The sequence below is a fragment of the Astyanax mexicanus genome, chromosome 21, assembly GCF_023375975.1.
Source record: "Astyanax mexicanus isolate ESR-SI-001 chromosome 21, AstMex3_surface, whole genome shotgun sequence".
In the NCBI taxonomy this organism is placed as follows: domain Eukaryota; kingdom Metazoa; phylum Chordata; class Actinopteri; order Characiformes; family Acestrorhamphidae; genus Astyanax; species Astyanax mexicanus.
Genome location: NC_064428.1, coordinates 30,479,787 through 30,756,581, shown reverse-complemented (window position 1 = coordinate 30,756,581; position 276,795 = coordinate 30,479,787). Strand labels below are relative to the sequence as shown.

Sequence of the window (276,795 nt, the reverse complement as noted above, 5' to 3'; positions counted from 1 at the left end):
ATACAGGTGAATCTAAAAAAAAATAGAATATCATTGAAAAGTTCTGAATTTCTGTAATTTATTTCGTAATGTGACACTCATATAATATATAGATGTATTACACACAGAGTGATCTATTTTAAGCGTTTATTACTTTTATTGTTGATGATTATAGCTCACAGCCAATAAAAACCCAAAAATCAGTATCTCAAAAAATCAGAATATTGTATAAGACCAATTGGTGTTTTTGGCAGTGTGGGCAGTGTGCCAAGTCCTGCTGGAAAATGAAATCCACATCTCCATAAAAGTTGTCCACAGAGGCAAGCATGAAGTGCTGTAAGATTTTCCGGGAAAACAAAACTGCACTGTGCTGAGTTTGTCCTGTAATATAACACTGTGGCATTAGCACAGAACCAACCCACATACCCAGCTTATCCACCAAGTTCTTTACAAATGTGGCTTTATTTAAAAGGGAAATTAATTCATTATTTTCTAACGGTATAAGATTCACTGTCAAAAAGCATTCTTACCACAAAAAAAGAGTCTAACAAACACTTTTTACTCTACTTTTTTTTTTCTTGCTATGTTTATAACACTATATATTGCATTGTAACTTTCCTTTACAATATCGTGCACCCATAACAGACTGATCTACTATTGTGTCCTGATTACTTCTAGCCTATAAAACTGAAAATGAGCAAAAACAGGAAATATACAGAGATTTGTTACTGAACAGACAAATTATTTTCAGCAGAATTGACATGTACACATTTGTTTTTGTCTAAACAAAGTAACCAATTACTTTCTAACTTTTGTTAGAACAAACACTGTGTATTTGCCATCAATCCAGCTATTCATCTTTAAATGTGTCATATTTCCTGAACTGTAGACCTTATCAGCAGGACAAGCCTCTAGTTATGCTGTATACTCAGCACTGTTATGCCCTCTTGTGGACAATATAACTATCTGCTGTATCTGCTGAACTCCATTCTCTACACTGGGGTCATTGGATTCAATGCAAAAATAATACTGTGCTGATGCTGTAAAAAGGTTACCAAATACTTGTCTTTACAATCCTTTAACTGTGGCTCATTCTTCCATTGTTGTGGCCCAACAATGAAGCTTAAAAACTCTGCACTAGCCTGTGGTATATGGTCTTTTATTGAATGTGGTTGAGATTTCCTGATCTGTTAGCATGGACAATTAAAGCCAGATGCCACCGGTCTCAATCATTTTCACACTTTGCACGGTCCAGAGTGGGTGGTAATGCATTTACCCTCAGCTCTGTTTGGCTCCTTTTGAATGATCCTTTTTGATTTCTGATATTTTGTGTTTTATCAGCTGACATCAAAGTAGACCAATATCCATCATAAAAAAAAGTCCAACTGAGCAGGTCCAGCTATTTAACCTGTTATTGAACCTGAGACACATGCAGTGGCTCCAGTCACATGCTGCTGTTTGTGTTACAGCACCGCAGTAAAATCCACTGAGACGTGCCAACAATAGAAGCAGTGCTGGTCATCACTGTGTGTTGTATTATGCAAAGTTATTTTGGGAAACGTCACATGCTTACCTGCGTTCTCTGTTAGTGAAATAAAAACTGAGAGTGTTAAAATTTGACATTCACTGTGTTAATTAAGGTACAGGGAAATTAAGAGGAAAAACCCCCGAAGTATAACCTTTGTTTCTTAATTAGGCTTAATCATTTCTCACTTTCAGTGTCTGCTGGTGATTCAGATCTCCTTATTCAGTTAATGAAAAACTTCCAGGATCAAGTTCAGGTTCTGTAGTGAAAAGACTTGTTTTAAAAATATTTAAATGACCCCTAACAGAGGATATGTATTAGTTGTATGTGTATTTATGTTGTAATTGTCTGTGTACTTTGTGTTAGTTTGTATTTTTCTTGTCACATTATTTTGTTTATTCACTATAAAACCTACACAGAAATAAAAGCTGTGTTTCAGTACAATGTTAAGATGTAGCAGACCCATAGATATAAAATTCCTTGTGGATTGATTCAGTTAATTAGTTACAGCTCATTATCAAATTGATTTCAGTTCCTTTCTCTTCTGTATCCCAAACAAATCCAGCCCAACATAAATAAACCCAAAGATACAAATGAAAATGACTTAAGTATGAATCCATGGACAAATCAAATAAAGCAAAGAACAAAGCAAAACACTGTATATATGTATATATATTTCTACAACAAAAAGTATCAAAACCAAGAACAAATTAAACTAATCAACAAAGAAATAGTTTCACCCAGAAGGAATGGAATTTGATTCACTTTTGGTCTTTATTACAGGTACGTAAAAGCCTAATGTTTTTTTAAAGAGCCACTAAACCCTAAATTATTTCGTTAATAGCTAAAATGTGTTCCTTTAAAATCATGAAACATACCAGTCCCGCTTAAAAATTGTATAAATCTATCCTAACCCTTATTGTGGTAATTTCTGCCTCTGCAGCGCCCTCTCAGAATCAACTGTGCTATTGGTATGGACGATGTGTCCATGTGACGATGGACACATGACAAAAATGTGGACGATGTGACATATGACAATAAGCAAATCATTTAATCAATAATACCCATACCTGTCAAGTTTTTAATTTAAAAAGAAGGGATATTTTTCGCCGTCCGCTTAAAGCCATCCCACTAGCCCAACGAAGGTTCAGTATCCCTTACATTTTAAGACAGGTTTACAAAATCTAAAATTACCACATGTGAACCACTTATAGACTACAGTTAGATTTTAAGAATCTAATAGGCCTACACTGACCCCACACTGACCCTTCTCTGCTCTCCACTAAACCAGCCAGCTGATTGGCTGTTTCTTCTGAAAGGAGGGCCTTTCTCCTTGAACCAGCACCACGGTTGGTTAAGAGACACACAGCGGTCAGTGCCCTGTCTCCTCAATAATAAAGTTTTTAATATTTTAATATAATACGGGAAATTTATGGGAAAATACTAATACGGGAGGATGGCGGGAAAGAGGAGTAAAATACGGTAGTTTCCCGGCCAAAACGGGAGACTTGACACGTATGATAATACCGCTCCTCCTGCTGACGACTAACCATGTGCATCTCACCACTACCAAAGGCAGCTCAACCAATCAGCTCTTCTTCCTGCCCTACCCCAAAACCCATACATCACCCAGTGCCCCTCCCAGCCATTTTCAGATTTGAGCTGAGGGTGTAGTCAGCAAAAATCAGGGGGTTTAGTGATGCTATTGGACACACACTACCAACACTCCCACACATTGCCACAGTCCAGTGCAGTTGGTTAAATAACAGGCACTGGGTTTAACGGACAGATATTATTATTATCTAATTGATTGGCTCATTCTTGGCCAGGACTCACTAATATAAAATGTAAATGGGACAACCCTAGTCAAATAAATTTCAGGTGAAATAAAAATTAACCTTTACAGGGTAAAGTTATCGGTAAAGCTTGTACATTTTTTTGTAATTGTTATTTTTTTTTTTCTTCTTTGTGTTTTTCATTATACTTTTTCTCTTATTGTTTGTTTAACTGTATCCTTTAAACAGAAGTATTCATCAGTAACAACAAGCTGCTGTTAAAAATTATATTCTTTATCAATATTTTTTTAAATATTCTGGCATGTTAAATTCAACCTGCAAAGAGAAAATGACAGTTTTTAGACATGCAGCAAAACTCATTTCACACACCTTTTATCCAGAAACATCTTTTATAATAAAATTAATAAAAGTCTGACTTCACATATGTCGGAGGAGGCATGTGCTAGTCCTCATCCTCCTTGTGTTGAGGTATCACTAGTGATGGAGGATATACAGCTAAGTGGGTGTAACATTGGGAGAAAATGGGCAAAACTATAGAAATAAAGTTAAAAGAATTTGATAAATTATAACATGAAAGAGCAAAGCCAAAAAAAAAAAAGAATAAATGACTTAATAAAAGTAATATGTTGATGAAAATTGTAAAAAAAAAAAATGGAAAAATGAAATAGTATTTATTTGTGTATGTATTAATTTTCTTTTCTAACTAATTTGTGTATATATTGCAATCAATTTTCATTTTAGGTAAAAACTGTTATTCTTTCTTTTTAACTAAACCAAAAAAAAAAAATCAAATTAACTTATTTATTGATATCACATAATAGCTGGTTGACTACATTTTATTGTAAATCTACCCACTAAATCCACTTATAATGATATTCTAATATTCTAATATAAACAAATGACGAGATATCATAACATGAGATAAATCTACTTAATGAGTCTAATGCCTAAACAGTATAACAAGCTAATATTAGAGGGTTTGCCCTCATTGCTGACTGATAAACAGCTGGTTACCCTATTCTATAAAAGCAAATACAATATATAGTTTTTAATTAAGGTTGTAAAATATGCAAAACTGTGTCATTTGACAAATTGACCCCAAGGATTAGGTTGTTACTAAATTTGAGGATAACAGGGGGATAAAAATAACAATAAATATTTTTTTATAAAAATTGCCAAATCTATTGAATGACTTTCCAGTAAGATTACAGCTTATGTAACATTATTACAAACCAACATTAATTAAGACACTCCAACCATATAAATAATTTAGTTATTCTTAGGTATTTCTTTAAAAAAAACACTTGAAAAAGTATTATTCAAGTATTATTTAGGCTTAAATTCCTTAACTTTACCCTTGTGTGGTGTTCATATTTTTGTTACTCGTTTACTTTGCAAAATTAAGCAATTTTACATTAAAATGCTTTACACATGCTTGCTTCACCTAAATTGCAAGCAATATAAACAGCTTACATGGTTAATATTTGCCTTTTACCTTTCTTATGTTACATTTCTTTTAAAAAATGCTACTCTTTTTTTATTAGTTTTTTAATAAAATGTAAAAGAAAATGAATTTAACTCAAGATATGAGTAGAAAATTTGTTTAGTTTCAAATTTACTAATAAAGCAATGTTTATTAGCCCCTGGCCAAATAGACTGTATGTAATATAAATGTGTAGGGGGGGGTTGATATATGTTTTTCACAAAAAATGAGCCAATGCCAATCAGTTTGAGTTTGAGAAAATATTTTTTGTAGTATCATTTAATGAAAAATGAAAACACAAGGGTTAAACATATAATTAAACACATGTTGATTAATATTACTCTAGTTAACTCACTGGTTTCTCTTAGTCATAACTCCTTACCTCTGCCTGATGAACTGCTGAAAAATGAGCCATCAGTTAAGTTACTGTTACTGTAAGACAATCATAAAAAATACCCTGCAGAACCACATCATAACACACCTAATTTTTACAATATACTGTAATATAATAAAGCTTCTATCTATTCCTGCAGCTTGAAGCCTATCTTATGATCACAACAGCTTCATGTCACTAAATCAGGGATTGCAAAATCACTGCATTGTTTATTCATTTACTTTTATAGCAAATAACTTTTATATCTTGCTATATTTGGTTGAGGGAATGTCTTATCAGACATTTTCAGTGATAAAACCACGACGTAAGAGGAAAAGTTTCCGACTCCGACCTCAATAACGACTGACGTCACACGTCCTGTGAGTGCTCTGACAGCTTTTATTGGGGTTATTGTTCTGCATGTCAAGGTGAAATACAGTTCTGTTAATAAATACTAGGGGATTTCTTTAAATCTTCTTTAAAAGATTTGGTCATTTTTTAGCTGTGTGTTGAATTTAACAAGAAACAATATATTGTATATGGTTTTATGTATTTAAATTGACTAGAAAAGCATGTTTAATACACACAGAACATATAGAGCTTCTAATGAACAGATCCAATACACTGCCTGGCCCAAATCGCCACCTGGAGTAAATGATGTGGGGTTGATGCTGCAGTTGGTCTGCAGGTTTAGGTTCAGCAACAGTATGTGCTGTAAGAATGAGGTCAGCTGACCACCTGAATATACTGAATATAGACCAGGTTATTCCATCAATGGATTTTTTCTTCCCTGATGAACACGGCCATATTCCAAGATATACCATAAAAAGTCCAAAATGTTTATTTATAATTAATAATACAAAATGAGTGTGAATCAGAATCCTGAATCAGTTCCTTAACAAAACATATTGAGTCAACAGCGGTAGTGTAGTGGAGAACCCACCTCTGTTCTATGTTTGAGTTGCTGTGTGCTGTGCAGTGGACACTGGGTCTTTTCTGAAATCTTAATTTGATATTTTCTCAATTAAAAACACTAAATTAGCAATGCAACATTGAATATTAATAATATAATATTATGAGAAACTAATTAAATCTTTCTTTATGCTAGAGGTGTTATATCAACACCTCCCTAAAATAATCAGCTCGCTCTAGTCTTTCAAGTTTTTCAGGAAATACTAAAAATGTGACAAATGTTATGGTTATTTAAGAGGATCATTTATCATACAGTCGAGCAGTAGAACCAACCATGAACAATCATAATTCAATATTTAGAAAATATTGATTAAAAAGACAGTTTTAATATTTTACAGCCACAAACTGTAGTGCATTTCTAGCTAGATTTATGGACTTAGCTATTTTACTCACTAAAAGGCAGACTAAAAAACTCAATTTCAAACAATTTTCCTTTTAGGAAAAAAATCTGTTATTCTTTCTTTTTACTTAAACAAAAAATGCGTTTAATTTAAACAAATCTTTATTGATAAAGCTGGTTAACTAAATTTAATGTAAATCTACTGACTGAATCAACTTATAATGATAATATTCTAACACAAAAATTACAAGATATCATAAAATTTGATGAATCTACTTAGTGAGCCTAATACACAAACAGTACGACAAGCTAATATTAGAGTATGTGGGGAAAAATAGTCTTATATTAACACAAAAAAATTGCCAAATAATAAAATGTCCTGTACGACATCCAGTAAGATTGTCACTGTAATAATATTACATTATCACAAACCAACATTAATTAAGCAATTCCAAACATATATCCACAATTCGATTACTTCTTTTTTTTTTTATTCAGTTCTTCTTAGGTATTTCATAAGTGGTAATAAGACTTATAAACAACTATGCAATATTAATAGCCTATAGCCTTTTATTAAAAAGTAAACTTTTACTATTTTACTATTATAGTAAAAAAAAAATCGTATCACTTACCAATTGGGGATGAGCCCTGAATCATGGAAATTAGTTTAGTAAAGGAAAAAAATATATATTTTTAATAAACTATTTGTGCACTTTTAAAGTTCTCGGCACCCTGTTTTAAAAGTCAGGACCTACTCTGGGTTTTTTAATGGAGTTAAAATAGTGATTTCTTTGCATGGGCAACTTTATGCCCCTATCTTTAGCATTGTAAACCTGCTGGGAGCATCGACTAAAAGCACTGTATTTTTAAGAATGCTGGGGGTAGTTGGTGGAGGGCTATTTGACAGAAGTTTGTAATCATTATCATGTTTCACTACAACCCAAGTCCATTTCACACCAGATTTCTCCTTTAAGATTTGTGCTGTCCTATTTTTAGTCTGGAATCAGGATTAGATAAAAGATAAAAGCTCTGGTATCAGATAATATATACGTATTTATGTTCGACTGCTCTAACGATATCTAACGACCCAGTTCTTCTGGGTCCAGCACCCACAGGCTGTGTACAGGCTGTATACATCTTTAGGCAGGTAAATGATTGGTCAGCACTGATGACTCACCATCTCATGCTCTGACTGCAGAGCTTCCGCCCTGAACTCTGATCCCCCCTCAGGAGGATAAATGGCTGTGAAGAGTCTGAACACCTCACTCACACTCTACACACTCCAGACACGTTTCTCACCTGTGCACAGGTAAGAGCCTCAGACAGCTGCACGCTCACAGACAAATAGAAACTATTTTAATGGACAGATAAAAAAACATGTTTACAGGTTTACAGTGTTAACTTTAAAGTACTTGTACTTGTACTTGTAATATTTTTCTTAGGTTGTGTCAATACAAAATCTGGTATGGATTAAGTCTTGGACTACACAGCATTTTCAACTGAGACTTTGTAATTAACAGGAAAATATAGTCTACAATTAGGATGAGTCACTTAGAAACACTATTAAAAGCATTACACGATACTATAATGTACTATACTTTTACTATACTTAAAAAAAAAACATGTACACATACTTGTAAAGTTAAGAAACGGGAAACGCTAAACAGAAACAATACAGTTTTAATAAACTTATACTATTTAACACAACATAGTACTAAATAGAAACACTATTTAAAATACAAAAATGTAGAATCTAACAGAGAAATATGAAAAAGAAACACTATAGTTGAAAAAATGTATAATCTAACTTAAAAATACTAAATAGAAACACTATAACTAATAAAATGTAGAATCTAACTCAGAAATAATAAATAGAAACACTATAATTAACATATTGTAGAATATAACACAGAAATAATAAATAGAAACACTATAATTAACATATTGTAGAATATAACACAGAAATAATAAATAGAAACACTATAATTAACAAAATGTATAATCTAACACAGAAATACTAAACTGAAACACTATCATTTTAATAACAAACACCTAATAGAAGCACTAGTTTCAATAAACCTGACAATTCATCAAAGATACACTAATCAGAAACACTGTTGTTTAATAAAATACTATATAACAATATTGTTAGACACATAACAGAAACACTAGTTTCAATAAACTATTAAAATGTAATAAAAAGTATATCCCTTATAAATAATATCTAGTTGAACCTGAATTTAAAATAATACATTTTCTCTATATGGACACTACTCATACTTTGCATATATTGTATATGTATTTGGTCTTATGCTTTGAAGCTACCCAGCTTCTTCTTGTATACTGATAATGTCAAACAAAAACCTTTTATGTCTGTTATTTACTTTATGACATAATCTGTGTAATCTGGCAGTTGTTTTTTGCATTGTGTAAATTGTAGGATTTTTCACTTTAGGAGATCGGCATGTTCATGCCATTCTAGCTACTCAAATAAAGTAAAATAAAATAAATGTTGTAATCACTACATATTTATAAATGATAGAAAGAAATCTGAGATACATTACCAGTCAAATGATTTAGAACACCCCAAGTTCTTTAGTTTATCTTTACAGTGAATTACCTAAAACGGTACAAAATCCATTGAATTTAAGTGGTACAAAAAAGGGGAAAATGACAGAAAAACTAAAATGAAAAGAAAAAATGGGTGTATTTACTTTATGACATAATCTCTTTGTCTGGCAGTTGTTCTTTGCACCGTGTGAACATAACAAACAGATCAATAGAGATGCTTCAAAATGACTTGAAATTGCATCTAAAGGAAATTTAGAGGAAAAAGTTATTTTCCTGTAAATCTGGCACTTTCTTTCATAGATTAAATAGTTACTTAGTCGTAATAAATAACAGAGTTCTCCCAAAAGGAGGAGGTGTTTAATATATATATATATATATATAGTTATTTGTTCGAGGAGCTTAGTTAAACATTTTTCTCAGAATTAACACTAGTCCTTTGAGAAATGTTTGGTTTTAAGAGTTGACTCTCTGTCTCTGTCTTATCAGTGTGATTCATCAAAGAAACACTGTTTAAAGTGTCTAAAGTGTGTAAAGAGGAAGTTCTGGTGGGGTCACGTCATAGAGCCTCTAGTAGTATCGCTCTAAAGTAAATTTGAATTTGTGGGTTAATGAGTGACAAGTACCTGTAACGTTTTCAGGAAGCTTATTTTAAAAGGGTTAAAAAAGTTGCTACAGTTATTTCCTTATTATAGGCACAGCGAGGCCAGGCACAGTTATCTACTCACAAAAATACAATAAATAAAACTGAGATGCATCTTACTTTAGCTTTTATTTAAATGCAGACAGTATGAATCCAAGATGTTTCCGGTTTTATGTACTTTTCAACATTTCAATATTTATTAATCCATAACATCCTTTCCAGTTTGTAACAAATGCATTAGAATTTTTTTAGAACAATGTTTTAATAAAGAAAGACTGGAAGGGATTTGGATATTTCTACTTCTAAAGCCCTTATAATTTAACATATTAAGAAATTAAAGAGATGATCTTTGATCTGATTTTTCTACATTTTTTCAACATTTTTTCAAGTCTAAAAGGCAGAAGGGGATATAGTAGTGCATCTCAAAAAAATTTAATATAATTAAAAAAATAACTTTTATTCAGTAATTCAGTTTAAATGTTAAACTCATATATTATATAGATCTATTTTAAGCATTTATTTCTTTTATTGTTGATGATTATGACTTACAACCAATGAAAACCCAAAAATCAGCATCTCAGAAAATTTTAATAATATAGAAGTCCAACTGGTACTTTTGGCAGTCCTGCTGGAAAATGAAATCCTCTCTAAAAGTTGTCAGAAGATAACACTGGACTTGATATAACGCAATGGACCAACACCTGCAGACTCTGGTTCTCTTGATTTACAAATTAAATGTACAATTTTCTGATGATCAGTGATGGTTTGGAGAGACATGTCATCTGCTGGTGTTGGTCCACTTTGTCCACTGTGAGATGCACTAGTATATTAATAAATAAAATGTTTGACCAATATCTTGGTCCAGTTCAAATAAAAGTCAAAGGAAATGTAAGAAACATTGCATTTATTTTTATTAGCATTTTCCATACAGTCTTAATGTTTCTAATTTGTCCCAGATTGATAGAACACTAATCTCACTAGTGTCAAAATAAGGCATTATTTGTGGTCAGTTTGCCACCTGCTGCCCTTTCAAAAACCAATAAATAATGTTCTCACTGGCTGTAACTGTGAACAAACATAGAAAAGGGTCACCATAAGAAACATAAGTAAGGATCAACAATTGGCTTGTAAACTTGGGGTGAAATAAAATTTTGTAATATTGAATTATGGCACTATTTTGTTAATCTTATATAAGTTAGCTTATGTAAATTTTAATAAGGAACTCACACAGAGTAAATGTGTTGATGCAACACATTAAATCCCAGTCCCTGTGTACACGATGTCCTCGGAACAAAGATGCTTTTACCAGAAACAGTTTTACCAGCATTTCCTCCACATGGTGGCAAATGGTCTCAAAGTCCAGCAGGGCTTTTATGGTTTGCGGGATCTAGCAACTGTTCCCTAGTGCTCCTTAATTGCTTATGGCGGTAATAAAGACATCGAGCTTAGAGACCATAAACCCAGGTGATACAGGGTGAGCAGCACTGTCCGCCTGTCAGTCAATAACATTTTAGTAATTAAAAATGAGACTTACTAATTAATTAATATATCAAGTTTTGACAAATATATTTTATATTTGTACAAATGCCCAACACTAAAAAAGGACTAGTTATTTTAGCAATTGTATTCAAATTTTAAAACTTGCAAATTTACAAATTGTGGGATGAATAAGAATTATCCTCTTTTAATAATATAACAGCAAAATAATGCAATTTACACCTTTAAATAATACAGCACAGTTTGAAAGTTAGTAAACTTTAGTTTTTTTACCATATCAATATAGAGCAGTGGTCTTTGGTGCTATAAATGTAACATCTCTGCTAATCTGTCAGTAAATCAGCTATTCTGTATCAGTGTCACCGGTTGTCATGTAAATTTATCGTACGTTTTTTTATCAATGTTTTTTTTTTGGTTAGTAGAACATTTTCTGAACATTACATTTAGTGTTCCTAAAATGTAACCGCATGGCCTCTACATGGGTAAAGATGTGCTTTTAAGCAGCGGCAGACAGCCTTCCAAAGCTGTACACCTTATTTCTGCACAGTTTTGCACAGATATGTTCTAGTTATAGCTGGAATCACACTTTTAATCCCAGAAGAATGCTTATATTTAGCTTTTAAAAGGCCAGTAAATGCTTGATTATTGTTGTTTTGCTGTTTTTCTTGGGTTTTAAGGGCTTGGCTGACTGTACAGCGCTGACTCAGCTCTCTGTCCTGAGACAGTGCGCGGGTGGGGGCGGGGCTGGTGCTGTCACGGGTCCTGCATTGTTTAATATTGCGATAAACAAAAAAATGCGATTTTTCAAATATGATGCAGCCCTACCTAGAACCTTCAAATTTTCAAATCATTTTTTTTGGATATTCTTAAAATGTTGTTATCTAACATTTTTAAACATTCTGCTAACATCTCTGCAACATCATTTGTATCAATGTTTTTTAGTATTTGAAAGTTTTAGGAATGTTGATTTAAACGTTTCCATAATGTTCGTATACATCCAGCTGGGAATGTTTTGGGCTAACCTTTATTGAACCTGTTCAGAACATTGCTTACCGTTTTTATAACATTCTTTGTTGGCTGCGAAATAGCAACTGTTAACACTGATGCAGAGTAGCTGATTTACTGACAGCTAGCAGAGCAGTAGCTGTGATAATAATGTGTACAGTGGAGTCATGTGCTACTGAGCAAGCCTCGGTTATCAGAGGATATGATAAGATAGCCCAGACCAGTCCTTCCTTACGATAAAACCCTGGTTATATACTGTATAAGAGCTGCTATGCTATTACACAGACCTGCACAGACTTGCTGCTGTGTCATTGATGGTTATTGATTTATTACTGGTTAAATGTGAAGGGCTGAAGGTTAAAGTATTGGAGTCTTGTTTTGTGTTTTTCAGACACAGTAAGCTAAACTGGCAGTGCTTAGGGTGTAATTATATGGTAAAGTGCACCAAAGCAAAGCAAAAGGAACCTGTAAAACAGGATCAGGAATATTGCATGAACTAGAAATAGAGATTTTCCATTAAAAAGGAAAAAACTACAGCTACAACTAGACTTAATCCCTGACTGGGAAACCTACATGAGACTCTATTAGTCACAGAAGTAAATTAGTACACTCTTAGCAAAAAGGTTTTTTTTTTTATGTGCATCAAAGAAATACACTATATTGCCAAAATAATTCGCTCGTCTACCTTTATATGTGTGTGAATTTAAGTGACATCCCATTCTTAATCCATAGGGTCTAATACAGGGGTGTCCAAACTACGGCCCGCGGGCCATTTGCGGCCCGTTTCCTTTTTTTGGAGAGGCCCGTGAGGTATTTTAGAAATAGAATGAAAGTTGGCCCGCTGTTAAGCAGGTTTTTATAATGTGAGATTCAAAGTTTGAACGCTAGGTGTCAGAAACGGGTCAAAGAGTCTAAAAGCGGAGAGAGTGCGCTGTTTTAGCACAGAAAAACAGGCCAAAGAGTCTAAAAGCAGAGAGAGTGCGCTGTTTTAGCACAGAAAAACAGGCCAAAGAGTCTAAAAGCAGAGAGAGTGTGCTGTTTTAGCACAGAAAAACAGGCCAAAGAGTCTAAAAGCGGAGAGGGTGCGCATTTCTAGCTCAGCAAAACAGGCCAAAGAGTCTAAAAGCAGAGAGAGTGCGCTGTTTTAGCACAGAAAAATGGGCAAATGAGTCTAAAAGTTGCCGTAATTAAGGAGTTTAATATTAAGAGACATCATGAAATTAAACATCAATTTGAAAAATCTTAGTTTACACAACACTGTCAAAGATAAAGATAGTAAGTCAAGTAAAATGGTGTGTAAATGAAAGTAATCAGGAAAAAAGTATTATTTAAAGTGGTATATTTCATTATTTGTTTTATTACAGAGTGTGGCCCGTGACTTCAAATATATTTCTCCTTCTGGCCCCCAACAAAAAAAGTTTGGACACCACTGGTCCAATATGATACATTTTTTGTTTTTTTTCCACCAAACTTTATACTTATTACAATGCAGTCAGACTCATCCATCGAGTTGCCAGACAGAGAACTGTGATTCCTCATTTGTGCTATAGAGTCCAGTGGCAACATGCTTTACATGCCTACATGGAGCTGCTCAGCCAATAAAATCCATTCCATGAAGCTTTCTACGCTCTACTGATTTTGAGCTAATCTGATATATGCAATATAGTGTTCACTTCACACATTTACCCCTACCCACCCATTAAGCCTACCACAGAGATACAGCAGGCAATCAGAACACAGCTAATTTATCTGCACAATTTGTTTCAACACAGCTAAAATCTAATCACTAGTCACCATAAGTGGCCAGGTGTAAATAGGATAAACAGGAGAAACCCAGCTGTGGTTAATTTTCAGGTATAGAGGTAAAAATGAAGCATGGTAAATTACACTTGCAAATACATACATATAAATGTATTGTGTTACAGACCAAATATAAAATGAAAAAAAAATCAGGGTATATACTCTTAATTATGCTATAAAGTTCCTCATTAGAGTGATTAGGCTAAGTATATAGTTAAAATGTTGTTTCTACCACCACTACTACTACTAGTAGTAGTAATAATACTACTAATAACAATAACAATAATAGCAACAATAGTATTCATATTTGTTTCTGTAGTGAATACAGAAGAAAATGAAGAGGAAGGAAATACAACATCCGCCACTTTAGTGTTGTGTGTGTATGTATGTATGTATGTGTGTGTGTGTGTGTGTGTGTGTGTGTGTTTCAAACTGACTCTTAAGCTTTCCCCCTCTGTTTTAGGACTAAAAGCTGCCAAAATGTGCTGCAAGGGCTTCCTCAAGATTATGATGTTCATCTTCAATGGGGTGATCTTTGTAAGTCAAATAATATTATTTTAATTATTTATTATTTCATCTTATTCTGTGTGTAGCCCACTGACACTAAGAGCAATTCAAAATCAGCCAGCCTCAGTTTAACAGACTAGAAAACAAGAAAACTAATAAAAGATCTTAAAAGATTGAAAGTTTTTAGGATGTGATTAAATTTTTGATTGAAAAAAAAAGGCTGTGACTAAACAGTGACTACCAGCAAATTTTTAGACTTATATTACTAATATATTTATTTTTATTGCAGAACGTAAAGGTGTAACACTTGATTATATTGTATTATAAAGCAAAGGGTACTGACTTAACTGTAATATTATTATGGGGGCACATTTTCAGACACTACTTTTGTGTATTTAGAATTTTCGAATCATTACTCCACAGAATGAAGCATGCATATTTACCTTATAACTGATTTTACTGACAAGAAACTATAAAACTGTAGATTTCCAACATTTTTAAACAAACATAAACAGTTTAGAGCCCAATATTTACAGATCAGTGCTAGGAGCTTGTCTCTAACCACTGAGCCACGATTGGTTCATAATGATAATAACAATAATGAGACCAAATTGTCTGTAAGGTATGAAAATATTTGTATAAACTATTAGTATATACAAATATATCTCCTATTTATATATATACTATATATACCATGACCCATAATGTACAATTATTTTAAGCAGCTTCAAAAATGTGAAGGATTTTTTTTTAAACATGATGATGTAAAATTGAAAGGTCATTATGAAACCATCAGGAATTTTTCTATGGCTTTATGAATAATACGTTTTTTGGCACCTCTAATTTTAAAGCAAGATTTTTTTTGTTAATTTTGGAATTACAAGTTTGAGTTACGATGCAAAAATATTGTACATATTTAATTACCATAAGTTCAGCGAACAAAAAATCAATATTCAGTCAATATTCTTGTGTCAGCTGCTATCCCAGACACTCTTATCACAGCTCAGTGCTTAACCATTGTTTAATCTCTGCTTATAAAGTGCAATTAAAACACGTCACAAGGTCTTTATTGGCCCTAAAAGGTCATGTGTTCTGCATGATCAGTGTAGGTCATGTTGGTTTCCCTGTGACTGAGGCTGTAAATGAGATCAGTTTGAACAGAGATCAATTCTTTGAATAAGAACTGACCTCAGATCAGGGGAGAAAGTAATGTGTAATGTGACAGGTCGTACAGGTAGTGTAAGCTGGACAGCTTATCGGTGTGAAACTAAAGCTGGCATGCTTTAATCACAGTCTATGTACAGTTTGTGATTAAAAATGATTTAAAGCAGTTAGTACCTGCTCACAAAAATCCGGATGTGTGTAGACAGGGCCTGAGGACATACTGTATTTTTAAATACTAAACATATTACACAGAAAACCCAGGCATTTAAATAACAAAGGAACATTATGAGCACATCTAATCAGAAGTTTCAGAGACTTAATCTCACAAGGAGCGAGGCTGTCACTGATACTGCTGACAGTGAGTCACACAGTGAAACTATGTGAGATTTATTACTGTAGTGGGTTTACTCAGTTGATGCTTTAACACCTCACTACTTCCTGGAACATTATCGTATGCACATAACAGAGATATGTTACAGCTGTTACATCAAATACAAGATACACAGACAGACAAGGGCAGACAGACATACAAAGAGGCAGGAAGATCTTCAAACAGACAAGAAACATGATAGATAGAGAGGAAGATCAGACAGAAAGGAAGATAGAAAAGCAGACAGGCCGACATCCACATAGACATATTGACTGAAAGACAGACAGACAAACATAATAGACTGATAACTAGAGCAACACAAAGAAGGCAGACAGACAGATAGATAGTCAGACACGCTGCCACTTTTATCAGAAGATCACCGGTTCAAATCCTGTTCATGTAGCTTGCCATCAGCTATCGGAGCCCTGAGAGAGCATAAATGCTGGATGGGTATCAGAATGTACTAGAAGCGAGTCGTCTGCTCCAACAGACAGACAAACATTACAGACAGATGTATAGACCGACATAAAGAACGAAAGAAAAGCAGACAGACAAATAGACAGGCCGACATGAATATGGACATGATAGACAGATACACAGGTAGATAAAGGGGCAGGAAAATACACAGAAAAATAGAAAGGTAGATATCCAGACAAATATAGATAGAAAGACAGACAAACAAACATGATAGATAAGATACACAGACAGACAGAAAGAACGAAAGAAAGGCAGACAAACACATAGACAGATAGACAAAGGGGCAGGAAAATAAATAGAAAAATAGAAAGGCAGACATCCAGACAGACATAGACAAATAAAAAAGACAGACAGACAGACACAATAGATAGATAAACACACAGAAAGAACGGCAGATAGGTGGAAAGATCAAAAAACAGAGAGGCAGACATCCAGATAAGACAAACATGACAGTTATCTAGACCGATATAAAGCATAAAAAAGGCAGACACATAGACAGGTAGGCATGAAAGACATACATGATAGACAGATACGCAGATAGACAAAATGGGCAGAAAAATACACAGACAAACAGAAAGACAGATATCCAGACAGATATATTGATAGATAGAAAGACAGACAGACAAACATGATAGATAGACACCCTGGCAGAAAAAAAGAACGACAGACAGGCAGAGAGAAAGAAATACAGACAAGCAGACAGACAGATACTTAGTTAAACAGAGACAAACATAGAGGCAGAGAGATAAACATAAAGACATTCAGACAATAGACAGACAGGCATATACACAAACAGACAAGTAGACAGACAGGCAGTTAGATAGATATGAAAATAGTCAGACAGATAGATAGATTGACAGACAGATATCTGGACAGAAACATACAAACAGAAAAAAACTTGTAACACTATATTCTCCTAGCTGTGTAACACAGTCCACATGCACATCACTTTAGATATGAGTGTAAGACAAATAAGAATAGATTAAATAAATAGAAAGATATTCTCTCATTCTCTCTCTCTCTCTCTGTCTCTCTCTCAGCTTGCAGGTGGTGCGATCCTGGGTGTAGGTATCTGGGTGACGGTGGACAGCAGCTCCCTGCTGGGTGTTTTAGATCAGATTAAAGATGCGCCGCCTGAGTTAGCGCAGCTGGCTAATGTAGGCTACCTGCTGATCGCTGTGGGGGCCATACTGGCCATCATGGGCTTCCTGGGCTGCTGTGGAGCCATAACAGAGAGCAAGTGCATGCTCCTCACAGTGAGTGACCTCTGGCTTTATATAACTATATATATATATCGCTGTCCAATGAAAAACACTTATCTCCAAAACTGCAACTTTACAGGAGAGAGAAAAAACCTTGTAAACCTTCAATGGAAGTCAATGCAAAAAGCGTTTATTTCGGGTCATTTTGAAGAGTTTCTACTGGTCCGTTCATCAATAAATTTTGGCCCGGTGTAAGGGACAGTTTGTCTGTACAAATCAAGTAGTAAACTAAAAATCTACAAAAATGGAGATAAGTGTTTTTCATAGGACAGCGGCGATATATTCTTACTCTAATTCTATAATACTATCATATATTTTTGTATACAATTATGTGATTACTGTTTTTAGATGAATAATTATGGAAGTAAAAACAAGTAAAACAGAAAGACTGACATGTCTTTCATGACTGACATTTGTTCTTTCAGTTCTTCATCATCGTGCTACTCATCTTCATCGCAGAGGTGGCCGGGGCCATCGTTGTCTTTGTGTTCCAGCCCCTGGTAAGGAAATAAAACATCTTAAAATACGCTGAGATTATAGATTTTCCATCTATGGCAGTCTGTAATCTCTGACTTGTGTATGTCATTGATATCTAGATAGGCTGCTGTTTAAATAAAAAGTTTATTTAATTTAATAAATTCGCTAATGTGTATAATTACATCAAAATTCAAGTGGTCATTTATTGAATATCACAATATTTCATGGTATTTTCGTGATAATGATACTCTTGGCGATATGACAAAACACTGAATAAAAAAAAAATATATATATATGTTACTGCAACAAAATGAACATAAAATGTTATTATTGCATACGATATGATATGGCACACCCCTAACTGAGATATTAAAAAATATTAGAATTTTATCAGATTTGTAACAGAAGTCAATGATCCAGAATTCATGATACTAATAATGCACTCTAAATCTCTCCATATATCCAGAATTAAAGTAAAATAAATTATACTGGACAGATATAATCTGTCTCTAGATTTTTCTTTTGTTAAAAACAGCAAAAAAGTAGTACCCTGATAATTAGGGTGGGTGATATGACACAATATTTCAGGGTTTAAAATCGTTCACGATATTCAAAAATGTTGTCGATTTATTGTGTACGATACGATATGGCACACCCCTACTGAATATTCAGATATCTTAGGCTTAGTCAGATTAATGCCTTGAATGGATTTAAGATCAGTAATAGAATTTCTTAGCACATGTATGGTGCATACTGATTTTATCTTTATTGCAAAGTAGAACAATCTAAACAAAAAAAAGGAAAAAAAGGGCAGTGTTGTGTACAGGAAGTGTGAACTTTGGTTGATGTTTCAGTGAGATTTTTGGCTGGTTGCTAAGTAGAAATTGTATTATTAACCCAGAGCTTTACCATTTTATAATGACCCAAGTGCATGTTAGTGCTTTATTATTATTTTTTTTTTAGAAAAAAAACAGCTTTTCTTCAACTATCAGATTATTAAGTGCATGTAACACATTGGTAGATTGATCATATTATTACTAAGAACATCTAAGTTTCTGCATTTATCAGATTATTAAGCATTAAAACACACAGTTGATCAGATTACTGACAAAATCTGACTTTCTGCATTAATCAGAGTGTGTGTAAGCACGCTAATGTTCGGATTAGGTCACTGCCAAATCTGAAGTGATCAGATTCTTAAGCGCATGTAGTACCTAAAGAATTATTTGCTGAATGTATTATTTAAAGGGTTTAGGTGGAAAAGGCAAATTAAACATGATGCTCTTGGTTTAATATTAGCTATCCCTGTCTGCAGGTGCACAGTGACAAATCACAAATAAAAAGATGGTTTAGAGTCAACTCAATATGCTCTGACTGAAGATTATGAGAAAAAAATATATATATATTTTTTTTCGGTAAACTGGAGGATGATTTCTTTCCTTGGTCTGGTTTCCCTTATTTAACAGTTTGCACATATCCCCCTCTTTTGGCTAGAGTCATAAATTATTCAAAATGCTAATAATGCTAACAGTTCTGACATGCCTCTCTTTCTCTCTCTTTCTCTTTCAGGCAAAAGAACTGTTGCAGAAGGTCAGCGACAGCTTTGTTTTGACCATCAGGGAAAATTATGGAGAAGAAAAAACCTTTACATCACTGATGAATGACACTATGACTGAGGTATGTACTACTACTACTACTACTACCACTACTACTACTAATAATTATAATAATAATACAAATAATAATAATAATAATTATAATAATAATAATTATAATTATAATAATAATAATACCAATAATAATAATAATAATAATAATAATAACAATAATAATAAACTGCTCACTTTTAAAGGCCTACATAGCCTATATGTACTTTACTTAAATATTTGTTACTTAATACTTTCACTTTTACTCCTTACAATGTACTATTTGAAAAACAGACTAATTACTTTACCATTTTAATTCAACTTTTTATTAATCTGGAAGTTTTTAATCCTAAATATCTCTGTATTTAGGTGCATTTTGTAGAAACCTACATACTCAAAATGATGAACCAAAAATGCCCCTTTATTTACAATGAATAATACAAAAAGTACAAGTCCATTTTAATTAACACGTTAACTAACTTATATACTTTATATACATTTACGGGTGTGTACTTGTATATGTCTACTTGAGTAAATCATATTCCGGCTTTTACTTAAAGCAACAGTTTGTAGGTTTTTGGGATTTGGGGATTTGGAGACCTCTCTGGTGAGAACATGTAATTGCACAAAGTACATGAAAGCATACTTTTAATGCAGGCTAATGTAAATACATTTCTGGGTGTAATTCTTTGTTTTTGAGTAGATTGTTTTGCTTATTTAGTTACAGTTTTGTGACATTTAACAAACCTACCAGACCACATTTAATTTATATTAAATGTTGCAGGCATTATTGTGCCAGGAAACGATACTATTTGCTAGAATACCTCTGAAATACATCTGATCTCAATTTAAAAGAAACTAAAATCTTAAGGACTGCTGCTTTAAATGTTTTTAACTGAGTATTTGGTTTTCTACTTATATTCTAAGTATGAGGCTTGTAGTACTAATAAATAGTTATAAATAATGTCTGTAAATGTGACTATGTTGTATGTGTTGGTATCATTAATTAAATAATGGTAATCACTCACTGCTTGTGTTTCCTTGTAGCTGAAATGCTGTGGATTTAACAACTACACAGACTTTGACGGATCCCCTTTCTTAAAGAACACTTCGCATTACCCTGTGACCTGCTGTCTGGAAACCTCCACAGCATGTAGTCTCACAGAAGCAAGTGAACAGGTAATGTTTCACAGTCTGATCTCATACAAATCACTGAATAGTATAAATATGTATATTATGTAACTTGCCAGTAGAAGTCAGAACTAAAGATGAGTCAATTAGAATTGAAAAGTATTCAGTACTTACAGAACTGCTGTGGAACTTAATACTGCAACCAGCATCTCTCTAAACATGACGTTTTTTCAGAATATATTTGCTCTTCTCTGTTTGAGCCTTCCAGTCTAAAATACACTGATGTGCCAAAAGTCATGGGATGGCAGTGCATAAATTGATTATAAAGTGTCACCACAGTGGAAGGCTTGGGAACATCCACACCTATGAGGTGTTATCTAGTGAGAGAGGCTGAACATTGGCAAGCCTGTTCATAGCAAGGCTAATTTTGGCATATCAGCGTTTCTTTTTCTTTAGTTTTTTTGCTTTGCTTTTTTAAATGAAAATAAATTGAAATTCGCTTCTATATCAATCTATATCAATAAAACCTTAAATCTATAGTATTTGTTTGCAAACCGTAGAGTACAGTTTCTATTTACTCGATGAATCTGACATATTGGAAAAAAACAAAGTGAAGCAAGCAAATAAACAGTATAATAAATAAAATAAATAAATGAAATGAATAAACTCTGTATATAACAAAATGTGTAGAATAGAAGTGTGTTTAGTTTTTTTTTGTAAAGAAGGAGTTTGTTTTTGACATGGTTCCCAATCATTTGCATGGAAATTAAATTTGATTAATTTAAATTTTTTTATTTCATTTTTAAATTGTCAGATGGTGTTTGTATCGTGTAAAATTTAATGATAAACAAACAAACTTATTACTTAGATTTTCACTGCATGAAAGTGAATTACTATTATGAAAGTCACCAACATATCAAGTGAAAAGAACTGCTTTACAAACAGTATAGGTAAAATCTGTCAATATATTCTATTAAAAAGTAACAACTTCTCTTCTGTTTCATCCTGCAGGAAGTGAAGGGTTGTTTTGATGCTATTTTGGACCTGTTGGAAGACAACGCTGCTCTGCTGGGAGGAGTGGCCCTTGGCATTGCTGCATTGGAGGTATTGTACTCTTTACAGTTAACTTCAGATTTCTTTATAGTAGACAAACATGCAGAATTTTAACATTTTTTTATGCATTTGTGCAATATTTCTCCAGATTTACTGGCAAGAAAAATAAGCATCAACTGTGACATTGTGGAATAAAAATATGAGATCATTAACAAAGAGTAGCTTAGTAGTAGTTACACCACAAGGGCTCCGATTGATCCAGTGAACTAAGGTCATTATAAATGGGAGATCGCTGGTTCAAATCCTAATCATGCAGCATGTTATCAGCTGCCAGAGCCCTGAGAGAGCACAATTGGCCTTGCTGTCTCTGGATGGGAGATTGGCATTCTTTTCCCACATCACTCCAAAAAGGGATGTTGCTTAGGACAAGGCATCTGTGAGCTGTTGTATCAGAACCAAGTTGCTGCGTTTTCCTCCGAGTGCACTGTGATGCTGCTCGGCAATGCTGCATCAGCAACAATTAGAAAAGAGGCGGTGGCTGACTTCACATGTGTCAGAGGAGGCATGCGCTAGTCTTCACCCTCCTGGGGTTGGGGCATCACTAGTGATAGGGGGAGTCCTAATTGACTTTGAAAATTGGGGGAAAAAATAAAAATTAAAACAAAATTATTAAAAAATATATATTGCTACACTACTGATAACTTGTAAAAAAGCATGTTCACTGAATGAATTAACTACATTTTGTAAGACCACAACTCATTTTTTAAAACTTAAAGCTGATTTAAAAAAAAAAAAAAAAGCTGATTTTCGTAATTCTGGGATTTAGGGCCCTCTCTGGTAAGAATGGGTAATTGCACCGAGCATGCGGAAGAATCATTTTAAACTGGGTGGGTGTGATGCGGTCTCCTTTCAGAGCAGATTAATCTGATTGCAGCTTATGTTCAGTCAGAGAGAGAGAGAGAAAGAGAGAGAGAGAGAGAGAGAGAGCGCTCAGTCAGAATCTTCACTCCTTTGTTTCTTTGTTTTTACTATGAGTAAATGAGCTACTGAGCTCTGAGTTTCTCCTTCTGAAGTCTCCATTGCTCCACCAGCTGCTCACGTTCAGTAAAACTGAGCCGGATCCTCTTTTAGAGACTGTACGTGTGACGTAAGCATGTAAAGATGCGTGATATGGCCAGAAGAACTCTCGACAAAAAATATATTAGGCTTAGCAGGGATGGTGGTTCCAGCACACTGGTACCATTAAACACAATATTTTATCCATATTCTTCTCCACTCAGAAATGCTTCTGCTTTCAGTTTAGAAACAAAATAATACCGACTGCCATTATAATAACGTTGTACACAGTATTTGCCAGATTTTCTTATATTTACGAGTTTAAAATTGGTCTAGTTAAAAGCGTTTATGTTACTGACCCATACATGGTTATAATTCCCATTGAAAACAAACTATAAAAATATTAATTGTTACATTTTTTCTCTTATTTCCCAGATTGCTGCAATGGTGGTCTCCATGGTCCTGTACAATAACGTGGGTAAATAACGACAAAGCCTGTGATTCACCAAGAAGCGACATATGCACTTCCTAACTGAACTGTTGTACTACTGTAAGAAGAAAATCAATGCACTAAATTTACTTATATCACTTTTCAGTCAAGTAAATTCGGTGCATCACAGTTTTTCATTATGTTCGAACTACTAAAAGCGATTCAACATAACATGCTAATGCTAATGAATGAGAGTCAGGAGGAACTAGCGAGCTAGCACTGCCTCATTTCTGCCAGTGGGCTACACTGATTAGCTTTTATTATTATTATTAGCAACATTAGCACTGATTGACGATGTATGACTGGTTTAGAATAAAAAAAAACATGCTAATGCAGCTAATAATGAATAAGACCCATTTTTAACTTTAAACTTTTTAGCTAGCATTGCTTTATTTCTGTGACTTTGCTTCAGTTCTCGAATCTTTATCCTTTATTATGAGCAACATTAGCATGTAAAAAATGTACAAAAAAAAATAGTTAGAATATATTTATACTCCAAGATTTCAATATTCTTTGGGTTATCTTGAAAAATGTGTCTTTTTTACAGCCAGTGATGAAAGTAAAAAGCCTTGATCAGTATAAATACTGGGCATGATGGGCTTATTAAACCAACTTTATTAACTTTACTCAACTTTATTCAATTATTAACACTTTATCATTTTTGTAAATGAACAGAAAGTTTATTTTTTTTTTTTTCACCCCTTTGCAAGATTATACTGAGCACACTGCTGTATAATAAGACCTACAGGTAACAGACATGCAGTTTTCATTGCAGTCAGGCTTTATTCATGTCACTGTTCAATGTTTTACATTGTTATGTATCTTTTAATAGAACTTTACTTCATATTTGTTTGTACTGTTTGTTAATATTGAACTGTAATAAAATGTTGAAAGTCTGTTAAATGTTTCTGTAAAGTTAAATTAAAAATTTTATCAGTTTTATTAAGGCGCTTGTTGTATTGTGTGAAAGACGTGTGTCATTTTAAATATTCAATTCTATTATTCTATTCAAAATTATATGAATATCACCTCTAAAGGACTCAAATCACGTTTGAAAAGATTCTAATAAAAAAAAACTGATGCAAGTTACAAGTTCATCCACCATTTGAAAAGCTTAATTAAAAAAAAAATCAAATTAAGTACCAAACAATTAATAACAATAACAAATAAATCATTAGAAATAAAAAAAATTACATCACCGTTTTAAAGGTTCAAAGGTTCAGTTTTAAATGATTCAAGTCACTCTGGGCCTTTGGAAGGCCTGCACAAATCAGATGCCACAATTGTATTTAATTGTACTGTAATTTTCTAAATAAATAAAATCACATTAAAAACATTTAAATCACTTTCAGTAAAAAAAAAAAGATGCTACCTTGTTTAATCCAGGTTTATTTCAATATAGAATATACTATATTAGTCCTGCTGGTTCCATTCACTGGTATTATGAATTACATTCACTATAAAATACTATGAATTACATATATAACTTTTTTTTTTTACGTTGTATTTCAAAATAACGCATCTGAATCCGTGTATCATTCGTTCATTTGATATTCAATTGAGAATCAAAATCGGAAAATTAAAAAACCAATTCGTTTTTTCGTTTTTTCGTTTTTGAATATAATACCAAAAAACGAATAACGGCTTGTATTTTGTATTTTTATTTGGTTATCCAAACAAAAATTGGAAATTTAAAAAACGGACCAGGAGCCGAATTTGATTTTGATTTTGAACTTGACCCATTTGTGTGCCCCGGAAGTTACTGATTTGTTTATTCTTGGTGGGTTTCTGTTGCGCGGGAGTTCACTGCAGTGTTATCTACACAGTCTGTATTGCTGTAGGCAGCATGGCCGGACTGGAACCACATTCTGGCCTAATTAAAGATCTTTTTGAAGGTGGTAAGACGCATGAAGAGATTTCGTGCACGTTGCAGCAAATGGGGATCCAGCAATGTTCTGCAATGAGTGTTAGAAGGTTCTGTGTTCAACACGACCTTAAGCGAAAAAGACATGTATCGAACACAGAATTGGAGAGGGCCGTTGAGGATGGAGAGTTTTATCTTGTTCAGAGGAACTAAACGCGTTGCAGTGAAAGAAGACGATATGACAACAGAAAAAATCGGCAGGATCTTTCAGGTGTTTGTCTAACGTTCCGTAGCTAAATGTCATATTTAGTAGGCGGCAATTCACAGAATAACATTAACTAAATATGACATTTAGCTACAGAACGTTAGACAAACACCTGAAAGATCCTGCCGATTTTTTCTGTTGTCATATCGTCTTCTTTCACTGCAACGCGTTTAGTTCCTCTGAACAAGATAAAACTCTCCATCCTCAACTCCATCCAAAGCCTACAGCAATACAGACTGTGTAGATAACACTGCAGTGAACTCCCGCGCAACAGAAACCCACCAAGAATAAACAAATCAGTAACTTCCGGGGCACACAAATGGGTCAAGTTCAAAATCAAAATCAAATTCGGCTCCTGGTCCGTTTTTTAAATTTCCAATTTTTGTTTGGATAACCAAATAAAAATACAAAATACAAGCCGTTATTCGTTTTTTGGTATTATATTCAAAAACGAAAAAACGAAAAAACGAATTGGTTTTTTAATTTTCCGATTTTGATTCTCAATTGAATATCAAATGAACGAATGATACACGGATTCATCTGCTCTCTCTTTCTCAAATTGCTTTTCACAACTTGCTAGAAAATATACAATTATTGCCAGTCAATGAATGCTTAAAGTCTAAGAAATTATAGCATTGAAATGGTTTTGTACAAATGAATGATAACTGTGAACAATCATTTTATTTGGTATTTTAATTTGGATGAAATAATGTCTAATTAAATAGTTAAAATACTAAAATATAGATTTCTAAAAAAGTGTACAAAGTACAATTTATTGCTTGGTAAGATAAGTATTTTAAACTAACACAACAATATTAAAAGGAAAACAAACATAATATAAACATCATCTATATGTCAGAAATAATTTATCAAAATAAGTGATATGCAGAAATATTTTTTCATTAACAAAAACACACTATTAATTTCTTTACAGTAATCCTGACAAGGTTGCGAGAAAAGCAACACATGTAGAGCTGACTAAAAATACATTTCTATGTTTACACAGGATCATATGGCACTCATTAAAATCTGAAGAAAAAAAAAAAAAACGAATATGCTTGATTGCCGGGAATCTTCAGGACTAATGCCCTAATTCTTGTATAATAAGACAGAGACAGTCATCGCACAAACCTAGAAGAGACAAGATAATAAACATATACACATAATTAAACACAAATCACATCACAGATATAAAAACATTTAACCATTATATTTAGACTTTATACTTTCCTTTGTAAATTCACTCAACTTCTAATCAAAAATGCAGCACCAGTCCAAAGTTTGGACCTTCTCATATAATGTTTATTCTTTATTTTATTTTGTTTTATTTTATTTTTTACATTTTAGCTTATTGAAGACATTGTTTAAAAGTATGAAGGAACACATTGAATTACGTAGCAACAAAAAAGTGTTTGGCTTTCACAATCACCTGACCTAAACCCAACTGAGATGGTGTGGTGTGAGTTGGTGTCCAGCAACTCTGGTAAATAACATTTAAAGTCACATTATCCTGAATTTCACTTCTTTTTAATAAAATCATTCTGGTTTTTACATTTACACACATTTACATTCTCTGTTGCGGCCTGACTATAGACATAGTAATAACTGATGGCTTTGTGCTATATGTTATATATACAGTGGCGTGAAAAAGTATTTGCCCCCTACAGAGTTCCTTTTTTTTTCGTGCTTTTTTTCATACTGATGTTTTTCCAATTATGCAAAAAACTTTAAAATCAGACAACCAGAACATGAGTAAAAATAAAAAAAGCACTTTGTAAATAATACATTTATTTATTAAAGGAAAAAAACATGTCCAAACCAATCGAACCCTCTGTGAAAAAGTGTTTGCCCCTTAAACTTAATAACTTGGTTGTGTCAACTGCAATCAAGCTTTACTGAAAACTGGCAGTGAGTCTTTCACAGAGCTGTTAAGGGGTTTTGTTTCACTCTTCTTTACAGTACTGTTTTAATCCAGCCAGATTGGAAGGTTTTCGAGCATGAATCACCTGTTTAAGATCATGCCACATCATCTCATCATCTTGGACTAGGCCACTCAAATTCACTTCATTTTGTTGTTTTTTAAAACCATTCAGAGGTGGACTTGTTTGTGTGCTTTGGATCATTGTCCTGCTGCAGAACCCAAGTACACCTGTTCTTTTGGAACCTCCTGGATGAGTTGTCCATGCCCTATTGGAGTAATTTCAGTAGTCTGGCCACTCTTGGTAAAGTTCAACAGTATTCCATGTTTTCTCCATTAGTGAATAATGGCTCTCACTGTGGTTGGCTGGTGTCCCAAAGCTTTAGAAATTTTTATGTAACCTTTTCCAGACTGATAGATGATCAATACTTTTGAATTTCTTCAGATCGCGACATAATGTGTTTTTTTATGTGCTTCATGTTGTCAGACAGGTTCTATTTGTGTGATTTCTTGATTCTACAGGTCTGGCTGTTATCAGACCTGGTTGTGAAATGAATTAATCACAGTTAATTTTATTAGTGACAAACACTTTTTCACAAAGGCCAAGATTGGTTTATATAGTATCATATTTTTTATAGGTTATATTTGTCTGATATTAAAGTTTGTTTGAAAATTTGAAAAATGTAAATATGACAAAAATGCAAAAACAAAATGACTCTGTGAGGGGACACAACCTTTTCACGCCAAAGTAAGTTACTTAGTATGCACAGATATTGCATACAATTATAACTTTACATGCTACATTAAATTGCAGATGTAACTATGGTTATGATCCTCTGTCAGGCACATTAAATTTAGTGTCAAAAGTCAAATACCTCTATGGCAGCGATGCAAATGGCCACTCCTGCCATTAGAACTGAGTTTTCCTCCACCAGTTTAACCACAGCACTGAAACAGCCCGGTGTGTTCTGAAAATACAAAAAAAAGAAAAGGATGAATGGATGAGAAAATAGATGTATGCTTTGTAAAATAAAATACGATGTGATAATAAACAGTAGCTTTAATTTATAACAATCTGAACACGCTATAATGTGTCTGAGAACATATTTAGTTATATATGGATTGTATGAATGTATTTGCTTACATTAAATGTGTGTATCTTTATTATATATTCTTATAGCTTGTACTGTGTTCTTGCAGAAATGGACATAATAATAATGAGTACTATAATGATGATTATTTTTTTGTGTGTGTGGGATGAACAAGAGCCCCAACCCATTTAAAGCTTTAATGGAGCATTAAGTAAACTGTGTTTTATAAAATTAAGGGAACTTTAAGCCACAGAGTTAACATAGATCAAACATTTCTTACATAATCCTCAATACAGAACAATTATTAACACTTCATCATTTTTTGTAAATGAACAGTGTGAACGTGTCGCCGTGTGGAGGCTCTGAAGAGTGGGTTCGAATGCTGCCACAAAGAGTGAGACGAATGCTGCCAGGTAAGTTCCAAAACCCAGTGAATTTATTTGTGTTTCCACAGCCGTAACAAACAATGAGAAAAAATCAAATCAAATAATCAAAAAGAGGAAAAAAAAAAAAAACTATACAAAAAGAAAATAAAGAAATAATCAGTACTAAACTCCAGGAGGACTTGGAAGCAGTACTATCAGACAAATTATACTGACTTGTAGCAGCCAGTAGGACTAGCAATCTAGCCCAAAACCAATGAACAACAGGGAAACCAACCAACCAACTAACCAACCTTTTCCCTCCAAAAGGTAGCCCCTTTTAAACTTGTAGCCCCGCCCCTAATTAAGAAGGACCGAACCATTGCTAACAAGCAGGGGGTGGAATAAAAATCACACACAATCTCCTACACACAAGAGAAGGAGCTGGCTGACCCGCCAGTCCCCCAGGAACCACCTAAGGAGCAGGTAAGTACAACACACTAATAATTTTAAAGCATACATTTAGCTCCTTCAAATGTCTCTGGCACATTCAGGTGATGAGTCAGAGTTTCTGACTTCATCACAAACAAAATGAAGTTTAATTTTGTTACTTTTCACACCATTGCAAGGTTATACTGAGCACGCTGCTGTATAATAAGACCTACAGGTAACAGACATGCAGTTTTCATTGCAGTCAGGCTTTAAAACATGTTAAATTATACATTAAGGCTACGGAATGATGGTTTTTCATCATCAACTTTAAAGAATGTAATGAAACCATAATTCAGTTTTTCTTCACTATTTCTTGGTATTTCTTGGAATGTTTCAGTCGAAACTTAAATATTTTTGTACAGTTTATGTAGTATTACTCAGGGAAGACAATGTTAAACTTAATATGTTATTTGCAAAACATTTTTACATAATTCTGAATAAAATTCTACAATAAAGTAATAAGAAAATTGTTTTAGTACCTCTTTAATTGCTGCAGTTTTGGTGCACTGTGCATCTTTTTGGTGGCAGCAGTTGTTCGGGTATTGTGTGGTTTGTTTCATGAAGGGGGAATTAGTGAAGTCGGTGTAGTTATTGTATCCACAGCATTGCATCTGTGAGAGCACATGGACATACACAAACACACACACACATAAACACACACTTATACAGAGTATATTTTCACTTATTTAAAGTTGTTAACCCTTTGAACTCTCGGCTGTTTTGGTGTGTTTTTTCTTCGTTTTTGTTTTCAGCTCCTCTTTCAGGTCTTATAACACAGTAATTATATCAGACAGTCACATGCCCTGATCTCTTTTACTCCAGAAGACATACGGCTGCTCAAAAATATAATCATTTAAAATGTAAAAGGAAGCAGAATTGTTCTATTTTTCTGGAACTGATCATGTTTTGGTCAAAATTTTATCAAGCGCCTGTTTTTTTTTTTTTTATTATTTTTAAATGTATAGACTTTAAATATATTCACACCTAAGATATATTTTCAAAAATGGTTAGACTAGAGTGTTTATGCGTTGAAAGGATAAGCAGACAAACCAAGTCTCTCTGAAGCTGCGGGAGTCTCACGCATTTCGGTAGTGGCCTGATGCCCGAGAGTCACATATAATCTCCCGGAATTCAGAGCGAGAGAAAGACTTTTTTACTCTAATCACGTGTGGGAAGGAGAGAGAGAAAACAGAGAGGGTTCTGATTTTCCTGTTCTCTGCAAAAGTCTGTGAGACAGCCAATCAGTTTTTAGTGTGGGTGGGCAGTGTTTTTCCCCCCTCCCGGACGGGATTTGTTCAGTGAGTGAGAGAAAGCAGATCATGGCGGAGGCAGTATTAATAATTATTGTAATATGATATGAAATGTTTTTGATGTTGTGCAATTTTTTGTGATTTTTTTTTGTCAATTTTTGTCAAATAAAGGCTTTTTTAAATTAATAATTTAAAAAATAAAGTTTCGTTATCCTTTGGTGTGTGTGCAAGTTTTTTTTATTTTTTTGGCGGGGGGTGGTGGAGTGTTGGATGGGGTAACCTCCCTGAAATCAACTTTTGCAACTTGGGATGTCTGCATAAGAATATTGATGATTCGAGTTCATTACATGGCTTATTAATTATTACTTTAATAAAATACATGGAGAAACAGCATCAGGCGGAGTTATTTTTCTTGATAATCAATAATCACACCTCTAGGATACATGTAGATACTAAAACCTGACACTCAGAGCAGACTATGCCTTTCAGTATTTTGAAGATCAGAACACACAAAGAAAACTATATACTATAAAAATGTAAACTTTTTAGTCTAAATAAATAAAAATGTTTAGTGCAAAATAACTACTTAGTAAAAATGTGCAGGTAAAATAAAAACTATATAAAGTAGTGCGCACACCATACCTAGCTTTAGTTTGAGTAAAGCCGGTAGTTTCACTTTTTTTCTGTGGACACTTTTGAGTCTTTATTTACTGATATTATTTGGTTTGAAACATCATATAAATATGTTTGAAGCACTAAAGGTAAATAATATTGGTTGGAGAAGGAGATCTCACTTTTTTAGGTGTATTTCTTAATGTGTTTCTTGTAGATTTAGCTTTAACGCACTGGGATATCCTTGCTATTTTTAGAAAAAGTAAGCTCCGCCCTTTTTAACCATATATAGATTATGTTTATGTGTGAAGGGATTCCTGAGTAATTAAGCTGAGAACACAAGGTGTGATTTTGGATGGAAAATCCATCTATAGGGTTCTGAGGGTTAATATTTATGTACATGTACAAAGCAATACAAATATTTTAAACAAATTTAGAATGTAGAAAAACAGGGTTATGTACCAGATTCATAGTCTCGTTCCACGCTGTAGTGAAGACTTCATTTTCACCGTAGGAGGACTGGATACTCTTAGCAACTTTTCCACGAATACCCGTCAACAGCTTTTCTGCCTAGAGAAAAAGTACAAGCTTTCATGATCACTACGCATTTATAGTCATTATTCTGTTAAAAAAAACTTCAGTTCAGATTTTTGTTGGTTTCAGATGGTCTTAGCTGGTATTTGATGGCCAAATTGTTTAAAAAAGGAACTCATCCAGACAGAAACATACCCTATTCTGTATATATACTATTCTATGACTCTTGATCAACACAGTCCAAGGTTACGTTCACATTACAAGCCACATTGCTCAAAAATCGGATTTTTTGCTCTGGATTTGGATTTGGTTAACTTGAGGGTTCCCATTCACAAATGTTAGTGATCTGTCTCTGTGTGTAATGTGAACAAATCTGTCCCTAAATCACCGTCTCACATGCTCACATTGATACGTGCATAGATGTCGCTTTCTTCACCAACAACAAAAAACCTCATATCAGTCCACTGATGCAAAAGCTTTTCTAAACTAGAGTAAATTAATGTTATAGATTAAAAAATATATAATATTCCAGATTCTGCATTTTGTATGTACATTGTGTATCAATCAGGTTTTAGATCAGTGAGAGATATCTAGCTCTGATCTGGCTCTGATCCTTTACTTTATTAATGAAAAAACATTTATTCTGGGTAGGGCGGGCGATATGAAAAAAAAATCTTATCACGATATAGTTTTCCACATCAGCTGATATCGATATCCCTCACGATATACATCAAATTACTTTCTGTTACACTTAACGGTTTCTTTTTTTACTCATAGGTGAAAGAATAAAGGAGTTTTGGCCAAAACCACTAGCAGGCTCAGAGCCTTGTGGGCAGACACTAGGATGTCCACATCTTGCCAGGTGGGCACAAGGTGCTCAGACAGAATGTAGCTTTTAAATTAATCTTAAAAGTCATTATACATCCACACAGGTCCACAGACAACTACATAAAGCAAAATACAATAGTATATCACAGTGTTCATTTTGAAAGGTGATTTTGATACAGTTTAGTCTTATTTTTTTTACTCAAATTAATAAAAGTTTTAGTTACATTTTAGTCTATCGGATATTATAGGTTTTAGTCTAGTTTTAGTCTAATAAATTTTGTCATATGAAAAGTATGTATTACATATGTTTTACTGTTTTTCTATTTTCTATTTGTTGTTATTTTGAGATTATTTACTGCTAATGTTTATTAAAATAATAGCCTTTAAGATTTGTTGCATTTAAATTATGCTAACATTAAAATATTTTAAAGCAAGTGACCTCTAATGGAGGTGGGAGGAGTCAAGATTAAATCTGTACTGCAGTACAGATTTATACTAACATTACTGGCTTTCGGGGAAATAGAACGGCAAACAGAAATAGAAAATAAAGTTTAGCGAATCCTATCGTCCAGCTTATCATATTTATTGCGATATATATTTTCCTTGATAATTATCGTTATCGTTTTATCGCCCAGCACTAATTCTTGGAATTATTTCAAAAACAGATTTAAAAAATCCAAGTGCTGACCAAGCATATCCAAACTATATATATAAAACATCCTGTATAAATGGGAAATTCAGTGAGATTTATTTTTAAAAAGGAAGCAAGCATCTTGGAAATTACAGCTCAAACTATTTCCCCTTCTCTTTATCTGGTCAGTAAATGATGGGAAACATGGAAACTTCCAGAAACAGTTTGTTACTCTGTGTTCCTCTGAACTGACCATCCTCATCCCAGTTCAGTGTCTGACCTTACTTTTGTGCTTTGTGGATGCGTGCAACAAAATCCTCACAGCAACATACATATGTTCCTATATATATTTTAAGCCCTTCTGAGATTTTTTTTAAGGCCTTTGCAGAAGAGAACAGAGTGTGATGCGTAGTAAACAGGAACAAACACTCCCTGGTTTCAGAAGAAATGCTGAACTATCAGTTGTCTATAAACTTTTGAACATAGGGTAAACTTAAAAAAATAACATTTCAGCCAATGTTCAAGACCTGCTGCTGACAGTTTCAATCATCCAATCCACATGATTGGACATAACAGGGAGACTGATAATGCTAAAATATATGTACAAAACATATTGGAATAGTGGAATATCATTCATTGTTTATCCCAAAGTTAAGAACATCCTGCTTTTGTTGGAGGAAAACTGTCTCTATTGTAAAGGGAATGCTTTCTAGCAGATTTGCTTTCTAGAAACATTGCTGTGAGGTTTTGATTGCATTCAATGAAAAAAGCAAGAGTGGGTGAGGTTAGGGTGTTAGACGATCACCACCTATCTCATCTTAATGTTGTGGATTTTATACACCTCTATCTTACGTCTGAAGTTTGGTTTATGTTTGAGTAAAATGAACATTGTTGTTTTATTCTATAAACTACAGACAACATTTCTCCCAAATTCCAAATAAAAATATTGTCATTAAGAGCATTTATTTACAGAACATGAGAAATGTCTGAAGAGATTTCTGACCTCAAATAATGCAAAGAAAACAAGTTCATATTCATAAAGTTTTAAGAGTTCAGAAATAAATATTTGGTGGAATAACCCTGGTTTTTAATCACAGTTTTCATGCATCTTGGCATCATGTTCTCCTCCACCAGTCTTACACACTGCTTTTGGATAACTTTACGCCACTTCTGTAGCAAAAAATTAAGCAGTTCATTTGGTTTGATGGCTTGTGATCATCCATCTTCCTTTTGATTATATTTCAGAGGTTTTTAATCTGGTAAAATCAAAGAAACTCAGCATTTTTAAGTGCTCTCTTATTTTCCAGAGCTGTAATCTGCAGTAGGCAATCCCAACCTTTTGAAACTCATGGTCTGTAGAAACCTACACTAAAAAATCTGTGACTATGTAATCATTTCTTTGAATCATTTAAAATCAAATTATTTACAGCTCAGCAACCAATTTAGCCAATCAGATTGATTGTTAAGCTTTAAGTGCATCAGAAACTTTATTTTAATATTTTTTTTATTTTATTTCATGTGTTTAATCCATCCTAAAGTCTTTCATGTGACTTTGCCTTTTCATCCTAAATTAGGTGTTTATTCCTTGTATACTGATACAATACTTGAGACATAAATATATTTAATTGATAAATACTTTGCAAATAAGAAAAAAAAGAACTACATTTTTGGCCAACAGGTTGAAACCACCAATCAAATTGCTATAGACATTAGTTTTCGCACATAGCAATTTGAACGGACCCCTCTAATATGTTCATGCATTTCCCAAGTGTCTAAAAACCAGTCTAAGGGTGAATCCCATTTCTCCCCTTGGCCCTACCCCTCTGTTTTGCGCGTGCACGTCAAGGGGTAGGGGTGTCCCGATTCCTGTTAGGATGAAGTGGTAGGGGTAAGGGGTAGGGCTAGTTAGCCCTTCAAACGGAGATTTTCCAGACCCACACTTCGTACCGAGGGGTATGAGAATGACTGGCAAGATGGCGGAACAAGCGACCAAAGAAAGTATTTTCCATGTTAAAAATTACGATTAGCACTGTATTACCTTAGTTTATTGTGTAGTTTTGATGTTTTATGGCTGAATTCTTCGTAACAAGCATAAAAAGTTCGCTAGTAGTTCGTTTCGGTAGCTAGATAGCTAGCTAACTTTCCTGTTCCACCTTAAATGGTGCAACAGACGGAAGGCGCTACCGCATTTAAGGCGGAACGGAAAAAATAAATCAAATAAAAAATGATCAGAGCTAATTTCAGCTCCCCATCACAGAGGAATTAAGGAATGGACAATATTAATTAATTTCTGCACCTCCTGCCCCCTTTCTGTACACATACAATGCCCTAAAGTTAACTAGTTAACCAGCAGCTAGGCTACTGAACTTTAGCGCTTCACTGCTATCATCACATCAGCCCAGCAGGGTCACCTACACACCACTGCTAGTAGCCTGGTCATAAATCAGTGCTATTTATTTATGTATTTATTGTTCATTGACAAACGTCATTGTGATATACCAGTGATTCCTCTGTCACTGAGGACCCATATTCTTGCACATTATATTGTTTTTGGAACACATTACCTGCTCCAGGACCAGTGTTGGGAACCAGTGTGATATACAATTTCTAGTATATTATGGAGGCTATTTTCAATAAGATTCACCTTTCACCGGGTGCTTGAAGGGTTGTCCCAATTCCTAGGGGTAGGATTTTACCCCTTCCCCTTGTAACTCCGTTCCAAGGGGAAGGATTACACTCGAAAAGAAGGGGTAGGGGTAAGGGGTAGGGCCAAGGGGAGAAATGGGATTCACCCTTACAGTGAGTTTGTGTGAGAATTAAGAAATTTAAAAAGTAGACTGATAGCTTACCATTGGTTGGAAAAGCAGAATTAGCACGGCACCAGCCACCTCAGCAAGGAAGACAATGAGGACTGTGATAAAGAACTAAAAGAATATTTGACATGTAAAAAATGCTTATACTTACATTGGACTTATATTATTAAAGGAGAACTCTGGTGTGAAATAGACTTTGGGTGTAGTAAAACATGATAAGAGGACTTATGTTTGTTGAGTAGCTCACCTCCGCTCTCCTGCAGCTTTCTGAGATCCAGTAATTTTGTGCAGTTTCTACAACCATGCATTAGAATAAATGATATGGGGCATATTTTGCCCCTGCAGATAAATTGCTTTTTACACCATTATCCAGGCTCAGAGTAGCTCCACACCTCATTGGTAGAATCTGGAGAGCCCTGACATTTAAAACGAGGCATTAATAACTTTAAAAGTGCACAAGAAGCTTATTAAAAAACACTGTTAGCAGAACCTAATCTCTGGGCGCCGCCATCACTGTACTGATCATGACTTTACTTTAAGATGGTGGTGCTACAGGTTGTAAGCAATGGTTTATAAATACGCTTCTTGTGCATTTTTAAAGTTATTAATGCCTCGTTTTAAATGTCAGGGGCAAAATATCATTCATGCCCTGTATCATTAATTTTAAGGCATGTTGTGAGAAACTGCACAGAATTACTGGATCTCAGAAAGCTGTGGGAGAGCAGAGGTGGGCTATTTAACAAGGGTTAGTACCCTTTATTATGTTTTACTATACCAAAATCCATTTTAAACCGGAGTTCTCCTTTAATTGTTGAATTTCAGATGTCACAGAGCTTAAAAAGAAAGAATAAGTAACTGAAGTTTGGAACAATGTACTGTACTGTACAAAGAATATTGAATAAATGTAAATGAATGTTTATTTGGTTGCATTACATCTTTTTTTACTAACAAAGCCTAATGGGCATGAGATAATATTGAAATTCTGAATGGTTGGGGCTTTTCTACAAAGGTGAAATGTGCTTCCCACAAATAATAATATTAATATTAAAAATCTTTATTTAAATGCCCCTTTCTTTGTGAGTTTGAGGTGAAATGTCACTCACTGTCATTAGCATACACTTGTTGTCGCATAAAGCTCCACAGCAGCCCAGAAAGCCCATAAATGCCAATATGATCCCTACTGCAATCAGCAGGAAGCCCACGTTACCCAGCTGTGCTAGCTCTGGAGGAGAGTCTTTAATGTGATCCAACACCGTTCGTAGATACTTGCTGTTCACTTCAACCAAAACTCCTACACACACTGACACTCCGCCAGCCAACTGGACATACAGACAGACAGACAGTCAGACAGACAGACAGTCAAAGAGAAAAACAAAACAATAAGATTAGAAGGCAGAAGTGAAATAGGGAACAGGGTTTAAAGGTTGTTTGATTCCTTGTAATACTTGTAATACTCAGTTCCCTTAAGAAAAAAAAATAGACTTACAGTTTATCTTAAAGATTATATTTAAACTATATTTACCAAGTAAATACAGTTCTGGCAAAAATAAGAGACCACTTAAAAATTTATGAGTTAAACCACTTGAATATAATCAAGAAGAAGATAGATGATCACAAGCCATCAAACCAAACTGAACTGCTTACATTTTGGCAGTTATCCAAAAGCAGTGTGTAAAACTGGTAGAGGAGAACATGATGCAAGAAAACTGTGATTAAAAAACAGGGTTATTCCAACAAATATTGATTTCTGAACTCTGTAACTGTATGAATATATAATTTATACTTGTTTTCTTTGCATTATTTGAGGTCTGAAAGCTCGGCATCTTTTTTGTTATTTCAGCCATTTCTCATTTTCTGCAAATAAATGCTCTAAATGACAATATTTTTATGTGGAATTTGGGAGGAATGTTGTTTGTAGTTTATAGAATAAAACATAAATGTTCATTTTACTCAAACATATACCTATAAATAACAAAATAAAAAAAACTGATTTAGAACCTGAAGTGCTCTTTTAATTTCTTTTTTTCAGAGCTGTATTATGTAGTAAATATACTAAGATCAATGTTCTTGTAGTAGACTTGTAAGTGTACTATTTTTTTTTTTTATACTTCTTGGGACTAAATTTTCCTGATTTTATTATATAAAAGTATACTACTAGTTTACTAATACGGGCAAAATAAACATGATGTAGACGAGTAATGTACTCTAGGTTTGCTACTTGCTACACTTGAAGTATACTTTGTAGTGTACTTTAGTTTTACGTTTTGTAAACTTTGAGTACACAAGTAAGTAGTATAATTTTTTGTTTGTTTGTTTGTACTATACTAGTTTACTACTTATAAACTTCTATTCCACATGTTTTACCTTATTAAAATACACTTTTAAGTATATTCTAAATAACTAATACTAGTCTAGTGGTTTTATACATAAAGCATACATAAGACAAAAGTCTTTTAAGTGAACTTGACGTAATACTCACAAGTTGTTACTTCTAAAGTATACTACTAGGTTTAAACCCTTTTTTAATGTATTTTTAACTATTCTTTAATTAGATTCACTACTACGACGACACATATAAAAAATAACCAAGAAATACTCAGGATATGTATGTGTTAATGGATTATAATATGAATGAAGCCTGTTACAAAACTCACACCCCTTAAAAAATATTTTCAATAAAATCAGCTGGATGTTTATCTATTCTGTGTTGGATAATTACACTTTAAATGATCAGGTTCAGTGTTACTTGTGTACTATTTACTCTAAGCTATTTCTCCTCAAAGCCAATTATACTTTACATATAAGGCAAGATTACTTCATTTACTTTTCTTAAGTATATCTTGATCAAAAGATTAAGTACATATATATATATATATATACCAAATATACTGAGACTTTTCTGTATACATGTCAGTATAAGCCAAGTATACTTAAGTAAAATTATGTTCAGTATGTCACTGATAAGTGCAAAAAAATAAACTAAAACATACTTGCCTAATTTTAGTAAAAAAAAAAAAAGAATACTATTGAAAAAAATCTTTTTTGTAAGGGTTTGAGGAAGTAGGCGCTTACACTCAACCTACACAGTGTGAACAGAGTTTCTGTAGTGAGCTTTAAATACACGGCTAAATTAAAGCTTAGAGTGAGCTACAGTTAACCTTCATTAAAGGGGAACTCCACTAATGGAATTTTTTTAAAAATGTCCGCATAGTTTAATCATCGAGAAGTGGTGGCAAATGGAACAAGATCACTATTCACCAGAGTGATATGCCACTTCACAGAACTACAACAGAATTAAACACACCTGAAACAGAAAACGCCCACTTTAGCACCCACCCTTGTTGGTCCAAATGATCAAACTGGCAACTTTAGACCACATCTGCATTTGAAGAGTTTTATGTCCATAAAAGTAGACGACTTGAAAATAATAATGAGGTGGTGAAAAGGGCCTATTTGTTGAAAGCAGTATGTGATTTATCAATTTTATTAGTACACCTCTGATAAGACTAGTACATGCCTCCTCCGATACATGTGAAGTCAGACTCCGCCTCTTTTCGAACTGCTGTTGATCATTGTCTGGTAGTATCACAGCGGTTCTGATACATCAGCTCACAGACGCCTCACGCTGATCGACATCACCCTTTGGAGTGATGAGGGAAAAGAGCGACTAAAATTGTGAGACTAATTGTGCTCTCTCAGGTCTCTGGCAGCTGATGGCAAGCAGCATGAACAGGATTCAAACCGGCGATCTCCTGATAATCGTGGCAGCGCTTAGCCCGCTGTACCACTCTGAGGCCCTACCACATTTTCAATTTAATATACTTTATGAAAATACACATTAAATATAATAAGTATTCTATATTTGGCAGTATGCTTTAAATTATTTGTTGTATTAATAGAAAATATATTTGTAGTTTTTTTTTTTTCGTTAGTATTAAGGTGCATAAAATATGTGCATTAATACGTAAAGTAGTACATTTACAATATACTTTAAGTTTATTTTAAAAAATGTTTACAAAAAACATATACTTAAATCTCCTAAAGTTTGCAGAACAAAAGCACTCAAAAGCACAACCTAATGCTTGTTTATTGTATTTAAATATAACTTAATAACAATTGAAATATACTTAAGTTGCCATAGGTTGTACCAAAATAGTACATTTAGTATGTATTTAAGTTTGTATTATCTTTAATAATAAAATTATGTACTTTTAAGTGTACTTAAATATACTTTTAAAAGATGTATTTAAATGCACTTATTTCCAATACAGCCCGTGTCATTTAGGTTAACTGGTGGATTTGGAGTAAATAAAATGACTTGATCTTTGCGACAGCTGGTTCCCAATTACCACCACTGTAAATTAGATAGATAGATAGATAGATAGATAGATAGATAGATAGATAGATAGATAGATAGATAGATAGATAGATAGATAGATAGATAGATAGATAGATAGATAGATAGATAGATAGATAGTGGGGTGGTAGAAAGAGTAAAGGAATCTGTTCTTGTAATTGTCATTAATTATTACCACTTATTTTTTTTAGGATAACTAGTTGTTTTAAATAGTAAATTCATAACAAATATTTGTGACTGCTGCTTCTTTTCAACACACTGTAAATGAAATAGGGTGAAACTGTGCCTTTTTTCACCACATCCCCATACTGTAACCACTATTACACCAGTGTTTAATACATACTGTAATATGAACAAAAAATTGTTGGTAATTTTTTTGGTGGTGAAACTCTGCTTTTCTGCTCTGTATCTGTATATCTACAGCATGTGTGAGACTGGATTTAAATATGATTTCACTAGCAACAATATATTTTTTTAAATTGGCACATTAATACAGAAACTAGTTGATGACTAGATGAAGGCAGTACATACATTAGGAATACCTTACATTTCACAGTGGCATTAATTATGACTTTTACATTCAGATTTAGAAGTTTAAATTTATATAAACCAATGAAAAATCTGTGTTCATGTAAAATGTAGTATAACGTTTCTCAATATTGTAAGTAAATATTTAGATTTCTGTTAAATATGAGCTGTAAAAATACATTCTATGGACATATACTGCCTAGTTTTAAATTCAAAATGCTCTGTAGTCCAAAACTAAGCTTGATCTTTGTTTTGTAAAACTGTCCCTATATTCATTTTCCCTTGACTTTAAAGGAAACACTGGACAAACAGACATCTACAGTCTTCTAGACTCACAGTGGCAGTTTCTTAGGCAGGGATTACATGTAGTCATAGACCATATTTTTCTTTTTCAAAGGAGAATCTTTACTTAAAAAATACTGTGCAGTCCAAGTCTAGGCTTAATTCCTGGTCAGGAAACTGTGGTTTAATATATATATATTTACTTATAGAATAATCATCGTCATCACCACCACAATTTCTGTGTAAATGGAATAAATAACATCCTTACTTACAAATATTACACCATTGAAAACACACATAATTGTTTTCAGGATCCACATCTTGGACAATGGTTCGTTCCTCCGGTTGTTCCTGACAGGTACCTACAGACTGAGTGTAACTGACAAGCGTCTGGTGTGAAAGAGGCTGAAGTCCCCCTTCATGTGTCTCACAGTCATTTAGTCACTTCCTCATTGAAACACTTCTTTATTTTTGGAAACAAAGGGAAATGCTTGGTGTTATGTCGTGCAATAAGGCTGTACATAAGGCAAGGTACAAACCTGCATGCACGTAAATTCACCTGTGTTTCGAGGTCCTGCATATATATATGTATATGAATACACTATATACATATGTTGGGGGCAGTAACTGATCTAGGATTGTTTTGCTTAAGGGGACAACCAGGGGCCACAATATTTATAGTGGGGCCAAGTATTATTTCACTAGTTACATCATGTTCAAACACTGGAATGTAATTTTTAAAAGTGTACACAGTAAAATCTATGGAGTTAATATTGGGCAACAAAAAACATACAAAAAGCTGCATTTAAAATTTGAAGAATCAAGAGGAAAAAAATATCAAATACATATATTTAAAAATACTTGGTTCCTTTAATATTCTTTGGATTTTTAGCTGTACGTGCTTCATCTCTGCCCCCAAAACTGTCCATTAGCTTGCTTGACAGACGCGCCAAATCCCCCGCGAGCACGGGCGGTGCGCAGCTTTAAACGCGCAGCTGAGCTGTAACTGGTGAAATCTCACAAAAATCACAGTGTGATTTGTTACATTAAAACACAGACCATTTTCTTCCGTCGAACCTGACAGGGCCCGAGGAAAGCGGGGGAAATTCTCGGCCGGCCCGAGTTCATGCGGCGGCCAGCGGGTCAGTCAGGCAGATATTTCCCTTTTTTTTTTGTAATATTACTTTATTGTTCTACTCGTTTTTGATATTTTGAAATTCGTTAGATTAGATTTTATTGGGCTTAGTTTAGTTGGTTATTTTCCAATTTCATATTTATTTTTTCTGTTATTATTAAATTTTAATTGTTCATAGCAGGCCTTATTTGCCTCACGGAGAAATACTTTGTAACTATTAAATGCAATGGGAACATATGCTAAACTAACGCCTTTAAACGTACATGGAGCCGAGGCTAAGCTAATTCCAGAGCGCAGTGCCGGTGCGCGCAGTCTGGAAATGCTACTAATTCGGCAAAATTTGCCTTTATTCTATTCAGCAGCAGACTGTTGTTGGGGGTGGGTTAAGTGCGCTTTTCCAAGCCAACTTTTAAAGTTCCTTAATGCACTTTTCTCAATAGTTAATTAAACTAATTCAGCAATACTAGAAAAACACTGCATACAGAACAGCTGCGCCCACCAAAACGCATCCCAGCAAACAATAACACAGACACTTTAGCTGCCTCAGCTGCTTCTCTATCAGCTCCCGTTTCTCTTGTTCTTTTCTCTTCTTCTGCTCCCGCTCTATCCACTCTTTCAGCTCCTGTTTCATCTTGTCCTGCAGCTCCCGCTCCACCCTTTCCTGCAGCTCCTTCTCCACCCTTTCCCTCTCTGCAGCCTGCTGTGGGGTTAGCCCCGATCCCTGCACAAGCTCCTGCTCTATTGTCTTCTTTAGTTCCACCTTCATCCACTCACTCAGCTCCTCCTCCAACTTCTCCCTCATCTCCAGCTCCAACCTTTCCCTCATCTCAGGGCCGTTTCAAGGTATTTGGGGGCCCCAAGCAAAGACACCAACCGGGGCCCCCCCAACCTCCACACCAGAAATCTCATGCCCAAACCCCACTCCGGCCAAAAAAAAAAAACATATCTGGCCGCGGTCCACCTTCAAGAACCACAGCATATACACACAGTTTAGGTCCAACACACTTTATGTAAAAAACACAGCAATAGTATCCCATAACAACAATTATAAAAAATAAAGTGCAAATTGCATAGTAAGTATAAATACACACAAGGTAAATTTGAACAGCTGAAACAAAACACTCCCATATGCAAAAAAGAACACATTCTTCACAAACAACCTATAGTGCAAGTTGCATAGTCTTTTTTAAAATCCAACATAAATAAAAGAATAACCTTTAAGGCCATTGTGTGCAAAATATCTAGAACTTCTGTTTGTGAATCTTTGCTTCAGCAAAGGCAACCACAATGTCCTCCATGTCCAAAGATCGACAAACTTCGCGCTCAATTGACATAAGTGCCAATCCTGTGAGTCTCTCTTGACCCATGGTGGACCTCATGTATGTTTTTATCAGCTTCAAAGCTGAAAAGCTCCTCTCACCTTTCAACCTTGATAACCTGTCACCCAGGCTTCTGAGGGCTGTATCAACTAAGGGCAGAAAGAAGTCTCTTCTGAAAGTCTCATCTGGAGTGGACTGAGTTTCCTCTGTGCCTTCATATTGAAACTGTCTTTTCTTTTTACGCTGCCTTTTTTCAGGAAGGTTCATTTCCATATCCAGATTTTCTGCAATATCTTTTGCATCGGTTTGGCAGGAAGCAAGCCTGTTTTCCCTGAAGTCTTCAAGGTACTCTCTTACTCCTTCTGTTTCTGCTCTAAGTGTTCCCATGGACACATTTGGACTTTGTAGCAGCTTGCTGACATGATTGACCTGGTACAAAACATTGTACCAGATTATTGTGCAAAGCAGAAAAGACCATGTCTTCAATTCATCATGTAAGCTTTTGGCAGAGGACATGGTCTCTGAGTCCCCCTTCTCAATACCAAATGTCTGGAGAGCAGACAATGCTTCCAGGATCTCTGGTAACTGGTATCGCACCACCTTCACAGAGTCAATTCGAGCTTCCCATCTTGTTGCTGACAAAGGTTTTAAAGTGAGCTGCTTTACATGTTTCCTTAGAACTGCCCAGCGTTGTACAGAAGAACTGAACAAGTTGTACAGTCTTTGCAACACACCAAAGAAGGAGGTGGACAGCACTGAGGACTTGGCAGCATCTGCCACAACCAGATTAAGTTTATGACTGCTGCATGGGATGCACAATGCTTTGTTATTCAATTGCAAAATTCTTGCCCGAACACCCTGTTTTTGGCCCATCATATTGCTGCCATTGTCATAAGATTGACCACGGCAGTCAGAAATGCTCAGGTTGTGTTTCTGCAGATGGTCAAGCAGGACTTCAGTCAGGCCCTTACCAGATGTGTCTTCAACATCTATAAATCCAAAAAAATGTTCTGCAATTGACACAGATGGATCGCAATTGACAAGTCTCAAAACAACGGAAAGCTGTTCTTTGTGGCTGATATCAGGCGTGCAATCCATAATAACAGAGTAATCTCTTTGTGTAATCTTTGTGAGTAATCTCTTTGTGCTCTTCTCACAATTTCTTCAAGTACTTTGTTTCCAATTAGTGCAATTATTTCATTTTGAATGGTTCCACTCAAGTAATGCACTTTTGCCTCTTGATTTTGTCTCCTTCTTATGTGTTCATTCATAACTGGATCGAACTTTGCCATCAGTTCAACTTGTGCCAGAAAATTCCCATTGTGAGGGTCATACAACACACTTGTGGTCCCTCTTAAAGCCTGGTTGCGTTCTGCTAAGTGACAAATTATGGCAATCACTCTCCTTATGACAGCTTTCCAATGCTCAATCTCAATCTGCATCAAGGTTTGCTGTCTTTGATCTATAGTTGTCTTGTTTTGCAGTCTCCTCTGCAGCTCATGCCAGTTTCTCATATTGTCACAGTGCCCCTTTGAATATTCGTGTTCTTTTAAGTGATAAGTTAGGTTCTTCCATTTATGGAACCCACAGTTGCTTAGGGCATTGTCACACTTCCCAAAAACAGTGCAAGGGAAACAGAACACTGAGTCTGTGCTCATGGAATATACCAGCCATGATCGAAGAATTTTCTCACCATTTTTCATGGTTCTTCTGTAATTCTCTTTTGTGAATTTCCGAGGTGGATTTTCAGAATTTTGGGGGAATTCTATATCTGTGATTTGCACTGGTCCTTTCCTAACAATTTCACAGCGCTCACTATCAGTTAGGACTTTTGGCCACTGCGCAGGGTCATCATCTATAATGAAAGTGCCTGTGGTACCTTGTGCTGTAGAGGTATCACCAGTGCTGAGATGTGGTGGAGATGCAATTTGTGTTGATGTTGAATCCATGGTACCACTGGATGTAGTTCCTCCCATATCTTCTTCTCCCATGTTGTCTTCCTCATCAATGAGAGTTGCTGTTGATGATACAGCCAGGAAAATAAGAAAAACATTATTGACATAACACACTTTTCATGTACAGAGTGCATCACTGAGTGTCTGATGCCTAGACAAAAGTACAGGCCCCATATTCAGAAATCTGACATTTCCATGGGCAAGACTGACTGATTTTCACAGTTTTGGGGGAATTCAATATCTGTGATTTGCACTGGTCCTTTTCTAACAATGTTATAGTGCACACTATGAGTTAAGACTATGGGAAACTGTGCAGGATATCAGCTATAATTGACAGTGCTTGTGGTACCTTGTGCTGAGGTAACACCAGTGCTGAGATGTAGTGCAGACTCAATGTATGTTGATGTTGAGGCCATGGCACCAGTGGATGTAGTTTCTTCCATGTCTTCTTCTTCCTCATTGTCTTTCTCATCAATGAGAGATGCTGTTGATGGTACAGCTGGGAAAAGAACGTTTTTATTAATATAACACACTTTTCAGGTACAGCGTGCATCACATAGACATGAGGAGGGGCCGTATTTAAAAATCTGAAATGTCCAGCAAAAATATGCATGACCATTTTATAACAATATTAACAAATTGTAAGAGGTCAGTAATAACAGCTTAGTGAGAGAAATTCACTCTACCTTCATCAGAGGCATCTTTAGGAAGAGGGCTTAAAAATTTAAGCAAAGCACCTTGAGGTAGAAAGAAAAGATATGGTTAGAGATAGCATTACAATATTTTTTTCTGATTTTGATATTTAGATGGATCCCAGCTGCATTGATATAGCTACCAATGGTAAACACCTCAAACTAACTACTTTACAAATTTACTACTTGTAGCTGAACATAGCAGATTTAAGTATGCTGTTGTCTGAGAATTAGACAGACGCACCTGATGCTTTAAAGACATAAAGTGAACAGCTGGCATAGTGCATGCATGGATACTACTAGACACGTACTCACCATTTGGTACATAGATTAGAATAGCTAGCTAGCACCTCAGAGAAGCTACGCCACCTTAATCTCAACTGAAGATAAGAACGGTAGGCTGAAATACAATAAGCAGTGAATCTGGAACAGACCTGTGTTTTCCTGTTAATATAATATATTACATTATGGAGCTATATTATCAGCCTGTTCGAGCCTGTATCTAACCTAATTGGTTAGCTAACTTATTCCTAGCTTTGACTGCCAGGCACGTAGCTAGCTAGCTAACATAAACATTACCCGGGACGTATATATTGTTTTTAGCCTACCTGCTGCTAAATTACACCATTTGTACAGCTAGGCCTAATTTATCCGATGTAAATCATCACTTACCACTGTCTTGTGTTTTTTTTTTGTGTTCCTCTTCCTTCTTTTGTTTTCTCTTTTGGCTTCCTGATGGATAAATTCGCTTCATGGTTAAGTTTCATATTTGCCGGCGTCTAAAACTTGGCTGTCTGCCAGGACAGTGTCTGCCTGCCTTCAGCAGCTGGTGGGAGGGGCCCCCTTGAGGGGGATTCTGAGAACAGTGTCATTGCTCATTGACTTTGAGAATGTAAAGGGGGGCTCACACAGTTTGTCGCTGCATTTAATTCTTAACCTGTTGTTGCGGGCCCCAAGCAATTGCCTGGTTTGCCTGCCCCATCGCGACGGGGCTGCCTCATCTCCCCCTCGATCCTCTTCATCACCTCCCCGTCGATCCTTTCCAGCTCAAACCTCTCCATCATCTCCCGCTCCCTCACGATGATTCCCCTCATCTCCTGCTCCAGCTGGGACCTCTCCCTCAGTTCCTGCTCGATCCTTCCCCTGATCTCCTGCTCTATCGAAAACGGCTGCTGCTCCATCTTCTGCGTCAGCACTCTGAATACCTTTACGAGAAGTACTGCGCCCTTTTCCAAACCACTGCGCATATGACGTCATTGACGTCACGGAATGAGCCGTGTGACGCCAACACAGTGTTCTGTGTTTGTGGACGCTGCTTCTAAACAGAGCATTCGCCTGCTTTAACTGCACACTCACTGCTGACACACACACACAAACACACACAGCACGTGCCTTCAGCGGACAGGCGCTCAGAAAAAAAAACAAAAATACATGATCAGCTGACTCAAAAAAGGACAAAATTATAATATATGTATATGAATATGTATTCACCTGTATTGTAAATTATGTATAGAAATTGTTGGGAAAATTGCACTACCCCTTACTGCGCCGTTTCCAGTGCGTTCCCCCTGGATTATTTTGATGGAAGCCCGAAGTAGAGATAAAGTATAGAGAGACAGGATACTTGATCATCAGCAAAATAACAATTTATTGAAGCAGGGATCCCTGGGAACATCTTCCAAAATCAAGAAAAGAGTTCAAAGAATATTTTACAGACAATCATTTAAAGACAAAACCTCCCTCCCTCACAGGGCCGAGGCCCCAAGAACTGATTTTAACTGATTTGTTACCAATACTTGTTTGTTAAATTTGTAACAAGTATATGTTCTTTTGCTAGCATTGCTTAACCCAAATTTTAGTTTGACAATATGTAGGGTGACGAAACGTCCGTATTTCCTGGGACTTCGCGTCCTGTCCCAGGCTTCCTGTTTTTTTTTTTTTTTTTCAAAAAGTGAGGAAATGTCCTGGTTTTTAAATTACCTTCATTGGACCAGAGAGCAGTAGACAGCGTGACTGTCAGCGTGAACTACCCTCCCCCCCTTCCCGTGCAGTCTCACAGTAAGAGCACACACACAACGCTCCACCCCCTCCACCACTACATTTACAATCTCAAACACATCACCCCTGCCAACACACTTAACACAGCTTCTACACCTACAGCAATCAATATCATAAGCAGTGAATCTCTGCTACACTTGCCCACACTGTGAGCTCACCTGTCCTGTAGGGAGATCATATTCAGTGATGGAGAACTGAGAGGAGCAGAGAGCCAGTATCTGTCCTAACAGAGAAACACTGAGGAGAACCTGGACTCTGCAGCTCCACAGAGCTCAGACACTACAGCAGCTGCTTTTAGTGTTTTGTGTTATTTGGTTTAAATTCTATTGATTTTTAAAATATATAATATTTAATATTTAGTAGAATTGGCACTGTATTGTAAATATAAGGGGTGTGTGTGTGTTTGCTGCCACTTTTTCGCTGTATCATACACACTTGTTTGAACAGATATGAGTTTTATTAACTTAGCTAGATTGATACTGTACACAGGTAACCTGTATTTATTAATCATTTATCCAGTGTTAGTGTGAAATTAGTTAGTATTAGTTAGTGCAATTTACAGAGATGAGTTTTATTAACTTAGCTAGATTAATATTGTACACATTTACGCTGTATTTATTAATAATTTACCCAACGTTAGTGTTTAAAGCTTTCTGAAATTAAAATATAGAGTTTTATTAATTTAGCTCATAGTTTTGGATTTAACAATAAGGGAAATTTTCCGCCGCCCAATTCAAGCCATCCCACTACCCCAAAAAGGTTCAGTATCCCTTACATTTTAAGACAGGTTTACAAGAAATCTATAATAACCACCTGTGAACACAGTTAGATGATTAGAATCTGTTTTCTTAATAATAACTTTTGTTTTAAATGGTTTATATTATATGGGCAATTTACGGGAATATACTAATACGGGAGGACGGTGGGAAAGATAAGTAGTTTCTTGGCCAAAACGGGAGACTTGACGGGTATGACTTAGCTAGACTAGCAGGTATATCTGCATATCTACCCTAACCTAATAAGATATTGATAGAGATAGATAGCAGGCGAATGCTCTGTTTAGAAGCAGCGTCCACAAACACAGAACACTGCTTTGACGTCGCGCGCCGTCTCGTTCCGTGACGTCACTGGGAGGCGTGTGACGTCATACGCGCAGTAGTGTATAAAAGGGCGCAGTACTTCACGTGAAGGTATTCAGAGTGCTGAGGCAGAAGATGGAGCAGCAGGAGCGTGAAATGAGGGCGAGGCTCCAGCGGGAGCAGGACACATGGACAGGCATTATGCGGGAGCAGGAAATTAGAGATAAGATCCAGCAGCAGAGGATCCGGCAGGAGAGAATAGAGAGGTTTGAGAGGATTCTGTCGGAGAGGTTGGCGCTGGAGATGAGGGAGAGGTTAGACCGAGAGGAGAGGGAGAAGTTGGAGGAGGAGCTGAGTGAGTGGATGGAGCGGGAGCTAAAGGAGTCAATAGAGCGGGAGCTGAGGGAGCTTGTGCAGGGACCGGGGCTAACCTCACAGGATCCTGCAGAGAGGGAAAGGGTGGATAAGGAGCTGCAGGAAAGGGTGGAGCAAAAAATGAGGGACAAGATGAAACAGGAGCTGAAAGAGAGGATAGAGCGGGAGCAGAGGGAGAGAAAGGAACAAAAGGAACGGGAGCTGAGAGAGAAGCAGCTAAAGAGTCTGGGTTATTTTGCGCTGGGATTTGTTTTGATGGGCTCAGCTGTTCTGTATGCAGTGTTTATCTAGATTAACTAGGGGGCAAAGTGCATGAAGAAACTTTAAAGCCCCCAACCCCAGCCAAGCTCAGACTGCACGCCCCGGCAGTGCTCTCTTGCATTTTATGGCGTTTGCTACGACGCTGAAGTTAGCTTCTTATTCGCCAAGGTCTTAAGCAGATTTCCGTTCCACATTAAATGCTGAAGGCTGCTAAAGGTTGAACATAAATGCGGCCGCCTAAAGATAGTAAAGCGCTGTGCAAACGCTCTAAATAAAGGGGGAGAACACAATGCGAGGGACAAAGTTTAATTCTGAGTGGGATATAATGAAAATAAAATGAGATGACATGAATTAAAACGTTATTGCTTTCACTTTTGGCCTAATCGTCTCACAAAAATGACTATCAGACCTAATACCCAGTACCCCACACCTCTCAAAATCCTGAAGAAGAACAAATATTACTGTGGATTTTATCCATAATGACCCAGTGAACATAGCATGAAACATAATATAATGAACGGTGAAATAGCACTTTTTCGCCTAATTCCAAGACCATTATCTCTTCAGTCTTAAGTTGTCTCACAAAAAAGCGGGAACACCCAATACCCCAGACAAAAAAAAGCGGGAACACCCAATACCCCAGACAAAAAAAAGCGGGAATGCCCAATACCCCAGACAGACAAAATCATGAAGAAGGAAAACAATATTGTGGGATTTTCACATAATGACCCAGTGAACATAGCATGTAATGTAATATAATGAATGGTGAAATAGCACTTTTCACCTAATTCCAATATCATTATCTCTTCAGTCTTAAAACGTCTAAAAAAAATCACTATTAGACCTAATATCCAGTACCCCACACTGTCAAAATCCTGAAGAAGAAAAAATATTACTGTTTTTTTCCGTAATGACCCAGTGAACAAAGCATGTAATATAATAGAGTGAATAGGCAAATTGCACTTTTCACCTAATTCTAAGACCATTATCTCTTCAGTCTTAAATCGTCTCACAAACATGACTATGAGACCTAATACCTAGTACACCACACTGTCAAAATCCTGAAGAAGAACAAATATTACTGTGGATTTTTTTCCATAATGACCCAGTGAACATAGCATGTAACATAATATAATGAACGGTGAAATAATCAGACCTAAAACCCAGTACCCCACACTGTCAAAATCCTAAAGAAGAACAAATATTAATGTTTTTTCCGTAATGCCCTGTGAACAAAGCATGTAATATAATATAATGCATGGTGAAATAGCACTTTCCGCGTAATTCTAAGACCATTATCTCTTCAGTCTTAAATCATCTCACAAAAATGACTATTAGACCCAATACCCCACACTGTCAAAATCCTAAAGGACAAATATTACTGTGGAATCTTCCATAATGACCATGTGAACATAACATGTAATATAATAGAGTGAATAGGCAAATTGCACTTTTCCCCTAATTCTAAGACCATTATCTCTTCAGTCTTAAATCGTCTCACAAACATGACTATGAGACCTAATACCCGATACCCCACACTTTCAATATCCTGAAGAAGGACAAATATTACAAACAGTACTTTAGACAGTCTACTCATTCTCCTCATTAAGATTTCATGTTGTCACCTTTGGCTTCTAAATTATGATGTGATTCAGTTGCACACCTTAAATGTCTTTTTATCTCATTATTATATTAATGTTAATAGACTTTTACATTTCTACAGAATAAGAAATTCACTTCAGAAGTTCAGAGTGAATTTACCCATCATACTATATATAATTATATGTTAAGATAGTTTAGCGTTATTTTCTAAATTTGAAAGCATACATTAATTTAGTGTCAAACTGTAAAACCCAAAGATTTTTTTTACAATGTGTGATTGTTTGATATCAGGCTGTTGACTGAATAACTGCTTGTTCTCTTTCCTATAATGTTTAATCCTGTTTATTAATTTGTCTGTACCAAAAGAGATGATGCTTGCTCCAACAGATTTTTGGATATCTAAAGAAATCACACACCAAACTTTAGCCTCCTCAGTAAATACAGGTGAGTGACCTTTCTTGTACACAGAATGATTATTTTAGTTCCAACCAAGTTCGCATCATGTGTGACAAAATATGTCCTCCTTCAGGATTTTGTCAGTCTGAGGTATTGGGTATTAGGTGTGATAGTCATTTTTGTGAGACGATTTAAGACTGAAGAGATAATGGTCTTGGAATTAGGCAAAAAGTGCTATTTCACCATTAATTATTAATATTAATTACTTAATATTATATTACATGCTGTGTTCACAGGATCATTGTGAGAAAAATCAACAGTAATATTTGTCCTTCTTCAGGATTTTGACAGTCATGTGTATTGTGTATGAGGTTTAAGGTGGAACGGAGATCTGAATAAGACACTGGCGAGTAAGAAGCTATCGTCAGCGGAGGTCTATATAATTGAACGTGCGGGAACAACAATAAAGTACAAATGTGCTGTAAATCTGCATGTAGAACCTCTTGCTGGACTGGTAGTAATACTAAATAAAATTTGACTTGCTTTAAAAAACTTTTAAAGAGTTGCTTTATTTTCAAGGGGTAATGATTATTTTTTTCAATTTGTTTGTGAAGGTGTTTTTACAACCTATACATACACTCATTAGGCCTATGCAACTACCCAACAAACAATGCTGATAAATTACCTCAGACTCCGACCCCATGTTGAGCATTTAAAATGACCAAGGACTAGTTGGGATGATTATTTTCTTTCCACAAATGCACAACCATTTTTTTTCCCATGGAAAATAATTATAAGTGCCATGCACTTATCTTAGACACTGGTCTTGCGAACAGTGCAAAAATGTTTCCTGCTATTTATAAAACTTCTATAGGCTTCTTTTGGCTTATACCTGTTGTAACAAGTTTGTGCTTACATCAGGTTGTAAAAAAATGTGATCACAAACCAGGGGTTTTGGTATGTTGGCCAGCTTCACTTAACCAAGCATGGGGACTTAAACAGGGCTGAGCTTGAGATTGCTCAAAATCTTTGGGATTTGGAGTGCACCTCAATTACCTGAGCTCCCAGTCGTTCCTCACCTTGTGACTATCGACCTTGCACCCACCTCCACCCGTCACCACCCTCAGCTTCATCACTCACCTTAGCTGCAGGGGGACCTGGCTTGAGAACTCTCTCAAGCTGTACTGAACTGCACCCCCACGCAACATAAAACTCAGTTCACACCCTCCCCAGCATCACGTGGGCGTGGTTCATTATTATAGCCAAGGCAACGTTACCTAATGAGGAGGCAGTTAATTTAACAAGGCAATATTTGCCCAACATTGTTAAAAGTTGTTAGAAACCTGGTTTGTGCTGGTGCTTTTCACATGTGAAAGCAAAGTAGGACTATTTTTGGTCATTGATATTCATAGATTGGTTATTACACAGAACACAAGTTTGCTCAACTGAAATATTGTGGGCTATTGGTAGACTGTAAAACATATGTGGCTGGTTTGAGTAAAAATGCTCACAGGCAGTTTTAAGCCTTTTTACCACCCTGTTGTGACTCAAAACAATTCATCTTAAAGACAAATTACTTATCCTACCAGTGTTGCTCCCCTATTGTATAGTAAGTGACAATAGCTTTGTCAATGAGGTAATCCTACATTTTATTACCCAAGTGGTGCTTTTTAGTTTCCACCCACTGACCTGATCAAATCAAAGGGCCCCAATTCACTATTCTTCCAATCAATTTCTGCTTAAAATGGACTTATTAAATGCCATTCTCCAGGGAAAGTAAACCATGCACCCATTACTCTGGGCATAGGCTTTAACATATCAGAGCTTATTCAAAATGTAATAAGAATTAAATAGAAATAGATATAAATATAGCTGGAGAGACGGACACTTCAGAGGATTGAAGTTCAAAAACACACCAACCCCACACACCATTAGCAGAGTGAATTTTGGACTTTTTTTTACTTGTACCAAACTCCCAAAAAACTAATGCACAACTGTAAATGTTTGAATCCTTAATAGAAAAACACTTTGCAAGGGTAAGGGATTTGCCTAGCATATTTAAAAAAGGCTGACAACAGTAAATAGACAAACACCATTTCATATTTGCTGCAAAAATTTATTTTACTTCAACAACGCACAATAAACTTCAACAAGAATACAATTCTAGTACTCATCTTCCTCTTCGTCATCACAATTTTCAGCAGAGTCTGCTCCAACCTCCTCGTAATCTTTCTCCAATGCTGCCATGTCTTCTCTGGCCTCTGAAAACTCCCCCTCTTCCATTCCTTCCCCCACGTACCAGTGGACAAACGCCCGCTTGGCATACATCAGGTCAAACTTGTGATCCAGGCGGCTCCAGGCTTCTGCAATGGCCGTGGTGTTGCTCAGCATGCACACGGCCCTCTGCACCTTGGCTAAATCGCCACCAGGGACCACAGTGGGGGGCTGGTAGTTGATGCCCACCTTGAAACCAGTGGGACACCAGTCTACAAACTGGATGGAACGTCGGGTCTTGATGCTGGCGATGGCGGCATTGACATCTTTGGGCACCACGTCCCCACGATACAGCAAGCAGCAAGCCATGTATTTGCCGTGCCGTGGGTCACACTTCACCATCTGGTTGGTTGGCTCAAAACAGGAGTTGGTGATCTCTGATACAGACAGCTGCTCATGGTAGGCTTTTTCAGCAGAGATAATTGGGGAGTACGTGACCAAGGGGAAATGGATGCGAGGATACGGAACCAGGTTGGTCTGGAACTCAGTAAGATCCACATTGAGAGCACCATCAAATCGCAAGGAAGCAGTGATGGAGGACACGATCTGTGCAATGAGTCTGTTGAGGTTATTGTACGAGGGACGCTCAATGTCGAGGTTGCGCTTGCAAAGGTCAAAAATGGCCTCATTGTCCACCATGAAGGAGCAGTCTGAGTGCTCCAGAGTGGTGTGAGTGGTCAGGATAGAGTTGTAGGGCTCGACCACTGCAGTGGAAACCTGGGGAGCAGGGTAGACAGAGAACTCCAGCTTGGACTTCTTGCCATAATCCACAGACAGGCGCTCCATCAACAAAGAAGTAAAGCCTGAGCCGGTTCCTCCTCCGAAACTGTGGAATATCAGGAATCCCTGCAGACCTGTACACTGGTCAGCCTAGAGAGAAGGAGGAACAAGGACAAGATTCATCATTAGCACTGAGCTCTAAATTAGATGCTACAGTAAAAGTATAGGTTCTAGTAGTGTTAGAAGTAGGATTGGTTAAGTAATCCTACTAATCTATTCTTCAAATAGGAGCAATTCTAAATTGCAATTTAAACTAGACAATGTTATTAAATGGTATAATTTTTACAAGATAGAAACAAATACCATCAAGAACGACCAAATATGCAAACTAGTGTTTAACGCACTAACGGGAGGCAAAAGCATGCAATTTTGGCAGTGCAATGTTTAACCATTAGATCATTCTGCTTATATTGTAAACTGAAAGTCGTTCTGAGTTCAGTTTCTGAAGCACTACAGAACACAGGTATTATATTTACCAATAAAATTTGTGTTTGCAAATTTCTTGTAAGTGTATTTATGTATTTGTTCTTTAACAAAAAAAAACAAAAAAAAAGGTTAGCATACAAAACTAATTTTACATTAAACTTAACTTACCATTTTTCGCATTCTATCAAGCACAGAGTCCACAATCTCTTTGCCGATGGTGTAGTGACCACGGGCGTAGTTGTTGGCAGCATCCTCTTTGCCACTGATGAGCTGCTCTGGATGGTAAAGCTGTCGATAATGCCCATTACGGATCTCATCTGCAAGGCAGTAGGTACAGTCATTAACTATCCTCTACTGAAAAGTTCCAAAAACAGAAAATTCAGCATTTTAGACTGAAAATAGATAGTTTGGCTACGTTACCTACAACTGCTGGCTCCAGGTCTATGAATACAGCTCGTGGAACATACTTCCCAGCTCCAGTATCACTGAAGAAAGTACCAAAAGAGGAATCTGACATGGCAGAACTGCCAGGAGCTATCATCCCGTCAGGCTGGATTCCATGTTCCAAACAGTACAGCTCCCAGCAGGAGTTCCCCATCTGGACGCCAGCCTGGCCAATGTGTACAGAGATGCACTCCCTCTGTTGTCGCGGTGTAAAACACATTAATATAAACAATATTTTAAAAAAAGCATTGTAAGAAGTCTTGCAATACTGAATTAAAAAAAACACTTTTCCATTAAATTCTGACCATTTGAGGCTAAACTTCATAAAAAGAAATGGGCTTATCCATTTTTAGAAGCTTTAAGTTTCCTGCAGCTCACACAGTACATTTAAAGAGAAAAATAAGAAAAGGTGAAAAACACTAGCTTTTTGCAGCTTGTAACAAAGCTGATTGGGGACAATCAGAAAAAGAAAGAAAATAAAAAAAAAAAAATCACTTTTTGCACTTTTTTGCTAACAGGAGTCACTAATTAAAACAATACACTAAAAGTTCACACCATAGACTGTATATAACTGGACAGAGTATAGTCTCAAAAATGAAGCCACCACAGGTCGGGCGTCCCCTGCTGTTCGGTTTCAGAAAGCCATGTAACCCCACCCATCCCCATAGGTTTCAATGGCAAAACAGACAACCCTCAATCACGTTTTTTCCAATATACTGTAATTCTACCTCCATTATTTAAATGCAGCAGCTAGTGTAACCTCTGCTTATATTGTAAAATTTTTATATTCCCACAGAATTAGTTTTTTAGAAGGTTATTCAGCTCTATTAAAAAAAGGTGTGGTTATTGTAAAAGGGCTGCTTATGGGCGGGACCAATAACAGACAGTCAGCTCCGCTCCGCCCCGCTCTGCAGTCTGTGACCGCGAGGCAGCCCTCAGGGGCGGGGTTATTTAAATGAGTAGGCTGTCTCTCCACAGTCTTTCTCCCTCCTCTGGTCTCTACTGCGCAGAATCGGGTGTCAGGATCGCCAACATAGTGGAAGATTTTGGCTTCTTTTTCATTGAATGAATAGGAAGGGCGACACGGCGTCCATCTTTTTTTACAGTCTCTGGTTCACACACACTGGATATTGTGTGGTGTTGACCACTAGATAGCAGTGTAGTCTCACTATGAGTGGATACAAAACTAAACTTCTTTCCAGATTGTATAAACTTTTATAAAAATATAAAATGTATTTATACTCAAAATAAAGAAAAGGACAAAGCGTTTTGAGTGTTTTAATCCATCAGTTATATAGAATAAAAATGTCTCCGGTAAAAAGAGACTTGGTAAAAAGCAGAACTCTGCAAAAGTAAATGGGTAAATTAGCTAAATAATATTTAGAGCATCAGTTTCCTTCGTTTCACAAAATAATTAAAAGAGTTCTTATACAGATAGCCATTATATTAGATGGCCATCTTCTGTTCATAACAACTACCTTTCCAAACTGTGCCACCCTAATGTATATTTAAAAACCTAATACAAAAAAACAAGACCAGCATATTAGAAAGTGTTTCCAGGTGACGTTTAGGAATAATATTTTAATAGCCCAGGTCACTGTATCCGGGAAAACTAAAGCAATAAAAACGTGTTTATATATTTAAAACAAACAAAACAAACAAACAAACAAACAAAACAAAACAAACAAAACACTACACCCCACAACACACAATGGCTAACAGGGCTCGGTATAATGCAAAACCCAGCAACAGTATAGGGTGCCAATCTTGGTCGCTACTTATAAAAGATACTGTAAAGTTTTATTAATTTTGCAAGCAAATAAGAAAATTATGCAATAATGAGAAGCTCTAAATATACATTAGTTAGCTAGCCAATTTACCCACGGTTTATTTTGGCCAGATTCCGCCTTTTACCAGGCCTCACGAGTAACACAACAATCAGACCACTGCTTCCTTCATTTAACTAAAGCCCAAGCAAAAGAACAAAAACCCAAATCCTCAATAAATCAGCAAAGCACAGTAACTTTACCATTGTTATCTTGAGAAGCAGAGAGACGTCCTTGATCTGCAAAGTCTTAAAACAGATTGTGGGAAAGGATAGGTCAGTACATATTAGCTCAACAATTCAGCATTACTCGCCCAACAAACAAAGAACCACTCACCTGCAGCTGCGCGGCATTAGTCCCCGGATGAGCTTTATGAGTAGTGGCCTCAATTAGTGGGTGTGGTTTTCCAATTAAGTCCCGTAGTTATTCTGCAGTTAAATTCACTTCAGAACTAACTACTCCTACGACTTTATCGCGTCGATTGCTACGTGGTTTATTATAAGTGGTTTTGGCAGATTTCGAAAAAAAAAAATACAACCTGAAAAAAGCTTTCAAAGTTTTTTTTTTTTTTTTTTAATATAGTCTCAGTTACTGCAAAACTGAACAAACTAACAAAGAGCGACGTAAGAACATTAGATGAACAATGTTTATCACCCAATAAAAAGATCAGAAGGATGTTGGCAGAGTTGCTGGGGTTTTGTCGAGTTATGCTGCTCATTGATATGTGCTTCTTAACGGAACTGCGCATGCGCCGACCTTCAAATTTATTTTTATTTTTTTCATGTGTTTTTATTATTTATTTATTTTCCTTGAATGCAATAGCCTGCTTTAATGTTACAAAACTTTAACTGGCTATTTAAAAAAAGGCAAATAAAAAAATATATATAATTTCCAAAAAAGTTGGCCTTAACTTTACATAATACAATAATTTATGTATTTGTATTTGTACCTTTAACTATACAAATATACAAACATACAGTATGGTAGCATGGCATGACAAGGTGGTGACAAGGTAGCACAACTAAAAAAGTAAGTAAATAAAATCTACCAGAACTAATAAAAAAAAAAAACTTAATTTTAAAATCGAATTCATACATATATTAATTTTGCATGTTTTCGTCTGTTTTTTGTCTGTCAACGTGGAAACTCCAGTATCAAATTTATGTTCAAGTTTCCCCCTAGAAATCGAATTGACAGTGTGTATGTGCAACTACTTAGTCAGTGACTCGTATTTATCACAATTCCGATACCAGATAAACGCAGCAAAAGTTCTGTGGTAAGACCAGTAACACAGATTCGCTGCAAAAAAGTCTTTGCAGTGGTTTAAACATTCAGCTCTATTTAAAGGTCAAATATATAAATACATATTTAGGTAAATACATACAAATTAACATATAATTTAGAGACAATTAAGCCATTCCCATGAATGCTCATTTATCAATAATTACGGCTTCTTTTTACTAAATGTAAAAATATAAAAGGCACTTAAAATAAAATTACTTATAATGGTAAATTTAAATAAACAAATAACTAATTCTTCTGATAACTGATACATAGTTGGAAAGGACTCATAAATAAATGAACAAAATTAAGATCATAGTGGCTATAATTTCTGCAGACCACCAGATGTCACTCATAGGCTTTACAAAACTAACTTGAAGTAACCAAGTCATTACTAATCCTGCTCCCAACCCTCTTCCCAGAGAGAACCGGCTGATGTTCTCTGGTCATCCTCCATCACCTCCACAGTGTATGTGACCACCTATTACCACTGAACATGCCACCAAATCAGCTTTGATCTGCTGAGGCTTGGGGTTCTGGGCAACTGAACATCTGGTACCAAGATGTTAGCAACAGGTTCTTTACTGTAACTTATGAGGTGGCACCATGTTGATCAGTTGCAGCACATCCCACAGGTACATGAGTAGATGTACGAAGACTATGGGGCAGATTCCCAGACAGGCATTAAGCCTATGAATTGAATCCCTGTTTGGGAAATATATGCATTTCCCAAACAGGGATTCAATTTAGTCATATAGAAAATCTCCATTTAAAATGCTGACTAGTCCAAAACTAGGCTTAATCCATGTCTGGGAAACTGACCCCTATACTAATGCAAATTCCAAAAAAATGAATATCATTGAAAAGTAACTTTATTTCAGTAATTTAGTTTACAATGTGAAACGTAGAAGTATTACACACAAATTGATCCATTTTAAGCATTTATTACTTTTATTGTTAATGATTATGGCTTACAGCCAATGAAAAATCAAAAATCAGTGTCTTAGAAAATTTGAATCAAGGGATTAGTCTGGAGGAAGAGTGGAGAGGCACACAGTTCAAGCTTTTTGAGGTCTAGTGTGAAGTTTCCACACTCAGTGATCGTTCGGAGAGACATGTCATTTGCTGGTGTTGGTCCACTGCCACTGTAAGGATTTCATTTTCCAGCAGGACTTGGCGCTCTGGCCACACTGCCAAAAGTTCCAATTGGTGTGATATTTGGGTTTTCATTGGCTGTAAGCCATAATCAACGACAATAAAAGAAATAAACACTTAAAATAGATCACTCTGTATGGAATACATCCATATATTACATGAGTTTCACACTTTGAACAGAATTACTGATATAAATTTACATTAGGGTGTGGCCTAAGGGGGCCCTGCATGGGGGCCCTGCATTGGTTCATAGACAAAACCAGAATTTATCTTTAGTAAAGCCTCAGAGAAGCTGCTGTTAGGTCATGGTCCATGTGATGGAGCTGTTGAGTTGAGACGACTTCGAAGATGAAGTCTAACCACAACACTCAGGCGATGAACTTAGGTTACCTAGGTGTTAGATAATCATAAAGAAGAAGTCGTAAAGGTGACGTTTGTGAGAGTGAAAGAGAAATGTAGATGACAGAGAGAGAGAGAGAGAGGGAGAGACAAAGAAACATCAGCTGTAATTCTTTCTCCCACACATACGTACATAGATTATACACACTTCTCCTGATAGGTGATGTGTCTGGAAGTTCTGCATGCCTGTATCTATAGGCACATCTGACTTCTTCTGCGTCTGGTGAAAGGTGGGAGATCGTCCATGGCGTCCTCTGTCTTCTTATCTTTCAGCATCATCTTCACCATCCTGCAGGGGCTAACACTCATAACCAGTGGAAATAGTAATGGTAAGCCTTACCTGCCCATTTCTTTATATTATACACAGCAAAAGACATAATAAAAGTCTCTTTATTTATACACACAGGTATAGATAGCTTAATGTACGGAGGTGGGAAAAAATTAGTATTTACCACTTACAGATTTCTTTAAATGTTGTTCTGTGTTCTATGTGAGTTCTTTTGTGACCTCCTGGATGAGTTGTCCATGCCCTTTTGGAGTAATTTTGGTAGGTTTGTGACTCCTGGGAAGGTTCACCAGTGTTCCATGTTTTCTCCATTGGTAAATATTGCCAAATATTTACCAATGGCTATTGCCAACGCTTTAGAAATGACTTTGTAACCCTCTCTAGACTGATAGATGATCATTAACTTTGTTTTTGAATTCCTTCATAATGTGTTGCTTTTTGAGATCTTTTATCTGCTTCATGTTGTCAGACAGGTTCTATTTAAGTGATTTCTTGATTCTACAGGTCTGGCAGTAATCAGGTCTGGTTTTAGTCAGTAGTGAAATTGAACTCAGCTTTCAGGGGGATATTTTTTTCCTTTAATAAATGAAATCATCATTTAAAAAGTGCTGGTTATATTTGTCTGATATTAAAGTTGATTAAAGTTTGATAATCTGACAAATCTAAATATTCACACCACTGTATGTATTATCAGTTTTTCACATTTAGAAGCTGTGGAGAAAACCCTTAATGAGGTTCAATAAAACCTTTTTTTAAAGAAGAAAATGTTGCTTTAAACATCTTAAGCATTCTTGAAGGTTCCTTTATACCCCTAAAAGTCATCAAGGAACTTTAAACAGTGTAGAGTCTGGTTCTATTCTAGAACCAGCTTTTTAGTTCAACCTGCGATCCAATGGCTCAAGAAATTGGACAAGGGGGCAATTTCACAGACAGGGATTAAGCCTAGTCAGAGAGGATGTTTTCTTTCAATAGAAAATCTCCATTAAAAACACTGCGTAGTCCAAGACTAGGCTTAATCCCTGTCTGGGAAACTGCCTCATAAGGTTTAGGGCACATATAATATAACAACGGCAGCCTAAAACTCATTGCTTAAGAGGGATAATAGTGAATTAAAGTCAAGTACTAGCCCAGATATCAGAGAAAATTATCAAAATGTTTAACAATGTTTTTAATTTAAGTTTTTGCCTCTGAAAAAAGCAATTCTACATTGTGCACTCTTATAAATCATGGTTCTTCGAGTTTAGAAATGGGCCTATGTAAAACCATAAAGGCTCAAAACAATTGTGTGCTATAAACGGTTTCTTAGTTTAAAGCAGAATGTGTCTTATGTGGCTCTATAGAATATTTTAGATATATGGCATAAAGCACCAAAATAGGATCTGTTAATGCTGATGTCAAGCTTTTACTAATCGAATATTCTATATAGAACCATAAACAAATGCTCTGTTATAGGTAATCTTTCTTACCATTAAAAAACTCATATCAGATGTTGAAAGTGAGAAACTTTATAATTTCATAAATAAATATGAACATATTTAAAACTTAATATCAGCAACATATGTCAATAGATTTGGGACAGGGCCATTTCTACCATTGTGTAGCATCCTATCTTCTCCTAACAACATTCTGTAAACGTCTGTATAAAAGGAGTAACAGCAATAGCTGGGGTTTTGAGAGAGGAATGTCTCCCACTCCTGTGTGATCAAATATTCTAGCTGCTCAACAGTCAACAATCTTATTTTAGATTTATGATGCTCCAAATGCTTAATATTGGTGAAAAGTTGAGCACCCATACTCCTATTATTATAAAAGAAAATACAAATAAATACAAAGTACTGTGCAAATTCAACAGAATTTAGTTTAGATCTCTATATTACACTATATAACAGAATAAATGCAAAGAAACATTCATTTTATAGTAAAGATGTGTTGTTTTCTGTACCGTTATTGATATGTAGGTTGTAAGATAAATGCGTAGGTTTCTGTGTGAACTTCAGGAACTGTAAGAATTAGTTCAGTTCCACCAGCAGCTCACCTAATTTACTAATTTATTTAAAGAAAGGATATAATAGATACATGGTGTTGGATAGAAACTGTAAATAATGCCTCTAAAATCAGTATTTAAAGTATTTATGTGATCATAATATTTTTGGAGACATGACAAAACACCCAAAAAGATTTTTAGTAATTTCATGAATATACTACTGCTGCAAAATAAATGTTAGTTTTATAAAGTATAACAATTGTTATTGTATAATAAATGTTTAGTAGAAACAAAAAGATCTGTAAACAATTTTGTAAACAACAGTACATTGCCAAGACGTTCCTAGACTTTTATTTTGGATAGAATAACAATCATGTAGTAAAATAAATAATGTAACAAAAAATATGTAATGTTGCAAAAAAACTGAATATTTAGTACATGCATATAAACTGCAAACATAACCAAAAAATACCCTTAAAGCAGTATATGCAAAACAAACAGTTTATATTAAGCTTATATTGTTTATATTTAGACTAGCTCACAAGATGAACTTTTTTCTAAATGGAAAATTATTGTTATTGTTTTTGTTTATTTATATATGTTTATCTGTATCTGTAATGTGAAATGTGCCCTTAAGTTTTCACACTATAAACTAAACTATTATAAAATGTATTTAAATTATGTTCTTGTATTGTACACAGTGTACATTACTGTACAAATGTTTTTGGGGCCTAGACACAAGAATGAAACAAAATTCATATCATCAGTAAACATAAATACAATAAAAGGTAACAAGTAATAACAGCAGCTTACCTGAATTAAAAGCAGTATTGTTCCTGAGTTGGGAGGGGATAAAATATTCAAATTAATTGATTCATTGTCCTGGCTCGAGCATCCCCGCAACTTCTAATATATTCATACTACACTGCCTGGTCAAAAAAAAGGTCACACTCTAATATTCAGTTAGACTGCTATTAGCCTTAATTGCAGCACACATTCTCTGTGGCATTGTTTCAATAATCTTTTGCAATGTCATCAGATTTATTTTAATCCAGTGTTGCATTAATTTTTCACCAAGATCTTGCAGCAGCATTGATCATGGTAGAGTCTGACCACTCTGCACAAAGCCTTCACCAGCACATCCCAAAGATTATCAATGAGGTTAAAGTCTGGACTCTGTGGTGAACTCTCTCAATCCATGTGTGAAAATGATGATCTCATGCTCCCTGAATCACTCTTTCACAATTCCAGCCCCATGAATCCTGGCATTGTCTCATCTTGGAATATGTCCATTTCATCAGGGAAGAAAAATTCCATGGATGGAATAACCTGGTCTATATTCGGTATATTCAGGTAGTCAGCTGACCTCATTCTTTCAGCACATACTGTTGCTGAACCTAAACCTGCAGACCAACTGCAGCATCAACCAACCCCACATCATTTACTTTGTTAAATCCAGGTGGAGATCTTTTTTTTTTTGTCCAGACAGTGTATATACAGAGTGGTCTGTTAGGTTTGTTGAATTGGATATATTTGCTCTAAACATTCTGAAAGTTTCGCAAATAAACAATATTAATACAACATTATGCTCAAAAACACAGAATTTCACTCACAAACAATGCTTTACATTTACCTGCATTAAAGGAACTCTCAACTCTTCTGCCTTTATTTTTTACACACTTACACTTTAATTAACAAAGTATTGTAAATCCACAACTTTGAGTATGAATGTGATTTGTATTGAAACTAATATTAGTTTTTACTGAGTAAATAAATAAATAGTGAGCATTTTATTCTAATTTTGTACAGTACTGTATTTTTACTGTATTTTGGAAGTCATTGTTGTGTGGCATATTGTTTTATTAATCACAGGTTTTACTATTTTACTATAGCTTTACTATAGCTTATATCTTCTCAGTTATAAATGAGTTTATTGCAGTTTTTTTGTAAGTATTGAACTTGTAAATGCAGAATTAAAGTCACGCTTGTCAGATTTCAGTTCTCCTAAAACATTTCTTTTCTGAAACAGAGACAGACGTCGTGTTTTTCAGTCTGATACTAAAACATTGTACTGAAAACAGGATGTGTCTTTTCAGATCAAAGTGGAGAAGGTGGGGGGCAACCTACAGCCCCCTATCCCCCCACTCACAGAGCAAACACTCCCACTGACAGAAATGCCGCAAAGATGTGTGATTTTGAGAAACGAGGAGATGACAATTTTGCTCCTTTTGCGTGTTTGCATTAAGAGGCGTAAACACTTCTGAACTAATATTGGCTTGGACCTATAGAATATAAATTAAGTCAAATTAAATTTAATAAACAAATACAAATATAGACAATAAAGTATTAAAGGGTTATAGAAAGTTTACATTGTGCGGAACAACAAGTCTAAAACTACAAATCTAAATCTCACACATCATTTGCAAAAGGTTTTCTTTAAAGAACCATATGTTTGGAGATTCTGAATTAACCAGAAGTGGCATCATAACTTCTGAAAGATTTTTGTGACCTTAATGTTGGTGTCGATACTAATTTATATAAATTTTATGGTCTAAAGTATATGAAACACTTGCTATTCTAAAGCCACTGGCTTTCATATAAAGGCCTATGGGTTCATATGGGTTCTGTGCAGGTCACTGAAGTTTGATTGGACCTCAGGAGTACATGCCGAGACAGCAAATGTCTTTCCCCAGACAGTTGCCTCAAAATGACTACCATATGTTTTTTGGACTAAAAGACACAGCATTAGCTGCTAACCGCAGTGCTAGCAGGATGTAAATGTTGTCCAAAAGCACTAGACTGAGGAACCCTGAGTGTTCTGATAACCCAGGGTGCTATCAGCTAGTGGTTTGTCTCACATAGCTAGTTTTAACAAGGCGAACACACAGAGTACAGTCCAATATACTCTCTTCTGAAGGGTGAAAGAGCTAGCACTGCAGTTAGGAGGCTAATGCTAGTGCTGCTAGTGCTTCACTGAAAACTCACCCAGACCCTGCACTTCAGCTGACTGGAAGAATTAATGCATAAGGCACACCGGATAATTAAAAAAATAGGTGCGCCTTACAATCAGAAAAATACCGTAAATATTTTTTTTTTACTTTAAAATGGAAAAACAGTTTTTCGTCCAAAAAATTAAATGAGCTTTGCCAGAGAAGCAGGTGGCATTTCTGCTTGCTCTAAAGACAGATGGTCTCAGACAGCAGTGGCACCTGAGGGCCCGAAGGTCACCAGCATTAAATACTGACATCCAGCCATGTCCCTCACAGCCTTTCTGCAGTTTTACAGCCCTTAAAAAGTCTCTCTTTCAACATCTTATGTTCCTTGTATTGTAAATGAAATGTGGGTCTGTCAGATTTGCAAATCACTGAATATTGTATTATAAATTAGCAGTGGGTGTGACAATGTTTAGGGTACCCCCACATACTTTAGGCAATATAGTTGACTTGGGACTAATGTGCTAATTCAACAAGCTTTTGTCACTTTAAACTAAAAACGAAAACACAGCTTTTATTTAATATACAATTTTCCCCTTTTTGTTACCACATAGAATTTTTTGCATGTTTTACTTTTATTGGTTTATTAAAGTCTCTCTGTGCTCTTTGTGCTCTATTTTCTCCTAGAAACTGAGTTGATCTGTGTTCCATCTATCAGAGTTCCTCGCAACACAGTGTTGAATGCTTCAGAAAACACAACCCTAAGGATCAACTGTACTGTTATTATTGAATCTAATTGTTGGCAGAACTTAGTAGCCTCATGGTGCAGAATTAATAATAATAGTGATAATTGCAGACCTTTGACTGACTCCAATCACACCGCAACAGAATGGAGGAATATTAGTGGGAATCAACGGATGTTTTTCCTGATTTTCTGGAACTTATCCGTGCAGGACGCTGGTCTGTACAGGTGTCAGACACAGGCACCTGTATCTACTTCAGGCCACACTATTAGTGTGAATGTGACAGGTAAACACTTGATGCAGTATATATTCATAAATATGTGTAATCAAATGTACTAGTGCATCTTAAAATATTAGAATATCATTGAAAATTACTTTATTACACTAATTCAGTTCAAAATGTGAAACTCGTATATTATATAGATGTGATCTGTTTTAAGCGTTTATTTTTTTATCATCAATGATTATGGGTTACAGCCAATGAAAACCCAAAAATCAGTGTTTCAGAAAATTTGAATATTATATAATTATATATAATATATAATATAATATAAACAATTGGTGCTTTTGGCAGTGTGGGCAGTGTGCCAAGTCCTGCTGGAAAATGAAATCCTCATCTCTATAAAAGTTGTCAGCAGCAGAGGGAAGCATGAAGTGCTGTAAGATTTTGTGGGAAAACAAAACTGCACTGACTTTAGACTTGATAATAAAACACAGTGGATCAACACCAGCAGATGACATGTCTCTCCAAACCATCACTGATTGGTGGAAACTTCACATTAGACCTCAAGCAGTTGTGACTGTGTCTCTCCACTCTTCCTCTAGACTCTGATCCCTTGATTTACAAATAAAATGTAAAATTTACTGATGGTCAGTGATGGTTTGGAGAGACATGTCATCTGCTGGTGTTGATCCACTGTGTTTTATTGAGTCTAAAGTCAGTGCAGTTTTGTTTTCCCGCAAAATCTTACAGCAGAGAGATGCAAGATTTCATTTTCCAGCAGGACTTGGCACTCTGCCCACACTGCCAAAAGTACCAATTACTGAAATAGTCATTTTTTTAATGATATTCTAATTTTTTAAGATGCACTATGAATGCAATATGAATTTTAATCATTAAAATTATTTATATTTATTGATTATCCATAATCTTTCAGAATACATTACACACTCTGAAGTCATAAACAGTGAAAATAAGACAACAAGTAAGAGCACTGATTTTCAAAACCTCATTTTACAGACAAATTATTTATTTCTTGATTTGTTTATTGATGATTTTTTTCATCAAGTCTGTCTTATAGTACTTTCATTGTTAAACTCTCGTTGTTTCAGATGGAACTCGAGAAGAGTCGTCAGATATGGCCTGGCTGTGGCCCTATGTGTACATCAGCAGTGGGATTATAGTGCTGGTCCTCACAGTGATTGTTGTGGCTCTGCTTCTGCTCCGGTGCCGAGGTGTGTAGTGATATATTTCCTCCACATGTTCATCTTGATCTTCAGTTATTTATTGGATACACAAAATTGTTTTTATTAACATGATGCTCTGTTCGATTTGTTTATAGGGTCAAAAGAGCGAAAACAGCGAAAAGAGCAAATAGCTGAGAATCAGGTACTGTGCACTCATGTCAATTATTATACATATTTTTTTTACTATTTTAAGCAGCAGTCCTTAATATATTTTCTTAGTATTCTTGAGTAGTATTCCCTGCAAAGCCAAATATATATTTATTCTAAAAACAGAGCAGTCTAGTAGGTATTTTAGGAAGGTTTTCAGGCCACAAAAGCTTGTCACTGCTTATGACACTGATACAAGAGCAACTGCAAACATTGCATTTCATGAAAAACAATCAAATCTGTCTTTCTTCACTCATTCACACATTTTAATTGGCACAACAGAGTCTTTGTTAAAATTACCAGATTTATCCACTCAGAAAGGAGACTGCACCACAATGCATGTTTTAAAAGTACTCTTTCACATGCTCAATTATATATAAGAAATGTTCTTAACTTTTAATGGAAGTCAGTGTAAAAAGATTTTATTGAAGCATTTCTTTTGTCCCATTTGTCATGAAATTTTCATACAAAATTAAAGCTTATGTCTAAAGGTTTTGGGATTTTTCTCTGGTGAGAATGGGTAATTGCACTAAGCATGTAGATGAATAATTGTAAACTAGGCAAGTGTGATGTGGTCTCCTTTCAAAGCAGATGAATCCGATTCCAGGTTAAGTTCAGTCAGAGAGAGAGAGAGAGAGCGCGCTTCGTCAGAAACTTCACTTCTTCATTTCTTTGGTTTTACTATGAGTGAATGAGCTACTGAGGTCTGAGTTTCCTCTTCTGAAGTCTCCATTGCTCCACCAGCCGCTCGCATTCAGTAAACCTGAGCCGGATCCTCTTTTAGAGGCTGTACATGTGACGTAAGTACATAAAGACGTGTGACATGGCCAGAAGAACTCCCGCAAGAAGTGCAAGAAGCAAGAAGTGAAGTGGTACCTCAGGGGATAGTTTGGGAATGCTCACACCTGTATACGTTGTGAGGTGTTATCTTGTTAGTGAGGTTAAACACTCATGGCAAAGTGAAGGGAATTAGGAGCGAAAAAGTAGCAAATATAGCTTTATAGCTGGTGGCAGATGGATAAGATATTCCATTTCTGAAGTTTAACAGAATATTCTGGTATAAGAGTATAAGAGTAGAACTATACATGCTCTGAGAAAAACAATTACTCAGCTAAAATCTAGCTCTCTTTATCAGATTTTGTATTCAGATATTTTCACCTTACTCATATTCAAGAAATCTGAAAATTTTAATTGAGTATGCTGTTTACGTGACTAATTAATAATCAGACAGCTACAGTAATCTGATTATAAATAGATTTTTGCGTAAATGTAAATGCATGCACTGTCTCATAATAAATTATTCTTGTCTACAGTTCAGTGTGGCCCACACACCTTCTTTTAGTCCACGGGTACGTAGCACCCTTCAACCTGGCAACACCCACAGTCTTCCACCACAGCTCAGTCCAACATCAGACCTCATCTACGGTAACGCTCCAATCAGAGCCTCATCTCAGAAAGACCGGCATTCCAGGGGCCATCCAGCCAATCACGCGGCCAAGCCGCGGCGGGGGCACGACCACTTCACTGAGGAGCTGGAGGACGAGGACAATCCACTGGTGTACGCCTCTCTCAATCACAAAGTGATGCCACGCCCACCAGTCAGAGTCACCCTTCCAGAGGAGACCTCTGAATACGCTGCCATCCGAGTCTCCTGAGACTTTAAGACTTTTGACTGACTGACTGAGAACAGCTTTAAATTAAAGTGTAAAGTGTAAAATGTTTAAGAGCAGCTAGCCATCTACACCATATCAATTTATACTCTGTTGTTGTGAAATGCAAAAGATTGAGAGAATGTATTATTTTTTTAGAACTTGTAAATCAAATGCTTTGTACATAATAATGATTTTTTTTTATTAAAAAAAAACAATTGTGGGATTTGTTTGATGTTACTGAATAAAAGGAACAAATGATGGTATTTAAATTGTACATAAACTGTAAACCTACACTGTGAAAAATCTTGAAACCCTTAGTTTTAGTACCATATTTTTCGCACTATAAGGCGCACTTAAAATCCTTTAATTTTTTTCCAAAAATCTGAGTTTCTGTTTAATTCTCCAGCACTAAGAGCAGTATTAGCATTAGCCAATAACCACGCTAAGTGCTAGCTCTTTCACTGTTCAGAGGTGAGTATTTTTAGGCCTGTAGCCTGCTTCTAACTCCTTCTAACACTGCTGGAGCAGCATAAGCATTAGCCTAATTAGCATTAGCATTAGCCATTAGCATTAGAAAGTGCTAACTCTTTCATCGTTTAGAGGCGAGTATATCGGACTGCAGGCTGCATGTTTACCGTGTTAAAACAAGCTACGTGGGACGAGCCACTAGCTAATATTGCCCTGGCTTACCAGAGCACTCAGGGTTCCTCAGAGTAGTGCAGTCAGGTGGCATTTACCTCGGTTAGCCACTAATGCTAATGCTGCTGCACCCAGCCTTAGTGGAAATCTGGAAATCTAAGCTTACTGTACATAAACGGAAGCGCTTTACTCACCCAAATAAACAGTTTTCACTGTTTGGCTTGTGAAAATGTTTTTTTAAGAATTACAGTTTTGTCTACTTAGCTTAGCTTTACTTAACATAGTTAAGTACAGCATTACAGCACTTTTTATTAATCGTATCTGTTCATCTTGGGTAAAGCATTCAAAGAGATCATAATAGGATAAGTATTACATAAGGTCAAAAAGAGGTTTCAGTAGTGGTCTATGGGGGGGGAGTACAGCACACGATCGCACTTCCTGTGTGAGGAAGGGGAGTGTGATGAACGGAACCTGCCGCGGCGTGACTTTTACCTGTGCTGCTGCATACAGACATTTGCATGATCACATAATGGATGATTAACATACTCCTTTGTTGTTCTTCACACTGTACTTGTGTGTGGGAGGAGGAGGGGATGTGAGTAAGTCCTCCCATTCTTACTTTTTACACTGTAAAACACACTTCAACACACGAGTTCATAAGGAGTTCAAGACCTTATTAGCTTTAATATTAGAAATAATTGGTGTAGAACTTTTTTTGTATACTCAACAGCCTGTAAAACTGCTACTAAGGATTATTTAAGAACCAGTTTGACAGGTGTCATTTAAACAGGTAACATGTTTAAACAGCAATTTAAATTTGCAATTAATACAGGTAATGAGCACAGAAAAGGAGGGCGTCTTAAAGAAAAACTCTTTAAGACTCTTTAAAAAGTTCTTGCTGGTAGGTGATAAAATATTTATTTCATGCAAAAAAACGCAAATTAATTATTTAAAAATCATACAAAATAATTTTCTGGATTTTTTTTAGATCCTGCTTCTCACCGTTGAAGTGTACCTATGACAAAAATAAAAGAGCTTTCCTTTTTTTGTAGGTGGGAAAACTTGGAAAAATTGGCAGTGTATACACATTTGGCACATCAAAAGTCATGGGACAGAAATATGTGAAATCATCATACATTTTTTAATCTGGACCTGCATTCTATGGGTTCATTCATCCTGAAACACTCAACAGTCATGCAAAGCATTTTCAAAAATGTTTTAATAGTATAAATGGGGGCAAGTATGATACGAAATTTTGTAGTGTAGTAGAGTATTGTATGCAGTCCATTCAGAATATTATGACTACTTGCCATAGTGTCCAATAGCAATCTTCAGTCCTCCGGTCAATTGTGGATAACATAGCTAGATTTAGGACGTGTCCTTGGTATCATGAGGTAGCAAAATATACGCCTTGCGCAGCTCAAAACACACAAAAAAGGCATGCATTAATTATTTTAATTAATCATGGCTGTGTTTTGGGCGTAATGTGAAATAAACCAATCAGTGTGTCACTTTCCATTCCCGTTAAGAAGCAGGTGAGCTCTGGCAGAGCTCTGGCTCTGGCGCATTTGTATCTTAACAGTGCGGCGCCTTGTGCTTCTCAGCAGAGGGAACTGACTTGTTTGTTCACGCTGTGAAGGTATGCCAGCAGCTCATTTAAGGGAACAGCAATGATATTTTATTCTTTACTCTGTTTATTGTTGGGTTAAAAGTTGGGTTTGTGCTCAGGAATGGACTCTGATGATTGACTGTTAACTAGGTTTATTTCAGTCAGTGTTGCACCTGTGTTTTTCGCCGCTAAAATAACAAGACGCCAAAAATTTACCTGAACACACCTTACTTCCAGACCACCACGCTTATCAGTGTAGATCACTGCTGGACTGAGAATAGTCTATAACCAAAAATATCCAGATTACAGCGTCCTGTGGGCAACAACAGACATATGGTATGGCATATTAATAAGTGTATAAATTAATAAATTTTATATTTTTATGTACATAGACACACGCACACACACACACTCATATATATATATATATATATATATATATATATATATATATATATATATATATATATTGAATTCATTTATGCACTTATTAATATGCCATACCATATGTATGTCTTTGTTAAAGAGCATAATATAAAGTATTTCAGCACGTATTTGTATTGTGTGACAGCGCCCTGAATCATTACTACATCTCTGCTGTTTAAAACAAACCAAAGAGTGTGTAAATTGTGAATATTATAGGTTTATTAAACTCCTTTCTCAGTGTAAATAAATCCACTGGGGGCGCATGGTTGCCGACTCCAAAATGGCGGCCACGGTGAAACAATAGACAAATAGACGACCACCTTTTGACATGCCCACAACTTTTGACACGCCCACACCTTTCGACACGCCCACTACTCCGAGCTGCAGAGACCCACGTCTCAAAAAAGTGGAAAAGTGTTTTTTTTTTTTCCATTTATTCACTACATTAGACTATAGCTTGAGTGCAGGGTTATTGTTTGGTGGTGTAGTACTCTATACCTTGAGTAAATATGACTATATTACCTTAAACAGCTGAGACACTTTTGATGTCATTTCTACCTAACATATCGTAGTAAACAACACAACAAGAATATATTTTCTATTGGCTCCTGGCCTCAATTATTTGCATAATGTGTGTGTGTGTCTCCCAAACACTAAACCTTCACTTACCATTAGTGTTTTGTCTTACCCACCATTTCTATCTTCCTTTGGCAATTCAGTTATATTTTTATATACTTTAGTGACTGACTGCCTGGTCATAGTGTTGTAGGACATAAGAGCAAGTTACCATATTCTTAATTATGGCTGAGAACTGCAATAAAGTAACTCTGGCTGGATTATTTTTTTCTTATTTACTCAAAAAGTCAATATTTAAGCTCTTCCAGAAGGAAGTTATTTTGACTCTGCTCCTTAGCCTATTCGACTGTCCAATGGTCACATGGTACATCCTTAATTTTTTTTTCTAAAATGCCAAATTTGCTATGTAAGAGTGAACAGCCTCCCCAGGGACTCACAGCCAATTCTACTAATACAGAAGTGATAAGAATAGTATGAGACTGCACGTCACGTTTGTTCCTCTCCTGAGGTACAAAACTACTTTTCGCTTCCAACAGAGTATTCACAACAGGCCAAAATCAGTGTCAGAGTCGGCCTTCTATGAGTTCGTCGGATTGGTTCCTCTATAGGCTCGTTTCACATCTAGTTTTTAATTGTAATGTGTCTAACTGTGGGGTATCGTGAGGAACAGAGGATTGTTCATTATGTCTCTTTGAGTCTGTTTGAGGTAAACACAGTATGCACCTTAAGCAGTTGATTCGAGTCGGCTCTCAGAGGATGCTGTGGTAGAGGATGTATGATTTGCGGGTTTCAGGAGCATGTGTGCAAAGCTTTGCAGGTCTGCAATGACTGACAGCTTGTGCTCTTTATCCTCACTATTTGACCTAGTGCTTTACATGCCTAAAGGTAGAGAGTAATGCCCAGGGGAGCAGTCGGGCCCTGATCTAACACACCTCACTGGGTAGAGTAGTTTAGGTGAGTCGTAAGCTTACGAGCTTGGAAATCACCAAAGTGCTAGATTGTGATGAATGGTCCCACCAGGGACCACAGATGAAAACCCCCCACCTTTAAAACAGTGAAAGATGTACCATTTGACTTACTGTTAGTACCACAAAACTCTCACATATAACAAGTATCATTCAGTAAGTACACTCATCGTCAGTGATGTCAGGCATTACTTAGTAACGTGTTACTATAATCTGACCATTTTTTCAATAAAGAGTAATCTAACGCGTTACTATTTCCAATCCAGTAATCAGATTAAAGTTACTTATCCAAGTCACTGTGCGTTACTCTCTCGCTCTCCCCCAATCACACGCGTCTCTCTTCTGTTAATGAGGTACAACCATTGGTTTACTCACCGCACTCCCCTGTTTCACTCTGAACTTTACATTTCTCCCCTGTCTCTCTCTCTCGCGCTCGGCGTGTCTTTAGTTTCCGCCCGTTCTCGTTTTTCCGCCAGTTCTCGGGCTCCCTATCTCTTTATTAATCTCTTTATTCACTAGCCAGGGCAGCAGTCTGCACAGATCTGATTGGCAGAGGAGAGCGTTTGAAGATTTTACACCACACGTGATTGGTCTGCAAGTGTACTGTGCTGCAGAGCGAGTATACCGTAAAGACAAGAAAAGATCCGGTGCTTTAAATGAACACTGTCAGAATTAAATCCTTTTCAGTAGTTTTTTGGTTTGGGTCCGCATTGGACAATGTCTGGTTCCGGACCCGGACCGCAGTCCACATATATGTGATCCCTGGCCTAGACCATATACACGGTTCTGTTTTATAAAACCACTCCTTGCTGCCCTGCAGAGAACAACAGGTTCAATGTTCAGTTTTACAGTGTTAAATATGTCAGGTCAGAAAAGATTTTCTTTATTTTATATTCTTTTATAAAAACAAGTATTTATGTTAAGTGAAATCAAGAAAGACCATATTTTATTTTTTATAAAAAATTATAAAATTTATTAAGTTAATTCAAGAGAAATGGTATTTTTTTTGGTCTTTTTCTTATTTTTTTCAGGAAATAGTTTAAATGTCTAGAGATACATTGTTGCTGTTAAAAATGCATTTTCCAATAAAGGGAGTATTGGCAAAACTGGTTATAATGTTTATGTTAAGACGGCGGGAGGTGGTGTCTGCTGCTGCTGAAAGTAACTAATAAAGTAACTTGTAAAGTTACTTTTAAAATCAAGTAATCCATATAGTAACTAAGTTACTTTTTAAAGGAGTAATCAGTTATTAGTAATCAGATTACTTTTTCAAAGTAACTATACCATCACTGCTCATCGTCAATGAAAAAGTGTTGGATTACCTCCGCCAGAGACGCCAAGGCTTTTCTCTGGTTTGTAACACACTCCAGCAGTGTGGGATTAAATTCGCCATGCTTTGGCAGGCTACTCTCAAAGTTTTCTTTAACACAGGAGCAAAATCCTTCATCTTGCCCCAGCAGGCATTTAACTATTTGAATGCCACCTATAACAACCAGCCTGAATATACCTGGATAAAATATATGCCTTTCATGTTATTTATAATAATAAGTGCTCTAATGAAAAAGTGACTTGAGTAGAAGTTGAAGCGTTCATTAAGTACCCTGCTTTGGAAGTGGTATACAAAAATATTCAACATTTTTTGTACTTAAGTATTGCGGTAGTTTATTGTAAAATGTAGTACTGAAGTACTGAAAGTGTTGTGTAGTTATAATACAAAAAGCAGTGGAAAGTTCTCAGAGTAAAAGGCTGAACGGGAGCAGCAAGGTCTACTTATAAACTCAGATTTGATTGCTTGATTCACATTTCATCACTGGTTCAAATCCTGGTCATGCAGCTTGCCATCAGCTGCCGGAGCCAAGAGCACAATTGGAGAGCACCTTGCTCTCTCTGCATAGGTAAATGGTGCTCTTTCACCTCACCACTCCTAGGGTGATGTTGATGAGCACAAGGCTGCGTCTGTGAGCTGATGTATGAGAACCACTTCACATGTATTGGAGGAGGCATGTGCTATTCTTTATCCTTCTGGTGTTGGGGCATCACTAGTGATGGGGGATAAACAGCTGAACAACTAAGTGGGTGGGATAATCGGTATAGCTAAATTGGGGAGAGCTGGGGAGAGAGTAGCTAAAAATAATACTCCAGTAGATACAGATACAGTAGAGAAGTAGTTCTACATCATTATTATACATTTTTGGAACTAGTCCGCAATTGTTCACTGTGGGTTGAAATGACTTCTCTCAGCTGCAGTATACATTTGAGTTGGGTTAAAAAAAACATCCCAACTCAATACTTAATACTTTTGGTTCCCGAAATTCAGTAGACCTTTCACGTGTTCTGGTTTCTAAATGGCTCACGTAAGACAGGTCAGTGGAATCTGCTTTAAATGAGCTTTACATCCTCGTAAACGTTAACCTTTTTCACTTGCATTTTAAACCCTTGTGTGGTGTTCATATTTTTGTTACTCGTTTACTTTGTTACTTGTATTTAATTCAGCAAAATTAAGCAATTTTACATTAAAATGCTTTACACATGCTTGCTTCACCTAAATTGCAAGCAATATAAACAGCTTACATGGTTAATATTTGCCCTTTACCTTTCTTATGTTACATTTCTTTTAAAAAGTGCTACTCTTTTTTGTTTTAGTTTTTTAATAAAATGTAAAAGAAAATGAATTTAACTCAAGATATGAGTAGAAATATATTACAAATATTTTCCAGATAATACACAGTACACAATTGCAGATAAATACATCTGAATTTAAGTACTATTTATTACTTAGGACAGTGATATTTGGTTTTATTCTAAATCTGCTGCACTTCATCCAATTAAACAGAACATGTAGGCCAGTTCAGTAATGTTCTGAGCTCTGATGGTATTCATGATATGCTTAGAAAATTACTATCTACAGTAAATGTATCACAATACGATAAAATATTGGGATATTGCCCATCTCTAGTTGCAACAGTGATGTTTGTGAGTCTGATAATCAAGAGATTCACCATGAAAAGAAAGAAAAGAAAGATTTTAAGCTGAATTTTTGTACTTTAAGTTTTTACATGTACCAAAAACGTATGTATCATCATAAATAAAATCTGTTGGCAGCATTGTTTCAGAGAACTGAAAATTTAATGTCAGTCAAAAATTACCACTACAAAAAATGACGTTAAAAATACAACTTCAGATCAGTACACCAACTCAATCAACTCGAACGCTTAGCTGTCCACAATCACCTTCCCACTTTTGCAGCCTTCTATATTACACATTAACATACACATACACATAACAACAGAAAACATACATACAGTTCACTCCAAGATAAAAAATAAACACACAAAAAAAGTTAAAATATAAGTTTAAATATACAAATGTATATTGGCACTGCTTAAAGCACAATCTTCTGTTGTAACTTTGTGTTTAACACTTGTTTAGGTACTTTCCTGCATTTGAAACAAAATACCATGTCTGTGGGTTAGGTGTAGAAACCAGGCTGAAGATGAGACACGTGTCATATTGCTTTTTCCCTTCAGTCTGACTTTTGTAACATGTAATGAAGTTCAATGTAGCAAAAACTGTGGTGCTTTACTTGATAAAAAACTACTTACAAACAATATAAAACAGCATCACAATGACGTTTCCTACGTTTTCTTTTTAAACAAATATTTTTATAGTGTTAGTTCAGCAGTTTGCAGTCAAAACTCTCCATATTCTACCCAACAAATCCCTTCTGAATGTAAGTACATTGAAGCTAAGTCAATGACAAGTCAGTGTTACATATCGATTTAGTTTACATACGGTTTATATACTGTATATATACTAGGGGTGGGCATAGATTAATTTTTTTAATCTAGATTAATCTCACTGAAATCTTGAAATTAATCTAGATTAATCTAGATTAAAATGGCTCATTCAGAATATGCGTGCTACCCAAGTAATGACTAAAAGTCAGTCTTTGAGATAGGGTTTCTTAATACAGAGGGTGCATTAGACCAGGGGCTCATCTCCTGTTTCCAAAATGCATCAATGACTGCTTGAGAAAGCTGTTCTACTTTGATACTTGAAGAAAAAAAACATGCTCAATAAAATGTACTCGGGGTTAATAAATTCATGTCTAATATATATGTTCTGATTTTCTCTAATATAACAGCTCAATTTTAATTCTTCAGGTTAAAGGTGATAACTCCTTTAAACAGCTATAACATGTATTTGTATCAGGCTACAAACAGGGCTGCTTTATGAATTCATGCAACACGACTATGTCTTAAAAGCATTTGACTCTTATTCTGTGTGGGCATACCTCTTGCTAATATTACTTTTATATTTTTACACCTACTTTTTAAGTTAACTGATTATTTATTAGTTTTAAAATATGTTATTTCACTTGTTTTAGTGCTTTTTAAAACATGTAACAATGTAAACAATGCAGCCTTTCAACACACCTTTAACCTTAATACCTAAGTCCCTGTGTTATCCTAACTTTACTAACGTTACTACCTCACATTCCTGCTCAGTCTGTCCCTCAGTTTCTCCATCACACCCGGTCTGCTGCTTCACCTACGGAGGACGTGGAGGCTACAGCAGCGAACGTCTGTGATTTTTACACATTTTTCCGCTTTTGTTTCTCCATACTGCCTCTCCTTTAACACACGCGCTCAACACTGAACGTACCACGCAGAGAAAAGGTGTAGAACCGGCGGATACACACGTGCTTTCGCGTGTAAACACTCGTGTAGACTGGCAATCCCACGCTTTCTTCTTCACACACACACACACACACACACACACATAGTGGCGCAAAAAGGGGGTATGCAGCGTATGTCAGGGGCGCTGCACTAGAGGGGGCGCCAAATCAAAGCCCCAAAAAAAATCCTCTCCGGAGAAACAGCTGGTTACCTATTACCTATTTTGACCCAGCTCCCAACCCAACTTTAGAATAGATTAATGGCGATATGTTTTATATCGCCCGATAAGAGTATCACATTATCGCCGCACGTTAACGCCGATAACGGCCCACCACTAATATATACCTATATACCTATATACATAACATTATGACTACCTCTTTGTTTCTACACTCATAATCCATTTTTTCAGCTGCACTGAACATTTAAAAGCACTTTAATTCTTAGACCACCACAGAGCAGCTATTATTATTTGGGTGGTGGGTCATTATTCTCAGCGCCGCAGTGAGAAGCGATGGCATGGTGTTGATTAGTGTGTTGTGCTGCAGCACTGAAGCAGTGCTGCTGGAGTTCTTAAACACTGTGTCCACTCACTGTCTTCCACTCTATTAGACACTCCTACCTAACTGCTCTACCATCTACAGGCGAGCCGTCAACTGATTAAAGGTATGTCAGTGTGTCTTTGCTATCATAACGACGGGAAAAGTACACCTTTTTCAGCTCAAAACGTGCAAAAGGCATGTTTTGGGTGTAACGTGAAATAAACCAATCAGCGTGTCACGTGCCTCACATTCCTTTTAAGAGCAAGGTGTGCTCTGATGGATTGGCAGATTGGTATTTTAAAGGCGCATCGCTTCTGCGCCTTTTTCAGCAGAGGAAACTGACCTGCTTGTTCAGGCTGTGAAGATGCATAAACAGGTCAATTACGAGAAAAGCAATGTTATTTTATTTTCTATTCTGTTTATTGTTGATGTAAATGTTGAGTTTGTGCACTGCGGAGCACAAGGCAAGCCTGCATTGCCAAGATAGCAATGAACGTCTCACGGTTGGCAAGATAGCAATATGCCACAAATGTACCTGAACACACCTCACTTCCAGACCACCACAGCCATCAGCATAGATATATTTATAAGCTACGATGCTATTTTAACAGTGCAGGATCAAGGTGTAAAAATAAATTGTTGTCAGGGTGTAACATAGCAATGAGCATCGTAACACACATTACTCAGGATATGAGATTGACCACAAGGTGTTTAAAACCTCCAGCAGCACTTCTATATCTGATATATTGGAGAACAGGGTGAAAGGAGGATAATAATAATACATTATGCAGAGAAGCAGATACAGGACTACAGTCTATTATTTTAAAAGATATATTTAACCATAAAAAAGATGTATAAAGGTGTAAAAAAGTGGTGGACTTAAAGAGGTGGACTTAATGTTATGTTTGAACTATGTATATACTGTATACTGTATACAAACTGAAATTATACAATTTTACATGCACTGTGAAAGACAATACGAGGACAAAAGTCTCCAGGCTCTAAGCCTGCAGGTCTATGCTCCAGGGTATGAGCACACTTCCCTCTAGCGGGGGTACATGTACAGGAAATAAAACACACACGTAGAAATGTGCAGACAATAGCAAGACACTTGAGGTAAAAAAAAAAAAAAAGTTTTCACTGGTAAAACAGAAAAACAGTGTTTCCCAGCGATAAGCCTGGCTTATGACCTAACAATCAAAATAAACGGCCACAAAAAGAATGTTCTTTTATGTTCCATAGCAAAGATATCATTCTTGATTGGCTAGGAAATGTAAACATTAGCATTTGCTAAAATATACAGAACAAAAAAAAGTATTTTAAAGGTTTTAAGTGTTTCCAGTAATAGTTATTATTTACAAGATTAACAGATTACTCAATATTCTCCTGATATTATGGTGATTTATCATATCTTACCATAACAGTGATATTTAATAGAAAAAGTGTCAAATAGACCTAATAGCCCAGTCATAAAACGAACTGTATAAAAGGCACGCTCCTGCTCTGTCAGCTGTCCTTTAGTGTCCAATCATAGCAGCATATTCATTCATCCCGGTTCTGTTCTTCTCAGTCAGTCTGAAGAGAGAGAGAAAAAGAAAATTTAGATTTGAATTCAAAATTCATTTTTCTAGCAGTTAATGTTTTCATTCTTTCATTAATTCTTTTTTTAACACAAGAATGTCAAATATTTGAGCAATAAATTATGATAAATTACTTTTTTTAAATATCGTAACTAGTAAAAATAGAGTTTTCTCATTTTAAATAAAGTTGATGAGTTGTCAGCTTTTAACTTATCTTTTTATGTTAGTTTAAAAAATGTGGAATTTGGAATGAGTGAAATGAACTTACAACTTTTCTAATGACTGCTGCAAATATTAATGTGCACACAGATTATACTGTAAATCCCAGAGTCTCCCAAACTAATTTGTTGCTTTATATCGCCTAAATGTATTTACAGAACTACAATTAAAAAAAAAAATTCTCATTCTCTCTGATTTTCAATCAATTTAGCTAGGCCAATTGTTCCACCCATTCAGCTGCTACTCAGCTGTATATCTCCCATCACTCCCATTGCTCTCTCGGGACTGGTAATGGCAAGCTGCATGACAGGGATTCAAACCAGCAATCTCCTGATCATAGTGGGAGCACCTTAGGTCACTTGACCACTCAGCGCCCTGAACGTTGAACATTTTAAATAGCCTTCTAAACATATTAAGTATTCTGTCTTTATACTTGTTTTTCACTACATTTCACCATTTTTGACTGCATAGTTTTGGTTGCCAAATATTCAGTGCATTCTTACCAATAATGGTAGTCGTGTTTTTGTGATAAACAAACTTCTAGTGGAGAAGGTAGACCAGTTCCTTTGATTCATATTCATTCATCAAATTGAAAACCTCTGGAATATAATCAAGAGGAAGATGGATGATCACAAGCCATCAAACCAAACTGAACTGCTTGAATTGTTGCACCAGGAGTGAGTAGCATAAAGTTATCCAAAAGCAGTGTGTAAGACTGGTGGAGGAGAACATGATGCCAAGATGCATGAAAACTGTGATTTAAAACCAGGGTTATTCCAACAAATATTGATTTCTGAACTCTAAAAACTTTATAAATATGAACTTGTTTTCTTTGTATTATTTGAGGTCTGAAAGCTCTGCATCTTTTTTGTTATTTCATACATTTCTCATTTCCTGCAAATAAATGCTCTAAATGATAATATTTTATTTGGAATTTGGGAGAAATGTTGTCTGTAGTTTAAAGAATAAAACAACAATGTTCATTTTACTCAAACATAAACCTATAAATAGCAAAATCAGAGAAACTGTTTTAGAAACTGAAGTGGCCTCCTTTTTTCAGAGCTGTATTTTAATTTTAGTATCATTCTACAACCTCTTAGGACAGCAAATCTCCAGAACATCAGAAAAAAGCAGGTTAGAAGTACTTTAACTTAATTTCTTCCACTGTAGAAAACCTGTACCACCCAAAAATCAAGGCTAATTTGCATTTTAACTCCTGATTAATGGATTAATGGTTGGCTATTTTCCCCTCACACACTGATCAGACTGTGAAAGGTTACTTTGCTAGAGCTTGTGTGCCAACACAAGTATCTGACTCAGCCGCCCATTAATTAATCACTGCCGTCACACCTTCTTCCTGAGTCCCCCAGATTCCATCACAGCGGAAACAGACGCCCGGCAACACTCAGAGATCCCTTTGAAATTCGTTCAAGTACAAAAATTAAATAAACAGTCTAGGGCTCGGTTTATTTAGCTAACGTAGGGCTTGTTCACATCATTCGTGCCACGTTTTGCCCTTTTCTTTACAAAAGCCTGCAATATCAGTAGCAATCAGGAGATGATCAGAGAAAACATCCCTATCAGACTCGAGATCGAGGCTTAGTGGGCTAAAAACTGGCAGCAAGTCAGCAATCAGTCCAGACACAGGTCAGAAAACGATAACTAGGTCTGTCGCAGTATGAATTTTTTGTGGACGATATATTGTCCCAGAAATTATTGCGATAAACAATATTACTGTCATTTTAAGACCATTAAATGATAATACTGACATAATGATAATAGAATAGCATGACAAAGCATTTTCTTCTAACTCGTAAAGTCCACACTGTGTGTATGGAGTTACAGTTATTAAAGCATTGGTCTAGTATTATTGCATGACTGGCTAAAATACAGTTTACTGTGATATATGTAAACAAACATCCATCATCATCATTATCAAATATTATTGAGGTCATGTCCTTTCATTGCACGATGGATCTTCTTGATCTTCTCTCTAAGAAACTAAACTGAATTTTACGGTGGGTCTTTAATTTCTGGACCTGTAACACCCACCTCTATGTGTTTACATGGGTTTACATAGGATCTCCGGTGGATTTTGTGTTTTACAGAGACTCTAAGACTAGGTCAGGAGCTGAACTGCACTTAGCAGCGCATAAACATGTTGTAAAGTAAAATATGACATTGCAAAGACTGTTATTAGTGTAAAAATGTCTTTATTTTTAAATGATTCTAACTGTTGTTTGTCTCGCTGGTGTTGCGGTGCTGTTAGCCAACCAGAGGTGGTATGTTTGCATGTATGAATATTCATGAGCAAGAGATGAAATCCTATCATGTCAGCATATCAATAAAATTCCATTTTACATTGTGTCTACAAATTATAGACCACAAAAAATCATACTCTGTTTTTTATTTTAATTTAAAACATTCTGTACTTCATTTTTCTTTTTTTCCCTCCTTTTTGGTTTGATAACACTTCAGAAAAATTGTTTGGCATTGTGCATGAAGCTGATTTTACGAACCAACCCCATCTAAAGGCCTTTTAACAATCTTATATTTTATTTGTTTTGCTTTCTCTAGTCCAAGAGAAATCCACGTGTTTACTATAATGGTAATTAATAATAAATTAAAGCTTTGTGTTTTTTTTTGTTTCTAACTTAAGTCAAAGCATTAGCTGACTACACAGTAAACTAAACAGCTACACTGTAAAAATATGATGTTTTTTTTTTTGTTTTGTTAGTTGGATTGCCTTCAATATGACTATAGCACATCCCCACAAGACTTCAAAAGATGAAAAGAAGGCCTTATTTTTGCTTTAAAGTAGAGCTTGTTAAGCTAAAAGCTAACCGTAGTTCAGCTTTAACCATTTATTCAGCATGGCAGGTTTATAACCATGGCATACTGCATAGATAGCATCACATCCACTTCACACCCCAAAACAATCACAAATAAAAATACCTCTTCAGAATGTAACTTCCTTTCTGACTGTGACAGCTCGAACTGTCAGTGATGATTTGAGGTAAGGATAGGAGGACTTCTTGTAAGAGACAGGAAGTGGTTACTCCCCAGATTTCCTGAGGTGCTGCAGATAAAGGGAGCCCAGCAAAGACATAACCTGCCCTAGATTTTCTGAGCACTTACAGTGTCTGTTTTTAATGTTTTATTGAAATGCAAAGTGTGTTTTTTATTCAACCGTAACCTTGGTTTGGACTTTCAGGTGTGAAAACATGCTAACTGGGCTTTTTACAGACACTGGGCCCTTTTGTAAACCCTGTGCGAGGCACATTGTGATGCTTGTTGCTATGTTACACCCCGTCAACACTCTATAACACAGTATTTTCACACCTTTCACGCCCATGCCATTAAAATAGCATCCGAGTTTTTGCAATGTGTTGCAAGTGTTGCAATTATTTTTTGGCAAAGGAAAACACAGGTGCGCCACTGACTAAAATGAACCTAGACAACAGTCAATCGTCAAAATCCATTCCTATAGGTGTGCCAAGCGCACACTCAACTTTTAACTCAACAATAACCTTCACAGTGTGAAAGTGCAGATCAGTATTCTCTGCTGAGATGCGCAAAAGTGTCTCACTGTTAAGATATGAACACGCCAAAGTCAAAGTGCAAGGGAATAGCAACTGGCACACTGATTGGTTTATGTCACTTTATGCCCAAAACACACTCATGATTAATTAAGAGAATTAGTACACGCCTTTTGTGCGTTTTGACAAACTGACACCCCCATAAATCAAGCTGCACGATGCACAATTAACTTGTGCACTATATATTGTTATAATATCTCCATAAAAGACTAGTTTTTAAACCAGTAAATATCAGAATTTCATAAGAAAGCTATTAAATTGACTAAAAACAACTGTCTGTGACATAGTATCAGCAGAGGATGCGAGGGAGGAGGCAGGAAATGTTTCAGGAGTGAGATTTATGAGAGAACAAATAGACCGGATGAACCAAGGGGAGGAAGACAAAGTGGGCACTGGGGAAACCAAAGGCCAAAAAACAGAAATGGAAAGACTAGGAAGAACTTGGATACTAAACAATGAAACATGAGGAAAGAAGAAACAAACACACTGACCTTTACTGATAAAAGAAGCTGTAAATCAACGGAACCAATCAAGAGCCCACATTTACATCAACGACACAAGGACCCAGGGGAAACCAATGACTTGTCCCAGAAATCCCTCTTGTGGTTTTCTGTTTATGTGCTTTCTGGTCAGCGTCAAATTATGTCCCATCCAATTTCTCATACATAACCACACGAATTCATCATACACTCCCCATCCTGACTACTACATATACGTATATCTGTACTGGAAATAGGACTTCTATATAAATCTGTTTGGTTATAGAACCTCAGTGGAGTCCAGCTATTAAGCTGCCTTAAAGTAAATTAAAAAAATAGCTGAATCTGGGAGGAAGCCTCTCCTCCTCCTCCTCCACCTCCCAATATAACGTCCTACAAATACAATCAAATACAATCTCAATCTTGTTCACTATCACCCCATCACCCCCCTTTAATCTCACATTCCTAGTTATCAAAGAAAGAAATGGATCTGGAGTTAAACCACAAAGAACACAAAAAAATCCTCTGTAAATTCTCCAGCCCAGAGTTCTTCCCAAACTTTTAAATATATATTATATCAGGCCCTATCCAACATCCAGCCGATGTTGCACCAGTCAGCAATAGTCAGCATCTCCTGACTACTGAGGCAAACTCCGCCTTCACTTTTACCTGACTCTCATTTGCTTAATCAACAGGTCTATATATACCTGGACTCCTTGTGAGCAGTGGTGGATTAAGCTGATCGGGGCCCCTAGGCTACAATTTGAATGGGCCCCTTTCCCAAATACTTCTACACATACAAAACACACACACACACAAAAATAATGCTATTTATATTAATGACATCAATCACTGAAACATAGTTGTTCATAATTGTATTAATCACAACAATAATATTTGATTAATCATAATTAAAATCATGATTTATTTTTAGGCATCTCTCAGGGTAGTTTTGATTATTTTTAAATTAATATTTGAGTCTAACTAAGAGCTTTAATAGAGGAAATAAATGCTAGTGTAGCTGCATATTCTACCTTCAAAAGAGAGAGAGAGAAAGAGAGATAAAGAGAAAGAGAGAGAGAGAGAGAGAGAGAGAGAGAAAGGGGGAGAGAGCATCTGAGAGTCTTCAGCAAAGTGACGTAGGTCCATAGAAAGCTTGTTGGATTAGCATTAACTGTGTTAACTGTGCATGCGATAAACAGCATGACAGCCCGAGAGAAAATCTTTCTCATGATTAATGAGGTCTTTGATTGAAGTGCAAAGCTAGGAGAGATGGGGCAAAGTGGGCGGGCAGGATGGTTGGGTAAAAATGAATTAATAAAAATAAAAGAAGTGGCCAATCAGTGGGCCCTAATCATTGCGTGGGCCCCAAGGCTGCAGCCTAGGGTAGCCTGTGTTACGAAAGTGAAGAAGAGGGATGGACGTAATTGCAGAATATTTATATAAATATTAGGGGTGGGCATAGATTAATTTTTTTAATCTAGATTAATCTCACTGAAATCTTGAAATTAATCTAGATTAATCTAGATTAAAATGGCTCATTCAGAATATGCGTGCTACCCAAGTAATGACTAAAAGTCAGTCTTTGAGATAGGGTTTCTTAATACAGAGGGTGCATTAGACCAGGGGCTCATCTCCTGTTTCCAAAATGCATCAATGACTGCTTGAGAAAGCTGTTCTACTTTGATACTTGAAGAAAAAAAACATGCTCAATAAAATGTACTCGGGGTTAATAAATTCATGTCTAATATATATGTTCTGATTTTCTCTAATATAACAGCTCAATTTTAATTCTTCAGGTTAAAGGTGATAACTCCTTTAAACAGCTATAACATGTATTTGTATCAGGCTACAAACAGGGCTGCTTTATGAATTCATGCAACACGACTATGTCTTAAAAGCATTTGACTCTTATTCTGTGTGGGCATACCTCTTGCTAATATTACTTTTATATTTTTACACCTACTTTTTAAGTTAACTGATTATTTATTAGTTTTAAAATATGTTATTTCACTTGTTTTAGTGCTTTTTAAAACATGTAACAATGTAAACAATGCAGCCTTTCAACACACCTTTAACCTTAATACCTAAGTCCCTGTGTTATCCTAACTTTACTAACGTTACTACCTCACATTCCTGCTCAGTCTGTCCCTCAGTTTCTCCATCACACCCGGTCTGCTGCTTCACCTACGGAGGACGTGGAGGCTACAGCAGCGAACGTCTGTGATTTTTACACATTTTTCCGCTTTTGTTTCTCCATACTGCCTCTCCTTTAACACACGCGCTCAACACTGAACGTACCACGCAGAGAAAAGGTGTAGAACCGGCGGATACACACGTGCTTTCGCGTGTAAACACTCGTGTAGACTGGCAATCCCACGCTTTCTTCTTCACACACACACACACACACACACACACATAGTGGCGCAAAAAGGGGGTATGCAGCGTATGTCAGGGGCGCTGCACTAGAGGGGGCGCCAAATCAAAGCCCCAAAAAAAATCCTCTCCGGAGAAACAGCTGGTTACCTATTACCTATTTTGACCCAGCTCCCAACCCAACTTTAGAATAGATTAATGGCGATATGTTTTATATCGCCCGATAAGAGTATCACATTATCGCCGCACGTTAACGCCGATAACGGCCCACCACTAATAAATATATATTTATCAAATAAACAAACTAAAAAACAAACAAACAAACAAACTTAAACCAAAGCTACACTGAAAACAAACAGAAAACAAAAACGGATAAACGAAAGGCAAAAATACAAGACTGAAATAACTAAAATAACAAATCAAATCTAAGAAAACATTAATACTAGAAGCAAAAACCAACCTGACACATACACAGCAAAGTATCGCACAAATTACAAACCTGGCATACGGGAGACAAAGATACAAAAGACTCGACACTGAACACTCAAACAGAGGGGCTTAAATACACAAGGAGAGTGAGGAACACCTGGGCTTGGATGACGAGGGGGCGGGGTTACAGACAAGACACAAGGGGAGAACACTAATTGCTAGGGCAGGGCTTGGGCGGAGCTAGGGGGGAGACAGGTACAAAAACACAACAGAAGCACATGGCTGGGAAACACATGACAGGAAAACAGAGGGGCAGGAGCACAAGAGACCAAATGAGGGAGAAACAGAAGACAGACATGGGCTAATGTGTGACAGCCTGTGTGTTAATCTGCCCCTGCTCTTTAAATTTTTAACTTGCAATTTTTCTGTTAGAAAATTGCAAATTCTCTGTATTTTCATCCAGTTACTTGGTTCAAGTGTTGCAAATGTAAATTATCCATAGTTACTAACCGTCTCAGCACATTAGCCAGCTTGTTGCTAGCACTTCTTCAGACAGACGCAGAGGCATATGAGCAGAACGAGCACCACGCAGCCCACAGAGAGGAGGATGATGTGGGTATTCCTAGCTGCAATCAGACAGAAAACACAGCCAGCCAGCCAGTCAGCCACAGCACAGCGCCCACACCAGACAAAACAAGGCCCAGCCTACAAACCCAAACACTACTGGCTATATAAACATCACAGAGTTTATGGCATATTTGGGTCTATGCTATAAACATACACACTGTCCGACTGTAAGTCTAGAACACTTGATAAAATGATATTTTTATGCACTTACTCCTGTTCAGATGAACAGAAATGTTGGTCTCCAGGCCCTGGTGCAGGGCCGTACAAGTCACCTGCTCCTCGTCCAGCAGTTTGGCCTGCAGGTGAATGGAGCTGACCACCATCGTGGTGCCGTCCCCCTGCTGATAAGAGGAAGTCTCTGAGGGACCCAGTGAGCGGTTATGATTCTCCACGTTCCAGACGAGCTCTGCTGGAGGACGGGACACAGCTGTACAGTTGGCTTGGACCACGTCGACGTCAATGCTGTAGCTGACCTCAGGTCTGGGCAGGACTGTGAATACAACATAAATGAAGATTTGGTTCAAAAGCTCTGTGAGGGCATACAGTCACAATAATAGCGATGTATTTTATATAATAATATATAAATATAATATATTTTACGAAAATTAACTAGACAACCAATTACTTTTCATTAGGGCTGGGCAAAATAGTTAAATATCAGAAAATAATGTGTTTTGGATGGTTTGTATGAAGATGGTTTGGTTTCTGAAGGGATGACACTCAACAGTCTTGTGCAATTTATGACCTATAAATATCATAATTAAAGACAGCAACTTGATAACTGGTGGTACATTAGTGGTATGACTTTAATTCCTCTTCTTTAAAGAAAAGTTCAATCGGTTGATTCTGTATGCTAATGACTACAGCTCTCACTGGCTGTTTTGTGGTGGAGAGATCAACAAAGACTTTAACAGAGCACAGAACAGAAATACTATACAGCCAATGTCATTATACTGCAAATTTAAATTCAACAACCATGTAAATAGCTGTTGCTAAATGATTACCACCACTACCACAAAAGTGTGGTCTGCTAATACATTTCTGCTAATAAGCTCTATGGGAAATCCACTGTTATGTTAGCATCAAGCTAACAATGCTAGGACAATGTGTTTATTCACAGAAATCAAACAACACCTAGAAAACACTCTTTTATGGTACTTTTAATATGATTAAAACTGATTCAGTAAAAATAAAGGGCCCTGTTTTATAGGTGAGCCATATACCACGAACTGCACAGTTTAATTTAGGACGTGTCAGTGTCTTTGCTATCATAACGACGGGGAAAGTACACCTTGTATAGCTTAATTCTTTTAATTAATCATGGGTGTCATTCAGGTAAAAAATGACATAAACCAAATTAACGTGACACTTGTCATTCTCTTTAAGAGCCAGGTATTTTAATGGTGCGGCGCAGAATGCAAAGAACCAGTTTTCATGCATAAGATGGGCATGACATCATCTCCCTCTCACCCCAGACAACACAAGGCACGTTTGTGTGGCAGACCCTTCAGACATAGGTCACGTCTGTTACGACCCCAGAGTAAAAAGGGCACTGTGATGTACGACACATGCAAAGGAAAAACACAGGCCGTGAAAAGACAACAGACAGCGAGTAGTGGTGTGTCTCCATCCACTGTTGGGTTAGTAATGATCATCTAGTCACAAAAGCCAGGCTGTCTGGTGAACATTAACACAGAGGGGACAGAGGGAGGGACACAGTGGTCCTCTGTCTCTGAGACAAACGCTGGCTCAGTCACGGTAGAGAGCCTCAGTCCAAAACAAGCCCCTTAAACTGGCCCCACCATGACAGCCTAGCACTGTGAGACATATCGGCCTGGGATTAAAGCAGCCATTTCAAAACGATGGCAGTTTTAATGGATGGATGGATGAATAGATAGATAGTTAGTTAGATAGATTGATGAAAACGCGCAACATAATAAGGGTCTGCATAACAACGTTTTTAGAATGTCTTTTTTATATAACGTTGCAGCTATATGAATATAAACGCTATGGTAAGTTTAAAGGTAACATTCCCAAAACTAAAAATTAAAACCTTGAGCTAAGACAGACAGACAGACACACAGAGAGAGACACATGGGCAAGCTGAGAGATGGGCAGACAAACAAACAGAAAGATAATTAGGCAGACAGACAGGCAAAAGAGAGATACACACACAGATACACAGGCATGCAGATAGATAGACAGTTAAGTTAGACAGATAGTTAAGCAAGCAAGTGAACAGACAGACAGACAGACGGAAGGATAAAAAGAGAAATTCTGCTGTACAGACAGACATATAGATGGACATACAGAAAGACATTTAGTTGGAGAGACAGACAAAGAGACAGAGAGACAGACAAAAACATAGGCAGGCAGGCGAGCAGATAGATAGACAAGTAGACAGACAGATAGAAAGAGAGACACATGGGCAAGCAGATAGATGGACAGACAAACAGACAGAAAGACAGGCAGGCAGGCAGACAGACATACCGGCAAGCAGAGAGATACCCACACAGATATACAGGCATGCAGACAGACAGACAGATAAAAGACAGCTAGTTAAGCAAGCAAGTGGATAGACAGACAGAAGGTAAGAAAGACAGAAAGACATTAGTTGTACAGACAGATATATAGATAAACATACAGACAGACATACAGATAGACATACAGACAGACATTTAGTTGGAGAGACAGAGAGAGAAACAGAGAGGCAGACATACACATTGACAGGCAGACAAGCAGATAGATAGACAAGTAGACAGACAGAAAGAGAGAGAGAGACAGATGGGCAAGCAGATAGATGGACAGACAAACAGAAGATAGAAACAGATAGACAGAAAGATAATACACTGTGTTCCAAATTATTATGCAAATAATATTTTCTCAGATTTTCCAAAATTACCTATATGAATTGCAGTCATTGTAATTTTCTAGTCATCGACTATTAGAGTACAATTGAAAGGTTTTTGAACAAACTGCCAATGATAACAGTATATTTAAAAAAAAATAAAACACTCAAAATGCACTCAAAATGCATGTTCCAAATTATTATGCACAGCAGAGTTTTCAACCTTTTTATTTTTATAAAGAACAAAAAATTGGTCATTTATGAAATTATAAGCATTAGCAGGTTATTACAAACTGAAATCAAACAGTTTTCCAGTCAAAACTTTATTCTAGGAGATGTTACAATTGCACATAGGACCCCTTGTTCGAAAGGATCTTCTGAACTCTCTTGTCCATTGAATTTGTCAGATTTTGGGTGGTATCTGCTTAAATTGTTTTGCATGCGGACAGAATACCCTCCCAGAGCTGTTGCTTAGATGTGAACTGCTTCCCGCATCATAGACACTCCTTTTGATGATGCTCCAGAGGTTCTCAATAGGGTTGAGGTCAGGGGAGCATGGCGGCCACACCATAAGTTTGTCCCCTTTTATGCCCACAGCAGCCAGAGATGCAGATGTGTTCTTTGCAGCATGAGACGGTGCATTATCATGCATGAAAATGATCTTGCTGCGGAATGCACGATTCTTCTTCTTGAACCATGGCAGGAAGTGCTGTTTGAGAAACTTCACATACATTATGGAGGTCATCTTTACCCCTTCAGGGATCCTAAAGGGCCCGACAATCTCTCTCCCCATGATTCCAGCCCAAAACATTACTCCACCTCCTCCTTTTTGGAGCCATAGCCTTTTTTGCATGGGGTGTCCATCAACCAGCCATCCACCACTCCATCCATCTGGACCATCGAGTGTTGCATGGCACTCATCGGTGAAAAAAACAGTTTTGAAGTCAGTCTTCATGTATTGTTTGGCCCACTGGAGCCATTTCTGATTGTGTGCATTGGGTAGAGGAGGTCGACAGGATGGAAGGACCCTGCATCTTGTTGTTCGGGGGATGTTGGAGGCACCAGCAGCTTCAAAAACTTGTCTGCTGCAATGACAAGGCATTTTTGCAGCTGCTCTTTTAACTTGACAGAATTGCCTGTTGGAAAGAGTCCTCAATTTTCCTTTATCAGCACGCACACGTGTGTGCTCTAAATCAGCTACATACTTCTTGATTGTGCGATGATCACAATGAAGTGTCTTAGCAATGTTGATTTTAGTCATGCCTTGACCTAAACACTCCACAATTTGTTGCTTCTCAGCAGCCGACACATCCTTTTTCTTTCCCATTTTGGCTGAAAATGTAGGCTGCTTAATAATGTGGGACAGCCTTCTTAAATAGTCTTGCCTTTAATTGGACACACCTGCCAAACTAATTAGCACAGGTGTCTGCAATTGCTTTCAGTGATATAAAGAGCCCTGACACACATCACCATCGATGAGTTTAACTGACAAACAAAAAAAATCTTACCTTATCACTCCTAAACACTTTTTGCATAATAATTTGGAACACAGTGTAAGACAGGCAGGCAGGCAGACAGACATACGGGCAAGCAGAGAGATACACACACAGATATACAGACAGACAGGCAGATAGGTAGACAGATAGAAAAAAGACATAGGTAGTTAAGCAAGCAAGTGGATAGACAGCCAGAAGGATAGAAAGAAACATTTTGTTGTACAGACAGACATAAATATAGATATACAGACAGACAGAGAGACAGAGAGACAGACAAGCAGATAACAAACCCTTAAAGAAGAAAGACTTACTACACTTTCAGTTTGTCAGTGTTTGCATGCACTGTGTGCACTGTGTGTTCCTGACCGAGAGAACTGACCTACAGCACGTAAAGCATGCAGGAGCCGGGATTGAGAAATGACCTCTGCATCCTGTGAGCTATTACCCTCTGTGTATCTATAACTCAGAGGGTATAACTCCACTGTGTTATAATTTCTTGAGGAAGTGCCTCTGATGATCTACTGTATTTAGAGAGACATAGCGGCTGAGCCAAGTCTTAACTTTTAAGTTTGACCAGTAGCTCACCCCCACGCTTTACTCTGTTTTATTGTCCAGAAATGGTTTGTTTATATAACGTCTTCCTTTTCCTGAGTGGTGCAGCAGTGACAGTGGGTAATCACTGGGGCGGCAGATTAATTCTTTCACCGCTTCCCTGAAAACACTGGCTTTGATTCACAGCCAAGAAATCTCAGGAACCTGCAGTGACCTAACAGGCCGACAACAATTCAGCTACACTGCTGTAGAGTCCATAAACAAGTGCTGTGGTCAGATTTTCACTTATTTCCAAGAGAGCGGTTCACCAATACAACACCACAGAAATATGACAAGCAGAAATAATCATATAAAGATAGTGCTCATGCTGAAAGAGCAGGATTACATCAGTGTTATGTAGGCAGGCTATATAAAATTAAGCTCCTAGCCAAATCACATGGGTGAAACATGGGGTAGGTGGTTCCAAATGGGCATTGATGGGCTCTGGGTGGATGGGATATGAGTTGTTATTGGGTTCCATTGGGACAGTCCATCCTAATCCAACATGGGTACCATCTAGACCCCATGTGCAGTGTACCACCTAGATGGGGACCATATTTAGCCCCTCCTGGTCCCTTTATTGACCCTGATGAGGCCAATCTGGAACTTGGGGCTTCTAATAAGGTAACAATAACACATATTTTAACCACCAATTGAACCCTTTTAACTATAATTACGAAAGATCCACCATTTTTCTCTTTTCCAGTCACTGTCTGAGTTCACTGAGTTTAATATTTACCCAGCCTCTGGTAAATACTCTGTCTTTGTCTATCAAGCCTTTTTGTTTTACCTCCGTGTCCTGTCCCAAATTCCCATTTGTTTTTGTTTAGTTTCCTGTGTTGCCATGTGAGTCCCGGCCATGTGCATTTGTTATTGTATCTATGCTCCTCCCAGCTCCACCCATTGGTCCTGTGTCTTGTCTGTGACTCCTTCAAGTGAATCAAAAATATCCAAAGAAAAGCTTTTTTTTTTATTTTGGAGCATTTCTATTGGTACATTGTTCATGAACTGTTGATGCATTGGCCATTTTTCCAAAGTGCTTAATGGTTCTGAGCATGGAGGGTAATCGGTCTGTTGGCTGGGCCCAGTTTTCCCTTCTTAGTTAGTTAACTGGACTTGGGGCCACAAGCTTAAAGACTCAGGGGTCTGCCTATTGGCTAGGGTTATGCTAACTCTGTATTGTGCTAAAGCTGAGTTGTGCTACCAACATGTGAAAGCAACAGTTAGCGACGCTGAAGAAGGCTGGTTGCCGCCGTGCTGACATCAGGACAACAATGTTGAAAGAGCCTGGCCACCAGTATGCTAACATCATGATAGCCATGTTGAATGAGCCTGTTCCTAGCATGCTAACATTCTGATAGTCATGTTGGATGAGCCTGGTCACCAGTATGCTAACATCATGATAGCCATGTTGGATGAGCCAGGTTCCCAGCATGCTAACATAATGATGCCAATTTTGGATGAACCTGGTCACCAGTATGTTAAACATCTTGATAGCCATGTTGGATGAGCCTGGTCACCAGCATGCTAACATCATGATAGCCATGTTGGATGAGCCTGGTCACCAGCATGCTAACATCATGATAGTCATGTTGCAAGAGCCTGGTCCCCAGCATGCTAACATCATGATAGTCATGTTGGATGAGTCTGGTCCCCAGCATGCTAACATAATGATGCCAATGTTGGATGAGCCTGGTCTCCAGTATGTTAAACATCATGATAGCCATGTTGGATGAGCCTGGTCACCAGCATGCTAGCGCTATGTTAGCAAGGTTTGACAAGTTTCCAGATCTGATAAGTCTCAGTAGTTGTAACACCTCCCTCATTTGGTCTCTTGTGCTCCTGCCCCTCTGTTTACCTGTCATGTTTCCCAGCCATGTGCTATTGTTGTATTTAGTATCTGTCTCCACCCTAGCTCCGCCCCAGCCCTGCCCTATAGCATTAGTGTTCTCACCTGTGTCCTGTCTGTAACCCTGCCCCCTCGTCATCCAAGCCCAGGTGTTTCTCACTCTCCTCTTGTATTTAAGCCCCTCTGTTTGAATGTTCAGTGTCAAGTCTTTTGTATCTTTTGTATCCTTGCTGTCCGTATGTATCCTAGTCTTAGTTTAGTAGTCTAAGTTTTTTGCGTTACCCGTGTTTTGTTTACTGTTTTATTTTATCTTGTTTGTTTAAATAAAATATATTTGCACTTACGTCCATCCCTTCCACTTGCATAACATAAGACTCGACCTAAAATGGACGTAGCAAAGTGGCAGGCTACGAGGAGGGCGGACCTCGAATATCTCCGGTTCCTTGCCGAGCAAATTCGGGGAGATGAACCACTCCCGGCGCCTCTCCTCGGCTTGGAGCTCGTCAGCTCAGCTCCAGCTAAGCTAGCTAGCCTGCTAGCTCCACCGCGCTCTCCAGCCTGCTAGCTCCACCGCGCTCTCCAGCCCGGCCGGCTTCCAGCTCTCCAGCCCAGCCGACTCTCAGATCTCAAGCCCGGCCGGCTCCCAGCTCTCAAGCCCTGCCGGCTCCAAGCTCTACAGCCCTGCCGGATTCCTGGTTTTCGACTCCTGCTCCAGAAGCAAGCTCTGGTCCGGTTTCCACAGCCTCGCCCACTGCTGAATCTGCGCCTCCAGTCCGGATCTTGGCGGCAGCCGGACTCTCAGTTCCCGCTGAAGCGGCTTCTTTGCCAGCGGTGCCAGCCGCTTCCAAACCCGCGGTGGCAGCCGCCTCACGCCAGCAGGACCCACAGCCCCTGTATCAGCGCTGCCCGCGGCTCCGGCCGCCTCTGACCCTGTGCCCGCGGCTCCGGCCGCCTCTGACCCTGTGCCCGCGGCTCCGGCCGCCTCTGACCCTGTGCCCGCGGCTCCGGCCGCCTCTGACCCTATGCCCGCGGCTCCGGCCTCCTCTGACTCTGTGCCCGCGGCTCCGGCTGCCTCTGACCCTGTGCCCGCAGCTCCGGCCTGCTCAAGCTGCACCCGTCGCGCCTGCTCAAGCTGCACCCGTCGCGCCTGCTCAAACTGCACCCGCCGCGCCTGCTCCAGCAGCACCCGCCGCCCCAGCTCAAGCACCAGCAGCTCCCGCTGCTACAGCCTCAGCTCCAGCACCAGCAGCTCCCGCTGCTACAGCTTCAGCTTAAGCACCAGCAGCTCCCGCTGCTACAGCCTCAGCTCCAGCACCAGCAGCTCCCGCTGCTACAGCCTCAGCTCCAGCACCAGCAGCTCCCGCTGCTACAGCCTCAGCTCCAGCACCAGCAGCTCCTGCTGCTACAGCCTCAGCTCCAGCACCAGCAGCTCCCGCTGCTACAGCCTCAGCTCCAGCACCAGCAGCTCCCACTGCTACAGCCTCAGCTCCAGCACCAGCAGCTCCCGCTGCTACAGCCTCAGCTCCAGCACCAGCAGTGCCTGCCACCCATGTGGTACCCACTGCTCCTGACCCTGTGCCTGCTCCTAGAACTTTGTATGCCCCCAGGCCTGCTCCTAGGCCCCCGGACTGTACCCCTAGCACTGTGCCCAGGCTGGCTCCCCTGACTTTGCCACAGACATTTCCTTGGACATTTGCCAGTCCTGGGCACCCTCCTGTGTATCTGGTCCCTGTGTCTCTCCCTGTTTTGGTCCCTGTCTCAGTTTGTGTCCCTGTACCCATCTCAGTCTCTGTTTCTGTTCCTGTCCCCGTCACCATGTTCGTGTCTGTCCCTGTCAATGTATTTGTCCCAGTTCCCCTGTCCAGTCTTTTGTCCAGTCCGTGCCCCATGTCCAGTCTAGGTCCCCTGTCCAGTCCCAGTCTCTGTTCCCTGTCCAGTCTCTGTCTCCTGTCCAGTCCCCGGTCAGTCCCTGTGTCCAGTCCCCTGTTCAGTCATGTGTCCTGTCCCCATCCCAGTCTGCATTCCAGTCTCCGTCCCATGTCAAGTTCCCTGCCCGGTCTCCGTCTCCGGTCCAGTTTCCATTCCCTGTCCAGTCCTCTGTCCAGTCTCCGTTCGTGTCCCTTGTCCAGTCCCTGTTCCCTCTCTCTCTGCGCCTCTGGTAGTGGTGCCGTTGAGGGGGGGTAATGTAACACCTTAGCCCATGTCAGTCTTCTGTTTCTCCCTCATTTGGTCTCTTGTGCTCCTGCCCCTCTGTTTACCTGTCATGTTTCCCAGCCATGTGCTATTGTTGTATTTAGTATCTGTCTCCACCCTAGCTCCGCCCCAGCCCTGCCCTATAGCATTAGTGTTCTCACCTGTGTCCTGTCTGTAACCCCGCCCCCTCGTCATCCAAGCCCAGGTGTTTCTCACTCTCCTCTTGTATTTAAGCCCCTCTGTTTGAATGTTCAGTGTCGAGTCTTTTGTATCTTTTGTATCTTTGCATCCTTGCTGTCCGTATGTATCCTAGTCTTAGTTTAGTAGTCTGTGTTTCTTAGTTTTTGTTCTAGTTTGATATTCTCCTTGCCTTGTTTTTTTTGTAAGTTTTTTGCGTTACCCGTGTTTTGTTTACTGTTTTATTTTATCTTGTTTGTTTAAATAAAATATATTTGCACTTACGTCCATCCCTTCCACTTGCGTAACAGTAGTAAGCAGTCAGTGGAAGGCTGGTAGCAATATTGGATGAGCCCACTCACCAGCATACTACAGCTGCATTAGTGAAGTGGGAAAAGTCAGGACACCAGCATGCTAACACTGCAGTAGTGATGTATTATTTCACATATATTCATTATCATCATGCTCAGTACATACCGTAAACAGCGAGGCATGCTGTCATGCTCTTGGAGCCCAGCGGGTACGTGTGGAAGTCGCAGGTATAGCACCCTTCGTCCTCTGTATGAACAGGGTTTATGGTCAGCTGGCTGTGCCCCAGTGACCGGCTCAGCTTGACTCGGTCCTGAAACACCGTCTCCACTGTAACGCTGCCCTGTTTGGTGTAGGAAGCCACGGTGACTGTGTCGCCCTGCTCTGCTGTTTTCCTCCACAGGACCTGCTGGACTTTTTCCGTAAGGCCGTACGAACACGAGAGGGTCACCGGTTTTCCCTGGACGGCTGTTTTGTTGCCCACAGATTCCACCCTTGCTAAAAAAGGAAGCAAGAAAACAATTAGTTATTGAATTAGACTGGACATGTATGGTCTGCAGATTTAACCCTTAGACATCCTTAATTGTTTTGCCTGCTCAAAGCAATATTATGGAGCTTTTTTCGTACCATAACATAGTAACTTTAAAATAATTGCAGTGCTTCACTGACTTGTAATTGGAAGAATCGCTTATCTACAATTCCCAATCTCTGGTGAAGTGGTAACTGTGCTCAAGAGAATTGTGTAACATTGCATAATCTATTTGTATATGTATTAGTATATGTATTAGTATCAATACACTAAGTATTAGTGCTAAATTCTGAAATATTACTCAGTCCAGACGATTCTTTCACTACTGATGCTGATTTTGTATCTTTCAGCTTGTCCAGAAATGCATGTGTACAGTATGTACTTTAGTGGTGAAAAAGGAAGAAATACCAATTCTTGCATGATTCTTAAACTCCAAGTTACTTAGTTTATTACCATTTCTTTAAAAATTCTTGGGCTATTTCAGTAGTTATACCCTTTAAAATGAAATTAAATGGGAAAAAAAGTTTTTTTTGACAATGCTACAGAGAAAATATTACTTTTGGTGCCATAAAGATCCAGAACCGCAAAACATGTATGAGTGTAAAAATCCTTTAAATTGCTAAAGAACCTAATGTAACAAAACAAGTTTTTTCTATGGCATCTATGGCATGGTATTTTATCCACTTCGCAAATAATAAACTCTGAATAGAATTAATCTAACTTTACTGTATCAACTGAGAGGTCTTCAATATAACTTCAATATATCTGCTGTCTCTTTGTTGTGTCATTAATCACCACAGACACATATCCTAACACATGGTCAACAAGTGTGAACAAATGCCATCTGTAAAAGCTGTTTTATGCTAAAAAAAAAAAGCCATACGTCAACACAATCAAAAAAAAAAACTTATTACAATGAACTGAAGTAAAATCAAAAACTACTCTATTGTGAGATTAATCACATTTTTATTTTTTTTAAATGAGAATTAGCTCAGAAAAGACTGCAGGAGTGATTTTAAGTACAGAATCAGTTAAAAGCAACCTATTTTTATTGCAGTTTCACCTGAGGGCCCGAAGATCACCAGCATCCAATCTGCCTGGCCATCCACCTTGTCCTTTTGACCCAGGAATTTTCCTAGGTTTGCTGAAACTTTGGTAACACTTTACATGGATGGTCCATTTGATGGCCTCGTTGATGCTCAACTGACTTTCAACTAACATTCAACTGAATGTCTATTAACTGCAACTTAACCTTATGTTAAATGTAAATTATTACAAATAGAACATAACCCTACACCTAACCATAACATTAACCATTAATCAACCCTAAAATCTAACCCTACACCTGACCCTAACCTTAACCCTTAATCAACCCTAAAATCTAACCCTACACCTGACCCTAACCTTAACCCTTAATCAACCCTAAAATCAAACCCTACACCTAACCCTAACCTTAACCCATAATCAACTACAAAATCTAACCCTACACCTAACCCTAACCTTAACCCTTAATCAACCCTAAAATCTAACCCTACACCTGACCCTAACCTTAACCCTTAATCAACCCTAAAATCTAACCCTACACCTAACCCTAACCTTAACCCTTAATCAACCCTAAAATCTAACCCTACACCTGACCCTAACCTTAACCCTTAATCTACCCTAAAATCTAACCCTACACCTAACCCTAACCTTAACCCTTAATCAACCCTAAAATCTAACCCTACACCTGACCCTAACCTTAACCCTTAATCTACCCTAAAATCTAACCCTACACCTGACCCTAACCTTAACCCTTAATCTACCCTAAAATCAAACCCTACACCTAACCATAACCTTAACCCATAATCAAGTCTAAAATCTAACCCTACATCTAACCCTAAACCCTAACCATTAATCAACCCTAATATCTTACCCTACACTAACCCTAACCCTAACCTAAACTTTAAATCTAACTCTGAACCCAGTGCTAAAATATTTAGATTGGAGTTTGGGTTGGAGTTGGATGTTTGGTTACATTCAATAAAGAATCATTTACTTTCACTTTTCAGTTTAACTGCAATTAATAGACATGCAGTTAAATGTTAGTTGAATGTCAGTTGAGCATCATCAAATGGACCATCCAAGTAAAGTATTACTTTGCAATTTTAATGCAGTTTTCTACAGATTTGTGACACTCCAGCCATATTTGCTTCTGAGAGAATCCTTAAATCTCTCCAATTTTTTTTTTGTATACCCACCTATTGAGTTAGTTGCAAATTGTTCTTATTAAATCTGTTTTCTAAATGAGTTAATGTTCAATTAGGTCTATGACATTTGCAAATCATTGCGTTCAGGTTATATTTACATTTATTTATATATTTCACCCAACATTTTAGAAACTATGTTGGAAAAGCACATACTGTTTCTATCACATCACCTTACCCGTCACGGAGAGGCAGGTCTTTCCTTGCTGCTGCCCCGTAGGGTACACGTCAAACACACATGTGTAGCAGCCCTCGTCCCCGGCCTTGACCTTCTCGAGGGCGATGGCACTGGTGTGAGCTCGCTGCTTGGCCAGCTCAACTCCATCATGACTGATGAGGTCTCCAGGTCTCTGAGGCTGGTAGTGGAGGATGGTCTTGTTCCGGACGTCCAGCCAGCGGACCTGTTTGAGGACCTCCCCGTCTTCTGTCGTCACATTGCAGCCCAGCATGAAGGGGAGCCCCAGTGCCGCATGCTGCTGGGCCGGGGCGGTGACCTTTGCTAGGGCAGGTCAAACAAAACAAATAAGCCAATGAGGTAAAAATGCACATTTAGTATGCAAAAAACTAATGTGAACTAATAAGAACTTTTTTTCACACATCCAAATTTAAGATAACATTCTACTGAATATATAAACTTCCACTCAATATTTAAATTCCTACTCAAGATCTAAATCTTTCAACTTCTAAAAGAATATAAAAAATATAAACCAATACACAAAATCTTCTCACTATACATTTCTACTCAAAATATACATTTCAACTTAAAATTCCACTCAGTATCTATACTTCTACACAAGACCTAAACTTTCACTCAAGATGTAAATTTCTACTCAATATCTAAACTTCTACTCTATATCTATATTTCTAACCAATATCTAAACTTCTACTCAATATCCAAACTTCTATTCAGTATCGTAACTTCTACTCAAGACCTAAAGTTTTATTCAAATCTACACCAAGACCTAAATTTCTACTCAATATCTAAACTTTTACTCAAGATCTAAACTTCTTCTCAAATCTACTCAAGATCTGAACTTTCACTCAAGATCTAAAATTCTACACAAATCCCAAAGTCTAAACTACTACTCAATTCTTCTCAAAGTCTAAACTACTACTCAAGATCTAAAATTCTACACAAATCTCAAAAGTCTAAACTACTACTCAATTCTTCTCAAAGTCTAAACTACTACTCAAGATCTAAAATTCTACTCAAATCTCAAAGTCTAAACTACTACTCAAGATCTAAAATTCTACTCAATTCTTCTCAAAGTCTAAACTACTACTCAAGATCTAAACTTTGTCTCAAATCTACTCAGGATCTGAAATTTAACTCAAGATCTAAATGTCTACTCAAATTTAATCAAGATCTGAACTTTTACTCAAATCTTCTCAAAGTCTAAACTACTACTCAAGATCTAAACTTCTACTCAAATCTACTTAAGATGTGAACTTTTACTAAAGATCTAAACTTCTACTCAAGATCTAAACTTCTACTCAAGATCTAAACTGTTACTCTAAATATATATTTCCACTCAATATATATACTCCCACGCAATACTGTATCTATACTTCTACACAATATCTATACTTTTAATTAATGCCTACATTTCTACTCTAAGTCTATATTACACTCAAGGTCTAAACTTCAACTTAATATCAATATTTCTACTCATGATCTAAACTTCTATTTATCCATAGTGTTTAGTAATAATGGAGCGGAATTAGGCTTTACCGTGCAGTGGAGCGAGCAGTACCACAGCCAACCACAGGCATAGAGGTGGAGCACACCTACTCATCTTAACCTGCAACAAACAGTTAACAGTTAAAACAGTAGTCATTAAAAAAGGCCACAGTATCACATTAGATGATACAAATAATGATAAGTGATGTGTTTTTTCCCCCAGATCTGTAATTACTATAGTGCACTTCAGGGCTTCACTAAACCAATGGATCTGAAAAGTGTGTAATTACTGTAGATTACTCCAGGTGTTGACTCATTTGGTGGGTATGAAGGGTGTGCGTGCGGTGGTACACTCAAGACAACATAATGAGTACATATGAGGAAACTGGGAGAAGACAGAGTAAGCCTTCACAGACATCATGGATTACGTAAGAGCCTAGACACTTACTGAACCCCCGAACCAAGGCTTCTACTGTTGGAGTTTCACTCAGTGCCCACACTCATCTTAGTCAACAGCCATCGCTTACAGATAGTCAGCAATCTGTGGGGCAAAAGCACCAAAATTATTATTAGTATAATGCACAAACAGGGTCATAGTTGGTTTAAAGGTTTAAATAAAGCAGTTCAGGCCTGGCAGTGGGTCACAGGATGGGATAGTCCATTTCTGGAGTTGAGCAGGTTTTTACCCTTCCTTAATCCACAGTTTCACATATCTACAGGTAATATGTCATAGAAGGCATTAAGAATTTACATCAACCTTCAATGCAGGAGACCCTATACAGGGTCCCGTTTGTGGCAGGTCCAGTAATGGAGCATTACTCAACCTCCTGGTGTTGGGTTGGAGGTTGGATAAGGGTCTCCACTAGTGGATCCACCACGTTAAGACAGAACCACTACTTATTGATAGTCATTTCATGATCTCTTTATGTTCAGCGTCCTTAGAGACAATACTTACAGTATTGACAATATTGAAGATATGAAGAAAAAACATGTTTTCATATCACAATACACCAGTGAACATACACAATAAAGTCAACTAAAACATATCCAGCTGTCTGTATGATCGAATAACTTCACCTATAATTAATAATGACTCACTGTTATTCTAAAGCTAAGGGGAAAAAAGGCTGAACAATGCCAGCTTATCGAGTTTCCCGGAGGAAACTAAAGGGTGGATTAGTCAGAAAGTCTGAATTTCCAGGTTTTCAAAAGTGACCGGGTGACATTGATGATAAACAGTCCTCTACAGAAGGTCAGTTAGCCCATATAGCAATCAAAGAGATGAGCATGATGATAGTCACCCATGCACCCATGTCACCAGAGCATCTAAGGGTTCTGCAGTATTCATAAAAGAAACTCCACCTCGTAAAACGTCAGTGGATTAAAACTAATGTGGTTGGTGATATTTTTATCGTACTATGATCAGTTTTAATATGGGAATTGGGAAAGTGTAACTGGGACATTCTTGAGCTTGTTTGGTGAACAAAAATAGACACACAAATTATCTGTTACTGTAGTACTGAATATGTTCACTTCGCTAAAAATGTTCAAATAAAATTAAGTATAAAACAAAAAAAATTACAAGGCCAATTATCCAACCCACACACTAGGACTACCTCTATCACTAGTGATGCCCCAACAACAGGAGGGTAGCATCACAGCACACTCAGAGGAAAACGAAGCGACTCGGTTCTGATACATCAGCTCACAGACGCCTTGTGATGATCAACATCACCAGTGATGATTGGAAAGAGCACCATCTACCCACCCAAAGAGAGCCAATTGGCCAATTATGGCCTCCCTATGCTCTGGCAGCTGATGTCAAGCTGCATGACTGGGATTCGAACCAGCAATCTCCCTATCATAGTGGCTGCGCTTTAGACCACTGGCTCACTCGGAGACAATTCACCCTACTTTTACAAGCATATCGTGGATGTTGTGATGATTAAATGCATATTTAATTACAGAGAGCGTAATTAGTCCTTTTTAATTAGAAGTTTGGAGCACATTTTGAATAGATATTGTGAAATTAATAACTAATTTTATCTGTAGAAGGCGTTATTAAGATGATCATTTCAGTGGTTCAGATTTTTGCTCTAAACTCAGAACCACTGATCTAAATATGCAGATATTTATAATATTGGTCATGTCTGATGGTGATTCCTTCAAGTTACTTTCTGGAAAGAACCAAATACACATACATTAGATTATCATAATATAAAAAATAACAGTGAGCGTAATGAATGTCTTTAAGAGTACTGGGCCTTACTGGTGCAGAGAAAATTGCCAGTGTTAAAACAAACGCTATTAGTGTTAAATTAGCATCCACAGTGTTAATTTAACACAGTTTATGGGGCAGTTTTACCCACACAGGGATTAATCCTAGTCTTGGACTACACAACATGTTTGATAGAGATTTTCCACTGAAAGCAAACATAGTCTAATACTAGTCTTAATCCTTGCCACGGAAACTGACCCTGATGATTTACTATAAGAGAAAGCTGAGGTTACGGGCACATGTCTGAGTAATCAGCACCTCCCCACCCTACTGTGCTTTCTTAGGGGTTTTAGTAAAAGTGCCCTCAGAACAAAACGCCTCGTCATCAGAAAGCACCAGCACCCTGCAGTGCCCCGCTACCTTTCCAGCTTCTGTAGAATAATCTGGAATACATTTATACCCTCCTTTTTTTGATGTCTAGACTACACAATGCTACACACTGAAGCCCACCAGCAGAACAGCTCACTATGAAGCTCTACCACTTTAACTCAACACTTATTCACTGTCTAATAAACACAACAACAATAAAAATACGAAAACTACCATCTACAATAATTTTATATAATATTAAAATTACAATATGAAATCAAAAACTTTAAAATCAAAAACTAAAACACTTAAAAAGCAATGGCCAACAATAAGCACCAGTACATTTAAATTAATTAAAATATTTATAATTATAGAAATAATAGGAATAATAATATAAAAATGAAGGGACAAAATAATTTAGAATATATATATAAATATTAACAATAATGATAGCAGTAATAAAAATAACAGAAATAACAGAAATAATACAAAAAATGAGTGATGGAAAACTAACTTCTACTTCTAATAATACTAATAAAAAATAATATAAAAAAATACTACTACTAGAACTAATAATAATGATAGGTATAGGCAAAGAAATATAAAAAACATTGGAATCTATGACTAATACAACTAATAATAAATAACAATGATAATAACAATAAAAATCGAATAGGGATAAACTTGGAAAAACAAAATCCTAAGCTTAAAAACTTTAAATTTAAATTTAAAAGGTTAAATACTTTGACTAATAATAACAATATAGAAATATTTTAAAAATTGAGGGGGGGGGAAAGTAACTAACAAACCCAACAATTTTAAAACATTGATTACTCCTTTTACTACTACTTTTAATAATAATAATAATAAGAAGAAGAAGAAGAAGAAGAAGAAGAAGGAGAAGAAGAAGAAGGACAGCTATAACTGGTAACAGCTATAACATTTTCTTTTGGTTATTATTTTTTGGGTGAATCACAGTCATTTACTAAAGATAGAAGAGAAATCACTGCTTTTGGCTGGGTGTAAATACAGCAGCTCAGTGTAACGGTAGCTTTTAAAACCACCACTGTTTAACCTCAAGTCTCCAGCACTGCCAGGAACTCAGCTCTGAGTGGTCTGCTGAGGGCACACTGTGAGGGCGCTGTGTGGAAATGCCACAGGGCAGCCACACGCCCTTCACAGAGCTTATATAAAGAGCAGGTCTGGCTTTGTACCAGCCGCTTCCCAGTGGGAAATGAAACAGCTGGCTTTAGTTCTCTGTGTCACAGCCAGGGTAAACCACAGAACCCTCAGGAGAAGCGGGATCACAAGCTAGCAAATCATCCTCTGTTTAAAAAATGTGGGGCATGAATCTGTTTCCCTCCGCTGCTAAAAATTCACTCGCTGGTCTGCTTTGGGGTCTCGGACGAAAGACCCTCTCTGACCGCTGCTGGGCTTACTGGAACAGAATGACTACTGGAAAAAGGCATGGGGCTGCGCAATGAGAACAGTTACCATACTTCAAAGTTAGCTTTATGGCTGGTAATAACCTTTCAACACTGCACTGCACCCCAATTACAAGTGCATACTCTCACTGTCGGAGAAAAACTTTGTAGTTTACAAGAGAAGGAAAAACCTATTTAACGTTCAGCTTTTTAGTCCATGTAGCTTCATCATCAAAGCATAGTTACACCCAGAAGGAAGTGCCACATTGCAGTTATATTGAAAAGATAAAGATAAAAGATCCCAGGAACATTAAATTATTTAAAAAAATGACTGATATGGGTAATATCATATTTATTTAGTCACACATTTAGTAACACAAGACACCGGATATCTCGGCATTATAGAGATGCAGAAGTTTATAATGCTGTCTTGCAATACTCCATCTATTCTATGCATTTCAAATATTCTTACACAGTTCCTGCTAATTTTGCAGTAGAAGTGTTGAGAGTGCATCCAATAGATAGAACATCCCACACATTGTCAATCAGGGATAGGTCTGTCGATGCGGCTAGGCATGGCATAGTATCTTCAAGAGCCTTTGAGGCAGGCTTTTGCCACCCACAGTAAAGTGTATAATTGAGGGAAAAGTAAAGCATATTACTGTATTTCCCATGACTTTTTCATGTCCCAATTTTAAGCTAAGGAACACTACACTGATCTGTATGATATGCATATAAGGTTTGGTGGACTAAAATGGTTGTGATTTTTATTTGTCTGTTCGGATGAACAATTCTAGACAGACTACGCTGCCCACTGTGGGTGGTAATGCCTTTTATGTACATTATACACGCCTACAAAACTATTCTAATGAATTTACAATGCCTTGCCACAACCACGCTGACCAGTGGACAGCCTCATCTCATGATATTTGGCATGTCAATTCTTTTTGTGGTTTCTGTCTAGTTAACATTTACAACATCGTATAAAATGACCTTTTATTGTGACTAAAAGCAGCATCAACCATTTAAAATAATTTTTTAAAAAGCTATATTAGATATGTAAGACAGGGTAAACCAGTTTTATGCAGGATTTAATTTGTGATATTAATACATTATAGTATTAATCAACTACAGACTTTTTGTAGGGCACAATTTGTTGGGTCACTATGCTAAAAAAGTACATTAACATGTAACTTCGAGGCTTAAGAAAGAAAAGCAGAACTAAACAGAGGCTATAAGACTAAATTAACTCTAAAAAGGCAGTTAGCTACAATTATTATTATTATTATTATTATTATTATTATTATTATTATTATTATTATTATTATTATTACTAATCACTGATGCTAAACCTGATCTCAGTTACTGCTGTTTTCCACTTTTGACAATCAATGAAAATATTTGCAATGAATTAACCAACATAAAAATGCTCCAATTTGTCTTATGGAATGAAATACACAATTTTACCTTCCATTGAAAGTTTTAAAAGTTTTGGCTTATCCTGTAAAAAGTTGCTGTTTTGGAGATAGGACATGCATACTCCAGTTAAACGTGTTACAGTTACAATGGTGTAAAAATGGTGTTAGATTTGTATCATAATACTCACCTTTCAAGAAAGTTTTCATAAAAGGACTTCATCTCAGCTGGTGCAAATTTGCAGTGAAGCTGGTCAACACGCACACCCACAGACACACACTCACAGACACATACTCACACACACACTGAAGGCTTAAGCTCTGTGAGAGGAACAAATATCCTCCCACTTGAAGGAAGCAAGTGGGGCCAGTCCATTCGTGACCAGCCTACTAAATACTGATCTCACACTGCTGCTCCTCTACCACCAACATACTGAGGAGAAAGAGCATGGGGACACCTACTGGTGGTTCATCTGACTGTCTGAAGACTACCGTACTGGGATTTTTATACTTTTTCTGTGAATCACAGTGGTTTACTGTAGATAGAAGATAAATCACTGCTTTTGGCTGGGTATAAATACAGCAGCTCAGTGTCTTAAGGACAGTAGCAAAAGCAGCAAAAGATGTGTGTTTATCGAAAATGTGTTTTGATGTTTTTCACAAAAAATGAGCCAATGCCAATGAGTTTGAGTTAGAAAAAAAATGTTTTGTATCATTTGATGAAAAATGAAAACGGGTCCCACAGACCCGAACACCACACAAAGGTTAAACATCACTAAGTGCAATGCAAAGCATCAGTCCCTGGATTCTAGAGCAGTGGCCCTTTCCTGTTTTAACATGATTGTACACCAGGTCACTAATGTTCACATTACCAGGTCGAAGTGACTCAAATATTTTTTTTCAATCAGATTTGAGTCACTTTCATATGTGGTCCTAAATCAGATATGTATCCGATCCATGGACGTGCAACATGAATGTGAACAGTCAAATCAGAATTTCTGCATGCGCTACATGCTTCTCTCTCGTACCCACACACCTCTTGGTGCAGCTGTGCAGCTATAGCTGCAAAAACAGCAAAAGCAAACCGCCTGGTCTTTTTGCACCTCCTCGACCTGAGCATGAACTTCAGACCAGCTGTTTACTCTCCACTTCAGCAAAAGATGCTCTACATATGAGCTGCTAACTCATCCATTTCACCTTTATAAAGTTACGAGTCTCACAAGTATGATGTTTTTTGTTTTGTTGGTGAAGCAGGAGACGTTTATACATGTATCAGTGTGCACATGTGAGGCGTTTCAGGGACAGATTCGTTCACATTACACACAGATACAGTCCACTTACATTTGTGAATATAAACCCTCACGATAGCCAAATCCGATCTGAACAAAAAAACGGATGTGAGCAATGTGGCTTGTAATGTGAACGGAGCCTAAGAAAGGATCACAGAGAGATGGGTGAGCAAGTTTGGTGTGGAAGAACTTCACTGGCCTCAACCAGTTTCGGATGAATTAGTTTGAAGACTGCGAGCCAAACCTTCTCCTCCAACATAGTTTATGTGGGCCTAATTAATAAGCACATTGGCAAGCAATGTGAAGTGAAGACGTTCAAGGGAGCAGTCAGCATTTCATTGACCAATGTTATTACCATACAAATTAATTGATTCATATGTATATATATTAAATATAAATATAAATGTAACCTAGCCTGTCTGGTACTTTGACATGTTAGACATTTCTAACAACTTTTATCTTACAAAAAATGCTTAATTGCTAATAATACTTGTTTTGATTCCTAGACATTTGATCTCAGGACAGTATCCAAAAAGTACCTCCGATAGAAAGGTTCAATTTTAACCTTAAAATTCAACCTTAAAAATAACTTTTGTGGTAAATTCCTCTCTAAATTTTAAAAGTGGCTTCTTTAGAAAGTCTAACTGAGCATGTGCACAGTGAGTGTAAATACTCTAGCTTGTTTCTAAACGGAGAAAATCAAGGTGTCACATCTGTCCCTGGTCTATCCTACCACACAGTGTAGAAATGTTGCTTTAATTCACAGTATTACAGTATTTATTTATTAATCAGAGGAGAGTTTGTACTCGAGTGCACAGACTGTACTGTGCTGTACTGAGAGGGCGAGGGCGCTGATTGGCCGCGGGCCGCTTGAGGTCGCTCGTGCGCTTTACAAAAAGGAGCTGAGCGCGCATTGACGTCATCTGTTCTGGCAGTGTCTAGAGCTGATCTCGGTCTCTCGGCCTTTCCAGCTGAGTCCGCCGCCAGCGCAGCGCCTGCTCCGAGCCCTCCAACACAATCCATCAAAATGATCATCTACAAGGACATCATCACCGGTGAGAAAGCGCTTATACAGAGTGTAAAGGCTTTAAACTCGTGGATTTGGAGGGTATTTTTGGGTGTCCGGCTCGTTTTTGTGGCTTTTTTGTAGGTTTTTGTGGCGCTGGCGAAAAGAGGCCTAAGTTTTTAGCGCCAGGTTAGCGCAGTGCGGCTAACAGAAGTTAGCTGGAGTTGTGTTTTATTGTATATAGTGTCGTTTTAGTGGGGATTTAATGTGGGGTTTATGTGTTTAAGGCTTTAAAACGGGTTTAGTGGTTGGTATTTTGGTGTTAGGAGTGAGAAATGGGTGAAAAATTGGTTATTTGAGTAAAACGCCGGTTTGTTAACGTTAGCTAGTTAGCCTAGCTAAATTTCAGCTAGCTACCACACCGGCAGATTTTCACCATGTAAAAGTTAAGCAGGCTAACTAGCTAGCTAGTTTAACTTGTGTGGCGCCAATTAGCGAGATGCCACGTACACATTTGTTTTTAAATACCTTTTAACAGTCTGAATCTCTTATTTTCTGCTTTTTCAGTCCATTTAAACTGTGTAATAAATCAGCATATGCTAGCTAGCTATTTAACTAACTCATGAGCTCAGGCCGGCCTGTGCCTGTTGTTAAGGCGGTCTGCTGCTGCTTTTGTCCAGGCCTGAGATCTTTAAAAAGTCAGCTGACCCGAAATGCAGCACCGCCTCAGCCACTGCGCTTCGGGATTCACCAGAGTAATACATATTTAAAGAGAATGTCCTCGAAATCAACTCGTTTTTAATCCCATCTTTACTAAATGTATGTGTACGTTGTTTCACAGGAGACGAGATGTTCTCGGACATCTACAAAATCAAAGAGTCTGAGAATGGAATGATGATCGAAGTCGAGGGAAAGGTAAGACACCTCTATTAGCCTGTGTATTTGATTTATATAAAATTTAAAGAGGAAAATAAAGATATTTATGTACTTAATAGGTAGTTAAGGAACTGTTGGCTGCTTGGTTTTTGGGTTTCTTTGTGAGACGTTGCGCAATCCTATGACTAATTTGTGGTATCCGCCCTCCCTCCCCCTCTCTTTCCCTCCTCCACCCACAGTACACCGGTATGAGTCCGTTACACGCTGTCCAAAAGTTTCTAAGCTTCCTGATGCTAGATTTATTTTCGTTCTACAGTCAATACTTAGACACACACTAACATGGATTTCTAGACTGATGTTGAATGGATTCTGTACAACATATTTTCTGATTGGTCAAGCGATCCAATGTAAAGTTTGTATCCAAAACTTTAGTTTCATGTCTTCTATATATATTTAGATATACACTAATACACCCATTTTTGCAATTTTGAATAGATATTTCTTTGTTAAACTTTAAAGCTTAAAATAATTTTTTAAAATAGCATATCCAGTGTTTTTCATCATATAATATATATATATGCCAGCTAGTATCGATTTAAAATGTTGACCACGTCGGCCAATACCAGTATAATTCCAATCAAAACGCATACCGACCTCATAGTTGAGTACCTGTTTTTTTTTTTGCTTCTGTGAGAAACCTTGAACAACCTTATGGCTGATTTCTTTCCCCCCACCCACAGTACACCAGTATGAGCTCATTACTTTTTGTACCTGATCAGATTCTGAAGCTCCTTCTGAAGTAGTTGCTATATATTTAGATATATGCTAATGTAGATTAGTTTTGTTTTAAAGTGTATCGTTTCTCAAGTCTTTAGAAAGTATACAAAGGTGGAGGACATCTACCAGGCGGTTGTAGAGATGTGACCTAGGGAATGCGATGAATGTTCGTCCCAAGAAGTCCATTCCTGAAAGGGGCCTGGCACAAACAAACTAATATGCTGTGTACTTATTTGATTTTTTTTTTTAATCATATTAAATTATAGTTGTAGTGGCTTTTCACTACGTTTTTAAAGCAGGAACTGGAAAGACCGTTGTAAGATTTGAGAGATGGTGATTTATAATAATTTGGGGCAGAACAGTATATTGTGATTTTTGTCTGTTAAATTCAAAGTGAATGCTGGGTATTTCTGTTCGATTTTCTCTGTAAATTGGACTGTTCTCAGTTTCCGAATCTGTGAACTTCAGTGGTTTTCTTTAAATATGTTCAGTATTTTTTTGCAGTTAGGGTAGCACAGGATGTCTGGCAAGAATGTGAGGATGCTAAATTGCACAAGAATGCATATTGAGAAACAGCCTAGGTGTGAGGTTTCATTAAACATCCTAATTGTTCAGACGCTTACTCTAATGCTTTTAGCTACTTTCAAGTTTCTCACATTGCTGACAGATGTGGGAATGTGCACACACAGCTTGTCTGTATAGAAGTATTTCCAATAGGACGGGACTCTGGCACTGTGCCTAATTCCAGGCATGAGCTAGAGGGGTAGAACCCCCACAGCATTGAGCTTTGGCACAGCAAATCTGATCTCTGGAGTGATTGATGGTGCTTTTATACAACACTTTTGGATGAGTCCAGTTTGGGTGGGGTGGTGATTAACATCCTGATCAACAATGCAGTCAGTCAAACACACAATGAAAACTTTAGTGTATATTACATTGCATTTATATGGTCTGTACTATTTAAGTTAGAAGTATAGTAAAAAGTAAACTCTTGTTCAAGCTCTGAAACAAGCTCTGCCCAGTCATTTGTCTTGTGTTGCCAATATGCTGTTTATGGGGTTACTGCAGGAGTGTGATGTTCTAGACATTGTAATTAGTGCATTCAGCTACTTTTAAGTTCCACCTATTGCTGACAAGGATGTAGAAATGTGCATTCTGCTTGTCTAGTCCCTGTAGAGAGGTATTGCCAGTAGAACAGGACTCTGAAGGATGTGAGCTAAAATCCATTGGGACAATGCCTAATGCCAGGTGTGAGCTGGGTGGGGATATATAGTCCCCTGATCCAATTTTAGACTTGCAGTACTAAATTACTGCTTTGTACTACATGTTTCACAGCCAACTTCAGTTTACATTTTCTCATTGGTTGAGAATTGAGCGTGGAGAGTGTAGAGTTGTTGGATCTTAGCCTGCAGCTACACTGATAAGTTAATGAATATCATTCTCAACAAGCCTGAGCATACCTGATTCCACGTGCTGTAATTAGTTGGACTTTTAAGGACTCCTCAGTCAGTTGATCTTGTGACTTGGGGGGCTTCCTGCCGCCTTGCTTGTATTACTTTCAATGCTCTTAACACATCAGCTTATCAACAAGCCTTTTCAGGAGTGCAGGGGTGTGTTAAAGCAGAGAATATTTTGAAAATGTCAAGGACAGGGAGGGATTGAGCAACACTAGTCTGACTGAAGCCCTTTTAGAACGATTTCTGAAAACTTGCTGGTATTTGGCCTCCAGGACCAGGGCTGATAAATGTTGCATTGGACAAGCCCATAGGCATGCCTATTAATGCTGCTTTGCTACAGTAATACCCCCACCACACAACTCTTGTTGTGAAGGCTTTATGCCAGATATATTGCTGGGAAGGAAGATTTGATTTCATAATCTTCACATACCACATTTTGAGTACCTCTGGTCTAGAGGAATGCAAAGACCTGGTATGCGAGACCACGCCCCAAGTCTTCACTTTTTATAATTACAGCAATAATGAGTTATTCTTACTATAGTAACTCCCAATAGTGTTTTGGTTAAAATTAATTACTGAATAATTGTCTAAGAGGTGCAAGGGGACACCGTCTAGGTGCATCGTAGTTCATTAAATCTGTTTGTGCTTCTGTTGTTAAATTTTCAAAGATGTCAGAGTCTACTGTTTTCTAGAAAAGGGTTAGTTTGCAGATCACAAAAGCGGGCAATGCTGACGCAATAGGTCAATAGGGGGTAAGTTGAGGTTTTATTTAATAATGGGTGGTACAGCTCTGGAAAAAGAGACTTAATATATTTTTTCTTAATTTTATCAAATTGAAAACTTCAAATATAATCAGGGGGAAGATGAATGATGACACACCGTCAGTGTTAATTTTTCTGAAACATATACCGTATTTTTCGGACTATAAGGCGCACTTAAAAACTTTTAATTTTCACAAAAATTGACAGTGCGTCTTATAATACGGTGCGCCTTTTGTATGGATTTTACTCGTCAGGTTGTAAGGAGCAGTAAACACACACTCCGTGCAGCGTTATAGAGAGTTTCAGTGCTATACAGAGTCCAGAGCCGTGCAGCTCCGAGGCTGGAGCAGCAAATAGCATTAGCTAGCTTATTCACTGTTCAGAGATCAGTATTATCTAAATTTTACCCGTCAGGTGTAAGGAGCAGTAAACACACACTCCGTGCAGAGCAGCAATAGCATTAGCTAGATGCTAACCGCTTAGCTAGCTAGCTTTTTCACTGTTCAGAGATCAGTATTTTCTAAATTTAGCACTTTTAATACTGCTGGAGCAGTATTATTAGAGTTAGATGCTAATCGCTAAGCGTTCACCGTTCAGAGGTGAGTTGTCGGCCTGTAAGTCTGTGCTGCTTTGCCTGGCTAGCATTAGCTAGATGCTAAGCGCTAACTCTCTCAGAGGTGAGTTTTATCAGCCTGTAATCTGCTTGTTTACCGTGTTAAAACAAGCTACGGGGGACGAATCGCTAGCTAATATCTCACTGTTTTACCAGAACACGCAGGATTACTCAGTGTAACGCTGTCGTTTAAGTTTGGGTTAACTTTACTAGTTTAGGTGACTAGCTAGCGTGCTAGCGGATAGCTATGCTAACACTGGTGCAGCAAGCCTTAGTGGACATCTGGAAATCTAAGCTTACTGTAAATGAACTGAAGCACGTTACTCACCCAAATAAACAGTTTTCAGGAGAGGAATCTGTGTAGATTAATATCCAGCACTCGTTTGACTTTGAAAGAGCTAACAGTTAGATTTGTATACTGAGACGCTCCACCCGCAAGCGACCACCCCCGGTGGGGGAAGGGAAACATGGCGCCACCCCTGTTCACTTTGATATAGGCACCCTTTCTAGTGTCACTTAACGCGCCTTATAATGCGATGCGCCCTATGTATGGAAAAATAGCAGAAAATAGGCGTTCTTTGCGTCTTCTAATACGGTGCGCCTTATAGTCCGAAAAATACGGTACCTATAAATGGCAAAATCAGAGAAACTGATTCAGAAAGGGAAGCCCCCAGAGCTGTATAGATCCTAAAATAATGTACTGATGTTTCGATGGATTTAAAACCCCACTACCTGTGTTTTAAGTTCCTACCCTTGCCCAAATCAATGCGCCACACAGCAGCTTGGCTTAAATGAGTGATCCATTAAAACCCTTGTATATCCAATGTGATGCATTTTCTGTTTGCAGATGATCAGCAGAGCAGAGGGTGATATCGACGATGCGCTCATTGGTGGCAATGCGTCAGCAGAGGTCCAGGACGAAGGCTGCGACTCTACGACAGTCAGTGGTGTTGACATCGTCCTCAACCACAAACTCACTGAGACCAGCTACGACAAGAAGTCCTACACAGCTTACATCAAGGACTACATGAAGGCGTAAGTGTGTATTTTGTTTAAAACCTTGTTCAGTGAATTATTAGTTACTTTACTTGTTTATGTAAAGACCCTGGAGATGGGTGGGCAGTAGCACCTTTTTAATACTTGATGATGATGGGTTAGCAGATAAAGGGTGTTTCTTTTAAAATCAGACTGAATTTAAAAGGTCTGTTATGTATGTATTATACATGATGAATGATTGCAAATTGTGTGCTTGTTTTAGGTGTCTAAAGATCTGGCCTAATAGATCTGATTATTTAAGACCTTTTGAGGAGTTTTAGGTATACAAACAACTGATTGAACTCATAATTTAATAGCTTTATTTCTAAAGCTGTGGAAAGTTTGCTGTAGAAATACACTAACTTTTTATTAAAATGATAAATCTTGACTGAGTGGCTTTTATTGTGTTATAATGCTGACTAAGTTTGAGCCATGTGAAAGGCACTGTACAGTGTTGCTGCAGTTACTTATTACCGTATTTAGCATTGTGGCTAAATGTGTACCTGCTGTAATTCAGGGCAGACTAATACTTGTCAATAGTCCATAATCCATAAAATCAGCATGTTTTGTCAGCATTAAAGTTTTGTGCTATAGGTGTCCTACATTGCACTATTGTTATGGTAGAAATGGTGTGTGTGTGTGTGTGTGTGTGTGTGTGTGTGTGTGTGTGTGTGTGTGTGTGTGTGTGTGTGTGTGTGTGTGTGTGTGTGTGTGTGTGTGTGTGTGTGTGTGTGTGTGTGTGTGTGTGTGTGTGTGTGTGTGTGTGTGTGTGTGTGTGTGTGTGTGTGTGTGTGGGAATCTTATAATTCTTGCATCTTTTGACAGCCCAGTGTCTTGTGATGTTTAGATGCCTGGGTTTTATTATACAGATGCGAAATTAAAAGTCCCTGCGCTTTCTTCGTGTCCTGTCAGTGACCTAGAAGATTGAATTGGGGACAACAGAACACTTTCTGCTGGTTAAATTCATTGTGTTGAATGATTCTCAATTTTGTATGACTAATATCACTATTCTACATCATTTTCCCTTGTAACAGAGTGAAAGCCAAGCTGCAGGAAACATCTCCTGATCGGGTAGACCCCTTCATGGCTAACGCACCAGCTGAGGTCAAGAAAATCCTAGGAAACATCAAGAACTTCCAGGTATGTTCAGAATGGCTTTGTTTTGCTGTGCAAGGTCTTTGAGTACATATGATGCCAGTTTTGTTGTTAGGAGTCAAGGCCTGTGAAACCAAACTTGCCTTGAGTATGTTTTCTAATAGGCCTTATGGCTGCTTTATGCAGCTGTGTTTATAATCTGCCATAACCACATCATGGGTAGAGCAAAGCTGCAGCATGATGAGGTACCAGTCATTAACAGGAATGACTGTACTTGATCTGCTTGACCTGTTTTCTCAAGCTTTCTTGGTTTAATACAACCCAAATTAGTGCGACAGGCCTCTTGTGGTCAATTACATAATAAACTTGCTGTACATTTAATGACCCAAGTTTTTCTTACCTCTAAACATTTTGTGGCATATGTTTAAAAAAAATAATAATAATAAAAAAAGCCAACCAATGGTAAATCCAATTTCAGCCCTCTTGTATCCCAACCTACTTTGGCTGGATTGGTTTACTGAACTGCGCTGTTTTTTATGTAGTTTTTCACAGGAGAGTCCATGAACCCAGATGGCACTATCGGCCTCCTTGACTTCCGTGAGGATGGTGTGACGCCCTACATGCTCTTCTTCAAAGACGGTCTTGAGATTGAGAAATGCGTAAGTTTTATTTATTTAATTTTTCATACATGCATAGATGAGCCTGAGATGTCTAATTTCTTCTGTAACAAATAAATTAAACTGTGAAGCATTTCTCAAAGGAAAGGGTGCTGACCTTTTGTGGTAATCTCCCATTTAAGTAGATGACAGTTATCACTTTCAATAGAATCTAAGTGTCCTTGTTTACACTAGTCTGTTTCACTCTCCATTACCTCATGTATTGGAACAGTGCAAACCACTGGTAGAGGTAGATTATCCGATCATATCTTCAAGAATCAGTCGATGGGGACAATTTAGGTTGTTAAGTTTGTGAATGTTGAGAGCCCACTCTCAACAGTGTTCAGTTCACAAGTTCTAAAAATCATTGTGTGCTTGTATTTTTTTGGTATTTTGGTTGTAATGTGAGCTAATATTGCTGGATGATTTTTTAAATTAATAGAAATTTTAACTTGTGTCCAGAGCAGCTTGTTTCTCAAGTTCCTCAAGTACACAAGAACGTAGATGTTCTAAGCTGTTCAGATTCCCCCTTTATGCATTTGGACTTGTATATGGCATCCTCTGATAGACCTTTGGCATTTCTTTGTGGCCTCTAGGTTTGCACTTGGATGCGACAGCAATTCTCCTCGTGCTTTCTAGCTGTCTTGTATGTGAGTGTCAGTATCAGATTGAAGAGGGGAGAACAGGCTGTACACATTAACTTGACCGTTGGTCTTAATCAGCCTAGTAGTTCAGAGTGAATGCAGTGGGCGTGGGAAGGGATTTATCAGCTTGCTTAAGTTCTATCTTTCGTTGGGCTTGGTATCACCATCCTTGGATATCCCGAATCGATTTAGTTCTCATTCAGAAAGTAACTTTTGGTTTGAGTCAGTTTTTTGTCTGTAAAATCTGCGATGCTGGATGAGGCTGGCAGCTAATTTTTAAAGATCTATTTTAGCTTTAGTCCTGCTAATGCTGGACTTGACTTGTTTGGGCAATTTTATAACCATTCTGTGTATTGAGTGATTACTTTGGAGCTCAGTCAAATAGTTGGTTACTGTAGTGTTTTATGGAACCCAAAGTGGATTCTCTATAGCATCGCTTAAAAAATGTGACTCTTCTAACTGAAATCTGATCTTGTCTTGTCTCTGCAGTAAATTCCCCTGCTGCATCCTAAAGTGCCTCCCCCCATCAGTGGCCGTCATCAGCCCGGTGGCTGCGAGGGCTTGCGGATTAATTGGATCACCTCATTCCTCCCAACTTCATCAAAACCAGAAGCTCTTTTTAACCCCTCACCCCCCACCCCCCCGCCGAAGAGGATATTGATTTCTTTGATTTCAGTGTCTGTCCATCCAGAAGACTTGAGACTTGCTCTGCTGTGAATCAATGTTTTTGGGGGGGAGAACAGTATTTTAGTGAGCTGAACCATCTTGCGAAGAGCTTGCGTTATTGCGCAGACGCAGCTCACTAGGGTTTTTTGGTTTTCATTATTATTTTTTTAAAATACATTAGCTACCACAATGGTGAAGTCGACTGCCTGGGCCTTGGTTTGCTGTGTGCATGTCAGCTCTCAGACAGCAAGTTGTACAGTTATTTGCCACATGTCCCTTCTCCAATCACAGGATTGAATAGGATTTCTTGGCACTATTTGTGACATAAAAATAAAGTTAAGCTGCTGGCTAAACAACTTTTGTGTGTTGTGTGGTGATATGCTTATGCTCTTATTCTGTGTACACTACACCATTTTCAAGCTTAATTTGAATAAGTCATTATGTAAATGGGGCCTATAGACCCTTTCACAAATAGATAAAACAAGATGTACCAGAGCAGTATGTATGTGTGTGTGTGTAAAAGTGCTGGCCTTGATCTCACCAGCCACCTGGTACAAAGCCTGAGTGTAGGGGAATGGACTAATTTCAGCCTAATTACAGTGTATATGTATACGGGAGGGTATGCACCTTTACTTCAATGTACATGCTTGGTATTAAACAAATTATACAAATCTTGTCTAGGTGCTATATTAAGTTATATTGTAGAAGCCCAAAAAGCAGCAATTTTTACATTTTAATTTTAAAATGTAGACAGTTTACAGAATTATGTTTAGTTAATCCCCTCAAGCTCTTGTCTTATTGCTTGCTATCTTCAGGTTGTTTCATAGATATGTGATTTATAAGCCTGGCTTTTACCCTTGGAGCTTTTAACAATACTTGGTCAGTTTCCAGGATGGGGATCAAGCCTAGTCATAGACTTAACCTATACAGAGAAATCTTAAATACTGTGCATTACAAAACTAAACTAAAACTTAATTCCATGCCTCTTTTTAAACTACTGCTGCTGTACTTTCCCCATCTTTTGAACTCTCTTGTAAAGAAAAATATATATACATATTTGAACAGAATTTGAAGAAGGCAAATATTGTAATCTATGACTGCTTTGTATATGCTATGGTCCACTTTTTGCTCTGCGGTGGGCTGAGTGTGCATGCACACACAGGTGCAGAAACAGCACCATCTCCACTGTTAGTCTGAAAAATTCTTAATTTAGTAAGCTAATGTTGCAGGCTGACAATTATCAAACTGTCCAGTGTTAAAACTGGAATGAGAGATGCTATCTAAGAGAATAAGTAAAAAAAATGATGGAATTTTATTTCCCAGAGTAGGGTGAACAGATGAAAAATCTATACTGAATTTTGAGTAGCTTTTTTCCTTTTAGCTATTTAAATTAGACCAGATAATGGAGAATGCAGCTAATGTGGGAGGAATGTTTGGCAAACGTGTGTAAAAGTGTGTGAAAGTAACACACCTGTCCCCAATAGTTTGTTGGGAGCTCAGCACCCCTAAACCACGGATCCTACAAACACATGTAAAGAACTAGTCCAGAATTAGAGATTAATTTTAATAAATATATACATAAGAAAGCACACTCGTCACATTTAACTCTATTATCTTCACAGGTCAATCTGCCTCTATTTAATGTTTAAACGCCTCTCAACAAATTGTACCACAAATACCACAATAAAATTTAAAATAAATAAAATTAACAATTATATTTTTAATGTCCTGTAAACAAATTGTATGCACCAGTGTCTGACACCAGGTTTACCTGTATAACATTATAAATATTATAAAATACTTTAGACACATTTGTGTTGACTAATATTAAGTTTGCATGCATTTTATAATCTTAATTTTATAAGATTTAGGCCATAATTTAATAATACGATACTAGTAATGCAAGAACCACTGACATATAGTTCAACAAGGAAACCTGAAGTATGTGATGCATAAAACTTCCTACCATATTTCCTTTAGTTATATTAATTTCTGGAGGTTTAAATTGCTGTTGTAGGGGAGGGTTAGCCACATTTATATCACACATTTTGATTTTGTACAAAAACATTTATTTCAACACAGCATTCAGCAGATTAAAATCAATACTAAGTACTAATAAAAAAATAATAGCAGGTTTTAAACTTCTCTCCACATTAGAAGAAATATAATACAGAGAAAAAACAGCAACCAAACAAAAACTCAATAATTTTGTAAAAACAGCTCTACACAAACAGAGCACTCTCTGGAGACTGAAATCTAAAAAAAAAAGGAGCAAAAGCTGCTCATACATTAAATTTCAGCAGCCAGAGAACGAATCTGCTGCTATTCAGTGGAAAACTCAGCAGCTCAGTCGCTCTTCTCCTCGCTCTGGTAATGCCTGTACTCCGGCTTCAGCTCCCAGGTGTTCTTATGGGTTCCCTTCACGTTGTAGATCCCGATGTCACGCAGGATCTCCTTCAGATAGATCTAATACACACACACAGACAGATTCAATCAAAAGCAATATACAACAGTTTATAGTGGTTGTATTTTATAACATTATCCTCTATGTTAAACAGCTTCCAGCTAATTTAGTACATTAAAAAACTACTGGATCACTTATGTTTTGCATCAGAGCGGTTTTGAGTAGAAAAAATTCAAAAACACATCATTTTAATAATAATAATTTTATAATAAGTATAATAAAAAGAGCTGCATTGTTAAAACACCTGAACTAAAAATAAAAAGGTAATTGTTTTGAGTTACAACTGAATTATTTTGAGCTACTATGTCAGTATGCTTATTTTTAAATAATTTTGCAATATATTGAAAAAGGATTTCTCAATATTTTAATATTTTTGAATAATTGTTCTTTATCTTGAGGTACATTTTTAATAATCTGAGATATTTTTATTTTATTTATACTATTGCAATATTTTGAGATGATTTCTCACTATTTTTGAAATGGGTTCTAGATACTTTCTCAATATTTTAAGATGTCAATATTTGTCAGACAAATTCTCTTTATTTTGAAAGGATCTCTCAATATTTTCGTTTTTCTCTATATTTTTTAAATATGTTTCCAATATTTAACTTTGTCATTATTTTAAAAAGACACTTCCTTTATATGTTGAGGTGATTTCTCAATATTTTAAGATACATACTGCTTTTTAACTTGTTTCTTGATATTTTTTACATTATTTCTCCATATTTTTATATACTTTTGATATTTTTAAAGCTCTCATTTTTAAGACCTGTTCTTAATTATTTCAGCCAATTTGTTCTTGTTTAGGACCCTTTTTTATATTTTGAGATATTTTCTTTTTAGAAAAAAGATTTGAGATCAATATTCTGTAAGAGATTTCCTATTATTTTGTGATAAATTGTAGTTAATGTAGATGCTTTTTTACTTTTCAAAGAAACATGTATTATTTTAAGATGCTTTTGGAATGAAAATTAACACTTCCTCTTACTCACCACAGGCTGTTTGGTGATGTCCACCAGGTCTTTGATGTTGTAAAACTGATGCTTCTCAAAGGCGGAGAAGAGCATGTCCAGCACCTGCTGCTTGTCTGCTCGCGCTCTTTTCCCCTCTTCCTTCTTCTTCTTCTCGTAATCCAACTGAGGGAAGAGAACATAGTATGGTAAGACAGGGTGTGATTTAGCCAAAGTTATTAGAAATCTACTGAATTTACAATAAGTCACACTCATTTACACACTTATTAACCTATGTTCAGCCTTCACAGAAAAGCTTATGTTACCCCAGCAAAGGTGAAGGGACACACACACCCACACCCACACATACCCTTGTTTTAAGAAGAAATGCAGCATAAGCACAAGTGTACCGACTCCAAGGCCATTTTTAATGTATACAGCACCAACAATCCAACCCTTAGTATAAACAAAACATGGTGTAAGAGGTAACTCAGGGCAAGTGCAGCATTCTGAGAACCAGAACCCAAAACACAACTTATCATCAACATGGAAAAATAGCATTTTTACTTCCTCGATGCTCAGAGAAGCACACCATGAGTAACCAAACCTTCCACTGGTGAAAATCTTCCACTTCAAACAATTTTATTTACACAGCTTATAAATATATCTACATTTATTTTTACCAAGCAACGTTACAGAGAAACGAGTCCAAGCCTCTTATGTGCAAGCACTGTGCCAACACTAAAGTTACTTGTAATATATGCTGTTAACTGTGCTCAATACAGCAAGACCTTACTGGAGGTAAGAAGACACGAAACACTAAATGTCCACAAAGTCAGTCTAGAATGTAAAGTACTGTCAATAGAATATGAAATAATGGAAATAAAAACTACTTATCGTCAATGAATGCAATCAAATTCTAGTATAAAGTATCTCCTAGACAAACTTTTAAATACATTACATTTGGCACATGCTTTTATACAAAGCGACTTACAAATAATGATGTAAATTTGGCAAGAGGACAAACAGAGGGGTTACACTTACATAAAATGCATTTTGCTGCAGTAATCTAGTCCTACATTAAATTGTCATATTGCCAATGATCTGGTTATCGTAAAAATACTCATATTTTAGACTTAAGACTAAAATATAATGCCCTCAGAGACAAAATTAAGAGCACAAAAATGGCAAAAGCACACAAAACCAGACAGATGTTTAGACTGATTTTACCCATTAATTAGACAATTCACTATATGGCTTATGTATATATGACATAATGATATAAATATAATTATTCATATTTCATAAGAATTAAAACCTACAAACCAAACTAACATTTGTTCAACAACTACAATATACAGCATGTAGGCAAAACCTAAACGCTAAAAATGGATAGAGAACTGATCACTTTGTACTTTCTTTAAGCTCCCATGCCCCATAAACTGCGATCTCAGGTATCTAAACTAGACTTTTCTATAATTAACATACAAGTCCAGCTGTCCAACATCAAAACAAATGCCTTCTACAGTCATATGAAAAAGTTTGGGCACTCCTATTAATCTTAATCATTTTTAGTTCTAAATATTTGGGTGTTTGCAACAGCCATTTCAGTTTGATATATCTAATAACTGATGGACACAGTAATATTTCAGGATTGAAATGAGGTTTTTTGTACTAACAGAAAATGTGCAATATGCACTAAACCAAAATTTGACCGGTGCAAAAGTATGGGCACCCTTATCATTTTATTGATTTGAATACTCCTAACTACTTTTTACTGACTTACTGAAGCACAAAATTGGTTTGGTAACCTCATTGAGCTTTGAACTTCATAGCCAGGTGTATCCAATCATGAGAAAAGGTATTTAAGGTGGCCAATTGCAAGTTGTTCTCCTATTTGAATCTCCTCTGAAGAGTGGCATCATGGGCTCATCAAAACAACTCTCAAATGATCTAAAAACAACGATTGTTCAACATAGTTGTTCAGGGGAAGGATACAAGTTGTCTCAGAGATTTAACCTGTCAGTTTCCACTGTGAGGAACTCAATGAGACTCCTCAATGAGGATTTTAGTGGTGTAAGAAGCCAATCCAAACCTGGCGAGGTATGCTGTTTTGCTTTTACTGAAGGTGAATAATTTCAGAATCAGGAAACATTGCTTAGAACATTTCTCCTATTACTTAGTTAGCGTTATCACACTGGAGCTGCAACACTGGTCGTGCAACTGTGCACTTCTGCTTTAAGAGTCAGCATGGGACAAAAAGCTGTTGCTTCTGTTGCTAATGCTGTTATCTGGAATGGAGTAGTGGCACAGCTTTTATTCCCATTTAGCTGCACTAAAGATTTTTCAATGCACTGTGTACGAATTCCCTTAAACTGGACTTAAACTAACCACAGTGCAAAAAACTTGTCATCACTAAGCTAAAAGATGGCAGCTAGCTAATAAACACACAGAAATTTAGCTTTCCTCAGAGTCACGAAAAATGAAATGGTTCTGTTTAGTTTCGTCTGTTATTTGATAAGCTACCTTGCATTTTTAAGACCCTTCAGAAATTGACACCTTAGAGCAGGGGTCACTAATAGGTGGAGCACGGTCTGGATCCGGACCCAGATGTTGTCCAATCCGGACCCAAACTGATAAACTACTGAGAAGGATTTAATTCTGACTGTGTTCATTTAAAGCGGCGGAGCGTTTATTATCTTTATGGTTTACGTGCTTTACAGCGCAGTAAACTCACAGACCAATCACGTGTGCTGTAAGATCACCAAACACTCTCCTTAGCCAATCAGATCTGTGCAGTTGCGAGCGGGCAGAGCCACACAGACGAGAATAAAGCGAGAAAAGCTAATACAGATGGTGCACACCAGAAAAAACATTAAAGTACTACCTTTAAAAAAAACATACTAGTACTAGTGTTACTTGGAGGAATTAAAGAGAAACAACCGAGACAAGAGTGCAAAATATTCCACTTTACTCCACCTGATCAGAACTCCTCAGCAAGAAAAAAACTCCCTAGCTCGCAGGCACGCTCTCTTTACTCCCAAAACAACTGGCAACTTTCCCAATCAGTTTTACCCACAAAATATTAAAGTCTGATACAGTAATAATATTAAACATAGTAAAACTGTTTATTTTTTTTTAAAGCTGATACTTTGGCCAAGTTCAGCAAACATTTCTCCATATATTATACAATTTATCATTCATGTAATTATCATGACAGGCAGGCCAAAATCTAATATAAATAAAATTAAATAGAATAAATAACATTTTGAAAAAAAGTTAACATACAGATTCACATTAATAGACTCGATAAATATTCTAGTATGTGTAATTTGTTTTGTCTTTCAATTGTTGATGACATAAAACACTGACAGAACTATTAGGCTTCTTTAGTATACAGTATAAAATTTTGATTCGTAACGCAAGTTAAAAATGGCGACGATCCGGACCTTGGCCTGGCGAAATATTCTCGAACTGGACTGTACTGAATTCTAATTAAATACCCCTGCCTTAAAGCAACACGCTTAAACGGACACAGAGTGTCACAGCAGGACATAATACCTTCCAAGAGATCAAGCCCAATTACTCTTTAATAGACTCCCGGCTATGAATGGCTGTGTGATTACGATATTAATAAAGTCCCCTTCTGAGGACCAGTTGTGACTCACGTTATACGCGTGGTTGGCAACAGGCTTATAGTTGGTGGTGACCGCCTTGTCAAGCTGCTGGGAGAATCTGTGGGGCTTCAATGACTCCTCAATCTGTAGCCTGAAAGATGAGTAAACAAAAACAGGGATTTTTAATCAAAACCATTTGGAGGACTAATATTCCCCAAAAAATGTCTTTACTGTTCATCAAGGCATCATTTGCATCAAAATCAGACAAGAAAGGAAATTAACTGTAGTCAAATGTTTTGGACAGCTTTTCTAATTAACAAATTTTGCCACTTTAATCTGCCTGCAGTCCCTCTAGAGAGGTATTTCCAATAGAATAGACAGGCATGGCCTAGTAGAGGGGTATAATACCCCTGAGCACTGAGCTGTGGAGCAGTGGGGTGATGGTGCTCCAACAAATACTTTTGGAGTTATTATCAAACATCCTGACATCATTAATTCCTGCTCTTGTCACTATATTCAATCAGCAATGCTATAAAATCTAGCAGAATTACTCCAACAACAATCTACTAGACAGCTACTGCAAAAAACATAGGATAAGCTATTTTATCAATAATTTCATAAGTTTTAGAAGAAACAATGCATGAGCAAAAAGGTGTTCCAATACTTTTGTCCAAATAGTGTCTATATAATGTTCTTGTGAATCTTTGTTTTTTTTAAAAACCTTGTGTAATCTTTACTAGAGTAAGTCAGTCTATGTATATATGTATGTGTAGCTGGATGGGGCAATATGGCCCTAAAATAATAACCTTATATTTTAGGGTATATTAGCATTAACAATATTCTTGGCAATATGAAAAAGCTGAAAAATATGCTTTATTTTAAGTTTTATTTATCATTAATTTTTTTAATGTAAATATATAGTTTCTAACATGTTCTAACATGACATCGTATAAAAAAAATAATAAAACTACATAAAAATAATATAATGTAGTAGTAATAATAATCAGTATATAATAATAGTCAGAATACTGCTATAATCATGAGTGTATGTTAGCAGTAGGGGTGGGCGATATGGCCCTAAAATAATATCACGATATTCTGCGGTATTTTTGCAATAACGATACTTTTGGCGATATAACAAAACACTGAATTAAAAAAATATTTAAAAAATACATTACTGCAACAAAATAAAAATGTCATTTTATTATTACATACAATATAATATTTCACACCCCTAAGTGAGATATTAAAAAATACAAGAATTTTATCAGATTTGTAACAGATGTCAATAATCCAGAATGTCATTATACTTATAATGCACTCCATATATCTATATATATCCAGGATTAAAGTAAAATAAATGGTACTGGACAGATATAATCTGTCTCTAGTAGATATATAATGGGAAATGGAGTGGGTGAAATGGCACGATATTTTAGGATATAATATCGTTCACGATATTTTAAAATTTTGACGATATTATCGTGTACGATACAATATGTGTGTGTGAACACCTCCTTACTTTTTTAACTTCATGTAGTTTTCACTGGCGGCTGGTCTGCACTCGGCTCGCTGCACCACCACTCCCTCCAGTGCTATTTTGTCTTAATAAGGAAACAGAGTCATGAACAGTTAATGGTACAACACAGTCATGTGGGCTCATGGTAACATACAGTGTGACAAGGCCAAACTACAATCTAAATACACTAAATATTCCATTGTTTCTGTTCCAGCCTGTGTTCATTAGAAAAATGAATATATAATGTGGACACTTTATTTGCAACACACCAACTGCCACCCGCTCTTACTCAACAGGAAGATTTATAATACAGTCTTATTTGTGCCAAATTTGCCACAACTTTGAGAACTGTCGTGTCCACAAGTTATTTTGGTCTTGGCTTATGAGGGATTTTATGCATGGAGCCTTTAGGGCCCAGCAATACTCCTGTCAGCAGATAGGTGGCGGCGGTGAGCACTCACCTGGGCCTGAACCAGTACCTGAGCTGCTGCCCTCAGCGTCTGACTGGCCTATGAAAAGGATGGCAACATGAGAACCAAAGGACCCCATACTCTCACCCATACACGCACACACACACACACACACACACACATATTGCAGCAATGCTAGCATAGCTAGATTTCTGTCTAGCCACAAAGGAATTAGCCAAATGCCAAGCACACAAAAGGCCAATACTTGAGTCACACACACGCACAACATCAGCAGAAAACCAGTTAAATAATCAATTAGTCTGATTGGTTGCTCACACACCACTCATACTCAAAAAACACACAAAGTTAAAGTGACTGTTTGGGCAAAAAATCCTATTTTCAGTTTTCCTTTTACCTCAGAGGTTTAGTAATGTTTTTAATGTTTAATGTTTTTAGTTAATGTTCTTATTAAGCCTTTAAACGGTCACAGCTCTGGAAAACAATAATAGACCATTCAAAAATTATAAGTTTCTTTGATTTACACAAAATTAAAACCGCTGTATTAGAATCAAGAGGAAGGATGAACACAAGCCATCAAACCAAACTGAACTGCTTGAGTTTTTGCACCAGGAGTGGCATGAAGTTATTCAAAAGCAGTGTGTAAGACTGGTGGAGGAGAACATGATGCCAAGATGCATCAAAACTGTGATTAAAAACCAGGGTTATTTCACCAAATATTGATTTCTGAACTCTTTATGAATATGAATTTGTTTTCTTTGCATTATTTGAGGTCTGAAAGCTCTGCATCTTTTTTATTTTAGCCATTTTCTGCAAATAAATGCTCTAAATGATAATATTTTTATTTGGAATTTTGGAGAAATGTTAACCGTAGTTTATAAAATAAAACAACAATGTTCATTTTACTCAAATATAAACCTATAAATAGCAAAATCAGAGAAACTTATTCAGAAACTGAAATGCTCTCTCAATTTTTTCCAGAGCTGTATATGGTTACAAAAAAATATGCATCAGTAAAAATGTTCTTCTGGATCCTCGTTTATTCACTTTTTTCTCAGATGACACATTGTAATGACAGTTGTAAAACCTTTATATTTTATGTCTTTTTATAGTTATTACATTTATAACCATCCATTTGCTTGCCTCAAGTATAGGCTAAGACTTTCAGCCACAATTTGACCTGAGACTTCTGTAGCTTTTGTACAAAACTAGAGAAGACGTCTGAACATTAAACTTGGATGAAAAAAGACTGATGTATTAGTGATCTATCTAGTAAATGGGAAAAAAGGTAAATAATTTGAATGTTGTCCAAACTATTACTTTAACAAAGTCACAAACTGTCTCAATCTCAATTCGGAGGCATGCTTACTCCACTCCCATTCCAGTAGGCAGAATCCGACGATTTATCTAAAGTCTAAATGTGGCACACTTGGAGCAATTCAAGTAACAAGTGTCGACCGCAATTGTGTTTTCAAAGAGCTCAGTAGTGTATGGTCATTTACCTCTGCAGTGCTATTCTAATCATAAATTTACCTCGGCAGTTCTTCCAAAATCACATGTGAGTGAAAAGTAGACAGAAAAGGCAGCCATATTTCTGATTAGTTAGCATAGCACAGCTTGTATCGTTCTGCTGAAAAACAGTCGGTTTATGGAAATGCAGTAAACTGATTAAACAGCTACTGAGTGTTGATCAGAGAAGTTGAACGCATTATTTCTATTAACTTAAGCAAGCAGAGGGTAAAAATAATTTAAAAAATCATCTAATTATCACATCAAGGTACTACTTTTTTACTGTTTTTAGCAAAAGAAAAATTTACACTGTTCTCATTTCCCATTATATATTTACTAGAGACAGATTATATCTGCCAGTATAATTTAATTTACTTTAATCCTGGATATATGGAGATATTTGAGTGCATTATTATTAGTATCATGACATTCTGGATCATTGACTTCTGTTACAAATCGGAATAAAATCCTTTTATTAATTAATATCTCAGTTATGGTTGTGCAATATCATATTGTTTGCAATAATAAAAATTTATTTTCATTTTGTTGCAGTAGTGTATTCTTGAAATATATATATATTTTTTATAAATTCAGTGTTTTGTCATATCACCAAAAGTATTTGTTATCACGAAAATAACATGAAATACTGTGATATTATTTTAAGGCCATATTGTCCACCGCTACTGCACACACAAATAAAATGGTGCCAGAAATTAAACAGCAATATAAGTAAAGATCACAATAATTAACATTTAAAAAAGCTTAATTGAGATTTTGCCAATGCCGACACATCTTTAAACTCAATCCTGACACTGAACCATACTCAGGCTTATCCTTGAAGAACTCTTATCACTTTTAAAATCATGCACACTTCACACACACACACACAAAAACACCCCAAGCACAGCACAAAAACAGTCCAATCAAGTATGCAAAGAGTCTGTTTGATTTTTCATGAGAACCAGAAATGAAATCACAGAACTGCAGGTAGCTACTACGCACACGCTATTGAATCACATGAATCATTGCACGAGACACTGATCAACTGAAAGCAGAGGTAAGTAAGGTTGCACACGGGCAACAGCAGAAGCTCAGCAGAAATCGACAATCATCACACCAAAACATCACAAGCCACTGTGCATGTCAAACCAAAAAATAAAAATAAAATTGAATTCAATTAAAATAAATAATAAAAACAAGGAAATTTAAGCTGAAACAAATTAGTTAAACAGGAAAAGAGCACAGTAGAAGAAATAGCAGAAAGTAACAGAATTAAAAGTGAGCTGGCTGCAGAACATCCAACTTCAACAAGAGCACAAAAACCACTTACCACATAAATCATAAAAACAGCTTCTATCAAGTCAAACTCTTTAATATTATTACTATTATGTCTTTACTTCAGGACGAGTGCACAATATCTTAGCAGCCGCAGCTTATTCTCTGCTCATTTGATTTTTTTTTTTATCACTGATCATTTAGAATTCATTATAATTATAAATTAGGACTACCCCATGAAAACCACTGTTTAATATATTTAAAATCGGTAACACTTTCTTTGAATGAAATCCTAAAATACTCTATAAACATACTCATAACACATTATAATGCTTTCATAAGGCATTATAAACATGGCTATACCTATTTATAAAATGTATAATTCATTATAGCCATATATGTTTATTATGCATCATGAACTGTGATTATAATGCATTAATAGCTGTGTTTATAACATGTTATACATCAATACCAAGAAACTCAGTCCCTGCTTGCAGACTGTATCATGACTAAAAAGCTTCCAACTTATAAACACACCCTCAATAATACTATAAATATATTTTTAACCACTCATAAATTATTCTTGCCTTGAATATAATATTATTTATAGTTAATTATAATGTATTATAACAGGTCTTTGTGCGCTCTAAGTAAAGTGCTATTTTAACATATATATTATAAGCACAGCTTATAATGTATTATGATCACAGGTCATAATGCTTAACAAACATGGCTATAATGGGTTATGCATTTTTATAAACCATGTATTTTATATTATTTTATATAGCCATGTTTATAATGCCTGAATGTATGAATGCATTATAATATGCTATGAAAGTGGTTATAGCGTCTAATAAAGATGACATTCATAGAAAGTGTTACCTTAAAATCATATGGATATCTGCTTGATTTGAAGAGTGTTAAGAGATGAAGCTGATATAACTTAACAAAAAAATCTTAGAATCTATCAGTCTCTAAAATCAATTAAGAGGACATTTTTCACACTCCTCCATGCAGAATTCTTTCAGCTGTCTTTATTAATCTTCAGTATTTGTGTGGATGGTCTCAAAATTTAGTCAAACACCCTTTCATGCAGTGAAAAATTCACAGTGGATCTATGATACAGAGCTTGCAATTCACAACTGCAGCAAAGCAACCCCAAACCATGACATTTATATGTCCATATATCACAGTAGGTATGGGTTTGTGTGTTTTAATGCTTGTTTGCTTGAACATATTTAAAAAAAAAAAAAAGGTTCTCTTGGGTGTCCTATCTTTCACGACTGTATAGCATCAACAGTTACTCCAACACAGATAGAGACAGATCCTCCAACTAAAGCAGGATTAATGAATGAGCAGGTGTCCCAACACTTCTGTCCCAATATAATTAGATTTTTAGAGGAATACACAGAAATCTGAATGTAGTCAAGTCTAAGAAGCCAAGTGACCACTGCCACAGATTCCATCTCAATCATGTTAGCTGGCTCTCACCTGAGGAGTTTTCAGTGAACACGGCCAGAGTCTGGCCTCCCACGGTCTGCATGGTGAAGGGGTGTTCCCGGGGGGCGCGCACCAAAGACGCCTTCTCACTAGTGCTGTCTATCGTGGTCAACTCCTCATTTAATGTGAAGGACACCTGATGAAGTTATAGAAGAGCACAGAGCACTTATCCTTTTAACAATATTTGCTCAAATTAAAACCCTTAACCCTTCCCAAGCCCTGTCCCAAACGGCTCCTAAGCATTTGTACTTCCATACACTGTAGACATTCATGCACCGTCAACAAAGAAGTGTGAACTTGAAGTAAAAATCTGAGAGCACTTTCTGGGACAGGACTTTAACATTTTCACTGCATTAAAATCTTTAACCAACTATGCCAGTGCAACATTAAAAGAAAAAAAAATAGTAGTACTTACCTCTGCTTTCCCTTGATTCCTTTAAAAGACAAAACATAAAATGATCTGACTGATGTCTGAAACCAATATCCATTCTCTACTTACCACCAGTACTAAGATTGGAAATGCTTAGTCTTATTCAGCTTCTAAAAGCCATAATGACTATAATGTTATAATAAAATGTTAGTGTTGAAAAATTTGGGATGCACAAGATTCCTGTTTCAGCTGGATATATTTCTATTGAAAAGGAACGCATTTTAGCACAATACAAATATATTAAAGAAGCTTAGTTGGGAAATTTTGCACCCACAATCAGATTCACTCTATCTGGATGGAGAGATTTATCTGGATAGGGGGTTCATTAATTGATGAGAAGCCGGAATGAAAACAAGCTGAAATTAAATAGGAGTAATGAGGCTGTTTTTAAAATGTAAGGAGTAGGATATTCCAATAATTGTGTAAAATGTAAAGAGTAGAAGTAAAAATTTGACTGAAAAATAATTACCCCAGTAAAGTATAGAATTTCTATTGAAGAAAGGCAATGGAGTATGTGTACTTAGTTATTTGGCACTTGACAATACAGTCAAAATGATATGATATATAAACATGTCCCCTATTTAGGATACTTCCAATGATTTGAAAATCATATTACTTACTTTCCAATTCGCAGTTTTCCCACTTCTCCTCTTCCTGATGCTTTGGCCCATTGCTGGGACAAATATTTGGGTACCTGTTTGACAAAAAGATTAAAGATGAGTTAATCTGGCCGATTGGGAACTTGTTTACTTGTTTATCTCATCTCTTAAGACACACCCTCCTAGATGCCCTATATTTATTATTATTATTATTATTTTAACCCATTCTATACTAATACTTTTCTTTTTTAATTTATTGTCCACTGTTTACATATTAGGACATTTGCACTGCTAAATTGTTTAACTGCATACTTGCACTGTCTGCATGGAGGACATCAGTCATCTTCTCAATATGCACAGCAAATGGTGTTTTTTAACTGCACTACTTCCATTACAGACACAAAAGGACTCTACTTGTATACTTTATATTTTATAGTATCTATAACTTTGTCAAAAAGTCACACTCTAATATTTTGTTGGAGCGCCTTTAGCTTTGATTGCTGCATGTATTCGCTGTGGCAATGTTTCGATAAGCTTCTGCAACATCACAAGATTTATTTCAGTCCAGTGTTGCATTAATTCTGCACCAATATCTTGCAGCAGCATTGATGATGGTAGAGTCTGACCACTGCACAAAGCCTTCACCAGCACATCCCAAAGATTCTCAATGGGGCTAAGGTCTGGACTTAAGGTCCGAAAATTATGATCCCTAAACCGCTCTTTCACAAATCCAGCCCCACGCATCCTGGTACTGTCATCTTGGAATATTCCCGTGCCGTCACGGAAGAAAAAATCTAAAAATCCATTGATGGAATAACCTGGTCTATATTCAGTATATTCAGGTAGTCAGCTGAACTCATTCTTTCAGCACATAACGTTACTGTTGCTGAACCTAAACCTGACCAAACTGCATTTGCTTAGTTAAATCCAAGTGGAGACTTTTTGTTTGGCCAGGCAGGGTATATCTGCTACTGGATGTCTAGAATTTCCCTCTGGAATCAATGAAGTATCTATTTACTTCCATCTTAGCTAGCTAGTTTGCTAGCTAGCCTAGCTCATAACAATGTAGGTAGCTAGGTAACTAACGTAGGGTTGGCTAACTAAACTACTTAAGCGCTCTTAAACATGTTTCTAAAAAACTGACCACACTAATTAAATCTGAACTCTATTACTAGTTTTAACTTTAGACATTAAGAGATAAAAACACTGCTAAGCTAACTAGCCTAGCTAACTACAGTTATATGAAGCTGCTGTTAGTTAGCATGGAGGGTTAGCGTCCATTACTTTAACCAGCCAGACTCCGGTGTTCTGTTTGGCCCCGGTTAAATCCACATCGCCTCTGTCAGACATCTCCACCGATCGGATAGTAAATATTACAGTCCTCTGGAAACTCTCTGAGATCGGCTGCTGCAGTGTTTCTCTCACACAGGTATAGACTGAGCCATGCAGCACCGGGTAAACTAGCTGGGAGCTCAGAGGTTCCTACGGAGGCTGCAAACGAGGACAAACAAGCCCAAGCCGCATCGACTGACGCCCTCTACTGGAGCTGGCGTAGCAGCCGACCGCCATATTGGAGGAGTCAACCATGCGCCCCCAGTGCATTTATTTACACTGAGGAAGGTGTTTAATACATCTGAATTAATCAAAACTCTACCAATTTTACCCGATTTTCACACGGTTTGGTTTGTTACAAAAGGCAGAGGTGTAAAATGTGTGATTATTATAAGTGTTTTAAACACCTTTCTCGGTGTAAATAAATGCATTTGGGGCGCACGGTTGACTCTTCCAATATGGCGGCCGGCAGCTATGCCAGGACGCAGACTATGCGGCGTCTATGTATACATGTCTATGGTCACAATTTTTCCCGGTTAACGCCCCACGAGAAGCCGATCAGGAAGTGACACGATTGGCCTCACCTGGCTCCGTTGAAATCAGCGGGATGGCTTGGTCCAGTTAATATATACTGTCAATGGTCGTGTCTCACCTGTGTTTGTAAACCTAGTGTAGAAATACAACACGCTCAGCCATACATAAATTAGCATAGAAAATTAATGCGGGTAATTTTTGACTCATTCTGCGCACTAGAATGGTAGTATTACAAAAAAGGCTTTTATTTAAAAGTTAAGAAAGGTAAAAATAAAACAAGGATGTAATATTATAAAAAAGTTAATTGAGAAATACCTTAAATTCTGTAAAGTATATTATAGAAACACTCAGCCATACATGAAGTTACATAGAAAATGAATGTGGGTCATTAGAGGGGTAATGTTATAAAAAGGGCTTTTATTCAAACATTGAGAAAGGTAAAAATAAAATAAGGATGTACTATGGTCAAAATCAAGTTACACAGTATAGAGTTAGAGTGCAGCCCGTCCACTCAGTATAAACAGACCAATCACAGCCCTTAAACTCTATAACTGGACAGTACAAGCAGCTTTTTTAATTGAGAAATTAAATTAACACTGATATCACAATCATAATTGCTAGATTAACAGGAACTGCAGTTTCCTGTGACCGAGCAGCCTCACTGATTCACACAGCGCTGCTGTGTAAACTTTTAAATCGGATTGGCTATATATGAGAAATATCAGCCCATTGTTCTTTTTGTCTGAAAATACCGATACAAAGCCGATTGATCTTTATCATACATTTATCTACAACTTAAACTTTGCTATATAGTAAAAAAACACGTGATGTTCTCCAAATCTATGAGCAATTCTGATGACGAAGTTTAGTTCTTACATTTTTTTTATTTTTTATTTGTAACAGAAAGCACCATTTAAAGTGATTTACAAACTAATGTTTTCTTTACATTATTATGTTTCTTTTGTATAGTAAGCAGAACCATTCAGCCTCACCTAGAATAGTTTTCTCAGTGTCTTGAAGGAATTCCTGGAGGTGCTGAACATTAGTTGCTGTTTTTTTTCATCCCAAATCACCGCCTCAGTTGGGTTTGAGTCAGAGGATTGTGGAGGACAAATACTTTTTTACTGTTTACTACGTAATACCATATGTGTCCCTTAATTGTTTTGTCTTCAATATTAATCTGCAATGCATAAAGAAAAATAAATTTGAGAAATGTGTCCAAACTTTTGATTGGTACTGTATATTACAAAAAATATTAGGTGCACTTTTACCTGCTGTCACATTTTACCTGCTGTAGCCAATATAAGGAACATAATTTCACATTATGTCAGAAACTGAAAAACAACAAAAATGGAAATTCAACGTTTTTTTGCAAGACAGAGAAAAGTGTTGATGAATAAACTCCTTTTAAAGCTTACATCAATTTAAATTAGTATCAACAATCTCTTTCAGTTTATAGAGTTCAGCATTTATATAACATTAGCTAACAGGCTAACAAGCTAACCACTAACAGCACAAACTGATAATGATAGCTAACAGGCTATAAAGCTAACCACAAACATATAACGTTAGCTAACAGGCTAACAAGCTAACCACTAACAGCACAAACTGATAAAGATAGCTAACAGGTTAAAAAGCTAACCACAAACATATAACGTTAGCTAACAGGCTAACAAGCTAACACTAACAGCACAAACTGATAACGATAGCTAACAGGCTAACAAGCTAACCGCTAACATCACAAACCGATAACGATAGCTAACAAGCTAACCACTAACAACACAAACCAATAACGCCAGTTAACAGGCTAACAAGTTAACCGCTAACAGCACACTCCGATAACGCTAGCTAACAGGCAAACAAGCTAACAGCACGAACCAATAACGATAGCTAACAGGCTAACAAGCTAACAGCCCAAACGGATAACGATAAATAACAGGTTAACAAGCTAACCGCTAACAGCACAACCCGATAACGCTAGCTAACAGGCTAACAAGCTAACAGCACAAACCGATAAAGATAAATAACAGGTTAACAAGCTAATCGCTAACAGCACAAACCGATAACGTTAGCTAAAAAGCTAACCGCTAGCAACACAAACCGATAAAGATAGCTAACAAGTTATCAAGCTAACCGCTAACAGCACAAACCAATAATAACTGATAAAAGTAAATTGTTTCCCTTAAGATTTTTCTTAACATTCCCATAAATATCAGTTTGTTGTAGAAAAAATGTTATCTAAATGATTTTTAAAGGTAAATAAACCCTCATAAACCCTTAAATGTTCACTTACAAGTTTTTGAGAAACACAAGTAACGTTATATCTAATGAGATTCAGTTTCGCAGCTTCTATATGTAAAGATCTCGAATATACAAATGTAAAAATAGCTTTAAAACAGTAGTATGTTTTTTTTGGTTTGTTTAAATATGATCAAATGAATTTGATTAATCTCACAGCCCTATCCACAGCTGAATTTTAATAAAAGTGCCGGTGTACAATCTGGAACATGTAGCTTTGTTTCAGAAGCATATTTTAGGTATTACCTTTTGGGATGAAAAAATATAAAGATATATATTTCGTATATTGCCTAAAACAGGGAACATACTAAACAATTGACATATATGTATGTATATAAGTAGTCATTGTGTGAAATATGTTCAATAAACATACTGTAAGTCAATCATTCCACTCAAATATAATCCTTTTGTTATTTTTATTCAGTACAATGACAAAAGGCATGTTTCTGTCTGAGATTCTGAGATTTATTTGCAAGTTTGGTAGGTCATTTCAAAAAACAAATACAAACAAATAAGCCTAAAACTATATTTAAGTAAAAAAATGAACTAATCTTAAAAAAAAACAAAAAAAATGAACGAAAAAAAAAAAAAATCCAAATATGAGGAGGTAGGAAAAGGGGTGGGTATTTATTGAAGTAAAACCTGCATAAAACACTTTTCAGGATGAATATGTTGAAATGTAATTGAATTTATTTAACTAGAGTAACATTAAACAAAGCATAAAAAATAACAGCACACTGGGATAAACAAACAATAAAAAAAAATCACATTTACATATAAAAAGCTAGAAATCACCTCTATATTCTGCATACATCACAGAACATTTAACTGTACAATTGCACTGTATCCTGAACAACTTGCACCTGTGCTGTATATTATTTCTTTCATATTTTATATTTTTCTACACAACACAATATTCAGGAAACATAAAAGGCAAACTGTTGAGATGATATTTACATTAATTATTATTCAATAGAAACAGGTTTGGGTTATACAGATGATAAAAAAGAAGGAAATTATTGGTTTTGTGTTTTGTTTGGGTAATATTGTCAAGAATGAAGACTCTTATTGATAAACAAATGAATCTATGATAGTCACTAGCACTAGTCACTGTTTGCCTAACCCAGTTTAAAGCCTAATGAAATGTGATACAGCCCATTAGGTGTAAATATGGAAATTTCACAAAGTGTCTGCTGCCACAAAACTGTAAGCTGTTAAATTTGCATGGTATTGTGGGAACTGTAGTGGTTTAGGAGTGTTGCCTTCCATCTCGCTGTCAGGTGTAGAGAGTGTGACTTAATACACCTGAAATTAGTTTACTTTCTTTATTTATTATCTTTTACTGTTCTCACATTTGGATCTATAACGACTGAAAATAAATTTATTTGTGTGTACATGTGGAAATACTTTGGACATGCCAACATTTATACTGTCCTTCTTATTTAACACATTACAGACGGCACTATATGAAATAAACTGTTCCAAATTAATGAAAGAGAATCCTGGGATAATCACTTTGTTGTAAATGGCAATGCCAAAACTACTGTGTGAACCCAATTGTGATTTTGTGTATTCTAATGTCAATCATTTCTATACCTCTTCCTCTAAAAAACTAGCAATATAAGGCTAACCGTTTTAAACTTTACTGTACTGTCTAGTGTAATTGGCCATTGGCAGCCATGTTAACTCATTTAATTTTATCACTGTATGTTTGACACACACAGAACTCCCAAGTAGCTAAATCCCTGATATTCAGTGCTATTGATGAATGGAAACTAATCTGTACTTTGTAAGTTTCAGTGACATTAGCTAGCTTTGTTTGGTTTACCCTCCCCTTAAATTCTTCTTAATATGAACTCTATGATAGTTGATTCTCAGAGGAACATTTTCTCTTTGCTGTGTGAAAAGCGTGTGTTTAGCTCCTGAGATTTCTTCAGCAAGGCCTTCTTCTGAGCCTCATCAAAGCGGTTGACCTGCAGGTCAGCATCTCTGTCGAAGGGCCTCCTCTCCACAGGTTTGTTGGAGTCCTCTTCAGCTTTCTGCTTCATTTTCTTAGCGTGCATACTCATTAGAGATTCGCCTCTCTTGGACTCCTGGTAAAGAAAAGAAGATGGATTAAGATGGTTAAGAATGGACACAAAATAATTGAAGTCAGTTATAAAAAGTTATTGCAAATACTTATCTGAGAGGAAAGTAAAAGCATCCTAAATGTAAACAATATATTGTTGCTGTTGCACACAAACTCTGTTATTATCAGGACAAATATGTCCTACATTATGTCAGAAACTGAAAAACAACAAAAATGGAGATTCAAGGTTTTGTGCAAGACAGCGACTAAGCACTGATAAATACACTCACTTTAAAGCTTATATTCATTTAAATTAGCAATTCAGTTTAATATTATAAGTATCTCTCTCTGTCTCTTTCAGATTTGAGTTCAGCAACAAGAACAACAAGGAACACATAGAAATACAACTTAGAGCTCTATGGAATACAACTTACATTGTATTTTGACACTTTCTCTGCCATGGCTACATCCTTCTGGGGAAGACGAGGGGCTTCCTCTTTGGCTGGCAGACCCTTTTCCTTCGCCTCTTGTCGTTCCTTTCAGACAGAAAAACAGACAAACAGTGTCAAAAGAGAGAAAACATTATTTATTAACAAAAGAAGAAAGTTGCACAGTGTTTCCAACCTTATTAAAACCATACTTCACTTAGAAATGATAACATTACATAATTAATCTGAAAAAGTAGTTAAAAATGGTTACACTGTTAAATGACAGGAATGAAAAAGTGTTAAATGTAAAGGGAGTAAATAAGAGATAAAAGTAATGAAAAGAAAACTGCACATAAACAAATGCAGGTCAAGACAACAGTAAATATGTCCACTAAGGAGTTTGCTCTGAGATAAAGTGTATAAAGTGTATTAAAAATGGTGTGTATCGGTTAAGCAGAAATACTTCTGCTTCCCATTCATTTTTCCAATACAATATGCAAAAAATATATCTAACCATAATAATAATTCAACAACAGAACAGTCAAATTAGAATAGAGTTACTGAATTAATAAGAACTCACCTTTGCTTTGCGTTCCCGGTCAGCAGGCGTGTCCGTCCAGATGGACCGGTCTTTATTCTCAGGGCCGGACCTCTTCTTAAAGGTACGCGCACCAAGCCCAATGTGCTGCAGCTCAGGAGGAAGCTCGGTCATCCAGCTCTCTCTCTTCAGCTCTTCTGGCTCTTCCTGTACACACAGAACTTGCATTAGCTTGGAAATTGAGTGTACAATTACAATCAAACAATACAAAAACTTGTGAACTAAAGTGTTTAGACACCTCTTTATTTGTTGTTTCATTGTTTTATCCTGCTTTTAATGGTCTCTACTGTCCAAGGAAGGTTTTTTTTTCTACTAAATTTTGGAGAAGCAATGCTGTGAGGATTTGATTGCTTTTACCAACACAACCAAAACTAGTGTACATATTTCTGCAGCATTTAAAAACAGAGATAAAAATAATAAATAATACAATTTTGCTGTCCCAAACCTTGCTATTGTGCCCCCTAGTGGGTGAAAAATCAGTTTTCCTTCGTCAGAAACTCAGTATAAAATAATGAGTTGTACCCTGATGTGATAATTAGGTGTGAGTAATATTTCAGGGTATAATATTGTTCATGACATTGAAAATGTTGGTGATATTATTGCATACCGCACACCCCTAGATAACACAATAAATGTAAATATCTTTAATAAATAAAACATCTTTTGTTTACTATGATTTTTTTTAAATACTAACTTGACATACTGGCTTATTCACATTAATGGACTCTTCGTGCCAAGAAAACAATAATGGGCACAGTTAAGATTTACTTTCTCAATCACAGGCTCATAATCAAACCCCTAAAAAGCATTTTCCTAACCAGCTGAGACAGCTGCTGCTTCTGCTGACACTGATAGTGGATCTACTCCTTAAGTAACAACCGAAGGCTGATATGAAAACAATAACTTTTAAAATGTAGTTTATATGGAAACAGCTAGAATTAATGTTGAAGTGGAACAACACTTACGTCCAGTCCCAGGAGTTTGTCCCTCATTTTTTTTGCCCTTCTCTCAAAGTCTAAGGCCACTGAGCTCTGAGCAGCCCCTGTTGCTGGCATTGGCCCAAAGGTCCCGTCATCCTCTTCCTCACTGCTGGATGACTCTGCCTGGTAGCCCGGTGGAAGCGCTGGACCTACGGCACCATTGCCTTCATCCTCCTCCTCATCCTCGTAATGCTGTTTTTTAAAGCCTGGAGGCAAAGCAGGTCCAAGCACCGGTGGTCTAAATACAAGCAGAGAGCAGACACATCACAATATGCAGATCAATCAATCAATAATACCTCCCACCCCCTGCTGATGTCCAACCATCTGCGTGTTACTGCTGTCAGAGGCACACTTCTGCTGCTGCAGCTCAGCCAATCTTCTCTCCCTCTTGCCCTGCCCCTAAACCCATACATCACCCAATGCCCCTCTTAAACTACCCCTTCCATTTTTTGCCTTTTTCAAATTTCAGCTGAGGGTGGAGTCAGCTAAAATCAGGGGGTTAAGTTACATTTTAAGTTTTCAGAAGAAAAAATAATGGGGTCAATCACTAATATATAGACATTAAAATTGGAATGTAATGTGACTGTTTTTTAACGTTCAATATTTCATAGGTGTTATCTCCCACCTGTCAGGTGATCTCTCTTGCTTTTGGTATCCTGGAGGCAGGGCTGGACCAAAAAACCCATCATCATCATCATCATCATCATCATCATCTTCATTCACATGAGGTTTGCTAACTGGTTGCTCCTCTCTGAGAGACCTGCTGCTTCAGAATTTGAACAAGAATTTGATCAGGACTGAGTGGAGTCAAACACGTTTATAAACTAAAGAAATAGATCAACTGAACCCAGTGGTCTGGCTTAAAAGACTTACTGTGATGATGAACCATCTCCTGATCCTGAGTATTTGGCTCTTTTGAACACAACCTCCTCTCGATCGCTGTCTTCTGATGAACTGGATCCGGCAGCTTTATAAAGAGGGGGCAGTGCTGGACCTATAACTGAGAAACAACAAAGAAAAGGCTTGTTAGTCAGCTGGCTACTTTATTTAGGGGTGATGGGAACAGGGTAAACAGTATGATGTGAAGATATCCGGGTTCTCCTCCAGAAGCACTGTACTGGGGAACTGTTTAGACACAAGGGAGCACTGGGCCGTGGCTCAAACAAATAGTATGCCGATAATAAAATATTTTCTAGCTGCTTAGCAAGCTATGCTGCTTCCAGACTTAATTTTAGGTACATTAGCTAGCAAGATAGACACAACCAGCCAGCTAAATATAGACAGGCAGGAAGCTATACAGATATATAAACAGATAGAGAGACAGACAAGTATATACCTAAATATATATACAGACATACAGACAAAGACAGACAGGAAGATCGCTATATAGATATATAAACAGCCAGATAAAAATAACTAGCTAAATATTTAGATACATATACATGGATACATAGATAGACAGACAAACATAGACAGATAGATAGCTAAATATATAAATATACATATACCAACAGACAAATAGACAAATACCGCCAGACAAATAGATAACTAGATTGATATTGACAGACAGACATGTTAGTGAACTAGATATATAGACAGACATAGAGAGACAAATAGTTAGATATCCAGACATATAGATCGACAGACATATAAACAAACAAACATAGACAGACAGACAACTTAGATAGGTTAGCTACCTATATAGATAGATAGACAAACAGACAGGTTACTTAACTAGATATAGACAGACAAACATACACATAGAGAGAGACGAATAGCTAGATAGACATATAAACAGACACAGACTAATAGATAGACAGATACATTACAATGGTTAGATAGATATATAGACAGACAGACAGACAAATAGATAGATAGCTAGATACGAGTTAGTTATTTATTAGTTGTCTCGCTGTATCCGTTATAAATCGGTTAGCTAGGCTCTGCTAATTAGCGGAGCGGCTAACGTACTTTTGTCGTCTTCCTCTGATTCTCCGATGGCGCTGTTTCTTAACCCGGGAGGCGGAGCGGGTCTGATTATATCACTGTCCGACATTTCCGCAGAGTTACCCTCACTCCATTAACACTAATAAAACTCTTATTACGGAATACTAAATTACAGCTTCAGCTAACAGCTAGAGGGGCTCATCCGACGTACTGTAATCCAATTCCGGTCTATTTCAGTCTATTTCAAAATAAAAGTCCTACATTCACTTCTATACTGCCCACTTCTTATCTCGCCGATATGTCAGAAAACAAATTAAAACCGCTAGAGGGAGAGCTAATCAGCCAAAAACTTAAATTAAAAAAATATTAATTAGTAAATTATCAGCGATATGCTTTTTTTATTAGTAAAGACGCTAAAATTACTGCTACTGTGAGCAGAAAGTAAATCAATAGCACTGATAGTCGTCTAGCTCTAAATAGTGCTATAATAAGTCGCCGTGGATCTGCTTTAAAATGAATAGGCTTGTTCGAGATGCGGCTGCGCCTCGCCTTGCTGGTCAGCGAGAGCAGCCGCGTGCAGGTGGGCGGGGTGGAGGAGCGGAGAAGTCAGGTCGGACAGTCTCCACCTGCAGCCCACGTGAACAACACAGGATCTCACGATGAATGCGCTGTTTGTTTACTTCTGGTGTGAATAAAATCGCAAAAGTGAAACAGAGATAACATGAGTGTTATTAAATTGAGATAAAAACTTGTTATAAATATTCACAAAACATACTGTCATGTTACAGATGTATTGTGTAGCACTAAATTAATAATGGGATTAAATTTTTATTTGCAGACCAGCTTTTCTGTCCTTTGTTCTTGGAAATAAATACATCATGCTCATTTACACAGCTTTAATTGTTTAGCGCATTTCACAACACAAAAACAATAGAAGAAAAGAAAAGTAGATCTCAGTATAATAGTTATATAGGTTTAAAAATAATTAATAAGAGCAGTTCAGGGCGCTTTATAAAACAGTAAAAATGATAGCAGTTGAGCTTTAATATGATATAAAATGCAGATTATGAACAAATAAATATTTTTGAATACTGCATGAAAATGAACTGTCTTGCTACTAGATATGACAGTGTAAATACTGTGTTTTTAAGGGGTTTTATGGGAGATATATATTTTAAAATAAAAAGATTCACACGTGATAGGTGTCGATGGATCTTCTAACCAATGGGGATTAAGCTCTGTCGTCATCAGGGCGGCTCTAGGCTCCCGCAGTTGGTGGGAAGCAACTGCAGCGCCTGGGTCAGACGGCTGCAGGCAGATTTCACTCGCGGGACTATAACGCCGGAAGTCACCGTCACGTGATGAAGGCGCAGACGCAAGTCGGACAAAAAAACTAACCAGCATGCACCATACCGAGCCAGGCGGCGATCGGACTGCGCAGCGCCGGGTTAAGTCGAACAAGCCTACTCACTGTGTAAAAGCCTGATTCAAAAGATATGAATATTTTAAAAGTAGTTCAAATCAGTATAGAAAAAGATTGGAATCTTTAAAAAAAAGTAGTTTAGAACAGTATAGAAAAAGATTGAATATTTTTAAAAAGTAGATGAAAAGTTTGAATCTGTTAAAAAAGATTAAAAACATTTTACAGTGTTTTTTTAAGTAATGCAGCTATTTTGCCAACATGATGCAAACTAATAATTTTTTAAAAGCTGGTTTGAATATTTCTTGGTGAGGTTTGTTCTTTTACTCAAGTGGAGGTCCAAATGAAGGACTTTAATTTAAGGGACATTAAACAAAAAATAAGTGTGGCCACAAATTATTAAGTGTCGGAGTGAGATCCTAATGCGTAAAAACGGTATAACTAACTTGTACGTTGGAGATAATTAAGTAGTGGAGTTGACTTATTAAGGTGTGGAAACAAGATAATCGAATCCAGACTATATAAGATGTCCCCATGACTTATAAATGATCTCAATTGCTCATACTTTATAAGTCATGTACATGCATTAGGATAGCATTCCCACACTTTAATAAGTCGAGGCCACACATTGTTATTGTTACATGATGTCTCCTTAAGGCTCACTAGACTTCTACTTTTACTGTAGGAATATTTTATTGTGTAACTCTATTTTAACTGGAGTAAATGGGCTGTGTACTCTTTGTGTTCTGATGTTTATATTGGCGGTGGACGGCAGGGGGCGCTCAGACTGTACACAGAGAACAACTCAAAGACTCTAATGCTCCGTCTATGGTAAAACCAAAGAACCTATACAAAGGAGAATGCCCACTTCAGAATGGGTTCCGGGTTTGATGACTCGCTCCCGAGTGAGTCCAACATTAATGGATTTATGTAGAGAAATTAAGCAAATTCATAGTTTATAAATGTATAATTATTTTAATATTTAAAAAAAATCCCCTCAAAATAGAACAATATCCAATGTTTCAGTATTGCAGACACATTTTTTATAATAATAAAATAAATGAATAAATAAAATATAAAGCTAAAAATCTACCCCATCAACCAGCCAGCTTACAATATAGCAGTAATGCAAGAACATTTACTGCCTAAAATCTTTTTACTGTAGAAAATGGAAATATACAGGTAAGTTTTCATTGTTTTGTTTAGCAATACACTTTATTTCTACTTTTAAAATGAAATAAATATCCTGTACAAGTAGTTAGACGCTATTTTAAATGTAAGTTTTTAGCCGTTTAGTATGGAGTCCCTAAAGTGACATCGTGTTAAAAAAAAAATACGTGGCCACGACTTATTAAGGTGTGGGAATGAGATCCTAATGCGTGCAAACAAAATAATTAAGGTGTGGGAATGAGATCTTAATGCTTGGGAATGAAATAATTAAGGCTTGGCCACGCCTTAAAAGGTCCTTTTGTTTCACAGCTATCAAAGCAAAGCAGCTCACAGGGTTTGTGCACAATATGACTGGCCACGATTTCGTTCCCACGTCTTAATAAGTCGTGGCTCCTGTGTTTAGTTTAGGGGTCGGTAGTGAAGTGGGCAGTCTCGCTGATAAAGGCTCTGTGGCAGGCAGGCTCCTGTGTTTAGTTTAGGGGTCTGTTGTCTCCAGGAGCGGCGGGACGGTTAAACGGAGGAGTTGAATCCGCTTCAGGAGAGGGTAAAGCCGGCTAATACACTGTATCAGCCCCGCTCAGACACATTACTGCCTTTACTTGGATCTAAACAACACGGACTGGGGGTGTATTTAAAGGTAGGGGGTTTAATATGGATGATTTATACTGTAAATGTTCGGTTAGTCGCTGAACAGCAGCGTATTTAACCCGGGTTCATTAAGTAGAAACAGTGGACAGCTGGTTAAAAAAGTGTACGTTACTGAGTTAACTAGCATTAGTAAATTAGCTTTAGGCTAAGCTAAGCTTCCCAAAACCTTAATTAGCTACATGCTAACTCAGCTAAGTACTGCTTAAAGTTACAAACAAATAGTGTAACGTTGGAGCAGCTGAACCAGACAGCTCTCACACAAACAACTATCTTAAATATTATCGAAAAGTTACTTTATTTCAGTAATTCAGTTTTAAATGTGAAACTCATCGATTATATAGACGTATTACACACAGAGTGATCTATTTTAAGCGTCTTTTTCTTTTAAAATATTATATATTTAACGGCAATTGATACTTTTGGCAGTGTGGGCAGTGTTTCAAGTCCTGCTGGAAAATGAAATCCTTAGTTATCAGCAGAGGGAAGCATGAAGTGCTGTAAGATTTTGTGGGAAAACAAAACTGCACTGACTTTATACTTGATAATAAAACACAGTGGGTCAACACCAGCAGATGACATGTTTCTCCAACATGTCATCTCCAACAATGAAAACTTACCCGTATGTTTCCATTTTCTACAGTTAAAAGGTTTTAAGCAGTAAAGGAGCTTGATTATCTGCTATATTGTAAGCTGGCTGGTTGATGAGGTTGATTGAAAGCTTTATATTTTATTTATTCTCTAGCAGAGTCTGGAGGAAGAGTGGAGAGACACACAGTCCAAACTGCTTGAGGTCTAGTGTGAAGTTTCAGTGATGGTTTGGAGAGACATCTGCTGGTGTTGATCCACTGTGTTATATCAAGTCCAAAGTCAGTGAGGGAACGCTTCAATCATTTTAAACTCTAATCATTGTTTTTTGTCAATTTTGTTTTTAGATCCACTGACATGCCACCCAAAAAGCACAGGGATGGCACTCCCAACATCTCCAGCTCTCTGGAATCTGAAGATATCAGTCTGGAGACCACAGCACCTACTGACGACATCTCATCTTCAGACGAGAAGGATGGGACTCGGAAAGTCACCAAACAGCTGCTGGAGAGAAAAGAGCTGCTTCATAATCTTCAGCTTCTGAAAATCGAGCTCTCGCAGAAGAACCTTATTATTGACAATCTGAAAGTGGAACACCTTACCAAGGTTTGAAATGCTTTACGTTCATTTAACACAGCCGTAGTATTTTGAGAATGCGCACATACAGGTGCATCTCAAAAAAAGTTACTTTATTTCGGTAATTCAGTTCCAAATGTGAAACTCATATTATATAGATCTATTTTAAGCATTTATTTATTTTATTGTTGATGATTATGGCTTACAGCCCATGAAAACCCAAAAATCAAATATTGTATAAGACAAATTGTATAAGACCCCCAAGCCATCAGACTCCTCAACTGCAGAGACTGAACTGATGGTTTTTCTGTACATGCACACACACTCTTACCCCACTTACCCCAGAAAATGGAAAGCACTAAAAACCCTACTACCTCACTGGACTCTATTGCACACTGTGTAATAGAGGTAATTACTACCTCACTGGTCTTTTTTGCACACTTTTTGCACACTGCATATTTTGCACTCTGTCTTGTTATTTATTATTCTTTGTCTGTATGGTGTTGTATTGTCTGTCTGCACTTTTGTACTGTTGCACTATTGTTCTGTCTACACTGTGTTTATGTGCACCATGGTCCCTGGAGGAACGTTGTTTCGTTTCACTGTGTACTCTGTATATAGCTGAAATGACAATAAAAACCACTTTGACTTTGACTTTTGGTACTGATTGTGGAAACTTCACTCCAAACCTCAAGCAGTTTGGACTGTACCTCTCCACTCTTCCTCCAGACTCTGCTCCCTTAATTTACAAATAAAATGTAAAATGTACTGACGATCAGTGATGGTTTGGAGAGACATGTCATCTGCTGGTGTTGATCCACTGTGTTTTATTATCAAGTCTAAAGTCAGTGCAGTTTTGTTTTCCCACAAAATCTTACAGTACTTCATGCTTCTCTCTGCTACTGACAACTTTTATAGAGATTTTCCAGCAGGACTTGGCACACTGCCCACACTGCCAAAAGTACCAATTGGTCTTATATAATATTCTAGTTTCCTGAGATACTGATTTTTGGGTTTTCATTGGCTGCAACCCATAATGCTCAACAATAAATTAAATAAATGCTTAAAATAGAGCACTCTGTGTTTAATACATCTATATAATATACAAGTTTCAAATTTTGAACTGAATTACTAAAATCATTTTTAAGATGCACCTGTAAATTTCTTAGAATACCTACAGTTTATTCTGGATTGTTTGTGATGTTTGTTAGATTGAGGAGCTGGAGGAGCGGCTGAATGATGCTCTACATCAGAAACAGGTCCTGGCGCTTCGACTGGACAGCCAGCTCAAACTCCAGCAGGATGAGAACAGGTCGGTAAAAACAGAACATGAAACCTTTTTATAGTCTAGAGCCATAATTGTGTTTAATTCACTGTGGTGGATTCTTGTGGTCATTATTCTGTGTACAGCTGACCAGTGGACATTATATTTGCTTATATTTGCTTACAAAGAATCTGGTGCTCAGATGCAATGGGAAATCTTGAAGATGAAAATAAGTATAAGTACTACTACTAAGTACTAATAATTCTAAGAAAGCTAATAAGTACAGTATTTATCAGTATTTATCGGCTATTAAGTATTTATCAGTACTAAAGATTTGGGAAAATCTCCCCATGTTTTATACACTGTGTGTAACCCTCAGTCTGTGTCTCTGTCTGACAGAAAGCATCAGGCTCTGAGGAAGCAGGAGATGGACACCATCCTGCTGCGTCAGAAACAGCTGGAGGAGACCAACAGGCAGCTGTGTGATCGAGCCGGAGACATCCGCCGCAGCCTGAGGGATATGGAGCTGAGTGAGGAGAGATACACGGAGCTGAGAGAACTTCCAGAGGACAAACTCTCCATCTCTGAGTATGTAGCGGTGAGTTTAACACAACGCCCAAACATTTAAAAACACAAGTGTTACATGACTTTACTTATTGTAATATGTTGTTATTTGTTGTTATATGCTCTATATGCTTTTAAGGAAATGCGGTATCTAGAAAATTTTACATTTTATAGGTGTTTTATACCTAACCCTTGGAAATATACAACTTTGACATCTTTGACATCTGAAAACAGAATTTTGTGCAAGGACAAATTGTAAAAAGGTTGAGTATCACAAAAGCAAATAATTAAAAAAGAATAAATGAAATTGGCTCTAAAGATTAATTTGGTAAAGTCAGATTCTGAGTAATTTTGCCTTTTAAAAAATATATAACAGGTATTAAATGCAAGATATTACCTGGTTGTATTGTTAAGATTATTAAAAAGCACTGAATTTGTTTTCAGTTATTCAGTTGATTCAGTCATAGGTTGCCAGGTCTGTATAGAACACTCAAGGGGGCATGCCAGTTTAATACAGAACCCTCACTGAGGGGATTCTGGCAGTAGTTTTAAAGTCTAAAGAGACTCATGTGAGATTATACATTTTAAAATGGTTGGGTTTTCAGTAAAACCAGCTGCAGTACTTGCAAACTGTTTTGTATTATAGTGCATATGATATCGTACCCCTAGTAGTTAATTGTATATGCTTAATATTTATAGCCTTTTAGTTGAACATACACATTGAACATTTTAAATAAGGAGTCAATTAATGCTGCTTGCTGATCTCTGAAGTTTGTGCTGACCGTGAGTGTAAAGTAACAGATGGATTTCAGGATGCAATCCAATTTAGAATCAGGAATCCAATCAGATAGCTTCTGCAGTTAATCTGCTCCACACAGACTGACTGTAGACTGTAGACTGACTGAGGTTTGTTCCCTGTTGGCGTAGGTGCGCTTCTACGAGGTGGTGACCCCCCTGAGGAATCAGGTGACTGAGCTGCAGATAAAGAGGAACAGCCTGGGTGATGACCTGGACAGCCATCGCAGCCAGATCAAATCCCTCATGGAGGTACAGAAGAAGTATATTACCGCTTTCCATTGAGTTTTATGTTTTTGGATATGCTGTTTAAATGCAATTACATAATTATATAAGTATACAGCTCTGGAAAAAATTAAAAGACCACTTCAGTTTCTGAATCAGTTTTTCTAATTATGCTATTTATAGGTATATGTTTGAGTAAAATTAACTTTGTTTTTTATTCTATAAACTACCCACAAATTAAAATATTGTAATTTAGAGTGTTTATTTGCAGAAAATGAGAAATGGCTGAAATAACAAAAAAGCAGGGCTTTCAGACCTCAAATAACGCAAACAAGTTCAGAAATCAATATTTAGTGAAATAACCCTGGTTTTTAATCACAGTTTTCATGCATCTTGGCATGTTCTCCTCCACCAGTCTAACACACTGCTTTTGGATAACTTTATGCTACTCACTCCTGGTGCAAAAATCCAAGAAGTTCAGTTTGGTTTGATGGCTTGTGATCATCCATCTTTCTCTGGATTATTATTACAAAAGTTTTTAATTTGGTGAAATCAAAGAAACTCATAGTTTTTAAGTGGTCTCTCATTTTTTCATGATTATGTATGTGAATTCTGTTTTAAATGTTTACCAGTTTGAACACCAATCAAAGGCAAAACTGGGCTAATTGCACCAATGTATGTTCATTAAATTCAAATAATAAAACATTTTATTTAAAAAATACTAATAGAATTAATTTAAGGTTTAATGTCCACACCTTTTACTAGCAATGGGTGTAAAAAAAGAGCTAATTTGTGTAAATTACAAAAGTTATTGTATCGTTGCTTTATTTAGATTTTGTCTGATTGATGTAGAGCAGACTGACTTCTTTTTATAAAGCATTACAGCTGCTACGAGATTCCATTTTCAAATTATAATAAGTGCACTAAACACTAGATCCACTTAGTGTGGATCGATTGCGTAATTCCTTATGCTATTTTATGCATGTAGAACCGCAAAAGCTTCAACTGGCATATTAATACCCAATTAGATCAGCACTTTTGGGATGCATGAGATTCCTCAGTGCAGGACCTCCAAACAAACAAGTGTTGTAACATGTTACAAAATGAACCAGTCACACGACCCCACACGCAGCACAGAGAGCAGATAGTACCCATACCTGCAGCAGAACTGCACCTCTAATTGAAGCGAACCCCATGACCAGTGATTTCAAATTTGTTTTGTTCAGAATGCACAGAATGATTGATTCTTTCTTTTAATACCAAATTTCTTGATATTTCAGAGCTATGAGGATGAGAGAAGAGCTCGCTCAGAGCTGGAAATCCGCTGCCAGAGAGTGACTCTGGAATTGGCCGACACCAAGCAGCTCATACAGGAGGGCGACTACAAGCGGCAGAACTATGATAAAATCAAACGGTGAGAGATAGGCCACAAGTCCAAGTATTTGTGGACACCCTTTTCAATGAATGCTGAAATTCAGCTACTTTATGTTGCACCCACTGCTGACACAGACATGCAAATGCACACACAGCTTGTCTAGTCCCTGTCGTGAAATTATTGCCAACAGAATAATGCTAGGTGTGGGCTAGTAGAGTAATATAAACCCCCGGCATTGAGCTGTGGATCAGTGGAACTGTGTTCTCTGGAATGATGGTTCTGTAGTAAAAGATACATTTTCCATTTGTTCATTTCTGAGTATAAGTGTATGATTTGATTAGTGTTTGTTAGTTCTAAGTGGTGGTTGATTATGCTGTTATTTTTTGTCTCAGAGAGAGAGATGGCTATGAGACGGAGGTGAGAGAGCTGAGGAAGAAGGTGGAGATGATGGACCTGACGCAGACAGCCCTGACCAAAGAGAGGAATGAACTCAGTAAAGAGGTAACCATGATCAATGACATATGATACATTGATCTTTATCCAGTGCTCATAACTTTAGCTAGATGTAGTTAAATTGAATCTTGAATACTGTTGCTGTTGTAGTCAAACCTTATATCTCAGGAATAATAACTTCTCAGGAAGATCAATATGTAAGTTTATTTTATTATTTTAATGGTAGAAATGTTAATTTGATACCATAAACTTTTACGAAATAAAGTATTTACAAAAAAATAAGCAACATAAAAAGTATGTACTTTATTTCTGGGACTATAAGGCGCACTTAAAACCCTTTAATATTCCCAAAAATCGACAGTGCAGTAAGGTGCACCTTATGTATGAATTCTACCAGTTGGGTATTAAAAAGCAGTAAAGCCACTCTGCTGAAGTACAGCGTTACTGTATAAAGGTGAGTTTTCAGTGAAGTTTCTACAGCGCTAAGGATGGGTGCAGCACTATTAGCATTAGCCGCTAACCGCAGCGCTAGCTCTTTCTCTTTCTCTATGTTTAAACAAGCTACATGGAAAGAAATGCTAGCTGGCAGCGCCCTGGGCATTTACTAGTGCTAGCGCTGCGGTTAGCGGCTAATGCTAATGCTGCTGCACCCTGCCTTAGTGCTGAAAACTTACCTTCAGACAAAATATTGGAAATGTAAGCTTTCTGTAACTAAATGGAAGCACTGTACTCACCCAAACAGTTTTCAGGAAAGAAATCTGTGTAAATTAACATCCAGCACTCATTCGACTTAATAATTAATTATTATATATTTTTTTAGAATTAAAGTTTTGTTTACTAAGGAGCCCCCAGCTTCTCAATTAGAAGGGAAACCTGGCCGAAAAAAAAGACCAGAAAAAAAGATTTTCACTGATAGTGCGCCTTATAGTCAGAAAATTTGGTTAATGCCACTTTTAAATTACTTCTGTACACTCGTTATGTAATCACTAACTAAAATGAGAGACACAGATTATAATTTTTAAATAAATCATGTATACCTATGCGTGCATGTACAGCAACAAAAACAGTAGAGTAAAATGTTGATTTTGGAAAAAAACAGTAAGTGCAACAGTGTCCCAGTGTCTTTGCTCCATATATTATGCTACATTCTGATAAAAGATTATCTATTTCTCTTTTAGGTGGCCACTCTGCAGCAGTCGGTTACTCTCCTGCAGAAAGATAAGGACTATCTGCACAGGCAGAACATGGAGCTGAACGTGCGCTGTGCTCACGAGGAGGATCGCCTGGAGAGACTGCAGGTCCAGCTGGAGGACACCAAGAAGGCCAGAGAGGAGGCCTATGATAAATACGTAGCTTCCAGGTCTGTAGTGAGAATCAGAAATAAATAGGCTTAGTGTGATTCAGAAAATCAGTAAGATGTTCAGAGTTAAAATTTTCAGTTTCTGCATGTACTGACCTCTTCACTTTCACTCTGTTGTTGAAACTGATTTTAGTAGTCTGGATGACTTTGGGTTAAAATCTAAGTCAAATATATATATTTTTAAATAAAAATAATACAATAATGATCACCAAAAGTAATTAAGTAATTTTCCCTATGGGTTGTTATTTTTCAATTCTTTAATTCTGTAATTTTAGGATAATGTTGCTTAAGTATAATATAAAGGGCAAACACTAATATAAGCCAAAACAAATATATACAGCTCTGGAGAAAATTAAGAGACCACTTTAGTTTTATATTTATAGGGATACGTTTAAGTAAAATGAACATTGTTGTTTTATTCTGTAAAATACGGACAACATTTATCCCAATTCCAAATGAAAATAGTTATTTAGAGCATTTTATTTGCAGAAAATAACAAATGGCTGAAATAACAAAAAAGATGCTGTTTAAGAGTTCAGAAATCAATATTTGGTGGAATGAGCTTGGTTTTCAATCAGTTTTCATGCATCTTGTCATGTTGTTCTCCACCAGTCTTACACACTGCTTTTGGATAACTTCATGCCTTTACTCCTGGTGCAAAAATTCAAGCAGTTCAGCTTTATTTGAGGGCTTGTGATCATCCATCTTCCTCTCAATTGTGTTCCAGAGGTTTTCAATTTGGTGAAATCAAAGAAACTCATCATTTTGAAGTGCTCTTATTTTTTTCCAGAGCTGTATATTTAAAGATATGTAAAATTAAGACATTTGTTGCATAAAATACTGAACATTATTTGGTGTTAACCTTAGAATTTCTCTTGTATTGAACTGCTGTAGTGCATTAAGTGGCATCGTCCTTTTCTAAAGCAGTAACCCGTTTCTCCACCAGGGATCACTATAAGACAGAGTATGAGAACAAGCTGAGGGATGAGCTGGAGCACATTCGCCTGAAGACCAGCCACGAGATCGAGAGCCTGCAGCGCGCCTCCAGGGAGATGTACGAGAGAGAGAACAGGTGTGTTTATTCTGAACTGCAGGTCTGAAGGGATGTTTCCACCTTTTGACCTGGTGATGGAAGGGGGCAGAAAGAGAGAGATATATGATTAGATATTAGGTAGATATAAAACTGGTCCTGCTGTCTAATCAGGACTGATGAGTGCAAACAGTCTTAAAATAGTATTTAGTCCTTTTTTCTAAAAATACTGTTTAATCATTTGTTTCAGTTTATTTTGAAAGTATTATGAAGCCAGAGTTCATACGATCATAAAAAACCTGGAAAAGTCATGGAAATTTGAAAATTCCAAGTCATGGAAATTTGGTCTACAATTCTTTGTGTTTTCGTTATTGATGAAGAAAATATATTTTAAGCTAACAATACATCAGCTCAGAGTTAATTCAGTGATTTAGCCCTGCACAATGGAGCTCTCAGGATCTGACACACATTTTATTATTAAAGATTGTGTGTCAACATTTATCAGATTCATTTTAGGCCCACTATAATCAGTTTTGATTGTAGTTTTGGTTGATTTTTGGATGTTTTGTCTATGTCTGGATGGAAAAGTCATAAAAATATACTGGAAATGTATTGTATGAACCCTGTAAAGCATATATAATAAACTCTACACCTGTCTCTGTAAATCATGCAGAGTGTGTCTTTCAGGCTACTAAACCCAGTAAAGAAGTGTAGGTTATTTCTTCTTCTTCTTCTTCTTCTTCTTATTATTATTATTATTTATTTTTATTTATTATTATTTATTATTTTTTAAATAAAAAAAAACATTTCTTGACCTTCACTTATTTATGATATAAAAGCAATAAAATGCTGAGATTTGATTACAGCATTCCTATGATTCATTTTGTATTCTACGATTACATTTCCACAGAAGCCTTCGTGAAGCACGAGACAACGCAGCGCTGGAGAAAGAGCGAGCTGTGAGTGCAGAGAGGGAGATACAGGCCAAATACGACCAGCTCCTGGAACAGTGAGTTTCCCAGCATCCAGTTCACTTCCTTATTAGTTCCATTTTTGCACTGTTCTCAGAACAGCCATATATGAAACTCTTACCTCTTTTGAAATTGAATGGCATTTTTCTTATGAAATAGCCACAGGCATGCATGAAAATAAATTAGTCCATCGCTTCAGAAGAAAGAATATCGTCATCTATAGTTTTTTTTTTTTGTATTTGGCTTTTGAGGAACCTTCCTGTCTTGGAAAAACAAGGATATGATCTTTCACCATGACTGTGTGATAAACAGTTCGAGATTTTATAGTGCAGCAAAAAGTTAATCAAGGATTCTTGATCAAATTGATTGATTCTGGAACACTAAGGAGAGTTCTCCGAGGGTAAATTAAAGGGTTTGGTTAGAGTCTGCAGTGTGGAACTTTTTTTTACAGTGGAGCATGATCCCGTAATCCCATAACATCTCTGTTTTATCTGTGGGGGAACTGCACTTTCCTTTTGTGATTAGCCAGCTTAACATGTCTTGTAGTTCTTCCGGGCTCGTAAGTTATTTCCATCTATCTATCTAAGTATTGCTAATTTTTATTAGTGTTTAGCTTTTAAGAGTGATGCTGAAGGATACCTGGCAACCCCCAGTGTGGAAATAGAACTGGGGAATGGGCAGTGGGCAGGATTAGAGGCTAAAACACACTTTTGCTTACAGATTTCTGTTTTATAATGGACAATTTAAAAAAATTTGGTCCATTAATATTTGCAGCTGTATTTTTTTTTAAGGAATAAAGTCTCCAATCGTCCCAAAAATAATTGCGAAAAATTAAATTACTGTCCTTTTTTTTTTTTTTTTTTTTTACAAATATATAATGATAAAATAATGTCCTAATGAATCTTATTAAGAGCAGTGCATTTTTTATATATAAATATTCAGATATTGGAATTAAAATATATATATATTTATAATGTATATATTAGAGGTGTGCCAAAAAATCGATTCACATAAGAATCTTGATTCTCATTTACTACGATTCAGAATCGATTTAAAATGTCCCAAAATCGATTCTAAGGTCCAATCCCATTTCTTCCCTTGGCCCTACCCCTACCGAAGCGTTTTTCGCTCCACCTCCCACTGCCCAAAGCGGCAAGTGGGAGGCGGAGAAAGCGATTGGCTGCGCCGCCGTAGTGTGTAAACGTACCGTCACCCCTAAGGCGGGTAAAGGATAGGGCTTGTTCAAACAGAGATCTTCCAGACCCACACAGAGCGTAGGTGTATGAGAATTACCGGTAAGATGGCAGAACAAGCACTATATTACCTTAGATTAACGTGTAGTTTTAATGTTTTATGGCAGAATGCTTCATAACAAGCATAAAAAAAAGATCGCTAGTAGTTCGTTTCAGTAACTGTTAGCTAGCTAACTAGCTAACTTTCCAGTTCCACCTTAAATAATGCAACAGGTGGCAGCGGGCTGCAGCATTTAAGGCGGAACAGAAAAATAAAATAAGCTAATCAGAGCTAATTTCAGCTCCCCGTCACAGAGGAATTAAGTAATGGACAATATGAATTAATTTCTCCGCCTCCTGCCCCCTTTCTGAAGAAATACAACGGCCTAGAATTAACTAGTTAATCAGCAGCTGCTCCTGAACTTTAGCGCTCCAATGCTATCATCACATCAGCGTCACCTACACACCACCGCTAGTAGCCTGGTAATAAAGCAGTGTTATTTATTATTTATTTATTGTTCATTAACGTCATTGTGATATCCCAGTGATTCCTCTGTCACTGAGGACCCACATTCCTGCACATTTTATTGTTTTTGTAACACATTACCTGCTCCAGGACCAGTGTATATTATGGAGGCTTTTTTTCAATAAGATTCATAAGCCAGAAGCAGAAATTTGTATAATTCAAATCGTTTTGAATCAAAAATCGATTTTGAATCGAATCGTGGCCCCCAAAATCGGAATCGAATCGAATCGTGAGATAGTAAAAGATTCCCACCCCTAGTATATATCCTAAATGTAAAACATAAATACAATAAAATCACAGTTTTTGAACAGTTTTAAACAATTTTTATATTTGAGGATTGCTGAGAAAAACATAATGTACAATACTGAGGTCAGCGAAAGATGTTAAGGTTGTGTATATAATGTTTGATTAAATTGGTAATGTAATTATTATGACAGGCTGATATAAAATAAATCTGAGGTTTTGGAGCGTCCATGTGATGATCCAGTCACATGGTTCAGTTTGTTTTACAGGGTGAGTTGGTTGATGGTGATTCAGACCGGTGATTCAGTCACTGTTCAAAGATTCAGAGGCTTGGCTCTTAATGTGCAGACTAATAGGAAATAACCACAATGCAGGCATGTTCAAGCTCTATTTGCTTTGCTTATGTAGCATTAGCTGTAGACAATACAGTCCAAAGCAACCATATAATCAGGGGTTACTGTGCTTTCAAACCATCAGATTAAAAACCTACTGGTGAATAAATAAAAAGTATGGAAGAGATTCCTGCAGTGAGGCTTATTGAAACATAAACCGTGTTGTAAAAACTGCAGGTAACTCTCGTACGTATCGGCCATGTACAGAGTGAATGTGCTGTTCATCACTGGACAGCTTGTGGTGAACACAAATTATTGTTGATGTAGAACCAATTGTAAAAAAGCACGGGTTTGCCTACAAGGCATTTTTAGAAGACCTGACCTTTCATTGTTGTAATTATTTTGTTCCTTACATGCTGCGGTGTACAGTACTATACTGCCTGTTCTGAATCATAACACTTAGAACGAAAGTACATTTCTGTCTTTCAGGTTCTTTCTTTTGTTCAGGTGAATCACTTCTAATGAAGCCACACATCATCGGCTGAGCCTTTCACAATTACTTTATTACAATGTACAGCTCTGGGGGAAAAAATAATTATCGACCACTTAAAAATGATGAGTTTATTTGATTTTTACCAAATTGAAAACCTCTGGAATATAATCAAGAGGAAGATGGATAATCATAAGCCCTCAAACCAAGCTGAGTGGCATAAAGTTATCCAAAAGCAGTGTGTAAGACTGGTGGAGGAGAACATGATGCCAAGATGCATGAAAACTGTATTTAAAAAGCAGGGTTATTCCAACAATTATTGATTTCTGAACTCTTAAAATGTTATGAATATGAACTTGTTTTCTTTGAATTGTTTAAGGTTTGTAAGCTCTGCATCTTTTTTTATTTCATCCATTTCTCATTTTCTGCAAATAAATGCTTTAAATGACAATATTTTTTCCGGAATTTGTGAGAAATGTTGTCCGTAATTTGTAGAAATACAACAATGTTCATTTTACTCAAACATAAACCAAAATCAGAAAAACTGAAGTGGTCTCTTAATTGTTTTCCCAGAGCTGTATTTCAATGCAATAAATAATGACTATCATTTTAAGACCATTTTTTGCCACTGATATAACGATAATATCAAAGTGTGCATGCTTAGAACATTTAGCAGCCAAAAATATTCAGCCCAGTCATATTGCAGCATTTCATCTAATGTTCCCACACAAAAAAGCAGAGCTAAAAAGTGACTGCTTTATTTTGATGCACTGCTTGCATTTATTATATCAAATAATGTGTTCAGCATCACTTATCAGGCTTAATATCACTTACTACCCCTCCAAACAACTGTAATTCTTAAAAAAAAAAAGTCAAACGAGCTATATGTTAATCAACACAGGGCAATATTAGCAAGCGGTTCGTCCCCCTTAGCTTGTTAAAACACATTAAAGGTGCAGGCTACAGGCTGATGATACTCACCTGAATGGCAAAAGAGCTAGTGTTTAGAGCGGTTAGCGGCTAATGCTAATACTGCTCCAGCAGTGCTAGCCGGGGTTAGCAGCAGGCTACAGTTTGATATACTCAGCTCTGAACGGTAAAGATTAGGGTGGTTAGCAGCTAATGCTAATAGTGCTCCAAAAATTCTGCACTTACAAAAAAACGGTAAATAATTTGTTTTGTGGAAGATAAAGAAACAGCTATTTTTTTTTGCTTTTGTTCAGATTAAGTTCAAAAATTTTAGTGCACCACTAGCAATTTCACCCTTTTTAGGCACAGTGAGTTTTTTTGTTACGTAATATTCAGACATTAGAATTGAAAACACATTTCTTAACATTTTAAATAAATATATATACTTTTTTAGCTATCCATAATGACCAATTATTATAGGCTTACCTTGGTAAGTAAATACAAAGGGCAGTTTCTACTGTCAGTAAAAAATTATTTAGGGTATGTCTGTGTATTGTACCAAACCTCGGTAATGTAATTATCATGAAAGGCCTATTAGGGGCCTTTTCTGAAATTGTCAAAAAATCGGTTAGCCATATCACTGCTATGCTGTGGTTGCCTCTGTGTTGTATGTATGTGAGATATGACAGTTTTATGAGTTTGCTGATCAAAGCTCTGTCACTGTTACTCACTTTCTCAAAAAAAAAAAGTAAAAGAGCCAGAGACATGCAAGTCATTCCTCTGTTAACACGTGTTCATTTTTTTTTTATGCTATTGTTTTCCCTTTTTTTTGTTAAGAAAAAACAGAACAGCACTGGGTGTCATTTCAGGTACAGCCAGAGACGAGGCGTTAAAGAGACGTCTTTTGGACGCTAATACCTGTAATTATTTTTGATGCGTGTGTTCTTTAAAGGAGACTCAGAGACACAGAGCGAATGCTTCCCACGTTTTCTCAGGCTTTCGCATGAGTGTGTCGCCAGTCGTTGACATTTCAATTTAAATTTGATGACTATATTTTTAAGCCTGTCCTTGCTCGAGGCAACTCATCTTTGATCCCTCCTTTTATCCAGATAATGTACGGCACACAGTGATCCACATATTAATTTAGCTACGGTTCTTTTATTTCTGTCCAAATCTACTTTTTTTTTTATTATGTGTGATGCTTATGTTGTTTTATAAAAGCCATTGCAGTACAGGTACATACAAGCAGTTTCAGGTGGAATTTAGATCCACCATTAGAATCTGATCAAGCTTAGAGGCAAATTTTGAGTATTATACCTCTTGGTGAGAGATTGTTGGCTACTAGCCATGCCTCTACAATGCACTCAAAAACATTGCACCAAATTTACAGGAGATTATTGGACTGAGTTGCCTCTGAGTTGTCTCTAACTGCAGGGTTTCCCACTCACAACTCTGAATAGGGCTTTTAATTTGAAATGAGAGACAATGCATGAGTCAAGAGGGAGAAAGAGAGAGAATGAAATGAAGGGAACGTAGAAAGAGAGAAAAGGATTAAAGTTGGATTGAATTAGCTTGTTATATTAAATTAGAAATAGTTCAAAACAGCTCAAATTTACACAGAGCAAGGCAGCCAGATTGTTAAGAAACAAATGCAAAGGCTAAGTCAATAAGCTCAGCTAATGTTGCTATGCTAGTCCTGTACAACTTGTATCTTTCAGCAGTCTTTTGCTAAACAAACAAATGCTAAAGCTAAGTTTATAGGCTCAGCTAAAGTTAATATCCTAGTCCTGTACAGCTTGTGTATTTCAGCAGCAAAGCAGCCAGACTTTGTTAAACAAAACAGTGGTACAGCTTAATTTATAAGCTAAGCTACAGTTACTATCCTAGTCCTGTACAGCTTGTGTATTCAGCTGGGGAAAAAAGGCAGTCTTTTGCTAGAGAAACTAGTGCTAAGGCCTAATTCATAAGCTTAGCTAACGTTACTATGCTAGTCCTGTACAGCTTTTATCTTTCAGCAGTCTTTTGGTAAACAAACAAATGCTAAGGCTAAGTCAATAAGCTCAGCTAATGTTGCTATGCTAGTCCTGTACAGCTTGTGTATTTCAACAGCCAAACAGATTATTTTGGTAAACAAACAAATGCTAAAGCTAAGTTCATAGGCTCAGCTGAAGTTAATGGCCTAGTCCTGTATATCTTGTGTATTTTAGCAGGAAAACAGATAGTTTTTTTGGTAAACTAACAAATGCTAAAACTAAATTAATAGGCTCAGATGAAGTTACTATTCTGGTCCTGTACAGCTTGTGGATTTCAGCTGCAAAACGTTTGGCAAAGAAACTAATGCTGAAGCTAGGTTCATAGGACCAGCTAAAGTAGATATCCTAGTCCTTTACAGCTTTTGTATTTTAGCTAGTTTTTTGGTAAACTAACAAATGCTAAGTTTATAGGTTCCACTAAAGTTACTACTCTAGTCCTGTACATCTTGTACAGGAAACAGACTTAGTATTTGTTTGTTTACTAAAAGTCTGGCTAAGTTCATTGGCTAAGCTAAAGTTACTGTACTGCACCTGCACAGCTTCTATCTTTCAGCTGCAAAACAGCCCGTCTTTGAGTAAACAACACAGTACTGAGGCTTAATTTATAAGCTCAGCTAGTTACTATCCTAGTCCTGTACAGCTAGTGTATTTCAATCTTTTGGTAAACAAACAAATGCTAAAGCTAAGTTCTTCGGTTCAGCTAAAGTTAATATCCTATTCCTGTACATATCATATCTTGCAGCTTCAAACCAGCCAGTGTTTTGCAAAACTATTTCCAAGACATATATATATATATATATATATATATATATATACGTATATATATATATATATATATATATATATATATATATATATGTATATATATATATATATGTGTATATATATATATGTGTATATATATATATGTGTATATATATATATGTGTATATATATATATGTGTATATATATATATGTGTATATATATATATGTGTATATATATATATGTGTATATATATGTGTATATATATGTATGTATATATATATATATATATATATATATATATATATATATATATATATATATATATATATATATATATATATATATATACATATGTATGTATATATATGTATGTATATATATGTATGTATATATATGTATGTATATATATGTATTAGGGGTGGGTATCATCACTGATTTCCCAGTTCGATTCGATTCCGATTCACAAGGTCTCGATTCGATTTTCAAATCGATTTTCGATTCGATTCGATTCTCGATTCAACATCGATTAATTTAGGGAAATTTCAGTTACCATAAAAATTGTAGTTTGAATATGAAATGTAATTATACAAGGAACACTCAAATTTCATTATTAAAATATTAGTTTATATTATGAACACTCACTTATGAACTGTATATCCTTACATATAAATGTTACCAGAGCTTCAAATATTTTTTTAGCACGAGGAGAACTTGAAGGTAGTTTCATCGCAAATGCTTTCTCTAGTTTGTGTGGGTTCTGCCGTTTTCTGAGTATCAGGATGGTGTCGCGTTAGATGATTTCTCAGATTTGTGGTATTTCCACAATATTTCAGCTCCTTGTTGCACAGTTTACACACAGCTTTGCTTTTATCCAGCTCTTCCCTACCGCCATAGCTTCTGAATCCAAAATGCAACCACACGTCTGCCTTCAGGTTCTTGGGCGCCTGCACTCCTGCTTCAGCCATGCTTAACTGATCACCCCAGCCAGAGCGCGCTGCTCGGAAAAAAAGGATGGTCTCGCGAGATCTACGCGAGACGTTAAAGCTACGCATACACGGGGAAAAGGGGCTAGTTATAAAGATCGATCTCGGGTTTATATAAATCGATATCGGATCATTCAAATGAGGATCGATTTAAATCGAATAATCGATTTTTTTAACACACCCCTAATATGTATGTATATATATATATATATATATATATATATATATATATATATATATATATATATATATATATATATATACGTATATATATATATATATATATATATATACGTATATATATATATATATATATTGGATGCAGGTGCCACCATCCACCCACCGCCATTTACTATTTTTTATGACTAGTGACAAACACTAATCACAGTAGCTGGTATTTTAGTGGATGTGAGGAAAGTACAGTTACTGAGTCATTATTCAAGTCCTCTGTCTGAACTTGAAGCAGTTTTGGTAGAAGGGGGGTGGGTGTAGTAAGACTCTTCTTGTTTAGGTTTGGTAACTTCACCAGCCGGTTCCACAAGCTTTAAGTCCGAGTCAGATTTACAGTGAAAGGGCTTATGCTTTTCTGAGTTAGGTCGAGCTTCTGGAGGTACACCCTTATAAAAATATCAAACTTAAGCAACACCTGCCCTTTGGCAGAGGCTGGACCACATAGAGAGCTTTGAGTCATCCATACCTTCGTGACTAGCCTCAAATATAAATAGTGGATTATATGTGAATGGAAATATACTAATGTAGTATACAGTACAAACAACCATATTAACCGTACAGCTCTGAAAAATATTAAGAAACCACTTCAGTTTTTGAATAAGTTTCTCTGATTTTGCTATTTATAGCTATATGTTTTAGTAAAATGAACATTGTGGCTTTATTCTATAAACTACGGTCATTTAGAGCATTTATTTGCAGAAAATAAGAATTGACTGAAATAACAAAAAAAGATGCAGAGCTTTCAGACCTCAAATAATGCAAAGAAAACAAGTTCATATTCAGAAATAAAATTTTGGTGAAATAACCCTGTTTTTTAATCACATCTTGGCATGTTCTATTTCACCAGTCTTACACACTGCTTTTGGATAACTTTATGCCACTCCTGGTGCAAACATTCAAGCAGTTCAGCTTGGTTTGAGGGCTTGTGATCATCCATCTTCCTCTTGATTATATTATAGAGTATTTTAAAGTTGGTAAAATCGAAGAAACTCATAATTTTTTAGTGGTCTCTTATTATTTGTTTTTGGAATTTGGCTTTTGCTTATTAGCCCATCTGTGTATCGTATACACACTAGTGAGCACACACACATGTTGACATGATGAGCTCAAATGCCAGGAGTACTGGGCAGCCATCCCTTTGGTGCACGGGGGGGATATTTAAGGACCTTGCTCAAGGGACCAACATAGGTAGCCCTCCAAACCCAGGTGTCAAACCCACAATCCTATCAGCAATAACCCGGTGCATTAACCACTAATCCTTTCTAAAGGATTCCTTTTTGAGTCCCTCATTTTATGCATTTTTTACACAAAAAATATACAGCATTTAATATATTCATTCATTTAAAACGTATTGCCCCCTATTAAGCAGCACTAACTGCTACTGAATGCTTTCTGTAGTTGTTAATTAGTGTCTCACAATGCCGCGGAGGAATTTTGGCCCACTCTTTCTTGCAGAACCGCTTCAGCTCACCTCAAGCATGAGCTGCACATTTACAGGTCGTGTCGCAACATTTCAGGGGGGGATTATGCTGGGACGTTGACGAGAGATATTTAAACTTTTTAAAGTTTAAATATCTCTTGTTTAAGCATTGTTATGGACTGGCTTGTGTGCTTTGGGTCACTGTCTTGTTGCATAACCCAACTGTACTTCTGCTTCAGATATGCAGACAGATAACCTGACTTTCTAGTTCTATTTTTAATTGGTTGTGTGGTGCAGTGTATAATCACCTGTTGGTGAGCTACCACACCACGTGGGACACTATGGTTCAATTCCTGATTTGAGTGAGTATGCTGTGCTGCTTTTACAAGGGTACTTGGCCAAGACTCCTAACACCACATTGGTCCACATCTTGTATGTTGCTCTGGAGCAGGGTGTCAGATAATGCTATATATATATATATATATATAAGTATAAGTATATAGTTCTTAGGTTCTTGGGTATGTCTTGCAACAGAACCTTTTCAAAGTACTAGAAATTGTACTCGAAAAGTACAGTACCTGAAGTAAAAAATTTGTTGTGAAATTTAAATGGTTTCTGCTTACCTCTAGACTATTGCAATGTGGTTGCTAGGGTATTCCAAATGGTAACTGTTGTGTTGCTGAAAGGTAAATGGAATAGCGTTTTAAGGCACTTGCTCTGGTGGTGTTTGAGTGTTTGTTATGGAGGTACTGTGGTATTGAAGATGGTTGTTATGGTGTCTCAGGTAGATGTCACGTGGTTTCTGTGGTACCCAGTTTGGTGGGTTGGGGGTTGCTAAGGCATTTGCATTATTGTGAGCAAGAAGCGTGGAAAAATTTGAAAGTGTATGTGAAATTGTTCAAAAGCCTGAATCACACAATCACGCAAATCAATCAGAAAGGTGCCATTATTTCATAGTGTTGGACCAGACTGACTACAAAAATAATTACAATTAAATTAAGAAAATAAAAATTGATTATGGAATGTAAGTCAAATAACAGTATAGTTACAGTGTAATTAACAAAAAAAATACATTTGCTTTTCATTTAAAGAGACGTATTTAAATTATTTTCTATCATACAGAATAAACCGTTTAACCCTTTAAAGCCAAATATGCCATAGTTGATGCATGTTTGAAGTTATGTGACTTATTCAACCTCAGAGTGACAATTAAATAATTCATTTATCATTTAATATTTGTTAAATGGTCTGAAATATTGTCAGAAATATGTCATATATTGCAAAAAATGTATTATTTACGAAAAGAGAAGATAATCCCCTGGTGGATTATGGTGTATTGCATGCACCAGAAAAATATGTATACATTTTTGAAAGTGATGTTTCTTATGTATGCTTTAAAGTAGGGGTGTGCCATATCGTATCGTACACGATAATATCGTCATTTTATTTAATATTGTGAACGATATTATACCCTAAAATATTGTGCCATATCACCCATCCCATTTCTCATTATATATCTACTAGAGGCAGATTAAATCTGTCCAGTATTATTTATTTTGCTTTAATTCTGGATATATGGAGATATTTGGAGTGCATTATTATTACCATGACATTCTGGATCATTGACTTCTTCTGTTACAAATCTGATAAAATTCTTGTATTTTTTAATATCTCACTTAGGGGTGTGCAGTACTATATATTGTATGTAATAATAAAATATGATTTTTATTTTCTTGCGATGTATAGTGTATTTTTGAAAAAACAAAATTAAAGTGTTTTGTCATATCACCAAGAGTATCGTTATCGCGAAAATACCATGAAATGTCGTGATACTATTTTAGGGCCATGTCGCCACCCCTACTTTAAAATTTTAAAGGTTAAAAAGTTGTGTTCTATAACTGGAGAAAGTTTAGAATACTAAATATTTTCCCCCAGCTTTAACAAACTTAAACTTTTCTTGCTGTTATTTATTGGTTCTGGTGTTATAATTATTTAATTTTAATATTTATTAGAGCATTCATAGTTCTGTAAGAAACATTTGGATTTGTTTTTGTTTTCTAAAGTGTGTAGAATTTCAAGCTTAATATTTTAAATACCATTCTTTCAGTCAGTTGTGTCCAAACTTTTGACTGGTACTGTAAATAGGGCTATATCCTTTTGCACTTAACCTTAGATCCTGTACTATTTCGTCATTTCCAGTCACGCCTGTGTGTGTATGTGTGTATGTGTAAGTGTATACACCCCCCCCCCCCCCGCTCTCTCCCCAGTAGTGAGCCCTTATTTGCCCATGTCACAGGCAGGCGGTGGCGCTGCACTCCAGGCGCATGTCTCGCATTCCGCCGGATCCTCTACACACAGTTGTTGGGCATACCCCACATTTTTCTCTCTCTGGGGCACGGATACCTCACATTCAGCTGGGAGCTGGCTTTAGGGGGCGGAGTCTGGAGTGACAGATGCTGTTTTACTGCTGTCGCCCCCTCCCCACCCATAAACCCCCACAGGGCTGAGGGCTGGGTCTGTGACTGACCGGTTCCTCCAGTCTCACTCTGTTTTGACTAACAGAGGAGACTGGAAATGAAGAAAGGAAATCAGAGGCTGGTTTCCACCAAACTGTACCGATGCGTAGCCGTGCTGAGTCAGGCTTTTTAAAATAAAATCTCTTACGGGTCAAAAGTTGTTTACATTTTTTAGTAATGCAGTAGTTGTGCTGTATGTATACTTTATTTTCTCATTTTAGTGATGACTTTAATTTAGACCTCTAATTCTTCTGGTAAAAAATGAGAATCTAAGACCATGTCAGCATTGCCGAGTAGCATCACAGCATGCTCGGAGGAAAGCGCAGCGACTCGGTTCTGATACATCAGCTCACAGACGCTTTGTGCTGATTAACATCACCCTAGGAGTGATGAGGGGAAAAAAGTGCCATCTACTGTACCCACCCAGAGAGAGCAAGGCCAATTGTGCTCTCTCAGGGCTCTAGCAGCTGATGGCAAGCTGCATGAGCATGATTTGAAGGTGTAGGGAACGGTACTCACTGCTCTCTGGCTTCAGTATAGAGTGCAGTAACACAATCTGATCAATATAAGACAAAGATTTTGTAACTTGATTTTTTTTTATAAACAATATATATATATATTTTTTACAAAACTAATTACTTTTAGTAAAAACTTCAAAATATACATGGCAAAATAGAAATAAAGTTATGTTTTATATAGTAAAATAGCAACTTTACAAAGAAAGAAAAATCATTATGCAGGCAAATGGAAGCTTTATTTTAAATAAATTTGGATCGTTTCTGGTCTATTAACAATATAAAGAACAATTTGTCTAAAAATTATACATTTTTACAAATCATTGATATTATTTTAAAAAAGTGTTTTTGCTATTTTTTTGCTTTGTTTTTATTAATCTGTTGTTTTAACAAAGAGATCAAAAGAAATGAGTTTTTTAACTGACTAAACACGTGTTTTGCTCTTTTTATTTTCTATTTTTAATCTACTGCTCTGTCAAATTAAATATGTAAAAAAAAAATACTGTTTTTTTTTTTATTTAGACTTTTAGCACTGAAAAATAGAATTAAACAAATGAGCAAATTATTTTTTCTTCTAACGGAATGCATCAACATTAATTTTATGTGTTTCTTAAAAATAGGTTGATTAGAAGAAAATTGAATGAATGTTTAATAGTTAAGTGCTACCCTGTGTGACATTATTTGTTTTATTATTTATTTATTTATTTTATATAACTGTCCTAAACTAATAACTGCACTGTTTTTACTCATTTACTCATTTTCACATTCCTTGGGCCCTAAACTACTCTAAATAATTAAGTGTTTTAATCTGTTAGTATTATACATAGTAAATATGGATTTCTGATCTGAGCTCAGCATCAGTAGAACAAGTCCAGCACTAGTTAAATCATTGCATTAGGCATTAGGTTTTAATTAAAATGTAAAGTTTTAAACACTCATCTTTCTGTCATCGCAGGTGTAGTAGGCGGAGACTTATGTAAAATGCCTGAACAAGTAAGGCTGCATTCTTTATATTGTTACAGACGACAGCTCATCCATTAAATACACACCATGTGATATGCTTCAATTGTGACACCCACAGACAGATGCTGAGCAGAGGTTATTCACATCCTTACATTTTTCTAAATGTATGTATTTACTATGTCATATTAAAAAGGGTAATATTATGTGACACTATTAAAAATGAGGGGTCTTTAGTAAAAGTTGTGGTGACACAACTGGATGCTTGTTTTCTGTTTTCTTAAGCTTACTTTCTATTGATTGACATATATTTTTTTAAGTTTTAGATCAAGTTTTAGAAGGTGTAACAAACGTTATTCTTTAAAGTAATTTCACAGGTTTTTTTAAATCAGTTAAATATATATATATTCTAATTAATTTAGTGTGATGATTGGCATTAAACAGTGTGATGAAAGTCCAGACAAGCACACTGTGCTATGCCATTGAAAGTCCTTGGGCCTTTAAACCTTAAAATAATTAGTGGTAGGCTAGGGTGGGATTCAGTATATCCACAGGGCTGCATTTCTAATCAACACATTAGACACCTTCCTGTCAGTCTGCCTATGTCTGTAAATTAACTGCTTATTTAAATGTCTAAAACTTCTAAATGTGACCAAGCGGTGGGTTTGTCCGTATTCTATATAGACAAACTAAACTTTTTTTAATAGATTTTCGAGCATTGTTGTGAGGATTTGATTGCATTCAGAAGCAAAAGCATTAGTAAGGCCTGGATATTGAAAGGTCAGTGCCCCATCTCATCCCAAAAACTGTAGAATTGCACTGGATACATCAGTACAAAGAAGCTGCAGTTTTTGCTATGTGTCCATATCATGATGTTTAAACCTTGGGCTCCCTCAAAATGTGAACAAGTAGTGACTTTGACAAGAAAAACTACATTAAATCTGGTGACCAAAAATGAGAGATTCTAAAAACAGACTTTTAGGGATTAAGGATCAAAACAACCAGACCGAGAGCATCTAGTGGTCCCACACAATCTCTGGAGAGGTTCATTTTGTGGTGAGAACATTATCTGGTCTCAATTCGACCCAGCTATCAAATATAAGGCGCAGTTTAATGTGATAAATTAGTCAGACAACGCTAATTACCACAGCTAAGAATAAACACTATCTCTGCTCCATTCTGTTTGCACTCATAGTCTGTGCTGCGTTCACTGCTTGCAGCTGCGCGACTTCGTTTACTACATTACTACATGAGCGCTACATGTCCCATTGAAATCACTGTGTTTGAAAGCGCAGATTTTCAGAGTTCTGTGTTAAAGCAGCTTCACATTGCACAGATATACCCTTTGGAACACAGAATCTTCTCGTTTTTTTTTTTTTTTTTACTTGTTTGCTCCTGCACCAGACAGCTTTGACCAATCAGAGGAAACAATGTGCGCACATTTTTTTTTGGTGCGATTAGGTTTATGCCTGTGTAAAACCAAATAGAGGGAGAAAACGCTCCAAATAAACAAACTCCTCAACTGATCCAGACCATAGAAACCAACTACAGGTGTAAAAACGCCCTTCGTTTATACAGCGTACAGCAGTACTCAAATATACAGCCAGTCGTTTCTGCGCTTTATTCTGTAGACTTGGACAACCATATTCACAATTTGTGTTTGAATTTGACCTCTACCTTTTAAGACACATACACATTAATGAGAGCTCACACACACACACACACACACACACACAAAAGCATAGTGATAATGTGAGCACACATGCCCGGAGTGGTGGGCAGCCAGTGAGTGGAGTGAGTGAGAACCTTGTTCAAGAGTCCAACAAAGGAAGCTGGTCAAACCTGGGGGTCAAACCTGGGTGTCAAACCCATAACCCTGTCATCATAAACCTGGTTCTGTAACCGCTGAATCTGAACTGCTGCCCCATAGACCGGACAGGCCCTGGTTCTTTGGCCGGTGGATTGTCTTGTTTTTAATGGCGGTTGTTTGTAAATGGGTAAAATATCAGCTGGTTTACTAAAAGAACAAAAGGAAGGCCACTTACGCTAAGTCTCTGCATTTTTAGTGGCCAGACTGTCCCTCCCATAGCCCCTGGCCATGTCCACTAAGTGGACAAAATGCAGGTTAATTCTGGTGAAGTGAAGTCTCCTGACTGATCACTCTCTTTAATGGGACTCTCCAGTGACCAGGTGTACCTGGGAGGTTATGCATTGTTTCTGTTTATGTAACCTTTGGCCTTTTCAATTAGTGACAAACGAAACTTCAGCTGTTGTCAGATTAAGTCTGGTTGGTCGGCAGTCTGAGACTAAGCTCAATTAGTGTCTGAGTAGGGCTTGACAATTTCAGTATCCCTTTATATATTATAAGAAAGAAATGTTAAAATATTTCAGTATGTATTATCTACAGTATTCCTTACTGACTGACGTTAATTGAGAGTGTGTTACATGAATTTCCTAATAGTATAGAGATTTATTATTTTATTTTATTTTATTTTATTTTATAATTGTATTTAATTTTTTTCCCCCAATTTATGTTGCCTTTTGTCCCACCCATTACTAGTGATGCCACAATATAAGGGTCATAGTGACAGTGCATTAGACTGCTAGACCACTCAGCACCCACTAGTAAGGACATTATTTATGGCAGTTTTTTGGCAGCTTTTCTTTTGTTCCTATTGATATTAGAATTGTATCATATTGGCAAAAAGGTAAATATATTGTTAGACATTTTTGGCCACATCAACCAGCAATGTTGAAAAATTTACCTTTTTCTACTATGTTAATAAAAAATGCATATATATTATATTCTCAATTGAATATAATATACAGTAGGTTCTGTGAAGGTATGATAAAGTAGAGCAATAAAAGTTATGTAATAAGTTGAAAAAGTTATTTGGACGATGCTAGAGCTTTTTTCAAAATTGTTTCATTTCATAAACAAAATTAGATATTCAAAATTAAACAAAATTAAATATTTGGCTCAATAGCAGAAATCAGAGGTCACAGGAAAAACTGTTTTGCACCATAGTCTAATTTAATTATGTTTTTTTTATAAAAAGGCAGTTATAAAACTTCAATAAAATATATATATATATATATTTATATGTAGGTGTCCTTAGCATTTCATCAGACAAACAAACAAAATAACTATTTGACATAAAATATATTAGTTATTGTTCTGCATACATGTTTTTTCTTGCACTGAATATTTGCCCAACAAAATTGTTTGTCCAAAAATAGCCAAATAAACACTTCTGGTGTTCTGTTTCAGTTGCAGAGTATCTCTAAAAATAAAAATAAGAATGAGTGTGATACAGTATACTTAATTAGGCATGTTCTTCAACAGATCATTTATAATAATATTTTGGTTACTAGTTTCAGTTTGAATGAGCCTTAATCCTTAATTAGACCTTTGTAGTATAATTCTGTTAGTAGCTTTGGGCAAAGATTATATTGATTTATTTGGTAACTGTTGAAAATATTTTGTAAGCCTGAAGTCAATTGTAGGGGCTTTGAAATTGATGATAATGACCGTAGTGTACTTATAAGAGTAAAGAGCTGGAGGGTGGGTCTGTGTACAGGCATTAAAGAGTTAAATATGATTAAAAAGCAATTTCGTAACGTCAGGAACGGCTTTGTTGAGATTTTCTTGATTTCCATTCATGCTGGTGTATTAGAAACTTAGAAACAAATGCACAACATACCAACCACAATATAGCAATACAATACAGTATATTGTTATGCTGTTATTATGTAGTATTATACAATATGTTGTAAAGCTACACCCTAACAAATTGCAGGGTGTAGCGATATCTATAAAAAAAGGGATTGGCCGCTATAATTAATAACGATAATCGTTACCAGTGAATCCCTTCTATAATGAGATTACGTAATGATAATGAAACAAAGGATTCAAACTAAACTAAATTTCAACATAGCGTCAGCTGCATTCACCTGAACCACCATTGTTTAGTGGTTATTCATATGAGAAATATTAGCTGGCACTGCACCTGAAGGAACGGAAATGGGGAAAAAAAAAAATGACCTGCCCAGTTTAGGCGTTGGTTTCGGTCGAGCCTCCATCGTGCCGTCCCTTTAGTATTAAGTGGATTGGCAGCGTGTGCCTGGGTACTGAATGTGTCAGGGCATGTTGAGACTGATGAGAGTTTTCTATGGAAAAGACCTGACGGACGGTAAGGCCTTGCCTACACTGTGACTAAATTATATAGAATGCAGTGTTTGCCTGACCTTTTTATTATTTTTAAACATTATTTTTTTATTTCCACTCAGTTGTATATACTGCGTTTATGTAGGTCCCTTAGGGTCAATATAGACAAATGCCCATAGAAGAATGAAAAAAATAAGAGAGCAATTAAAAATTATGAGTTTTTTTTTATTTTACCCAATTGAAAACCTCTGGAATATAATCAAGAGGAAGATGGATGATCACAAACCATCAAACCAAGCTGAACTGCTTGAATTTTTGCACCAGGAGTGGCATAAAGTTATTCAAAAGCAGTGTGTAAGACTGGTGGAGGAGAACATGATGCCAAGATGCATGAAAACTGTGATTAAAAACCAGGGTTATTCCACCAAATATTGATTTCTGAATTCTGAATTTTCTGAATATTTTCTATGAATGTTTTCTTTGCATTATTTGAGGTCTGAAAGCTCTGCACATTTTTTTGTTATTTCAGCCATTTCTCATTTTCTGCAAATAAATGCTCTAAATGACAATATTTTTATTTGCAATCTGTGAAAAATGTTGTCTGTAGTTGTCTGTTGTAGAACACAACAATGTTCATTTTACTCAGACATATACCTATAAATAGCAAAATCAGAGAAACTCTTTTAATAAACTAAATAACATTCATGTGTAACTACATTTTTAAAACACTTTTTTTTTTTTTTAACATTTTTAGTATCCTGGCAGAAAATACAAAACCGCTTACAGTATCTCAGTAGTTTTAGTTTTATCATAAATATACTTTAGCAGTGCTATTTTATAATAAATCTACTTCAGCTACGCTGTTCTGATAATACATTTACCTTAGTAGTGCTGCTCTAATCTTACATGTAACTTAACAGTGCTATTCTAATTATATATTTACCGCAGCAGTGCTATTCTAATTTTACATTTACCTTAGCAGTCCTTTTATATAATATAATAATAAGTTTAATTCGGTTGAGCTGTTCTGATTATAAAATTACCTCTGTAAGGTTTTTCTAATTATACATTTACCCTAACAGTGTTACACTAATCGTACATTTATTTCAATAGTTCAATTCTAAAAATAAATTTACCTCAGTACTGCTACTCTTGTAACACATTTACCTCAGCAGTGCAGTTTAGTGGTTTAAATTTCCATCTGCTTAAAAAAAATCACAACATTAAAAGAAACACTGCAATGGGAAATAATTTTTATTTTATTTTTATTCAATTAATGCTTTTTTTTTTTTTTTTTTTTTTACCAGTCCCCCCAAGATAATTTTGGATTCCAAATATCCAGTGCACACGTGTTGGATATTTTAGCTTAATTTCTCAGTATTGTTCGAATGGGAATCAAATGTCCATGTGTTTTAAGTGTGTTCAGGTGAAAGGTTCAAAAGGTTTTCATGGGTTGTCATGTTGTAATATTTTCACATGATAGTACATTACCGAAGCCCCTTAAGGCTTCAGCTTCGGTTTCCACATTCTGAGTATGAGAGATCCTGTATTAATTACCTGGATTTTTCTCAAGCATTGTGGTATGTTGATATATTATTGTGTGCGTGCGTGTGCTTAAGATGGGAAAGAAAATCTGTGAAAATGTGACTGTCAGCTCCAAGTGTGTGTATCTCCTGTATGTGCTGTGTATGCGAACATTACTGTACTTGAGTGAATAGTATGTGAGTAATGTGTGTAAAACCTTTCTGCCTGTGTGTTCATTAACAGGTTGAGGCAGCTGCAGCTAAACTCTGACAGTAAGGCGTCTGAGCTGCAGAACCAGATGAAGCTGAAGGCTTTCGAAGTGGAGCGCGCTCAGATGGTCCAGGAGGAAACGGCCAAGAACCTCAGCCTCTGCCAGATAGAATGTGAAAAGCATCAGAAGAAACTGGAGGCAGGTGCCTTTTAGCAAAGTTATGCAGTCCAGTGCCTGTTCCTTTTATATTACTTGTTTTATTGATTTTCTAAGTGAAAATATAGAAATAAAATGGACTTAAAGGTGATGTATATGATTTCAGTTTTATAATATCCTTTATTGGTCATGTTTGAAAATGTTTGTGATACATATTCACAACTGGTTTGCTTAGCAGCAGCAATTGTAGCAACTGTTTGCTAACCCACAATATTGAATATGAATTTGGGGGAATGGCCAGAGCTTCTGATTGGGCAGTGAAGGGAGTGTATGTGCTTGTTTTGCCCTTGAGTTTAAAGAGCGACTAAACCCTAAACCATATTTTTTCATTAGTAGCTAAAATATGTTCCTTTGAAGTAATAAAACATCCAAGTACTGTTTAAAATTTGTATAAACTTTTTCTTTTAAAAAACATAAAAAAAAAAAAAAGCGTTTATTGTGGTAATTTCCACCTCAACAAATCTCAGGTTTAACTGTGCTATAGGTGTGAATGATGTTTCCGCGTACTTTGTTACACAGACACTACATCACAATATGCAGATCAGTCAATCAATAATACCTCCCCCTGCTGATGTCCAACCATCTTTTTTCGTCTTAACAATTCCAAACAGCTGGTACGCTTATGGGGATCATTTAAACCATTAACATTCCAGCTTAGAATATTTAAATCAGTCATGACTATCGGAAATTAGATTCACTGTAAACAAATCCTTACCAAACGCAGCATAAGTAAAGCATATCACATTAAATTGGAGTCTGTCAGGATCCCACCCCCAAACCCGTCCCAATAACAACACCAACAAATACCCAAAGAAAACCCACCCCACCAAACTACTGCAACCTGAGCATACTAACAGCTCAGGCATGCCTCCCTCCCCGTCAACGATCCGTGGCAACCACATTGGTCTATGCATGTTAAGGACGCAAATCCCAGCTCTAATAAAGTTTCAGAGAGAAAAAAAAAAACCTAAACAGTGAATTATCATAGACTGAAAACAATAAACCCACTCTATATAGCAAGCCATTTTAACAGCGTGTGAAGTTCGCAAGCGAGTGGCACAACAACAAAGTAGGACGCTCCAATTTCTCCAACTCATAGTTGGCAGTCAGAAAACAAAATTAAGATACTGCTACCTCTCAGGTTGCAATTAAACTTGCTCCATTTCTGCAGAGGTCGATTGAATACGGGAGACGAGGGACTGTCGGGCTTCTTCTGGATCGTTCAGCATTTTAACTTCTCCGTTGATTTAAGACCTTGAGGATCGCTGGAAAAATAAAGTTCTGAATGCCTGCCTCCCTCATCTCCCTACGAACTGTAGTAAAGGAGCTCCGTTTCTTGGCCGTACAAGGGGAAAAGGCGGGGAAGAAGCTGAGCGTGGATCCGCCGTTGAATTTCACCGGCCCGTTCTTCCTCGCCTCGCGAAGGATCAGATCTCTATCGCCATACCGGACGAGCTTAAAAATGAAGATCGTCGGTTTCTGTCGGTGTGTCCTGTCTTGCTGTATATGCGATGTGCTCGCTCGACTTCCACCTCCTTGCCTGTTAGCGATGGGAACCACTGCTGCAGCGACCGCCCGATGAAGCCTACCGGGTCGTCCTTTTCGGCTCCCTCAGGCAGCCCCACCAGCCGGAGGTTGTTGCGCCTGCTCTGATCCTGCAAGTCCACCACCTGTTGCTCGATAATTTCCAGTCGGCGAGCATGGTCATTAAGAGTTTTCTTCTGTGCCCTCTGTTCACCTGTTAGCTGGTCAAATCTCGAGCACAGTGATTGAACCATGCTCATCTGCGAGGAGAAGTCTGGCCTCAAAGCTGCTAGCTCTCGTGTCAGAACGCTCTCCAGCCTGGCTATATCGTCCACCATGTTAGCTTGCTCCGTGGAGTCGTTTGACTTCGATTTCTTCTTTTTTGGAGAAGATGTTGGAGTCAAGTTAAATTGCTTTCGAGTGGTAGCCATAAAGGAGAATCAGACAAATCGTCTGAAATCGTAGCCAAAGAGAATATTAAAGAAAATAAGTCCAAAAAGAGCGCGTCACGTGATTTCAAATTTGGCTTTTAAAATGGAGCAAGAACTCTGTTTTGGTAGCTTTAAGGGGTTTCAAACAGTTTTTTTTACTTGTATGGGACATTGCATTTAATGCAGGATGTTTGGTTCAAACTTTGATCTTCATAAAACAGATGTATGTATGTGTCCTTTTTTCCTGGCAGATTTTGACAAAAGAGTTTTACACACTGCAGTCGTCCTCAGAGAAACGTGTTGCAGAGCTGCAGTCCCAGAGCGTCGAACAGGAGAAGAGGCTGGAGATCTATGAGAAGCTGGAGAAGGAGTTGGACGACGTCACCATGCAGGCAGCAGAGAGTGAGTCACCTCACCTTAACTGATCTAGGATCAGTTTTCTTTATTTGTGATATAGTTATACACTATCCTTCATTAGTATGTTTGTTTTCATATTGTCTTGCCATGAGCACAGTGCTTACACAGATAACAAGATAACACCTCACTACTAATACAGGTGTGGGAATTCCTAAACCGCCTCATGTTGTAACACTTCATGATGCGTTTACATACTGCTATCCTGTGACATTTGGCATGCCAGTGTTCTGTGGTATAAAACTGCTGATTCCTGTTCTGTGCTGATTGAATACAGTTGTGCTGATAGTTGGTAAAGTTCAGAATCGTACAGGGTTTCTATTGTCTTTTATATACAGCTCTGGAACGAATGAAGAGACCACTTCAGTTTCTGAATCAGTTTCTCTGATTTTGTTATTTATAGGTTTATGTTTGAGTAAAAGTTTCTTCTTTAAACTACAGACAACATTTCTCCCAAATTACAAATAAAAATATTTTCATTTAGAGCATTTATTTGCAGGAAATGAGAAATGGCTGAAGTAACAAAAAAACAGATGCAGAGCTTTCAGACCTCAAATAGTGCAAAGAAAACAAGTTCATATTCATACAGTTTTAAGAGTTCAGAAATCAATATTTGGTGAAATAACCCTGGTTTTTAATCACATTTTTAATGCATCTTGGCATGTTCTCCTCCACCAGTCTTACACACTGCTTTTGGATAACTTTATGCTACTCACTCCTGGTGCAAAGATTCAAGCAGTTCAGTTTGGTTTGATGGCTTGTGATCATCCATCTTCCTCTTGATTATATTCCAGAGGTTTTCAATTTGGTAAAATCAAAGAAACTCATAATTTTTAAGTGCTCTCTTATTTTTTCCAGAGCTGTAAGTGGTAGTTTTTTCCAGCTCTTGCAAAATTCAGTCTTTTATAACACATCCATGGCTTTTGCTTTCAGTTCCATTTACTCCAGAGGCCCAGGTCTCATTGTTGTCCTCTTCACATTCCATTAAATCACTTGGGCCATTTTTCAGGACTTATTTTGAATACTTCTGCTCTTACTCTAAGCAGCAGATAATGGTTTATTAGCCTAGCCGTGATCTCCCCTCTGGTCTTGATAGTGGGTGGTCTGAGAGTCGAACACTCAAGCACACATTGTTTCTGTGCTTTTTTCTCTCTTTTTTTTTTATAGTGGAAAACGAGGATGAGGCCGAGAGGGTGTTGTTTTCATACGGTTACGGGGCAAACGTGCCGACAACGGCCAAGAGGAGGCTAAAGCAGAGGTGAGTGCGGAGGAGGTCGGTGTTCTGCTGAAAGCGGTGCATCTGTTTTTATGTGTGTCCATGTGCTAATACGTGATCCTTCTGTTTTTGGGCCTTTTTTAAACTGTATTAAAGGAGAACGCTGGTGTATAAGGGACTTTTGGTGTAGTAAAACATGGTAAAAACTACTTACCTTTGATGAATAGCTCACCTCCGTTCTCCCACAGCGTTCAGAGATCCAGAAATTTTAACAGTTTGTCCAAACAGCCTCTAGACTGGGTGACACAGGGCATAATTTCTCCCGATAAATTGTCTTTTCCATCGTTATCCAGCTTAAAGTAGTTCCACTCCTCCTTGCTAGAATCCGGACATCAGGACACTCTTTACACATGCATTTCTGGACATGCTAAGAGATGCAGGACAGTCACTGATGTAAAAAGAAGCATGTGAAAGAAGCATGTAGACTGAGGGGGTAGAGTAATATTCCAGTTTCTTTTTACACTAATTATACTCAGGTTGCATTGTTGGGCCTACTTCACCTAAGTTAAATAGTGCAGTAGTTACTAATGCAATATTATGTTTAGATAAGCAGAGCTGCACAGTAGAAATGAGAACCACCCTCTGGATTGAGCGAACTTCCACCCATACAGGTTCTTGGTAGTTACTTTAATATACCATTTCAATGAATGCAGGCTGTTTGGTTCAAACTGTGACTTTCAGAAAAGCCATTATAAAAGCCAGCTTAGCTGAATCAGTTTTAAATTTATGTTATTTCTATTATCATTAATGTATTAATGCATGCATGCAATTATTTTAGATTGTTTTTATTTTTACACATTAATACGTGTGCATTGTTTAGCCACAACTGCATGTCATAATTCACTCTTTTTACAGAACCTGGTGATGTATTAGTTTGTATTAGTGGTTTTTTATCAGTATTTAGTGGTGTAAGTGCAACATCACTAGTGTTGTGTTCAGAAGGTAGATTTTTTAATTTTTTATCTAAGATGCCGTGTTAGACGTACCAGGTTGATTCGTATAGCGTCCACAAGAATTTTGATTTTCATTCACTTCAATGCTGTAATGCAGATAAAGTTCTTATTATTTACTGGACTGAAAGCACACATCCCCCTGCCTGTGAGCCCCCATTACCATACTCTTTATTTATATTAAACATGGATTAAATCTCATAACTAACTCTTTCTCTCTCTTTCTCTCTTTCTCTCTCTTTCTCTCTTTCTCTCTCACGCACGCGCACACACACACACACAAACAGGATTTTTATTTGATCATTTTCTGTTTATCTGTAATAAATCTGGGGTGGGGACAAGGCCAGAATAGCATTCAGAAATACACAAATCAAAAATCAATAATGATTTTGGTACAAAATGCTTTGGGGATACAATAAATAATGCGATTAATATAATATTAAAGTTATTTTTATAATTTTATTTCTAATTTTTTCCCATTTTCTCCCCAATTTACACGGCCAATTACCCAACCCACTCATTAGGACTCCCCCTATCACTAGTAATGCCCCAACACACCAGGAGGGTGAAGACTAACACATGCTTCCTCCGATACATGTGAAGTCAGCCACCTCCTGCTCATAGTGGCAGCGCCTTAGACCGCTGGACCACTCGGCGCCCCCAATATTAAAGTTATTTAATTTAATAATAAGTATTTATTTTTTATCTGAATGATAATCAAATATAATAACATGAATCCAAATCCACAGTACAAAAAAAAGTTTCCTAATTAAAGAAACACCCATATGTGTGTGTGTCTGTGTGTGTGTTTGCTTGTATTTACGTGGGTTTTCCTGTATGCAGTGTTCATCTGGCGCGCAGAGTTCTGCAGTTAGAGAAGCAGAACACCATGCTGAGGAGAGACCTGGAGAGACGCTCTGCACATGTAGATCAAGTCACTGAAGAGGTGCTCCATCATGCTTTCATTCTCACTCATTCACTCTCAATGTCTCTTTCCCCAGACATCTCTCTCTCTGTCTCTCTCTGTCAGCCTGTGCACATTCCTCTTTTTATTTCGTGCTTGTTTTTAGGCTTTTTCAAGCTCTAGATCATAGTGTAGACTTCAGCTCATCCCAAAAGTACTATCACTTCAGAGAGCTGGGGGATTTTGACTTGTGTAAAACACTGCACTCCTGCATGACAACCTTAGTCTTTCTGTGAAGCATGGTGGTGGAAGTATCATAGTTTGTCTAAAATTGGAACCAGGGCAGCTTGCCATGGTTAATGTATCTGTGAACTAGGAGTGGTCGATATGGTACTAAAATAATATCACGCTATTTCATGGTACTTTCACGATAACAATACTCTTGGTGATATGACAAAATGTTGTATTAAAAATATATATTTTAAGAATACACTTCTGTAACAAAATTAAACTTAATTTTATTATTGCATACAATATGATATTGCACACCCCTAACTGAGATATTAAAAATACAAGAATTTTATCAGAAGACAATGATCCAGAGTGTCATGATACTAATAATGCACTCCAAATATCTCCATATATCCAGGATTAAATTAAAATAAATGATACAGGATAAATACAATCTAGCTCTATTAGATATATAATGGGAAATAAAAACAGTGTGAATTTTCCTTTTGCTAAAAACAGCAAAAAAGTAGTGCTCAGATGTCATAATTATGAGTGGGTGATATGGCACTATATTTCAAGGTATAATATCGTTCACCATATTCAAAAATGTTGGCGACATTGTTGCTTATGATGTAATATGACACAACCCTGCTGTGAACAGAAGCACAAATGGGTCATGCAGCAAGACAATGACCCTAAGCACGCAACTAGCGAGTAAAACTTGCGAGTAAAAAGCCAAATCTTAACCCAGTAGAACCTATAAACAACTAATTCATGCAAAAAATCTCACCATCTCAGCATCATGAAGTTCCTAAAATTCCTCCAGCCCATTCCAACAGAATTAATCACCAGTTCCTGGAAACGTTTGGTTTTACTGAAAGGCTCAAATACTTTTTCACCCAAAAAAATACACATGGTTATTGTAGCTCATCTCAGGTTTTACTTACATTTATCTTAATTTCCCTTTTTTATCCATTGCTAAAATACATAGATAAATAAATGGATTGTTTTCTTGCTTTTAAATGAACAAACAAACAAAAAAAAACACAATTGTTCAGAAAAAATTTTTACTTACTTTGGCCGAACACAGAAAATCCTTTTTTTTTTTTTTTGCCATTTTTGGACAAATAATGTTGGCTGCCAAATATTCTGTGCTTCCGTAGCATTGTTCAATAGATGCATGTTGCAACTTTGACATGACACATTTATTATAGATTAGACTGGCATCTAACTATCTATCTGTCTCTTCATTAGCATTGTTAGCCTTGCATTTCCTGTTCTAATCTAAAGAAGTATGTGTCAGATCTTAACATGTCTTAGCAGGTTGACTTTATTCAAGATAAGCATGTAATAAATCATGTTAATTAGATTATTTTCTGTCTATTGCTTTAAGTCTTGTCACAGTTGGCACTACATAATGTCCCAAGCTGACTTTTGGTTTCAGTTCTTATCACTTCTGTTTGCATAGTTATTTTCTGTAACGACGCTCGCTGCCTCGGGTTGCTGGGTTCATGCAGAAACTCCCTAAAGTTTATTCAAACTCCTGAAATGAGTCAGACTGATATTGAAAAGCACTTTTCAAATTATGCAAGCTGATTTATAATTATTGGATTATTAGATTATGTTTCTCATGCTACTGAGCAATACTGAGAATGTAATAACCATTTTTATTGAAGATATTAGTGTATTTTTTTTTTTTTTATAATGTATCATCTGTTTACGGAGCTATAGGTGCTCTAAGGCCTTCACTAGAGGGTCAGGCTTATGAACATTTTCGTGGCGTTAATTAAAGTCAATAAAATAGTTTTAGTGTGACTGTCTTTGTTACATTGTGAATATAATGTGATTTTTTTTTTTAACTGTAAAACCTACTTAACTTAATGTTAGCTAATTTATTATACCATTATTTATTCTCTACTCTCCCTGTCTTTCTTATTTCTCTCTCTCTCTCTCATCTCTTTTTAATGCTTTTTAAAAGTTTTTAAATATGATTTTATACATCTCGTAAATTCTGAAGAAGCAATAATATATGTAGTGGAAACACTGTCTTGTTTTCTCTAAACAGGTTCAGCTGCATCTTAGGGGTGGGCAATATTATATTGTATACAATATATCGTGACACAGAAATATCATGATATTAAAAATCCATATCGTGATAATAGAGATGTTCTGTCTTAAAAGTAGTCCATTATTTACTGTGAAGCTTTAGGTGTATTTATTGTATAATTGTTTTAGTTTGCAGTTTATATGCATGCACTAAATATTCTGCAATATTTTTTGCTGCATTATATTATTTTATGCTGTATTATTTATTTTGCCACATTATGATTATACTGTTATACTATTATTCTATATTCCTGAAATTAGTGAATTATTTTTCTGTTTTCCTATATCGCCAAGTATATCATTATCGCAAAAATACCCTGAAATATTGTGATATTATTTTAGAGCTATATCGCAAACCCCTACTGCATCTTATTAATTTGGTTTTAAAGTGATTTTTGAGCAATTGCTTAAGTAGCCAAGCAAATCAAAAAAATTACTATAAGGCACACTTAAAATCCTTTAATTTTCCCCGAAATTGCCAGTGCACCTTATATATGAGTTTTACAGGTCAGGTATTAAGGAGCAGTAAAGTCACTCCGCTGAAGTTCAGAGTTATACAGGAGTTTCAGTTTAGTTCTCCAGCACCGAGACTCGAGCAGTATTAGCATTAGCCGCTAACCACACTAAGTGCTAGTTCTTTCGCCATTTAGAGATAAGTGTATCGGACTGTAGTCTCCGTGTTTACTGTGTTAAAAAAAGCTACGTGGGACGAACCGCTAGCTAATATCACCCTGGCTTACAGGAACACTCAGGGTTCCTCAGTGTAGCACTGTCAGGCAGCATTTACTGTTAGCTGCTAATGCTAATGCTGCTGCACCCGGCCTGGAAAAAAACTGTAAATCTAAGCGTACTCTAAATAAAGAGAAGTGCTTAACTCACCCACATAATCTACAGATTTCTCTCCTGAAATATGCAGTTTTGTTTACTTGACTTGGCTTTAATTAATTTAATTATTCCTCTACCCCACCAGCACCCAGTGATGAGACCTGCTGAATTAAAAGAAAAATATGGTGACGCCCCTGTTCCCTACTAGTGTCGCTTATATCCTATTATAATTTGGTGCGTCTTATGGCACGTTATATTTGAGCCGAACAAAATTGTCCAAAAGATTGGTCACAAACTTTACAGATTTTCATTATGTTTCACATTTTTTTTCATGTAAATTATGTTACATAGCCTAAATATTTGTTTTGCCTTTTTTATACAGAAAAAGCTATTGCATAACCTCAATTAAAAATATTTTTGTGAACCTAGCATTTGTTTTTAACATCTTAATAGACATACCAACTGCGCACAAGGCATTTACCTCAGCAGCGCTACTCTGATCATACATTTACTTTAGCAGTTCTGTTCTAATCACAAGGATTAGATAGATACCACAGCAGTGCAATTTTAGTCACATCTTTACCTTTGTAGTGCTATTTTGTTCATCATTTTACCACAGTGTTGGTCAAGTCACATGTAAGTGAAATTTGCACTAAGAAAGACAGACAGGCAGACAGACTGACTTTCGGTAGTCAAACAAACTCTAATGCTATGTTTTAGCTTAGCTAAAATTATTAATAGCCCTGTACAGTTTGTATTGTACAGCCAGTTTGTGAAGAGTTAGTAAATGAAGTAAACTGATTTCAAGCATGATAATTGATGCTTTACTGTATGTGTATGAACAATCTTTCCATTAGTAGTAATGCCTCTTATTTTTAGCAGGCCTCTAAAATGCTCTTTACCCTCACAGTTTATACAAATATAATAATTGTAGCTCCTTTATGGAGTTTCTCAGAGAAGCCTTTGTAACAGCTCTATTTTTAAGAGCGTATCCCAGGTCTTGAGTGCGTCCTATGTTCCTTCTGTGTTCTTGCAAGTTATTAATTTGTTCCCTTAAGCTCTAAGACACTATTAACTCTACCGCTGACATCTTTCCAGCAGGCTCACGCTCTTTGATGTGGCGTAGCTCTGACATTTACCCTTCCTCATCACTCCGAGCGGGTAGAGAAGAGGAGTCGCCCACAGTCAAATTGGGCCAGAAACCGACGCAAGTCGACACTTGTTGCAGCTCTCCTCTCCTGCAACCTCCTGCAGCAGTGGGCTGTTCTCTAGGATCATGTTGTGCCTTGTGTTATGATTTGAGAGATTTCTGTGGTAGAGATTATTATTTTTTACAACCGCAAATCAGCGAGAGTATGGGAAATGCTAATAAAAAAAAAACCCTACAGTGTTTATTTTTTTTTTATTTTTTATTTTTTTTTTTACTTTTATTTGATTGCAGATGGTATGAACTCTCAAAAATTAGAATACCATTGAAAAGTAACTTTATTTCAGTAATTCAATTCAATATGAGTGAAATTCATATATTATATAGATGTATTACACACAGAGTGATCTAATTATTAAGCGTTTTTATGAAAACTCAAAAATCAGTGTCTCAGAAAATTAACACATTATATAAGAGAGAATCGGTACTTTTGGCCGTGTGGGCAGTGTGCCAAGCCCTGCTGGAAAATAAAATCTGCATCTTTATAAAAGTTGTCAGTAGCAGAGGGAAGCATGAAGTGCTGTAAGATTTTGTGGGAAAACAAAACTGCACTGACTTTAGACTTGATAATAAAACACAGTGGATCAACACCAGCAGATGACACGTCTCTCCAAACCATCACTGATTGGTGGAAACTTCACACTGTCTCTCCACACTTCCTCCAGTGTTTTCCCCCAAAATCTTACAGCACTTCATGGTTCTCTCTGCTGACAACTTTTATGGAGATGCAGATTTCATTTTCCAGCAGGACTTGGCACACTGCCAAAAGTATCAATTGGTCTTATATAATATTGTCATTTTTCGAGACACTGATTTTTGGGTTCACATTGGCTGTAAGCCATAATCATCAATAATAAAATAAAATAAAAAAAAGAAAGCCAATGCAAAAGCAATCGCTGAACACATTAGAAAGGCATGGCCTGGGTACTGGACTTATCTCTCTCCAGTCCTGACAGTTGATTGCTGTTCCCAATTTAAAGTGTAAGGAGACTTTTGATCTATGTGTGCAGAAACAAAAAGACATGATAACACCTGAAACGTCTCATCTTTTGGTGTCCTCTGTGCCAGAACATGTTTTAAGTGTTAAGAGAAGTCTAAAATGAAGGAATGGATGTATTTTAATGAATTAAATGAAGTTTGTCAGACAGAGAGTTTAATATCTTTGTTTCACACTGTCTAAAATCAAATACAAATTAAAGGTAATGTAAGGTACACTGCCTTTTTTTCCTACCAACTTTTTTTTTTTTTCTTATTTGAGGTCACGATGCCCCATATTGTACATAATGATAGATTGTCGTTAGGCAATTATTGTCGCCCTGTTACGCAACACAACGTCTTTAAAGTATGCAAATGCTGTTGAGATGAAGATGCTGATAGAGCGAGAGGTGCTTGTTCCTGCACACTGGGGTAACTGTGAATGGCCGGAGGGGGGAATAGGTAATTGCTTCTTTTAAGAGGAGCAGTGGAATAACTTGGCTGGCACTTCTTGCTCTTCTCAGGTACAACACGTGAGTCGTGAGATCAAGAGTAGAAGGATCACAGTGGGGCAGAACTGTCATGCTCGATATTCTCACAAAGAGTCTTACTTAAATACTGTCTGCTCGGAGGTGTTGTGTTTGGCCTGCGCTTTCGGGCTCGGTTTACACGCCTCACGTTTACGCCACACGTGATCCGTCTCTTTCACATTGCCTCAGAGCGCTAGGGCTCTCGTCCAGTCAGAAATCAGAAGGGCTTATTGGTTAATGCCTCTTAAGAGCAGCCATCATCAAAAACGGCCTTTCAGTCGAGACTTTGTTTGATTGATTTGTCTTTTGTAGTTCATTCCTTTTCCAGAGAAGTGGAAATTAATTATATGTTGCTGACCTTGCCACCCATGTAGGCTTAACTCCGCCCCCTGACAGCTACATCTGTTTGTTATGGTTCTGTACTATAGTATCTTATCATCAGTCAGTTATCTTCCCCTCGTAAAGGGGATAACTATGTGTTGTTATGTATTGAAGGTTGAGATAAGGTGTGGTAATAAACTATACCCATGCTGTTTGATTGGAATGGGAATATATATGTTGTAATTACAGCCTGCTAGATTACACATACGCTTGTTTTGCTGGCATGTAAGGTTTTACTACACCATTAAAACTAGTTAAAGTTGTGATTTAAAAGTGCCCTGGAATTTCAAACCTTTTTTTCTTGATAAATTTGATGAGGACGCACAGAATATTTGGCAACCCAAATTATTTGGAATAAAAATGGCTGGAAAAAGAAGCACGTTAATGTGTTTTTGATGACACGGTCAAATCGTAATCAGTGTAGAGTGAGGCATTCAGTATCAGATAAGCACCAAAGGTGCAAAATAATTGGTGGTTTTACTCATGATATTTATGTTGTTAAAATATATATATGTTTAGTTTTATTGGGTGGCAAATTAAACTTTTCATATTATGCTTTGTTGGTATATTAACTTTTAAATTCATTCTGTAATTGCTTAAAAAAATAGATTTGTCTTTGAAAAGACAAATGTGCCGAAATTCAATGACATCAACAACAAAAACAAAACTAAACGTTTGATATACAGTTTTGTTCAATTGCCAAATGTTTTATTTTGTTCGGTTTCGATTTTGGCCCAAAATGTTTTATTCCCTCGATCCCTAACGATTGGAGATTTAAAAATTGGTAAAATTCCAAAATGCCAAAACTGGTAAAGTGACAAGTGATGTAAAGATGAGTCTTAAACTGTAGCTTATCAGTGTGTATATATACACTATTGCAATTAGGGGAGGGCAATATGGCCCCTCAAATAATATCACGATATTTCATGGTGTTTTCGCTATAACGATACTCTTGCCGATATCACAAAACATTTTGACAATATTATCATGTACAATACGATATTACACCCCCCTAATTGCAATGTCCAAAATACCTGTTTCTACTATGCCAATGGTGGTGGTAAATTACCCAGCTATGGTGCAACCTTACTGAAGCTCAGTGATTGCCTGTTCAGCAAAAAAAAAATGCCAGCTTGCCTGTTTCCATGGCTGCTGCACACTGTTTGCATGCTGTCTCTACCCGACAACCCAGGGTGTGGAAATTGGACTGGGGAATTGGCAGTGGAAAGATCCAGGGGCCACAAACCACACATATTATCGTGATGTACCTCACAGTTCAAATAAGAAAATACTGTCTGAAGCTGTCAATAACAATTGAATGTTTTGTCTTTTCCAGCTGCAGACAACCAATCAGCTTCTTCAGCAGTCCCAACAGCCTTACAGCTACCTAATAGAAACAGTTCGCCAACGGGACACACGGATCCAGTCTCTAAAAGAGCGCCTCTCGCAGCTGGAGGAGGAAGTGAGGTAAGCTTTCTTAAACTCAATTACTAATATCTCCCATTTGTCCACATTCTCCACCAGTAAACATGATGTTTACCAGGCGAAACACTGTCCTCATCCAGTCCACCATGAGTTCACTTAACATAACTGTTAAGTGACTGAACATAACCTGGAATCGGATTCATCTGCTCTGAAAGGAGACCGCATCACACCCGCCCAGTTTAAAATGATCTTTCCGCATGCTCGGTGCAATTACCCATTTTCACCAGAGAGGGCACTCAATTCCCCAAATCCCAAAACTTATGGACATCAGCTTTAGTGAGAGCAGAAAAGCCACAATGTCAGAAATACATTTTATTGTCAAAACAATCAGTGATAAAGAAAAATAAAGAAAAAGAGAAATCTCAACTTGCTAATGGCTTTAGGCCTACGATTTTCAGGTTTAGCTTATGGAACTTGTGATATTTGGTTCAGCATTACGTTAATCAAACTTTGTCCACAATGAGAACCATATTCAGATAGTTTTAGAGGGTTATTGTTGGTATCATTATAATTTTACACTTGACATTTCAAATGTAGACTTAAATTCTTGAAGACTTAAAATGTTTAATTACTTTTGAGACATGGTGTGAGGTGATGGGAGCACTCTAGATAAGGTCTTTAGGCCATATTTTATGCCAGAACATGAGTTTGTTGATGCTATATTTAGAGTATACCAGTCAACCAGGCTTCCACATATTTTTTGCAGTTGAAGAAAACTATTCCCAGTATGTTCTATGAATTTCCAGCCTTGCCACTGCAGTCAGAGTGAAACTCCTTAATGAAAGTACAGAACTGCTGTTCCTTCTGCAGTTAATCAACACTCTTGCTGTCAATCTTAAACAATGTCAAAGCTTGCACTTATTAAGGTTGTGGCAAGCTAGGCAAGGCATACTTAAGAGATCACCGTTTTCCTCGAGCTATCTTCCTAGGAACTCCAAGGAACTCCAAGAGGATGGTACTTACAGTAAATGTTTATTTGCATTTTGTTGGGAAATAGCTTGTATATTTTTGGCTATGACCCCAGCAAACATATTTGTTTCCGCAGGTATGCCTATTAAAACTTAGCCATGGTTCTGTGGAACATATTGCTGCTGTTCTACAGTTGTACGTCCAGGAACTGTATTGCAAAATCTTTCTATTTTAAGTTTCACCTCCAGACTTAACAGGTTATGATTTACCACACATTGAAACTGCAGAAAGGATGTTGATGTAATTTTCCTTATCTCTAAGGGGTTAACTCTTTAAGCTCTGTACGTGGGACCACACTTAATTTCCCTTTATCTACACGGCCTGGCCAAGTAAGTAAATGATGAGGGGTTGATGCTGCAGTTGGTCTGCAGGTTTAGGTTCAGCAACAGTATGTGCTGAAAGAATGAGGTCAGCTGACTACCTGAATATACTGAATATAGACCAGGTTATTCCATCAATGGATTTTTTCTTCCCTGATGACACGAGAATATTCCAAGATGACAATGTCAGGATTCATGGGGCTGGAATTGTGAAAGAGTGATTCAGGAAGCATGAGATCATCATTTTCACACATGGATTGAGAGAGTTCACCACAGAGTCCAGATCTTAACCTCATTGAGAATCTTTGGGATGTGCAGGATGGAGAAGAGCTGCTTTGTGCAGTGGTCAGACTCTACCATCATCAATGCTGCTGCAAGATCTTGGTGAAAAATTAATGCTATTAAACACTGGATTGAAATAAATCTTGTGACTAGAGCTGGGCGACATGGCCCAAAAAAAAATCTTCAATTTAAAAAAAAATAAAAATCTGATTTTTGATTTAAATCGATTTTTTCCCCTACTAAAAATCAAATTAAAGATGATAAAAAATGGTTAAAAACTAGTTTTTATTTATTTAGTTTTTACTTAAATGTCCCTTTTGTGGTTAAAGTGCAACCAGAAACAAGCAAAAAAATAACAATTGTAAACAGTAAGAACATCTAGTAACTTTTTGAAAGCTAAACATAGTTTAGGTACTGACACAATGCACCCTCAAACTTAAAAAATAAATAAATAAATCCACCTTCAAAAAACAAATAGAAAGAAATAATATGGTGCCCTTTTTGATAAAACTTACAAAATAGAAAACAAGTACAATTTCATATGCTAATAAGTAAAGGCTTTTCCCCATTGGGCTGGAATTGCAAAACAAACCTTTTAAACAAGTGCCAGTGTAAAATGAGATGATCTTTTCTCATTAATATGCAAAAAATCATAAACTGTAGTGCATACAGAACCTGGTACACAGTTGGAAGATGTTCTATGGATGGTTGCTTATTTTACGGTGAATGGTGAACTAGTGCTGCTGCTATTGTTGTGTGTGTGTGTGTGTGTTGTTTGGGGTGCGCGCGGGAGGGAAGAAGAGAGGGGCGGGGCTAAGCTTACTCAGAAGTACAGCAGCTCACAGGGGAGCGTCGGTGGTGAAAATTAAAACTCAGAGAAAATCGATGTTCATAAAAACACATCGTCCTTAACTGTAAATTCAAATTAATCAATAAAATCGATCACCCAGCTCTACTTGTGACATTGCAGAAGCTTCTCGAAACAATGCCACAGAATATGTGTGCCTCAATTAAAGCTAAAGATGTTCCAACAAAATACTAGAGTGTGTGAACTCCACATGGTATGCAAGTGTTTTTGTTGCATACATTTTTTAAAATTATAATCGCTACTGCTTATATCTTTATAAAAACTGACACTTTCAACGTTTCTCAAGATTAGCTCAACTCTCATGAAAGTGGTCTGATTGACTTTTGTTCTAGTGCTGTGAGCATGTGTTAAAACTTGAACAAGTGAGTAAAAGCTTACTTAGCCTCTGTTACAAATATCTCAGCCCACATCCCCCCCCTTCCCATCTGTTCCACCATGATTTCATGAGTTAAAATTAGAGGAAAAGGCGAGAAAATAAGAAATATTCATTAATTTTATTAACCAAAATAAGGTAGTTCTAGAGGGAAATTAATTGTTAACCTCTAATGAGAATGGTTTGGACTCTTACCACTAGTCTGAACACTTCTGAAGTTTCTAAAGATTGGCTCAACTCACATCAAGCCACTCTGATTGATTGATTTTGTTCTAGTGCTGTGAAATCGAATGCGTTAATGCATTAATGCATGCAATTAACCTGGAAACTTTAATGGGTTAATTGTCCTCTAATGAAAATTAATCACTTTACCAATGTTGGCAGCATCCCTGCATTTTACTTTGTATTTATTCTTAAATAAGCATTAAATCTCTCTTCTTTTTTCCCAAAATTGTTGAAGGTGAAACATGCAGCTACTAGCATTCATTTCCTCCATTAACGCTTCCTCGTGTTTGATGCTGATGCTGATGCTTTCTGTTTTCACTCAACACATTTTATTCATGATTAATCAGAGAATATTATTTTGATTAATAGTTAATAGTGATTGACACAGCAAATTCATTTTACAGTATTTACGTTTAAATTCCCTTTATTAAAAGCTTTAGTCTTAATAATAAGAAAAGGTGTGATTAATTGTGATTTAATCTAATACTTTTTTATACTAATACTATATTATGCTGCAAATTCTGCTCTCCAGGGCTCCAGTGACATTATCTCATTTTACTAAAAAAAAAAATGTTTCTCTCTAATAAAATGTTTTGTCTTAAAATGCTTTGTAAGTGGAAGCTTATTTAGTTTATTTTAGGATCATCAACTTTAATTAGTCTCACACAGTTTTCACCATATTTAAAGTATTGAAAATATTCTGACTATAAAATCAGATTTAAATTTATCATTGATTCAAATCTTACTAACATTTTTTAAAGATTTCATTAAGAAAAAATATCATAATTGCATAACCCACTGGTAGATTATTATTTTTTTGCTTAATATTAGAACTTCCCAATTTTGATATATTTAGTCTAGTAGTCTAATAAATGTATTCTTTGCAGTGAAGTTATTGTCCTTAATGAGATCCTAACAGAATTTGTCTTTATTACTGAGCAGATGAGAAATACAGCCCCAGGTGTGAATGCTGCGTGAGTAATTACAGAAAGACAGAACGGGAAATGAGGTGTAGAAACGCAATTCGCTTCACGTTCTTTTATTATTTCTTCGTCTCTGACACAAGCTCGTTTTTCCCCACACGCTCCAAACACCTTGTTCCCTGCTCTGTAAGAAATCTCAGGCAGACAGGTCTTCTCATGTGCTATCTGGGCTTAATGGGCCATGCTGGAGGGCAGAACATTGAACTAGCAGATTGTTTTCTTTACTGAGGAAGCAGCCTGTTTGCTCAGGCTTCTTTTTGAACATCCTGAAGGGGCTGTTTCTTAGGGGTGGGCAATATTATATCGTATACAATATATCGTGACACAGAAATATCATGATATTAAAAATCCATATCGTGATAATAGGGCTTTTCTGTCTTAAAAGTAGTCTATTATTTACTGTGAAGCTTTAGGTGTATTTATTTTATAATTGTTTTAGTTTGCAGTTTATATGCATGCTCTAAATAAATATGCATTTTTGCTGCATTATATTATTTTATGCTATATTATTTATTTTGCCACATTATGTACAGTGCCCTCCATAATTATTGGCACCCCTGGTTAAGATGTGTTCTTTAGCTTCTCTTAAATTGAGTTTTGTTCAAAATAATATAGGACCACGATGGAAAAAAAGAGTAAAATACAACCTTTAACTCAAGTGAATTTATTCAGTAGGAAAAAAAATCCCACATTAAGAAATAATTATTTAACATCAAATCATGTGTGCCACAATTATTGGCACCCCTGATGTTAATACTTTGTACAACCCCCTTTTGCCAACAAAACAGCACCTAATCTTCTCCTGTAATGTTTCACAAGATGGGAGAATACAGAAAGAGGGATCTTTGACCATTCCTCTTTGCACATTCTCTCTAAATCATCCAACGACCTGGGTCCTCTCCTCTGCACTCTCCTCTTCAGCTCACCCCACAGGTTTTCAATGGGGTTGAGGTCTGGGGACTGAGATGGCCATGGGAGGAGCTTGATTCTGTGTGCGGTGAACCATTTCTGTGTAGATTTGGCCACATGTTTAGGGTCATTATCTTGCTGAAAGACCCAGTGACGACCCATCTTCAGCTTTCGGGCAGAAGCCACCAGATTTTGTTTTAAAATGTCCTGGTATTTTAGAGCATTCATGATGCCATGCACCCTAACAAGGTTCCCAGGGCCTTTAGAAGAGAAACAGGCCCACAGCATCACTGATCCCCCGCCGTATTTCACAGTGGGCATGAGGTGCTTTTCTGCATACTCAGCTCTTCTGTTACGCCAGACCCACTTAGAGCATTTGTTGCCAAAAAGCTCTATCTTTGTTTCATCTGACCAAAGCACACGGTCCCAGTTGAAGTCCCAGTACCGCTTAGCAAACTCCAAACGTTTGCGTTTATGATTGTGAGTGAGAAATGGTTTCTTCCGTGCATGCCTCCTAAACAGCTTGTTGGCATGTAGATAGCGCCTGATGGTTGTTTTGGAGACTTTGTGACCCCAAGAAGCTACCATTTGTTGCAATTCTGTAACAGTGAGCTTTGGAGAACGTTTTATTTCTCTTATCATCCTCCTCACTGTGCGTGGTGGCAAAATAAACTTGCGTCCTCGTCCAGGCTTGTTTACCACTGTTCCAGTTGTTTTAAACTTCTTAATAATTCCTCTGACAGTAGATATGGACAGGTGTAGGCGAGTAGCGATTTTCTTGTAGCCATTGCCTGACTTGTGAAGGTCAACACACATCTGCCTCACTTGAATGGTATGTTCCTTTGTCTTTCCCATGTTGAAGATAAATGGCCTCTGTGTCACGTCATATTTATACCCCAGGGAAACAGGAAGTTGTGAATTACTAATTAAATGTTCCTACATACTCTGATCAACTTCGTAAACTACTGTAGAAGTGACAGAAATACTTTTATTAAATTTATTTCCTAAGAATTGTTAGGGGTGCCAATAATTGTGGAACAGGTGATTTTATGAAGAATAATTATTTCTTAGTCAGGGATTTTATTTCCCCCTTAAAATTTACTTGAGTTAAAGGTTGGACTTTACTTTTTTTTCCCATCGTGGTCCTATATTATTTTGAACAAAACTCAATTTATGAGAAGCTAAAGAACACATCTTAACCAGGGGTGCCAATAATTATGGAGGGCACTGTATATACTGTTATACTATTATTCTATATTCCTGAAATTAACAAATTATTTTAGTTTTCCTATATCGCCAAGTATATCGTTATCGCAAAAATACCCTGAAATATCGTGATATTATTTTAGAGCCATATCGCCCACCTCTACTGTTTCTGGCTTTGCATGAACTTCGGAGTTCAGAGTTTGTCCAGGTTTATAAGGAGAACCCTGGACTGAAGTCATACTTTTGAGATGTGGACCAGTAGATCTGCATGCTCTGAGGAGTTGGATCTCTGAGGGTGGATGAGTTGCCTTTGTGATTTAGAACTAATCATCAAACTTTAAAATGTGACTTCACCAAAGCTGGTGTGGCTGAGGGCAGTAGTTTCAACCATAGTTCCACACCAAATGTAAAGCCTTTCCAGATAAGTTATTATAATCTTTGTTTGTAGTCTATAATCCTCTTTTAGTTCAGTTTTTCTTTTACATTTTTATGTATTTTAATTATGTTGTCTTTTTATATGTCTGATTTTATGTTTTATGTTTTAGTTCTTTTATTTTATTCATTTCATCCTTTTATTTTATTCATTTCATCCTTTTATTTGTTTTATTACTGGTTTTACTTTTAGCCTTTTGCTTTTTTTAATTCATTTTTTCGTCCTTTTATTTTTATATATATATATGTATTTTTTTTTACTTATTATTATCTATTTTAGTTACATCATTTACTTTTTTATAATTGTGGTGATATTTTAGCCCTCTATTTCTTTAATTTTGTTTATATTTTATTATTCTAATTATTTCTCTTTGTTTAATTGCTTTCCATTTTACCCTGACTGCATATCCTTTTATTCTGAATTATTTTATCTCTTCTTAATTAAATCTTATATTGTTTGCTTATTTTTATAATTAAAGCTTATTTTTCAGTCCCTTTAATTTTGTAAATGCTCAGCTGCATTGAAAATGAGGGTTACCCTCAATGTATTTCCGAGTGGAAATAAAAGTTGATTTATTGAGTCCATAAGAAAACCAATGTATTTTAGGTACGTTTGTGCTTGTTTTAGGCCAAACCCTTTTCTACACCCCTCCATAGTTTATCCAGGTTACAATTAAACTCATACTGTTTCTTTTTACATCATTGTTTACAAACCTGATCTTGACCAGTTTATGGCTTCTTTCACAACTTCAGATCCAGCAGAAAGGGTTTTTTTCTGCTCACACCTGGAGAGGCCAGAGCCCAGAGGTGCTGTGCACTCTGCTTTACTTATTGGCCGTTGATTTACAGAGGGTGTCACTGAAAGCTGATTGTCTAGTGATTGCACACCTGCACCTGTCCTGCACTCCAGGCTAGTTAGTGGGCTAAACATCTGCAATTTCAGGCTCTAGAAACAAAACTCCAACATTTATGTTACAAAAAACATTTTTAAAAAGCAAATGAACATTAAAGTTATTAAAAACATTTGTCATCCAAAAAATGGTTGCACCCAGAAGGACTTGCAAAGCTCTTCGTAAGAAAGAAAAGCTACCAGGAACAATTAAACACTTAGGGGCCTAATTGGCCTTTAGCGATCTATAGCCCATAAGTCGATTGCGTATCACGTAGGAATCATGCGTGGCTCAAAACGTGTAAAAGGCTTGAACTAATTATCCTAATTAATCAAGGGTTTGTTTTGGGCATAACGTGAATTAAACCAATTAGTGAGCCAGTTGTCATTCCCTTTAAGAGGCAGGTGAGCTCTGACTTTGGCGCGTTCGTTAGTTTTGCGCTTTGCAGTGCATCCGTGTGTGTGAATGTGTAATTTGTGGGGATGTACTCTTGCTGGGCACGCCTATAAGAATGGACTCTAATGACTGACTTTTTCTTGGTTCATTTTAATTAGTGGAAATCCTGTGTTTTCTCCCACCAAAATAGCAACAGGCCAGATATTTACCTGAACACATCTCATTTCCAGACCACAACGCCCATCGGTGTAGTAAATTCCTAAACTCTGACACTGTTTTAACGGCGCAGGCACGAGGTGTAAAATAGACTGTTTAAAGGGTGAAAGATAGCAACGAGCATCACGTCGCCCCTTTTGCAGGGTGTACAATAGGGCCCATAGTCTGATATGGACAAGACTTGAAAGTAATGTATAGCGCATGTATAACACAACATACCAGATGTCTCAGCATGAAGTTGTAGAGGTTCCTAATGATGTCCTCCCATAATCCATTACATGCAGCTTGAATATTCTCACAGAGTTTCTGCAGATTTTGCGGTAGGGGTGTTTAAATATTGCCAGGGGGTCCAATTGCAGCATTTTCAATCAGGGACAAGTCTGGCGATACAGCTGGCCATGGCGTATTGTGATATTTATTCATGTATCAACAATTTAGAATTAGAATCTAAATAAAATCTAAAAAAAAAATTGTAGTATTTGTCCTCATGCTTGTTTTTGGCGAGCTCTCCCAGACAGCATGACTCACGGGTCAACTAAGCTCTGTTGTTTCTGCTGTTAGCATAACAATGAACTACATGACAGATCGGTTGTGTTCTAGGAATGAGATCTTTTTAACAAATATCAGCTGAATAGTTTGGCTTTGTCACACATTGTGCTTAAACTGAGTTAAAGGGCATCCCAGCTGTGTGAAAGTTTAGTTTCCTGAATTGATACCTTAAAACTGTCTCTGCTCGGTTCAAGGTTGTGTCCCAATATCTGCATCTAACTTTAATTCAAGTTTTCTGTGATTAGTTTTTTTCTGATCTTTAGCTTGTTAAAAACAAATTATTGAGGAAACTCTCCGATTTGACTTAAAATAAATCATTGATTGGTATAAATTTATTTTACATTGTTTGGTATAAAGTCTTATGTATGCATTGTTATTTTTTTTTCATCCAAATTATGGTAAATATCCTGACAGTCTTACATTATTTTATGTACAGTTTTCTTTTTCTTTTTTTTTTTTTTACATTCACATGTACATTCTGAATAGGGTTTTTAGAGAAACCAAAAGCATTTTAAGTGCCATTTGAATTTAATTTATTTTTTTATTTTTGAAATAACCCTTTATTTTAAGAGTGGTGTTTACTCCAAATAATTACATAAAAAACTGAAGTTTTGTAGCACAGACATACTTTTAAAGTTTCTTTTTTTACTCTGTACTCTGTACTATTGTCTGTTATTTATTTTAAGTGTAAAACCTTCACTGTATTTCTCTATAATGATTTTATTATAATTGGATGTCTTCTGGCCACAGTGTTGGCTTGATGTTTTTGGTTGTCATTACAATTTAAATTTATGATTATATTTATTTAATGGTCAAATACTGACTACAGAACTTTAAATCTTAAATCTTAAACAGATTTTTATTTAATTTAACACTTTTATGACCATTTAAATGAGGAACATAACTGAAATATTTATTTTGCCTTGCTTTTTAAAGAACAATTACAAAACCTCCTGCTGCTGCTATTAAAGTAAACACTGTAATAAGACTTAAAAAAAATGAATCATAGTTCATTTTAAATGATCTTGCCTTTTAACTTATTTAGCTGAACACTGTAAGTGCTTTTCTTAGCCATTTTAGACTAAATGTTTTTCAGTTGCCGCAAAAAACTGTGCATCTCTAATATTGTATTTAATTATTGATTGTTTGATTTCCTTTTCCAGTGCGCTGAAGAAAGAGAAAACCACACTGCTTCAGGTGAAAAACAACATGGCTGCTGATCTGGAGAGGTTGCTGAGCCACAGGGAGGTAACTGATGTACTGCTTCAGCACATTGCTAAAGGAATCATAGGTCACCTAGAGGTCATTGTATTGCTGGATTAATGGGTAGTAATAGGGGATCTGACTGAAGTCGTGCCATTGTCAAATCTCTAAAACTTAGGCTTGGGGGGGTCAAAACCATGAGTACCCATTACTTGAATTTCGGATTTGAACCCACAACCTTCCAGTTAGTGGTTCAGAAGTATTAACACTAGGCAACTTCTACACCTCTGGGACTAAATACAATTATTGGAATATTTTTACACAGCAGGTAAAAGAGAGTTTGAACTGATCACGTTGTGTAATTGATGCATGTGTAAAATTGTAACGCTTCACGTTAAGTTTCGGTTTCTTCCTTGGCAGCATCACAGGAGCTATACAGCCGTGAACACTGCTTTGTTTTGTTCCCTTAGTTTCTTTAAATTCGGTTTAAACTTCAGCACTTTCTTGTGAATAAGATTTGTGTCAGATTTCTGTTTTGCTCATTAAAGAGCTAATCTAAAAATTATATTTGGGCCGCATTTACCTCCCAGGGTAGGTCAGATTACTTCGTTTTAGTCCGAGTTGTAAATATATCCCAGTGTGCCCTTCTTCTTGCCAGTTCTCAAGCTTCACTTTATCATAATACACCCATATTATGATATGCATGAAATCTGATATGGTTTGTTCTCGTCCAAAACGTTTGCGCAACATAAACAAAGTGGTGGAATAAGTTAAAATTAAAATTATATGTTGCTATTAAAGCGTATTAAATTGCTTCAGTGAGGCTGCACCCTTCACACACATAAACACGCACACACACACTCTCTGTGTTTTGGGCGTGGCTTTGTGCTGTCACCGTGGCTTTGCCGTGCAAAGCGGTGGTCACGCTAGTTGACTCCAGTCTCCTTTGTTTGGACAAGTCTTCCCTTTCACAATGCCTCTGAGATGCTTCATTAGTACTGGTCCTTGCTTCTGGTTCTAGGAAAGAAGAAGCTTTCGCTAGCGTGGTGCTCTTTAAGCTGCTTTATCACTGGACAGGTGTCTTGTCAAATGTCACCCAACTTAAGACCCGGGGTAGAATAGGTTCCAAGCACCCCCTTGCTGTTCGTAAGAGGCGAACATATGGGGCGCCTTGTTTGCCGTGAGGTGCGACCTGTGTCTGCGGAAGAAGAGGTCCTGGTACTTGAGGGGAACGGTATGCTGTGGCTGCCGTCGACCCAACACAGTGCTTTGGCTCCTATTTCGCATTGACAGGAGGTTGGAGAGGCCCGCTCCAATCAACCGGCTGGTCAGGACGTGCCCTAGGTTGTATCTCTTCTGAGATCCCTAGAAGGCGCCGGCTCAGGGTCAATCGAGCACTAATTCTATCATGTTGTTCGAGTATATCACTCTTATATCCCTGGTGCACATCCGCAGGAGTACCGCGGCTCTGTGCATCCCCTTGTTGGACTCCGAGGTGGGTGGGGAATAAGGGTGAAGAATCCCTAATTCTGCAATTATGGCTGAACCTACCCCTAAAAGAAGACTGACTGAGGATGACCCCGACCTAAATACTGGGTCTACGAACGTAAATTGGCCAAAGTTTATATTGTTGGAATCCACATCTACTGAAACACCTTTAAGTAAGCTCTCCCCTTGCAATACACAAGGGTATATTGGGTATCGCGGGGACGGTAAAAGATGTCAAGAAACTCAGATCTGGTCAGATCCTGGTGGAGTGTACCAGAAAAATACAAGCAGACAACCTTCTGGGCATTAAACTATTTGTAGGTGTCAGCATTAAAACCTTCCCCCACCCAGTGCTAAACAGCTGCAAAGGCGTTATCCGATGTAGAGAGCTGGACGATATATCTGAAGAAGAAATTGTCACAGAACTGGCTCCTCAAGGTGTAACCAATGCCAAACGTATTACAATTAGAAAACAAGATAAGACCATAAAAACAAATACATATATTCTTACTTTTGATAAACCAACCCTCCCAGATAAGATCTCAGTGGGATACCTTAAAGTAAATGTAGAGTTGTATATTCCCAACCCTATTCGATGTTTCAAATGTCAGAAATATGGACATGGATCAGTCATCTGCAAGAGCCCCGCGATCTGTCACAACTGTGGAGGAGAGGATCATGCTGCGCCGTACCTAAACCCACCCAAACTTCAACTTTGTGAAACCATTTTCAGCAGTGGTTAAAGCAACGCGGACGAACAGCTGTCAAACCGAAATCACAACAAACCGCAACTGGTCACCAATCCAAAGGAACCCACTCCTCCCAAAGTGAAAAGTTCATATTCCCAAAGTCCACCCATGACTGCCCAGACACTGCCACATCATAAACAAAACCAAAATATTGCTAGTCATGGTGGGGGCATGACCAGGAAAAAGATGGAACACTCACGTCAACCACCAAAAGCAAGTACAGACCTCAACACTGGACAATCTGACCAATTAAAAGATATCGAAATGGAAGCCGGTGCGTCGTCCCGAAGCCGGAGCGCGTCGCCTAAAGGAAGAAGCAGATCGCGCATACGGTCGTCACGAACAAAATGACATCGAATCCTATTATACAATGGAACTGTCGAGGATTTAGAGCCAACCATGCCGAACTCCAACATCTGCATGCATCCCTCAATCCTGTTGTTCTTGAATCCATGCCTTCAAGAAATCCAGTTAGCACCAGGTACCAAGACTTCACTGAAGGACTTTGTTACCTACAGCAATTATGGGCCGAATGTACACAGGCCGTCTGGAGGGACCTCCATTCTGGTGAGGAACAACGTCCCACACAGCCAAGTCATCATTAATACACGACTACAAGTGACAGCAGTACAAGTATCTAATGTCATCTCCATCACAATCCATCACAATATGTACAATATATGTACCGCCAGAGCTCAACTTGACACTCCAAGACCTGGACGATCTGGCGGAACAACTCCCAACCCCTTAAATGCTCCTTGGAGATTTTAATAGCCATAACCCAATATGGGGGAGCCAGTACACAAACGCCAAAGGAAAGATTCTAGAACACTTTATCAACTCTAATGACCTCTGCTTGCTAAACACCCCAGCATACACTCATCTTCACTCAGGACATGGCACCTATACAACTATAGATTTGACGCTGTGTGAACCAGAGTTACTTCTAGAGTTCTCATGGAAAGTCTGGGATGACCTCTGTGGTAGTGACCACTTCCCAATCATCATCACACCAGAGAGACCATATTGGTCTGAAAAGGCTCAATACTGGAAACTATCCAAAGCCGACTGGCCCTCTTTTCAATTGCATTGCAGAGAAAGGCTAAGTACAGCACCAACACAAAGCTCAGACCTTAACGAATGGTACACAAGCACCCTTCGGTTAATAGCAGAGGAGACTATCCCAAAATCTTCAAAGAAACCAAGAAAGCATCGCAACCCATGGTATAATGAAGAATGCAAACAGGCTATCAACGCTCGAAAACGGACAAAGAATTTTTTACGCACATCCAACGTGGGAAAACCTGATCAATTTGAAGCTCAACCGTGCCAGAGCACGGAGAGTAATTAACACTGCAAAAAAACAAAGTTGGAGAATCTACACAAGCAAAATAACAAAGAATACCCCAATCACAAAAATCTGGGATCTTTTACGGAAAATGAAAGGCAAAGGCGAACTGCAAACTCCCACCAACAGACGTGAAGGCCCTGATTCACAAATACATTAATGAGAAGTGGCAAAACGAATGGAACACCCAAATAAACAGCAAACTGTAAGAGCTCAATCCCAAAATTGATCGTGTCACCAACACGTATGTAGACAATAGATGGGATCAAGTCATTTACTCAAGATGCCGCATTGGCCACACCAGACTGACGCACTCCTTTTTACTGAAGGGCGAAAGACCCCCACATTGTGATGTGTGCCAACGAACTATTACTATAAAACATATATTTACCGAATGCCCAAAATACTTACCTACAAAACAAAAAATCTGCCTGTCAGATACACTAGTGGACATTTTCAACAAAGACAATGCAAACAAAGTACTGACCTTTTTAACTGTTACCAACCTACGAGTCCTCATCTAAGGACGAGATCATAGAACCTTGTGAATAAACAATACCTATCCTGCCACGAAATAGCTGACGAGCTGATGTGGCGTTAAACTCAACTAACCAACCAACCAACCCAACTTAAGAAGAATAGCTTTTATCTCCATTTTTTGCAGTTTCTAAACAAAAAAGCAAAGGGCAGAGGAAATACTAGTACATCTTTAAAAAATGTATTCTCTTAAAAAAAATTACTTCATTTCAGTAATTCAGTTGAAAATGTGACTCTCATATAGTATATAGACGTATCTATTTTCTTTTATTGTTGATGATTATGGCTTACAGCAAATGAAAACCCAACAATCAGTGTCTCAGAAAATTAGAGTATTATATATAAGACCAATTGGTACTTTTGGCAGTGTGGGCAGTGTGCCAAGTCCTGCTGGAAAATGAAATCCGGAACTCATGAAGAGCTATAAAATTTTGTGGGAAAACAAAACTGCGCTGACTTTAGACTTGATAATAAAACACAGTGGATCAACACCAGCAGATGACATGTCTCTCCAAACCATCACTGATTGGTGGAAACTTCACTCTAGACCTCAAGCAGTTTGGACTGTGTGTCTCCACTCTTCCTCCAGACTCTGATCCCTTAATTTACAAATGAAATGTAAAATTTACTGATGATCAGTGATGGTTTGTAGAGACATGTCATCTGCTGGTGTTGATCCACTGTGTTTTATTATCAAGTCTAAAGTCAGTGCAGTTTTGTTTTCCCACAAAATCTTACAGCACTTCATGCTTCCCTCTGCTGCTGACAACTTTTATGGAGATGAAGATTTCATTTTCCAGCAGGACTTGGCACACTGCCCACACTGCTAAAAATACTAAATGTTCTTATTTAATGTTCTAATTTTCTGAGACACTGATTTTTGGGTTTTCTTAAAATAGATCACTCTGTGTGTAATACAGCTATATAATATATATAGATTTCACGTTTTGAACTGACCTACTGAAATAAATTAAGTTGAATGATATTCAATTGCATGCATGATATTGAATGATGCAGTAGTATACTCTAAGAGCATATTAGTTCTTGTTATTTGTTGCAAATATGCTATTATTATAAGATTTTTTTCAGTTCCAGATGCTCTTCACTAATTCTCATAAAGGTAAATTTCGTGCTGTTTTTACCGGCTTTCTTGGTATTGGTTGCTTTTACAGTGCTAGGCAACTGCTTAGAGGAGCCCATAGCTGCTGATTGGGATAACAAGGATAACACTTAAAAATATATACAATTTTGGCATCATTTAACCCTTTCTAACAATAATTGCCTGAGACCTTTTAGAAGACCTTTATTTGGAAAATCTATTCCTACGGGTGCTTAAAAATGCAACACAAGATACAAATCTATAAGTAGTAGTGAAATCTGATTCACCATACAAATCTGAAGAGCTTATATAAAAATAGGATTTGGGAAACATTTACCTGATGTGCCTGATGTCCTCAACTTAGATGAGATTACTCAGTTTTACTCAAAATTGTAAATATAACCCAGTGTACCAATCTTCTTTTAATCTTCAGGCTTCACCATATTGTAGTACACCAGGAAAATGCATGACAAAGTTGAAACGCTTTGTATTTGACATCTTTTTTTATTCTCGTACAAAAAGCGATGCAATGAGGAAAAAATTAAAATTTCACTTTTAAAACGTATTGAATTGCTTTTTTTTATATTATTTGTCTTTTCCTAACAATTCTAGCTAATCAAGCTAATTGAGGTCTAATATCTTAAGGTATTTTTCTGTGAAATCAAGTCCAATGGGTGCTTAAAAATCATTCAAAACTCAAGTAAGTGATGGGCTAAGGTGCCATCACTGTGATCTGAAGATTTCTGCTTTGAATGCCGGTTCTAAGAAAGATGAAACTTTCACTAGTATTGAGCTCTTCACGCTGCTTTATCACTAGACAGGTGTCTGGTCACAGGTTGCCCAACCACGCTCAGCTTTTACAAGCCATGTTTACATAGTTTCCATTATTATCATTAGAAGGATCTCTGAAGAATTCCCGAGAATGTTTGGAGTTATTGGTGAATCTGGTCATTCCTGTCCCGCGGGTCCGCAGGTTCCCAGGCTCGTCTTCAGCGTATTAACGTGAGGCGGAGTGTCGTGAGTTTGACGCATGCGGGTGCTCAGCTTTGGAGTTAATAGTTTCTGTCAGTGACGAGCCTGGATTGGTCTACTGCGTCCAGGTTCTGACATGTCATCTTAAGGTTGCCAAGATAACACGATAACAACACGGCAGTTTAACCCTTAGCACGCATGCAGCTATTCAGTGAGTCAGTCCATCAATCAATCAACCAATCAATCAGTGAACCCTGTATTTAGACTCTAAATAAATAGAGGGAAACCCATGTTTACAGTGCAGCTGAGATGATACATAAAATATAGATTGAGAAATATACTTAAAAAATACTTATAAATTATAAATCATAGTAGTTAAATAATAGTAGTTAAATCGCATATTGTCACTGTCCAATGAGAAGCAAGTATCTCAAAAACGTGCTTAAAACTTTACAGCAGAGAGATAAAACCTTCTTAATTTTCAATGAAAGCCAATGTAAAAAGAGTTTATTTCAGATAATTGAGGAAAATTTCTATTGGTCCATTCATCGTGAAATTTTTACACAATGTAAGAGGACAGTTTTTGTGTTCAAATTATGTAGTAAATTAAAAATGACAATAATGGAGTTACTTGTTTTTCATTGGACAGCGAAGATATGTATTGGACTTTTCATTCACACTGCCTTTCATTGGAAAGCAGTGTAAATATATTTTTACAACAATTACAACAATTTTTTAGCATTTTTATTGGTTCATTTATCCTTCAATTGTAATATTGTACAGAATAGCTGCCAGATTGATGATAAACTGCATGGAGATATGAAATTTTTGCTGACAATGGTGAACTAAAAAGAGTGGAAATGTAAAAAATAAAATAAAGGTTAACAAAAACATCAAATTAAGATAGATTAAAAAAATGTTTACTAGAATCAAATGAAACGTATTGTTGGTTTGCTGTTATCATTATAATTACTTACACAGTTACATATCAACTTTAAAAAGTTAAATTTGAATAAAAAAGACAGAAGATCAAAATATATTTTATTAGATTTAAGGGAACATAGGGATTTCAAAAACATGAAAAAATAAAATTAAAAAAATCCTTCAGCAGTTGGAGTCTGAGAGAGCAAGAATTGGGACACACACTCTACCCCTCTATCCCAATAAGAATCACACGCTCTACCCCTCTATCCCAATAAGAAACATACACTCTACTTCTCTATCCCAACAAGAATCACACACTCTACTTCTCTATCCCAATAAGAATCATAAACTCTACCCCTCTATCCCAATACGAATCACACACTCTACCCCTCTATCCCAATAAGAATCACACACTCTACCCCTCTATCCCAATAAGAATCACACACTCTACCCCTCTATCCCAATAAGAATCACACACTCTACCCCTCTATCCCAATAAGAATCACACACTCTACCCCTCTATCCCAATAAGAATCACACACTCTACCCCTCTATCCCAATAAGAATCACACACTCTACCCCTCTATCCCAATAAGAATCACACACTCTACCCCTCTATCCCAATAAGAATCACACACTCTACTTCTCTATCCCAATAAGAATCACACACTCTACTTCTCTATCCCAATAAGAATCACACACACTCTACCCCTCTATCCCAAAAAGAATCACACACACTCTACCCCTCTATCCCAACAAGAATCACACGCTCTACCCCTCTATCCCAACAAGAATCACACACTCTACCCCTCTATCCCAAAAAGAATCACACACTCTACCCCTCTATCCCAATAAGAATCACACACTCTACCCCTCTATCCCAACAAGAATCACACACTCTACCCCTCTATCCCAATAAGAATCACACACTACCCCTCTATCCCAAAAAGAATCACACACTCTACCCCTCTATCCCAACAAGAATCACACACTCTACCCCTCTATCCCAAAAAGAATCACACACTCTACCCCTCTATCCCAATAAGAATCACACACACTCTACTTCTCTATCCCAATAAGAATCACACACTCTACCCCTCTACACAATTAAAAATCACACGCTCTACCCCTCTACACAATTAAAAATCACACGCTCTACCCCTCTATCCCAATAAGAATTACACACTCTACCCCTCTACACAATTAAAAATCACACGCTCTACCCCCCTATCCCAATAAGAATCACACACTCTACCCCTCTACACAATTAAAAATCACACGCTCTACCCCTCTACCCCCCCAAAAATTGGGACAGCCTACTCTAAGTGGTGAAATAGTATAGGGCTCCAGCGTATCTCAGACTTATTTCAGAAGCAAGGTGATGAAATGTATCTACTTGTGAATTTTTATATACTAATTTTTGCTGTAAAAATGTGTTGTAGACGTTCATCACTACAAGCACGCCAAGCATTAGGAGGAGTGGATAACACATTTGTAAAATCTGTAGCTATTTTGAACCCTGCCGCTGCTGCTGGCCTGCTGGCGCAGCCCTTTGCCGAGTGTACAACTTCCAGTGGCATGTTGGCATAAAGCGCGCAGTCCTCGCGGACAGCTGCTCGCCCGCACAGCGTTTAACATGCCAGTGCATGTGGCAGCCGAGTGATAAATAGAAATATTAAATGACCCCTGACACACACACACATTTACACACACACACACACACACACACACACACACACACACAAACAACCGCTCATCTATATTCATCACTGAAGTGTACTGAATGTTCTGAGAGTTGGTATGTATATTGATGGTATTTGAAATATGCAGTTGTTCAATTTGAAAAAGAAAAGAAAAAGCAGCCTTTACTTTGACCTTTTGTGTTCCTGATGAGAGCCAGTTTCATCATAACATTTTTTTTTTATGTCTTTGCATGCTCACTTAGTATACTTTCAAAGTTTCTTAAAGTCATATTTTCTTCACTTAATTGATTAGTTTGTGCCATAATCTGGATTGGAACATTACTCAAATAGAGCTAGTCACTGTATTCCTGTAACTCTACCTCTTCACTACTTTACTCAACAACTGATGCTCTCAAACACTTTATTAGGAGGCAAGAAATTCAAGTAATTAACTCTTGACGAGTTCAGCAGCACAGCTGTTAACTGAAAGCCTGAATTCCAGGTGACTCTACCTCATAGAAAGCTGACTGAGCAAATCCAGCCAAGATGTGCAAAACTGTCATCTATGCAATAATATAAAATATAAACCATTCTGATTTGTGTAACACTTTTTTGTATAATAAATAAATATTCCATGTTTTCCTTCATAGTTTGGATGAATTTAGTATTAGTTTACAATGCAGAATTTGTTTTTAAATAATAAAAAAACACAGAATTCACGATACTTAAGATACTTCTAGTCAAGTCAAGTAGTTTTATTGTCAATTCTGCATATGCACAGGACATGCATAGAATTAAAATTACGTTACTCTCCTTCCCCAAAATTACAGCAAGTACAGAAAATAGATATATAATATAAAAGAGTGGGAGACACTATATGTACAATAAAAAAGGACTCAGTAGACATACGTGAGACAGAAGACAATAGTGCAATAATGATGGGGGGTGAAAATAAGATGTATGTATAATACACAAATAGACATACTTAAAACAGAAGACAATAGTGCAAGTGGGGGTTGATTAAGATGGGATGACAGTACAGGGGTAAACAGAACCCGTGTAAACAGCAGTGCAAATATGGTGTAATAGTTATATGGTAAATATGGTAAAATAATACTTCAAGTATTTTAAAGGATTAAATACTTTTAAATAAGCAAATACCAGGAATTATGGATTTTTCAAAATTGTCTTCAATTTTCTTCACCCTATTCATTTGATTAGCTTCACCACGTGAAGTAATAAAGCAGTAACTTTTATTAAGTTAAATTGAGGCTAGCGTCTTGGGGGCATACAGTGTCTAGTTTCAATAAAAATATCTTTATTTGACTCCACATAGTCCTAATCATAATACACATTGTATCGCCAAATTCTCTACCAATACACAGCCCTATTATCCCCCTTCGTCATATTTTGTCTTCAGTTTACTGTTTAATCGAGAGCTGTTTGAACACCACTCTGTCATGCTTTGCTTGCCTTCTGGTTTCTAAGTGGTTTAAAAACATGATGATGCATTTTATGGTTCACTTTTTTCATACAAATGAACATGACACAACAGCCCGAGCTGATTTTATCTCCAAACTCATTTAATTGAACTATACAATTTGTGCAAGAACATGACGCAAACTTCGCCACCGCACACACACACACACACACACACACACACACACATATATACTGTACACGCCACACAGTTTAATTGATACATGCCAGAGGGAAGCAGTTTCTCCTCCCCACCACCAAACCTGTTCACTGGTTCAGCCGTGCTGCGCTTTAACAACTTTCACACACGTCAGACAAGTCAGAGATTGTAAATGTAGATTATAAATCTTCTCTGAACATTAAACTCTCCTGTAAACTGTGAACCTGCAGTTTGAGAGACAGTTGGCAGGCTGATACCAAGCTTATCAAATTTAAAAGTCTCATCAATCTGCTGCTTTTAATCTTCTGCTGCCTTTGAGAAGAAAACGCACTCACTAAAAAAGAAAGCCTTTTCTGTTTCCATTAAATAAAAAAGTAGTTGAATCTACAGTCATCTGTACAATACTCAGGCCTTATATCATCCTTCTCCAGATACCAAGCCAGTTTTATATAGATACAGTATAAGAAAAAGTGTAAAAGGAAGGAAATGTGACAGTATCACAATGCAGGGGTTACACTGTGCTATACTGCAGTATTTTGTGATTTCTTTTTTTAAATAAACTTCTAGGCAATATTTTTATTTACTATTTACTGTTATTCATAAAATCTGAGTAAATGAAAAGTTTGCCTTTTTGTTTAATCAAAACTGTGGGATCTGAAGACTTTATATTAAGAAGTTTTATAATGTGCGACATTTTAGGGACTGTGGGAGAAATAACATACAAACTGAGTTATGACTAAATGAATGTTTAATTCTCTAAAAATCTGACCTTGTGATGTCTAACCAACAGTGAAATACAAAGAAATGTACACACATAGTTTACAGTTGGTTTGACATCACAAGGTCACATTTTGAAAAAGTTAAATAGATTTATAAATTGATCATTTTAAAGTTGTTAAAATGTATTGATAAGTGGTCCAATAGACAATTTCTCAACTTAACTGAAATGAACTCTTTTTACATTGATGTCCATTGAAAGTAAATAAGGTTTTAACTCTATTCTGTAAAATCACTGTTTTAAAGATAATATAATTTTTACAGAACAGCGACAATACTTTTTTCACACTGTCAAAACACATCTATTTTCATATTTATAGTTCATATTTTCATTTTTTTTTCTATTTTTCCTGTAAATTTAAGTTAAAAAAAAACTGTAATTCTTAAAAAAAAAAAAAAAAAAAAAACATTTTCTTTTAAAGTCAAACGAGTGCTGGATGTTTTTCTACACAGCTTAGATTTTCTGACCGCACTAGACTGAGAAACCCTGAGTGTTCTGGTAAGCCAGGATGCTACAGGCTAGCGGTTTGTCCTATATAGCTTGTTTTAAAACAAAAAATCACCGACTACAGTCCATATAGTCCAGAGGTATAATCACCTCTGAATGGTGATTGGTTAGAATTGAGTAAATATGTAAAAACCTTCTAATTACACACAATGATCACATACAGGGATGTAACTGGTACCACTGGCATCTTCTCTGCTTGACTTAGGCAGGTTAAAAGTTGTCAGCTAACCAACTTAAATCCATGTGAGTGGAGTCTGTATTTGTCAGTACTGTTCGTTCACACTCGACACCGGACCACCTTGTTCAAAGTCAAGGTCAAGAGTTTTCTGATTGTGGACCTCTTTCTCCTTAGGAGCTGTCCGTCATGAAGCAGGTGCTGGTCAGCATGCGTTCACGGCAACATGGGGAACCTTTATCCATATCGGAACCTGATATTGTGCATACTGGGACAGCTGTACACCTGCCCAGAAAGACCAGCAGAGCCACGGAGGAGGAGCAGTACCCTCCCAGACCTAAACCCACAGTCTTCGTGAGTATAGACAAGACTATTTCACATCTCATCTGTGTCAGCAATGAGTGCAACTTAAAAGTAGCTTTTATTAGACAGGACATTTGGACATGCCACTCTGGAAAAAAAAAAAGGATTTTTAAAATTGCTAATTATAGGTATATGTTTGAGTTTTATTTTATAAACTACAGACAACATTTCTCCCAAATTCTAAATCAAAATATTGTAATTTTAGAGCATTTATTTGCAAAAAATGAGAAATGGCTGAAGTAACAGGCCTTAAATAATGCAAAAAAGAAAGTTTTAAGAGTTCAGAAATCAGTATTTGGTGGAATAACCCTGGTTTTTAATCACAGTTTTCATGCATCTTGTCATGTTGTTCTCCTCCACCAGTCTTACACACTGCTTTTGGAAAACTTTATGCCACACCTGGTGCAAAATTCAAGCAGTTCAGTTTGGTTTGATGGCTTGTGATCATCCATCTTCCTCTTGATTATATTTCAGAGGTTTTTTAATTTGATAAAATCAAAGAAAGTCATAATTTTAAGTAGTCTCTTAGAGCTTGTTGCACCCAGAAGGAAGTAGCGGATTGCAATTTATATTCGGAAGGAAGATAAAAGTTACCAAGTTCATAAAATTATAAAAAAAATTGACTGAAATCAGCTATATATATTTATTGAGCTACACATACAGAACTACTCTGTAATGCATTTGTAGCACAACAAGTCAGACGTCTCAGCATGGTAGAGTTGTAGAGGTTCCTAATGGTGTCCTAGAATAATCCATTAATCCTATGCAGCTTGAATATATTCACACACAGTACTGCAGATTTCATGGTATAGGTGTTGGGAGTGTTAATGGCGATCCAGTAGCAGCATTCGTCTTCTACGCAAGCTTTCAAGACAGTGATAGTAGATTGACAAGCGTTGTCCTCCTGAAATAATGTACTATACAATGACCAGCTGCATCGAAATACCTAAAACGATAGAAAATGTGTGAGATTGCTCTTAGATGTGCTTCCAACATTCTACAACTACTGCGAAATCAGCAGGAACTGTGTAAATGTTCAAACTGTATAGGTAGGATTATTACAGAACACCGTTAGGAACCTCTACAACTCTAATAGCGTGACATGCTACTACTAGACCATCTTTAGTTCAAATGTTTATTCATTAATCATTCCTAGTTCCTTTCATTTTCTGTCCAACTAGTATTTCAATCAGACACTTCCATTTGGGTGCAACATTTTTTTTTGATGAGGAAATGTATTTCATTTAAATGTATTTCATGAATGTAAAACATTTCTCAAGTCAAAAAAAAACAGGCACTCCATTAAAAAAGGCTTAAGTCATTCAATTTGCTCCACAATAAAAATGAAAGGTAAAACAAAGGGAACACTGAGCTAATGTGGAATCTTGCCCATAGTTTGTGGTCATATTACCTTATAGTAGCTTTTACAGTATGTGTACATGCGGAAAAAAAATAAAGAACGAAGTAGTTTTAAAAGATACTTATAAATACATGGACCACATTCCATATGTCAACTCTCATATGCTTCTAGTAAAGCTGTAACAGGCTTAATGTTTGCCCAAGCCAGGAGCCAGACTGGGTTTTATATATCTTATGCAACTTTTTTTTTATATACATCGTACAAAGAAGGAGCCTAAAATAGCTTGTTTTCTCTTTTCACAGACCAATAAAGAAGTCCCTGAATGGTACCGAAAGCTGAAGGTGAAGCCCAAATGACTAACCACACATGAATTTGAGAAAGCCAGCACGTACGCGAGCGAACGCAGGACTCATTCATGAAGGCATGCACTGGCTTTTTGACTGGACAGTGCATTTGTGTCAAGATTGTGTATATATTTTTGGTGTATATTAAAAAAAGAAAACATTTTTGATCCACTGGTTTCTTAAACATGCTGAAATACCAAGGTACAGCTTGGATTTTTTTCTTCCAAAAATTGTGGTCTATTTGAGGTGGAGCTGTGCAATATGGTAAAAAGTATTGTATCACAATATTCAAAGACATTTTTACAATGCCAGACATCCCAAGTTGCAAAAACTTATTTGCTATTTATAGCTATGTTTGAGTAAAATGAACATTGTTGTTTTATCTGTTGCATTTATTTTCAGAAAATGATAAATGGCTGAAATAAAAAAAAAGATGCAGAGCTTCAGACCTCAAATTATGCAAAGAAAAGTTCATTTTCATAAAGTTTTAAGAGTTCAGAAACCAATATTTGGTGGAAAAACCCTGGTTTTTATTCAGTTTTCATGCATCTTGACATCATGTTCTCCTCCACCAGTCTTACACACTGCTTTTGGATAACTTTATTCCACTCCTGGTGTATATGCCTTTTTCAATCATTTAGTCCCCCGTGTGCAATGCTGAAATCACTATTACAAACAGTACAGCGGGCAAGACTTTTATTGTTTTTTTTTACTTTTAGCAGGCATGGATATACTTTAGAGTAGTGAGAGGAGAAATGAGTTAACAAATTTTGATGGGAGCCATGATGCTCCTGAACGCATCCCATCCAGGAGTTGGGAAAAAACACAGCCCACCCAAACTAAAAACTGATTGGCTGACTCTTGGCAGAGAACAGGCCAATGAGCAATCAGCAATGGCAGATTCTTAAAAAAACTACTATTCTGGTACTCACTCAAGCGTGTTAAGTTTTTGATGCACATCATCCAGTTTATTATTACGTCTAATTATGTATTTTGTAATGAATTAGAAAATGCTTCATGATATGTTAAAATAATGCCATATTGCCCAGTTCTTATTTTAGGCCAATACACTGACCCCAGAGACTGTAAAAAAAGATGGACGTCGTGTCGCCGTTCCCATTCATTCAATGAAAATTAAGCCAAAACCTTGTTAAGCCAAAACCATGTTGGCTGACCGTCTGTTATAGGTCCCGCCCATAACCAGCCCTTTTACAATAACCACACCTTTTTTGAATAGAGCTGAATAACGTTTTAAAAAATATAAAAATTTTACAATATAAGCAGAGGTTACACTAGCTGTTGCATTTAAATAATGGAGGTAGAATTACAGTATATCAGAAAAATACGTGATTGAAAGTTGTCTGTTTTGCCATTGTAACCTATGGGATGGGTGGGGTTACACAGCTTTCTGCAACCGAACAGCAGGGGGCGCTCGACCTGTCGTGGTTTCACTTTTGAGAGACAATGCTCTCTCCAGCTATGCACAGTCTATGACCGACCCATTATCTGTTTTTTTTATTTATTTTTTAAGCTTTACAAAGCATATAGGACACCTTGTAGTTCTATTATTAAGGACTCTAGTTTAGACACTAGTCAGCTGGTAGACTGCTCAGTCTAGCAGTGACACTGAGGCGTTTAAAAACTCCAGCAGCACTGCTGCGTCTGATCTACTCTTACCAGCCAAATAATCTCTTCCCTCACCACACATATAATGGCTTATAAAGTTGCTCTGTGGTGGTCTGTCCTGTGGGGTCCTGACCACTGAAAAACAGGGCGAAGAGAGGAAAATGATGATGATAGTAGTTAGCAGATACAGAAACAGATACAGGACTACAGTCTGTAATTATACTGTATAACTACACTGTGCTCCTTAGTAGATAGGGTGTGGTCATAATGTTGTGCTTGTAAATATTCCAAGGCAGTCCTTGGAACAACCCATGTTAAGGTGTGGTAATGTGGCTGTTAAAAGCTTTCCTCTTCAGCCTAATGAACAGATGACTCTTTGTGTTTTGAAGGAACCGTAACAAGAGTCCGCTCCCTCGCTGAGGAGTTGTAAAGCTTCACAGTGGAGGTAAAAATAGACAAGACTGCTGCATACCGTAAGATTGGATGCAAGAGTGGCTCATCTTTAAGCTGTACACAAACCATTTAAACCCATTTAAACCCATGAAACCAATGAATTTTGAATTTACCTCAGGGGACAGCTGCCATGGAAACACACACACCTGTGTAAGTTGTGAGGTGTTATGTTGTAGGTAAGATGGATGGGATAGACATTCCATTTCCAATGTTGTTGCATTGGGCTTTTAACATTCCTCAATTCATAGTGTCACCTGTGTATCAAGGATGTGCCATAGTATAAGGCTAATATTACCACCCTTGGTGGACAGCTCAGTGCAGTGTTTTGCAATGACTGTGACCATAGGTGTCCATGCAAACAGAAAAAAACAACAACTGGAATATCAGAAATCACCTCCATATTCAATGCAGGAAACCACCATGCACATTTTTTAAAAGACTGTACTGCTGAATGTATACGTGCAAAGATTATACTGTAGATTATATATATTTTTTATTTTAACTTTGTGTCTTAGCAGTAAATGCGTTTTATTAGATAGAATAAACCCAACAATAAATTAAAAAATTCTTTTTTTATATACTGAAATAAAGCTGTCCATCAGTTATCGAGCTCCAGACAAGAAATCTGTTCACTGTTCACTTTGCACATGGTTATAAATCATAATCATTATTTAATTGGTTTAATAAGGAACTTGTGGGTTGTTTACACACTGTATGTGTGTGTGTTACATATATTTTCTGCAGAAAAACCTTAAAAAAAAAACAATTCCACAAAACCTAAATGAATTGAAATTGAATTTGCAGTGTTTTATCAATAGATATTGTGAATGTATTTATACAATATATAATTTTACCAGGTTTGCCTAAATAAACAGTTTTTTAAAGTAAAGGTATGTCAAATTAATCATATACATTTGATTTAAATTTGGTTAACTCTGTTTTTTAATTAGGTTGTTTTTTTTTGTTTCAGTTAGGTTAATACTACAGTAATTAAATATAATGTTAGACTGCATAAGTCAATTTATACTGTAGGCCTAATTTAATCAGGGGTGCTATATTTTTATTACTGTGTATTATAGCTGTCACAAACCAATAGAAATGCTTTGAAATGACTTCAATTAAAAGTTTTGGTTATTCATTCTTTCTAATGACAGGGTTTATACAGTTATGAAAAAACTGGAAAAGTGATGGAATTTAAAAAATAGCAATTTCCAGGCCTGGATAAGTTTTGGAAAAATACAAAAATATCCCCAAAAAATTGGAAAAGTGATGAAATTTGGTCTGCAAATCTTTGTGTTTCTGTTTATGAATGTCTGTCCATTTGTCCTTGTCTGCACTAATGTTTTAAAATTGTATGGTCATGAAAATTTGCCTTGAAGGCATGATAAATCATAGACATTTAATGGTAAAAAGTGTATGAACTCTGTAATGAAACCAATAGTATTAAGGATTTATACTCTCTTTAGCAGCCTATACTCTGCACCTGGCATTAGACCTGGTTCCAACAGGTTGATTTACAGGTTTATTATTTGTTTATCTGTCCTAATCTTTTGGCAGCACTTCTACTACAGGTCTACATGGTCTAGACAGGGTGTGTGTTGTTTGTGTGCATTTGCACATCTGTGTCAGCAATGCAACTGGAAGTAGTCTTTACAGTTAAGAAGATCCTGTTTAAGGGCGGGTTAGCCACGCCCACTCACTCATGCACACACGCACAGACACACGCTCGCGCGCACACGCGCACGCACAGCTACTACATATACATAAAAACACACACGCGCGCACACACTCTCACATATACACGCTCTCGTCTCGAGCTCCTCTCAGACGCTCGCTCGCTCGCTCGCGCACTCACTCAGTCAGTCAGTCAGAAATTCAGTCACACACACAGACACGCTTGCACGCGCGCGCTCGCTCGCCCGCCGTCCCTCCGATGCGATCAGCTCGCGCTGAAGAAGCTCGTGCGAGGCGGGGAAACGGACAGGGTCGCGCGGACGGACGCGTTTGATGGCAGCAGCGCTCCTCACAGCCACGAGCTCCGCGCTCGCGCCGCCGGGACCGGACGGGTACTGCGGGGAGGACCCCTGCGCCCTCTTCCACTTCGACTGCAAGACCCCCCAGCCGGACAGGGTGTTGGCCAACGAGTATGCGCAGGTACGCGCGTGCACGAGCGCACGCTGCTCGGGCACGAGCCTTAACGTTTTTTTGTATGTGTGTGTGAGTGTGTGCATGCTTTTTTCTTTTCTTTTTTTGTAAAGCATGGGTGGTCTTTTTGATGTTGTTATTATTATTATTATTATTATTATTATTATTATTATTATTATTATTATTGCATGCACACAATAATAATCTAATAGTAATCATTTTATTACGATGTTATAATATATTATTATTACTAGACTGTAATAGCACATACACAAAGCAATATTTAATACAAGCCAGCAAGCTTATTTAAGGTACTAACTGGACCAAGGCGCGGCTTTGGCTTTAGGATGCTACTGCCTTTTTTGCGGTTGCCCCTTGAAACCAAGGGGGGTGGTACCATTGGAAAGAGGGCAACTACCGAAAGGTAGCAGCATCCGAAAGCTGCCTCCTAAAGCTGCTTCCGAAAGCCGCGCCTTGGTCCACCCCTTTCTAGGAATATCGAAATATCTAAGCGTCTAGGATGCATGGTAGCAAAAGGTACAAGAGCAAGAGAAGGCAGTTGCTCCCTTGGCTGCCCGGCCGTCATCAACAACAACTGCCCCCCTGCTGCCATCCACTCTACCCTACCCCACCCCACCCTGCACACGCACCGCACAGCCCTCTTCTCTCGCGCCGCTCTGAGCTGAAACTTCCCAGCAACGCCGACAGCCCCCTTAATCAGAAAACTTGTGAAAGAGATATGCTGCGTGTCCGGCGAACAGCTGGACGATCTAAATTCAGAAAGAGCTGTGTGGTAAGCAGCCGCGTAAAGAGCACTTCAGGAGGGCTGACATTCCGAGTGGTGCCCCCCTACTCTCACACACTCTGTTTCTTGATTTGTGGATCCCTTGACCTTGTAGACCTTCTGCTAGGACATAGGAATTTTGGGACGAATCGCTGAAAACTCAAGGTCTGGAGGTTCACGAGTCATCTGGTTGTGTAGAGGGTGAATCCCCTTAGGGGTGTCCCCAAAGACGCTGAGACAAGAAAGTCCCGAAACTGCCAGGGAGGTAGATCATTTGAAAAGAGTGTTTTAAAATGTCTAGATGATCGAGACCCCAAACCCTTAAAAAACCATGAGGTAGACATGGCTCTGGGTTGCTAATTATCTGGGTTGAAAATGGATCTCCCTAAAACGTGGGTCTTTGAGATTAGAACTTCCAGAGCCATCAAGGGAGTTTGATAATAGGCATATACAAGATCATCAGCAGTCTGGAATCTCGACTACCTTATCTCAGGTGTGTTTGAAGGTTCTGGGTTGAGGTAGATTCACTGAAAGGTCTATTGAAGACTCAGGAATCAGCAACTGAAATCCCCCAAATTGACAGTGAACTTTTTAGAGAGCATCCTATGATTTAGATCACTAGTTTCTAGATAATTGGTTCTGGGTTGAGGTATTTAAAATGTAGTTGTGACTTAAAATGTGGATCCTCGAGGGGGTCCCCCAAAGGGGAATCCAGGGGGATCCCTAAAGGCTCTGAGTCCAGAAAAAAACCCAAGCTTGCATAAAAGTTAGCTAATAATCTGAATTTGATTGCCCATGAACTGGGTGGTAAATAGCCATGTAAAGTGAGCACTTCAGGAGGGCTGAAGGTAGGAGGTTTGGCATCCCAGAACCTCTGAATACACCTGACCTGAGGTTGTTGATTTTTTTGTGGTGCTGATAATTTAAAATGAAGGTCCTCTAAATACTGTATCTTTCAAAGACTTAAAGACTAAACATGTCAGGGAAGTTGCTAACAAATTAGGTTTAATTGACCATTAACCGTACCTAATACTGTCTATATGATGTGTGTTTATTTGCCAAAGCTGAGCCGGAACATAGATGCTTTCCTGCTTGTCAGCAGAACCTGTTTTGGGGGCCTGTGGTATGAGCTCCGCTTTGCAGTCCAGGGGGGAATGTAGCAGAGAGCTACTGGAGGCTACTTGATAAATGCTTTGCTGCTGACTGTGCTGCATAACATAGCAGCAGCCCACCAGTCTCACTTGTGACACAGGCACAGTTTAGGTGGGACGGTAGTCCACACAGTTTGTGAGAACCCTCATGTTCTGAAGTGTTTAGTCACGGCATGGACTTATTAAGGTTTTAACTGAGAGAGTGCATGTCAGGGCAAGACGTCTTGGGCATTACGGAGTGCTTATGTTTTGTCTGCTTAAATTAGACTAAGGGCAGTGTTTCTTAGTAGGTTCTCTGGAGTTTTGCAGTTTTGCATTATCCGGCTACCCGCAATACTTTTGCAAGGATTCAGATGATCTATCTGGTTTAGATGGTCTGATCCTAAATCTTTGCTGATGGATAACATGGTTGAAAAGCAGATTATCCAGGTGAAACATTGTATGCTGGTAATCAAGCTGGTTAATCAGCATTTGATCAGCATTTAATTTTGGTCATTTTGTTCAGCCACCTTGATCTTGCTGGTCATCCTGCTGACTAACTTGGTTAAGATTGCTCTTATTTGAAAGTTTTATTGTCTCCAGAAATAGTTATGAAAATACTGCCTCTTGTGTAAGAGATTTTATTGGGATGGTTTTGAGCTCAAATATTTGCTTAAAATGCTTTCATAGTAAAGGGTTATACGCTTTCAGGCAACGCATGGTTTGGATAGTCAATAAAAGTACATAAAAAAAAAGAGTAAAACTGAAATGTGTTGAAATTGCCCTTAGAAAGTTTGATTGCTCACAGATGTTCCAGGTTACCCGAGAATTCCCTCGAGTTACCGAGCTCTTAAGCAATATGTGTGTAACTTCAGGAAGCATTCCTAAATGTATATTTGTACTGTACATGTTCGTGCTAAGCCCACAAGAAGCCCTTTAAAATCTTTCCCCTGCTGCTGATGTGAGCAGCGACTGCATTCCACCTGTCACCAGCCTGACACTGTGCGCTAATCTCATGTGTACGTCTGAGGGCATTTGAAAGGTACTTAAAGCCCTTTGCTATCTTTTCTCAGGCGAAGCTCGAGATGGACAAATACCTGACGCCTCAGCTCCAGGCTTCTCCATTGGCCAAGAAGGACCACCGCGAGAGCTTGTCGGTGGTGGACCAGTTGTTTGGGGACGACCAGGGCTCCCCGTACAGCATCAACATGAACGTCTACTTGCCTGACATTGCCTACCTGCGCACTGGCCTGTGCCGCCCGGCCCGGTCTTCCCTCCCCAGCCAAGCCAAAAGCAAGCTGGTGAACTCCTCCCCCTTCTCCTCTCCACTGGACTGCCCCATCAGCACCTCCATTCCAGCCCCACCAACACTGCCAGAGTTCACCAGCATCTTCAGCTCGGCTTCTGGACCGGGCGTCGGCGGAATGGATGCCTGCGATGCTTCCTCCAGCATCTTTGTCAAGCAGGAGATGCCCTCTTTTGAGCTTCCCCAGGACGGCCACCTCTTCCACCTGCTCAACTCGGAGCTGGACGACCCAATCCATGGTGTCTCAGACTCTCATAATCACAACCACAACCATGCCCACACCCATGGCCTGCCCTCACAGGTGCCTTCCCAGGTGCCCTCGCAGGTGCCTGCCTTCCACGACCTGCACCTGCCTGCCCCACAGACTGAGGTCAAGCCCTACTGCGGCATGCAGGCATCTGGGTACCACATGGGTCCGTCTCACTTCGCTCAGGGCCAGGCACAGGCCAAGTCCCCCTACCTCCCGCCCTCGCCGCCAAGTTCCGAACCCGGCAGCCCAGATCGACAGAAAGAGCTGCTGCAAAACCTGACGCCTCCTCCGTCTTATGCTGCCACCATTGCGTCCAAAATGGGGGTCCACACACCCAGTCATCCCATGCCCACATCCTCGAGCACTCCTGCAAATTCCGGAACTGTAGGCATGCCGGTCCGCTACAACCGCAGGACGAATCCTGACCTGGAGAAGAGGCGGATACACCACTGCGACTTTCCAGGTAAAGAGATTTAGCAATAGTACTGCTGCACTTCTGTGTAGCCTAATGGTGATTTAATTATAGCTGCTAGTTTCTGCTAACAGTTAAAAAATTTAAACTTTAATTGAGGGGGGTGTGTATTATTCTGATATACATAACAATTTTATTGCAAATTAATTCAATTAATTCAAGGACTAAGTCTACTCACCCTACCTTCCATTCATTGAACTCTGTGTTGATAATTATTGAGTTATTAATTATTCCTAATGCAGAAATCACCATGAGTTACTTTGATACTGTTTAACACATTTATGGAGTCCCCCAGGGCTCTGTCTTAAGGTTTGTTGCATTTGTAGGGTTAAGCACTGGCAATGTCTGCAATCTGCTCAAGAAAAATTAAAGCATAACATTTATCACAATCGCAAAATGTGTCACAGTAGCAAAACTCAATTCAAAGTATCATGTTGTATCACAACTTGTATTGTATGTATTACAGCATATTGCTCAGGGACAGCCCATATGGTCCAGTTATTTATTTATTTATTTTTTAAGTTGGGTTGGGCCAAAAACTGGACCATCTGGGAGTCCCCCAGGACTAATTTAAGAAGAGCCACTGCTGTACTGAACTGAAGATGAAAACATTAACATATTAATGTATTGCACATTTTCAGTCATTTGATTTTTTTTCCTGTATGAAAATGAATGTAACTAATATTATTGAAGTGATTTGCTTATACCAGTATGAATCTGCAATGACTTCAACTAATCATAATACTAGGCATGCACAGAATATTTGGTAACCAGAATTATTTGGGTCATATTTAGGTAATTTTGTGCTTTATTGCTGTATTTGCTGAGACGTTAAAAAAATCTGTGTTCAGAAATATCTTTTTAGTTGTAGTTTTACATTTTGTTTTCAAACAAGACAAAATACATTTATGCTACTTAATTGTATGAATTGGTTAAAAAAGTAGCAAAAGTAGTTTTAAAAAAATTATTTGTATTTCAGCCATGTTTCATTTTGATTGGTTTCAGTAAAAAAAGTGTTTAGTGACCTTCTGACCTAAACTAAATCTCCCTCTGTAGTCAGTGTAGTTCAATTTATGCTTAAAGAAAACTCATGAAACATTTACATTTTAATACAAATATTTTAATTCAATTCCATTTCCCATTTCCAGTCCAGTTTGACTGGATGAACAAAGGACAGGACATTTTAATTAAAATAAAAATAACTGTACTTGGTATGGGCAAATAGGAGCTATTTGTAGTTCCACATTTACTTAGTTTCATATCTTCAATTTCTCTGTATATTTTATTATCATCATCCATTCACCCTGTTCTTCTATGATCAGGACCCCACAGAAGAGACCACCACAGAGCAGCTATTATTAATATTATTTGGGTGGTGGGTCATTTATTTTTCTTAGCACTGCAGTGATTAGCACTGATTAGCATGGTGGTGGTGTATGAGGTGTTAGTATTGGTACAGTGTTGTTCTGGTACAGTTAGTGTGGATCAGACACAGCAGCAGGGCTTCTGGAGTTTTTAAACATCTCAGCTAGACTCAGAATAGTGCACCAGCAGTGTCCTGTGAGCAGTGTCCTGTAGAAATTGTCCACTGATTAAGTACTAGAGGATGTCCAACACTGCAAACTGTGCAGCTACAGATTCAGAGCTTCAGTCTCTGGCTTTACTTTACATCTATTTTATTTTATTATTATTATTATTTTTTTTTTTTTTTAGCACAAATAGAATGGGACATCAATTAATCAAATGAACAAACAAACAAAATGACTGTGCAGAAAAAGTAAAAAAAATGCCAAAAATAGGCTTGTACAAAGTACTTTCCCTCCAAGGAAATCATGAGAGAAACACAGAAAGAAGAAAAAAATTGAGAAACAGAAAATAAATAAATAAAATAGAATAATAATAATACTATTAATATGTAGTTACTCAATATACATAATTACAAGAATATGCACAAATACTATTTGAGAGTAGCTGTTTTTTGAAACTAGTGATGCTATTGCAGATTTTCAAATGAGTTGGTAAGCAGTCCCATATTAAAGGCCCTCTGTGCGAAAGTGCAAACTGTCCAATTGATGTTCTAAAAAAAAAAAACATCTACAAGGTGCAGCAGCTGTAGATAGGAGTGTCTAATAGAGTGAAGGACAGTGAATGAATGATTAAACACACTAGTGTTTAAAAACTCAAGCAGCACTGCTGCACCACTCCACTGTGGTGGTCTATTCTTTTTAGGTCCTAAGTATTAAAGAACAGGGTGAAATAAGAATAATAATAAAGTAGGCAGAGAAACAGATACAAGACCACAGTCTGTAATTATTATAGATTCCTTACACACTATTTAACTGACCAAACTAATCCAGAGTCGTGCTAAAGTTGACCTTCTTCACTCCAGCACTCCAACGAGCTCAGACCTCAGTAACACCAGCAATAAACAAGAAAAAGAAAGCCCTGTTTCTGCAGCACTTCCTTCGCTCGCTCTTAAGTGTTTCGTTTAGGAGCTGTTTGATGCTGAAATCCACGTAATAAATCACCAGCACTCTCCATTGCTTCCTCACCGAGACCGATCCATTGCTGAATAATTCAGAGACAGCCAGAGCCTTTTAACCAGGCCTGTGGATTAATGCGAGGGGGTTGACGTCAACCGCTTGATTGTTATTGAATCCTGTTGCATCGAATTGGCCCGAGCAAATTGTAAAACGGGCGAGCATCACAACGCCATTAATAGTGCATTTACGATAAGCAGCTCCACGTCTGAAATGCCGCGCTACGCCATTTAGAACCCATCACTGCTTTACTGAGCGAGGGGGGGTTTACAGCTAACGAGATGAGATTGGTTTTAGGCTCTCAAATGGAATGGAAACATTACAGAAACTGAGGTTGTTCATGCTGCCACTTAGATTGTGCATCTCCTTTTTTTTCAATGGGTTTTACTGTTGTTGTTGATGTGGTGGTTCATGTTCAGACTTATGCTGGGCTGATGCTCACTGTTGTCTTCATTTATTTGTCTTAATTCTACAGAAAAAACATCCTTTTCCAAATTTTCGGAATGGCAAAATGTCTTGGATTCAACCTAAAAAAAATCTTGCTGCATCCATTTTTATAAATTCTACTCTTTTTACAGGCTGGCAATAATGTTTAAATTCTTAAATTCTTTAACTTCTGCTCAACCGATTTGTTAGAGCACATTTGAGTCACTGTGTCTTATTAAAGAAGAAAAGAGTTGAACTGATCTCCAAAAGATTGTTCCATCACTACCAATCAGCTAAGGTTAAATTAGGCTAATATAACCCACTATCGGTCAATAAGTCTCTCAATAGTTTGCCTTTTTGAATCTCATCCATGAATCACTCCACATACAGTCCATGTTTATTGTTTTCCAAGGCATTTTCATAGAAAAACATATAATTTTAGGCTTATAATACTTTGATGAATGGTTTGATGAATGAAACTCTGTAACTCTATACAACATACACTTCAACAATGTCCACTTTTGGAATGGAGATTAAAAAAATTAAATATGTAACTAACTTTAAATACGTTCAAATGACAGCTTAACAGTTTTTTTACCTTTTTGTGCATTTATTTAAATAACCAAAGCAAGGTAACACCAGTAACGTGAAGACCAGTATGAGTAACACCAGTATAAGTAACACCAGTATAAGTAACACCAGTATAAGTAACACCAGTAACAGTAACACCAGTAACAGTAACATCAGTAACAGTAACATCAGTGGCAGTAACAGTAACATCAGTGGCAGTAACACCAGTAACAGTAACACCACTGGCAGTAACAGTAACATCAGTGGCAGTAACACCAGTGGCAGTAACACCAGTGGCAGTAACACCAGTAACAGTAACACCAGTAACAGTAACACCAGTGGCAGTAACACCAGTGGCAGTAACACCAGTAACAGTAACACCAGTAACAGTAACACCAGTGGCAGTAACAGTAACATCAGTGGCAGTAACACCAGTGGCAGTAACACCAGTAACAGTAACACCAGTGGCAGTAACACCAGTGGCAGTAACACCAGTAACAGTAACATCAGTGGCAGTAACACCAGTAACATCAGTGGCAGTAACACCAGTAACAATAACATCAGTGGCAGTAACATCAGTGGCAGTAACACCAGTAACAGTAACACCAGTGGCAGTAACATCAGTGGCAGTAACACCAGTAACAGTAACAGCAAGTACAGTAACACCGGTGGCAGTAACATCAGTAACAGTAACATCAGTGGCAGTAACACCAATAACAGTAACATCAGTGCCAGTAACACCAGTAACAGTAACACCAGTGACAGTAACACCAGTGACAGTAACACCAGTAACAGTAACATCAGTGGCAGTAACACCAGTAACAGTAACACCAGTGACAGTAACATCAGTGGCAGTAACACCAGTAACAGTAACATCAGTGGCAGTAACACCAGTAACAGTAACACCAGTAACAGTAACATCAGTAACAGTAACATCAGTGGCAGTAACACCAGTAACAGTAACACCAGTAACAGTAACACCAGTAACAGTAACACCAGTAACAGTAACATCAGTGGCAGTAACACCAGTAACAGTAACATCAGTGGCAGTAACACCAGTAACAGTAACACCAGTAACAGTAACATCAGTGGCAGTAACACCAGTAACAGTAACATCAGTGGCAGTAACACCAGTGACAGTAACATCAGTGGCAGTAACACCAGTAACAGTAACACCAGTAACAGTAGCAACAGTAACAGTAACAGCAAGTAGAGTAACACCGGTGGCAGTAACATCAGTAACAGTAACATCAGTAACAGTAACATCAGTAACATTTTTCATTCAAAAATAAATTTTAAGTAGTCAGAGACAGAATGTATAGTGATGTGCCCTATCTTATTGTACATAAAAATATTGCATACATAAAAAAAATCCATACAATAACAATAATATTATTGAAAGATTAATTAGTATTTATTTTATTATTTACTGTATTTACTTTTAATTGTTTAGGTTTGCAGTTCGTATGCACTAAAAATATATCAATTTAATTTTGTCGGTATGTTTTCATTATTTGTTATTATACTATTATAATTGTACACACATTTTTGGTAAGTTGGCAAGTCTTGGTAAGTTACTGTTTATGAAATAAACAAAGATTTATATGTTTTGTATGAATGAAACTGTGGTGTCTATAGTACAGTATATAGTAACTTTAATGTTAGTCATGAATTCAAGAGTATTATCTCGTTATCACAAAAATACCCTGAAATATTGTGATATTGGGACACAAAAATATATTTTTTTGTAATTTAATGCCCCTCTCTGAGACTTTTTTTCATCTGTGTTTCAGGCTGTAAGAAGGTTTACACCAAGTCCTCGCATCTGAAAGCTCATCTGAGGACGCACACCGGTAAGAACTCCCCCGATTAAATCCCGACTAAAGTTTTATTTGGGCCAGTATGTCGCACCAGCAGCGGCTCTTTATTTTGGGTCTTTCAGGTCATGTTGCTGGGCAGGAAGGCGCGAGCTTGGCATGCCCTCGCATTCATTCTCGCATTCGTGCAGCCTGTAAGCTATCGTGTACCACCATTACACTACATTACACTATCCTCCACCACAGCACCGCTCCACGGCATGGTCTTAGGTTCAAAACATATCTTTTATGATTGGCTGATTGACGCTTTTTATTATTCGCGACACGGATTAGTCAAACAACTCAGCGCCCCGACGCCCCCCTTTACAGGCTGTAAAACGTGGCCAGTTGAACATCTGGTGTTGCAACCACCCTCATAAAATCTCAAGGCATTAGAGGACAATCGACCAGGACCGGCGTTCCTCAGCGAGGCCTTGAGAACACGGAGCAAAAGCAAATACAGCAATCGCTGCTCGTATTCCTCCTTCATACTCTCTTCATATTTTTCTGGGTATAGATGATATGTTTTTTGTTCTTCAAGTGACCAAACAAGTTGTAAACGTAATTGCTGGGGCCCTCAAGTACCGCCATGATAAGATAAGGCCGCCCACTCTCTATACTCTCGACTCTGGATGGACTTGGATGGTCACGCACCTGAGGGTCCAAATCCAAAATCCACCACTAGGACTAGTGAACTAGGAGCTGTGGGCTTGATTTACTGTTAATTCATAAACTTTCTAACCCAAGATTAGCCACGAAATAAACAACTGATTGTTAAATTTCACACATTTATGTCAAACATACTGTAACAAGACATTTTCCAAGATTTACTCTACTTTTTCTGCACTTTATTTAGTTTTTTGATGTCAGGGGGGGGGATTTCTACCACAGTCATGTCCACATTTCTGCCTGGTTAAGTTTAATGATTCTCTTAAGTGGTTATATAATACTGTTATTTTTTTAATGCCTGAATTTTTAATAATTTAGGCATTTCAACTATTCATTCAGCTATTTTTAAAAGAAAGGTCCTGACTATGGCACTTCCACTATGATTAAGAGATCCCTGGTTTGAATCCCAGTCATGCAGCTTGCCATCTGCTGCTGGAGCCCTAAGAGGGCTCAATTGGCCTTGCTCTCTCTGTGTGGATAGATGGTCCTCTTTTATTTCTTCTCATCACTCCAAATGGTGATGTAGATCAGCACAAGGCTGCGTCTGTGAGCTGCTGTATCAGAACTGAGTCGCTGCTCTTTACTCCGAGTGTGCCGTGATGCTACTCGGCAGCAGCAGTTTGAAAAAAGGCGGAGTCTGAGTTGGCATGTGCTAGTGATAGGGGTGGTCCTAATGGTGGGTTGGGTATGTATTGGCCTTGTATATTTGGGAGTCTTCTAAATATGATAAAGTCAAAAGAATAAAAAAAAATTGATTTTTTTTCTGTAAGTTACAAGGTGCCAAAAGGCACAGTATTGTGATGATGACCCATATAGAGCAAATAAAAAGGGTTTCATCTGGAAAATGTAATTTTTGTGTAGTCTTATAAATATCATAAATAGTCAAAATAATTTTAAAATCTTCATTTTTTTAAGTTATGAGATGCCATACTACACAGTATTCTGCTGATGATCCTAATACAGCAAATAAATAGTGATAAAGCTTTTTTTTCTTTTTTTTTTTTTTTATTGATTATGCACAGTTCACCAAGAAAACATAATAAAGACAGGGCTTGTACTAGGCACTTTCCCATTGAATAAATTCATATTTAAATGAATTATATTTTAGGTAAATATACAAAAAATGAAGTAAAGGAGATTAGGAAGTGGGAGTGGGGGGAAAGAAAAAGAAGGGAATAAAAATAATGACAGTAACAAAGACAATAACATTGATAGGTAGTCACAAATGGTAGTGCAGGATGTTTAAAGTAATACAGCTTTAGGTAATAACTGATCCTTGTGAAAGAAAGTGGTCTTTAGTGAGCTTTTTGAAAGCTTTTTGAAAGCTGTCTTATAAATAGGATAATTATTTAAATAACTTTAATTTTTTTAAGTAATTTACTGGAAAGTTACGAGACTCCACACAACACAGTACCCTGCCTGATTGTGATAATGGCCCTTTCTTCCCTTTCGTGAATCACTTTTACCTCTCCGAAGGCTTGTTTTGCCATTAATGCTGTCATGGCAGCGGCAGGGCAGACACATAAACATTCAGGTCTAACAGGAATGAAATTATCCCCGCTACCTCCCTTTAATTTCCAACCATCTGGGAGAGCACATATCCACCCCACCAGAGGCTATTATCCAGCCTGAGCGGACTGGTGCGACAGGGAGGACGGCTTTTCTCTTTTTCTCTCTGAATCTCCGGCTCTTCTCTCCTGCCTGAAAGAGCCCTCACAATGGGCTCATAATCACCTCAGATCCTCTCTACAATCCTACCTGTCTCAGGAGAGACGAGGGGCGGGGGGGCAGGCATGCCATGTGTAGAAACCAGACGCGCTGGCCAAAACAAGTCGTTACACGATTCCCCATTCGGGGCTCCCCTCACCTGCGCCCGGGCTCCAGACTCCGGCTTTTTACTTACAGGGTTTAGAGCTGAGCGGCTTTCGGTTTCTCCGTCACTGTGAATCACTGTGAATCATATCTACATCACAGCTTAATGAGGATTAAACTTACTTAGCCATTTTTTTACTGAAACAAAGCTGAAAGTTAATTTAAATCCAAGTTTTAAATGTAATTATCCAAGAATCTGAGCGAAACATTACATTTACTGCATTTAACTGCCATTCTTATTGTGCAGAGAGACTCACGTTAATTATTATATATAGAGTAAGGCTGTTTATTGACAAAAACCAACAGGATCTTGCAATACTGTGAACAAAAGCAATATACAGTATCATTCAAAAGTGAGCACACCCTTCACATTTTTGCTCAAATATTTTGTTTATAGCTTTTTATGGGGAAACACTATACAAATGAAACTTACAGATATACAGCTCTGGAAAAAAATTAAGAGACCACTTCAGTTTCTGAATCAGTTTCTCTGAGTTTGCTATTTATAGGTTTGTGTTTGAGTAAAATGAATATTTTGTTTTATTCTATAAACTACAGACAACATTTCTCCCAAATTACAAATAAAAATATTGTCATTTAGAGCCTTTATTTGCATAAAATGAGAAATGGCTGAAATAACAAAAAAACAGATGCAGAGCTTTCAGACCTCAAATAATGCAAAGAAAACAAGTTCATATTCATAAAGTTTTAAGAGTTCAGAAATCAATATTTGGTGGAATAAACCCTGTTTTTCAATCACAGTTTTCATGCATCTTGGCATCATGTTCTCCTCCACCAGTCTTACACACTGCTTTTGAATAACTTTATGCCTTTACTCCTGGTGCAAAAATTCAAGCAGTTCAGTTTGGTTTGATGGCTTGTAATCATCCATCTTCCTCTTGATTATATTCCAGAGTGTAAAATCAAAGAAACTCCTCATTTTTAAATGGTCTCTTATATCTTATTTTTTCCAGAGCTGTAGAGCTGTGTGAGGTCATATACGGTCTAAACCTTTTGCACTGAACTGTATCAGTATTTAATTCCTTAATTCCAAACTCTCTAAGGTGCTTAAGAACCCTCATCATGTTTTCACAGCATTTTTACAGGCTAGTAGTTAAAGATTTAAAGAGCAGTGTTGGACCTTTTTTAAGCTTTGTGATTGGCTGTTTTTAGTTGGAGAGTTAAATTACACTCATGTGTAGCTTAATCCTGTTAGTGCAGTTCTTAACGATGTGTTTACCACAGAAACTTTTGTTGGGTTAACGTTAACAACGCAATTATTAGCCCAGCTCTGAAATAAAGTGTCAGGGATTGTTTCAGTACAAAAGGAACTTAATTGTTGCTTACTGTTCTTAGGAAGAAATTTATTCGTAAAACGTACACAGTTTTTTACAAAGATTCTAACATTCACGTTCTAAAAAAACATGAACATGAAGTGTGCAAGATGCATGCATGTTAAGATGCATGAAAACTGTGATTATTCCACCAAATATTAATTTCTGAACTCTTAAAACTTGTTTTCTTTGCATTAGTTTTGTTATTTCATCCATGTATCATTTTCTGCTAATAAATGCTCTAAATGACAATATTTTTAATTTGAATTTAAGATAAATATTGCCTGTAGTTTATAGAATAAAACAACAATGTTCATTTTACTCAAACATAAACCTATAAATAGCAAAATCAGAAAAACTGATTCAGAAACTGAAGTGGTCTCTTAATTTTTTCCAGAGCTGTATCTGGGCAGTATGTGATCATTTATTTAGTGAAACACTAATATTAGAATGATACAAATGAGAATTTAGCTGGAAATGGTGATTATAGGGGTCCAGGCACATATTAGACCCTGTGAGGCCCAGTGCATCAGAATGGTTAATTAGTGTTTTATTATATTAAAATTAGTAAGCTGGTAATGTTATGTGCTGGAAAAGGGGGCATCCAGAAGAAATCTAAAATCTGGAGCCAAGTTTTTTTTTTTTTTTTTAAGTTTTTAAGATTTTTAAGCTTGCAAGTAAACTTACTACTAAAAACTGTCCTCTGAATTAAAAATTAAACTTACTTAGTGATTTTTTTATCCAAGAATGCAAACAAAAAAATACATTTACTGCATTTAGCTGTAAATAGTTAGTTAATTTGATATATATAGGGTAGGGCTGTTTACTGGTATGATACGTACTATGATACAGAATTTTGCGATACTGTGACCAAAATCAATATACCTTATATAAGGGTGATTGATATCAATAATCAATCACCCTTCACATTTTTCAAAAATATTTTATTGTATCTTTTTTTGGGTCAACACTATACAAATTAAACTTAAAATACATGTTATTCGTGTTCTATTTCTACTGTTTAATGTTTATTTCTACCTGCATCTGTTCTAATATAATCTGGAGTTTCTATAGTGAAAACTCTCTTATTGCTGAGAGAATTGAGTTTTAATAATGTTAAAAACGCTGTCAGCCCTTTTACACAGTACTGTAGAGTATGTTCTTTTGTTTTTGTTGGCTTGTGTCGTGAAATCTGTTCACAGCATATTGTTTTTCTAGCAGCCTTGAATGGAACTTTTGTAGTAAGCTGATAGTTTAGCTTTTATTTTCTTTTAATACCTTTTTTTTAAGATTTGTGTTTAATTAGACGGTGAAAGGAGCGTACAGTTGCTGAGAAAACTCTTTACAGTGTTTTAATTGTAATTGTTGGATTTAAAGGTGGGGAAATTTGTCAACTTTAGGAATCATCACACTTGCACCAAAACATTCGTAGTAAATTTTATAAGACTGTTTACCAGCCAACTTTTAATTCTGTCCCACATAATTAAATAGACTTACCTAAGAAGTGTCCTATATGTAAATTAATTATTTTCTGATTGCCCATTCTATAATGGGCTTCATTCAGAAAAAAAGTTTTAATCATTCTTTGTAACATTTGTGTGAATTTGCTGAGAAAAAAATGTTGGTTATTATTTAGGTAACACTTTATAATAACTTCCATTAATATATTTTTAACTAATGATCAGTACAAAGATGTGAACAAAGCATTAGTTCACCAGAATTTAAATATTAATAAATGCTCACACATGACAATTATTTATTAATTAAATAATTAATTTTAATATTAATGAATATTCATATGAAAAATGTTAGCAAATCATTCATCAGATTTGGACATTAATAAATCGCTAGTAAATACGAATTTTAAACTGAGCAAATGTTAAAAAATTGCACTTCACGTTGCCAATGTGTTTATTAGTATTTACAAATGAGATTGCAACTTTTTAGTTTATTAAAATGTGAAAAGTAACAGTTAAAAATGATTAATTAAGGGTATATTAATGAACGTTATTAATTATAAAGTGTAACCTTTATTTGTAACATCACAAAATAATAGTATTTATGCAAAAAAAAGTCTGTTTTTGAGTTTACATGTTCTTGTTGTGCTTCTTTTTAGTATGATAAATGTGAAAAATAACAGTTAAAAATATTAATTAAAGGTATATTAATGAAAGTTATTAATTATAAAGTGAAAACATTATTTGTAAAATCACAAATATAAAAAATTAACAGTATTTATGCAAAAAAAAGTCTGTTTATGAGTTTACGTGTTTTTATTGTGCTTTTATTTAGTATGGTAAATGTGAAAAATAACATGTTAAAAATTATTAATTAATGGTATATTAATGAAAGTTATTAATTATAAAGTGAAAACATTATTTGTAACATCACAAAATAATAGTATTTATGCCAAAAATGGGCTGTTTTTGAGTTTACGTGTTTTTAATGTGCTTCTTTTTAGTATGATAAATGTGAAAAATAACAGTTAAAATTATTAATTAATGGTGTTATTAATTAATGGTGGTATTAATGGAGGTTATTAATGAAAAAGTGTAACCTTTATTTGTAACATCACAAAATAATAGTATTTATGCAAAAGAAAGTCTGTTTTTGAGTTTACATGTTCTTGTTGTGCTTTTTTTTAGTATGATAAATGTGAAAAATGTCTAAAACGCTCATATCGTTCAGCTCTAAATTTAAGCCCAGATGATTTTGAGTTTTCAGTTTTCAGTTTTCGGGTCAGATTAGCAGAGTAGCAGCTGCTTGTTCTTTAGAGCATGATTAATGTTTTTTTTAAAGCACAAACAGAACAACATGTTTTACCTGCATGTTTAATGAGCGCCGCTTTAAAAAGGACGCACTGTGGGAATTAACAGATGGGCTCTCTTCCAGAAAGAAGAGTCTTTTGTCTGCTTTCTCTGAACAGACCCTGCAACATTTGAAACCAGCTCTTGGGAAAGACAAACACGGTTCAGCGTCGTACTGCTTTCTTATGACAGGCCTCTTATTTGATCTTGACAGGCGGCATTAGCGTGTCGTGTAGCTTTGTTTTGAATACTATTATCTGGGAGGGCAGTTTTTTTTTCAGAGCTTTAGCCTGTAGGTGTAATGTGCTGTATCTATAATAGCAGCGAGGCTCGTGTGTTTGCTTTGGTTACTGGTGGAATGAACAAAAGAGGGAAACCAACTCGACTTTAGTCAACATTTCAACTTCTTTACGTATTGTTTAGAGTAACTGCTCAAATCTCTAAGCGGAAATAAAGCATGGGGTCGGTAGAATGTAGCCGTACAGGTCAGCTAGTTTGCCAGAACTTGAGGTACTCTATAAAAAGTGAGTTATAAAATGCTAGGTAGCTTACTTTATGTGGTATTAAGCAATTGAATTGTGTTTTTTTACAACTTAACCTGGAATCAAATAAATAAATAATTTGTTCATTCAAAGTATTTATTTGAGTTGACAAAGCCAGTTTTTATTTGCTTGCTTTTACAGTGTAAAAGTGAAGCTTGTCTAATTTAGAGGTTATTAACCCTCTATGGCATTAATAATATTTTCTGGAGGAAAAATATATTTTTGAAAGCTTGGCTCAGATGAATCAGATGTTTTAGAGCAAAGAAGCACCTAAAACATGTAAGAGTGGTTTACCTCTATACCATTGCCCAAAAGGCAATGAATGAAAACACTGTTTGGTAAGTTTACATGAAGAATATAGTAAGAATATAAACATCCAAGTATATTTCTTTACATATTTTTGCACATTTACGTATTTTGTAAGAAACATAAAGAAAAAGTATAGTATGGAAAGGTGTAGTAACCAAAAATTTGGTTTGTTGCCTGAGGACATAGCATGGTTAGAAATCTAGACAGACAGTCCTTAAATAAAAAATAAAAAAATAAATAAAAATATATATTTTAATTATTATATAAATATATTTTAGGACCACATTGAACGGTGTATATAATATGGATTATGCTCATGAACCAAAAAATACTCAGTGAAACATGAATATTCGCATACTATCACTGTCAGAAAAAAAAAGGTATCTCCATTTTTGTCGATTTTCAGATTTCTAGTACTACATTACTTGAACTCAATTGCTGTCATTTACCTTGCCTCTGAATTTTATAATGAACGGACCAATAGAAATGCTCCAAAATGGCTTAAAATTCAGTATTTTTAGAGCTATATTTCTCTGGACAGCGACAGAATATAGTATGCAAATACACAAAATGTTTTTTTTTTTAGTTTTTTTTTTTGGGATATCACAAACTTGACTGATTTAATCCGTAATCATCTATAACAGATTATTTTTTTAAATTCTCAGACTGATATATGCAAATGAGCTCTGTTATGATTGGACATTCTGTATTTGAGCTTCCTTCAAAAAGAAGGCATCACAAAAACAAGCTTAGACTTGGATAGTTACGTGCGTAACTGAGATCACCTGCTTTGTCAAACTTTTATTTTGTAAAATGAGGCATTTCCTTTATAGGGGCCCTTTAATAGAGTTTACATGCTTCTTACCATTCTCATTACTGAAATGTAATTCATCTATAAGGTCCTTTAACCCATTCAATCTCAGGTTAATGATTGCTATAGTTAGTCATTTTGTAGTGGAGTCCCACAGGGCTCTATTGTAGGGCCTGTGAAATTGTTGTAAATGATGACAGCAGTGAGTTGTGAGCTTATTTACAGGGTTTAATGGGTTTTAGGGGTTAATTTGCTTCATGTAAATGAACAAATTGTGTTTGTTTGTCTGTTTGTTGTAGGCGAGAAGCCGTACAGGTGCAATTGGGAGGGCTGCGACTGGCGCTTCGCCCGCTCCGACGAGCTCACGCGCCACTTCCGGAAACACACGGGAGCCAAGCCTTTCCAGTGCGCCGTGTGCAGCCGCAGCTTCTCACGCTCCGACCACCTCGCCCTGCACATGAAGAGACATCAGAACTAATCACACACACTCTCTAACAAACACACACTTTTATATACTGTATGAAATTACTGTATACACACACACACACACTGACAATCATCACACATATACACAGTACACAAATACACAGATACACACACAGGCCTACATTTATACATTTTGTACAGGCATAGCTACACACACACATATACATATACATACTACAAAGCTAATTATGCACTTGAAGAGACACTAGAACAACACACACACACACAAACACTTTTGTAGCCAATTTAGACGACCCTTCTTTAGTATCTAAGGTGAATTTCTCCCTTCAACTTGTTCACACTGTGTTTACAAGCTTCAGCTCCCAACCCATCAGTCCAATCTTTAATAGTCTTTAATAGATCTGATCTGCCCTCTAAAGCTATTACAAAACATGTATAATAATTAAAAATACATATATATAATAAAAATAATATAATAATAATAAGGTGCAAGGGGGTGAAGGCCCTACATACAAATTATATTATAAAAAAGCTACCATAAGATAAGTCTCTATCTGATGAACTGTATATGTAAGGACAGGCACACGCAGATACCAATATAAAATGTATTAATTATTAATTTTATCGAAGCAGTTAGGCTTACAGGGGTAGTTAGAGACAGGCAGGGTCAGTATCAAAATGTCAGAGATAATAAAAAAACATATACCAGAGTGAAAAGGCAAAATGATCATACTCGGCAAATTCAACACGTAAAAGGCTAGGTAAAAAGAGAAATCTAAATACAAAAAATAACAGTAAACAAATGATAAAAAGGGCAAAGCAAAAGAGTAATAAAAAAACCCACAAAATTGGGGCGTAACAATAGTAAACAGACAAAATAAACGCTTAGTAGAAGAGCTAATAAAAATAGATTCAAAACCCAGCGAGGGAACAACAGTAACAGGAGGGTATTTATACAAAGACAGATAGGTGTGGGCAATAAAAAGCTCGGTGAGCGTGATCAGGAGTTCAGAGCATGCAGACTGACAGTATATATCATTTTATATAATATAACAGGGCTGCACAGTTCTCAGCATTACTTAATATTGTTCCAGAATTAAAATTGTGTAATCTCAGTAGAGCAATGTTTTAATTTTTAAATTATATTTATCTATATCTATACAGTAACATTAATTTTACTCCAAACGTTGGGTAAACAGAGTGATTTACTTTATATACTGACACGTTGGGTCACTGACCTTCAGTAATGTTACTTGTAAATTTTTTACCTTTTAAAGTTTAATAGAACAATATATATTGCATGAAAATATATATATATATTGCTGTGTCATTTTTTTCAAAATAGTGCAGCCCTATTATATAACACTGTATATAATGCTATTTATTCTGCATTTTATATAGTTATAAATGTAACATTTTCACCGGGTGCTCTCTTCGGCCTACTGAAAGGTCATATTGGAAACAACTGTCATGACAAATGCTATCCAGTTAGCCTACTCAACAAATAACTGACCAATTTAGCCTGATATTTTAATCCTGTATTAACACATGTCCAACTAAATTTACTCTCTAAAGGAAAATGCCCTGTAATATCAAATATGCAGACACATTTGTCAAATTGCTTTAAAAAATTTAGAAATTATGTTTAATATTATTTATATTTCAGAATTAAGATGACGCAGTTTTAAACCCAACTATATTTAACTGTAAAATTATAAAACAATATAAGATCTGTTGTATGTATTCATGTATGTAATTCTCACATTTCAATTCATAGTCAAATCAGTATTTTCTCTAGTTGTGGTAAAAATGTGACAAAAATGTAAAATGTATTAAAATATTTTAAAATGAAGCTAATTAAGTTAAAAATCAAATTTCTAAAAAAAAAAAAAAAAAAAAGTTGCCAAATATTACCATTAAAATCTGCTCATTCTAAAGCACAATTTATTTTACCCTTTTTTTCTGCTTAATTTCTTAATTAAACATATACAACAAATACATATTTATTGTGTGCACAATAAATAAGGGCACTTCATGTTTTACTGTCTTAAAAATTGTCTTAAAAAATCAGAAATAAATATAAACTGTGCTTTTTTAAATGGAAAATGTAAATTCTAAACAATCACCCCCTTGCACCTTTTTTAATTTTTTTTAATTGATTAAAACAAATACATTCATTAATTTTCTACATAATTACAGTTTTTTTTTAAACAAATAATTTTTATCCCTTTTTTTATATTCCAATTTTTTCACCCTATTTTTCTGAATTAGCTGTGACACACCTTCACCTGCTCTCTCTCTCTCTCTCTCTCTATTTTCATTTATCTCACAGGTCTATGGTATTACTATTACTGCTTTATTACTGTTTTTGATTTTTTTTTATTATTATTTAGAACTGGAACTCAATCAAATTCAGCATCTCTATCTATATTTTTTCTTTTTTTTTTGGGTCTTTTAATCTTTAATATCTGTAAAGCACTAAAAACTAAACCACAGCTCGCTTTATGTGGATGTGTTGAAGGTCGCTGTAGACTGGAACTGGTTTAGGATCATCACTGGATCAAGTACTGTTCTAACTGGACCTGTGATATAATATCCGACCCCTCCATTTGTGTGAGAGGCTCTCTCTCTCTCTCTCTTTCTCTCCGGTCGCTCGAGCTGACGTATTTATAGCTCGGGAAAAAGAGGACGGTAATGTACTGCTACTGAACTGCAATTATGTCCTGAATTATTGAACGGCCGCATATAAAAGGAATGAGGGCGATATTAAAGGGATGCAGACAGCTGTATGATTTGTACAGACTTCTTTATATATATATATATATATATATAGACACACATACACACACACACACACACACACACTCACACACACACTTAGGCATGGCAGCCATTTAGTCATTGAAGCATTAGTTTGAATGTATAAGACTGCGCTAACTGGTCTTTACAACACTGTTGGAACACATTTCATCTTTAAGTGCCTTCTGGGGTTCTATCTTCCTGTTATTATCTGTGCTACGTACTAAAGATGCACTACTAAAGTCTTTAGTTAAAAAGAGAAGAACAAAATAAAACGTAAAAAAAAAACTAAAAAAAAAAAAACAGCTGGTAACACTTCCTATGAATCCTGTATTCATAATATTAATAAAACATAGTAAATGCATTTTTATATAATGCATTATATGGCGTACATAGTGTTGTAATACCTTAGACACACTGATATTCTGTCATGATTAAAATCATGATTAATATTAACTTTTCTACTGTATTGCGTCTGCCTAGAACCTTTATATTTATTTATTTTAATTTGCATTAAAAATGTTAACATGTATATATACAGCTCTGGAAAGAATTAAGAGACCACTTCAGTTTCTGAATCAGTTTCTGTCATTTGTTTTTAATAATAATATCGTCATTTAGGACATTTATTTGCAGAAAATGAGAAATGGCTGAAATAACAAAAAAAGAGCTTTCAGACCTCAAATAATGCAAAGAAAACAAGTTCATATTCATAAAGTTTTAAGAGTTCAGAAATCTATATTTGGTGGAATAACCCTGGTTTTTCCAGGTTTCCATGTTCTCCTCCACCAGTCTTACACACTGCTTTTGGATAACTTAATGCTACTCACTACTGGTGCAAAAATTCAAGCAGTTCAGTTTGGTTTGATGGCTTGTGATCATCCATCTTCCTCTTCATTATATTCCAGAGGTTTTCAATTTGGTAAAATCAAGGAAACTGAACATTTTGAATGGTCTCTTATTTGTTTCCAGATAAATTACCTACATAAACACTTTAACCCTTAAATCGCTACAGTAGTTATTAAACAATCTTCTGGCAGGCTTTATAAGGTGTTAAACTATGTTTGCCATGTAATGCCTGATTATAAATGCCTACATTATGTATTATATGAATACAAGATTAATAGAAAGTTAATAGTTTACTCTGAAGCAGCAGATTCTGATTGGTTGCCTATTACTGTAATTTTACCAATCACATCCTTTAAAATCAAGTTAAAAATGATGGTTCTTTCTGTACACTTATTAAAAACTTATTTATTGCAAAAAAAGCTTCATGAAGTAAAGTTTGACAAATGGGACTTTTACTGTGTAACTGAACTGCCTTAATGTAAATACTGTTTATTGTAAATAGTATTTGATTTATTTTTGTTGCTTTTTTTAAACAAATGAAATGGAGGGGCACCAACACATTACTCTGCGTCTTTTGCAGTGTGTCTATATTTTTGTTGTTTCAAATATTTTTATTTTGTACTTATTTTGTAGATTTCCAAATGATATTTCTAAATCTGTTGTTTTTTTTTTTCGTGACAAAAGTTGTTTTTTGCCAACTGAATGAAAAACCTAATAAAATCAACTTTTTGAATATTCAACTTTTTTTTCCTAAGTGTTTTTATTTCTGTGGTGAATTTTGTCTCTTCACTTCTCATTAGCTTATCCACATAATAATAGAAAATACAAATAGTTGTAGTCTGTTTCCAGATTCATATTACGTAAAAAAAAATTAAACGTTAAACGTTAAAAATAAAAAAAGAATTAAATTTAAAATATGTTTATGAATTTTTACTTGTTTGATGTACTGTGAATCCCAAAATTGTTATTTATATTGTGTCAAAATGCACACAAAAGGACTTTTTACAAATTTGATTTCCATTGAAACCTAAGAAGGTTTTATTTCCTTTCTTGTAAAGTTGCCATTTTAAAAATACAATTTTTTTCTTTAGAGTAATTATATATATAAATATAATATGATATGTCGACATACAGTTCTGGAGAAAAATAAGAGACCACTTAGAAATTAGTTTCTTTGATTTTACCAAATGAAAACCTCTGGAATATAATCAAGAGGAAGATGGATGATCACAAGCCATGAAACCAAACTGAACTGCTTGAATTTTTTGCAGCAGGAGTGAGTGGCATAAAGTTATCCAAAAGCAGTGTGTAAGACTGGTGGAGGAGAACATGTCCAGATGCATGAAAACTTTGATTAAAAAACAAATATTGATTTCTGAACTCTTAAAACTTCATCAATATGATTTTTTTTGCACTATTTGATTTGTGAAAGCTCTGTCATCTTTTTTGTTATTTCAGACATTTCTCATTTTCTGCGAATTAATGCTCTAAATGAAAATTTTTTTTTGGGAATTTGGAAGAAATGTTGTCCATAGTTTATAGAATAAAACAACAATGTTCATTTTACTCATATACCTATAAATAGCAAAATCAGAGAAACTGACTCAGACAGTGAAGTGGTCTCTTAGTTTTTTTTTTAGTAAAACAGACTTAATTTATTTTTTCAGAGAACTATTGTTGCTACAGTGAAAATTTGATTTTATTTAATTATGAGATCATTACTATTGTTATATACAGAGAAATTCAGTAAAGCTTAATCACTATAGGTAACCCCCAGAGCTCAGTGCTAGGACCCCTCTAGACAGACTTGACAGTTCTTGTCTATGAAATTCTACAGTCTATCAAAGCTCATATCAATTAATGATCAACTCAAAGTAGCTAACTTGTTGTCTGAAAAACTTTCAAACTGTGTATTTTATTTCGACTGCTTTTGAATCTATAACATAGTTTTGACATAAACATTAGCAGAGTAATCGCTGTACTGATTATGCTTCATCAGTCACTCAACATGGTGATTTGGCTGTTCATGCAGTCCCACCACTTATCTGATGTTAATCGCTTAGTCGTCTCAATCCAAAAGTCACACGGTTCCCACGAACAAAGACACTGCAACTCAAATGTCAAACCTGTAGTCAAACATGATTTGTCGCAGCGAAAGTGAACGCTCGGTTTGCAGAAGAAAGGTTATTTAAATAATGACATTTATATACCAGCACAACCTGTAGGGTGGCGTTCATATTTAAAGCATTAACTTCATTTTACTAGTTCATCCTTGTCTGGGCTATCTAAAACTGTCTGCTCTGAAGACATCAAGTCTAAAATTAGCTCCTGTCTGCACTGTAAAATCCAACTACCTTACTTTTTAAATTAATTAAATAATTGAAAGTGTCAGTGCGTATTATATTGTTTCTAAACTGAAAGCAGAAGCATTTCTGAGTGGAGAAGGTATAAAATATTGTGTTTAATGATACCAGTGGCTGGAACCACCATCCCTGCTAAGCCTAATATTAATATATTCATTCTAAAAACTCGGGTGTCTGGTCACTTTTTGCGGGAGTTCTTCTGCTTCTGGCCACATCGCACGTACAGCCTCTAAAAGAGGATCCGGCTCAGTTTTACTGAACGCAAGCGGCTGGTGGAGCATTGGAGACTTCAGAAGGGCTCATTCACCTATAGTAAAAACAAATATACGAAGGAATAAAGCAAGCTCTAAAGCGCATTTCATATCAGCCAAACCTGATGACAGAGTGAGATTCATATCAGCCAAACCTGATGACAGAGTGAGATTAAAGAAAATCGAGGATTGTGTAGAAGATGTAAAATCATGGATGTCGCACAACTTCCTCCTATTAAATAGTGATAAAACAGAAGTTCTCCTATTAGGCCCCAAAGCTGCTAGAAATAAATTATCAGACTTAATGCTAAATCTGGCTGACTTCTCAGCCACACCTGGTTCAGCAGCTAAAAACCTTGGAGTTATTATAGATTCAGATCTAGCATTCGATAAACACATATCTAATGTTACTAGAACAGCTTTTCTACACCTCCGTAATATTGCCAAGCTAAGAAATGCCCTATCACTGCATGACGCAGAAAAATTAGTCCATGCCTTTATTACCTCAAGGCTAGATTATTGTAATGCGCTACTGTCTGGATGTTCCGGCAGTAACTTAAATAAACTTCAGCTAGTTCAAAATGCTGCAGCCAGGGTCCTTACTAAAACGAGAAAATTTGACCATATTAGTCCAGTCCTATCAGCACTGCATTGCTGCCCTACACGGGCTCGCTCCTGAGTATTTACTAGACCTCATCTCCTATTATGAACCACCGCGATTACTTAGATCTCAGGGTGCTGGTTTATTAGTAGTTCCTAAAATTCAGAGGAGCTCTGCAGGGGGAAGAGCTTTCTCTTATAAAGCGCCTCAACTCTGGAATAATCTCCCTGAATATGTTCGGGACTCAGACACAGTCTCAATCTTTAAGTCTAGACTGAAAACTTACTTGTTTAGTTTAGGTTTTGGTAATTAATGTTTTTCCCTTTAGATAAGGCAAGGCAAGGCAAGGCAAGTTTATTTATATAGCACCTTTCATACACAACGGTCATTCAAAGTGCTTTACAAATTAGAAAATACACAGAGAAATAAAAAAAATAATAATAATTTTTAAGGCTGCAGATTCAGGGGTTCATGGACAGAGGAAATTGTGGTAAATTGAGATGCTGGTGCTGCTGTTCTCCCACTGCACACGGTCACTCAGGTTTGTGGACGGTGGAGTGGGTGGATGCCAGTGTTTCAGGGAGCCTCCATGTCTATGTTACCTTCTGGCTCTCTGCCTTTAGTTAGGCTGTTTTATTTAGATCTGCCGGAGTCATTTGCCACACTCTGATAATGTTTTATATTCTCTGTTTTACATAAATCCAGTTAAAACTAATTCCATCTCTCTGCCTTCCTCCAAGTTACTGACTGCCCACCTGTCTGACCCAATACCGAGGGATGTTGGACCCTCAGGCTCTCATGTCCTCTGTCTGGCAAGACTGGAAGTTTCTGAAGTCAGCTCTTCTCCATCCACCACCACCACAGATCAGCTGCTCATCATCCATCTTACTCTATAAGCCATTAGTGGAGCTGCTATACACCTGAATATATAAAACCTATGTGGATGTATGAAAGACTTTTTAAAATTAATTTAAAAGCCATTTGACCAGTGGTAGGATGGTCCCCCCTTTAATGTGAGTCTTGGTCCTCCCAAGGTTTCTCCTCCTCCTGCAGCTCTGAGGAAGTTTTTCCTTGCCTCCGCACTCACTGGGGGTTCTGTATTATGTATATTCTATGTTTAATCTTTTGCCTGACTCTTTGTCCTGTAATCATGTTTCTGTAAAGCTGCTTTGTGCCAACAATTTATATATATATATATATATATATATATATATATATATATATATATATATATACTGTATATATATATATAAATATTAATATTGCCTTTTGAACGATGGAGAGAGCTCCGTGACCATGCGCTCTCTCTCTTTGACTGAACATAACCTGGAATCTAATTCATCCACTCTGAAAGGAGACCGCATCACACCCATTGAGTTTAAAATGATTCTTCTAGAGAGGGCCCTAAATCCCCCAAATCCCAAAACTTACGAACATCAGGTTTACTAAGACCAAGATGTAGAAAAACAAGCACCTAGGCATTTGGCGGACTGCTTCTACAAACATTAATGAAAGAATGGGTCACTCTCAGCAACTCAGTGCTGTGATAGGATGTCACACATATCCACTCTTGAAATTTTCTCACTCAGAAATGTAACACAAAGCAAATGTAAGAAACTCTTTTCTGTTCTGGGCACCAAGTGGTCCAGCGGTCTGAAGTTCTGCAGCTATGATCAGGAAATCAGACCAGATCAGCTGCCGGAGCCCTGAGAGAGCACAATTAAGTAGCCTTGCTCTCTCTGGGTGAGTTCAGTAGATTGCGCTTTTTCGTCTCATCACTCCTAGGGTGATGTCGATCAGCACAAGGCATCTGTGAGCTGATGTATCAGAACCGAGTCGCTGCGCTTTCATCCGAGCGCACTGGTGACTCGGAAGCTCAGAAAAATGCAATGGCCAATTTGTGGCATCACTAGTGATGGGGAGTAGCAGCTCAGATAAATTGGGGAGAAAATGGAAAAACATTTGGAGAAAAAAAAAAAAGAAACTCTGTTCTGTTCTAACAACGCCTTTTAATGGTATTGGTAAATTCACAGTAATGCAGACCCCTCGTGGATTATAGCTTAATTCGCTCTCATCCCAAATCTGTCAGAATGATTTCTCCTTGCATCAGCCTCGATTATTCCAAATCGAACCTGGAACTCGTCATTATCTTCAACTGTCGGAATGCTGATTTTCCCACCGTGTTCTAACACATCGTTATGCTCCATCGAGGGGCTTGTTTTCTCCTGTCTCCTGGTACGGATGGACCTTGTTTGCTGATTGCACTGTTTGCTTTATGAGGCTTCGTCTCTCTCTCTCTCTCTCTCTCTCTCTCTTTCCCTATCTCTCTCTCTCTCAGGGTGCAACTGAATTACAAGCTGCCAAAACTTTGGGGACCCCTGTGAGCAGAGAAACAATACTCCTTTTGATATGAGATCAGGAAACGCCACGAAGGAAAATAAATGCTTTCATGGCTCTGAGAGAAGCGGGGAATTTCAGCCTCTCTGCTACATGTGTTCTTGGTTTGATTCTCAGGACTAACCTCAGCCCCTGTCCCTAATAGACTTCAGATGTCAACGGCAGGCAAACAATGGAGGCTCCATCGGAACCTATCGGGAGGTTCTTCGAGGTTCCTCCTGGGCATTCCTCCTACAGGTCTTCTGCTCTCTTCCCTCCCTCTCCTTTTTATCCCCCTTCTTCTTCCTCCCCCTTTCTGGCTTTCTGTACACAGGGGTTTGGGACCCCCGGGGAGAACATTATTGCTCTAATGTTGAGGGCCCCTACCTCTTCTCCGCACTCCTCCGGCTTCAGAGCGAGACTTGTTGCACTTTCTCATAACCTGGCCCAGTCGGATCAATACGGAGGAGCAGTGCTTTGCCGCCGCAGAACAAAAGCCCGACCTGGAGCGTTGTGTGAGAGAGGAAGGGGTTTATTTGTTCGAAGAATTCGCCTGTTATGGAAATAGCTTGTGAACTTTAGGATGGAATAATAAAGAGCGTTGTGAAGCTTACACACATTTACTGTACGTTTATCAGTACAGTTCAGTCAGCCAATCAATAAGGCAAACTCTTTGTACAAACTTTTGTCCAAATCTTGTGTGTGTTTCTTACAATTTCTACAAAATTACTAAATAATTGAGGAGGGGGGATACTGTAGCTCGGGGTGGGGGGGGGGGATTAAAGAGTAGGGGTTATGTAGCTTGGGGGGGGGGGGTGATTTAAGGGTTAAAGAATAAAGAATGTTTGTTAATGTAACATTGAAATTGATCAATAAAGTAAGAAAGGAAAAAAACAGCATATTAATATGACTATTCGGTAACACTTCCTATGAACCCTGTATTCATTCATTTATAGTGCATTATATGACATGCATAACACCTTAGAATGACTGTAATAAGGCTGTATAATAACTCATAAGTACTTACAGCGACATTCATAACACATTATAAACTACAAGTATAAGGGTTTATAAGGAAAGGGCTTATAATGCCTTATAATATCTGTATATTGTAACAAAAAATATACCAAATCTGTGTTAAAGGGCATTACAACACTAAATTGTACTAAACTGTACTTATATACAGATGTTATAAGGCATTATAAGCCCTTTCTTTATAAACCTTTATATGTGTAGTTTATAATGTGTTATGAATGTGGCTGTACGTACTTATGAGTTATTATATAGGCTTATTACAGTCATTATAAAGTACTATGCATGTCATACAATGCATTATGAATGCATTTATAATGCATTATGAATACAGCGTTCATAGGAAGTGTTACCGACTATTCTACACCTGCTATACTTTTAGGAGTGCAACCACTACCTGTATGCTAACTGCTAATTAAAAAAACACAGTGTTTCAATCATTTACGTTCAATTTGATTTGATTGCAGACAGTATGAACCAAATACATATTTCATATTTGTCACTGAACTTAATTTATTATTTATTAATTCTTACAGTATCAGTCAAACATTTGGACTCACCTTCAATTCAGTGGTGTTTCATTATTTTAAAATGTTCTACATCGTAGATTTATACTAAAGTCATTCAGACTATGAAGAAAAACATATGAATTTTACACTTTTAAAAGTAGCACCTCTTGCTTAGACAGCTTGGCTGGATTTTCTCAGTCATCTTTATGAGGTAGAGTCAACTGGAATTCAAGCTTTCAGTTAACAGCTGTGCTGAACTTTTCAAGAATTAATTACTTAAATTTCCTGTCTTTTACTGTGTTTGAGAGCATTAATTGTAAAGTTGTGAAGAGGTAAAGCTTGTGGTATATGGTAAAAAAAATACTTGAGAATTACTTTAGAACATGAAGGTCAGCCAATTTAAAAGTTTTCAAGAACTTTAAAAGTATCAGGTGCCGTCTGAATGACCATTAAAAATGTTATGATGAAACTGGCTCTCATCAGGATGACCCCAGAAAAAAACGTTAGTAACTTAGGCTTTTATGCTCTTATCCTTTACACACTGAAATTTCTCCAGATTAATTCCATATATTATAATAATTCCATATATAAAAATATATTTTTTGATTAACATTATTCATCCTTAAATTGTCCCCATTTTTGGAAAGTGTTGCAGACCTAAAATGCAGAAACGGTTAAACAGAAAAAACATGAAATACAGCTCTGGGAAAAAATAAGACACCACCTTAACCTGACGAGTTTCTTTCATTTTACCAAATTGAAAACCTCTGGAATATAATCAAGAGGAAGATAGATGATCACAAGTCATCAAACCAAACTGAACTGCTTGAATTTTTGCACCAGGAGTGAGTAGCATAAAGTTATCCAAAAGCAGTGTGTAAGACTGGTGGAGGAGAACATGCCAAGATGCATGTGTGATTAAAAACAGGGTTATTCCACCAAATATTGATTTCTGAACTCCTAAAACTTTATGAATATGAACTTGTTTTCTTTGCATTATTTGAGGTTTAAAAGCTCTGCTTTTTTTTGTTATTTCAGCCATTTCTCATTTTCTGCAAATAAATGCTCTAAATGACAATATTTTTATTTAGAATTTGGGATACATGATGTCTGTAGTTTATAGAATAAAACAACAATGTTCATTTTACTCAAACATAAACCTATAAATAGCAAAACCAGAGAAACTGATTCAGAAACTGAAGTGGTCTCTTCATTTTTTCCAGAGCTGTATATTGGGTTGATCTATCCCAGCGTTTCGTGATAATGCAGCATGTTCACTGGACAATTAGTCATCCAATAAATATGTATGAAGAAAAACTGCCAACTGGTGAGCGTGCAGCTTCTTCCTCTACTATTATCTCTAAGTTAACACACTTCCTCCTCCACCTACCTCACCAGGGCTTTGCTCAGGAATCATACCAAACCAAAACAGGAACACCAGCTTCTTTTAACTGACTGAAAAAGTAGCAACTGTGGTAACTGCATGGATTCACCAGCTTTCCTTTTTAAAGTTCCTTGTTTGTTGGCCAAATGGCTCTATATATCTTATTGGTTTACTTTTAGTCTGTTTTTTGGATCAGATGCAGCAGTGCTGCTGGAGTTTTTAAACGCTATATTCTTCACTCACTGTTCTTCACTTTATTAGACACTCCAACTTACAGCTGCTCCACATTGTAGATAAAGTAAAGTCAGAGATAGAAGCTTTGAATCTGTTGTTGCAATTTTGTGTTGGTGTAGTGACACTGATTTGTTTAAAAACTCCAGCAGCACTGCTGTATGTCTGATCGACTCACGCAACACAACACAACGCAACACACACTAACACCTCATACACCACCAGGCCAGTGTTGCTCACTGTAATGCTGAGAATGCTGAGACCCACCACCCAAATAATAATAGCTCTCTGCTCAGAGACAATAGCTCTGAATTTGTTCCTACACTAAAGTTTAGATTAGGTCAGGCTAAAAAAAATGGTCTGTGATGTAGGTGTAGTTATTTTATATAAAGCTATGGCGTGACAATCACAATATAGCAAAGTAACAAATCAAATTGTTTTTTAAAATAAAAGTTGCACAAGTTATAATGTTATCATCATACAGCTCATCCACTTGTCAATATTACACTTAACTAGCAGCACTGTGTGTATTTTGCTTAAATAATAGGTCTATGCTTCTTCAGTGTTACAATGTTAATTAACGTCATTCTAAACAGATTTAGCTAATTCAAACCCGAAAGCCCGAAAATGTTTTTAAAAAGCTCAGTTTTATTGCTCTACTTACAAAAAAAAATGTCGTGTTTAAATCAGGCTCGGGCTCACAAGTTAATGGGTCAGGTCGGGTCGGATATTTTGGGCCTGATCTAAGCTCTATCTTACAGAGATTTTGTTGGTCATCAATTTGTTCTTTATTTGTTGGCACAGTATGCTGCCCATGTGACGTTGCTCACTGGACGCTTTCCATTGGACTGGGTTGGCTGGATATTTTTGGATTCTTTTCTGTTCTCAGTCCAGCCGTGACACTGAACAGATACAGTATTTGATATTTGATATCAACAACTTTAAATCAACCTTTACTTTTTTCAAAAACATTTACCATCCAATTACTTCATGCTTTTGTTATCATTGGCTATAAGCCGTCTGCACCCGTCTCTTCGACCTCATTCTCTATTATTTAGTTTTAGCAAGGAAGCCTCTGAGTTACCCACACGATTATGCTCCTCCACTCATACCTTTCGCTAAGTGAGAGTTTAAGGTGCTGTTAAGGTGTTGTGAGCTTAAAGTTTGGCTATGCATCCTCTCTGAGTAAGTTAGCGAGGGAGCTACTGGCTTATGGAGCAGATTAATAACAATTACTGTCACATCTGGGCTTCTGGCCCTGGGCCGGTGCTCCATGCTGCTTTCGGTGCGATTTTTCCAGGGTAGCTTTACAGACCACCCACGTACAAGCACAACATGGGCCGTTTGTGGAGGAGGGAGCTGCTCTCGGCACGCTGTGGAAACACAACAGGTCGAGAGCGAACACTCCGCGGCCCGAGCTTATGGTTCCAATCATGGCCTTAATGCCTTAATGGACAAATCTCAAACAGGGACTTTCCCCTCTTAAACATCAGCTGCGTTTGCTTTGGTAGGGGGAATTGGAGAGGAAGCTAAATGTATGTAGGAGAAAACTTTTTTATGTTCCACTGACCTGTAATAGAAAGAATAGCGTCTCTTGGCATGCTTGTACTGTAACTGCACTGTGTTAGAAGTTTGGTAAAGTGGACTGGACATACAATATTTGTATAAAATCTTCTTAATTCACAAGCTTGTTTCCCTTACAGTGATGATTCTGTATCTCTCAGCTTGTCCAGAAATGCATGTCTAAAGCACGTCCTTTTGTGGTGGCTCAAAGCATTAACCTTTCCAAGTGTAGGGGGGAACTGAAATGCAAGGAATGCCAATTCTCTCATTGTACTACTTTAAAGAAGAGCTTCATAGCTCAGTTTAATAAAATTAACCCTTTGAAGTTAAAAATCATGGACCAACTTTTATAACTAAATTAATTGCCTTAAATACAACTATTTGAGATTTTAACAAACTCCTCGTTAGAGTATCTAACTACTAGGGATTCAGTTACAGTGATGATTTTGTATCTCTTAGCTTGTCCAGAAATGCATGTGTAAAGTGTGTCCTTTAGTGGTGGCTTAAAGTATAAATGAACCCTCCCAACTGTAGGGAGTAACTGAGATGCAAGAAATGCCAATTCTCACATTGTACTGCTTTAAAGAAGAGCTTCATAGCTCAGTTTAATAAAATTAACCCTTTAATGATGAAAATCATGGACAAATTTATAGCTACATTAAATATCGTAAATACAACTATTATAGTAGTTTCCACCTACTGTGTACACTGGCAAGCCAAAAGTCGAAAGGTGATATATTGTGAGTGAGGCCAGTATATTTACAATCAGGTCAAAATCATGGCGATTCAGCACTTGGCATGCGTGTACTGTAACTGCACTGTGTTAGATGTTTGGTGACGTAGACATGACTAGTATATTTGTGTAAAATCCTGTAATATATTACTGTACTGCCTTAATTCACATGCTTTTTTTTCACTTTCATTGACGATTCTGTATCTCTCAGCTTGTCCAGAAATGCATGTGTAAGGCATGTCCTTTAGTTTAGTAACGTCTCTGCAACATCACTTGTGTCAATGTTTAAATTTTTAGTTTTGAGAATGTTACTTTTAACATTTCCCTAAGGTTAGTATTCTTTTAGCTGGAAATGTTATGGGAGAAACTTTCTAATAACATTGTGATGCTAACCATTATTATTCACAGGTTATGTCACAGGTTTTCAAAATGGTCCTGGAACATTATTTCTGAAACGTGACAGGCTAACCTTCCTAGAACATTTTTATTTTCTATTGGCCTAAAACATTTTCAGTGTATTTTACTCAGTGTATTTTACACTTATCAGCATTTTTCCAGCCTCTATTGGGGTAGTCCAAAAAGGGTTAACACGAAAAACAACATCCAGGCTACAACATCCACCTGACAGCTTTTACCCCACACTCGCCAGAAGGCAGTTAGGACTCTGCGAGGCTACACGTGTACGTGTTAAATACAGCGTGATTCATTCGTGATTCACTCTGAGCAGGACTCAGTGATTCAGCCTCTTCACCCTTTCACACCAGCGTGTTAAGAAAACAAAATGGCTGACAGGTCACAATGAGCTAGCCCCGCGAGCTCGCTCCATGACTGTGACAATGAGAGGCTTAATGAGTGTGTTAGACGGACTTAAAGGGAAAGTTCTGGTTTCGACTTTTGATTACTTAATCCGTGAGTAATTAGTGGATCAGTGTAAATACATTCCCAGAGCTTACTCTCTGGCTGCTAATGTAATGGTGGGTGGCTTATGCGGCTAAAATGCAGCCTATAAGTTGCCCTGGTTCACTCCCATTACAAGACAAGAAAGCAATTACTGGTTTCAGCCCAATAAAGTAAAATCCATAGTCATTTGGAAAGCTACAAATTGCTAAGGATAACACAATTGCCTGAGTAATACCACGAATTAGGCCATAAATGTTCTTTTTTTCTTTCTTTCTTTCTTTTTTTTCTAATTTTATCCCATTTTCTCCCAATTTAGCTATTCCAATTTACCCTCATATTCAGCTGCTAGTCAGCTGTATATTTTCCTTATCACTAGTGATACCCCAACAAAAGGAGGATGAGGACTAGCACATGCCTCCTCCGATCCTCTTTTCAAATACTGCTGATGCAGCATTGCCGAGTAGCATCTCGGAGGAAAGCGCAGTGACTCAGTTCTGATACATCAGCTCACAGACACCTTATGCTGATCAACATCACCCTAGGAGTGATGAAAGAAAAGAATGCAATCTACCTACCTAGGGAGAGCAAGATCAATTGTGCTCTCTCAGGGCTCTGGCAGCTGATGGCAAGCTGCATGACCAGGATTCGAACCAGCGAACTCCCGATCATAGTGGCAGCACCTTAGACTGCTGGACCACTTGGTGCCCCCTAGGCTATACATTTTAATCACTTGTGCTTGTGCTGGATTTGGTACAGATGAGACTGTAAAAAAAGGTTGGGATGGTCCAATCAGGTAATTGTATACATGATTTGGTACAAAATTCATTGAAATGCAAGAATGGGATAAAAATCTTCAGCTTGTCAACAAATGCATTAGAAAATTGTGAAATAAATAGATAGATCTATACATAGATAGATAGATAGATACTTTATTGATCCCCGAGGGGAAATTCTAGAAATGTTTAACAACAATATTCTCCAAAGAAAGATTGATAGAGAATTGCATATTCTTCCCTCTACAATATTGTTAAACCATTCAATGAATCATATGGAAGAAATACAAATCATTGCTGTTCATTGAAAGAAAAAGTCTAGTGACAAAAGTGTTGTGAGACTTGTCCCAATTGTTACAAATTTAAATTTTGGAATGTTTGGATGTTTTAGGCCTACAATGCGGGTAAAGGTTGTATATTAATAAATAAAATAAAGGTTAAACTGTTTACAATTAAGTAAAAGTCAAAGTAAATGTAAGAACATTTAAACATAAGGTGCACTGTTGATTTTCGGAAAAATGTAAGGATTTTAGGTGCACCTTTTAATGTGAAAAATACAGCAATGGAAGCCTATTCATTTACAGTACTCCAACATTGTACTACTACTGTTAAATTAGTGATAAAATTCTTGTAGAGTTATCGAGACTTTTTGCAAACATGAACAACCAGTGTGAACAAAGTTTCTGAAGTACTCCATCACTCATGAATCATATTACACAACCCATAGAAGTAGTGTGATTTGTGAAGTTTCGTATGTACAGCATGTAAAAAGCAGGACATGCCTTACTTTGGTCATGTTCCACAATCTTATCAAAAACCTATAGTTCAAAAGTGACAAGTGTACATTACAGCCCACACAGAACTCCCCCTCCTCCTGCCCCATTCAGCCTCAGAACGAGAGGCTTGCTCAATTTATGCACACACTACAGATAACCACTTCACAAGTCTGTGGAAATGTGTTGAGTGGTTCGTTGAGGCTGGTGGGTGTCACTTAACTCTTGCCCCTCTAATAACCCATTAATAACCATTAAACCATGGTTTTGTATTGATTTTTAACGGTACTTTGCTCCAAGTGCAAACTAATGAGTTACCACCTTATCACCACCAGTGTTTCTGTAAACATAATTCTCAACCCGGGACCCTCTCGAGTGTTCACAATAGCACTCATTTAGGGCTAATTCACTCTGTTTCTTCGAAAGAGATTTCATTTCTGACTATTCCTAAGATTGGTGTCAAAATATTGAACGTAATACTTAGAATTTTACCAATATCTGCTATCCAGATGTTTATTTTCCCAGGAAAGCTTTTATTATTGCTCTACAATGTTCACACTCAAACTTAGCATTGAGTAAGGCAGAGTCTCCGGCAGAGACAGGTAGTGTACCTCTTGGTGAGAGATTGGTAAGAGACTAAACATACCTCTACGACACACTGAAAGACATTTTTCCCAGGTGTGGGGGCACATCTTAGTATTAAAAGAAACAGGATGGTTGTTTTCATGAATTGAGAGACGTCTAGGCCATCAGTAAACCAGCCAATGTTGCCTTTCTTTGCAGTATAGGTGTGAATAAGAATCCTGGATTGCTATGGTGTCTAAACTGTATCATCTTTAGCGACAAATCCAGGTTTTGAAGCGACACCTTTTATATATATATATATATATATATATATATATATATATATATATATATATATATATATATGTATATATTGCACCCAAGATTGCTGCAAAACTCAACATTCAGTAATGTCTCAGGCAGAGACAGCTAGTGTACCTCTTGGTGAGAGATTGCTGTCTACTAAATTGCCTCTACAACAAACTTGAAGACATTTTTACCAGTTGTGGGAAAGTGACTTTGAGAGGGGTCACATCTTAGTATTGGAAAAAACATGATGGGTATTTTTTTTATTAATTGACAGACATCTAGGCCGTCAGTAAATCAGCCACGGTTGCCTTTGTTTGCAGTGTTGGTGTGAATGAGAAACCTGAACTGCTATGGACTGGAACCATACCTTCAGTCCTGCCTTTCCTCTGGAAAAAAAGTGATATGAGGGAAACGAACAGCGATTTGTGCAGGACATCCTGTGGCCAGCCAAATGTGTTTCTGGAAAATCAATCAGAACCACTGCACAAATATTAGAATAAGAGTATATATATAGTATAAAACAGTATAGTTTGAAATGTCCTGAAGAAGAAAGTCGTCACCGGTGTACTAAGTAAAAGATGTCAAACAAGTGGGGAAAACCACAGAAGTTGATGAAAGAAACATTGTGAGCGCTGTAAAGACAAACACTAAAACAACTGTTACTGCAAGCAAAGGATTTGCAACTAAATGCAAAATCTTATTCACTTTAAATTACGTTATTTGTTCCAATGCTCACAAGGAAAATTGGTAGTTTCAGACAGAAGATGCTATCTTCTGAACTGTGTATCAGATCCAGATGTAAATACTGGAAATAATATATAATAATAATAATAATAATAATAATAATAATAATAATAATAATAATAATAATAATGTAAAATAAGCTGAAATATTGTCTCTTATTTATCTTTTAATGTCAAACCCAAATGTTTTTACTTTGCATCAGAAAGTATATGATTGGTCTCACTGTTCCAGTCCTTTTGGAGGGGACTGTAAATCATCATTACATTCACACATATGAAGTTTCATTCCATTCCAACAGTTGTTGGTGTCCTATTTTTTCAATGAATGTACTATGATTTTATCTGTCTGATTATCCAATGTGTGTTTTCAAAGTTATCTTTGTAATAACATTTTAACAGGTAAAACATTGTATTGAAGTAAACTACATTCACTTAAGGTTGCATGCATTTATCTGGCCTTAATGTGTGTGGAAGTTCATAGTTACAGGGTCCTCCTCCCTCTGCAAATAGCCCACTTACAAGCCTGCACTTGCCCCTAGCGTAGCTGTATGATTTATGACTGTGATTTAGATACTAGCCTGTTTGGAGTGAAAGGGTCGTTTTTGCCTAATCACCTTGAGCTTTCAGAGCTGAATCCCACTTGTGATAAGATGTTACTAGACACAAACCGGGTGTCCCAGTTTAGAGTGATAGTTTTATGAAAAATCGTCATGATTTGCATAATTGTTCAGGGCAGGTTTGATGTCTTAAGTTTGGGAATTTACTGAGAAAAAGCTAAATAAATAGGATATACAGGAGTTGGACAATGAAACTGAAATACTTGGTTTTAGAGCACAATAATTCATTGTGGTGACGGACAGTTCTGGTGGAAACAGGAGAATTGAGGTGCACATTGAATTCTGCCGTGATTTGGGCAGCTGTGGTTTTATCATTTTTGGATATAATCCGGGTTAGCACCCGAACATCCCTTTCAGTCAGCTTCCTCTTACAGCGTCCACAGTTAATCCTGTTGGATGTGGTTGGTGCTTCTTGGTGGTATGCTCACAATACCCTGGATACCGTGGCTCTTGATACATCACAAAGACTTGCTGTCTTGATCACAGATGCGCCAGCAAGACGTGCACCAACAATTTGTCCTCTTTTGGACCCTAGATACTATGAGATACTATGCAATGGCAGGCTGTATTGCTAGACCTATCTTTGAAAGAAAATGTGTGAGATGCTGCTATTAGACATGCTCAAGCTGAATGAGATGGATGGATTTATGCATGACGCCCTTAGGAACAACAAACTTAAAGAAACATAGCAATGGCCCAGTGCGGCTCTAGTAGCTTAACTTTAGTGTCATGTTGCCTCAGCCTTCCATTCACCATCAGCGTATCTCTCAAGTGAAGTCTGAGCCAGGGTTCAACGCATGCCAGCTGGGACAGACCCATGGTTATATATACACTGAAGAACCTATTATAACCTACTTTGGTTCAAGCTGGGAACTTTTCAGATTCCAAAATTAGGTGCGTGAACAGTAATGGAAAGTTTATAGTCTTTAAAAGGGTTAATTCCTTTGTTATGGTATTTTTTTTTGGTCTAAAAATGCCAACAATATCGTTTATCGCAATAATTTCTGAAACAAAGTATCGTTTGCAAAAAAAAAATTATCGTGACAGCTCTACAGCACACCATTCTCTACATCACACTGGCGTTTCTAAGGGATTAGTGGATTTCTCATAATTGCACGAATATTTAATAGCAACCCTTAGTTAAGCATTTATCCTAAGTGCTGAGCTTTTGTACGCCAGCCTTTGCACTAACACAGGCAGCTGCAGAGGATTACCTAAAGATTAGAATAATTGAATGAGGATAAAACATCTGCTTGACAGAGAGATATAGGCGCTTTTCAGCTGAATGACAGTTTGCATGGTATGATCTCTCACAATGGGCCCCGATCTTCAACAACGTGTGGCTGATCTTGTGTCGGAGGTGTCGGTGTGGAGAATGGAGTGTTTGTGTGTGATCCGGGTGAAGCGGTTCATAATGACGAGCTCTTCCAAAAGCAAAAAATAAAATTAGATCCACTGTCAGACCCTGGCTGAATGCTATTGACGTTTAATATTCAGCTGTGTGCTAAATGGCGACTGGCCGCGGCCCAAACCGCAGTTAAAACGAGTCATTAATGCTAATGGGGAAATGGCTTCCTATGGCTTAGGCATTGTTCTGTTTTTGTGAGAAGAGCAGCAGAGCTGTCTTTTAACAATCACACACCTGTCACGCACAAGACATACCGTACACACACATATACACAAACATTTACACGCAACTGGGGTAAAGAAAGGCCTTGGGCTTGCAGTGAATGTACTTACAGTACACACACAACCCCCTGTTCTTCTGTTGTGTTTTTATACTTTTAACGGCTTTAATATTTACAGGCCTCAGGGATGCTGCTGTTTAAGCGAGATTTAAGAATCATTAGCATCACGATTTATTTTCTACAGATGTAATTTTCAAATGTGGGCTTAATTTGGCATAACCATTTCAGACAGGATTTATGTTCCAGTGAAGCAAACTATATATTAATGCACTTTTCTGTTAATAAAAAAGGTTAAAATAAATAAATTAATTAATTACTTTGCATTGTGGAAAAACTTGTGCAACGTTGTTATTTATTTATTTTATTTTTTTATTTCTTATTTCTATCCCATTTTCTCCCCAATTTACACAGCCAATCACCCAACCCACTCATTAGGAGTCCCCCTATCACTAGTGATGCCCCATCACACCAGGAGGGTGAAGACGAGCATGTGAAGTATCACAGCGTGCTTGGAGGAAAGCGCAGCCACTCGGTTCTAATACATCAGCTCACAGACGCCTTGTGCTGCGGAAATCACCCTTTTAGAGTGCTGTAGGGACGCCTACCAGAGAGAGCAAGGCCAACTGTGCTCTCTCAGAGCTCTGGGAGCCCAAATGGCAAGCTACATAAACAGGATTCAAATCGGCGATCTCCTCTGCTGATCATAGAGGCAGCACCTTAGTCAGCTGGACCACTTGGAGACTTTAATTACTGTAATTTTTATTCTGTAATCTTTCTTCTGTAACTTTTATATTACTTCTTTTATTCCACTCATTTCAAACATTCTTAAACCTTCCTAAACTCATAAACGGTAACACTTTATAATACTGTTTCACAGTTAATAGGTAAGTAACTAAGCAGAAACTAAGCATGAACTAATTAACAGGGCTGCATTAACACCTACTTCTCTTTTATTAACTACCAGGGAGTACTGAGCAATTACTCAGTAGATAGTACTGAACTAATGATTATAGTAGTTCACTATTAACACCACATTAATTACTGAGATGTACATATCTCCTAAGACTGACTCTAAGAATGACTGCAAACCTTTTAATAAGCATTGCTTTAATATTAAGCATCAACCTTATAAAAGTTTATCTCACAGAGACTTTGTAATTATGGTAATTTCACAGTGCCTAACCACTGGCCTCTATCAGTGTGTTTATCTGCTGCTGCTGCTGCTGCAGGTTATTCAATCAGTGGTGATATTAAAGCCACTACTACTACACAGTCATTTGTAGTAGTAGTAACCTTTCTTACCATAGTATTCTAAGTATCTTCCAAATGTTATATACACAAAGTTAAATACTGCAGCGTGTAGTAGTCTGCTTAACCCCCATTTTTAGAGGTGATTTTTCCTGGTGATGTGGTCAGTAGAAGTGATGGCTCATATACACACATAAGTTACTGTAGGTTGTTTCCTACACTTAATGTAGTTTAAATTAATGAATATTTGTTTTAGCTTATGGTCTACATGTCCCTGTGTTCTTTATAGATCATTTATTAGGAGTCCCTGTCTTCTTTTCTTAAGGAGTTACTGCAGATCAGAACACATTATTATGAAGTGAAATATAAAATAATAATAATAATAATAATAATAATAATAATAATAATAATTTACCTGCACAGCACATTTGCCAGTGTTATATTAACAGTATTAGTGTTAGATTAACACTAAAAACCTCACAGTGTGATTGTTTGTTTTACACTAGTTCACTAACAGTATACAGTATACAAACAGTAATACACTTTGTAGTGTTGTATAGTTAACCCTAAGGTTAGTTCATCCTGTAGTGAACTTTTCCATGCCTTCAAGGCAAATTTTCAGGACCATATGATTTGTTAAGCATCAGTGCAGACATAGACAATAAAACAAAAAAATCAACTAATAATAATGTTAAAACACATTCTTTAATAATAAAATGTGTGTCAGATTCTGGGAGCTCCATTGTGTAGGGCTAAATTAATTAATTAACTCAGTAATGAGCTGATTTGTTGATAAATGGAAAAAGATTGTACACCAATATTTTAAAAACTTTCTTGGTATTTTTATTTTTCCAAAATGTATCCAGGCCTAGAAATTACTATTTCCAAATTCCATTACTTTCACAGTTTTTTTCTTGCCCGTATGAACCCTGTAGGCTGTAAAATACACCTATAACCTATCTAACGCTAACTACACACACATAACTTAGCAAACTTAGCTAGCTAATGCTAAAACACACATATAACGTAGCTAACGCTAACTACACACACATAACTTAGCAAATTTAGCTAGCTAATGCTAAAACACACATATAACCAAGCTAACGCTAACTACACACACATAACTTAGCAAATTTAGCTAGCTAATGCTAAAACACACATATAACCAAGCTAACGCTAACTACACACACACATAACCTAGGAAACTTAGCTAGCTTATGCAACTTTCTTTAAACTATATTTAACATAAAACTTGTTTCCAAAGATTTTTGAGGAAACGCAAGGATTGTAGATTGTAGAAAGGATTGTAGACAAAATTGCCATGACTTTTCCAAAACTTTCTGGGTATTTTTACTTTTCCAAAAATTTATCCAAGACTGGAAATTATTATTATTATTATTTTTATTATTATTATGATTATTATTATTATTATTACTATTTTCAAATTTCATGACTTTCCCAGTTTTTCAATGACCATATGAAGCCTGTAAAACACATAGCTAAGCAAACATAGCTAGCTAATGCTAACTAACACACATGTAATTTAGCTAATTAGCTAGCTAATGCTAACTAACACACATAACACACATGTAACTTAGCTAATTAGCTAGCTAATGCTAACTAACACACATGTAACTTAGCTAATTAGCTAGCTAATGTTAACTACACACATACAATTTAGCTAATGTTATCTAACACACACCCTAAAGCTGTTTAACAACACACAAACTGTGTGAAAAATAAGATAAAATAAGTTGGACAAGATCTCAATATCTTGATTACTAGTTTATTTTCATTCAATACAGATGTGTTCATTCACTGTAGGGGAGTTCAGCACCATCTCCCTGGCTTTGGTCTCTCTCCATCCTTTTTCAGTGTGTGGGGGGCGGGGTTCAGCACCGTCTCTCCGGTCTCTCCATCACTTTCACTGTGGGCAGGTTCAGCACCATCTTCCCGGCTTTGGTCTCTCTCCATCCCTTTTTTTTAGTTTGGGCGGGTTCAGCACCATCTCTCCGGCTTTGGTCTCTCTCCATCCCTATTCAGTGTGGGCGGATTCAGCATAATCTCCACAGCTTTGGTCTCTCTCCAGCCCTTTTTAGTTTGGGGAAGTTTATCACCATTCCTCTCTCCATCCCTCCATCCCATTTGAGCACCATCTCCACGGCACCATCTCTCTCCATTTTTTTTCAGTGGGGGGGGGGGGGGAGTTCAGTACGTCTCCCCAGGTTTAGTGTCCTCAGCCCACTTCATCCCGGTTGGGATCACACGCCAGATAGGGATGGTTGGGGGTGGGGGGTGCCGGGGTGGTATGGAAAAAGAGACTGATAGAGTGGTCGAGCGGGTGAGAGAAAAAGAAAAAGAGAAATACATCGTTTAGACTCTCGGATCTACAGCGCCTTATGAACGAACTTGCTTCTTCTGTGTCTGAAGGTGTCTGATGCTCAGTGGCGCTCGGGAGCTCTGTTCATTCTCTCTGATCTTCGAATACTGGTGACGTCATCGCCGCCGCCGCGCGCATAATCGAGAGAGAGAGAGAGAGAGAGAGCGTTCTACGTTATCTGACGTCACCGCCACGGTTGCGCGCATTAGCAAGAGAGCAAAAGCAGCAGAGAAAAAGAGAAAGACTTTACATATATATATATATATATATGTATATATATAGGCTATATATATATATATATGTATATATATATGTATATATATATATACATATATATATACATATATATATATGGTAACACTAAAAAAAGGGTCTCCAGCATCCTGAGAGCCACACCCCTTCAATTTCTTCTACCTAGACAGCCACACAGCCAGCTTAGCCTGGCCCAGTATTAAATTTAATAGTATTATTACTAGTAATAGTAATAAAAGTATTTTCCTCCTCTGTGAAGCTTTATATTTCGGGCCCAAACAAATACAGCGGCTCAGTAAAAACTACACCAAATGCGCCAAATCAATCTCTGAGCATTGCAGAACTTTCTTAAATAATTAAATAATACTGAATTGAAGCTGCTTCCAAACTTTTGACTGGTACTCGTGTTTTTTATTCCCACATTTCTAAACAAAAAGCTATATGTATATCAATAGTTTTCACTCTGACAGTGATTAATAGCAAACATGCTCTTTCCACAGACTTTTTAAAATCTTTGCCAAGATACTCTAAACCTGTTCTGCTGCTAAAATGTTTATTTTTTTATCTGTAGATATCTATCTAACTTTTTTGCTACATGGGTTCACACAGATGAATAGATAACTAATTGAATGAAAACATAGATGGCTTTTCTATTTTTTGTGTGTACATTTCTTTTTTAAGCATGTCTCCAGCATCCTGAGAGCCATACCCTCTTCAATCTCTTTTACCTAGACAGCCATACAGCCAGCTTGGCTTGGCTCAGTATAAAATTCAATAAAACAAGGATTTTTCTCTGTGAAGCTTTATACTTCGGGCCCAAACAAATACAACGGCTCAGTAAAAACTACACCAAATGTGCCAAATCAATCTCTGAGCAACAGGAACATATCAGCCAACCTTGTGCCTTGTACATCCTTATACATCATCACAGAAGTCAGCTTACACAGTCGAATCCCAACTCTTTTTTGTAATAATTACAACATATAACACTGTTATTGATATCTTATTTATTTATTTATTTTTTAAAGTATCTATATGATTTACTTTTATATGTAAGATATGTGAATAAATATATATTTTTATATTTATTGTTATTTTTTACCTTTTGTATATTAACTACTTGTTTCATTGCTTTGGCAAAAGCTTTTAATTGCACATTTTTTTTTATTTTAATTCATGCCAATAAGAGAAAGAGAGAGAAAGAGAGAGAGAGACAGAGAGAGAGAGAGAGAGAGAGAGAGAGTATTTTTTTTTTATCTTTACTTAGTTGAGTTACTTAGTTGCCTTAATATAGATTAGAACATTACTCAAACAGAGCTGTTCAACCTCTTCACAACTTCTCTATCTAAGCAAGAGGTGCTACTTTGAAAAATGTAAAGTATAAAACATATTCTGGTTTGTTTAACACTTTTTAGTTTACTAAATAATTCATCTCATATGTTTTCGTTCATAGTTTGAATGACTTTAGTATTAATCTACATTGCAGAACACTTTTAAATAATTAAATAATACTGAATTTAGGCTGTGTCCAAACTTTTGACTGGTACTGTATTTTATCCACACATACCTAAACACAAAAAGCTATATCTATATTAATAGTTTTCAATCTGACACTGATTAATAGCTATCATGCTCTTTCCACAGACTTTTCAAAATCTTTGCCAAGATAATCTAAACCTGTTCTGCTGCTTTTTTGGTCTGTAGATATATATCTAACTTTCTCTGCTGCATGGGTTCACACAGATGAGTAGATAACTAATTGAATGAAACTATATAATGGGGGGTGTTAACAGATTGTATCAACATGTATTCCAACTGTATTTACACCATAAATACAGCATTGTATTTACGCCACATCTACAGGTGTTCATAGACAGATTATAGGTCATCAGCACAGCACATCATCACGTGTTTGTTTATTCCTACATGCTGACGACGGACGGCATCGCTAGTATGTCGATAGCATTGCTGACGCATCATTAGGATTGCTACCAATCAATTTAGTGTCTACCTTAGCAGCTGGCAACCTTGCTTAGCATCACTACTACGGTATTAGCATTACTACTGCAGCATTAGCCTTGTCCAGCACCGCTACCACAGTGTTAGCATCACAAATGTAGTGGCTGTTGACTACTCTTTCGCACTATAATGCGTACTTAAAACTAAAAATTTTTTTTCCCAAAAATCATCAGTGTGATTTATAATCCGGTGCATCTTATGTAGAAATTTTACCAGTTAGGTTTTAAGGAGCAGTAAAACTACTCCGTTGAAGTACAGCGTTATACAGGAGTTTCAGTTTAGATCTCCAGCACCTAGACTGGAGCAGTATTTGCATTAGCCGCTGACCGTGCTAATCGTTAGCCCTTTCATCGTTTAGAGGTATTATCTGTATTATCAGTCTGTAGCCTGCTGCTAACCCTGGCTAGCACTGCTGGAGCTGCATTAGCATTACCCCCTAACCTCCCTAAGTGCCAACTCTTTTGCCGTTCAGAGGTATTATAGGTATTATTGGCCTGTAGCCGTCTGCTAACCCCAGTTTGCACTGCTGGAGCAGCATTAGCATTAGCTTCTAAATCTACTTAGCCCTAGCTCTTTTAACACTCCAACATGTTAAAACAAGCCAGGTGGCACGATCCACTAGTTAATATTACCCTGGCTTACAGGGTTTCATTTTTATATTGTAGATTCTCACAAATATGAACACATTTAACCATGCAGATTTATGTAGAAATTAAGGTGGAATAATATATAACAGAAATAAAACTAGTTGCAGCACTTGAATTGCACATTTCACTATGAGGCGTTTGCGTGAGAGTGCCGTTATGCTAAAACAACACTTTTGATGTAGGCTTCACTGTGAGAGAGAGAGAGAGAGAGAGAGAGAGAGAGTGAGAGAGAGCGATAGAAAGAGCAATAATGAAGAAAATTGAATGTCAGCAGCCTTGTCTTTAGGCTACAAAGTGTCCCCTGGAGGCTCCTCATACCTTTCACTCTGTCCTCAGGTGACAGCAAGACTTAAAGTGAATGTGTGTATCCGAGTGTGTATGTGTGTTCGTGTGTGTGTGCATAGCCTAAAAGCAAGTTTGGTTAGCAAAAAAGGCTAAAGATAATTACGTGTGGGTGCATAGTTGTATGAGAGAGCTGTAGAGCAAGTACGTGTTTGTGTGTCTGGTGATGCAGGTATGTCAGTGTGGTATGTCTGTGCACAACAAACAGCCCAAGCAAAAGTGTAAACTGTGTAAAGTGTGACACACACTGGGAAAGTGAATTGGTTTATAGAATTCATGTAGAAATCTATCAAATTAATAAGGGTGCCCTGCCCTGCTTACCGTGGCATTAAGTTAGTAAAGGTTTGCGTCCCATATCAATCAGAAGAATGCAAAACTATCTTCCAATACATGAAAGAACAGTAGACAGGTAAACATGTGATTATTTTTTCTTATTATTTTATTCCACCTTAAAAAGTGAAGTAGTTACTTTCCAGTGCTTAGCTAAATTCTTTCCATAGCTGCCGCTATATTCACTCAATCACACTAACACTGGCTTATTTGAATTTTTTACACCACCTTAAACTGTAAAGCAGTTACATGTGCCTGGACTACAATGATGCACCATTTAAGGTGGCACGAATCTGAATGCTGCAACTGCTTTTTGATCTTTCTATTCCACCTTGAATGCTGGAGCTATATTCACTCAATCACACTAGTTCTACTTTAAATCCTGCCACTATATTCACTCAATCACACGCACACTCTAAACAGTACAACAACCGAACATCCCTTTCAGACAGCTTCCTCTTACAGCGTCCACAGTTAATCCTGTTGGATGTGGTTTGTTCTTCTTGGTGGTACTCTGACATTACCCTGGATACCGTGGCTCTTGATACATCACAAAGACTTGCTGTCTTGGTCACAGATGCGCCAGGAAGACGTGCACCAACAATTTGTCCTCTTTTGAACTCTGGTATGTCACCCATAATGTTGTGTGCATTGCAATATTTAGAGCAGAACTGTGCTCTTACCCTGCTAATTGAACCTTCACACTCTGCTCTTACTGGTGCAATAATGTGCAATTAATGAAGATTGGCCACCAGGCTGCTCCAATTTAGCCATGAATCCTCCCACACTAAAATGACAGGTGTTTCAGTTTCATTGTCCAAGCCCTGCACATGTGCCTGGACTACAATGATGCACCATTTAAGGTGGCACCATGTTGATCACTGGAGCTGCTTATTTGATCTTTCGGTTCCACCTTCAATGCTGGAGCTATATTGAAACAATCACACTAGTTCTAACCAAAATGCTGCCACTACATTGCAACAATCACACTTACATTGGCTTATTTGACGTTTTTTTTACACCACCTTAAACAGTGAAGCAGCTACATGCGCCTGGTGCACTACTACCGATGCACCATTTAAGGCGGCACAAAGCTGAAAGGTGCAATTGCTTATTTAATGTTTCTGTTCTATCTTAAATTCTACACATATGAGCGTGAGCCTTACAGCTGTTTAAACCTCCTTTAGCCTGAAGGAGTTTCCGTCTGGGCTTTTAACAGCAGTTTCAAACAAATAAAACTGTCAAATAATTCAAAGAAAAGCTCTTGATGAAGTGTGCTCTTCATACCAAGAAATTTGGATTTACAATATTTTTATTGACTATTTTAGGTTCCACATTTTTTTGTTTAGCTCCACAAAGCATATAGGAAGAACACTTTGTATTAGCTACAAACATTAAAATGCCATTAACATTTTGAATAATTGACATATACAGCTCTGCAAAAAATCAGTTTGTTTTCTGATTTTGCTGATTATAGGTTTATGATTGAGTAAAATGAACATTGTTGTTTTATTCTATTACAGTTTTTCCCAAATGTTTACACAAAAAATGTGGAACTATGCACACAAATCCAAAAACATGAAGCTCATGTGTCAACATTGTGACTCCAAACTGCTAAACTCTAAACACAATTTTATATGTTCTCACTCAAATATCATTCTAAATCACAGCTTTGCAAATCGCTAAACACAAATTTCATCATTTAGAACACCTTGGTCACCTAAGAATCACTGACCTCCAAATACAAAACTCTAATTACCAAATAGTCTCATACAAGCTGCAGCTATGTAAACTTAATTAGAAGAACGTTTCAATCATTTATCAGAATATAAAAGAGGCATCACATGACTGATACAGCCCTACTACGTTGTCATCTGGGATAATGTAAGTTTCCACTGGGCAGCTCTGGTCAATGATTGGTTCTCTAAATCAACAGTTTGTTGTGCTGCACCTTCCACCATATTCCCCATCTCTCAATCCAATAGAGGAATTCTTTTCTGCATGGAGGTGGAAAGTGTACAAACGCAGACCCCACGAGCGTGTGGCTCTACTTCATGTAGGGGGGAGGCATGTGATGACATCCACGCAGATGATTGCCAAAGATGGATTTGCCATGCAAGGCATTTCCCCCCGCTGTTTGGCGAGGGAGAATATTGCAGCTGATGTAGATGAGGTCTTCTTGCCTGACCGAGATCAGGGGTCTGATGAACAGTGATCTGTTTCTTTGCATTTTGCAATAAATACATTTTTGTGTCCTCTTTGTATGTGAATTTTCCTTATCATGTTTCTCATTGTGAAAATAGGTGAAAATTACAGTTTTGCAACATATTGGGGGGGGGGGGGGGGGATGGGGGTCCTACACCACACCAAATAAATAAAAACAACAGAAAGACAACATATTTCCATGGACTTGTATGCACTTGAATTTGTACAGCGGCCTCATGAAGTCAAAAACACAACCAAATACTTCTGATAATAGTGCTTTGAATTTATCTTGTCAGTGTTTATTTGATGCTCTGTAAGAGATGAGCATAAAATAGCTGTGTGTGTTGTTTTGGTGGAAGGAATCAGTTTTGCTGGAGATTTGTAGAGTTTTAACAAAGCAGTTAATAATTTTCAGTTTGTGTTTAGAGTTTTGAGAAATTGAGCCAAGTTTTATAGAAATGCGTTTAAACATTTGGGAAAAACTGTAACTAGGAACAGCATTTCTCCCAAATTCCAAATAAAAATGTTGTCATTTAGAGCATTTATTTGCAGAAAATGAGAATTGACTGAAATAATAAAAAAGATGCAGAGCTTTCAGACCATACAAGTTCATATTCATAGTTTTTAAGTTTTAGGAGCAGAAATCAATATTTGGTGGAATAACCCTGGTGGTTTTTAATCACAGTTTTTTTATGCATCTCGGCATGTTCTCCTCCACCAGTCTTACACACTGCTTTTTGATAACTTTATGCCTTTACTCCTGGTGCATAAAATCAGGCAGTTCAGCTTGGTTTGATGGCTTGATTATATTTCAGTGGTTTTCAATTTGGTAAAATCAAAGAAACGTATATTTTTTAAGCGTACTACAGATACTGAACACATTTAGGGCTTATTGACTACATATGACATGAGGAGAAATAGGTGTGCATTTAATTTTTGAGCTAAGTATTACTTTATTGACCAGGTTCAAGGTTTGTTAGAGCAGGAAATCACTGTAACGGACTCCAGGGGGACCCTCCAGGACAACAGCTGGCCAGTGTGTTTTTGTATATATATATATGTGTGTGTGTTCGGTCTAATTGAATTCCTTTCTCCAGGCCGCAAGGGACAAGTAGCCAAGCTGTAACACTAAACCAGCCAGGTTAGAAGGTGCACATGCTGGAAGGCTAGAAAGCATCTCTCCTCATGCCTGATGGAAATGGGACTCGGAAAAACATCGGCATTCCGGTTCTCCGCAGCGTTCCCCCGGTGGGTCCGGGACAGTGTGAGGACCCGGACCTGTGTAGGAGGACATCGGAATGCCTGTTGTTTAAATGTTCAAAGCCCCCAGACTCTGTTTTATTCTTCTTTACGGTACGCATGCATGTCTATAAGCGTGTGTGAGGGTGGACAACCGTTCCGGAACTTTCCAAGAACCGTCCACTCGCTCGGCCCCCTCACTGCAGCCCCCCGGGACGCCCTAATGCGCGCTGACCGCTCTGATTTTCCCAGGCTCTGCGAGGCCCCTGTTTTCAATACACACACGCTAGCACACGATACACACGTGAACACACACACGCTCCCACACACACACACGCAAAGGTGGTCCAGAGGTCCGAAAGGATGGATCAAATATGTACATCCTCCTCCTATACATCCCCTCTCTCTCTCTGTTTCTTTTTCTTATGTACTTTCTTTCATTCATTCTTATTGTCTCTCATTTCTCTTTGTCTCTTTCTTTTATTGAGGACAAATCAGAGCTGTGTGTCTGCCAGTCCAGCACCCGTACCCTTATCTTCAGCTGCAATGCTTTTATAACATGTGCAGGATGTGCTTTTGTAAAGCCCAGTTCCGTAGCTCTGTAGTAAAGTGCTTGAAAAAATGTCTTTCTTTCTTTCTTTTTTTTCTCATTCTTGGCTCTATCTTTTTTTTCTTTAATGTAATATTTCTTTCTTTGGTAACTTCTGCAATGTCTTTATTCTTTCTTTTATTTCTCAAATTATCTTTCACTTGTGTTTCTTCCAGTTGTTTGTTTCTTCCTCAGTTCTTTCTTTCTTTTATCCTTCTTCTCTAATTTCCATTTACTTCAGTTCTTTCTTCTCTCACTTTCATTGGTATTGTTTCTGAAATTGGAACTTTCTCATCCTATTTTTTCCTGATCTCTCTTCCTTTCTCTCTCTGTCCTCCTCTCTCTTCTCCCACTTTCTTTCTTTCTTTCTTTCTTTCTTTCTTTCTTTCTTTCTTTCTTTCTTTCTTTCTTTCTTTCTTTCTTTCTTTCTTTCTGTCTATATTTATTCATTCCTTTTTCCTGCCCTCTCCTGCTCTTTGTCTCTCTTTTACTCTCTTTTTTTCTCAAATTCTTTCTTTCTTTTCTTAATTTTCTGTCTTTATTTCATCATTCTCTTTTCCTGCCCTCTCCTGCTCTTCCATTCTTTGTCTTTTACACTTTTTTCTCAATTTCTTTCTTTTTTTCTTAATTTTTTACTTTCTTACTTTTCTGCCCTCTCCTGCTCTTTCTTTCGCTGTTTTCACTCAATTTTTCCCCCAATTCTTTCTTTCTTTTTCTTGATTTTCTTTTTTTGTCTTTATTTAGTCATTCCTTTTTTTCCTGCCCTCTCCTGCTCTTTCTCTCTGTCTTTCACTCTCTTCTCTCTCAAGTTCTTTCTTTCTTTCTTTCTTTTTAATTTTCTGTCTTTATTTCATCATTCATTTTTCCTGCTCTCTCCTGCTCTTTCCCTCTCTGCCTTTCACTTTTTTCCCCCCACTTTTTTCTTTCTTTCTTTATCCATCTTTTTTTCGTTTTTTAACAAAAAAATTTCATCCTTCTTTATTTCATCCTTCCTGTCTCCTTTTGTCTCTTACTCTCTATCTGCCTTCATCTCTCGTCTCCCACTGTTTTTTAGCTCTCTCTTCTTCCACTCTTTCTCTCTCTCTCTTTCTCTCACATTGTCCTGCCCTCTGTGACACAGCTGTGAATCTTTCAGTGTGTGATGATGGAACACAGTGCTGATGACTCCCTTTCCTAATGATGCTTTGGAGACCCTGGACACAATAGCGTTACAAAAACACTCCAACAGCATTATTCTATTGACCTCTTCCCCTCCGCCTCCGTCTTACACACACACACACACACTGACTGGTGTGAGTGGGCTGATGTTCTACAAAGGCTACAGATGTTCCTCAATTACTTCCATCAGTATGTATAGATCAGACTGGTCCTGCTGGATTTGTCTCGGTTTCTGGAACTGCTTGGTTCATTTAGAAAGTTAATGTGAGTCAGACTAAGGCCTTCAACCTTTCACACACAGAATGATGAAAACCTACAGAAACATCTCACATCCTAACTATACCTCCCCTGGTAGCAACGTTAATGTAGCACTAATGATTACAGTATTAGAGTGGAAGAATGAAAGATTAAAGAGTTGTGTATTGGGGAAAACTGTTCATTTGTAAGGAATCTAGTGATCTAGTACCTTGTTGGACACCTCAGGTTCCTGTGAACTCATAAGCTGTTAAAGCTCTGGAAAAATATAAGAGATTACTTGAAAATGATGCGTTTCTTTGATTTTACCTAATTGAAAACCTCTGGAATATAATTTAGAGGAATATAGATGATCACAAATCATCACACCAAACTGAACTGCTTGAATTTTTGCACCAGGAGTGTAAAGCATAAAGTTTTCCAAAAGCAGTGTGTAAGACTGGTGGAGGAAAACATGCCAAGATGCATTAAAAACTGTGATTAAAAAAATCAAGGTTATTCCACCAAATATTGATTTCTGAACTCTTAAAACTTTATGAATATTAACTTGTTTTCTTTGCATTATTATATGTCTGAAAGCTCTGCATCTTTTTTGTTATTTCAGCCATTTCTCATTTTCTGCAAACAAATGAAACTAGAATAACTAAATGAAACTAAATGAAAATAGAATAAAACAACAATATTCATTTTACTGAAACATAAACCTATAAACAGCAAAATCAGAGAATTCAGAAACTGAAAAGACACACACACAGTAAATCAGCTGAGTTTGAAGGACATATACTGTACTATGAATGTCATCATTCATTGTTTTCACACTGAGCTGTTAAATGCCGTTGTCATGTCAGTCCGAGTATAAATAACATGTTCTGCATACCTGAGCTCGTTTAAGGAACGCAGGTATCACACAGTGAGTGTAGTCTGCTTTAGTCTGCTTTCCCAGTATAGTAAAAAAACTAGAAGCATTAATTAATCCACGCCCCGTTGGGTTCTGTGGTAAAGAATTTGCATATTGCGCTGTACAAATGTTTAGCCTGCAAAAAAAGTTCATGTATTCATGTACTTCGTATGGAAACAGGTGGTTTAACAGGTTTTGCTCCAGTCAAATGTTTTTATTAATTTGCCTGTGTGATGAAGGATGGCACGCTGGTGCCGCAGGTATGTGTATGTTGTGGGTTCGATTCCCGAGATGGTCTCTGTCTGTGAGGAGTTTGAGCTGTTCACCGAATGGGTTTTTTTTCTCCTGGTTCTTTGATTTTGTCCCAAAAATACAGGTACAAAGATACTGTATTTTTCACACTATAAGGTGCACCAGATTATAAGACGCATTATGCGACACTAGTATCTACTACTGCTATCACTACTGTCCCTCCTGTGGCACTCATTTAATATTATATATAAACAGGGGTTGGACAATGAAATTGAAAAACCTGTCATTTTAGTGTAGGAGGTTTAATGGTTAAATTGGAGCAGCCTGGTGTTCAATCTTCATTAATTGCACATTGCTCCAGTAAGAGCAGAGTGTAAAGGTTCAATTAGCAGGGTAAGAGAACAGTTCTGCTCAAAATATTGCAACGCACACAACATTATGGGTGACATACCAGAGTTCAAAAGAGGACAAATTGTTGGTGCACGTCTTGCTGGCGCATCTGTGACCAAGACAGCAAGTCTTTGTGATGCATGAAGAGCCACAGTATCCAGGGTAATGTCAGCACACCACCAAGAAGCACCAACCACATCCAACAGGATTAACTGTGGACGCTGTAACAGGAAGCTGTCTGAAAGGGATGTTCGGGTGCTAACCCAGATTGTATCTAAAAAACATAAAACCACGGCTGATCAAATCACGGCAGAATTCAATGTGCACCTCAACTCTCCTGTTTCCACCAGAACTGTCCGTCACCACAATAAATTATTGTGCTCTAAAACCAGGTGTTTCAGTTTCATTGTCCAACCACTGTATATTTTATTGTTGGTTTTGTAAACAATAAATAAAATTAGAAAGTTACAAAATTAGAACATTACGCATGAAAATTTAACCATATAACAAAAATTATAAAGTAACACTTAAAACTTAACCATATAAAATTTCACTTTAAAATTTATAAGATTACACTTGAACACTTAACCAAGTTACAAAATTATAAATTATTTTTTGAACTTTTAAATATATTATGAAACTGTAAATTGATACTCAAAAATAATGAAACTATTCTTTAAAACTAGTACTAGAAATTACATTAGATGATTCAATCATATCATAAAATTATAAAACTATGCTTAAAAACTTAACAAAATTACAGTTTTTAAAATTTCAATTAAAAAAATTAACTAAATTATGAAATTATAAAAAATTCAGTTGAAAATTTAAGTATATTATAAAATATAAAAACTGTAGACCACAATGCATCTTGGAATGCCCCATGAAATCAGCTGACATCTGTTTATTTCAACATAACATCTGATGGAAAAATAGGAGGTTAGATTGAAGAGATTTCAGTAGAACTTGTTTCCAATAAATACAGACTTAGAGCTTAATTCTGAGCTTGACTTTGAGTGTTGACTTAAGGCTTAGGCTCGGGATTTGAATGCTAAAACTTGGAACTTTTCTCAAGACTTGGGATTTTATTTAGGACTTGAATACCAAGACTTGGGACTTTACTCAGGACTTAAATGTCAAGACTTGGAACTTTAATCAAGACTTGAATGCCAAGACTTTGGACTTTACTCACAATTTAAATGCAAAGACCTGGGACTTTACTTAGGACTTGAATGCCAAAACTTGGAACTTTATTTAGGACTTAAATGCTAAGACTTGGGACTTAAACAGGACTTGAATGCCAAGACATGAGACTTTACTTAGAACTTGAATGCCAAGACATGAGACATTTATTTAGGACTTGAATGCCAAGACTTGAGACATTTATTTAGGACTTGAATGCCAAGACATTAGACATTTATTTAGGACTTGAATGCCAAGACTTGAGAAATGTATTTAGGACTTGAATTCCAAGACTTGAGACATTTATTTAGGACTTGGATGCCAGGACATTGGACTTTACTAACAATTTAAATGCAAAGACTTGGGGCTTTACTTGCCATTGGGACTTGAATGCCAAGACATGAGACTTTACTTAGGACTTGAATGCCAAGACTTGGGACTTTACTTAGGACTTGAATGCCAAGACTTGGGACTTTAATCACAATTTAAATGCAAAGACTTGGGGCTTTACTTAGGACTTGAATGCCAAGACATGAGACTTTACTTAGGACTTGGGTTCCAAGACTTGGAGTTTACTCAGGACTTGCATGCCAAAACATGGGATTTTTCTCAGGACTGGAATGCCAAGACTTGGGCATTTATTAGGGACTTGAATGCAAGGCTTAATACTTCACTTAGTACTTGAATGCAACCAACTTGGGACTTTTCTCAAGTGTGTGTGTGTGTGTGTTTGTGGGAAGAGTACGGCTGAATGGAATAACGTGCTGCTCTGGAAAATTCACAGCACTTGGTGGAGTGTGATGAGTCAGCTGTGACAGTGTCCGCACACACACGATGGCATGGGTGTGTAAGATCCTCACTGTGTTTACCCAGGAGATACCATCATCGTCACGGCCCTCTGCAGCCCACTTCCCTTTCACTCTGTGTGTGTGTCAAGACAGATACACTTTTCCTGTTGTTACGATAGCAAAGACATACTGACATGCCCTAAATCGTGTTTATCTTTTTCAGGGAGTTCTATTTTATTGGCATACCTTCTCTACAAGGACTAAAATAGACACAAGGAAATAGTGTATAAGGATTTCAAAACCAAACATGAAAGGGTCTCAAATATTCATAATTAAACTGAAATCTGAATTAGACCCACTTTTCAACTCCAGTGTAAATACAGCTGTCTCTCCAATAACTGCTGCACAACAAGGACATTTTCATTTTTAATCCCACACAGCATTTAAAATTTAGTCTGAATGAATGGAGACACATTTGTAAATGCATGAGAAAATAATCCAGATACTAAAACCAGTAGGTACATTTTATTGCGTTTATAGGATCCTCTTCTCCAGAGAGTCCTATTCTATTGGTGGTATTTCTCTACAGGGACTTGGGGAACTGTGTGTGCATAGAGGGTTGTCCACAACGATTTGGACATAATCCAGAAACTGGATTCTTTTCTTACTGTTCACACTGTATTTATAAAAACCGAATAACATCCACTTTATTAAACTACTGTGTGAACACATTTTACTCAACCTTTTAGGAATCTCATAGAGGGGTGAGTTTCCAGGATTATGAGTCAATGCTTTGCCTCTTGATTCAGATTAATTCACTGTGTATTTTCTCACTCACATCTGAATCAGTTCACACTGTAGGCTGCTTTCCAAACATGGTGCTTCCTGGATTGTTACGTGAACAAGAATGGCAGTTATTTACTCCGACTTTGCCTCCTCCCTTTTTTCACCTGGATTATCGATTGAGGCAATCTGTGGGCGGGCTGCTGGGCCGGGTTATATACTGGGAAGTGTTCTATATAGTGTTATACTGGTAGAAGAGCTTCCAGTTGGGGTGTTACTGGGTTGGGCAGTGGAGTTTAATATTATTATCACCAGTCTGTGTAAAAAGTATATAGGCTATTAGTCTCTGGGTAACTGACAGTGATTATGTAGCTATGCATGGACTCTTTACAGCTCACACTTGAGCTGGCCTTTACAGTTCACACCACACACTGTGTGTATCCGTGTGTGTGTGTGTGTGTGTGTGTGTGTACAGTGTACAGTGTGTGTGAGAGAGAGAGTGTGTTCTTGTCTTTTTAACAAGCCTTTGATGCCGAGGGCAGAACATAATGTATGACATAACCAAGACTTCAAAAACATTCTTTGGAGGCTCCATGTTCTTTCAAACAAAACCTACATAGCTAAACATTTACCTCTCTCTCTCTCTCTCATTCTCTCTCTCTCTTTCTTTCGCTCTCTCTCTCTCACTCTCGCTCTCTCTCTCTCTTCAAGTCTATTCTTGCAGCACCACCACTTGCAAACCCAACAAGTGAGTGTGACTCAGTGCAGAGTTATAAAAAGCACACCTCCGCAATTATCAACACAGCCTTTGAACCACTGGGCGTAATATGGCAGTAATGGGCCCAGTATAATTGTGACTAAAGCACAGTGGAGACTTTCTGGAGTCTGGCTGTATCGTACGCCAAGTGATGTACGTCCTTTTATCACAACTGGAGCATCTTCAAACTAGGGCTGTGCGATACTGCAAAATTTGGTATCGTTCCAATATGTGTCTATGTTACCTTCTGGCTCTCTGCCTTTAGTTAGGCTGTTTTATTCAGTTCTGCTGGAGTCATTAGATAATCACACTCTTATACTGTTTTATATTCTCTGTTTTTCATAAATCCAGTTAAAAATAATTTGCAATGTATCATCATTTATTAAGTGAATGCATCATCAAAAAACCTAAATTTTTGTGATTATTTAGTTATTTTGTAATTTTGCTTTAATTAATCATATTTTTAATGATAGTAAAACACAGGATTAAGTTTTCAGGCAAATACGTTTTCAGTATGCAACTCAGAAATGTTCATAGAACGTGTAAAAATTTACCTTTTTTTGGGTGGTAATCTGCATTTGCAATTTTTCCTAATGTTTCTTTGACAGTTAACATAAAAGATTTATTCAGACATATTCATATTTCAGGTTTGGTTCTTAAAGCACGTTAGTTACGGCAAGCTATTATAAACCAATTAAACAATAGAAGACGAAAAAGACACTTAGGCTGGTGACTGCTGTATCTACTGTGACTGTAGATTAACCCTTATTCATAAACACAAACGAAAGAAATGTAATTATTATTATTAATTATCTCTCTCATTTGCTTTCCTCCTCCTCTCCGTCTATAGCTCTCTTCCTGTTCTCTGACACTTTCTTTCCTTTTTTTTGTCATGTCTTTCTCTTGCTCTCTCTCTCTACTCTTGTCTATCTGTCTTTTTTCTGCTATTTTCTGTTTTTGTGACTCTTTCTCCCTTCTTCTCCTCTCCTTTTCTCTCTGTTGCTCTTAATTCTTTTCTATGCTTTTCTCTTTCTTTTGCTCTCTTTTTTTCTTTCTATACTCCACCTTTTCTTCTCCCTTCTTTCTTCTTGATCCCCCTGATTCTCTTCTCCTATTTTCTCTTTCTTATCTCTTTTCTCTTTCTTTCCGACTACTGACATTTTTTTCCTGTCCTTATCGCTCTCTCTCTCTCTCTTTTGCTCATTCCCTATTTTCATTATTATTTCTTGTTTTTTCTCTATTTCTCCCAAATACTTCTCATCATTCCTTCCTTATTTCTCTCTGCACTCTCATTCTCTCTTTCCCCTTCTTCTTTTCCTCTATTCTCTCTCTCTCTCAGTCAGAGCAGTGTGTTTTCTCTGTGTGGGGGTGTGTGGGGGTCTCGGGGGGCCGTGTTATGACAGAGGTTCTTTTGTTTGGATTATGAGCGAGCGGTGAGAGGAGCAGCGGTGCTCAGAGTGCTGTTTGTTCTGACAGAGGAACAATATTTTCATAAGGTGTTCCTCATCTCCTTCTGTTCACTGGATCAGAGAGAGCGACCGATTGAGACATGCAGGATCTGATTCCAACCCACACAAACATACACACTCACAATCACTCACTTACACACTCACAATCACTCACTTACACACTCACCATCACTCACTTACACACTCACAATCACTCACTTACACACTCACAATCACTCACTTACACACTCACCATCACTCACTTACACACTCACAATCACTCACACACTCACCATCACTCACTTACACACTCACAATCACTCACTTACACACTCACAATCACTCACTTACACACTCACCATCACTCACTTACACACTCACCATCACTCACTCACACACTCACGATCACTCACTCACACACTCACCATCACTCACTTACACACTCACCATCACTCACTTACATACTCACCATCACTCACTTACACACTCACAATCACTCACTCACACACTCACTTACACACTCACAATCACTCACTCACACACTCACAATCACTCACTTACACACTCACCATCACTCACTTACACACTCACCATCACTCACTTACACACTCACCATCACTCACTCACACACTCACAATCACTCACTTACACACTCACCATCACTCACTTACATACTCACCATCACTCACTTACACACTCACAATCACTCACTTACACACTCACAATCACTCACTCACACACTCACAATCACTCACTTACACACTCACCATCACTCACTTACACACTCACCATCACTCACTTACACACTCACAATCACTCACTCACACACTCACGATCACTCACTCACACACTCACAATCACTCACTCACACACTCACAATCACTCACTTACACACTCACCATCACTCACTTACACACTCACCATCACTCACTTACACACTCACAATCACTCACTCACACACTCACAATCACTCACTTACACACTCACCATCACTCACTTACATACTCACCATCACTCACTTACACACTCACAATCACTCACTCACACACTCACTTACACACTCACAATCACTCACTCACACACTCACAATCACTCACTTACACACTCACCATCACTCACTTACACACTCACCATCACTCACTTACACACTCACAATCACTCACTCACACACTCACAATCACTCACTTACACACTCACCATCACTCACTTACATACTCACCATCACTCACTTACACACTCACAATCACTCACTCACACACTCACAATCACTCACTTACACACTCACCATCACTCACTTACATACTCACCATCACTCACTTACACACTCACAATCACTCACTCACACACTCACTTACACACTCACAATCACTCACTTACACACTCACCATCACTCACTCACACACTCACTTACACACTCACAATCACTCACTTACACACTCACCATCACTCACTTACACACTCACAATCACTCACACACTCACCATCACTCACTTACACACTCACCATCACTCACTTACACACTCACCATCACTCACTTACACACTCACCATCACTCACTTACACACTCACAATCACTCACACACTCACCATCACTCACTTACACACTCACAATCACTCACTTACACACTCACCATCACTCACTTACACACTCACAATCACTCACTTACACACTCACCATCACTCACTTACACACTCACCATCACTCACTTACACACTCACCATCACTCACTTACACACTCACCATCACTCACTTACACACTCACAATCACTCACTCACACACTCACGATCACTCACTCACACACTCACAATCACTCACTTACACACTCACAATCACTCACTCACACACTCACGATCACTCACTTACACACTCACCATCACTCACTTACACACTCACCATCACTCACTTACACACTCACAATCACTCACTCACACACTCACAATCACTCACTTACACACT

The 276,795-nt window shown here is 37.0% G+C and overlaps 11 protein-coding genes and 2 non-coding genes across 19 annotated transcripts; 8 read left to right on the top strand and 5 right to left on the bottom strand.

Annotated features, from left to right (window-relative positions):
* Positions 1–7,678: 7,678 nt before the first annotated feature.
* Positions 7,679–23,893, top strand: tspan34 (tetraspanin 34). The gene is made up of 8 exons (XM_049469813.1): positions 7,679–7,777; positions 14,445–14,518; positions 17,540–17,755; positions 18,187–18,261; positions 19,808–19,915; positions 20,932–21,063; positions 22,027–22,119; positions 23,560–23,893. The coding sequence occupies exons 2-8, from the start codon at positions 14,462–14,464 to the stop codon at positions 23,608–23,610; spliced, it is 732 nt and encodes a 243-aa protein (XP_049325770.1). The 5' UTR covers positions 7,679–7,777; positions 14,445–14,461; the 3' UTR covers positions 23,611–23,893.
* A 2,387-nt stretch (positions 23,894–26,280) lies between these two features.
* LOC103041553 (tetraspanin-1) lies at positions 26,281–46,603 on the bottom strand. Of its 2 annotated transcripts, XM_022674643.2 has the most exons (9): positions 46,537–46,603; positions 46,200–46,349; positions 45,775–45,912; positions 37,378–37,593; positions 36,311–36,385; positions 31,931–32,038; positions 30,086–30,217; positions 28,537–28,629; positions 26,281–26,874 (listed from the first exon to the last, which is right to left on the bottom strand). In XM_022674643.2, the coding sequence occupies exons 1-9, from the start codon at positions 46,549–46,551 to the stop codon at positions 26,833–26,835; spliced, it is 969 nt and encodes a 322-aa protein (XP_022530364.2). In that variant the 5' UTR covers positions 46,552–46,603; the 3' UTR covers positions 26,281–26,832. The 2 variants fall into 2 exon arrangements, with proteins under 2 accessions (XP_022530364.2, XP_007246729.3); XM_007246667.4 differs by lacking the exons at positions 45,775–45,912; positions 46,200–46,349; positions 46,537–46,603 and adding an exon at positions 41,714–41,845.
* Positions 46,604–49,803: 3,200 nt separating this feature from the next.
* Positions 49,804–52,638, top strand: LOC125785968 (protein enabled homolog). The gene is made up of 2 exons (XM_049470169.1): positions 49,804–52,361; positions 52,610–52,638. Exon 1 carries the CDS (start codon positions 49,815–49,817, stop codon positions 50,343–50,345), a length of 531 nt encoding a protein of 176 aa, XP_049326126.1. The 5' UTR covers positions 49,804–49,814; the 3' UTR covers positions 50,346–52,361; positions 52,610–52,638.
* Positions 52,639–54,408: 1,770 nt separating this feature from the next.
* Positions 54,409–58,377, bottom strand: LOC103041851 (tubulin alpha-8 chain). Its single transcript, XM_022674645.2, has 4 exons — positions 58,267–58,377; positions 56,214–56,433; positions 55,962–56,110; positions 54,409–55,457 (listed from the first exon to the last, which is right to left on the bottom strand). The coding sequence occupies exons 1-4, from the start codon at positions 58,267–58,269 to the stop codon at positions 54,477–54,479; spliced, it is 1,353 nt and encodes a 450-aa protein (XP_022530366.1). The 5' UTR covers positions 58,270–58,377; the 3' UTR covers positions 54,409–54,476.
* Positions 58,378–66,921: 8,544 nt separating this feature from the next.
* On the top strand, positions 66,922–70,355 carry LOC103042156 (uncharacterized). Its single transcript, XM_049469483.1, has 5 exons — positions 66,922–66,926; positions 66,958–67,130; positions 68,177–68,299; positions 68,407–68,453; positions 69,772–70,355. Exons 1-5 carry the CDS (start codon positions 66,922–66,924, stop codon positions 70,111–70,113), a joined length of 690 nt encoding a protein of 229 aa, XP_049325440.1. The 3' UTR covers positions 70,114–70,355.
* Positions 70,356–79,367: 9,012 nt separating this feature from the next.
* On the bottom strand, positions 79,368–108,564 carry zgc:172122 (Ig1_MRC-OX-2_like and Ig domain-containing protein). Its single transcript, XM_007246671.4, has 8 exons — positions 108,392–108,564; positions 103,223–103,315; positions 102,826–102,895; positions 101,272–101,592; positions 98,487–98,816; positions 89,067–89,345; positions 88,739–88,854; positions 79,368–81,121 (listed from the first exon to the last, which is right to left on the bottom strand). The coding sequence occupies exons 3-7, from the start codon at positions 102,887–102,889 to the stop codon at positions 88,766–88,768; spliced, it is 1,083 nt and encodes a 360-aa protein (XP_007246733.3). The 5' UTR covers positions 102,890–102,895; positions 103,223–103,315; positions 108,392–108,564; the 3' UTR covers positions 79,368–81,121; positions 88,739–88,765.
* Positions 108,565–110,402: 1,838 nt separating this feature from the next.
* Positions 110,403–119,431, top strand: tpt1 (tumor protein, translationally-controlled 1). Its single transcript, XM_007246674.4, has 6 exons — positions 110,403–110,544; positions 111,337–111,410; positions 115,827–116,014; positions 117,049–117,154; positions 117,652–117,768; positions 118,899–119,431. The coding sequence occupies exons 1-6, from the start codon at positions 110,517–110,519 to the stop codon at positions 118,899–118,901; spliced, it is 516 nt and encodes a 171-aa protein (XP_007246736.1). The 5' UTR covers positions 110,403–110,516; the 3' UTR covers positions 118,902–119,431.
* On the top strand, positions 116,824–116,958 carry LOC125786173 (small nucleolar RNA SNORA31). The gene has a single exon (XR_007428305.1). It is a non-coding gene; the product is annotated as a small nucleolar RNA SNORA31 (small nucleolar RNA).
* Positions 118,318–118,453, top strand: LOC125786172 (small nucleolar RNA SNORA31). The gene has a single exon (XR_007428304.1). It is a non-coding gene; the product is annotated as a small nucleolar RNA SNORA31 (small nucleolar RNA).
* A 1,189-nt stretch (positions 119,432–120,620) lies between the features above and the next one.
* gtf2f2a (general transcription factor IIF, polypeptide 2a) lies at positions 120,621–134,880 on the bottom strand. 2 transcript variants are annotated; one of them, XM_007246672.3, is made up of 9 exons: positions 134,651–134,880; positions 133,388–133,461; positions 132,753–132,771; positions 132,329–132,473; positions 128,087–128,134; positions 127,629–127,710; positions 126,158–126,257; positions 122,532–122,675; positions 120,621–121,541 (listed from the first exon to the last, which is right to left on the bottom strand). In XM_007246672.3, exons 1-9 carry the CDS (start codon positions 134,714–134,716, stop codon positions 121,422–121,424), a joined length of 798 nt encoding a protein of 265 aa, XP_007246734.1. In that variant the 5' UTR covers positions 134,717–134,880; the 3' UTR covers positions 120,621–121,421. The 2 variants fall into 2 exon arrangements, with proteins under 2 accessions (XP_007246734.1, XP_007246735.1); XM_007246673.3 differs by lacking the exon at positions 128,087–128,134 and having other exon boundaries at positions 134,651–134,879.
* A 3,047-nt stretch (positions 134,881–137,927) lies between these two features.
* On the bottom strand, positions 137,928–143,792 carry gpalpp1 (GPALPP motifs containing 1). 2 transcript variants are annotated; one of them, XM_007246675.4, is made up of 7 exons: positions 143,576–143,792; positions 142,478–142,604; positions 142,230–142,370; positions 141,590–141,842; positions 140,607–140,771; positions 140,033–140,134; positions 137,928–139,623 (listed from the first exon to the last, which is right to left on the bottom strand). In XM_007246675.4, exons 1-7 carry the CDS (start codon positions 143,658–143,660, stop codon positions 139,405–139,407), a joined length of 1,092 nt encoding a protein of 363 aa, XP_007246737.3. In that variant the 5' UTR covers positions 143,661–143,792; the 3' UTR covers positions 137,928–139,404. The 2 variants fall into 2 exon arrangements, with proteins under 2 accessions (XP_007246737.3, XP_007246738.3); XM_007246676.4 differs by having other exon boundaries at positions 142,230–142,367.
* Positions 143,793–144,862: 1,070 nt separating this feature from the next.
* Positions 144,863–212,430, top strand: pibf1 (progesterone immunomodulatory binding factor 1). 4 transcript variants are annotated; one of them, XM_049469401.1, is made up of 18 exons: positions 144,863–144,998; positions 147,722–147,980; positions 149,162–149,262; positions 149,614–149,812; positions 150,706–150,825; positions 152,079–152,212; positions 152,566–152,674; positions 153,805–153,986; positions 154,933–155,058; positions 155,927–156,025; positions 175,060–175,225; positions 177,450–177,600; positions 178,780–178,870; positions 180,682–180,784; positions 188,334–188,464; positions 198,264–198,348; positions 210,379–210,555; positions 212,227–212,430. In XM_049469401.1, exons 2-18 carry the CDS (start codon positions 147,732–147,734, stop codon positions 212,278–212,280), a joined length of 2,277 nt encoding a protein of 758 aa, XP_049325358.1. In that variant the 5' UTR covers positions 144,863–144,998; positions 147,722–147,731; the 3' UTR covers positions 212,281–212,430. The 4 variants fall into 4 exon arrangements, with proteins under 4 accessions (XP_049325358.1, XP_022530371.1, XP_022530370.2 ...); XM_022674649.2 differs by lacking the exon at positions 144,863–144,998 and adding an exon at positions 146,413–146,685; XM_022674648.2 differs by lacking the exon at positions 144,863–144,998 and adding an exon at positions 146,413–146,778.
* Positions 212,431–216,117: 3,687 nt separating this feature from the next.
* klf5a (Kruppel-like factor 5a) lies at positions 216,118–239,005 on the top strand. Its single transcript, XM_007246677.4, has 4 exons — positions 216,118–216,501; positions 219,480–220,425; positions 225,764–225,823; positions 234,470–239,005. The coding sequence occupies exons 1-4, from the start codon at positions 216,355–216,357 to the stop codon at positions 234,646–234,648; spliced, it is 1,332 nt and encodes a 443-aa protein (XP_007246739.2). The 5' UTR covers positions 216,118–216,354; the 3' UTR covers positions 234,649–239,005.
* The last annotated feature ends 37,790 nt before the right edge of the window (positions 239,006–276,795 follow it).

What these genes read in the sequence shown, in the direction of transcription:
- tspan34 (XM_049469813.1), top strand. Translation starts at nt 14,462, where the DNA reads ATGTGCTGCAAGGGCTTCCTCAAGATTATGATGTTCATCTTCAATGGG. An exon ending in TCTTCAATGGGGTGATCTTT is followed by an intron (nt 14,519 to 17,539) that starts GTAAGTCAAATA and finishes TCTCTCTCTCAG; the next exon opens with CTTGCAGGTGGTGCGATCCT. An exon ending in TTGGCATTGCTGCATTGGAG is followed by an intron (nt 22,120 to 23,559) that starts GTATTGTACTCT and finishes CTTATTTCCCAG; the next exon opens with ATTGCTGCAATGGTGGTCTC.
- LOC103041553 (XM_022674643.2), bottom strand. An exon ending in TGGTGTTACCTCAGCACAAG is followed by an intron (nt 45,913 to 46,199) that starts GTACCACAAGCA and finishes TATCATCAACAG; the next exon opens with CAACTCTCATTGATGAGGAA. An exon ending in TGATACCTCTACAGCACAAG is followed by an intron (nt 37,594 to 45,774) that starts GTACCACAGGCA and finishes CTGTATGTCCAG; the next exon opens with TTGGCTGGCGGAGTGTCAGT.
- LOC125785968 (XM_049470169.1), top strand. Translation starts at nt 49,815, where the DNA reads ATGGAGCAGCAGGAGCGTGAAATGAGGGCGAGGCTCCAGCGGGAGCAG.
- LOC103041851 (XM_022674645.2), bottom strand. An exon ending in CCTGGAGCCAGCAGTTGTAG is followed by an intron (nt 56,111 to 56,213) that starts GTAACGTAGCCA and finishes ACTGCCTTGCAG; the next exon opens with ATGAGATCCGTAATGGGCAT. An exon ending in TTGATAGAATGCGAAAAATG is followed by an intron (nt 55,458 to 55,961) that starts GTAAGTTAAGTT and finishes CCTTCTCTCTAG; the next exon opens with GCTGACCAGTGTACAGGTCT.
- LOC103042156 (XM_049469483.1), top strand. An exon ending in TATTAGTGTGAATGTGACAG is followed by an intron (nt 67,131 to 68,176) that starts GTAAACACTTGA and finishes TCGTTGTTTCAG; the next exon opens with ATGGAACTCGAGAAGAGTCG. An exon ending in GCTTCTGCTCCGGTGCCGAG is followed by an intron (nt 68,300 to 68,406) that starts GTGTGTAGTGAT and finishes ATTTGTTTATAG; the next exon opens with GGTCAAAAGAGCGAAAACAG.
- zgc:172122 (XM_007246671.4), bottom strand. Translation starts at nt 102,889, where the DNA reads ATGAGTAGGTGTGCTCCACCTCTATGCCTGTGGTTGGCTGTGGTACTG. An exon ending in GACCTGCCTCTCCGTGACGG is followed by an intron (nt 98,817 to 101,271) that starts GTAAGGTGATGT and finishes TTCCTTTTTTAG; the next exon opens with CAAGGGTGGAATCTGTGGGC. An exon ending in TTCTGTTCATCTGAACAGGA is followed by an intron (nt 88,855 to 89,066) that starts GTAAGTGCATAA and finishes GTCTGATTGCAG; the next exon opens with CTAGGAATACCCACATCATC.
- tpt1 (XM_007246674.4), top strand. Translation starts at nt 110,517, where the DNA reads ATGATCATCTACAAGGACATCATCACCG. An exon ending in TGATCGAAGTCGAGGGAAAG is followed by an intron (nt 111,411 to 115,826) that starts GTAAGACACCTC and finishes TTCTGTTTGCAG; the next exon opens with ATGATCAGCAGAGCAGAGGG. An exon ending in GAAACATCAAGAACTTCCAG is followed by an intron (nt 117,155 to 117,651) that starts GTATGTTCAGAA and finishes TTTTTTATGTAG; the next exon opens with TTTTTCACAGGAGAGTCCAT.
- gtf2f2a (XM_007246672.3), bottom strand. Translation starts at nt 134,716, where the DNA reads ATGTCTGACAGAGGCGATGTGGATTTAACCGGGGCCAAACAGAACACC. An exon ending in GTTCACTGAAAACTCCTCAG is followed by an intron (nt 128,135 to 132,328) that starts GTGAGAGCCAGC and finishes TCCTTTTCATAG; the next exon opens with GCCAGTCAGACGCTGAGGGC. An exon ending in AGGTACTGGTTCAGGCCCAG is followed by an intron (nt 127,711 to 128,086) that starts GTGAGTGCTCAC and finishes TTCCTTATTAAG; the next exon opens with ACAAAATAGCACTGGAGGGA.
- gpalpp1 (XM_007246675.4), bottom strand. Translation starts at nt 143,660, where the DNA reads ATGTCGGACAGTGATATAATCAGACCCGCTCCGCCTCCCGGGTTAAGA. An exon ending in CAAGAGAGATCACCTGACAG is followed by an intron (nt 141,843 to 142,229) that starts GTGGGAGATAAC and finishes GCTTGTATTTAG; the next exon opens with ACCACCGGTGCTTGGACCTG. An exon ending in ACAAACTCCTGGGACTGGAC is followed by an intron (nt 140,772 to 141,589) that starts GTAAGTGTTGTT and finishes CTGTGTGTACAG; the next exon opens with GAAGAGCCAGAAGAGCTGAA.
- pibf1 (XM_049469401.1), top strand. Translation starts at nt 147,732, where the DNA reads ATGCCACCCAAAAAGCACAGGGATGGCACTCCCAACATCTCCAGCTCT. An exon ending in CTCCAGCAGGATGAGAACAG is followed by an intron (nt 149,263 to 149,613) that starts GTCGGTAAAAAC and finishes TCTGTCTGACAG; the next exon opens with AAAGCATCAGGCTCTGAGGA. An exon ending in GATAAATACGTAGCTTCCAG is followed by an intron (nt 153,987 to 154,932) that starts GTCTGTAGTGAG and finishes TTTCTCCACCAG; the next exon opens with GGATCACTATAAGACAGAGT.
- klf5a (XM_007246677.4), top strand. Translation starts at nt 216,355, where the DNA reads ATGGCAGCAGCGCTCCTCACAGCCACGAGCTCCGCGCTCGCGCCGCCG. An exon ending in ACACCACTGCGACTTTCCAG is followed by an intron (nt 220,426 to 225,763) that starts GTAAAGAGATTT and finishes TCTGTGTTTCAG; the next exon opens with GCTGTAAGAAGGTTTACACC. An exon ending in TCATCTGAGGACGCACACCG is followed by an intron (nt 225,824 to 234,469) that starts GTAAGAACTCCC and finishes TGTTTGTTGTAG; the next exon opens with GCGAGAAGCCGTACAGGTGC.